This window comes from Nomascus leucogenys, chromosome 22a (genome assembly GCF_006542625.1).
Source record: "Nomascus leucogenys isolate Asia chromosome 22a, Asia_NLE_v1, whole genome shotgun sequence".
Classification (NCBI taxonomy): domain Eukaryota; kingdom Metazoa; phylum Chordata; class Mammalia; order Primates; family Hylobatidae; genus Nomascus; species Nomascus leucogenys.
In genome coordinates, this window is record NC_044402.1 from 51,578,466 (window position 1) to 51,856,679 (window position 278,214).

The following is a 278,214-nucleotide window of genomic DNA, read 5'->3' on the forward strand; positions in this document are numbered from 1 at the left end:
GGCAAGCATTTAAGTTGAGTTTATTAATTCTACAGAGGTTATCTCCCTAAAAGAGGGCTAGGAATGACAGGATTAGGGTTTGTGTTTGGTGATTTCAAAAGAAGCAGGAAATTGTTCTGGCTTAGATGCTGTCAGAAAACGGGGGCAATTCTATGACTCCTTAATCTTATCTAGAAGGAGGGAGAAATGAAATATGGCTAAAGCTGTAAGGTAAAAAAGCCAACACATTTTAGCTGACAGGGAACTGTTTCATGTTTTTGTGCTTAGACAAGATTTTGAAGTTTGTCTAATTTCATCACAAACACAGAATGACCTTGTTTGCCACTGATTTTCTGTGAGATAGTTTATGTTCAACAAGAGTACCGAGGCCTAACTATGGATAACAGGCCAGCTCCCAGCAACACCAGAGCCTGCCAGTTATTGTCAGGCCAGTTCCCAATTCTCAGGGACTGTTTTTCTTAAAAGTATACAAACATATAATTACAGGTTGAGATGAATCATATGAAGGAAATAAATGGGGTACTGAATAGAAACAGTAGTTGGGGAGCTACTCAAGACATGGTGGCCGGGCGTGGTGGGTCATGCCTATAATCCCAGCACTCTGGGAGGCAGAGGCGGGTGGATCGCCTGAGGTCAGGAGTTCGAGACCAGCCTGGCCAACATGGTGAAACCCTGTCTCTACTAAAATACAACAACTAGCCAGGCGTGGTGGCGGTCACCTATAAATAACCCCAGCTACTTCGGAGGCTGAGGCAGGAGAATGGCTTGAACCCAGGAAGCAGAGGTTGCTGTTAGCCAAGATTGCACCGTTGCACTCCACCCTGGGCAACAGAGCGACACTCCATCTCCAAAAAAAAAAAAAGACATGGTGGCTAGGATAGACCTCTCTGAAGAATCTGTAGATGAAGGGCCCAGAACTTAGCCTTGAGGAACTCTGACACTGAATGGCTAAGTGAAGAAGGACAAGGATAAGCCAGACAAGGAGACTAAGGAGGGATGACGGAGAGGCAGGGAGAGATCTCAGAGTATGGCATCACCTGGCTGCTTGCTCAGTGCCAGGTACCCTGCTAAGCTCTTTATACACATTGTCTTATTTAAGCTTCACATACTTTCTTTTTTTGGGGGGGGGAGGGGGGGTAGCTCAAGCGATTCTTCTGCCTCAGCCTCCCGAATAGCTGGAATTACAGGTGCCCACCATCACACCCGGCTAATTTTTTGTATTTTAGTAAAGATGGGGTTTCACCATGTTGGCCAGGCCAGTCTCGAACTCCTGACCTCAGGTGATCTACCTGCCTCAGCCTCCCAAAGTGCTGGGATTATAGGCATGAGCCACCGCACCTGGCCAAGCCTTGCATGCTTTCAGTGAACACTTTAGTGCCTACTGTAGGGCAAGCACTGTTTTAGAAGCTGGAAATACATCAATAAAAAGGACAAAATCCCTGCCCATATGGAGCTTACATTGCTTTGAGGGTGATAGACAATATACATAGGTAATATAATTTTAAGTAATCGTAAATGCTCCAAATGAAACTAAAGTGAAAAAAGAGGTTAGAGAGTGACAGGTGGAAGAGAACAGGTTGATACAAAGAGAGAGCTGCTTTGAGGAGGTAACATAGAGAAAATTAAATGAGGGAACAAACCATATGAACACACGGAGAAAGTGCATTCCAGGCACAGGGAATAGCAAACGCAAAGGCCTTGATGCAGGAATGACTTTGGGGTGTTTGAAGTAAAAATAGGAGGCCAGGCCAGGCGTGGTGGCTCATGCCTGCAATCCCAGCGCTTTGGGAGGCTGAGGCAGGACTATTGCTTGAGCTCAGAAGTTCAAGACCAGCCTGGGCAACATGGTGAGACCCTGTCTCTGCAAAAATGTTTAAAAAGTACCCAGTCCTGGTGGCGTGTGCCTGTAGTTCTAGCTAGTTGGAGGCTGAGGTGGGAGGATCCTTTGAGGTTGCAGTGAGGTATGATTATACCACTACACTCCAGCTTGAATGACAGACCAAGATCCTGGCTCAAAAAACAAAAAAAAGCCCAGTGTGGCTAGACTGTGGGAGGTGGGATCAAGATGTTTAACAGAGGGCATATTGTACAGAGCCCTATAAACTATGGTAAAGCATTTGGATTTTATTCTGGATTTTATAGTTTTTTAAATACTTTTATACTTTGAACAAATGGATTTTTTTTTTTTCTTTTTGAGACAGAGTCTCGCTCCATCGCCCAGGCTGGAGTGCACTGGCGTGATCTCAGCTCACTGCAACCTCCACCTCCCGGGTTCAAGTGATTCTCCTGCCTCAGCCTCCCAAGTAGCTGGGACTACAGGCACCCACCACCATGCCCGGCTAATTTTTGTATTTTTAGTAGACATGGGGTTTCACCATGTTGGCCAGCCTGGTCTCAAACTCCTGACCTTTTGATCTGCCCGCCTCAGCCTCCCAAAGTGCTGGGATTACAGTCGTGAGCCACCGTGATTGGCCTATGGATTTACATTTTAAAACTACCTCTGACTGTAGCTGTGAAGGATAGACTAGAAAATGAGAATGACAGCAGGCAGACCAGTTAGGAGGCCAGCGCAGTGCAGTGGTCCAGGGAGAAGAGGTGATAGCTTGGTCAGGGTAGAGGTGGAGAGAAGTGGTCAAATTTGGGTTATGTTTTAGTCTCAGTTAATGGCAATTAGATCTTTCTAGTTAACTCAGGCCAGAAATATTGGAGTCATCCTTAATTCTATTTGTCAAACATGACCTCCAATCCATTAACAAAACTTGTTGGCTCTTTTCCAAAATATATTCAGAAACCAGCCCTTTTCACACCTCCATTGCTGTCACCCTAGTCTGAGTCACCATCACCTTCTAATAGATCTCCCTGCTTCTGTCATTTCTGCCCATTCTCTGCTGCCCGCCCCCTTCCACCCCCCGCCCAGGTTGTTCTTAGCACAGCCTCCAGAGTCATCCTTTTTATTTAACAATTTAAAAGGTTTTATAGGCCGGGCGCGTGGCTCATGCCTCTAATCCCAGCATTTCAGGAGGCCAAGGCAGGCGGATCACGAGGTCAGGAGTCCGAGACCAGCCTGACCAACATGGCGAAACCCCGTCTCTACTAAAAATACAAAAATGAGCCAGGCATAGTGGTGCACACTTGTAATCCCAGCTACTCAGGATACTGAGGCAGGAGAATTGCTTGAGCCCAGGAGGCAGAGGTTGCAGGGAGCCGAGATCACGCCACTGCACTCCAGCCTGGGCAACAGAGCAAGACTCTGTCTCAAAAAAATAAAATAAAATAAAAATAAAAAATTTGTATTATATACGGAGACAAAGGGTCTGGCTATGTTGCCTAGGTTGGTCACAAACCCCTGGGTTCAGGCAATTCTCCTGCCTCAGCCTCCCAAAGTACTGGCATCACAGGTGTGAGCCACTGCACCTGGCCAGGCCATCCTTTAACTTATTTTATTTATTTATTTATTTATTTATTTATTTATTTATTTTTGAGACTGAGTCTCGCTCTGTCGCCAAACCTGGAGTGCAGTGGCGGGATCTCGGCTCACTGCAAGCTCCACCTCCTGGGTTCACCTCAGCCTCCCCAGTAGCTGGGACTACAGGCGTCCACCACCATGCCTGGCTAACTTTTTTGTATTTTTAGTAGAGACGGGGTTTCACCATGTTAGCCGGGATGGTCTCAATCTCCTGACCTCATGACCCACCCACCTAGGCCTCCCAAAGTGCTGGGATTACAGGCGTGAGCCACCGTGCCCGGCCCAGGTCATCCTTTTAAAATGTAGGTTGGATCACATCACTCTGCTCAGAACTCTGCAGTGACTTCCATTAAATCAACAGAAGAAGCCAAAATCCTTAAGATAATCCCAATCCAGACCCTGCTTTACTTCTCTTTTCACCTTTCCCACAACTCTGGCTCACTCATGCCACTCCAGCCCCTCTTGGCTCCTTCCTGTTTGTTCCCCATGTATGTCCGAACACTCCTGTCATAGGGCTTTACTCCAGCTGTTTCTTATGCTAGAAAGGCCCTTCTCCTGGGAATCCATGTGGCCGAAACTAATCTTCTTCAATGATTTGCTTGAATTTCACTTTACTGAGGCCTCATTTAAGACTAAAATCTGTCCTCTTGATACTTTTAAACTTGGTCTATATTTTCTTTTATCTATAGTATCATCTCCCCTGCTAGAAATGTAATCAGAGATCTTTAATTTTATTCAGTAGTATCCCAAGAGCGTGGAAGAGTGCCTGGCACATACTATACACTCAATAAATATAATTGTGGAACAGATGAATGAAAAAATGAGGCAGACTTAGCTGGCTGATGGATTGATTAGGGGAGGAGGAATGGAGAAAGAGGATGACCTTTCAGTTTTGGCCCAAATAACTGAATGACCTGTGGTGCAATTTCTTGATGGGGAAGCCTGGAAGAGACAGGCTTTAGGAGTAAGAACAAGAGCTCCATTTTGTACGTATGAGAGAGATTTATTAAAGATCTTGGCCGGGCACGGTGGCTCACGCCTGTAATCTCAACACTTTGGGAGGCTGAGGCAGGCGGATCATGAGGTCAGGAGATCGAGACCACAGTGAAACCCCGTCTCTACTGAAAATACAAAAAATTAGCCGGGCGCGGTGGTGGGCGCCTGTAGTCCCAGCTACTCAGGAGGCTGAGGCAGGAGAAGGGCGTGAACCCGGGAGGCGGAGCTTGCAGTGAGCTGAGATCGCGCTGCTGCACTCCAGCCTGGGCGACTGAGCGAGACTCCGTCTCAAAAAAAAAAATTTTAAAAAAAAGGATCTCAGAGAAGATGTCCCATAAGCAGTTGAATTCGTGAGCCTGGAGCTCGGGGAAGAAGTTGGGGGCCAGCAAGAGAAGTTTGGGAATCTTCATTGGTTATAGATGGTATTTAAAGTCAGGAGGTAATAGGTGATAAGTCTATATTAAGGAGAATGTCAAAGATTTAGCCCTGAGGCACTTCAACATTTAGACTTCAGGAGAAGCCCATTAGATGCAAAGGAAACCTATAGAGAGTAGTGTCCCTGAAGAAAACAAAGGAAGGAGGGAGGGAGTGACCAAGTCTATCAAACATTGATGGGAGAGTGAGTAGGATGGCCCCAGATCTGTTGACTTTGGCAAGTGTGAATTCAGACACTGGTGGCAACAAAAGCATGATTGTAGTGGTTTGAGAGCTGACAGAACTACAGGAGCACCTTGCTCAAGCTCCCATATTAAGTGGTAGAGTTAGAAGTGAACCAAAGTCTTGATTGTGGTGATAGTTTACTGGGTTTATGCATGTCAAAACTTATTTAAGTGATACTCTGCAGTTTATTTTGGGTGCCATTTTATTTTGTGTACAGTTTATTATATGTCAATTATATCTCAGTAAAGCTGTTACCAAAAAAAATAAATGAACCGAAGCTCCACTGCACCATGACTTCTGCATGTTGGGCTCCAGTTCCCTGTTTACAATTGTACACTTCGGGATTTTGTGACACATTTCAACACTGGACCGATCACTGGACCGATTAGACCTCTCCCTTAGTCATTGGTCTGCGCTGTCTTTTCTGCCCATGACCCAGTCTCGCGCCCCATGACCCTCTCCTAAAACACGCGCAGTCTCCTCTCTCGTCCCCTTCCTCTCTTGTCTCTTCCTTGCCTACCAGCCTCACCTGATGGGCTCGTGTTCTCTCCGTCCCCGATCCATTCGGGCTCCGGCAGCTGCTGCTTGGGCGCCTTCGGCATCGCGGTGGCAGAGCTAGAAACGAGAGTTACAGATAGAAACCAGAATATGCTTTTTTAAAAAACAAAAAACAACAACAAAAAAACAGTATGCCTCAACTCCTTCATACTAGTAGGAAATTATCATGTTCATTCCTTGAGTCTCGCGGCGTCGGGAGGTCACGGCGTCAGGCTTCCCAGACCGTAGTAAACGCCATGTGGACGCGACTGGACCAAGCGGACGCCGGCCCCGCCCCGTCATTGCAGGCCACGCCTCCTCTGAATCAGGGCCACGTCCCCGAGATGACGGCGAAGCTCGCACGTGCGCAGCCCGGGGGCGGGGTTGGCCGCGCCGGGTTCCCCGCCGCCGGAAGCGGAAATAGCACCGGGCGCCGCCACAGTAGCTGTAACTGCCACCGCGATGCCGAAGGCGCCCAAGCAGCAGCCGCCGGAGCCCCAGTGGATCGGGGACGGAGAGAGCACGAGCCCATCAGGTGAGGCTGGTAGGCAAGGAAGAAACAGGAGCAGAAGGGGAAGAGAGAGGAGACTGCGCGTGTTTTAGGAGAGGGTCATGGGGCACGAGACTGACCGGGCCCGTGCGGGGGTTACTGCGCATGCGTGCCGTGGGCCCGGGAGGAGTTTGCCGGACAGTGGTGGGTTTGGAATCGGGGTTAAAGGAAAGAGATCCAGATGTCGCACGTGACCTAAGCGAGACTGGGCAAGATAAAAGAAAGAGCATATGGCACCAAGGGACAGATGGAGAGAAATGGGAAAACCTTGCTTAAAAAATGTGGACATCCGCCCCACCACACACTGTATTCCACCAGGAATATATGAGCCCTGCCTCGACCTCCCCGTTCCCTCTCTGCGCGCGCATACACACACCTTGGGAGCCTGTGATCCCACTTGTTTCTCAAGAGAGGGTGACTGCTTCATGGTTTCTTTCTTAAGACACACCTCTCACTCAACTGGAGCAAGAGCGTAGATTTTTGATATTGGAATGAGGGTTAAGGTTTACTTAAAAAGCAGCGAAAGTTTGCTAAGCGCCTGTTTTTAATTAAGCACTCTATATACTGTGCTTTGAGAGGGGAAGGAAAAAAACATGAAGATATCCTTCCAGGGTTGAAGTCAGTTTTAAGGGGGAGATAAATTGACACAACTAACTACAGTAGGTACACAGTAACTAATTTTAAAAGCACTTATTAGATGCCTACTGTATACTAGGTACTGTGTGGAGGAAGTGGGAATGTAGAGACAAAAGATAAAACTTTTCCTCAAGGGACAACCCAGTATAGTGAAGGGTCAGAGCATTAACCAGACAGACTGTGGTTGTCAGAGTATGATGAACGTGCTTAAGAATGCTATGGGACTGTAGAAGAGAGGAGGAGCATCTACTCAGACAGGTAAGGGAGTGTCAGCAAACCTCCCAAGAATATGTAATAGCTGAGTACTTTTTTTTTTTTTTGAGGCACAGTCTAGCTCCATCACCGAGGCTGGAGTGCAGTGGCATGAACATGGCTCACTGCAGCCTCCACCTCCTGGGTTTAAGGGATCTTCCCATCTCAGTCTCCCAAGTAGTTGAGACTACTGGCATGCACCACCACACCTTATTTTTAAATTTTTTGGAGACATAGGATCTGGCTATGTTGCCCAGGCTGGTCTCAAACTCCTGGGCTCAAGTGATTCTCCTGCCTTAGCCTCCAAAATTGCTGGGATTACAGGCGTGAGCCACTACACCTGCTCCCCTGAGCTTATTCTTGAAAGATCATCGTGAATTAGCAAAGGGAAGCGCATTCTAAGCCAAGGAAGTTTGTGGAAAGGTAGAGATGTAGGCAAGCCTGACTGGTCCCACTAGAGCCTGGTGACTAGTGTGATGAAGTCAGAAGGATGCTCAGGAGACAGATAATGAAAGGCTTTAGATGCCATTTCGAGGAGTTTAATCCTAAAGACATTAAGAAGGAAGGCCCACTGAAGTGCATAAGGAATGATTATGACCAGTTCACCCTGTAGCACTGGGCAATGGAGAATGGCCTTGAATTGGTCAAGATGGAGGCAGGGAGACCATTTAGGGGGCTCTGGCCATGATCTAGGTGAGAAGTGGTAAGGGGATAAGCCAAGGCCTGAAGAATAAAGAGTTACTAAGGAGGCGGCATTGATCGGAACTGAGAACTGATGAAATGAGGGGAGAATTAAGGATGACACTTAAGTAACCCAGTGACTAGCAGACTATTAACTGAAAGCAGTAATGGGCAGGAGAGTAAGTGGAAAGAGATAAGGTCAACATTTGAATGCTGAGTTAGGCGTTTCTGAGGAATTCCAAAAAGGAAATGGCAAGAAGAGAGTTTGTTTAGTCACTGTGGAGAGACAACTAGACTAGGAGTAAAGACACAGGCAAGTATAGTTGAAGTGCTGGATGTGGAAGAGTCCCCTAGAGAGTGTTTGCAGATTGAACCAAAAAGAAGGTGAAAGGTGGGAACGCTAAAGAACTTCAGCAATTGCAGGAAGCAGGTAGGGAAGGAGGCTGAAGAGATGAGACTGAGAAAGGCAAACAGCCAGAGAAACTGGAGGCAAACCAGGAGTGAGCAAGATCCCAGAAATTAAATAATGATAGAAGAGAATAAAAAAGGTGTGGAGGTAGGCAGCATGGAGTGCTGCAAAGAAGTCAGGCAAAATAAGGACCAAAAAATACTTAGTGGTTTGAGGAACTAAGGGATCAGTGGCAACTTTGGCAGAAGTAGTGTTCATTTGGAGATGATACCAGATTGCAGTATGTTTGAAAGGTATGGGAGAAGAGAAAGTGAAGCTTGTGTGAATTTCAATTTTGAGATCCAATGAGGACAAGAATACAAAACAGTAATGGGGGAGAGGGGTATAAGGGTAAAGAAGGCTTTCTTTTTTGCTTTGAAGGAGCAGCTTAAGCGATATACAAAAGGAGAGAAGACACAGTGTATCTCTAGCCACACTTAATCTTTTTTTTTTTTTTTTTTTTTTTTTTTTTGAGACAGAGTCTCGCTCTGTCGCCCAGGCTGGAGTGCAGTGGCACCATCTAGGCTCACTGCAAGCTCGGCTTCCCGGGTTCATGCCATTCTCCTGCCTCAGCCTCCTGAGTAGCTGGGACTACAGGTGGCCACCACCATGCCCGGCTAATTTTGTGTATTTTTAGTAGAGACGGGGTTTCACCATGTTAGCCAGGATAGTCTCATCTCCTGACCTTGTGATCCTCCCGCCTCGGCCTCCCAAAGTGTTGGGATTACAGGTGTGAGCCACCTCACCCTACCTAGCCACACTTAATCTTTTTCAGTTCCTTGGGGATTATACTTTCTCACAATGAACCTGTTCAGAGGCTTTTCCTGTCCCTATGATCAGGTGGATAAGAGTGATTAAAGTACAAAAGATTTTTTTGGTTTTGGTGGGTTTTTTTGTTTGTTTGTTTGTTTGTTTGTGACGGAGCCTTACTCCAGGCTGGAGTGCAGTGGTGCGATCTCAGCTCACTGCAGCCTCAATCACAGGCTGAAGCCATCCTCCCATGTAGCTGGGACTACAGGCACACACTGCCATGCCTGGCTTATTTTTTGTTTGTTTTTGTTTTTTGTTTTCTGTAGAGATGAGGTCTTGCTATGTTGCCCAGGCTAATCTTGAACCTCTGGCCTCAACCAGTCCTCCCACCTTGGTCCCCAAAATGTTGGGATTACAGGCGTGAGCCACTGCGCTTGGCCACAAAAGAGATTTAAAGCAAGGAGAGATGGTATGGCTGTGTTAGTCCTTGGGGAGAAATTAGTGTCTGGGATGAGTCAGTCGTCTGTGTTGATAAGGTGAGCTGATCATGTTTTTCCTTCTTAGGTACTTCAGTAGATCCTTCCTCCTAATGCCTTTAGGATTAAACTCCTTGGAATAGCATATAAAGCCTTTTATTATTAATCCTGCACAACTTTTCAACTCTCACACTAGTCACCCAATACTGGGCTCAGATTTTTTTCTTTAATTTTTTTGTTTGTTTGTTTTTTGTGGTTTGTTTTTTTGGGGAGGAGAAGGGCCCCAAATTTTGAAATGTGTTCTGGATGGAGGATGCAGATTAAGCAAAGACAGACATGAGCATGCCTGGGACTTCATAAAGGATCAGAAAGAAGCCAGTATCGAGACCATAGGTGTAGGTAGGGAAACAGAAAAGATAGGGTAGGGCCGTTTTAGTCTGTGAAGCCTTTAATTATTGGGATTGTCTCTTGTTACCTCTAGTTTTTTGGAAAAGTAGATGCACCATAAAACTTTCCTGAATAAATGATTACTTTGGAATACATGGAATTCTAGTCTGAGAATATTTTAATGTAATAGATGGTGGATACTATCCATTGACTTTTTTTTTTTTTTTTTTTTTTGAGACAGAGTCTTGCTCTGTCACCCAGGCTGGAGTGCAGTGGCGCGATCTTGGCTCACTGCAACCTCTACCTCCCAGGTTCAAGCGATTCTCCTGCCTCAGTCTCCCAAGTAGCTGGGACTACATGCGTGCTCTACCACACCCAGCGAATTTTTGTATTTTTAGTAGAGATGGGGTTTCCCCATGTTGTCCAAGCTGGTCTCAATCTCCTGACCTCGTGATTCACCCACCTTGGTCTCCCAATGTGCTGAGATTACAGGTGTGAGCCACCGCACCCGTCCAATTTTTTTTTTTTTTGTAATGTTAAATACTGAAATGCTTACGGGTAGAATTAGATAGCAGTGGATGGAAGGGATATTTTGGAAGAGAAGATAATAAATAGGCCTAAGCCTGAAGGGAAATCATGAGGCTGCTGGCTGCCTCCAGTAGGGGAGGAAGTTGGATATGGTCCTCTACCTTCAGGGAAACAAGGATGGACAGAGGGGGAGAGCTAGAATCTGTTGAATCTGTTTTGGCTTTACTGGGAACACAGGCTAAACAGTCTCTCAGGTTACTCTCTAGAATGAAAGCACACAGACAGGTAAATATGACACAATGTGATGTGTGCTATAATATTCAAGCAGAACAAGTAAGGCATAGACCCAGGTGTTCATTTGCTTACCAGATAACTCTATTTACATGACCTATAGGTTTTACAAACAACGTGTCCCCCTGGCCAGGCACAGTGACTCAGGCCTGTAATTCCAACAGTTTGGGAGGCTGAGGCAGGAGGATTGCTTGAGGCCAGAGGTTCAGGATTAGCCTGGGCAACATAGTGAGACCTCCTCTCTAAAAATTATTATTATTTTTTAATTAGCCAGGCATGGTGGCGCTTGCCTGTAGTCCTAGCTACTCAGGAGGCTAAAGCGTGAAGATCACCTGAGCCTAGGAATTTAAGGTTACAGTGAGTTATGATCATGCCACTGCATTCCAGCCTGGGTGACAGAGCAAGACCCTGTCTCTTAAAAAAAAAAAAAAAAAAAAAGGAGGGTGTGTGTGTGTTGTATACGTGTGTATATACACATATCTCCCAAATTGAATTTATAATATCTTCTTCCTTCCTATAAGACCTTCTCTTCCACTGCCTCCTTAATTAATAAATGGTACCACTTAGCCCGGCTAATTTTGCCAGCTAAAAACATAGGAGTCATCTCTGAGTGCTTTTTTTTTTTTTTTTTTTTTTTTTTTTTTTTTTTTTTTTCCTGAGACAGAGTCTTGCTCTGTCACCCAGGCTGCAGTGCAATAGTGCAATCTCAGCTCACTGCAACCTCCGCCTCCTGGGTTCAAGCAATTCTCCTGTCTCAGCCTCCTGAGTAGCTGGGATTACAGGTGCCCGCCTGTAATTTTTTTGTATTTTTAGTAGAGTCTGGGTTTCACCATGTTCACCAGACTAGTCTTGAACTCCTGACCTCAAGTGATCCGCCTGCCTCGGCCTCACAAAGTGCTGGGATTACAGGCATGAGCCCCATCTCTAGCCCCATCCTATGAATTCTTCTTTCTGTCCCTTTGTCACCACCACCCAGACTACTCTGACAGCCTCCCCAACAGATTTCCCACTATGCTTATTCCCTCCCATTTGCTGTACTCTGAAGCCAGAGTGAAACTTTGAAGTGTGAAAGTGATCATACCAATAAAGTCCCCACTCCTTAACCTTACTACAAGGCCCTCACTCCAGCCTTACCTTGCACCATTCTCCCCTCAGTCTGTAAGCTTAGCCATACCAAACCTTTCCCTGTCTTTGAGTGTGTGTGCTTTCTCACAGCTGGGCCTGTGCACAGCACTGGAATTACACGATGTGTCTGACTAACTTCTCATACTCTTCATTACTTCAGTTATTAGCTTAAATGCCATCTTTTTAGAGAGGCCGCCACCAGAGATGAAGCCAGCCTCTCCCCCACCACCAAGTAGGCTTTTCCTTTTCTTTTGGAACCTTCAGTACACCTGGAATTACCTATTTAAAAATCTCTCTTCCTGTAGCCTGCAAGCTCCAGAGGAGACCACAGTTGTCTTGTTCATTGCTATAATCCCCCATGCTAGCACAATATCTGACACATGGTAGCTGTTTAGTAAATAAATACTTACTGGATGAGTGAATAGAGATGGGGATGATTATTTCTGCAGGAGTTGTGAGACAGTACAAATATTTAGGAAGTGATAGTTAAGCTAGAAAAATAATAAAATAGGATAGAGGCTACAGAGATCTTTGCAGGGGAGATCAGGCTGCTTTGGAATTTGTAGATAAGCATTCACGATGTCCGCTTAACTTTCTAGACAAAGTGGTGAAGAAAGGGAAGAAGGACAAGAAGATCAAAAAAACGGTGAGAAAATGATGGTTGAGGATAAGAAATGACTCTGGATGTTTCCAAGCTAAATAAATAGCCATGTGAAGGAGGTGGGAGGTCCAAGGGAGGAGAAAAGATCTTGTCAAGAGAGGAGATAGGCTGGGCATGGTGGCTTAACGCCTGTAATCCCAGCACTTAGGGAGGCAGAGGTGGGAGGATAGCTTAAGCCCAGGAGTTTGAGACCTGCACACTCCATTCTCCACAAAAACAAAAAAGAGAGAGAGAGAGACAGGAGGTAAGGTGAGGGTGGAGTGGAGGGCCAGTGGGCCCATGTGTGGCAGAGCACAGCTTGATTGGATTGCTCTTGGAAACATGTTTACCTGTATCTTAACTCCCTTTATAGTTCTTTGAAGAGCTGGCAGTAGAAGATAAACAGGCTGGGGAAGAAGAGAAAGTGCTCAAGGAGAAGGAGCAGCAGCAGCAGCAGCAGCAGCAACAGCAACAGCAGGTACAAGTGCCACAGGGCCCGCCAATCCTGGGAGGCGTCTGGGCTCCACCAACCCCTTTCCAGCCCATGTTGCTCCATTCAGCTGATTGGGGAACCCTCTGTGAGGCAGAAATACGGCAGGGGCCTGGGCTTCATTTTCTCACTGTTCTTTTGCTCTCAGCAGCAAAAAAAGAAGCGAGATACCCGAAAAGGCAGGCGGAAGAAGGATGTGGATGATGATGGAGAAGAGAAAGAGCTCATGGAGCGTCTTAAGAAGCTCTCAGTGCCAGCCAGTGATGAGGAGGATGAAGGTAAATGACCTGAGGGGGAATGGGTACCTGGAATCCATGAGTCCTGGAGAGTGATACCTCATACCTTGATCTTCAAGTTGGATTCAATTGGGGGGCCAGACATCGTAATTCTTTCCTATCTCATGTTCTCCCCTTGTCATTTCAGTACCTGCCCCAAAACCCCGCGGAGGGAAGAAAACCAAGGTAAGCCATCTGTGTGGTAAACAGAGACTCCAAGGATGCAACCTTGACCATCCTACTGACTTCTGTGGCCCTTTCATTCTCTAGGGTGGTAATGTTTTTGCAGCCCTGATTCAGGATCAGAGTGAGGAAGAGGAGGAGGAAGAAAAACATCCTCCTAAGCCTGCCAAGCCAGAGAAGAATCGGATCAATAAGGTGACAGTGGTGGCTCGATCAGTCACTCTCACTCCATTTAGCACCTTCTGGCCATGGTGGAGTAATTTCCTGCCTTTAAACTAGCTCTTCTCGGTCTGTCTTACTTATACTGTTAAAATCATCTTTTTAGAATACATGCCCAGGCGGGCACAGTGGGTCACGCCTGTAATCCCAGCACTTTGGGAGGCTGAGGTGGGCGAATCACGAGGTCAAGAGATCGAGACCAGCCTGACCAACATGGCGAAACCTCATCTCTACTAAAAATATAAAAATTAGCCAGGCGTGGTGGCGTGCGCCTGTAATCCCAGCTACTTGGAAGGCTGAGGCAGGAGAATCACTTGAACTTGGGAGGTGGAATTTGCAGTGAGCTGAGATTGAGGCACTGCACTCCAGCCTGGACAGCAGAGCAAGACTCCGTCTCAAAAAAAAAAAAAAATGCTCTTTTTACCACTCAGAAATCTACAGTGATTCTGTTGCTTTAAGTACAGAACCTGAAACAAAGCCCCAGGTCCTTGCTCTTCTACTTGTGACTCTTCTGCATGTGCATCTTAGTACATGTCCATTTGAGCTCTGGAGAAAGCCTCCAGTGCTAGTGCCACCCACTCTGGTGGCGCATGTGCCTGACTTATAATCCTTAGCCTTGCTGATGTTCCCTAGTTATCTCTTTGCTATCTAGTCTGAAGCTGGAGGGTAGGGTTTTTCTGGGTCTCATTTTTCGTCAGCAGCACTCAATACAGATGGTCTCCAACTTCTGCTTTGGCGTACGATTTTTCTACTTTATGATGGTGTGAAAGTCATACTCATTTAGGGTACTCCTCAACTCATGATGGGGTTATGTCCAGATAAACGCATCATAAGTTGGAACTTTTTTTTTTTTTTTTTTTGAGACGGAGTCTCACTCTGTTGCCAGGCTGGAGTGCAGTGGCGTAATCCTGGCTCACTGCAACCTCCGCCTCCCGGGTTCAAGCAGTTCTCCTGCCTCAGCTTCCTGAGTAGCTGAGATTACAGGCACGCACCACCATGCCCAGCTAATTTTTGTATTTTTAGTAGAGACAGGATTTCACCATGTTGACCAGGATGGTCTCGATCTCTTGACCTTGTGATCCACCTGCCTTGGCCTCCCAAAGTGCTGGGATTACAGGTGTGAGCCACCACACCCGGCCAAGAACTATCTATCATTTTTATTTAAGTTTCTGGTGGGTTTATCGGGATGCAACCTGATTGGAAATGGAGGAGCATGTGTATGGTTAACACAGTGGACTCTCTAGAAATGCTTATTACACAGCAAAGTAGCACAATAATTTGTATGTATGTGTGTAATGTGTATGTGTGTCTCCTCCAGGCCGTATCTGAGGAACAGCAGCCTGCACTCAAGGGCAAAAAGGGAAAGGAAGAGAAGTCAAAAGGGAAGGCTAAGGTGAGAGAGTAACTAGCAGGAGGAGGTATTGGGGCCCAGTAATTAAAGCATTTCATCAGACCTGTCTTTTCCCTATTAGCCTCAAAATAAATTCGCTGCTCTAGACAATGAAGAGGAGGATAAAGAAGAAGAAATAATAAAGGAAAAGGAGCCTCCCAAACAAGGGAAGAAGAAGGCAGAGCAGGTGTGTATTTGGTGTTGGGGGAAGGTGGAATGAGGGACTAGGGCTTCCAGGGTCCTTATGGGAGAGTCAGGATCTGAGGATATAGTTATTATCCCAACAAACCTTTTTTCTTTTCTTTTTTTTGGGGGGAGTGGTGGGGGTGGTGTTTTCGTTTTTGTTTTTGTTTACACAGGATCTTACTCTGTCACTCAGGCTGGAGTGCAGTGGTGTGAACACGGCTCACTGAAGCCTCAACCTCCTGGGCTCAACAGATTCTCCTGTCTCAGCCTCCTGAATAGCTGGGACTACAAGTGTGCACCACTACCCCTGGCTAATTTTTTTATTTTTAGTATAGAGACGAGGTCTCACTATGTTGCTTAGGCTGGTCTTGAACTTCTGGGCTCAAGCAGTCCTCCTGCCTCAGCCTCCCAAAATGCTGGGATTACAGGTGTAAGCCACCATGCCCAGCCAGCAAACTTTTTCTATAAAGGGCCATATAGTAAATGTTTTTGGCTTTGCAGGCCACATACAATCTCTATCACATATTCCTTTTTTTTTTTCTAACAACTCTTTGAAAATACAAAAATTATTTTTATAAAGTTCAGGAGCTATATAAAAACAAGTGTCAGGTCAGCCTTGGCCCATGGGCTGCAGTTTGCAACACCTAATCCAGTGAGGAAAGGGCCTGGAATTTATCTCAGATGATCTGGGTCCTGGCTGTGCCTTCACTGGCTCTGTGACCTTGAATACATCTTCCCATCCCCTTGGGTCTCACTTGTCTCCTTTGTGTGATAGAAGGAGGAGTCTGGAGATCTCTAGGGTCCCTGTGCGTCTGGCACTTCCTAATTCTGTGATTCTGCTTGATTCCTTTGACTGCACTAGAGCTTCCTGATCTTTTTTTTTTTTTTTTTTTTTTTTTTGAGATGGGGTCTCACTCCGTTGCCCAGGCGCAATCTCAGATCACTGCAACCTCTGCCTCCCGGGTTCAAGCAGTTCTTCTGCCTCAGCCTCCCGAGTAGCTGGGACTACAGGCATGTGCCACCATGACCGGCTGATTTTTTGTGTTTTTAGTAGAGACAGGATTTTACCATGTTAGCCAGGATGGTCTTGATCTCCTGACCTTATGATCTGTCCATCTTGGCCTCCCAAAGTGCTGGGATTACAGACATGAGCCACCATGCCCGGACAGCTACCTGATCTTTTCTTTGCATGTTAACAAGGAAACCACAGAAACTCATTTTATACAAATGAAACTCTTGAAATCCATTTACTCCACCTTCAGTTACATTGTATTGGGAGTTACATTTATAGGGACATACGTGTTGTCACATTTCATAAATACACATTCATACCATTTGTCTTGTACCATTCCTGGTAGCAGAAATTGATAAAGGACCTCAGGGAGACCAGGGGCTGGGTATGAGAATGAGAGAGGATCCCAAGATATTTTAGGACTCTGAGTAGTGAATGAAAGAGCTGGCTGTGAAACTGGGGCAGGGACATGGGGCAGATGATATGAAATCTGAGTTCTAGAAGGAGTCCCTAATTTTTTTTTTTTTTTTTTTGAGACGGAGTCTTGCTCTGTCACCCAGGCTGGAGTGCAGTGGCGCGGTCTCGGCTCACTGCAAGCTCCTCCTCCCGGGTTCACACCATTCTCCTGCCTCAGCCTCCCGAGTAGCTGGGACTACAGGTTCCTGCCGCCACGTCCGGCTAATTTTTTGTATTTTTAGTAGAGATGGGGTTTCACCATGTTAGCCAGGCTGGTCTTGATCTCCTGACCTCGGGATCTGCCTGCCTTGGCTTCCCAAAGTGCTGGGATTACAGGCGTGAGCCACCGCGCCCAGCCAGGAGTCCCTAGTTTTGACCATCCCCGGGTTCTCACAGGGTTCAGAGGAAGAAGGAGAAGGGGCAGAAGAGGAGGAGGAAGGAGGAGAGTCTAAGGCAGATGATCCCTATGCTCACCTTAGCAAAAAGGAGAAGAAAAAGCTGAAAAAACAGGTAAGACCTTGGTTCTTAGCGGTATTTTTAAATACTTAAACTAGGAGACATGCGATTGGGGACACGAAGGAAAGCTTTGGGGGCTACTCCAAGTAAAACAATCGGAGTAAGAAAATAATTGTGTTCTGTGAGCCTTATCTCAGTGTCTGATGACATGGGCTGTTTCACTTGGGGGTTTTTTGTTTGTTTTTTGAGACAGGGTCTCACACTGTTGCTCAGGCTGGAGTGCAATGACGTGATCTCTGTTCACTGCAGCCTCAACCTACCAGGCTCAAGTGATCCTCCCACCTCAGCCTCCCGAATAGCTGAGACTGTGGGTGGCACCACCATGCCTGGCTAATTTTTGTATTTTTTGTAGAGACAGTATTTTAGCATGTTGGCCAGGCTGGTCTCAAACTCCTGAGCTCAAGAGATCCACTTGCCTCAGCCTCCCAGAGTGCTGAGATTACAGGCGTGAGCCAGCATGCCCAGCCAGCATGGGCTGTTTCATGGTGATGGGAAACTGGTAGACTGTGGCTTCAAATGTAGTTTTTCCTACCTTCTCAGATGGAGTATGAGCGCCAAGTGGCTTCATTAAAAGCAGCCAATGCAGCTGAAAATGACTTCTCCGTGTCCCAGGCAGAGATGTCCTCCCGCCAAGCCATGTTAGAAAATGCATCTGACATCAAGGTAAGGTCTCAAGGGGCCCCTTCCAGTCCACTTACCTAGGGAAGAGCCAGTTCTCTCATCTTCCCTGAGTGGCTGTGGTGTGTGAATGGGTTAGTTCAGTGGGAAGAAAGATTGGAGGCATTTTCCACACCTTAGGTTCTGCCAACTTGAGCAAGAAGATAGAAAAACCAGTAGAAGTGGGGTCCACCCTCAGCAGAAAATAGTGTGGGACAGACTAGACTAGCTGAGGATGCATGGGGCTCCCATTACAGGCAGTGAACAGGGCGGGGACTGGCTGTGGGGAGAGGAAGGGGATTATGCTGGAGGTAGCGGTTTGTCAGAGGCTTCCCTGCAGGGAGAAAGTGGCCGCTCCTATCTCAAAGGGAGAATTTTCATGTGATCATCCCTTCCCTCTGCCACCTCTTTCCTGATGGCTGCAGCTGGAGAAGTTCAGCATCTCCGCTCATGGCAAGGAGCTGTTCGTCAACGCAGACCTGTACATTGTAGCCGGCCGCCGCTACGGGCTGGTGGGGCCCAATGGGTGAGAAGAGGAGGGAGCTGGAGGCAAAAAAGGGCCTGGAGGGAAAAGAAGAGATTTCTCAGTGGTGACCAGGTCCTAATAGCTTTTATTCCCCAGCAAGGGCAAGACCACGCTCCTCAAGCACATTGCCAACCGAGCCCTGAGCATCCCTCCCAACATTGATGTGTTGCTGTGTGAGCAGGGTGAGGCCAGTGGGGAGAAAAGGGGCTTGGTGGGGTGGGCAGTTGGGTAGAAAAGCCAGCCAAGAATAGAAGAAACTGTGGCTATGGAGTTGGAAGGGATGTGGAGGGAGACTGGAGACCGGGAAAGGGATGCTAAGGAAAGGAGGGGAGGGTCAATGAGGAACTTGAGAGTGTTTTATTTGGAACAAGTACAAAGAGCTGGGCAGGGTCAGGCAAAACAGAAATGTAATTGAAGGGAAAGAAGGATGAGACTTTTGGCTCTTGAGGCTGCCTAACTGTTCTCCCTCTGCCTCCCAGAGGTGGTAGCAGATGAGACACCAGCAGTCCAGGCTGTTCTTCGAGCTGACACCAAGCGATTGAAGCTGCTGGAAGAGGAGCGGCGGCTTCAGGGACAGCTGGAACAAGGGGATGACACAGCTGCTGAGAGGCTAGAGAAGGTAGAGGAGATGGCGCAGGGGACACAGGCTAAGACTCGGGGGTTCCTGGGACCCTCAGACATGTGTCCTCTTCTCCCTCCTCCCAGGTGTATGAAGAATTGCGGGCCACTGGGGCGGCAGCTGCAGAAGCCAAAGCACGGCGGATCCTGGCTGGCCTGGGCTTTGACCCTGAAATGCAGAATCGACCCACACAGAAGTTCTCAGGGGGCTGGCGCATGCGTGTCTCCCTGGCTAGGTGGGCCATTCACCTCACTGCCCTCCCTTCCAGCCTCAGACTACCAGGGCCCTTTCCCTCTTTCCTTTCTCATTCTTCCAAGGCCAATAGGGAAGCTCTAGGCTTACCTCTCCCTCTTACTATCTGTGTTGTGAGAACTCAGGGTTTTTCTCTATTTCTCTCCCTACTTGGTGGTGAGTTCTCATCAACATACCCTGCAGCTGGGCACAATGGGTCATGCCTGTAATCCCAGCACTTTGGAAGGCAGAGACAGGAGGATTATCTTGAACCCAGGAGTTTGAGACCAGCCTGGGCAATATAGCGAGACTCTATCTTCACAAAAGGGGGAAAAAAACATATCCTAGTGTGGGCAACATAGGGAGACCCTGTCTCTACAAAAAATTTAAAGATTAGCTGGATATGGTGGCGCACGCTGTGGTCACAGCTACTCTGGAGGCTGAAGTAGAAGTATCACTTGGACCTGGGAGATTTAGGCTACAGTGAGCCCTGATTGTGCCACTGCATGACAGCCTGGGCAACAGGGCGGGACCCTGTCTCAAAAAAAATTAAACTGTATCCTGCCCAAGAACTTCTCTGAGGAGAGCTTGGGAAGGAGTGTTCATGGTCTCAGGCTCTATCTCCCTGAGTTTTCTCTGGGGTTGTCTGAGCAAGGATCTTTCTCTCCCTGACCCTGCCCTCTGCTACCCACCCTCTAGGGCACTGTTCATGGAGCCCACACTGCTGATGCTGGATGAGCCCACCAACCACCTGGACCTCAACGCTGTCATCTGGCTCAATAAGTGCGTTACGGCCTTTGCATCATTGGTTCCCATTCTGCACTTTCTTCCCCTTCCCTCCCTGCCCTGTTTTCCTTTAGCCCTTCTCTACTGTGCCTGTGACAGCTCTATTCAGACCCCCCTTTCCCTCCCAGCCCCCGTTGTCTGCCTGCTTCCCCTGACTTCTCTCTCACTTGACCACTGTGACACTTAAACCCTGTTCTCTGAAACCCAGCTACCTCCAGGGCTGGCGGAAGACCTTGCTGATCGTCTCCCATGACCAGGGCTTCTTGGATGATGTCTGCACTGATATCATCCACCTCGATGCCCAGCGGCTCCACTACTATAGGGGCAATTACAGTAAGTAGGATTGTGTGTGGATGCAGGGAAGAGATAGAACCTCGAAAAGAGGCCTGAGTGGGAGGGCCTATTTAGATAAACTGAATCCTGTCAGAATTCCAGACAGTGATGCCTACCCCGTCACCACCAGTCCCTGGTTGTCCCTTTGCTGGGGAGAGGAGCAACCATTGATGCCCAGTCCCCTCTTCTGCCCCAGTGACCTTCAAAAAGATGTACCAGCAGAAGCAGAAAGAACTGCTGAAACAGTATGAGAAGCAAGAGAAAAAGCTGAAGGAGCTGAAGGCAGGCGGGAAGTCCACCAAGCAGGCGGTGAGCACCTGAGGGACTTCTGGGCTGGGGGCCACTCTTCTCTCCTTACAGTGGAGGAAGAAGGAGACTCTGGAACGCTGGCCTACATTTCAAGGACTGCTGTGCAGGGCTCAGATTTCTCTTTTTTCCTCTTTCTCTCCAGGAAAAACAAACGAAGGAAGCCCTGACTCGGAAGCAGCAGAAATGCCGACGGAAAAACCAAGATGAGGAATCCCAGGAGGCCCCTGAGCTCCTGAAGCGCCCTAAGGAGTACACTGTGCGCTTCACTTTTCCAGACCCCCCACCACTCAGCCCTCCCGTGCTGGGTCTGCATGGTGAGTGCTGTGGACCTCTGCTCCTCCACAGGAAGCACCAGAAGCATGTATGTGCACCCCAAATTCTCCACCAAGGCTGAAATTGCTCCTGTTTTCCAAGGCCAGCACATGAGAAGGACTTTGCAGGGACTGAAAAGAATATAAATTGCTTCTTTTCCTGGCTTTCAGGTGTGACATTCGGCTACGAGGGACAGAAACCACTCTTTAAGAACTTGGATTTTGGCATCGACATGGATTCAAGGAGTGAGTTGGCGGGGTTGGCTCAGGGATGTGTAGCAGGAGCCACAGGGAGAGTATCTGGGGACCTCTTTGACCACCTGTCTTCCATCTTGCAGTTTGCATTGTGGGCCCTAATGGTGTAGGGAAGAGTACACTACTCCTGCTGCTGACTGGCAAGCTGACACCGGTGAGTCCTGGAGCCAAGAAGAGAGAGCATGAGAAATGTGAAGACACAGCTGCTTTTGCCAGAAGCTGGAATCAGGGAGCCTCTCGAGAATGTAGAGTTAAATACAGAACTCATCATAGATGATTCATTTCCCTAAGAGGGGCAGTAGAGGAGGAAAGAGCTTAGATCATGGAGGAGAGCTAAGAGAATTAAGATAGAACTGGGGGGCACACCCACGTGTTTTGGTTATACAAGAAATATATGTCTTTTATAGAACGATTAAAAATTGCATAAACGGGCCGGGCACAGTGGCTCACTCCTGTAATCCCCACAGGGATCACCTGAGGTCAAGAGTTCCAGACCAGCCTAGCCAACATAGTGAACCCCGCCTCTACTAAAAATACAAAACTTAGCCGTGTGTGGTGGCACGCACCTACATCCCAGCTACTCAGGAAGCTGAGGCAGAATTGCTGGAACCTGGGAGGTGGGAGTTGCAGTGAGCTGAGATTGCACCACTGCACTCCAGCCTGGGCAACAGAGCGAGACTCCATCTCAAAAAAAAAAAAAAAAAATTGGCCTGGCGTGGTGGCTCACGCCTATAATCCCAACTCTTTGGGGGAAGCTGAGGTGGGCAGATCACTTGAGCTTAGGAGTTAAAAACCAGCCTGAGCCCGGTGCAGTGGCTCACACCTGTAATCCCAACACTTTGGGAAGCCGAGGCGGGCAGATCACCTGAGGTCGGGAGTTCGAGATCAACATAGAGAAACCCCATCTCTACTAAAAATACAAAATTAGCCAGGCGTGGTTGCGCATGCCTGTAATCCCAGCTATTTGGGAGGCTGAGGCAGGAGAATCACTTGAACCCAGGAGGCAGAGGTTGCAGTGAGCCGAGATTGCGCTATTGCACTCCAGCCTGGGCAACGAGCAAAGCTCTGTCAAAAAAAAAAAAAAAAAAAGACCAGCCTGAGCAACATGGTGAAATCCCATCTCTACTAAAAATACAAAAATTAGCTGGGTATGGTGGTGCACGACTGTAGTCCCAGCTACTCAGGAGGCTGAGGTAGGAGAATTGCTGGAGTCCAGGGGGCAGAGGTTCCAGTTAGCCGAGGTCGTGCCACTGCACTCCAGCCTAAGTGACAGAGTGAGACTCTGCCTCAAAAAAAAAAAAAAAAAAAAAAATGCGTAAGTCAAGAGAAAAATCTGGAGATAACCAGTTTTTTTTTGTTGTTATTGTTTTGTTTTGAGACAGAGTCTCACTGTCACCCAGGCTGGAGTGCAGCGGTGCAATCTTGGCCCACTGCAACCTCCACCTCCCAGGTTCAAGATATTCTCCTGCCTCAGCCTCCTGAATAGCTGGGATTATAGGTACGCGCCACCATGCCCAGCTAATTTTTGCATTTTTAGTAGAGACGGGCTTTCACCATGTTGGTCAGGCTGGTCTCGAACTCCTGACCTTGTGATCCACCCGCCTCAGCCTCCCAAAGTGCTGGGATTACAGGCGTGAGCCACCACGCCCAGCTGAGATAACCAGTATTAATGTTTTAGTGGATATCTTTCTCCGTTTTTCTTTGCAAATGTGCATATAATTTTTAACAAAATTAGGCTGTCATATGAGTTGTTTTGTAGCTAGATTTTTCCAAATATATCAAGCATTTTTCTATGCAATTACTTATTTCGTATGAGTCTACCTTTTTTTTTTTTTTGAGACAGTCTCACTCTGTCACCCAGGCTGGAGTGCAGTGGCACAATCTCGGCTCACTGCAACCTCCGTCTCCCGGGTTCACGCGATTCTCGTGCCTCAGCCTCCCGAGTAGCTGCGACAACAGGTGCGTGCTACCACCGCCAGCTAATTTTTTGTATTTTTAGTAGAGACAGGGTTTCACCGTGTTAGCCAGGATGGTCTCGATCTCCTGACCTCATGATCTGCCTGCCTCAGCCTCCCAAAGTGCTGGGATTACAGGCATGAGCCACTGCACCCAGCCAAGTCTACCATTTTACTTGAACTTTTCTAATATATTGCCATCTAGTGTGTTAGAAAGTTTGTAGCCATTTCGGCTCCCTCCAGCAGTGTTGAGAGGCCATTTTCTCATATCCAGAGATTAGATCTTTAGAAAGGTGTTATTAGATCCTCCCCAAAACACTAAACTTGCCACATGAGGCCCTTACGATGTACCATTCGTGAGTCTCGCTGTATGGAGAGCAGGTGTTCTTTGGCTGTGGTTAGTGCCTCCTGCTTGTCCCTGTTCTCCCTCTATTTTGCTTAACTCCCCTTTTGCCCCTTAACTCTTCTACTTTGCTCACCATGCCTTTGTCATATTAGGGGAACATCCCTGTTCCTTTTCTTTTTTGAGACAAAGTCTTGCCCTGTCCCCGAGGGTGGAGTGCAGTGGTGCGATCTCAGCAACTTCCACCTCCTGGGTTAAAACCATTCTTGTGCCTCAGCCTCCTGAGTAGCTGGGATTACAGGCATGTCCCACTATGCCCAGCTAATTATTGTATTTTTAGTAGAGACAAGGTTTCACAATGTTGGCCAGCCTGGTCTCGAACTCCTGACCTCAAGTGCTTCCTGACCTGCCCTCCTTGGCCTCCCAAAGTGCTGGGATTACAGGCGTGAGCCACCGTGCCCAGCCCCTATTCCTTTTCTTATGCATACTTGTCCCTGGCCCATTTCTGGTGTTTGTCTCTCCTTCAGAAAAGTTGGTGTATGGACGAGGTCAGGAGATCGAGACCATCCTGGCTAACATGGTGAAACCCCGTCTCTACTAAAAATACAAAAAATTAGCCGGGTGTGGTGGCAGGCGCCTGTAGTCCCAGCTATTGGGGAGGCTGAGGCAGGAGAATGGCGTGAACTCGGGAGTTGGAGCTTGCAGTGAGCCGAGATGGTGCCACTGCACTCCAGCCTGGGGGACAGAGCGAGAGTCCGTCTCAAAAAAAAAAAAGTTGATGTATGGAGCTGCAGCACCTTTTTCCCTTGCCCTCCTCTTAACTACTTTCTCTTCCCTTGCAGACCCACGGGGAAATGAGAAAGAACCACCGGCTGGTAAGTTGGCATTGGGATTTAGGGAATGATAATCTGATGGAGGAAGTGTGACTTTAACCGACCACCTCCCTCTCTTCTCGGGCAGAAAATTGGCTTCTTCAACCAGCAGTATGCAGAGCAGCTGCGCATGGAGGAGACGCCCACTGAGTACCTGCAGCGGGGCTTCAACCTGCCCTACCAGGATGCCCGCAAGTGCCTGGGCCGCTTCGGCCTGGAGAGTCACGCCCACACCATCCAGATCTGCAAACTCTCTGGTACCACTGCAGGGGCCAGGGAGGGTGCCCTTCACCTTATCATTCATGTCTACAAACTGTACCTAGAGGAACCGAGAATGAGGGAGCCTCAGCTCACAAACTAGCACATCTTGAGGGTTTGCCTTCAGAATGTGAGGTGCTAGAAGGTGTGACAGCCCTCCCCTTCCTTTGCTACAGGTGGTCAGAAGGCGCGAGTTGTGTTTGCTGAGCTGGCCTGTCGGGAACCCGATGTCCTCATCTTGGTGAGTGAGCTGGGCTTGTGGGAAGAGGGATAAGGGTAACAGTAATGGAAGATGGGAGTTGCAGTGTTCAGTCATGGAATTCCTCCTCTGTAGGATGAGCCAACCAATAACCTGGACATAGAATCTATTGATGCTCTGGGGGAGGCCATCAATGAATACAAGGGTGGTAAGTCAGCTGAGAGTGTGCCCTCCTCCCTGCTCCATGGGGACCAAGCTGTAGTGTCCTTCACTACAGAAGGGCCTAGGACTCCCTTATTTCATGTTCTGATTCCCCTCTTCCTCATTTCTTCCTGCCGTCTGTTCTTGCTATCTTTCTTCAAAGCTGTGATCGTTGTCAGCCATGATGCCCGACTCATCACAGAAACCAATTGCCAGCTGTGGGTGGTGGAGGAGCAGAGTGTTAGCCAAATCGATGGTGACTTTGAAGACTACAAGCGGGAGGTGTTGGAGGCCCTGGGTGAAGTCATGGTCAGCCGGCCCCGAGAGTGAGCTTTCCTTCCCAGAAATCTCCTGAGAGACATACTTGCGTGGCCTAGAAGTCCCCTGTGGTCTCCCCTTCTCCTCTGAAGACTGCCTCTGGCCTGCAGCTGACCTGGCAACCACTCAGGCACATGAAGGTGGAGTGTGACCTTGATGTGACCAGGATCCATTTCTCTGAAAGACTTGTTTGTTTTGCTTTTCTTCATATAACTGAGCTGGCCTTATCCTTGGCACCCCCTAAACAAACAAGAGGTGACCACCTTATTGTGAGGTTCCATCCAGCCAAGTTTATGTGGCCTATTGTCTCAAGACTCTCATCACTCAGAAGCCTGCCTCTGGTTTACGCTATAGCTTCACCCCAGCTGCCCCCTGGTCTTTGGGTGGTGCTGTTCTTTTCTGGTGGATTTAATGCTGACTCACTGGTACAAACAGCTGTTGAAGCTCAGAGCTGGAGGTGAGCTTCTGAGGCCTTTGCCATTATCCAGCCCAAGATTTGGTGCCTGCAGCCTCTTGTCTGGTTGAGGACTTGGGGCAGGAAAGGAATGCTGCTGAACTTGAATTTCCCTTTACAAGGGGAAGAAATAAAGGAAAGGAGTTGCTGCCGACCTGTCACTGTTTGGAGATTGATGGGAGTTGGAACTGTTCTCAGTCTTGATTTGCTTTATTCAGTTTTCTAGCAGCTTTTAATAGTCCCCTCTTCCCCACTAAATGGATCTTGTTTGCAGTCTTGCTGACAGCGTTTGCTGTTTAAGGATCATAGGATTCCTTTCCCTCAACCCTTCACGCAAGGAAAAAGCAAAGTGATTCATACCTTCCGTCTTGGAACATGGGTCTCTTTCCTTTTTTTTTTTTTTTTTCGACAGAATCTTGCCCTTTCACTCAGGCTAGAGTGCAGTGGCATGATCTTGGCTCACTGCAGCCTCCACTTCCCGAGTTCAAGCAGTTTTCCTACCTCAGCCTCCCGAGTAGCTGGGATTACAGGCACATACCACCAGGCCCAGCTAATTTTTGTGTTTTTAATAGAGACAGGGTTTTACCATGTTGGTCAGGCTGGTCTCGAACTCTTGACCTCAAGTAATTCACCTACCTTGACCTCCCAAAGTGCTGGGATTATAGGGGTAAGCCACTGTGCCCAATTTTTTTTTTCTTTTTTCTGAGACAGGGTCTTGCTGTGTTGCCCAGGCTAGAGTGCACTGTACCGTCAACCTCCTGTGCTCAAGCAATCCTTCCATCTCAGCCTCCTGAGTAGCTGGGACTACGGGCATGTGCCACCACACTCAACTAATTTATTTATTTTTTAATTTTTAATAGAGACAGTGTCTTGCTATGTTGCTTAAGGCTGGTCCTGAACTCCTGACCTCAGGCAGTCCTACCTCGACCTCCCAAAGTGCTGGGATTATAGACGTGAGCCACGACGCCTAGCCAGAATTTGGGTCTCATTGTCCAAGTTAATCTCATGAATGAGGAGGTGCTCTGCCCTGTGGCCAGGGACCAGGGTATTGATCCTCTCAAAAATTATTAAATCATCTAGCCAAAATGTACAGTACTGTGGGGTATATAAGACGGGAAGAGACAAGATCTGCCTTCATTAATAGTCTGGTTAGAGAAGACTTAAAAGTAAGCATGAATAGATAATTTGATCAATTGTCTGATATGTAGTACTCTAGATTCTAAGTTGCTACATACTCAAAAAAGGGACAGGTTATCCAGGGCTTGATTATTTGACAGGGTCACTTGAGGGTAGATCTTGAAAAATAATGATTTGAATAATCAGGGACCAGGGAAGCCGTTTTTCAGAAGTAGGAAAAGAGCAGATCTAAGGCTTATGGGGAAGAACAAGCTACCTGGGAGTTAATGGATGATAGCTGCTGTGGCCATTTTTCTTAAGAGTTAGACTGAGGAGATGAGTTTGGAAAGTAAAATGCAAATGGTGGGTAGTGGTATTAGGTGGTGATGTGCAAGGCGTGCTGTAGAAACCTGCAGGGTGAAGCCCATAACTTTTGTTACGGGAATGGGGTAACTGAATCCTAAACTAGCTAGGGGATATAGGGATGGAAAGAAAAGGGCAGATGGAAAGAGCAGATGTGGTGGTTGGGGAGAAGGGAGTGATAGGAGATGTATCCAGTTGCAGAGGGAATATGGAGAGCTGTGTGGCTAAGATTTAATGTTTGGACATTTAATTTGGGGAAATTGTTTTCCAGCCAAGTGAATATATAATACTGGACCTCAAGTACAAGCTTCATACAGGAAGTGAAGTTTTGGTGTGGAGATAGCTGCATAGTCAGGGAACACTCTAAATTAGAAATAAGGAGGCCGGGCATGGTGGCTCATGCCTGTAATCCCAGCACTTTGGGAGGCAGGCAGATCATGAGGTCAGGAGTTCGAGAACACCCTGACCAACATGTTGAAACCCCATCTCCACTAAAAATACAAAAAAATTAGCCGAGCGTGGTGGTGCACGCCTGTAGTCCCAGCTACTCAGGAGGCTGAGGCAGGAGAATCGCTTGAACTCGGGAGGCAGTGGTTGCAGTGAGCCGAGGTTGCGCCACCGCACTCCAGCCTGGGCAACAGAGCGAGACTCTGTCTCAAACAAAACAAAACAAAAGACATCAAGAAACATGCCTCTTATGGAATTTGAGGGGGAAAAGTCAGGGTCTTGGCAGTGACCTTGGACAAGCCATTAGCCTCTTGATACCTCTTTTCTCATCTGTAAAATGAAGGTGGTAGTACCTACTTCACAGGGTTATTAGGGGATTCAATGTGTAATAATACGTAAAGTGCCTTAAATTCTGTTGCTTTTGTGATATGTATTTCATATTATAATTTTTTTTTTTTTTTTTTTTTTGAGCTGGAGTCTTACTCTGTTGCCAGGCTGGAGTGCTGTGGCGTGATCTTGGCTCACTGCAACCTCTGCCTCCTGGGTTCAAGTGATTCTCCTGTCTCACCCTCCCAAGTAGCTGAGATTACAGGCATGTGCCACCACGCCCGGCTAAGTTTGTACTTTTAGTAGAGATCGGGTTTTGCCATGTTGGCCAGTCTGGTCTCAAACTCTTGACCTCAGGTCATCTGCCCACTTTGGCCTCCCAAAGTGCTGGGATTACAGGCATGAGCCACCACACCTGGCCTATACTTTTGCATTTTTAAGTTTTTAGTTTGCTAGTCTAGTTGAGATGATACATAAAATATATAGGAATGTTATTTATAAAGTGAATACCAGCTTGCATTTCAAGTATTTGGTCACTAATTTCACTACTTCAAACATAAGTGAGAAAAGTACTTTAAGTACTCCAAAATGACTTTCCCCCACAGGCATAAATTTCATCTCTCTCTCTCTCTCTTCTTTTTTTTTTGTAAAGATGAGGTCTTGCTATATTGCCCAGGCTGGTCCCAAACTCCTGGCCTCAAGCAGTCCTCTCTCGTAGGCTCCCCAAAGTGCTGGGATTACAGGAATGAGCCACGGCACCTGGCCACAAAATTTATCTCCTCCAGTGTATATGTTTTAACTTCTGTGATCCCTGTAGCCAATCATACATGCTGTTAATGGAATTAATAATTCACCTAAATGTGGGCAAAAGTATGCCCTCCAAAAAGCAGCATAGAAATGGAACATGAAAGGGAAACATTTCCATGGTAGCACATGGCAATTTCATTAACCAAATTAAATTGTTTTATTTATAAACAACTTATTACCTACAAGTGATGCACATATGTGGTACACATAGTAAACATCGTGGAAATGTGTGTGTTGTTTTGAGATGTGGTCTCCCTCTGTTTCCCAGGCTGGAGTGCAGTAGCACAATCATGGCTCACTGCAGCCTCAACCCTCTGGGCTCAAGTGATCCTCCTACCTCAGCTTCTCAAGTGGCTGGGACTACAAGTGTTTACCAACATGCCCAGCCAATTTTTTAATTTTTTTGTAGCAAAGAGTTCTTGCTTTGTTGCCCAGGCTGGTCTCAGACTCCTGGGTTCAAGTTATCCTCCCACCTCAGCCTCATTAAAGCCAAAGCCTGAAGGTAGGAAAGGAGAGCCTTCAGGGAAGGCAAAGACCCTGAGGCTGAAAAGAGCTGGACATAGTCAAGGAATGGTTGGAACTGAGAACTTGAGCACGCGCCAATACACACGGGGCCTTATATGCCTTGACAGCAGGTTGGGATGTGATCAGGAGAGGCTGAGCAATGGAAGGCCGTTGGTTCTGTTTAGCCAGGAGTGCAAACTGATCCAGTTTTCATTTTTACAAAATTGCTCCTGGCTGCTAGGTGGCAAATAGTGGGTGTGGGGAGACAAGGAAAAGAGATGCCAGGAGAACAGCTCAATATTACTTTGGAAAGAAGATTCTCTTCATCTAAGAATGGAAGGGAGATAATGTAGACTCAGATATTTCCATGTGAAGAGAAGGGAAAATGTTGCTCGCAGTGGATGGGACTCACTTTTTCCCAAGCTTTGGTGCCAGAGAATCAAGAAGAGTAGGCCGGGCACAGTGCCTCATGCCTGTAATCCCAGCACTTTGGGAGGCCGAGGCAGGCTGATATCTGCGGTCAGGAGTTCGAGACCAGCCTGACCAACTTGGCAAAACACCGTCTCTACTAAAAATGCAAAAATTAGCCAGGCGTAGTGGCACACATCTGTAATCCCAGCTACTCAGGAAGCTGAGGCAGGAGAATCACTTGAACCTGGGAGGTGGAGGTTGCAGTGAGCGGAGATCGTGCCATTGGACTCCAGCCTGGGCCACGAGAGCGAAACTTCATCTCAAAAAAAAAAAAAGTTTGCTGAGCAGCAGTAAGTGTAGAATCAATGCTAATATTAATTTGTACTGGGCTAAGATAGTAGGATTTTGTGATGTTTCAACATTAGGTCTACTGCCCAGGAGTAGGAATGAAAGAAATAGGATAATGATTCTGAATTGAAGATAGACCCATTGCACCTGGGGAAGGATTGACAGGAAGAGAACGTTGAACATCACGAGGGTATTTTAGAGGGAAAAAATGGAAGCAGAAAGGAAAAACAGACTGAAACGTTAGAGAGAAAAGTGCCTGCAGGGCTTGGTGAAGAAACATCATTGTAGTGAAATGAATTAAATGTTCAACCTCTCTCCCCCTGCAAAAAACAAGGAAAATCTTCTCTTTATATAATCTAAAGTTTTTACGTAAGTAAAAAGGAACAGGTAGGCCGGGTGCCGTGACTCACACCTGTAATCCCAGCACTTTGGGAGGCCAAGGCGGGTGGATCACCTGAGGTCAGGAGTTCGAGACCAGCCTGGACAACATGGTGAAACCCTGTCTCTACTAAAAATACAAAAATTAGCCAGGCGTGGTGGCAGGTGCCTACAATCCCAGCTACTCAGGAGGCTGAGGCAGGAGACTCCTTGAAGCCAGGGGGCAGTGAGCCAAGATCGTGCCATTTCACTCCAGCCTGGGCAAAAGAGTGAAACTCTTGTCTAAAAAAAAAAAAAAAGAACAAGTTCCTTTGATTTTTTTTCTTTTTTTTTTTTTTTTTTTTTTTTTTTTTTTTTTTTGAGATGAAGTTTTGCTGTCACCCAGGCTGGAGTGCAATGGCACGATCTCAGCTCACTGCAACCTCCACCTCCTGGGTTCAAGCGATTCTTCTGCCTCAGCCTCCAGAGTAGCTGGGATTACAGGCATCAGTCACCACGCCCGGCTAATTTTTTGTATTTTTAGTAGGGACAGGGTTTCACCATGTTGGTCAGGTTGGTCTCGAACTCCTGACCTCAGGTGATCCACCTGCCTCGGCCTCCCAAAGTGCTGGGATTACAGGCGTGAGCCACCATGCCCGGCCGAATTTTCATAAATGATTTGAAAGAAAATGAGCTCATTCTTTTTTTTTTTTTTTTTTTTTGAGACGGAGTCTTGCTCTGTCACCATTCTGGAATGCAGTAGCGTGATCTCGGCTCACTTTAACCTCTGCCTCCTGGATTCAAGCGATTCCCCTGCCTCAGCCTCCCGAGTAGCTGGGACTACAGGTGCGTGCCACCACGCCCGGCTAATTTTTGTTTTGTTTTGTTTTTTTCTTTTTTTTTTTGAGACGGAGTCTCGCTCTGTTGCCCAGGCTGGAGTGCAGTGGCGCGATCTCTGCTCACTGCAAGCTCCACCTCCCGGGTTCATGCCATTCTCCTGCCTCAGTCTCCTGAGTAGCTGGAATTACAGGCACCCGCCACCATGCCCGGCTAAGTTTTTGTATTTTTAGTAGAGAAGGGGTTTCACCTTGTTAGCCAGGATGGTCTCCACCTCCTGACCTCGTGATCTGCCCGCCTTGGCCTCCCAAAGTGCTGGGATCACAGGCGTGAGCCACAGTGCCTGGCAATTTTTGTATTTTTAATAGAGACGGGGTTTCACTATGTTGGCTAGGATGGTCTCCATCTCCTGACCTTGGGATTTGCCTGCCTCGGCCTCCCAAAGTGCTGGGATTACAGGTGTGAGCCACCACGCTTGGCCGAGCTCATTCCTAAAATACAGTAAAAACTTTAAGCTCTCTTTAAAGGTTCTTGTGGCTTGTTGCAGGAGATAGAAGAAAGGTGAGAAGCAGGCAGGAAATGGAACCAGAAAGAAAGAGACACAAAGTTGTGACCACTAGGTTGTGACATGTTTGGGTTTTTTCACTTGAGCTGTATACTTCTTTGGTATTTCACGCCCTAGCCTGGTCCTTAGATTGTCTTCTCAGGTCTTCTCCCAGTGCACACAGCAACAACAGAGTGACCCGAACACCCCCACCCACACACACACCAAGCCTGGGCAAGGGGAAGGTGAAACTACCCACTTTGGGCCTAAATGCAGTGAGGCCTTTGAGATACTAATAAAACATTGTTGCCCCCTCATGTGGCCAATGCTGGAAATACAGCTGAGACACGTGTTCCAGGGCAGTGTAGCAGCGTCAGCAACTGGGAATTTGTTAGAAATGCCTATCTCGTTGCGCCACTGCACTCCAGCCTGGGCGACAGAGCGAGACTCCGCCCCAAAAAAAAAAAAAAGAAATGCCTATCTCGGGATCCATCCTGACCTACTAAATCAGAATTTTGCTGGACACTACCCCCAATTTGGGTTTTTTTTTTTTTAATTTTGAGATGGAGATGGAGTCTCGCGCTGTCACCCAAGCTGAAGTGCAGTGGTGTGATCTCGGCTCACTGCAACCTCCGCTTCCCCGGGTTCAAGTGATTCCCCTGCTTCAGTCTCCCAAGTAGCTGGGATTACGGGTGCGAGGCACCATTCCTGACTAATTTTTGTATTTTTAGTAGAGATGGGATTTCACCATGTTGGCCAGGCTGGTCACAAACTCCTCACCTCAGTTGATCCACCCGCCTTGGCCTCTCAAAGTGCTGGGATTACAGGCATAAGCCACTGCATCCAACCCAAATTTGTTTTGTTTTCTTTTTTTTTTTTTTTTTTTTTGAGACCAAGTTTCGCTCTTGTTACCCAGATTGGAGTGCAATGGTGCGATCTCGGCTCACCACGACCTCCACCTCCCGGGTTCAAGCAATTCTCCTGCCTCGGCCTCCCGAGTAGCTGGGATTACAGGCATGCGCCACCACACCCGGGTAATTTTTGTATTTTTAGTAGAGACGGGGTTTCTCCATGTTGGTCAGGCTGGTCTCGAACTCCTGCCCTCCGGATCCACCCGCCTCGGCCTCCCAAAGTGCTGGGATTACAGGTGTGAGCCACTGCACCTGGCCCCAAATTTTTTTTTTTTTTTTTTTTTTTTGAGACGGAGTCTCGCTCTTTCACCCAGGCTGGAGTGCAATGGCGCGATCTCGGCTCACTGCAGGCTCCGCCCCCCGGGGTTCACGCCATTCTCCTGCCTCCGCCTCCCGCGTAGCTGGGACTACAGGCGCCCACCACCTCGCCCGGCTAATTTTGTGTACCAAATTTGTTTTCTAATAAGCTCTTCAGATGATCCTGATGAATGCTAACAGACTTGAAAACCGCCGTTCTCAACCCACGTTAAACATGTTAATATCTTCAACTGCCCCATATCTGCCACACACACCCCCCCCCAAGAGTGATATATCCTTTTTTTTTTTTTTAGATGGAATTTCCCTCTTGTTGCCCAGGCTGGAGTGCAGTGGCGCAGTCTGCAACCTCTGCCTCCTGGGTTCAAGCGATTCTCCTGCCTTCCGAGTAGCTGGGATAACAGGTGCCAGTCACCACACCCAGCTAATTTTTGTATTTTTAGTAGAGATGGGGTTTCTTCATGTTGGCCAGGCTGGTCTCAAACTTCTGACCTCAGGTGATCCAACCGCCTCGGCCTCCCAAGGTGCTGGGATTACAGGCGTGAGCCACTGTGCCCAGCTTTAATTTCTGGTTTAAGAAGAGTGGAGGTCGGGCGGGGAAATGGAGTTTCCCTATGTTGCTTAGGGTAGTTTTGAACTCCTGGATTCAAGTGATCCTCCCATGTTGGCCTCCCAAAGTGCTGGGATTACTAGCATGAGCCACCATGCCTGGCCAGAGCCACTTTGGGAAGAGCAGTTTATACTTACCCTTTGTTTTTTTGTGACGGAATTTTGCTCTGTCACTCAGGCTGGAGTGCAGTGGCATGATCTCGGCTCACTGCAACCTGCACCTCCTGGGTTCAAGGGATTCTCCCGCCTCAGCCTCCCGAGTAGCTGGGTTACAGGCACCCAGCTAATGTTTGTATTTTTAGTAGAGACGGGGTTTTATCATGTTGGCCAGGCCGGTCTCAAACTCCTGACCTCAGGTGATCCACCCACCTCGCCTTCCCAAAGTGATGGGATTACAGGCATGAGCCACTATCCCCGGCCCCTTTTTTTTTTTTTTTTTTTTTGAGACAGGGTCTTGCTCTGTTGCTCAGGCTGGATTGCAGTGGTACAATCATAGCTGTGAGTTTGAACTCCCAGGCTCAAGTGATCCTCTCGCCTCAGCCTCCCAGGTAGCTGGAACTAAAGGCATGTGCCACCATGCCTAATTTTTTTTGTATTTTTTGTACAGACCTGGTCTCCCTGTTACTCAGGCTGGTCTCAAACTCCTGGGCTCAAGTAGTCGTCCCACCTTGGCCTCCCAAAAGTGCTGGGACTACAGACATGAGCCACTGATACCCAACACTAACCTGGCTAAGGTCACCTAGGCTGTAGAGAGGTAGACCTGGGACAATGGCCTTTATCTGACTCTAGCATCCTCAGGATTTCCTCCCTTATCTGTAGAAAGTGGTTAAGATGACCAAGAACACATCCTAGAGGGCACGATAGCCAGGATAGGATGATTCTAGGAACACACACGAGGCATGTTAAGGAAGACTCAGAAAGATGAAAACCAGGAAAGAGCCCTGTGGCCGAGATCTACTCTGTATCCTAGAGTTTTATGTACTTTTTGAAGTATTTTTTCACCAGTACTTAATAGCAACTATTAGATCAAGCATTAGCTCCAGAGGAGTAAAAATCAGATTCCACAGATTTGTACTATGTATCTAACACAGGTGGTAATGGCTTTTTAAAAAAAAACACAGTCCAGGCCGTGCGCAGTGGCTCACGCCTGTAATCCCAGCACTTTGGGAGGCCGTGGCGGGCGGATCACGAGGTCAGGAGTTTGAGACCAGCCTGGCCAACATGTGAAACGAAGTCTCTACTAAAAATACAAAAAAATTAGCCAGGCATGGTGGCAGGTGCCTGTAATCCCAGCTACTCAGAAGACTGAGGCAGGAGAATCCCTTGAACCCAGGAGGCAGAGATTGCAGTGAGCCGAGACCACACCACTGCACTCCAGCCCAGGCAACGGAGCGAGACTCCGTCTCAAAAAAGTCCAAACACACCAGGGGTTAAATAAGCTGCTTCTCTTTCCACTGTTTATTATTAATGTACAAAATATACAAAACCAAAAAAAAAAATACTCATCCTCAAATCCATTTTGGCTCTAACCCAAGACCCTGCACAAAACCCAACCAATCCACTGTTTTCATAGAAAACAACTGATGCCAAGGTGAAGGAGAGAACCGGGAAAGGGCAAAATCATCTTGTTGAATCCACCCAGGAAGGCACCTGGTGGGGATTCAGAGGTGGTTGACAGGGTGAAGTAGCTGGAAGCCTCCTTCACGCTGGCAAGGTTCCAGGTGGGAGCAGGGAGTGAGCTGACTCCCAAAGGCAGTGCATGTAGTGTGACTTTCAGGCCCAGCATGCCGGGCCCAAGTTGATAAGAAGCTGGTCTCATTGAAGTATTTTATCAAGTCTCCAGACTGGCTGTAGTTGGCAAAGGCAGACCAGCACCACTGGTCTCACCTCTGCCAGCTAAAACTTTCACCGGATGCATATGAGTTCGCCATCATCGAACCTAGCAGACCCAGGATGCAGACTGGGTGTTCACAGAACGTTCAAGGTCCCACTTGAGAAAGGACTAAGAATAGAGAGCCCACGCTGGGGGAGGAGTGGGGATGATGTGTGTTCCAGAACTCAAATCCAGCTGATTGAGCCCTCTCAGTGCAGTGGGATATACAATACCCCTTCACCATCTCCCCACCCCATGAGGAATAATGAACTTAGCTGGGATGATTTCTTAAGTGCAGCTGATCCTGTGTCAAGAGTTCTGTGCGCATGTGGGGACCCACAATAGAAGGGTAGGGGTGTTCTCCAGGATAACCAGCTTTAGGTTCTCAAGCATTAAGGGTAATACTGGAAAGGGGTTTGGGGTACAGGGCGAATCTTCTCAAAAAGTGAAGCCAACTGGGTCTCCTCTTCAGCAGTCCAGGAACGTTTCCAGTCTCTCTCCTCCCCAGACTGGAGGAAAATATGTACATCAATGCGCACCAGCGATCAGAAAAGCCCCAGGAACCCAAGCAAGTGGGAACTGAGGGGGCCGGCTCCTCATCAGCTGGGGACAAGGGAAAATGGGCCTCACAGAAGCCATAACAGGGTGGAAGGAGCGAGGCTGCAGTCCACAGGGGTTGTGTGAACGGGGCAGGAAAATGGTCCCTAGGGCAGGGGGGGCCCATTGACACCCGGGTGGTAGAAGGCACAGTTGTTCTCATAGCGGCAATTGCCCTTCATCATGAAATGTCGGCAGACAGGGCGGTTTGACATGTCTGTGGGAATGATGGCAAAACAGTTAAGACAGGAAACAGCTGAGGGCAATGCCACCCTCACCACCCCTTGTCCATGGCATCCTGAGAACTCTTTCAGAGACAGTCTTAGGGATTTGGGGGAAGGGCATAGAGTAGGAACTGCTATGCATACTAGGATATGAAAGAGACAGGTACCTCACGTTCTGCCTAGCTACCAACAGTAGTGACTCTCACCCACTCCCCAAAAGCTTGTATGGGACACCAAAAGGCATATGGGGGACAGGGAGCATCCTCACCTCCTCCATGGCTGTGGCCTCCATCGTGCCCTCGGTGACCCCCTCCCCCGTGGCCAGGACCATCATGGCCACGGTGCTCATGAGGAGGTGGCCCTCGATGGTCATGGCCTCGGTGACCAGGGACATCATGAGGCCGGTGGCCATGGGGCCCCCCGTGTCCAGGGCCTTCATGGGGACGATGTCCACCACTTCCACCCATGCTTCCACCAGGGCCTTCGTGGGGGCGATGTCCACCACCAGCACCCATTCCTCCACCAGGGCCTTCATGGGGACGATGGCCACTGCCACCACTGATGCCACCGCCAGGGCCTTCGTGGGGACGATGTCCTCCACCCCCACCCATGCCACCGCCAGGGCCTTCGTGAGGACGATGTCCACTGCTGTTGCCCATGCCCCCACCAGGGCCTTCATGGGGACGATGCCCACCACCTCCAACCATGCCCCCACCAGGGCCCCCTCGTCCATTTGGGGGTCCTCCTCCAGAGCGACCTCCTCGGGCGCCTCGGAACGGAGGAGGAGGAGGAGGAGGTTCGTTTCCTCCTCGGCCACCTCGGCCTCTATGGTATGGTCCAGGACCTGGTCCTGGACCCCCCCGCATTGGGCCACCCCGCATAGGGTCGCCCGGGCCATCCCAGAAGGGATCACCCCCCCGGGGAGGTGGTGGAGGACCCAGAAGACGTGGACCCACTGGCCCACCAGGGCCTCCATGGGGACCTATAAGGGGAGAAAAAAAGACAGTATCAGCTACCAGGAACTGCCATCTCCCAACCTAAACCACCACCTCCCACCTTCCAGTCAATCCTATACTATTAACAGACTGAAATTAAGCAGATAAGCCCATTCCAACCTTTTACTCACTACCTACCTGGCATAGGTCCCCCAGGTCCAGGGGGAAAGTGCTGCATGCCCTTGGGGCCCCCAGGACCCCCTGGTGGGAAACCATTGGCTATTGGGCCAGGGCCTAGAAGTCCATGTGGCACTGTTAATGAAAACAAGAGTAACACAGCATGAGCACTCTAGAAGACTGGCATGACCTCCCATTTAGGTGCACCCAACTGACCCTCTCAAACCAACCTGGCAGAGCAATGCTCCCTTTGTCCAGTCTTCCCCTCCCATTTCTTGCCTAGTGGCCACAGCCCTGTACTCTTCTGCCTCTGTGAAACCCTGCATCCCCCAACTACACTGCAGGCTTCCTCCCCCAGTCCCCTGGGGCTGGCCCTGAAGATTACCCAGCATCTGCTTGATCTTGTCCGAATAGTCTGGTTGTTTCAGTAGTTCCTCTGAAGGATGACTGTTTGGGCTACCCTGTGAGGATGTAAGAAGGCAAAGTCAACAGACAGAAAGGGTAACAACCATGGCGAAAGGGAGAGCCAAAGATTAGGGGTAACTGGGTAGATGTGGAGAACTGGGGTAAGGCGAATGGGAGACAGTGAGGAGAGAGTGCTTAAGGAGGCTCCACAGAAGGTGGAAAAGGGGAAGGAGGGCACATACCATGATGGAGGTGAGGATCTCCTGGACATTAATGCCTCCTCCTCCAGGGCCTTGGGGGCCCTTTCCAGCACCCATGCTTCCCATAAGATTGGCCAGAACTGGAGGCAACTTGGAGCCTCCTGCCCCGTCAGGTGAGCCACCTGACCCCCCAGGTTCCAGGGTCTCAACATATGGAGTCTCATCCATGGAACACTCCTGAAAGAAGAACAAAAAAAATCAGGACTGACAGAACAGAGACATTCTCACATGAAAGATGCACTGAATTCAATGACCACCACAACTTCCGTCATCACATAACATTGACTTACCTCATCTAGGGGGATGAGTTTAGGGGGTATGGGCTCGTAGGGCTCAGGATCAGGCTCATGAGGACTATCAGGAACAGCACAGGTGAGAGAAAAAATGAATGATAGTCAAGTTATTAATTCAGGCCCTGAAAGTAATTTCTAACCTCCACCCCTTAATTACCCCAGCTCATGTTCCCCTCAGGAGGGTCCAAGCACTCCACATCCCAGGGCACGAACCCCACTCTGCTCACCTCTCCTTGTTCAGGAAGAGCTCCTGAAGGATTCCCTTCTCCCGCTCAGCCTGGATATATCGCTCCTGACTATTGCTTCCAGGGGTGACAAGAGGTGAGGGCAGAACCAGGGGCCGGGGGCACACCCAGGGCACCTTCTCCTCCATGTTATCATGGCTCAGACGCCGCGCTGTCTCAAACGCATGTCGGTCTGACAGTATCTCTCGCTTAGCTGCCTCGCCAAAGTCCTTGATCTTATTCACATTTACTATCGGCAGGGGAAGAAAAGCAAGAGGGCAGTAAGCACAACCAAGTCCTTTTAAAATCCCTTAAACACACCTATTACATAGGAAATGACCTCTTACCTCGTTCAGTTTCATCCAATTCAAAATAGAAATATTCTCTCAGTTTGCCTTCCTCAGGCCATGTCACACTTTTCCTCTTCCTGCCTTTCCGGGTCAGTTGGTTAGGATCTCCAGGACTCTCCACTGGCTTGGCATCCAGAGCTCCTGGCTCCAAAGAGGCTGGAAGCAGAAGAGGTTTCACACCCAGATCCCTCCTTTCAGAGAACCCCCGAAACTGAACCAGTTTCTAGATTACCTGTATCCATGAGCTCCGGGACTTCAACAGGGGGAACCGGGGTGCCTGGACGGTCTGTGTCCATTGCCTCAGAAGGTGGTGCTGGTTCTGGGGAAGAAGGTTTGGCTGTGCTTGGTTCTGTGTTCGTTTTCCCTTCAAAGGGGCTTGGCTATTGTGAAAGAAAAGGAAGTTAATGAACTGACTGGAAAGCCAAGGGCAAGGCAATTAGTCCAGGGTCCCAGGCACAGTCTCCCAACAGCTCCTATATAAAGGAAGACTCTGTCCACATTGGTCTCACCTGCACCAGTCTATATCCAAAGGCAAACGCCTCTTGTTGTCCACCCCGACAACTCCTAGCTGCTGTGCCCTTTCTTCTACTTTACCTTTTATACTCTGTCACTGAAACCTACTTCTGGGAGCCCATACCTTGGCAGCTGTAGGTGACAGTACTTTTTTCTTCTTCTTAATTTTGATGCCTGGAACAGGGGCTGAATTGAGAGCATCCAGAAAGCCCAGGCCCTCCATAGCTACAAAAAGAAAGAGCATCAAATGGCATCATCAGACCTCCTTCATAATCCTACACCTGCAAACACAGTCCAGACATAAAATGAAACAGTGAAGACCCTGCCTCAACTTAGGACACAGTAAGCTCAAGAGGACCAGGAAGCACATGCAGGAGGATCCATACAGGATATTCTTGTTATTCTAGGTTTCTTGCAGCAGGCAAGCCATAGCTTTGGATGTGAATTATAGCTCAGGTAACTGACGAAGTGAGCCCCTGTGAACACGACAGATCACCTTACCAGGGGCCCCTGACCAGTCACAGAATGGCACACCTCCCTATCTTATCTCTAAAATTACTCCTAAGTGACCCCTGAAATGGGAGTTCCAGAGGTACAAAAAGTAAGGGATACCAAGAAATCAAAAGAAAATGGAGGGAAATAATAAAAGAAAAGGGAAAAAAACTTCTGTTCCCAGGGACATTCGTTCCCGTAAGTTTGCTCCTGGCCGAGCATGGTGGCTCACACCTGTAATCTCAGCACTTTGGGAGGCCGAGGCAGGTGGATCATGAGGTCAAGAGATCAAGACCATCCTGGCTAACATGGTGAAACCCCGTCTCTACTAAAAATACAAAAAAATAGCTGGATGTGGTGGCAGGTGGCTGTAGTCCCAGCTACTCGGGAGGCTGAGGCTGGAGAATGGCATGAACCCGGGAGGCGAAGCTTGCAGTGAGCCAAGATTGTGCCACTGCACTCCAGCCTGGGCGACAAAGCGAGACTCTGTCTCAAAAAAAAAAAAAAAAAAAAAGAGTTTGCTCCTATTTCAAAGTACATCTCCCCACTTTAGACTCACGTTGTGGTGGGATGATCTTCACTTTGATCTCTTTGGTGGCATTAGGTGTTGTGTTAAGTGGCTTGTATTTCTTCTCTGCAGGGGGAGTAGCATCTCCTGGAGCAGCTATGTTGCTGTCAGAAGAGGAACTGTCATTAACATCTCTGACTCACCCCCTCTTGCTCCCTTGTGTCCACAAATCCACCCCATTCAGAACCTGAGAATATGGTCCATACCTCTGACGTTTGAGGGGGATGGGTTTAAGGTTGTACTTGTCAGAAACCACCACTGTGCTGGCGTTCTTCTTCACAGGCACCAAGGATGGTGTCTCCAGCTCTAGTCCTGGGGAAAGAAGCGTGGTGTGGGCAGCTGAACTCAAACCCCCAGACCCCTGAATTTTCCTCCCGTTCTCACCCACAAATGTTCTTCTAGCCCTATAACCAAAGCTTCCTCCACTAGTCTTCCCTCTTCCTTACGATTAACATATCACACATCAAATGATTCCCCCATAAGGCTCTGGGTGTGCACATGCCCACGAACCCTCCAGAGGCCAAGCCGCCAGTCTTACCAGTGGAACGGAACTTGGCATGACTGGGTGCTGTGGTGCGAAGAGACTTGGGCTTCTCCCTCTTCTTCTCTGGGGCCTCCTCAGCCCGGGTCTCAGCCTTCACCTCTGTCAAAGGTCGCTCAGGAAGGGTAGTTCGACTTTTTCCCTCATCTTTACGTTTCTTCTTATCTTTCTCTGTTGTGAAAAAAAGCAGAAAAGGATTTTATTTAGATAAACACTGTCAGAGGTAAAGCAGACTGGGAGCACCTAAAGGCCACATCCCAGCAGGAAAGAAATAAATACGAAGGATAAAGGACTAAGGAGCTTACCAGCGGGCTGGGTACTGCTCTGAGAGCGGATGACAGCCATCCAATCGCTGACAAGGACTGAGGCCAATTTCCGGAGCTCTGCAGGTGAGAGAAAGGGGAAATGCCTAAATAATGTAAAATATCATTCTTCCAGGAACAGAAAATGGGAGGTTTGAGAAAATACTGTGAAAATCTATGTAATGGAGAAAGTAACCCAAAGTTTTAAGAAGAACATGAGATATGCTTAAAAACCAAACTCTTAAAAAATGGAACAATGAATTAGAGTTGTGTTCTACTCAGATAACTTTCAACTCTGATGTCATCACACCACTCTGGAGTAAAAAGACCTAATATTTATTTCAGAATATGTGGTTAAAATCTACATTAGTAAAAGACTACACACTGGGTGCAGTGTACACTGCTTGGGTGATGAGTGTACCAAAATCTCAGAAATCACCATTAAAGAACTTATACATGTAACCAAAATCCACCAGTTCCTCAAAAGCTGACATTTTTTTAAAAAGCTACATTAGTTGCTTTATGCATAACACACCTAATTTTTACAACAATCTGAAGACTTTCTATTTTCCCTTATAGATGTGAAAACAAGAATAAAATTTGTTTCTAAATATATGAAAAAATACTTCGTAACTCTTTCCTTTTGTACTTGGCAAATAACATCTCTGATCTATGGCACCTCTCTTCTGGCCAACATTTCCACTTACAAACTCATTTCATAATTTATCATTTAGTAATAAGATTTTCACAGATGAGACACGCTAGGATGATACTATTTCCCACAGTGAATTTTAAGTGTATGTGTTTTATAACAAGCAATTTTAGGAATCAGCTTCCAGTTGATTGGCGCCTTATATTCAGCAACAGAGAAATGAACAACTTTGGAATTGAGAACAGGAAAGAGGGTACAGGTTAGAGGAACTTTCTCTTTAAAAGGAGGAAAAAAAGCAAGGTGAGGTAGAAACAGAAAAGTGAAGGGACAATCCAAGGATGGGAAAAGATATTAAGATAATTAAGTGGAAGGAATAGAGAAAAGCCCATGAGAGAGCAGGAGTGGCACCCTACCTTCATCCTCACTTGATTTGCTCAGCTGCTTCACCAGTTTAGCTGTGTTGTTCTATGAGAGATGGGAGCAGTAGAAAAGGTAAATGCCAGGAGGCAAATAATTCCACTTAGAGCTAAAAACGACAAAAGTTACAATCCCCGCCGCCTTTTTTTTTTTTTTTTTTTTTTTTGAGATGGAGTCTCACTCTGTTGCCCAGGCTACAGTGCACTGGCGCAATCTTGGCTCACTGCAGCCTCGACCTCCCAGGCTGAAATGATTCTCCAACCTGAGCCTCCTAAATAACTGAGACTACAGGCATGCACCACCACATCTCGGTAAATTTTTTGTAGAGACTGGGTTTTACCATTTTCGCCCAGGCTGGTCTTGAACTACTGGGCTCAAGCAATCCACCCACCACAGCATCCCAAAGTGTTGGGATTACAGGTGTGAGCCACCACACCTGGCTGACACATTCTTTTTTTTTTTTTGAGACAAAGTCTCGCTCTGTCGCCCAGGCTGTAGTGCAGCAGTGCGATCTTGGCTCACTGCAACCTCCATCTCCTGGGTTCAAGTGATTCTCCAGCCTCAGCCTCCTGATTAACTGGGACTACAGGCACATGCCACCATGCCTGGCTACTTTTTTGTATTTTTAGTGGAGACGGGGTTTCACTGTGTTAGCCAGGATGGTCTTGGTCTCCTGACCTCGTGATCTGCCCGCCTCAGCCTCCCAAAGTGCTGGGATTACAGGCGTGAGCCACCGCGCCCAGCTGCCACACACCTATTAAAGAAGATAAATTCAAACCAAGTCTTCTTATTCTAAATTTCTTTTTTTTTCTGCCATTCTACCTCACAGGCCCAAGATTACAGCCACATCAGTCAGTGTGAGTTTTTCATCCGGTAGACTAAACCAAAAAAGGAAGAATCAGGGTTTAAAGACTAAAGGTACCTGCTTGAGATGGTCTACAGTGAGTGGTAGGTGCTGCAGGGTCAGTAGAATTTGCTGGAGGAGGGGAATGTTGTTGGTTGTCTTTGAATACGTCAGCCAATTGTTAAGAAGTTTGTAGCCGCCAACGTCAATAAACCTGCAGGCAGGTAGGAGAGTCTATCAGTAACGTCCTTTCTAGGTTTTGAAAGTACCACATCTACAATCCCAGCCTCCCATCAATGACCCAGGAACCCCATGCCTCACCGCCCCATCTTTTAGCCACACCTTCCCATTCTAACCATCCGCATCCACACTTACTTGATCAGTATTTCTGGTGAACGGGTCTGCAGGAGAATGTTCAAGTAAGTGCATCGACTCACCATCTTTCGTGCTTCCTTCATCAAACTGCAGGAGATGAGTTAGGGTTAGAAATGAAGCAGCCAGTATCTCTTCTCTTAGCAAAAGCACCTCTCTGTGAACTGCCTAGAGATTCCTGATGACTTGGGACTTTGCTCCAGAGAAGGGGAGTCACATATACCTCTAGGAGGATGGGATGGATCCAGTGCGACATGGAAACTTATGGGAGAACAGAGACACCGAAGTCTCTGACCTGGGGAGGAGAACATCACTGCCTCCGTAACACACAGGATGAATTCCATTCTGCCTCCAGGTGATAAGGCTAGCCCTCAACAACTGTCCCTAATAGTCTGTTCAAGACTGGCTTAGTTATTTACTCTCCTCTGAAAAACCTGAGAATCCTTGAAGGAAAATAATATTATGGGTAGGTGGAACATGAACCAAAACAATCTAGAATTCTGTTACCAGGCTACCCTGCTCTCATTCCAATGCATGACTCCCTTGGGACTGTGGACGTCCAAATCTCCAGCTTCCATTATGGTCAGAAACAAGTGATCATCTTTTCCTATCCCTTATCCTAAAATTGTTAGATTTTAATCCTATTGCACTGACTGTCTTTCCCTTTCCTTTCTAGGATCATTCAGTCTGCCTCAACTGCAGCCATATTTTAACACACAATATTCTGTACTCACAGTGAATCCAAAGAAGGGTAAAGACTTACCTGAAGATTTTGGAAATCCCATCCACACTTTTGACTTCCCCATCTCGGTTAAGGAAGCTGTCCAGTCCCTTGAGAAGTTCTTTGGGGTCTATGGGACCCGAACCCATGATGGTGGTTTCTATGGTAAGAGGACAAAACAAACAAACCCACAGAATAAATGGGTGGCAAGGACTACCCGAGTAGGCCCTCTAATAAACCACATCTCTATATTTGACAAAGTATAATGACTAATTATTCAACTACGCTATTTTTTAGATATGAAAAATCGACACAGACCACTTGCCACTACCAAGAAAATAGCCCTGGCAAGTTAAGCATGGGGAGCATATGTGACTGAACAGGAAAGCAATTCGATTGGAGTAGGGCAGCACACTGTCCCTCCCTCCCAGCAGCATCCTTCCTAGGATGGCTGAACTTCACTAGATCGTACTAGAGCTAAGATTCAGTGCCCATAACGAGATGTTCAACTCTCCACGGCATTTATACCTATTGTTAAGTCCTGTCTTCCCTAGTTGCTGATGAATTTGGCTTGAAAAACAGCCTATAGCTTGACAGAAATTGGGCCAATCTTGGGTATTTGAGCTAAATAAGAGTTGATTCCTTTTTATCTTAGCCCATTAAGAGTCATATCACTACACATGGCAAGATATGTATCAGCTGAAGTGGTAGATGATGGAGAACAAAACAAAACTTGAAAATAGAATCCCTTCCTAAGGAGATCTGGGGGTAGGTGCCAGAAATTGAGATAAATGGATGCAAGGAAATCAAGCAGGTCCTCCTAGACCTTGAATAGACTGTCACTCATTAACCAAACACTACACAAGTTTTTTACTGTCTCCAAGTTAAAAGAAGCTAGTGGTTTGTGCTTTCAAAAGCAAAGATGCGAATCTGGTCCTCTCCTCAAAAATCATGCTGTGCAAGATCCCCTAGGAAAGCCTAAAACTGAAAACCATGGAACCTAAAGAATGGAACAGATAAAGCCAAATGCTAGAAAAATTCCCTTTTAAGCAGCTGTTTTAGACCAGGTTGGAAAAGGAATTAGTTAAAAAGCTAAGCTCCTTTTATGGAAGGGACAGGCCAGAACTGAAGTTCCAGAAAGGTAATTTAGGATCAATATGGTTCTGATTGGGATTTTTATCTACACTGGCTCTAAATACTTGCTTCTAAGAACCAAAAAAGAGGCCGGGTGCAGTGGCTGATGCCTGTAATCCCAGCACTTTGGGAGGCCAAGGTGGGCAGATTCCTTGAGCACAGGAGTTTGAAACCAGCCTCGGCAACATGGCGAAACCTCATCTCTACAAAACATAAGCTGAGTGTGATGGTGTGCACCTGTAGTCCCAGCTACCTGTGAGGCTGAGGTGGGAAAACGGGAGGACTGCTTGAGCCCACGGATACTGAAGCTACAATGAGCTGTGATTGTGCCGCTGTACTCCAGCCTGAGAGACAGAGTAAGACCCTGCCTCAAAAACAAACAAACAAACAAAAAACCACCAAAAAAGAAAGCCCCTTCAGCAATATCTGCCTTTGGGCAATAAGGCCAAAACTGGGTAACAAGGAAGAGGCAAGAACAAAACCTTCCTCATCCTACATCTAGCACAGAGGTAACAGACACAATCCCAGCAGAAGGGCAGAAAAATCAGTATTTTACAAAGGTGAGTATTTTTTTTGCCGGAAAAAACACAGGTTTCATGTAAGATAATGCAAATTAGTTCTATTTGTTCTTAAACAACAGAAAAAACATAAGCATAACAATCTCAGCCTTTTAGTCCTCCCAACAAAAACGTCAGTAAATTTCCAAATGGTAGGTCCTAACAACCTAGGCGAGCAGCAGCAGAAGCAGGGAGGAGGCAGCCAGGAAGGGTAGAAATGTAATCTTGGCTCTGGAGATCATAACCTGTGGGCTGAACAGAGGGAGACATGAGGCAAGAAATGTTAAGAAGTCGCTGCTGCCCTGGAACCTCCACAAGTACAAGTGGAACCTGAGGTCAGAGAAAAAACATTCAAGGAGAATACTGGAAAAGATTAGACATCCGTGGACCAAATCCACTCAAGTGTGGTGATTCTTACACACACAGAGACAGACACAGAAATAAAGTATCTGACTACTTCCCATGTAGTCAGATACTATAAAGTGATCTATAGAAACTATAGATATGATAAAAGGACACATAAAACATATCACATCTGTTGGAGACTGGAAAAGCAATGTATGGGTTCCAATAACAACATATCATAAGCAATCAAGAGACTAAGAAATTTTTAAAACTCTCTCTCTCTATATATATATATACACACACATACCCACCATTAGATTCCCAAAGCAAAACATATGCAATTTGACAAAAGGCCTTGAATTAAACATCATTTCAAACCAGTTCCCCTTGACTGATTCAAACCCAGAGCTGAATATATATAACCCTGGAGAATTCCCTTTTGCATATCCAACTACAAGCTAAGCCAATAAATAGACCTACTACCCCTATTTCCTTCAGACACTAAATAAACTGTCATCTGAGCTAAAGTGTTCCTTAAGAGGATGGGAGACGAGAGAAGAGCCAGTCTTAGAAAAATGGACCAATGAGTACAAAGCTAAATTCTGTCCAGTGCCCTCTTCTGGGAATGGGATCCAGGGACTTTATTCGCGTATGTATAAACAAGAATAAAAGACATTAATAGTCAAAGGGAAGCTAAGAGACAGAACAAAACTAGTGTTAAATATTCATTTTCCACTACTTATATTTTGGAAATATAAGTGAAATTTTGTCTCATGAGCACCAATCTTGATAAAATGTAAGTGGGTTTTCTCATGATGGCCTTCCTTCAGGCAGATCAGTTCTTTTGTAAAATTAAGGACCCCAAGTGTCTTATAACCTAGTTTCCTTACTTTGAAGTCAGTATATTTTGGAAAAAAACCAAACAAGTTCCAAGGCACTCGAGTGGAAAGGAATGTAAAGTCCAACATTCCGGGCACAGGGCAACAGCAGAGAAGGCAAACTGAGTTGATGAAGGAAGGCAGGGGCCGTGACTAAGTGTTGTAACATTACCTACTCAAGATCTGGAATCTAGAATGAAAGCTTAAGAAAGCTTTCTGGAACCACAAATAATCCATGGCATGATTACGTCTTCTTTTAATGAGCTGCTATTTCCTTGACTGCAGAACATACAGAAGGTGGGGAGTGAGGTAGCAACCCCCCGTCCTACCTCCACCTCATCCTAAGCTATGCGTTCCTTATGGAGAATGTTTCAGGCAGAGCTATACTCTACTGGCACAAGGCACGGGGGAATTTTCTACCATTTTTACCCCAGATAAACGTCTGTGACACCAACTCCTGCCTTCAAAATGAATTTTACTTGAGGGTTATTCAATTAAATAGGGTGAAAAAATATCCAGCATAGCTAAAGTTATTCCACACCCATCACCAATGAAACAGGACTGAATTGGTTCAGGATAAAAATTCTGTGCAAGTCAGAGCTCTTTAAAAAATAACTGTCTTCTAACAAAAGGAGAAAAAAGTCCCAAATTTACCTTAATTTAGAGGCACGTCTGGAAATGAAAATGATTTGTACCTACTCATGTTCCCCCCCTTCCTTTCTTCAGTGTTTTAGGCATTTCCTAGTTTGACTCAATAGTGGACTGAATTATGTCTCTCATGTGATTCATCACAAGGTCATAGCTTTCTTCCAAGTAGTAAGCCCCTACCCCTCAAAGTCATTTTGCAAATCTGATACATGAGCTCCTCAAAAGCTTATCTGCCTTTCAATAAAGATGCAAAATGATACACCACCCCGACTCATAGAAAAAGACCCCAGACTAGAACTCTGGCCACAAACTACAAGGATCAGGTTTTCCAAGATTCTCTGAATGGATGTGGTTCCCCTAGTAGACCTGCCTTCCCGTCTCCCATGTTAAGGAAGATCTTCTTTATTAATCCCCTGGCTCACTAGAGATCAGGAACCCCAGTGGGTAGAATGTTCAGCTCCCAAGGAAGATATGCTGCAGAGGCACATGGCAAACTGCTTAAAAGAAAAAAACAAAACAAAAAAAACTTGTAGTCAATAGACATGTGGAAGAGTCCCTCCCATCCAATCCAGAAGCTTAAGTAATAATTTGAGAATCTGTACCCAGTAGGAAATTAGCCCTAAGTCTCACCCAAGTCTCCACAGGGCAGTTATACTTTCCAATTCTGCCTAGAACCTCCATGCTTCAGTGCAGGACTTTTAAAAATTAAAATTATATGGAGAGTCTGATAAAGATTTGACTTTGAAAAAGTTGGGGGAAGAAAGGAACCAGACACCCAATACCACCCTCAGATAGGGCATGGCTTCTGAACATGCACCAACTGCCACAGCACTGCATGAGTTGAAAAATGAAGAGGACATCATTTTTTCATTAATGCTTTTAAGGAATTTCTTTTAGAAGGGAAGGAAAAAGAAATTCAAAAAAGGTGGCTCTTTGGTGGAAAAAAAAAAATGAAAGTTGTGAAATGTAATACCAGAAAGGTTTTGCTTACCAGAAACCGTAGCTTGATTCCCCCTGCCTTGAGTTTACAACTGCCGCCTCCTTTCCTAAAGATTCACTTCTTATCCTAGTACCAATGTACAGGAACTAATCAAGTGCAGAACGTGATACAGCACTGAATACAGAGTTTACCCCCAAACTGAGAGGTGGAAATCAGGGCGATTTAGAAGAAAGTCCTAAAAGTACCCACCTTCCCCCGATTCTCATTACACAAAGCGACCAAATGCAGGAGGCCCGAAGACTAGTTCCTGAGCAGAAATGGCACACTTCAGTGTCATTAGGCCCATTTATCTCCAAGTTACTCTAACAAGCCCTTGTGTCTTTCCCATCTCCCTCTACACACATATATACATACACACACGCTCACACACATCCTCAAAGCTTCCCAGTCTTAGGTTTGCCTGTTTTTTCACCCCTGGCAGCTGAAGTGGGGAAAAATTACAAGCAGTTGTGATGAGTGAAGGAAAGTGAAAATAAAAACTGGTTCTATAAAAACTGGAACTACCCAAGGAGATGGACAGCCTTGATACTTAATTCCTATAAGCTCCTATCCCTTTAAGATATTTTATATAATGAAAATAAGGAAAATGTCTTCTCCCTAGCAGCAACGAGAATAGGGAGTGCAAAGGCATCTGCTCAGGGGTGGAGCTTCGAGAGGGTGGAGAAAGGAGGAAGCAAGCTGATTACATCACCTTTCAAGGCTGCTCCTCCCCCTTGACCAAGTTTCTAGGGCGGCCCTAAGCTCAGGATGGCAAAAGGGGGAGAAAAACAACAAAGACGGACGGACGCCATTTTGTAATGGAGAAAGAGGACTTAAACTTTAAAAAGCCACCCGGCTCTGCCGGTAGCTTCAGCTACATTATAAAACACCTTTTTAGTAAAAAAAAAAAAAATCAAAAGCCAGTTCCTCATCGTGGATAATCTTTGACTTATTTGGATCAGTAAGAGCGTAGTGAAAATTAAAGCAATTAAAATATTAAAAAGAACAATTTTCTGCAGGGAAGAACTGAATTTGCAACGGAGGTTCAACCGGCTACCATCGACCACCCCCATCCTCCCTATAGAGGGAAAGGGGGAGGAAGGACTTGGACCCCTCTCAACAAATAGGGTTGAGGTGGGAGGACAGGAAAAAAAAATGGGTCAAGACACAACCTGCAACGCCGCTTGGAAGACAAAAGGACAAGGAAAGTCGCCATATTGAAGCAGGGAAGAAAAAAATTCCTTTTAACGACACAAATCTTTTAGAAAGCTAGCATTCAATTGCACTAAATGGCCTTTAAAATTATACTCCTAAATTCCACATTTCCCAACCTTTCCACCCTCTATTTAACTGTACCTCCCCCACCAAAAAATATCAAGTTAAAATGTTAATCACCCTTTTGCTTTTAAATACCTATGCAATCTTCAACAATTATACGACATTCTTCACCTCCCCATTATCTTGTATGTACTGGCACTAAGATTATATTTTGTCCTAAGTGTCTTGCAATCTTTATTCCTAGATTGCCACCTATTTTAACCACACAAATATACCCCAAGCAAATTACATTAAAATTGAGAGGATTTAACAGTCATTTAAAAAGTTATAGCGAGCTATTATTTCTCTCTGCCCATCTCCTTACCCTGCAATCTTTATGTACAGATTGCTTATTAATCTGGCAAATTGAAAGGCACCCTGCTTGTCTCACACACAAAGAAGTGGTACTTCTGGGCCACAAGATCCACCATCTCTTGTATGTGAGCTCATTAACCCTTTTGAAGACTGCTGCTAACCAGAGGAAGATAACCATTCCTCCTTATATAAACACGTATGGCTTTGGCAGTCTGGAAATTGGCTGGATTACCAAGGGTTAACCATCAAAATCCTCACTTGCCGGCCCTCCCTCCACCCTCTCTTTGCCTGCAGCAGGGCAGGGAAGAGATAGGTGGTAGGGGAGAGAGAACAAGACTTAGACCCACAGGCCCTTTTTAATGGAGATTAAGTGACCCGATTGGTCCTTCTCCAGTTCTCTATTTGTTCTATGGTCTCATTTCTTCCTCTCATTATTTTTGGTTTCACAACGGGAAACGTTGATTTCTTGTTGCAAGGCTGGTTTTTGAAAATTCGACACTTACTATCCAATTTTTTTGCGACGTCAGCACCTCGGGCTCAGGGGGGAGGGGGTAAAATTTTGGAGGAAAAAAAATAAAACAACCAACCAGGACCCAAAACTCAATTATTTAGGGGGCCTCATTGGATCAAAAAGTCCTTTAAAAAATAAAGGCCAACTCAGTATTCATTTCCCCCCCCACCCAACTCCATTTAGGGAGGGGGGTCGCAGAAAAAAGTTCTGAGTGGATTCAAAAAAGTAAACGCTGGATGAGTGAATTTGGGTGGTTTGGGAAGGGAGGGTGGTTGATTATTTTTCAAGTTATGTAGTGACGGTCCTTCGGCCACAGATTTCAAGTCCCAAGCAGCGTGGGCTGGTGGGGTGGGCAAGATAGGTGGGAAGGGGCAGAAGACACAAGTGGTTGGGCTGGTGGCTGCTGTTTTCCCTTTCCCCCCTCTCAGGATCCTTTCAAGGGCTTAGATGTTGCTGCGGCTTGTTTCTGTTTTCCTCGTGGCCGGCCTGTCTTTCTCCGAGAAAATTCAAACCTGGGATAAAAGGAACACAAGGGAGAAAGATGTAATCAGTACGGGTTGCTTCAAAACACCCAGAAATGCCATCTTTTGTTGTCCCCAAACCTCTGCATCCCATCCTGATCGCAGCCGATTGAAGCCGTGGCTCTCAAATGAACCCATCCCTACCCCGCTTCCCAGATCCAACGCTCTCCGCAAAATTTTATCCACTAAACGACAAAGTAGGCAAACTTACCTCTAAACGAACCCCAGAATGGCGGCCGCCCGCTCGGGTGGAGTCTTTTATACCCGGACGCCGCCCAACGCGCCCAAACGTGCTGGTGAAACGCCCTTGTCGCGAGACATTATACGCGAGGCGTGAACTCATTGGTCAACCCAAATGACAATTCGCCAACTGATTGGCTACTCTCATTTCACCTTTGCTCCGCCCCTTCCCCGGCACTCTCTTCCGCCTCCTTCCTGCCTCCCTGTCGCGTGCGCGTGACCAGAGAGCCTAGCACCACCCTTTCCTCTGCTTCCGCCACTTCCGCCCTGGAGAACATTTCTCACCCAGGGTTGGTAGAAACGTACGGGCGCATGCGCACTGAGAGGATCCCGATAAAAATCGCCTTCAAAATTGCTTAAAAGGCAAATTTTAACAATGTGATCTAAGAGTCGTAGTGACTGGCCAAGGAAAAATGCAATTTTGAGGTCTAATTCGATTGTGACGCAGTTGAAATTAGCTTCTCCCCCATGCTTCCCCTTTCACGCTTCCGTCCTGACGCAAACGTGCGGCCGCCTTCCGCACTGCGGACTTGTCCTTGGCCCTGCCCTAGTCAGTTTCCTGAAGCATGCGCAGTTGTCTTTCCGTCCATTCCTGCGCTGGGCGTACGTCAAGATGGCGGCGTCCGTGTTAAACACCCTGCTGAGACGGCTTCCTATGCTTTCTCTCTTCCGAGGTACTCACAGAGTTCAGGTAACTCTTCGAAGGACATTTTGCACAACCTCAAGTTGGTTATACCTTCTCTAGGTTGTTGCTCCACTGTCAGGAATCCACGAGTGGAGACCTTCCCACGTGTTTATGTCTTAGCTGTCTAGGCAGTACTTCCTGCAACCCCCTCCCATACCCCGCGCGTTTTCTAATCCCGAGCCGAGGACTAAGCGCCAGGGTTAGGTGTCATCCTTTTTCCAAAATGCCATCTCAGTAAAATAACTAAGTGATGGAATTGACCCCCGTCCACCCTCGGTCATGCATAATTAGCTTTTTAAAACTTATTTAAATAATTAAGGGGCCATGCTAATCTCTGTATCGTTGCAATTTTAGCATAACATATGTGCTCCCCAAGCGAGCGCCACAACCAGCTCTTAACTATGCAGGTGGTGTCTAAATCTGTGTTGCTCTGGAATGTCCTTGGGGAAATTAGGGATCCTAATTTCTACCAACCTTGCTATTTCCCAGTAAGGTCAGGATATGTTCTTACGACCTGAGGACAGCTTCTCATCTCTCTTTATTAAATCAGTTTCTTACCGGAGTTATGAGAGCTTAACTCCGTCCTTTGAATTGAGGTTTCCCTCCAGTCTTGTGTACTCACCTCTCTGGAGGTTCTTGGTGGGGCACGGTGAGATAGGAAGGCTTGCCCAGCTGCCACTCCCTAAAATGGGACTGAAGAGTGGCGACAGATGTCAACACAGAGTTAATGACAGCCTTGGTAGCTTTAAAACTAGCGTTAGGACTCAAGTTTGTTCTGCCCTGTAGAATGTTGACCTTCAGCTTTTATGAAAATGGGCAACTCAGTGACTTCATTGGATTGATTTGGAGACTCACCTGTCTTTTGCATCCCCTCCCCACCACACATCTTAGTTCCAAGAACCTAGATATCCTTCCTCTTACTTTATTCTTCTACCAGAGTCAATTCATTTCCAAAAAACAACAATACCTTTTATGTACTAGATTTTTTTTTTCTTTTTTCTTTACACAGAGTCTCACTCTGTTGCCAGGCTGGAGTGTAGTGGTGCGATCTTGGCTCACTGCAACTTCCGCCTCCCGGGTTCAAGCGATTCTCCTGCCTCAGCCTCCCAAGTAGCTGGGACTACAGGCGCATGCCACCACGCCCAACTAATTTTTGTATTTTTAGTAGAGATGAGGTTTCACCATGTTGGTCAGGATGGTCTCGATCTCTTGACTTCATGATCCGCCCACCTCGGCCTCCCAAAGTGCTGGAATTACAGACATGAGCCACTGTGCCCGGCCTTGTACTAGACTTTTTAATTGTCTTCTGAAATAAGATTGTTTTTCAGCCATAGATCCCCTAACTTAGCTTTTCTTTCAGGATCCAGTTGTAGAAAAGGAGAGTGGTTGTTGATTTATGTCAGTTTAAACCCAACAAAAATATTTAACGTACATATGTATTCCTGTTATATTCCATTAATGCAGTATGTATGCATTCCCCCTCTTTCCAAAGTGTGATAAGCAAAACAATTGAGTCCTTTCCTTGAACTCATTCTTTTATTTTTTTTTCTTCTCCTTTATAGGTTCCCCTCCAGACTCTTTGCACCAAAGCTCCCTCTGAGGAAGATTCTTTGTCCCCAGTTCCCATTTCTCCTTATAAGGATGAGCCCTGGAAATATCTGGAATCAGAAGGTACCTCTAAATGGGGAAAGGGAGGGTCAGATAGGATTTGAGATAAGTGGACAGAGCCATCCACTACACTCCCACCCAGGAATAACTTGTATGATCTTTCATTTCAGAATACCAGGAGCGATATGGTTCTCGCCCCGTCTGGGCTGACTACCGCCGCAACCACAAGGGTGGTGTACCCCCACAGCGGACCCGGAAAACATGTATTGTGAGTTTCTGAGAGTGGGATGTGGAGTAGGGGTAGAGGCCACAAGTAACAGTAACAGCAGCACTTTTTCTGACAGGTTTGAACATCCTTAACTGCCGGTTTTTTCTCTCTGCAGCGTCGGAATAAAGTTGCTGGGAATCCCTGTCCCATCTGCCGAGATCACAAGTTGCATGTTGACTTTAGGGTAAGGAGAGTCTTTTCTTCTTATGGTAAAAAAAATAAAGATTAGGGGCTGGGCGCGGTGGCTCACGCCTGTAATCCCAGCACTTTGGGAGGCCGAGGCAGGTGGATCACGAGGTCAGGAGATCAAGACCATCCTGGCTAACACGGTGAAACCCGGTCTCTATTAAAAATACAAAAAATTAGCCGGGCGTGATGGCGGGCGCCTGTAGTCCCAGCTACTCAGGAGGCTGAGGCAGGAGAATGGCGTGACCCCGGGAGGCAGAGCTTGCAGTGAGCTGAGATCGCACCACTGCACTCCAGCCTGGGTGACAGAGCGAGACTCCATCTCAAAAAAAAACAAAAAAAAAAATTAAAAAGAGAAATAAAGATTAGGAGCCCCTTTGCAGTGCCAAAGAGATTACTGTAGGTGCCCCACACTTCGTATATCCTGGAGGCCCTACAGTTTGTTTTATGGTAAGTGTTTCTAGCATTATAAAAACATCTCTCTTTCCAGCCTTTTACCTTCTACTGTGGGTTGTACTGAAAGTTTTATCCTATGCCTATGAAATTTACAGTCTAAATTGGCAGGTAAGAGAAATGGCTATTTGTTTTTTTTGAGACAGAGTCTTACTCTGCTGCCAAGGCTGGAGTGCAGTGGCGTGATCTCAGCTCACTGCAACCTCCGCCTTCTGGGTTCAAGCGATTCTCCCACTTCAGCCTCCCAAGTAGCTGTAACTACAGGCTTGTGCCACCATGCCCAGCTACTTTTTGTATTAGTAGAGACAGGGTTTCACCATATTGGCCAGGCTGGTCTCAAACTCCTGACCTTGTGACCCGCCAGCCTCGGCCTCCCAGAATGCTGGGATTACAGGTGTGAGCCACCACGCCCAACTAGCGAAATGGCTATTTCTAGTGGGAGAGCAATATCCAAAGATTCGTTTGTATTCATTACAGTTATTACCAAATATATTGGCCCACTTTCTTCCTGAGGTTTTCTTTATTTCCTTGTCAATGTTCAGTGGCATGCTGGGACCTGGGGCCGGAGGGCAGGTATATGAAGCAAGATAGAGTCTAGTATTTTTCAAAAAGCCTTCAATATGTGAGAAGGACAAGATTTGCTCTTTAAAGAATTTGAAAACATATTAGCTGGGCGCAGTGGCCCATGCCTGTAATCCTAGCACTTTGGGAGGCCCAGGCAGGTGCTTCACCTGAGGTCAGGAGTTTGAGACCAGCCTGGCCAACGTGGCAAAACCCTGTCTCTACTAAGAATACAAAAATTAGCCAGGCCTGGTGGCAGGCGCCTATAATCCCAGCTACTTGGGAGGCTGAGGCAGGAGAATTGCTTGAACCCAGGAGCGGAGGTTGCAGTGAGCTGAGATTGCACCACTGCACTCCAGCCTGGGCGAAAGAGTGAAACTCCTCAAAAAAACAAGACAAAACAAAAAAAAGAAGAATGTGAGGACATTATATTAACAAAATAGGTAATAGGAAAGTGTTCTTCTGAGCTTGCAGCAAAAGTATTAGAGCAGAAGCTATATGGCTGATCATCAGGGAAGTAGTAGAGCATTTGGATAACAGTCAGAAAATGGGAGTATTTGACTGCAATAAGAACCCTTCTGACACAAGTTATTTAGGAGTCCCATAGATAATTTCTCAGTTTCAACTGCGTATGATTGGTTATAAAAAGAGATTATGGCCAGGTGCGGTGGCTCATGCTTGTAATCCGAGCACTTTGGGAGGCCAAGGTGGATGGATCACTTGAGGTCAGGAGTTCGAAACCAGCCTGGCCAACATGGTGAAACCCCACCTCTATTAAAAATACAAAAAAAAATTAGCCGGGCGTGATGGCAGTCACCTGTAGTCCCAGCTTCTTGGGAGGCTGAGGCAGGAGAATCACTGGAACCTAGGAGATGTAGGTTACAATGAACCAAGATTGCGCCACTGCACTCCAACCTGAGCAACAGAGCAAGACTCCATCTCACAAACAAAACAGAGATTATAATTAATTACATAACCGAGAGAGAGAAATCTTACAAATTTAGTAGCATGGGTGATTCTGCTTGCATTCTACTCTACAGTGTACCCACTTTTTCCTCAAGAGTCCCATTTCCTACAGTTAATTTGCTGAGTGAGAGTTGTTCTATATAAACTGTAAAATTATTCTTAGTATATAAATTATATTCAGCGTGCTATTAAATACGTTATATATACACATTACAATATCATTTTTTGGATGATTTCTGGGATTTCCAATGACCAGCCCCAGTTTTTCACCTGAAGGCTAACATTAGAACTTAACCTCTGCAGGCCGGGCGCGGTGGCTCATGCCTGTAATCCCAGCACTTTCGGAGGCCAAGGTGGGTGTGTCACCAGTTTAGGAGTTCAAGGCCAGCTTGGCCAAGATGGTGAAGCCCCGTCTCTACTAAAAATACAAAATAATTAGCCAGGTGTGGTGGCGGGTGCCTGTAACCTCAGCTGCTCGGGAGGCTAAGGCAGAGAATTGCTTGAACCCGGGAGGCGGAGATTGTAGTGAGCTGAGATCGTGCCACTGCACTCCAGCCTGGGCAACACAGGGAGACTCTGTCTCAAAAAAAAAAAAACTTAACCTCTGCATAAGAGATTTCTATGGGAGCACAGTGACAGAATATGGGATGTGCAAGGATGGATTCAGTGAATTGATGAAGCCAAACTGGGACGTGAAGGAGGATAGCATCTGGAGAACTGTAGAGGGGTGAAGGTGGTCCATGTGGGTGTGTAAGGATTGTGTACTTTCAGTGTCCAAAGATCTTGCTGCTCTCCCTGACTCTTTCCTCACGTTTCTCTACCACTTTCCCCCACAGAACGTGAAGCTCTTGGAACAATTTGTCTGCGCCCACACGGGTATCATCTTCCATGCTCCATACACAGGTTAGCCCATCATCCCTGCACCACCAGAGAGCTTTTCCTTGTGACATGCCTTGTTTATGTGGTTGGTCAATAGGTATTTGTTCAGTGGCTCCTATTTATAGCCTAAAAGGTCTGGCTGAACCTTTTGGAAATCTTGGCTTACTGGGGGCTAAAGCAATTAAATGTGGACAAAAGAAAAAGACAAGTACAGCCAGGTGTGGTGGTTCATGCCTGTAATCCCAGCACTTTGGGAGGCCGAGGCAGCCGGATCACCTGAGGTTGGGAGTTTGAGACCAGCCTGACCAACATGGAGAAACCCTGCCTCTACTAAAAATAACAAAATTAGCTGGGCGTGGTGGTGCATGCCTGTAATCCCAGCTACTCGGGGGGCTGAGGCAGGAGATTCGCTTGAATCCAGGAGGCAGAGGTTGCGGTGAGCTGACATTGCGCCATTGCACTCCAGCCTGGGCATCGAGTGAAACTCCATCTCAAAAAGAAAAAGAAAAAAACAAGTACTTCTGTAAACAAACGATCTAAATGTAGTTTTTAATTGATAAATGGTGATTAATTCCTTTCTATAGGGTATTTTCACTTTTACAAAAGACTTCTCACAAATTGTCACATAAGTTATATCATTGTCAATTGAATTAGATTTTCCAAACTTGGAATCATAAATTGAACAATTCAGAATTATATCTATTCCCTAACTACAGTCACAGGGCAAATCTGGCCCACTGCCATGTCCATTTGATTTCATATTACCTACAATTGCTTCCATGCTACAATGGCAGAGTTGAGTAGCTAAGACAGAGACCACAGGACCTGCAGAGTTTAAAATATTTACTATATGACTCTAGACAGAAAAATTTTGCTAATCCCTGCTCTGCTCTGAAGCAAGACAAATTTGCAGAGAATATTTTTTTTTTTTTTTTTTTTTTTGAGACGAAGTTTCACTCTTGTTGCCCAGGCTGGAGTGCAATGGCGCAATCTTGCCTCACCGCAACCTCTGCCTCCCAAGTTCAAGTGATTCTTCTGCCTCAGCCCCCTGAGTAACTGGGATTACAGGCACATGCCACCATGCCTGGCGAATAGAGATGGGGTTTCTCCATGTTGGTCAGGCTGGTCTCGAACTCCCGACCTCAGGTGATCCGGCCGCCTTGGCCTCCCAAAGTGCTGGGATTACAGGTGTGAGCCACCGTGCCTGGCAGAGACTAATCTTTGTTGGTTTTTTTTTTTGGGGGGGGGCACGAAATCTCATTTACTTTGTCACCCAAGGCTGGAGTGCAGTGGTGTGATCTTGGCTCACTGCAGCCTCCACTTCCTGAGTTCAAGCAATTCTCCTGCCTCAGCCTCCCTAGTAGCTGGGATTACAGGCACGTGCCACTGTGCCTGGCTAATTTTTTTTGTATTTTTAGTAGAGACAGGGTTTCACTATTTTGGCCAGTCTGATCTTGAACTCCTGGCCTCAAGTGATCCTCCCGCCTAAGCCTCCCAAAATGCTGGGATTATAGGCATGAGCCACTGTGCCCAGCCTTGCAGAGAATAATCTGAATTCACCATTATTGGGGGTGGCAGTACAATCAGTGTTCAGTTTGTCAAGAGTTTCTTATAGTCAAGCTGTAAAGGCTGAAGGGACTATTATTGTTACTCTCTCAGATTGTCTTCCCCAACTCTGAAATCTCTGCTCCCTCAATTGAATCTTTCTCTCTGGATTGTTCAACTCAACCCTCTAATTAACCACACTTGCCCATTAAATTGTGTTCTGCTCCCTGTCTTGGAGGCTTTACCATTAAATGGCTTCTCTATAGTGGCTAGACCCTCCTAAATCTTTATCCCAGCTCTCCAAGAGATGGGGGAGATTCTTTCCATTGGGCAGATGGGGAAACTGAGGTCCATGGAGGGGTCAGGGGAAAGGGGTCATTAGGTAAAGCCAATCCTTCCCAGTCTACTCCTCTGTCACCATATGGAAGCAGTTGTGTTCTATTATTTACTGTGCCTTAAAGAACAAGTTATTTTTCTCCCCACAGGAGTCTGTGTGAAGCAGCACAAGAGGTTGACCCAGGCCATCCAGAAAGCCAGGGATCATGGTGAGCATGAGACGGGGCACACAGCAGTTTTGTTTAGGTATAAGGAAGATGAGTTAGGGCTAGAGAATGGATATAAATGCTCACACCTGTTCAAGATGGTAGCAACCAGCATGTTCTTCTGACATTCCATTGTCCCCTGTCCTTACTCCTGAGTGTCTTACTTTATCATTGCCCTGTCTCCTTGTTCTTTGTCTTTCCATCCTTTTCCCTCCTATTTTACAACTGCTGGTCTCAATGCCATAGCAAGATCATAGGAAGATCTTTATATAAATGTCTGGCCCTGGACTACATGGCACTGCTGCATAAGTTAGTAAAAGGTATACCCCTCTGCTAGGGCAGATGCAGCTTCATAGTCCTTGTTCAGGGCTGCACAGCTTTGTAAGCAAGAGCCCCAGCAGTATGTCAGCCCACACTTGCCCTCTGGGCCAGTCACCTGTTTGCAGTATACAACATGCATAAATGTACCTAGTGGCTCTGACTGGTCCCTCCCTTTATAATCCTTTTTCTTACTTCATCTAAACCACCCTCCTCATTCCCTCTTAAATTTCTCTTCTTTTTTAATCCCTTAGGTCTCCTCATTTACCACATCCCCCAGGTTGAACCACGGGACCTTGACTTCAGTACCTCTCATGGGGCTGTGAGTGCTACTCCGCCAGCCCCCACCCTGATCTCAGGCGACCCCTGGTACCCATGGTACAACTGGAAACAGCCACCGGAGAGAGAACTGTCTCGCCTTCGCCGGCTTTACCAGGGTCATCTCCGAGAAGAGAGTGGCCCCCCACCTGAGTCAATGCCCAAGATGCCCCCTGCAACACCAGCGGAAGCCTCCTCCACTGGGCAGACAGACCCCCAGAGTGCTCTGTAGGAGCCGTAGACGAGGAAGAGAGGCCAGGTGTGGTGGCTCACTCCTGTAACCCCAGCACTTTGGGAAGCCAAGGTGGGCAGATCACTTGATCCCAGGAGTTCGAGACCAGCCTGGGCACCGTGGTGAAACCTCATCTTTACCAAAAAATACAAAAATTAGCTGGGTTTGGTGTTGCACACCTGTAGTCTCAGCTATTGGGGAGGCTAAGGTGGGAGGATCACTGGATCCCAGGAGGCGGAGGTTGCAGTTGCACCACTGCACTCCAGCCTCGGTGACAGAGCTAGACCCTGTCTCAAAAAAAAAAAGACTGGGAAGAGAGCCAGAGGGACTAGGAGATAATGTGTATGTAGGTTTATATGATGGGATATCACCCTGAAGAGTTGTGTCTTTTGTGGCCAATGACAAATACAGGAAATAAATGAATGTTGCTGATAGGGATAAATCTTGAGGCTGAGAGAGGGCAGTACAGATGTGTATGGGGAAACCCCGACCCCTATATATTGTAAATAGATGGGCTGGGCTAAACATTGTTACTGTTTCATACTTCTACCAACTCAGCTTTTACACAATAAAGCTCTACTCTCCTGTCTCTGGTTTGCTTTGGGCTGTTACCGATGAATGCCATTAGCGGGGGGTGGGCTGAGTGATGTTCTTTTCATCTAAGCAATTGGGTGGTGCCGTGGGGCCATGAGTGGTCAGGCTTAAACCAGCCTTGCCAGTGACGCCTGGGACTAGAAGCCGGGGATAGGCAGCTGTGCCACTCTGTCAAGATGCCTTTGTGGGTCCCCACTCCACATTCACAGCATGGCCCACTGTTGTTCACTGAGGGGCTAAAAGGTTGGACAGTGAGACACTGGGCCAAGGAAGACTACGTTGACATGACACTCACTGCCGTGGGATGCAGGGATGGGAAGGAGTGGCACTGCTAGGGGCACAGCTGGTTTGGCAAGAAAAACGGGGGCCCTGTAAGTTGCCAGGACGCTAGGGGCAGGGTCTACAGGCGGGACTCCTGGAAATAAAGACTTCGAGAGGCGGTGCGGCAAGGGGAGGGGCGGAAGTGACGTCGTGTGGGGCGGGTCCGACCGCGCACAATGGGCCATGGAGTTCCCGTTCGATGTGGACGCGCTGTTCCCGGAGCGGATCACGGTGCTGGACCAGCACCTGAGGCCCCCAGCCCGCCGACCCGGAACCACAACGCCGGCCCGGTGACAGCTCAAACCCATCCCCTGGCCCTTTTCTCTCGGTTCCTCTCCAAACCTGGTCCAGGCACCACGCCCCCTTCTCACTGACTAGTGATCGCCCCTTTTGATGTCCTGGCCTGCCTTTTTGGTGACCTCTGACCCTAGGCCTAGTGGGATTGATCAGAGCTTGGATCTGTGACCTTTCACCCCGGGCCCAAAATGTCCCAACAAAAGGATGTGGTTGACCCGGCCTTTCTGCTTCCTCACAATAACCTTAAGGGAGGAGGGAGTGTATCACCTTGAAAGGTGTGACAGAAGTTTGGGTTTCAGAAGGGTGGGGTGGGAAATCAGATTGGAAGACTCCCAGGCAAAGGCAGGGAGCCTTCAGTGTTAAACCTGGGTTGGAGTTGTGGCCCAGGTTCCCAGGACTGACTGCCCAGGACCCGCTAATTCAGTGAGTATCTGACTCTTTATTTCTTCTTTCTCTAGTGTTGATCTACAGCAGCAAATTATGACCATTATAGATGAACTGGGCAAGGCTTCTGCCAAGGTACTGGAGAGTTTTTGGATGGAGTAAAGGGAGGACCTCTGTGGGGATGGTATATAAGGGAGGCCTGGGTCCTTTGGAGAGACTTGCAGAAAGTCTGACTTAATCTTCCCTGCAGGCCCAGAATCTTTCCGCTCCCATCACTAGTGCATCAAGGATGCAGAGTAACCGCCATGTTGTTTATATTCTCAAAGACAGTTCAGCCCGACCGTGAGTGCCACATGCTCTTCCATCCCATACTTAATTCCTTACTCCCTCAGCCCTTCCCCCATCTTTGAGTATCTCTTGCAGATAGATACCACTAGCCTGTTCATTATTTTCCCTGTCCTACAGGGCCGGAAAAGGAGCCATTATTGGTTTCATCAAAGTTGGATACAAGAAGCTCTTTGTACTGGTGAGTGTTATTGGAAGCTAGGAGTTCGTATACCTTGGTTCCTGAGAACAAAAGTGCTGGAGGTTAGGGGGCAGCAGAGATGCCAGGGGTCCTAAAACATTTTTATTGTTTCTCTCTTAGGATGATCGTGAGGCTCATAATGAGGTAGAACCACTTTGCATCCTGGACTTTTACATCCATGAGTCTGTGCAACGCCATGGCCATGGGCGAGAACTCTTCCAGTATATGTTGCAGGTATCACTTACCTCTTCACTGGTTCATCCAAACTAGGGACTCCTTTGCCCTGAGCCCTTCCAGAAGCCCTGCCTCCCACCCCCCATGTTCCCACGTCCTCCTGTTCCCTTCCCAGGCTTCTGGCTTCCTGTTGGCATGCTTTCCCCATACTTCCTCCTACCCTGAGTCTCCTGTTCCCTGCAGAAGGAGCGAGTGGAACCACACCAACTGGCGATTGACCGACCCTCACAGAAGCTGCTGAAATTCCTGAATAAGCACTACAATCTGGAGACCACAGTCCCACAGGTTAGAGGTTTCAGAGAATAGATCCCCACTGAGCATTCCCATTGAATTTATTTGTTATTTATGGCAAAGAAGTAGTGACTTATTTCCTATCACATAGGTTTCATTTTCTACAACCAGGCTCTTTCTTTGTCTTGTGGTACCATCTCATCCTGTAGTGACTTCTTTCTCATCTATTTTGATTATTTTTTTTTTTGAGATGGAGTCTCGCTATGTCGCCCAGGCTGGAGTACAGTGGCGCAATCTCAGTCACTGCAACCTCTGCTTCCTGGTTTCAAGCGATTCTCCTGCCTCAGCCTCCCGAGTAGCTGGGACTACAGGCACCCACCAGCACACCCAGCTAATTTTTATATTTTTAGTAGAGACGGAGTTTCACCATATTGGCCAGGCTGGTCTCAAACTCCTGACCTGGTGATCTGCCCACCTTGGCCTCCCAAAATGCTGGGATTACAAGTGTGAGCCACCGTGTCTGGCTTTTTTTTTTTTTTTTTTTAAGCAGAGTCTCCTGCTGTTGCCCAAGCTGGAGTGCTATGGCAGGATCTTGGCTCACTGCAGCCCAACCTTCTAGGCTCAAGCAATACTCCTCCCTCAGGCTCCTGAGCAGCAGAGACTACAGGCATGCACCACCATGCCTGGCTAATTTTTTATTTTTTGTAGAGATGAGGTCTCACTATGTTGCACTGGGTGGTCTTGAACTCCTGGCTCAAGAGATCCACCTGCCTCAGCCTCCCAAAGTGCTGGGATTACAGGCGTGAGCCACTGTACCCAGACTTATTTTGATTCTTTACCACAAGTTGTTTCCTACACCTAATTTTTCTTTTTCTCTTTTTTTCTTTTTGTGAGATGTAGCCTTGCTCCATCGCCCAGGCTGGATTGCAGTGGCATGATCACAGCTCACTGCAACCTCCGCCTCCGGGGTTCAAGTGATTCTTGTGCCTCAGCCTCCCGAGTAGTAGGGATTACAGGCATGCGCCACCATGCCCAGCTAAATTTTGTATTTTTAGTAGAGATGGGGTTTCACCATGTTGGTCAGACTGGTCTTGAACTCATGGCCTCAAGTGATGTGCCCATCTCGGCCTCCCAAAGTGCTGGGATTACAAGCGTGAGCCACTGCACCCGACCCTTATGCCTAATTTTTTTTTTTTTTTTTTTTTTTGAGACGGAGTCACTCTGTCACCTAGGCTGGAGTGTAGTGGCACGATCTCAGCTCACTGCAAGCTCTGCCTCCCAGGTTCACGCCATTCTCCTGCCTCAGCCTCCCAAGTAGCTGGGACTACAGGCGCCCACCACCACACCCAGCTAATTTTTTGTATTTTTAGTAGAGATGGGGTTTCACCGTGTTAGCCAGGATGGTCTAGATCACCTGACTTTGTGATCTGCCCACCTCGGCCTCTCAAAGTGCTGGGATTACAGGCGTGAGCCACCGCACCCGACCCCTTACGCCTAATTTTCAACCCAAACATAGCGAGCTCATTTTCACCTCCTTGTTTTCACATAGTTCATTACTCATCTGGTCAGTTAGTATTTATTAAGGGTCCAGAATAATATGCATTCCCTGTCCTCATGGAGCTTTGGCCTAACATAGGGAAGGAGGTCTTGTTTATAACTAAGTGCAGCAAAATGTTACTAATGCTATCCATTCATCCAATAAACATTGAGTGCCTGGCAGTGTTCTGGGCACTAGGAATGGTTTACTCAATGAAACAGGCAACAGCCTGGGCAACATAGCAAAACTCTGTCTCTACAAAAAATACAAAAAAAAAATTCAGGCCGGGCGCAGTGGCTCACACTTGTAATCCCAGCACTTTGGGAGGCCGAGACGGGCGGATCACGAGGTCAGGAGATCGAGACCACGGTAAAACCCCGTCTCTACTAAAAAATATAAAAAATTAGCCAGGCATGGTGGCGGGCGCCTGTAGTCCCAGCTACTCGGAGAGGCTGAGGCAGGAGAATGGCGTGAACCCGGGAGGCGGAGCTTGCAGTGAGCCGAGATTGCGCCACTGCACTCCAGCCTGGGCGACAGAGCGAGACTCCATCTCAAAAAAAAAAAGAGATAAAAACCAAGGCTGGGCGTTGTGACTTACACCTGCAATCCTAGTACTTAGGGAGGCCGAGGTGGGTGGATTACTTGAGCCCAGGAGTGCGAGACTAGCCTAGGCAACATGGTGAAACCCCATCTCTACAAAAAACACAAAAATTAGCCAGGTGTGGTGGCACGCACCTGTGGTCCCAGCTACTTGGGGGTCTGAGGCAGGAAGATTGCTTAAGCCCTGGAGGTCGAAGCTGCAGTGAGCCAAGATGGTACCATTGCACTCCAGCCTGGGTAACAAAGTGAGACTCTGTCTCAAAAACAAACAAACAAAAAAAAAAAAGAATAAGAGCCAAGAAATATCTGGAGAGAGAGCATCCCAGACAGAAGGTACCACCAGTGTATGGCCATGAGGTGGGAGTGTGCCTGAAAGAGCAAATTGGCTGTGTCCAGAGCAGCATGAGTCAGTGGAGGAGTATGGTAGGAGATGAGATCAGAGAGGTAATGGGGAAGGAAGGGCCTTATAGGCTATTGCAAAGACTGGCTTTTATTTTAAGTAAAAAATAAGATCAGGCCAGGGGTGGTGACTCACACCTGTAATCCCAGCACTTTGGGAGGCCGAGGTAGGTGGATCACCTGAGGTCTCTACTAAAAATACCAAAATTAGCTGAGTGTGGTGGCAGGTGCCTGTAATCCCAGCTATTTGAGAGTCTTTTGCAGGAGAATCACTAGAACCGGGAGGCGGAGGTTGCAGTGAGCCGCTGAAATTGTACCACTGCACTCCTGCCTGGGCGACAGAGCAAGACTCCTTCTAAAAAAAAAACAAAAAAAAACAAAAAAAAAGCGCCAGGCATGGTGTCTCATTCCTGTAATCCTAGCATTTTGGGAGGCCAAGGCAGGCGGATCACAAGGTCAGGAGTTCGAGACCAGCCTGGCCATATGGTGAAACCCCGTCTCTACTAAAAATACAAAAATGAGCCGCGTGTGGTGGCGGGCACCTGTAGCCCCAGCTACTTGGGAGGCTGAGATAGAAGAATCGCTTGAACCCAGGAGGCAGAGGTTGCAGTGAGCTGAGATCGCACCACTGCACTCCAGCCTGGATAACAGAGCGAGACTCCATCAAAGAAAAAAAAAAAGATCACTTTGGCTGTGATCTTGATTTTTTTCTTTTTTAACAAGATCACTTTGGCTGTTAAGAACAGGCAATAGCCGGGCACGGTGGCTCACACCTGTAATCCTAGCACTTTGGAAGGCCGAGGCAGGTGGATTGCCTGAGGTCAGGACTTTAAGACCAGTCTGGGCAACATGGTGAAACCCAGTCTCTACTAAAAATAGAAAAAAAAATTAGTTGGGTGTTAGTGGTGGGCGCCTGTAATCCCAGCTACTCGGGAGACTGAGGCAGGGGAATTGCTTGAACCAGGGAGGTGGAGGTTGCAGTGAGCTGAGATTGTGCCACTGCACTGCACTCCGGCCTGGCGACAGAGTAAAACTCCATATCAAAAAAAAAAAAAAGAAAGAAAAGGTAATAAGGGAGCAAGAGTAGAAGCAAGTAGACTAATTAGGCAGCAGCAATCCTGGTGAAAAATGGTGGCTCAAACCAAGGTGGTAGCAGTAGTGATGGTAAAGAGTGGTCAAATTTTAAATATGTTGAAGGTAAAGCAAGTAAGATTTCCTGACAGATTATATGTGGAGAAAGAGGACTTTAGGACAACCCCAAAGCCTGAGCAGCTGGAAGAATGAAGTTGCTTTAACTGAGATGGTAGGTAGACCAGCTTTGGGGGAAATATTAGGAGTACATTTTTAATATGTTAATTGGAGATGTCTGTGATATGTCCAGGTTTGAGTAGACAGTTGGATACTTCCCTGGAGATCAGGGAGGAGGTTTGGGGAGGAGAGTTTTCAGCATACCTCTGGTATTTAAAGCAAAGAGACAGGATGCAATCACCATAGAAAGATTATAGATAGAGAAGCTGCCCCTTTGGGCCCTCTTTAAGAAGTGAAGACCCCGAACTGGCTGCTCTGAAAAGCCATCTTTGCATTGTTCCTGGTTTGGTGTCCTGCTCACTGCATCCACCTCCGCCATGCACCTCTTCTGCTGCCTCAGAGTCTGGCAGCTTAATTGATATAGTCCCCAAACTCTCGCTTTCTTCTTAATCCCTTGCATCGGATCACCGCTGTGCCCCACCATGTCAGAGGCAGTTGTGGACACAAGCTCCGAGATCACCACCAAGGACTTCAAGGAGAAGTTGTGGAGGAGGCAGAAAGTGGAAGAGATGCCCATGCTAACGGGAACGCTAATGAGGAAAATGGGGAGCAGGAGGCTGACAATGAGGTAGATGAAGAAGAGGAACAGGGTGGGGAGAAAGAGGAGAAGGAAGAGGAAGGTGATGGTGAGGAGAAGAATGGAGATGAAAACGAAGCAGCTGAGGCGGTGTGGACAAATGGGCAGCTGATGATGATGAAGATGGCGATGCTGATACCAAGCAGCAGAAGGCCGGTGAGGATGATTAGACAGCAAAAAAAGAAAAGTTAAACTTTAAATTAAGGCCACCGTGACCTATTCACCCTCCACTTCCCATCTCAGAATCTAAACGTGGTAGCCCTTGAGAGGCCTGCTTGCCCTCTGCAGGCAGTGCCACTGCAGATGACAGGCACTCGCCACCACCCAACCCAAACCAGAGAATTTGGAACAGAGGAGGAAAAAAGAACTAAAACTTCCAAGGTCTTGCTTTTTTAAAAGTACTTTAAAAAAGAAGTTTGTTTGTATTTTTTATTTACATTTTATATTTTTGTACATATTGTTAGGGTCATTTTTTTTTTCTTTGAGATGGAGTCTAGCTCTGTCGCCAGGCTGGAGTGCAGTGGTGCGATCTTGGCTCACCGCAAGCTCCACCTCCCGGGTTCAAGCGATTCTCCTGCCTCAGCCTCCTGAGTAGCTGGGATTATAGGTGCCCGCCACCACACCCAGCTAATTTTTGTATTTTTAGCAGAGACAGGGTTTCACCAGGTTGGCCAGGATGGTCTCGATCTCCTGACCTTGTGATCCACCCACCTAGGCCTCCCAAAGTGCTGGAATTACAGGCGTGAGCCACCACGCCTGGCCAGGTCATTTTTAATGATCTCAGATGACCAAGCCTTTGGAGAGTTCTCTGTCTTACTTCTGACTTTACTTGTGGTGTGACCATGTTCATTATAATCTCAAAGGAGGAAAAAAAAAAAAAAACCTTGTTAAAAAAAAAAAAAAGGCCAGGTGCAGTGGCTCATGCCTGTAATCCCAGCACTTTGGGAGGCCAAGGTGGGTGCTTCGTTTTCATCTCCATTCTTTTCCTCACCATCACCTTCCTCTTCCTTCTCCTCTTTCTCCCCACCCTGTTCCTCTTCTTCATCTACCTCATTGTCAGCCTCCTGCTCCCCATTTTCCTCATTAGCGTTCCCGTTAGCATGGGCATCTCTTCCACTTTCTGCCTCCTCCACAACTTCTCCTTGAAGTCCTTGGTGGTGATCTCGGAGCTTGTGTCCACAACTGCCTCTGACATGGTGGGGCACAGCGGTGATCCGATGCAAGGGATTAAGAAGAAAGCGAGAGTTTGGGGACTATATCAATTGATTATATCAAACTCAGGAGATCGAGACCATCCTGGCTAACATGGTGAAACCCCGTGTCTACTAAAAATACAAAAAATTAGCCGGGCATGGTGGCGGGCGCCTGTAGTCTCAGCTACTCGGGAGGCTGAGGCAGGAGAATGGCATAAACCCGGGAGGTGGAGCTTGCAGTGAGCCGAGATCGTGCCACTGCACTCTAGCCTGGTCGACAAAGTGAGACTCCATCTCACAACAAACAAACAAACAAAAAAGAACAAAAAAAAGTCTTGTTCTGAGCATTCCAGTAACTTTTTTAGTGTACATAGTTAGCTGTACCATAAGTATTTGGTTTGTGTGAGATGGTTAAAAAGGCCAAAGATAAAATGTTTCATTTATTTGCCTTTTTTATGTATGAAATGGGTGCTTATTTATTTACTTAGGCCTATTTGATGTATGTGTGAAACAGTATTGTCCAACAATAAACCCAAATTTTATTTTGCTGAGTTGTTCTAACAGCAACAAAAAGAAGTGAAGGAAGAGAAGAAGACCAGCAAATGCAACCACAGAGCGACTAGTGAAGTAGATGAAAACTGAGGCCGGGTGTGGTGGTCACACCTGTAATCCCAGCACTTTGGGAGGCCGAGTCGGGTCGATCACCTGAGGTCAGGAGTTCAAGACCAACATGGTGAAACCCCATCTCTGCTAAAAATACAAAATTAGCCAGGCGAGGTGGCTCATGCCTGTAATCCCAGCTACTTGGGAGGCTGAGGCAGGAGAATCACTTGAACCTGGGAGGTGGAGGTTGCAGTAAGCCGAGATCATGCCATTGCACTCCAGCCTGGGCAACAAAGCGAAACTCCATCTCAAAAAAAAAAAAGAAAAGAAAACTGAAAAGTAAGGTGACCTGAAAGGCCACTGAAGAAAGTGTTTCCAGGAGGAAGGAATGGTTTACTGGGTCAAATGCTGCTGATCAAGGAGCAAAGAGGTCTGAGAAGTTACCGTTGGATTTATCTACCTTAGGCCATTGGTGATCTTAGTGAGCAGTTTTGGTGAGCGGTGTGTGGAAGCCGGGATGCAGTGGGTCTTGTAGGCTGAGAAGCTAGGAACACAGCAAGAATAAGCTACTCTTTTAAATCCTGCTTTATGGGGAATAGAAATAGAGCAAGAGCTGGAGGGTGAAGTGGATCAAAAGAGTTGATCCAGGCCGGGCGCGGTGGCTCACGCTTGTAATCCCAGCACTCTGGGAGGCCGAGGGGGGCGGATCACGAGGTCAGGAGATCAAGACCACGGTGAAACCCCGTCTCTACTAAAAATACAAAAAAAAAAAAATTAGCCGGGCGTGGTGGCGGGCGCCTGTAGTCCCAGCTACTCAGGAGGCTGAGGCAGGAGAATGGCGTGAACCCGGGAGGTGGAGCTTGCAGTGAGCCGAGATCGCGCCACTGCACTCCAGCCTGGGCGACACAGCGAGACTCCGTCTCAAAAAAAAAAAAAAAAAAAAAGAGTTGATCCTTTTCAGATGGCAGAACAAATAGCATTAGAATGATTCAGTAAAGAGAAAATATTACTATGTCAGAGAAAGTGGGGAGAACTGTTGAAGTGATGTCACTGAGTGGGTGGCGGGGGGGTTGAGATTTGGTTGACAAGTTAGCCTTGGATAGGAACATGGACAGTTAATCCATTGTAACATGATTTGATAGACGTGATTACAGAGGAGGCATAAGGACATGGATTTGAGTGCTATCTTGGGCTGGGGGTTAGGTAAAGAAAGGCGACATGTCTAATCTTAAAAGGCAAGTGTTTGTCAGGTGGACAAAAGGCTAAAGTGCATTTCATGTAGAGGAACCAGCATGAGCAAAGGCAGAAAGGTATTAAACCACCTTTCAGGCCAGGCGTGGTGGCTCATGCCTATAATCCCAGCACTTTGGGAGGCCAAGGCAGGCAGATCACAAGGTCAGGAGATTGAGACCATCCTGGCTAACATGGTGAAACCCCGTCTCTACTAAAAATACAAAAAAAATTAGCTGGGCATTGTGGCAGGCGCCTGTAGTCCCAGCTACTCAGGAGGCTGAGGTGGGAGAATAGCGTGAACCCAGGAAGCGGAGCTTGCAGTGAGCCGAGATCGTGCCACTGCACTGCAGCCTGGGCGACAGATCGAGACGCTGTCTCAAAAAAATAAATAAATAAATAAAAATAAACCACCTTTCAGGGCACTACAAGCAGTGTGGTGTGGTTGGAGTGCTGGGCATGTGCTTGTTGGGGGAGGATGAGGATGGGCTGGTAGACATTACAGCAAGGTCAAGGCAAGGAATAGGCAGGGTCTTCCTACAGTATATTTTTCCATTAAGAGGCAACAGAGAGCAGTGGAAGGAGCACAGTTTTTTTTTTTTTTTTTTTTTTTTTTTTTGAGATGGAGTCTCAGTCTGTTGCCCAGGCTGGAGTGCAGTGGCGCAATCTCAGCTCACTGGAACCTCTGCTTCCTGGGTTCAAGCAATTCTCTTGCCTCAGCCTCCTGAGTAGCTGGGATTACAGGTGCCCACCACCACACCTGGCTATTTTTTGTGTTGATGAGGTTTCACCATGTTGGCCAGACGTCTCGAACTTCTGACCTCAAGTGGTCCACCCACCTTGGTCTCCCAAAGTGCCACAATTACAGCAGTGAGCCACCATACCCGGCCCTGGAGCACAGTATTTGATATGAAACACAGTACCCAGTTAACATGTAAGGCCAGAGCAGTGTAGAGTGTAAATAATAACTCACATTTCATGGGCTCTATGTGGTATCTATATGCATCATCTCAGTGGATTCTTGCACATCTTTTTGAGGTAGGTACTATTATTAAACCTATTTTGGGTTTATACAAATTAGTGACTTAACCAAATTCACACAGCCAGTAAATAGTAGAGTCCACATTTGAACCCATAGTCATTTGCACCCAGTGAACTTTTTTTTTTTTTCTTTTTGAGGCAAGGTCTTGCTCTGTTGCCTAGGCTGGAGTGCAGTGGCACCATCACGGCTCACTGCAGTCTTTACTTCCTAGGCTCAAGAAATCTTCCCTACCAGCCTGGCCAATATGGCGAAACCCCATCTTTATTAAAAATATAAAAATAAGCTGGGCATGGTGGCATGTGCCTGTGATCCCAGCTACTCAGGAGGCTGAGACAGGAGAAGAGCTTGAACCTGGGAGGTAGAGGTTGCAGGGAGCCGAGATCACACCATTGCACTCCAGCATGGGCGACAGAGTGAGATTCTGTGTTAAAAAAAAAAAAAAAAAAAGGCCGGACGCATTGGCTCACGCCTATAACCCCAGCACTTTGGAAGGCCAAGGCGGGCGGATCACGAGGTCAAGAGATCAAGACCATCCTGGCCAACATGGTGAAACCCTGTCTCTACTGAAAATACAAAAATTAGCTGGGCGTGGTGGCGCATGCCTGTAGTCCCAGCTACTCAGGAGGCTGAGGCAGGAGAATCGCTTGAACCCGGGAGGTGGAGGTTACGGTGAGCTGAGATCTTGCTACCGCAGTCCAGCCTGGCAACAGAGTGAGACTCTGTCAAAAAAAAAAAGAGATCTTCCCACCTCAACCTCCCAAGTAGCTGGGACTACACGTGTGAGCCACCATGCCTGGCTAATTTTTTTTTTTTTTTGAGACGGAGTCTCACTCTGTCACCCAGGCTGGAGTGCAGTAGTGCGATCTCAGCTCACTGCAAGCTCCGCCTCCCGGGTTCATGCCATTCTCCTGCCTCAGCCTCCCGAGTAGCTGGGACTACAGGCACCCGCCACTGCGGCTGGCTAATTTTTTGTATTTTTAGTAGAGACGGGGTTTCACCATGTTAGCCAGGACAGTCAATCTCCTGACCTCGTGATCTGCCCACCTCAGCCTCCCAAAGTGCTGGGATTACAGGCTTGAGCCACTGTGCCCGGCCCATGCCTGGCTAATTTTTAAAAATATTTTTGTAGAGATGAGGGCTTGCTATATTGCCCAGGTTGGTCTTGAACTCCTGGGCTCAGGCTATCCACATGAGCCACCATGCCCAGCCCCCATTAAACTTTTTTTTTTTTTTTTGAGATGGAGTCTCACTCTGCCACCCAGGCTGAAGTGCAGTGGTGCAATCTCAGCTCACTACAGCCTCTCCCTCCTGGGGTCAATTGATTCTCCTGCCTCAGCCTCCTGAGTAGCTAGGACTACAGGCGCACACCACCACGCCCAGCTAATTTTTGTATTTTTAGTAGAGACAGGGTCTCGAACTCCTGACCTCAAGTGATCCACCCACCTTGGCCTCCCAACGTGTTGGGATTACAGGCATGATCCACCACGCCCGGTCCCAAGTACCCTCTTTTTTTTTTTTTTTTTTTTGAAACAGAGTCTTGCTCTGTCACCCAGGCTGGAGTGCAGTGTTGCGATCTCGGCTCACTGCAAGCTTCACCTCCTGAGTAAACTCTTAATGACTACACTATTTTCCTGGCTGAAACACTGCAGCTGGAATCAGAAGTCTGCAAGTTGAGGCCCAGCCCTGCCACTTGTAGCTACTTGGCGTTGGCCAAGTGAAGCCATGTCTCCAAGGCTGTATTTCCCCCCATCTTCTTTCAAATAGTGACTTCCAGGATTGTTGTGAAGGCCAAATTAAATCTGAAAATATAATGAAGTAACTCTAAAATTAATAGTTACTAGTTATCAAAGTAGCATCCTGGCCTCCAGCATGTCTTCCCCTGACTTTCCCCACCCCTTGGAACCCTGCTGAATTTTTTATTTTATTTATTTTATTTTTTTATTTTTTGAGACGGAGTCTCGTTCTCTTGCCCAGGCTGGAGAGCAGTGGCACGATCTCGGCTCACTGCAACCTCCGCCTCCTGGGTTCAAACGATTCTCCTGCCTCAGCCTCCAAAGTAGCTAGGATTACAGGCGCACACTGCCACGCCTGGCTAATTTTTTGTATTTATAATAGAGACAGGGTTTCGCCATCTTGGCCAGACTGGTCTTGAACTCCTGACCTCAAGTGATGCCTGCCTCAGTCTCCCAAAGTGCTGGGATTACAGGTGTGAGCCACTGAACCTGGCCTTTAGCACCTTTTTATGTGCTTATTGGCCATTTGTGTATGTTCTTTAGAGAAAAGTTTATTCAAGTCCTTTGTCCGTTCTGAAATTGTGTTCTTTTTTGTTCTGAGAGTTTTTCATATATTCCAGATAGAAGACACTTATCAGATGTATGACTTGCAAACATTTTCTCCCATTCTGTAGATTGTCTTTTCACCTGTTTTTTTTTTTTTTTTTTTTTTTTTTTTTTTTTTTTTTTTTTTTTTTTTTTTTTTTTTTTTTTTTTTTTTTTTTTTTTTTTTTTTTTTTTTTTTTTTGTTTTTTTCTGTTTTTTTTTTTTTTTTTTTTGAGACGGAGTCTTGCTCTGTCGCCCAGGCTGGAGTGCAGTGGCACGATCTCAGCTCACTGCAAGCTCTGCCTCCCGGGTTCACGCCATTCTCCTGCCTCAGTCTCCCGAGTAGCTGGGACTACAGGCGCCCGCCACCACGCCCGTCTAATTTTTTTGTATTTTTAGTAGAGATGGGGTTTCACCATGTTAGCCAGGATGGTCTCAATCTCCTGACCTCATGATCCGCCCGCCTTGGCCTCCCAAAGTGCTGGGATTACAGGCGTGAGCCACCGTGCCCGGCCTGTCTTTTCACTTTCTTAGTGAAAAATGAAGCATAAGATTTTTATTTTATTTATTTATTTATTTATTTATTATTTTTTGAGACGGAGTCTCACTTTGTCACCCAGGCTGGAGTAGAGTGGCGTAATCTCAGCTCACCACAACCTCCACCTCCTGGCTTCAAGTGATTCTTCTGCCTCAGCCTCCTGAGTAGTTCAGACTACAGGTGTGCACCACCACGCCCGGCTAATTTTTGTATTTGTAGTAGAGACAGGGTTTCGCCACGTTGGCCAGGCTGGTCTCAAACTCCTGAAAGACTTTTATTTTGATGGAGTACAATTTATCTTTTTCTTTTGTTTCTTGTGCATTGGTGTCATATTTAAGAAACTTGCCAACTGGGCACAGTGGCTCACGCCTGTAATCCCAGCAGTTTAGGAGGCCGAGGTGGGCGGATCATGAGGTCAAGAGATCAAGACCATCCTGGCCAACGTGCTAAAACCGCGTCTCTACTAAAAATACAAAAAATTAGCTGGGCGTGGTGGCGCACGCCTGTAGTCCCAGCTACTCGGGAGGCTGAGGCAGGAGAATTGCTTGAACCCAGGAGGCGGAGGTTGCAGTGAGCTGAGATTGTGCCACTGCACTCCAGCCTGGTGACAGAGCAAGACTCCATCTAAAACAAAAAAAAAAAAAAAAAGAAACTTGCCTAACCCAAGGTCAAGAAGACTTCCCCCTGTTTCATTCTAATAATTCATAATTTTAGCTTTTATTTTATTTATTTATTTATTTATTTGAGACGGAGTCTCGCTCTGTGGCCCAGGCTGGAGTGCAGTGGCATGATCTCAGGCTTACTGCAACTTCCGCCTCCCAGGCTCAAGCGATTCTCATGCCTGAGCCTCCTGAGTAGCTGGAACTATCGGCATGCGCCACCACGCCCGGCTAATTTTTGTATTTTTAGTAGAGATGGGGTTTTACCATGTCGGCCAGACTGGTCTCAGACTTCTGACCTCGTGATCCACCCGCCTTAGCCTCCCAAAGTGCTGGGATTACAGACATGAGCCACCGCACCTGGCCAGTTTTAGCTTTTACATTTAGGTCTTTGATCTCTTGAGTTAATTTTTGCCTATGGTATGAGGTGTAGAGATCCAAATTAATACTCTTGCATGTGGATATTCAGTTGTCCAAACACCATTTGTTGAAGAGGCTGTTCTTTTCCCATGAATTGTCTTGGCACCCTTGTCAAAAGTTAATTGACCAGAGATATATGGGTTTATTTCTGGATTCTCAATCCATTCCTTTGATCAATATGTTGATCCTTAGGCCACTACCACAGTTTTGATTACCGTAATTTTGTAGTGAGTTTTGAAATCAGGAAGTGTAAATTCTCCAGCTTTGGTTTTTGTTTCTTTTTTGAGATGGGGTCTCACTCTGTCACCCAGGGTGGAGTGCAGTGCAGTGGAGCAATCTCGGTTCACTGCAACCTCCACCAATCCTCCTACCCCAGCCCCCCACGCAGCTGGGACCACAGGCATGCGCTACCACTTCCGGCTATTTTTTGTATTTTTGGTAGAGACAGGGCTTTACCATGTTTCCCAGGCTGGTCGCAAACTCCTGAGCTCAAGCAATCTGCCTGCCTTGGCCTCCCAAAGTGCTGGGATTACGGGTGTGAGCCACCATGCCTGGCCTGTTCTTTTTCAAGATTGTTTTTGGCTATTTGAGGTCCTTTGCAATTTCTTGTGAACTTTAGGATCAGCATTTTGGGGTCTGAGTTTTTTATTGAGTCTGTTATCAAAGACAAGAAGGTTGGCTTTTGGTTCTCCTCCTATGATTTCCCTAACACAGGGTTCTGTACCTAAGTATGTGCTGAGTGGCCAGCAGACAGCTATACAGTCATGTGCTTATCGTGACATTTCAGTCAGTGGCAGACCGCATATGTAACAACGGCCCCATAAGATTATAATACCATATTTTAACTGTACCTTTTATTTTATTTTATTTTTTTTGTTTGAGACAGAGTCTCGCTCTGCCACCCGGGCTATAGTGGCACGATCTCGGCTCACTGCAACCTCCGCCTCCCGGGTTCAAGTGATTCTCCTGCCTCAGTCTCCCGAGTAGCTGGGACTACAGGCATGCGCCACTATGCCCAGCTAATTTTTGTATTTTTAGTAGAGATGGGGTTTCACCATGTTGGTTGGCCAGGATGGTCTCGATTTCTTGACCTCGTGATCTGCCCGCCTCAGCCTCCCAAAGTGCTGGGATTACAGGCGTGAGCCACTGCACCTGGCCTTTACTGTACCTTTTCTGTGTTTAGGTATGTTTAGACCCATCAGCTAAACCATTATGTTAGAATTGCCTACAGCTGGCTGAGCACGGTGGCTCACGTCTATAATCCCAGGACTTTGGGAGGCTGAGGCAGAAGGATCGGATGAGCCCAGGAGTTTGAGACTGGCCTGGGCAACATAGTGAGACCTCCATCTCTACAAAAAGTTAAAAAAAAAATAGTAGCCAGATGTGGTGGCATGTACCTGTGGTCCTAGCTACTTGGGAGGCTGAGGTGGGAGGATCATTTAAGCCCAGGTTGATGCTGCAGTGAGCTGTGATGGCGCCACTGCACTCCAGCCTAGGCAACAGAGCAAGACCCTGCCTCAAAACAAACAAACAAAAAAAATTGCCTACAGCATTCAGTACAGTAACATGCTGTACAGGTTTGTAGCCTAGGAGCAATAGGCTATATAATATAGTCTGGGTGTGTTGTAGGCTATAATGTCTAGGTTTGTGCAAGTACACTCTGTGATGTTCACTCAATGAAATCACCCAATGACGTATTTCTCAGAATGTATCCCCATGGTTAAGTGATGTATGATTGTATTTTGTTTGTTTCATCTTCTAGGTGAACAACTTTGTGATCTTTGAAGGCTTCTTTGCCCATCAACATCGTAAGTTTTCGCACCTTTTGTTGGTCACATAGTCGGGGTGAGGGAAAGGAAAGAGCTGGACTCTTGGTCCTGCCGGCCCCTCACTGAGGGGCCCCGCCGCTTCCTTCCTCACAGGGCCCCCTGCTCCCTCTCTGAGGGCAACTCGACACTCTCGTGCTGCTGCAGTCGATCCCACGCCCGCTGGTAAAGCCTGTATTGAAGGGGTGGAACTGTAGTGCAGTGATGGCTACTTACTCTAGATGCCACGGGGTACAGTGCCATCTGTGGGCAATTTGGGAAAATTCTAAAGCAACCCAAGTCTCCAGCAGTCATGCCTGTTTGCCTTTGCCCTCATGGGAGCTCAGTGCATTTTATATTTGGCAAGACTTTTAACTAAGCAAGCTCACTGGGAGCCTATTTGACAACTGATATCAATGGACCCTCTTGCTAGTTCAGGTCCGTCAACATAGGCCAGAGTCAGGCTCCTTTGTAAACCCCAGGCTTCTGTCAGCCAGTGAGGGACAGGCTGGTGCAAACAGCCCTTCCATTTGCAGTCACAGAATAGTGACACAAATGGCCCAAAATTTAAATGTAGTTTTAGAAGATAACACTCAGAATTTATGACATTTCCAACCAGATAATGAAATTGATATGGAGAAACCAAACCTCAGAGGCACTAAAATGCTGTCCAGATTCCCCACCCCATACACACACACACTTACTGACAGTCTGAGTCCCACTCCTTCCTCTTCCTCACCACCTCCACAGCTGTACAGTGCTCGCTTGCACAGAAGAGCCCCCTTCCTGAGCTGGCTCTGTGGCCAGGAAAGGATGTAACCAGCATCCAAAGAGCAGTCTGTAACCAGCTATGAGCATCACAGTGTCAGGCACTGAGAGGCACCTCAACTCGCTTTGGTTTCCAAGGCTTCTCTCATTTAGCTCGTTCAGAACCACAGGCTGTGAGAGGGAGTGAGGGCCAACAAGGATGGTGAGGACTCAGGCCTGCAGGGGAGGGTGCTGTGGATAAAGCTTAAGTGAATTTGCTGAGAAGTCTTTCATTTGCCACACATACATGATAGAGAATCTCTTGAGAGGGAAAGCCGGGAGCAAGTAGAGAAGTGAGGAGGGGGAGGCTGAACTTTGGACATTACGTCAGCCTCCTGTTTACTCTGATAGCTCCTTTTCAGATGCCCATATTTATTTTCTCCTCATCCTTTTTTTTTTTTTTTTTTTTTAACCTAATAAAACTTCAGTCTCTTCCCATTTTCGTATAGGAAGGAGAGATTCTGCCCTCCTTCCAAACCTCCCCTGAACTCTCCAGAGCAATTCCTGATTAACCAAGGGCTTTGTCCATCTCATCCAGAGGAACCCAGGGTCCTCGTTGGCCCGGCTGGGACCATTCCACTGCCCCAGAATCCCAGGGGGCCGTGACAGCACCCACTGACAGTAAGAGCTTGCTCCCCTTGGCTGCCCTTCTCCTGCATCTCCCAGGCCCCCAGAGTCTCCCCTTAGATCTTTCTCCCTAGCTCTGTGTTTGGCCTACTCCTTCTGGCTCTCCTCAAGTGTTCCACATTCCCCTCAAATTCCCTTTTGGTGTGCTGGCATTGCCACGGTGCTGCTCCTGCAAGTTCTCAGGAGGAACTGTGGTGTCAGGGAACAGAGGTTTGGGGTTGGGAGATAGTGGCTGGGAGGAGGGGTGCAAAGTATGTCTCCTAATGCTTACCCTGCCTATGTCCCCTCCACTACCAGCTCCAGCAAGGAAGCTGCCACCCAAGAGAGCAGAGGGAGACATCAAGCCATACTCCTCCAGTGACCGAGAATGTAAGAGGGGCAAGGGTTGGGTGTCTGGGCCTGGGGGACCTTAACACAAGGGAAGAGAATGCTCAGGGAACCCAGGGGAAGGATTTGTTCTCTCTAAAGACTCAGATTTCTTGGGCCGGGCATGGTGGCTCATGCCTGTAATCCCAGCACTTTGAGAGGCCAAGGCGGGCAGATCGCCTCAGTCCAGGAGTTCAAGACCAGCCTGGCCAACATGGTGAAACCCCGTCTCTACTAAAAATACAAAAATTAGCTGGGCATGGTGGCGCTCCTGTAATCCCAGCTACTTAGGAGGCTGAGGCAGGAGAATGGCTTGAACCCGGGAGGCAGAAGTTGCAGTGAGCCAAGATCGTGCCACTGCACTCCAGCTTGGGTGACAGAGTGAGACTCCGTCTCAAAAAAGAAAAAAAAAAAGACGCAGATTTCTCTTTTTTTCTACCCAAACCTTTGCTGTCATGACTCTCTCTCTTCCCTTTTTTCTTCTTTTTCTGTCTTGCTCTTCATTCTCCCTGCCCCCAGTTCTGAAGGTAGCTGTGGAGCCTCCTTGGCCCCTAAACAGGGCCCCTCGCCGCGCCACACCTCCAGCCCACCCACCCCCCCGCTCCAGCAGCCTGGGAAACTCACCAGAACGAGGTCCCCTCCGCCCCTTTGTGCCAGAGCAGGAGCTGCTGCGTTCCTTGCGCCTCTGCCCCCCACACCCTACCGCCCGCCTTCTGCTGGCTGCTGACCCTGGGGGCAGCCCAGCCCAACGTCGTCGCACCAGGTAATAGGAGTTGAAGGGCTGAGGAGCCTCACAGCTATCAAAGAGGATGTTAGAAATGGCAAAGGGCAATTTGAATCCATCAGAGAGATGGATCAATAAGATGGGTGGATTGGGGGGGTCCTGAAACCTTTCACGAAAAATATTTGTGCAAGTGATCTGGGAAAAAAATACAGTGAAGGAGCAGAATAGGACCTTATATGGAGCCTAGGGACCCTGGCTTTAATGTGAGAGTTGTGTGGAATGGTAGGAAGAACACCAAGAGCCATCAAGTTGGGGGAGCGGAGCCTTCTAAGATTGGGGAAGTCTTCGCTTAATACTTGCTGGGGAAGGGGCAGTGTCTGACACAGAGTGGGGAGCCACTGGCTTGTGTGCCAAGAGTGCATCGAAGCAGGCAGGGAGTGGGCATTTCCTTTATTTCTCTCCCTAGCTTTCTCTTCACCTCTGACTTCTCTGTTTTTCTCTCCCCCACCCCCCACCATTTCCCCTCTCCCTTCCTCCCATCCATAACATCCTTCCACAGCTCCCTTCCCCGCTCTGAGGAGAGTCGATACTGACAGCTACCCTCTCCCTTCCCTGGGAGACCTGGGGTGGGCAGAGACCCCCTCCCTGAGAACCTCAGACCAACTCTTCCATTGCATCCTGTAGGACCCAGTGGAACCTGACAGAGCCCATAGGATTCCCTCTTCTACTTTCTTAGACAGCAGGGATGTCAGGGTCTCAAATTGCCTAACAGTTTGTAGCTTTTCTTACCACAAAAGCACCCCTTCTCTCCTAACTTGGGCTCTGAGGATACTTTCCCCACAGACAGCCTGATCTGTTGCCAGACTTCTTGGTTAGATGGCTCATACATTTATCTAGAGAAGCACACACTCTTGCTTGCTGTCAAACTTTAGAACACCATGGAAGGTCTAAGGGCGTCCTGTGCCAGGGAAACTTTTTAAGGAATTTTATCTATGGGATAAACCCCATATTCCCTCTAGTGTCTACTGGTGGCTCTAATACTGCTTTGTGCTGCCTGCCACACTTGCCCTTTGAGCCTGCGAATGGCCACCAGTGAGCAAGCTCTGCTTCAGAGCAGTCTAGTTAGGTAGAACAGGGACTTACCAGCTTCCCAAAGGGATCTACTCAACATTGCCAAACTCTTCATTTCCACATTTTGTGTAGGTGTCAGAGAACCCCAAATTGGTGTTGCTTTGGGGTCTCTAAAGGAGACTGGCTGACACCACCATTTCCCCCAGATCCAGATTTCTCTGAGGGAGGTTGTTTCTTGAGAGTAGATCCAGAGTCTCAAGGATCTGTTAGATCCTGGAATCCCCTCTTGCATCCATCCCTCCCTGGTAGCTAGATGCCGATATATTCCTGTCTTGTGAGATTGTCGAGATGAGATGGGGGACCACTCTTCCTCTGTCCTTCCTCTCTCCTTTCCTCCATAGCAAGGACAACCTTCCCTGCTCCATGCCCACAGTATAGCTAGATCCCTTCCCCTCCCTACCCTCTGAATGTGTGCTAGATCAGGTGCCCCACTGTGTTTCCTGAAATCCTTGGGAGCCGGATCTCCCCCTCTCCCCTACTCACTCTTCCCTTTTTTTCTCCCTCTCAGTGTTGTCTGAATAAAGTGTGAATTGTGTTTTCTAAATTGAGATTTTCAATGAAAAAAAGAATCACACACAAAAAAAGTTGTCAGCCTCATTTGTGCGTCATCCCTTTTTTTCCTGGGATCTCAGGACCTCTGTCCCTCTGATTTCTCACTTCTGAGATCTGCACATCTTTTACCCAGGAGCCTCAGAGCTCCCGGGTCTGGTGGTCTGCCTATCCCCATCTTCACTGTTAGTCCTCCTGCAGATTCTGTGTCTCCTTTCATGTAGGTGCTGGATCCGTGTGTGTGGGCTTCTGTATCTACTCCCTCATTCCCTCCAGGAACCTCCAGCTCTCCCCAGTGACTTCTACCCTTTACTCTGGGCCTGCCTTTGCCAAGATGTCAAAGCTTACCAACATCTCTGGATCCACTAATCACCTCCTGCCTCCTGTATTCCTCTTCCCACTCTGATTACCTGACGTCTGCTCCACTAAACCGCTGGATCTCTCTCAAGACAAACCCTTACCTCCATTCAGAGTGCAACACAGTCTGTCACCCTATTTACAGAGGCCCCCTTCCTTTTCCTCCTAAATTCAAAATTCAGCCTTGTCAATTCCTATTTCCCTCTGGTCTAAGGAATCTTGTTTTTTTGAGATGGAGTCTTGCTGTGTCGCCAGGCTGGAGTGCAGTGGCACCATCTCGGCTCACTGCAACCTCCGCCTCCTGGGTTCAAGCGATTCTCCTGCCTTAGCCTCCCGAGTAGCTGGGATTACCGAAGTGCACCACCAGCTAGTTTTTGTATTTTTAGTACAGACGGGGTTTCACCATGCTGGCCAGGATGGTCTCGATCTCCTGATCGCGTGATCCGCCCGCCTTGGCCTCCCAAAGTGCTGAGGTTACAAGCATGAGCCACCGCGCCCAGCCTGGTCTAAGGAATCTTATACTTAAGGTAACCCTGTTTTCCAAACCAAACACCAGAGTACCTGATCCAACACATTTTTGATCACATGTGAGTCTGTTCTTAGGATTTGGATCATACCTAGCCATAGATTTAACACATTACCTCAACTAGAAAGAATAGAGCAATAAATCAGAAGCACTCCAGAAAATCTTGGGTATAAAATGAACTTCCCCCACCCTTTTCTAGGGCACAGCTTTGATTAAAGCCCGTTAGGCTTTGTTCCCCCTTCTCTTTGTTCCTGTGCTATTCGTTTTACTCCTCTCCTCTGATTTCTCCATACTCACCCATCTTTCATCCAGTAGCCTCCTCCCCATCATCTCCCATTTCTTCTACAGGGGGACTCCCCCAGGTCTGGTAGCCCAAAGCTGCTGCTACAGCCGCCATGGGGGGGTGAATTCCTCATCCCCCAATACAGGTAAGTATTCACTCCTCCCTACCCTCAAATCAAGTAGGCCACATTCACTATCTACTCCTGCCTTCCCATTCACATGCCTGATATTTCCACAGGCAACCAAGACTCCAAGCAGGGAGAACAGGAAACAAAGAATAGGTGAGGTCTAAACCCCTCCCCTAACAGCCTCCCACCACCACCTGACTCCCTTCCTAACACCGCTCTCAGCCACTTCCTACTCTTAAATCTTATTGTATGAACTGGACACCAGCTCCTCCCACAATTCCTTCTACCTTACATCCTGCAAGCCCCTTTCCCCCACAAGTTCAACTCTGGTACTTCCCTTTGGAATACCGGTTCTCTGAGAGGTTTTAAATTTGGACATAGCACTAATGGTTCCAGCCTCATACCCATCATTTGTCCTACATTAAAACCTGGCCCGAGACCTTGAAGAGTCTGTAATCTTAATTTCCTCTTTAGTATTCCTATTACCCACTCTCCATCTCCCCACCTACCAGGTCTGCCAGTGAGGAGCAGGCCTTGTCACAGGATGGGTCTGGGGAGAAGCCCATGCACACAGCTCCTCCACAGGCCCCGGCCCCGGCCCCACCAGCCCAGTCCTGGACAGTGGGTGGGGACATACTCAACGCCAGGTTCATTCGAAACCTGCAGGAACGTCGCAGCACCAGGCCTTGGTGACCGCAGCCCCGTCTCACATCTTCAAAGTATTACTTCTCCCTCACTACAGGAAAGAGCCAAAGCCCAACCCTCATAATAGATGGATACATTCATTCATTCATTCATTCGTTCAGCAGGCTTATCAGATTCAAGTCATTTGTATCTTTTAACCAGACCAATAAAAGTATTTATTTTTATCACAAGAGCTGTTGAAAAATTTGACTCATTATTTCAGCCGCCTCACCCCTCACTGTCGTTGCACCCGGTTCAGCCTTCAGCCCTGTTTTTGCTCAGCTTTTTGCTCAAAGGCCTCAGCTGTGAATACTGCGCTGGGGGGGTTGGGGGGTGGGGAGTGCTGCTAACTTGCGCAAGCGCACTCAGGCAGCCTCCGAGCCCGCGGGCGCAGGCGCGCTTACCGCCGACAGAGCGCTTCAGCCGCTTCTCTCGAGCCTGCAGTGCGCAAGCGCGGGACATCTCCGTTTCCCTCCCTCAGCCCCTTTCCCCCCTACCCCCCCCCCCCGCCCCGGCCTCCTTTCCCCTTCACGAAGCCGGCTCCGGGGCACGCTCACCCCTGTGAGGAGGCCGGAGGTCGGACTCAGAAGGCTCCTTCTCCACTCCCGGAAGATCATGTACCAGCCCAGCCGGGGTGTGGCCCGGCTTCTCGGCCCTTGCCTGCGCGCCTACCAGGCTCGACCCCAGGTGAGAGCGGAGGAGAAGCGGGAGGGAGGAGAGGGGGCGGGGAGAGACCCTCCTCAAAGCCGGTGCGTGGGGCGGAGCGCGCGCCGGGTTCCGCGCAGGCGCAGAGACACCCGCCGCCCCTTCCCACCTGTGCCCTGCAGCGCGTGGACAGGCTAGGTAGGGGTCGCGGGAGCGGGAGGGCGGCGCTGCCGGGCCTGTCGCGCAAGGACGTCGGTCCTCCCAGGTTTGAGGGCGGTCAGGCGGGGTCAAGGCCAGGCAGCGGGGCGCGTCTGCGTTGCGCCCGACTCTCCGCCGTTACCTGTGCCTAGAGGTGATTTGAAGGGCAGGGGCGGAGAGATTCGCAGGCCTGCCGCGGCGCCGTCCCGGAGTTCCCCGGCCCAGACTAGACCCGCGGGGCGCCCTCAGCAGCCCGCGCGTCTTGCACTCGGAGAGCAGTCCTGGCAGGAAGGCCGGCCAGTGTGCACCCGCTTCGGGCCCCTGCGCCGGGGCTGGCAAGATGGCCACGCCCCCAGCAGAGACGGCGCCTCTAGGACACCATCGGGGACCGAGGTACCCGAGCGGTCCGCCCGCCTTCCCTGCAGTGAGACGATCCCCTGGGGGGTTCCTTGGGAGCGGAGAGACTCGAGTGAGGCCTGACTTTGGGTGACCTCCCCTTGCAGTTTCAACGTCGGTAAACCCAGGAGAATGAAGGCCAGCCTTTAACTGTCTCCTGAGGTTATGTCTGTCATTAGAGGGGCCCGAAATGGTAATAGCTTCCATTTATGTACTGCTTTCTAGGTCGCTACGTTTTGTTTACATTCATTATTTCATATAGGCCTCATAACCCAGTGAGGCTTTATTGTTCTCATTTATAGGACATTTGTAGGAAGCGGAGGCATAGGGAATGAGAATGCCTAAAGTTACATGATAGAATTAGAATTCAGATTCCTAGCTTCAGCTGAATATTCTTTTTTCTCTGTACATTTGCCTCGCACACTTAATCATGGAGATGTACAGGCCACAGCATTTAATCCACAGTACAATAAAACCTGTTATTCGTTCACTCATCAAGTGTGTATTACATGATTCTTGGGATGAGAGAGGTGAAACTGCCCCCAGTGTTGGAATCTTTTTTTTTTTTGAAATGGAATCTTGCTCCGTCACCCAGGCTGAAGTGCGTTGGCACCATCTCTGCTCACTGCAACCTCCGTCTCCTGGGTTCAAGCAATTCTGCCTCAGCCTCCCGAGTAGCTGGGACTACAGGCTCCCGCCACTACACCCGGCTAATTTTTTTGTATTTTTAGTAGAGACGGGGTGTCACCATATTGGGTGACACTAGACCTCCTAGACCTCGTGATCCGCCCGCCTCGGCCTCCCAAAGTGCTGGGATTACAGGCATGAGCCACCGCGCCCGGCCCGGTGTTGGAATCTTAAAGAAATGTGGCCGGGCGTGGTGGCTCACGCCTGTAATCCCAGCACTTTGGGAGGCCAAGGTGGGCGGATTACCTGAGGTCAGGAGTTCAAGAACAGCCTGGCCAACATGGTGAAACCCCATCTCTAACTAAAAATACAAAAACTAGCCGGGCGTGGTGAAGGGTGCCTGTAATCCCAGCTACTCGGGAGGCTGAGGCAGGAGAATGGCTTGAACCCAGGAGGCGGCGGTTGCAGTAACCTGAGTTCGCGCCAATGCACTCCAGCCTGGGCAACAGTGAGACTTCGTCTCAAAAAAAGAAAAAAAAGTAAAGATGTCTGCTAATTTTTGGGAGGTGCCGGTATTTGTGTCACATAAAACGGTTTCCTCGGCTGGGCGCTGTGGGTCACGCCTTGTAATCCCAGCACTTTAGGAGGCCGAGGCGGGTGGATCACGAGGTCAAGAGATGAAAACCGGCCGGGCGCGGTGGCTCACGCTTGTAATCCCAGCACTTTGGGAGGCCGAGGCGGGCGGATCATGAGGTCAGGAGATCGAGACCACGGTGAAACCCCGTCTCTACTAAAAATACAAAAAAATTAGCCGGGCGTGGTGGTGGGCGCCTGTAGTCCCAGCTACACGGAGAGGCTGAGGCAGGAGAATGGCGTGAACCCGGGAGGCGGAGCTTGCAGTGAGCCGAGACTGCGCCACTGCACTCCAGCCTGGGCGACAGAGCGAGACTCCGTCTCAAAAAAAAAAAAAAAAAGAGATGAAAACCATCCTGGCTAACATGGTGAAACCCCGTCTCTACTAAAAATACAAAAACTAGCTGGGCGTGGTGGCACGCGCCTGTAGTCCCAGCTACTCGGGAGGCTGAGGCAGGAGAATCACTTGAACCCGGGAGGCGGAGGTTGCAGTGAGCTGAGATCGCGCTACTGCACTCCAGCCTGGCAACAGAGCGAGACTCCATCTCAAAATAATAAAATAAAATGATTTCCTCCTGTTTTCAGTAGAGATGGAGATGAATCCATCCCTTTTTTCCTATAGTAATTCCATCCATTCTGTGAGGAGGAATAGGTATTGGAAGCCTGTTGAGCACCCAGGGGATGAAGCGGTGTTAGGCAAGTGGATTCTTATCTTTTTCCCTTTTGTTCTGTCTCCTTAGGACCAGCTTTATCCAGGGACTCTACCATTCCCACCTCTTTGGCCCCCCTCCACGACAACCACTTCCCCATCTTCTCTACTCTGGTCTCCCCTGCCCCCGCGCCTTCCCACCCAGCGTCTTCCCCAGGTTCCCCCACTACCTCTCCCTCAGATCCAGGCCCTCAGCTCAGCATGGGTGGTTCTCCCTCCAGGAAAGCGGGAGGAGGGACCAGGACCTGAGTTGCATAGCGGCTGCCTGGATGGGCTTAGAAGCCTTTTTGAGGGACCTCCCTGCCCCTATCCTGGGGCTTGGATACCTTTCCAAGTCCCTGGAACTGCCCACCCTTCCCCTGCCACCCCGTCAGGAGATCCTAGTATGGAGGAACATCTGTCTGTCATGTATGAGAGACTGAGACAAGAGGTAAGTCAGTGCAAAAGTGGCCTTCATCTACAGTGCGAAGGGATGTGGGTAATCCTTGGAAGTAGGGAGTTAGTCAACTGGATTCTTTTTTGGAACCATGGGCAGGCATAGAAACGTATTATAAACATTTTCCTGAGAAAATGATGTTCCGGAGGCACGGTGGCTCAAAGTGCTGTAATCCCAGCACTTTGGGAGGCTGAGGCAGGTGGATCACCTGAAGTCAGGAGTTCAAGACCAGCCTGGCCAACATGGTGAAACCCCATCTCTACTAAAAATACAAAAGGCAGGCGTGGTGGCAGAGGCCTATAATCCCAGCTACTCAGGAGGCTGAGGCAGGAGAATCGCTTGAACCCAGGAGGTGCAGTGAACGGAGATAGCTCCATTGCACTCCAGCCTGGGCAACAGAGCGAGACTCTGTCTCAAAAAAAAAAAAAAAAAAGCAAAAAAGAAAATGATGTTCCTCACTTTGGGTTAAGGGAGATTAATCATGGGATGAGATCTTTCACGCCAAGACGGGAGTAAGGAGGCCTTAAAAATAGAAAACTGGTCCTGGCACGTGGCTCATGCTCCTAGCACTTTGGGAGGCTGAAGCAGGCAGATCACAAGGTCAGGAGTTCAAGACCAGCCTGGCCAACACAGTGAAACCCCATCTCTAACTAAAAATACAAAAATTAGCTGGGCATGGTGGTGGGTGCCTGTAATCCCAGTTACTCGGGAGGCTGAGGCAGGAGAATCGCTTGAACCTGGGAGGCAGAGGTTGCAGTGAGCCGAGATTACACCTCTGCACTCCAGCCTGGGTGACAGAGCTAGACACTGTCTCAAAAAAAAAAAAAAAAAGAAAACTGAAAAATAGAATTATCTTTTCTTTCCCACTGGGTTGATGCCATCTTCTTCCACCTAGCTTCCCAAGCTCTTCCTTCAGTCCCACGACTACAGTCTGTATTCCTTGGATGTGGAATTCATCAATGAGATCCTCAACATACGTACCAAGTGAGAATTGGGGCACAGGTAGGGCCTTGGGGAGGAAAAGCATCCAAAGCTATATACATGACCCTTTTCACTTCCCAGAGAAGTTCCTAGACTGCTTCTCACATCTGTTCCCCATTCCTTAGAAGTCAGTTTGGTTTTCTAATTCTGCCATCATGAGATTTCTTTCCCATCCCTTCTTCACAGGGGCCGGACATGGTACATTCTTTCACTGACCCTCTGCCGTTTCCTGGCCTGGAATTATTTTGCACACCTTCGTTTGGAGGTTCTACAGCTGACCCGCCACCCTGAGAATTGGACCCTGCAAGCCCGGTGGCGGCTTGTAGGGCTGCCCATCCACTTGCTCTTTTTGCGGTTCTACAAGCGTGACAAAGATGAGCATTACCGGTAAGAGAGAAATGAGAAAGGACCCAAACTATAATCAGTTCCCTCTTTTTTTTTTTTTTTTTTTTGAGACGGAATCTCACCCTGTCACCCAGGATGGAGTGCAGTGGCGTGATCTCAGCTCACTGCAGCCTCTGCCTCCCGGGGTCCAGCGATTCACCAGCCTCAGCCTCCTGGGTAGCTGGAATTACATGCACAGCACCACACCTGGCTAATTTTTGTATTTTTAGTAGAGACGGGGTTTCACCATGTTGGCCAGGCTGGTCTCGAACTCCTGACCTTAGGTGATCCACCTGCCTCAGCCTCCCAAAGTGCTGAGATTACAGATGATCTAGTCTCCCAGACAACCCTTGACCTATCCTGACTTGACTGTTTAAGGACAGGGATCCTGTTTAGTTTATGTTAATGTTAAAAAAAAAAAAGAGAGAGAGACTGAGTATATTAGAAAAACCTCTGAGCTTCAGTTTCTTCCTATACAGTGCCTAGCACATGGTAGGTACTCAAATAATTACTGAACAGGCTGGGTGTGGTGGCTCACGCCTGTAATGCCAGCACTTTGGGAGGCCGAGGTGGGCGGATCACTTGTGGTAAGGAGTTGGAGACCTGCCTGGCCAACATGGTAAAACCCAAAAAAAAACAAAAATTAGCCAGGTGTGGTGGTGCGCACCTGTAGTTCCAGCTACTTGGGAGGCTGAGATGGGAGAATCACTTGAACTCGGGAGGCGGAGGTTGCAGTGAGCCGTGATCACATTACTGCACTCCAGCCTGGGTGACAGAGTGAAACCCTGTCTCACAAAAAAAAAAAAAAAAAAAAAGTACTGAACAAATGAAAAGTCCTGTCTTATATGTTGAGCCTTACAACCTGGTAAATTTCTGCCTGGGAGTAAATCCCAATAAATTGTTAGGCTCAGCCACAAACATTGGATATAAGTTTTTAAACCAGCAGTTCCCAAACTGCTGCACAGTAGAAATACCCAAGGATCGTTAAAAAATATTGGCGCCAAACACTCTGATTTAATTGAGACAGGGCACAACCTAAGCACTGAGATGTTTGTAAGTTGCCCAGGTGATCTAATATGTAGCAGAATCTAGGGACTACTCGTTTAAACAAGTGCTTGAATTCAGCTTTGGGACCAGTCACCTTTTCCCTCAGTAAGCCTCCCTCTATTCCCCAGGACCTATGATGCCTACTCCACTTTCTACCTGAATTCCAGTGGCCTCATTTGTCGCCATCATCTAGATAAAGTGAGTCCTAGGTAGGGCTGGGTGGGGTAAAGGGTAGAACATCTATGTGCCTCTCCCGACTGGCATTAACCTTTCTCCCTGCAGCTGATGCCTTCACACTCACCTCCAACGCCTGTGAAGAAGCTGCTAGTGGGAGCCCTGGTGGCCCTGGGGCTGTCAGAGCCAGAACCTGACTTAAACCTGTGTTCCAAGCCCTGATCCTTGACCTTGGAGTGGGGGCAGCACTGAAGACTGCTACGCCCAAGAGAAGGAGGTGGAGGCAGCCAAGAATCTCAGGAGCCAGCTTCCTCTCGTTTCTCTCCCTCCTTCCTTTCCATCTCATGCTGTGTAAAGCTGCTGTGTAATTTAACTTGTAAATAATAAAGTTTAACTGATTATATGAGATAGAATTTCATATATCACTTTCTCTGGATCCCAAATGTTCCCACAAGCTTTATTCCAAAAATAATTTTATTTAATAGGTATTAAATAATGTATAGAAGGAAAAGGAGCTGGTGTCAGGTTCTGTTTATGTCCTTCTCTTACCCTAGCTCTTCTCGTGTTTTGCCTATTTTTTTGGGCATTTTCTTAGCATGGGGATCTTCTAGCTCCTTGGCCTTATAATAATGGGGAGCCACCTCCAGAAGCCAACTGCTTTCAATCTCCAGTACCTAGGAGAGAGAAAAGATCAATGGAGTTCCCTTCTTTCCAACATAGATCTTTTGTTGTTGTTATTTTTGTTTCTTAAATTGAAACAGGGTCTTGCTCTATTGCCCAGGCTGGACTGCAGTAGCGTATCATGGCTCAAAGCAGTCCTTCTGCCTCAGCCTCCCAAGTAGCTGAGACTACAGGCACACATCACAGTGCACCATTAATTTTTTGTATAGATGGAGTCTCACTATGTTGCCTGGGCTGATCTTGGCCTCCCAAAGTGCTAGGATCCTGCCTTGGCCTCCCAAAGTGCTGGGATGGTTTATAAAAATGAGCCACTATGCCCAGCCCCAACCTAGATCCTTATGTGTCTGGTCAAAAGTTATCTTTCCTCTTTGACTGCAGGGCTAGGGGTAAAGGTGCCTGGCTCTATTATCACATACCCAAAGGGCAGATATACCTCTGTATGTTATTCAAGATATCAAATAAGCTATTCCTAAGAAAAGCCTAGAACAACATGCCAGGCACGGTGGCTCACGCCTGTAATCCCAACACTTTGGGAGGCCGAGGCGGGCGGATCATGAGGTCAGGAGTTCGAGATCAGCCTGGCCAACATGGTGAAACCCCGTCTCTACTAAAAATACAAAAATTAGCTGGGCATGGTGGTGGGCACCTGTAATCCCAGCTACACTGGAGGCTGAGGCAGGGGAATCGCTTGAAACCGGAAGGTGGAGGTTGCATGAGCCAAGATCGTGCCACTGCACTCCAGCCTGGGCTACAAGAGCACGAAACTCTCAAAAAAAAAAGAAAACCTAGAACATAAAGACTAAGTACACTCTGTGAGACCAGAGACTCTCTGCTTTGTTCATTATAGCCCCAGCACCTATACAGTAGCCATTCAAATATTTATTGAATAAATGTCTAGTTCTCAGATCTTGGAAGATGCTGACACACCTGTTAGAAAGGATGTCTTTGGGCTGGGCATGGTGGCTCACACCTGTAATCCCTGCACTTTAGGAGGCCGAGGCAGGCATTTGAGACCAGCCTGGCCAACATGGTGAAACCTCTGCTAAAAATACCAAAAATTAGCCAGGCGTGGAGGCTTGCGCCTGTAATATCAGCTACTTGGGAGGCTGAGGCACGAGAATCTCTTGAACCCCAGAGGCAGAGCTTGCAGTGAGGCTAGATTGCACCACTGCACTCCAGCCTGGACAACAGAGCGAGACTCCATCTTAAAACAAAAACAAAAACAAAGGATGTCTTTCTATTTTGCTCTACCTTCCTCTTTCTGTACCAGTCCCAGCAACTTGAACCTGGGTTCTTAGCTTGCCAGGACACCATCTCTCTACAGAGTCTCCGCCTGCGTGGGCACAGGATGTTCTCACCTGTCTCATGAACTCTTTGGTGGTCAAGACAAGTTCGTGGTAGAGCAGCCAGCGTGGCTGTTGCTCGAAGAGGGAGGAGTTGGGATGAATGAAGACCGTCTGCTGCTGTTTCACTGTGCGGTAGCCACTCCGAGTCAACCGTGCCGTGTGGTAAAAGTAACCAGCAGTGATGGCCTAAGGAGCAGGCAGGAAAGAAAATCAATGGAAAAGGCAGACATCTGGGGACCCTAAGAGCTCACTACCTTTTTAGTTCAGGCTTCAGGAAAACTAGAGAGGTAAGGAATGCATGAATAACTTCCCAGGAATGAACCTCCAGTGGTCTGGGGAAGACACGGCCCTGGGAGGACACATCATACACAAGGGGAAGAGGGCATGCTCTCACGCTGGAGGAAATGCTGCATGCCCCCAAAGAAGCTTGCTCCTGGGGAGGTACTGGGGGTGGAAAGCAGGAGGCTGAAGAAATGCTGACCTTGCGTACACGGATATAGTCCCCCTGGCAGGAACTGAGACCAACTTCCACACGTTCCAAGAGCCCTTCCAGCTGTTCCCGCACATCCCGGGCTCGGCGCATTGATCTGAACTGTACAAAGTTCTCATAGCACCACTGGGAAGAGTAACCACTCTCAGCCCACTGGGAAGAGGGTTAAAAAGAAAGGAGAGATAGTTAACTATACAGCAGGACTAAAGTCCCCCAGTGTCTCTCATTCCCACTCACCCAAGCCCAGTGACCTGTGTGTAAACGTTTAGCAGAACCAGGTGGTCACCACCAGGGAGAAAGAAGTTGACACGGGCATTGTCAGCATGGACGACCTTGTCCTTTGGTCGGTAGAAGATGGAGTTGTTGACAGAGAGCATGGCAGCCACTGTCAGGATCTCCTCTGAACAGCTGTACCTGAGACAGGAAGGGGAAAGCATGAGTTCAAAGCAAGACACATAGGAACAGATATGGTGGAGTGGGGAGTGATCACTGTGTGATGGATGTTTCCTCATGTGGGGAAGGCTGGTTGGCATAATGGCTACAAAGCAGCCAGCAGATAGATTCTGGCAGCAGCTTGGGGGTCAAGGAGGTAGGGGCCATAGATGAAACACAGTCACAAAGGAGGGACATCCATGGAGGCAGGAGCAGGAAACACTGGGGACTTCTGAGGCTTCCGCAGAAAGTGTGCATTCACTATGTGCATTTGGAAAAGATCTCTGACAGCAGAGGAATGGCATTTAAAGGTCATCCCTCCACAGCTACATCTAAATGTTCTAGTTTGAAACCTTAGGAACAAGTAAGTTCCTCAAGGGGCCGGGCACAGTGGAATCAAGGATAGGATCAAGTGTCTTACCCTTGTGGGCCTCAAAAGGGGGCAATCAGAGTTATCTAATACTTTATTATGTGTTAAGGGATAACATGATGAACAGAAAAAGACAGACAAAGGGGACCCCAGAGACAGAGGAGGCCTGGCCAGTTTGTGTGCTGGGGGACTGGGTGGAGGGGAGGGCTTACTTCTCAGAGGCTAAGATCATTTTGGACAGCATGGGGTCCACCGGCAGCTCTGCCATCTTTCGACCAGACTAAGGACAGAGGAGAGAGAGTTGAGCCCAGTCCTCCCTCAGGTTTCCCACTACTACTACAGGGGTCCCTGGAGCCATCCTGACCCCTATCATCCTACCCCCACACATGCTGCCCCCCAACTCACCGTGGTGAGCTCCCCAAGGTGGTTGAGGGCTCCCAGAGCATACAGCTGCTCCAAAGCCAGCAGCAGTGTCTCATATGGTGGAGGGTCCAGGAAATCAAAGTGCATTAGGTCATGGATCCCTAGAGAGAGGTGTGACGGATGGAACAGAGGTCCCTTCAAAGGACGGTGACTCCAGCCCCTCCCTCCTCTCTCAGGTAGCCCAATCACCTAAGCTCTTGAGCAGCAACACGACATTGCCCAAGCTGGTCCTCTGGATCTCAGGCACTGTGGTTTCCTCAAGCTCGTGCTGATAGGCCCAGGCGGTATACAGGCGGAAGCACTTCCCTGCAGCCACCCGACCTGCCCTGCCAGCTCGCTGATTGGCTGAGGCCTGGAAAGAAAGGAGAGCAGGCTGGCTGATAATTTGGTCAGGGAAAAGAGAAAAGGCAGTATTTATGCAAGAAATCTGGAAGGATGCAAACTGCTCACCCCGGTTCCCTAGGAAGCCCCCACCCTGCTTCTGAGTTGGACCTTCTCTGTGGGCCAACTCCACCTCCCCCACTCCCATGCATCCCCAGGCTGACCTTGCTGCAGGGTGTGACAGTGAGTGATTCCATGCCTGTGCGGGGGTTATAGCTCTTCTGCTTACAGAACCCTGGATCCAGCACATAAATGATGCCCTCAATGGTGAGTGATGTCTCAGCAATGTTCGTTGCCACAACCACCTGAGTGAGAGGATATGGGGTCACCCAGTGACCCCACCTACCTAGTTACCCAGAAAAAGCAATCTTGGAAAGTTAGGAGTAGTGAAGCAGTTGCAGTAAGGGGCAGGAGCTGAGGGAATTAGTATCCAAGGTCAGGAGCAGGGGACAAGGCCAGAAGACAGGGGAGAGGGAAGTGGGGGCTGGGAGTCAGCAGGGCCATAGGAGGAAGGGAAATGGAGAAGAGGATTTAGGGTTTTTTTTTTTTTCAGAGATGGGAAATGGGGGTGTTCAAGTTCCTGCCCCATCTTCCCCACCGCCGCTTTCATCTTCACACAACACTTCCTGTAAGAGCCTCCTAACATGTATCTCTGCTTCTGCTCCTAGCCTCTGTCACATGGCATCCAGGATGGTCCTTTTAAAATACAAACCTGTCACATCACTCCCCATCCTTCAGCAGCCTCTTATCCTACTCTAGAATTCAATCCAAGCCCCTTAAAAGCCTGCATCACCTACCCCGGCTGCCTTTCTGACCTCATCTGCTAGCACTCCACCACCTCCCTCACTCCTCCCACACACTGCTTTGCTCTGCCCAGGTAAGTGCACTCCTCACTGGATCATTTGCATCAGCTATTCCCTCTGTCTGGCATACTCTTCTCCAAGATATCAGCCTGGCTCCCTCCCTCACCTGGTTTGGGTCTCTGTTCCACTTTCCCCCTCCCTACACCCCAAGGAAAATACCTTCATGCCAGTCCTCACTCCCACCCCTCAGAGTCAAGTTCCATCCTACTATGCTGCCTTGTATCTCTTCATAGCACTGGCCACAAATTGACAATATGTATTTATGCATCCACTGTTTCCCCAATAGACCACAAGTGCAAGTTTGTTAGGCTAGGGACTTTGTTTTGTTCATCACTGTATCATCAACCCCTGTGTACCTGACACACAGAAGGAACTCATTAAATATTTGTTGAATGAAAGTTGTATCTCTGCTCAAAATCCTTTGACTGCTACTCAGCTGTCTAAAGTCCAAACTTCGCCAGGCAGTGGCTTATGCCTGTAACCCAGCACTTTGGGAGGCCAAGGCGGGCGGATCACTTGAGTCCAGGGGTTCAAGACCAGCCTGGCCAACATGGCAAAACCCCATCTCTACCAAAAACTAGCTGGGTGTTGGCCGGGCATGGTGGCTCACACCTATAATCCCAGCACTTTGGGAGGCCAAGGTGGGCAGATCACCTGAGGTCAGGAGTTTGAGACCAATCTAGCCAAAATAGCGAAACCTCATCTCTACTAAAAACACAAAAAATTAGCTGGGCGTGGTGGAGGGCGCCTGTAATCCCAGCTACTAGGGGGGCTGAGACAGGAGAATCGCTTGAACCTGGGAGGCAGAGGTTGCAGTGAGCAGAGTTGGTGCCACTGCACTCCAGCCTGGGCAACAGAGTGAGACTCCATCTCAAAAAAAAAAAAAAAAAATTAGCTTGGGGTGGTGGTACACACCTATAATCCCAGCTACTTGGGAAGCTGAGGCACAAGAATCACTTGAGCCTGGGAGGTGGAGCCTGCAGTGAGTCGAAATCTTGCCACTGCACTCCAGCCTGGGCGACAGAGCGAGACTGTCTTGAAAAAGAAAAATAAATAAATAAAGTCCAAACTCTCCTGTCATCAAAGGCCCTCCCTAATCTTAGCCCCAAATTGTTTTTAGCCTTGTCTCCTACTCCTTCACCACATGAACCTCCCACTAAGCCTACTAGCTCACACTCTGACCTCAAACACACCTTGGGCCTTCCTCTGATAACTTCTCAGCCATCTTTCTTTCTTGAGACGGAGTCTCACACTGTCACCCAGGCTGGAGGGCAGTGGCACAATCTCAGCTCACTGCAACCTCCTCCTCCCGAGTTCAAGCGATTCTCATGACTCAGCCTCCTGAACAGGTGGGATTATAGGCGCACGCCACCATGCCCGGCTGATTTTTGTATTTTCAGTGGAGGCAGGGTTTCACCACGTTAGCCAGCCTCGTTTCAAACTACTGACCTCAAGTGATCCGCCCACCTCGGCCTCCGAAAGTCTCGGGATTACAGGCGTGAGCCACCACACCTGACCTCAGCCATTTCTCTTAAAGGTCCATATCAAATCCCACCTCTTGGCGCATCAAGGACTTCCCTTCTCCAATGAATCTACTGTGCTTACTTTCCAGATCACATATTTGGCTCTCTCTTGGTTCACACCATATTTCTCCTCTCTTCAGTCCCAGGAACAAGGGCCTGGCTGCTCCTCAGCTGTGTGCAGCAGTGCCCAGGACTCACCTTGCATGGGGCAGGCACACAGCTTCTTCACTACTAGTTGTGGGAAGCATAGGGGTGAAGAGTGTGGGTTTCTCCAACTGACCTTTCGTGCCCCAGGTGGTGTGGGCTGGAAGATTCGGGCCTGCATGTCAGAGGGCAGGTTGGCATAAATGGGCAGCACCAGGAGCTCCCGGATTTTGGAGCCCAGGCGGCGGCAGCGATCCTGGAGCATCTCACAGGCAGCCTCAATCTCCTCCTGGATAGCGGGTGAGGAGAGCAGCAGGGGTCCCAGAGTCACAGAAGGCCAACATGCCGGCCCTGCCTTCCCCTGGGATACATCATCCCCTCTCCCCGCCATGTCAGGCACCTGTCCCGTCAGGAACACCAGTATATCCCCAGGGGGCTGGGTCACATGGATCTGCAACACAGATACTACACAAGCTTCCAAGTAGTCAGCCTCTGGAGCCTGGAGAGCAGAAAGAGATGGGGTCACAGGAGGGCCACCTGCTTAGGCAAACCTTTCCTCTCCTCCCAGTTCAACATACGCTTTATCCTAGTTCCCCTTTCAAACTTCCATTCTATCTTTCCCTCCATGGGATAACCTTCTCCAAAGGCCTCAGCTTTTCTGCCACAGACTTAAGCCCATCCTCCCTGAGGGGGCACCTTGGTGTAGAAGATGTCCACAGGAAACCTGCGTCCAGGGATTCGAAACACAGGGGCGTCATCAAAGAAGGTGGAGAAACGGGCAGTGTCCATTGTGGCTGAAGCCACCAGGACTTTGAGCTCAGGTCGGAAGCGAGCAACATCCTTGATCAATCCAAAGAGAATGTCTGTGTGTAGGGTCCTTTCGTGTGCCTCATCCACCATCACCACGCTGGGGAGGGAATAGGAGAGCAATGAGGGAGGGGCACTGGGCAATGCAGTATCAGACACCAGGGTTCCCTGGATGAGAGGGGAGTAATGGACACAAAGAGCTCAAGAATGACTGTTGACAGAGGGGGCTCTAAGGAGAAGTCAGCCATCCCAGTTATGTAAGACCAACAGAAAGTCAGAGAAGGCCAGGGCCCCATGATCTGCAACCTATCCCAGCCTCAGCAGACAATAGGAGCCAAGATGTAGAGGCTGCACACTAAGGCCAGGACAAGTTAGCCATACCCTCTAGTTCAGTCAAGAGTCTGCTTAGATTCAGCAGCTGCTCTTACTAGACAAAGTTGAAGGATATGTTTTAGGCTGGGCGTGGTAGCTCACGCCTGTAATCCCAGCACCTTGGGAGGCCGAGGCAGGCGGATCACAAGGTCAGGAGTTCAAGACCAGTCTGGACAATATGGTGAAACCCTGTCTCTTCTAAAAATACAAAAAAAATTAGCCAGATGTGGTGGTAGGCGCCTGTAGTCCCAGCTACTTGGGAGGCTGAGGCAGGAGAACTGCTTGAACCTGGGAGGCAGAGGTTGCAGTGAGCCAAGATCGCGCCACTGCACTCCAGCCTGGGTGACAGAGCGAGACTCCATCTAAAAGAAAGAAAAGAAAGAAAGAAAGAAAGAAAGAAAGAGAGAGAGAGAGAGAGAGAAAGAAAGAAAGAAAGAAAGAAAGAAAGAAAGAAAGAAAGAAAGAAAGAAAGAAAGAAAGAGTGGAAGGATTTATTTTTTTGAGACAGTCTTGCTCTGTCGCCCAGGCTGGAGTGCAGTGGCATGATCTCAGGTCACTGCAAGCTCTGCCTCCTGGGTTCATGCCATTCTCCTGCCTCAGCCTCCCAAGTAGCTGGGACTACAGGCGCCTGCCACCGTGCCCGGCTAATTTTTTGTATTTTTAGTAGAGACGGGGTTTCACCATGTTAGTCAGGATGGTGTCAATCTCCTGATCTCATGATCCTCCTGCCTCGGCCTCCCAAAGTGCTGGGATTAAAGGCGTGAGCCACCATGCCCAGCCAGGATATGGTTTTTTTTTTTGAGACGGAGTCTCGCTCTGTCGCCCAGGCTGGAGTGCAGTGGCACGACCTCGGCTCACCGCAAGCTCCACCTCCTGGGTTCACACCATTCTCCTGCCTCAGCCTCCTGAGTAGCTGGAACTACAGGTGTCCGCCACCATGCCTGGCTAATTTTTTACATTTTTTAGTAGAGACGGGGTTTCGCTGTGTTAGCCAGGATGGTCTCGATCTCCTTACCTCGTGATCCACCCGCCTCGGCCTCCTAAAGTGCTGGGATTATAGGCGTGAGCCACTGCACCCAGCCGATACATTTTAAAGGAAAAAAAAAAGTGGAAGGCAGGGTCCCTTTCAATAAGGGTGGGCCACCAAGGCTGGCTGGGAGTAATAGACCTGAGCTGCTGTGATTCAGATAGCCCAGAAGCTCCTGGTGTCCTGTGGGACAACTGCTGCTGGCATCCTTCTTGGCTGTTTCTTCTTTTGGAGACAGGAGCAAGTTAAGCCTTTCTACCCCAACTCTCACAGGACTCTGCATCCTCCTTGGTTTCCTCCTAACTCAGTTACATGCATGACACCTTCTTTCTCTTTGCTTTAATCTTTGGCTTTTCTGGGTGGCAGCCAAGTCCCAGGAACTCATCCCCATCTTCCCCTACCCACCTCCCTGACCTCAACTCTGTGCCTAACCCTAACTGTGATGGTGAAGTCCCCAGCCATTCCACAAAGCAGGCTGGATCGATGGGAAAAAACACCTGCATCAGACACTCTTGCACTGGCTGGCTTTCCATGGGATCTCAGAGATTTTTTGCAAGGGATATGAAGGATAAAATCCTATCTGTCCAACTGCTCCACTGTGATCTTCCAGGAGCAGAAATTCACAGCCTCTGAAGAGTCAAAAAGGCACATACTGTTCAGCTGGCCCGACCCCACGCCCATTACATTCATGAATCCCTTTTCCCCCTCAACACATGTTCAACCAACCCCTGCTTGGCCATTTCCAGCACTAAGAGCTCATTATTCACAGACTAAGCTACCCAAGACTTGTGTGGAGGGTCAAGACCCAGGGTCCAACCACTCTGACAGGCCCTGCAATCTCCACACCACTCTGAGGGTTACTCAGCCATCGGTATTGAGTTGGAATCTGTCTCCCTGTAAACTCTCCATGGCTCCTAGCTATGTCCTGTAGTGTCACATAAAACAAATTTGATCCTTCTTTCCATGTAACAGCCTTCACATATTTAGAGGGAACCAGGATGCTTCCCCTGTTTCTCCCTCTGAGCTGAGCATTCCAAGTATTTTCAAATGGTCTTCACACGGCATATCAAGTCTCCGCAGCAATGCTCTGCTATCCTGGTTGTTTTCTAAACCCTGGAGATGAATGGGGAAAGAAGAAGAGGCTTTCTCTACAATCTCTTCTGTCCTCCAGCCCCATCTCCGTGGTACCTGGAGGTCAGTTCAAGGAGCATTTGAACCATAAAGATTCAAGAACTGGTGGATTAATCAGAAGACAATGGCTGAATTGGCTGGGTGGGAAGAAAGGAGACAAAGGCCAGAGATTAGAGATACCTGTAACTCGCGAGGTCAGGCTCAGAGAGGAACTCCCGGAGAAGCATCCCATCTGTCATGTAGCGGAGGACAGTTCGCTCTGATGTGCAGTCCTCAAAGCGGATGCTGTAGCCAACCTGGTCAAGGGAACCATTAGTAACCAAGTGTGGGCTGGTGTGCCCTGAAAGGAACTTGGGGAAAGGTGAAGTGGGGCAGCACCAAGACTTCTGCTGTAGGGACCTGAGGGCAGTGTAGACTGAGTCACAGACCCCAGTCTCTACCCCCCAGTTCCCTAGAAATCTCACCTCATTCCCAAGCTTCACACCCATCTCCCGGGCCACTCGGGCGGCCACACTCATGGCGGCCACTCTCCGGGGTTGGGTGCAGGCAATCTTCATTCCCTTGTTTGTATAACCCTGAATGACAAGGAAGAAAGAAGAGGTTTGCCCTTTGCTAAATATGCCCCCTGGGACAAGGTACAATTCAGAGAAAGAAGTTGTAAAAGCCAGGCAGGAGAAAAGGAAGAAAAGACAGATGCTGAAAACCAGAAAAGAAGGGCAAATAGACAGGATGACAGACCTAGGGCCCTCAAAGGGGGTCCTCACCCAGCTCCGGGTAATTAAGTTCATGACTCTGCTAGACTTGAGCTGGAAAAGAACAGATTAGCTGAGGCAGAGCCACCTAGGGTAAAAAAAAAAAAAAAAAGGCAGGAAAACTGGGCACAGTGGCTCATGCCTATAATCCTAGTACTTTGGGAGGCTGAGGTGGGAGGATCGCTTGAGCTCAGGAGTTCGAGACCAGCCTGGGCAACATAGTGTGACAAAAAAATTAAAAATTAAACATTTTGGCCAGGTACAGCGGCTCACACCTGCAACCCCAGCACTTTGGGAGGCCGAGGCAGATGGATCTCCTGAGGTTGGGAGTTCAAGACCAGCCTGGCCAAAATGGTGAAACCTCATCTCTACTAAAAATACAAAAAATTAGCCAGGCATGGTGGTGCATGCCTGTAATTCCAGCTACTTGGGAGGCTGAGGCAGGACAGTCGCTTGAACCTGGAAGGCAGAGGTTGCAGTAAGCCAAGATCATGCCACCGCACTCCAGCCTGGGCAAAGAGCAAGACTTTGTCTCAAAAAAAAAAAAAAAAAAAAAATTTCAGGCCAGGTGCAATGGCTAACACCTGTAATTCCAGCACTTTGGGAGGCCAAGGTGGGCAGATCACGAGGTCAAGAGATTGAGACCATCCTGGCCAACATGGTGAAAATCCATCTCTACTAAAAATACAAAAATTAGCTGGGTGTGGTGGTACGCACCTGTAGTCCCAGCTACTCAGGAGGCTGAGGCAGGAGAATCACTTGAACCCAGGAGGCAGAGGTTGCAGTGAGTCAAGATCGCGCCACTGCACTCCAGCCTGGTGACAGACCGAGACTCCACCTCAAAAAAACAAAAAATTTTTAGTATGGGCATGCTGGTGTGCACTTCCCAGACACTCAGGAGGCTGAGGTGGGAGGATCTCTTGAGCCCAGGAGTTCCAGGTTGCAGTGAGTCATGATGGTGGCACATCACTCCAGCTTGGGCATCAGAGCAAGAGCCTGTCTCCAAAATAAGGCAGGGGGCGGGCACAGTGGCTCACGCTGTAATCCCAGCACTTTGGGAGGCTGAGGCAGCTGGATCACTTGAGGTCAGGAGTTCGAGACCAGCCTGGCCAAAATGGTGAAACCCCATCTCTACTAAAAAATTAGCCAGGTGTGGTGGCGCATGCCTGTAATTCCAGCTACTCTGAAGGCTGAGGCAGGAGAATTGCTTGAACCCAGGAGTCAGAGGTTGCAGTGAGCCGAGATCGCGCCACTGCACTCCAGCCTGGGTGACAGAGCGAGACTCCGTCTCCAAAAGAAAAAAAACAACAACAAAAAAACTAACTAATCAAAAGGCAGGAAAACAGTCCTTTAACTCCTTGTTTTTTGGCCACATTGGAGTATAGGGAGGTCCACATTTACACACACGTCCCACTCCACCTCTCCATCTACCCGTCCTTCCAACCTGAATAAAATGAATGCAGGAAGTGAGAACAGAAATGTGAAAAGGGTATGGTCTTTATTCTCCAGAATTTCACAATTTAGTGGAAAAGATGGGTAAGTGACTACTAAAAATATAATGTAAAAGGAGCTCTGACAGGAATGAGGACATTGATGCCAGGTGCCCTGGCAAGCTGAAGGGTGAGATGACTGTACCTCCTCAAAGAGGTACTGCGGGATCTGAGTGGTCTTCCCTGAGCCTGTCTCGCCTTCAATGATGAGGACTTGGTGATTTGCAATAGCAGCCAGGAGCTCCTCTCGAAATGGGAACACCGGGAGGCTGCGGCGGACAGCCTGGATGGACTCTTTCTGCTGGGCCTGAGTTGAAGTGGGTGGAGCTGACGGCTCCTAAGGAAAGAGAAGGAGGTGTGAGCTAAATAGCTCGCTTCGGGTCCTCCTCAGAATGTCTCCCAGCTCCGCTCTTACCTCAACACCCTGGAGCTGAGTGGCCCGGACAAACTCAATGGTCTCCTCCTCCTCCAGCACCAGTTGATACTTGGGCTCCTGAGAGGCAGCATCTCGGGCCCCAAATTTCAGGAATGCTGCCCCAAGCCGTGCCTCCTCCCAGCGCCGCTGCTCCTCCCCAGGGGCTCCTGATTCCTCCTCCACTAGATCCACAGCTCGGGCTGGCTACAGAGAGAGGGGATATGTGAAGACTCGAAAACAGAGGATGTCCTCTCTGCCCACGCCCCTCTTCCCATTACTACCCCCGCCCACTTCCCACTGGGAAAGGCAAGGGAAGAAAGGGGCTGACCCAGGTGTTGCCCAATCCCCTGAAGCATTCCCCACAATTTGTCTTGGGGACCAAGGCTGAAGCAGATGCCGCTTCGCCTTACCTGTCCTCGGGTTTCCTTGGGCATGTGGTAGCGATTGGTGGCCTCCAGCTTCTCCTGCTCCCCAGCTGCCCGGTACTCCCGGGCGAGATCCCGCACTCGCCGCTTATATTTGAGCTCCTGCCGCTCATGCCGGCTCAGCTCCACGTCCCCAAAAAGGAACTCCTCATCAGCCAGCTCCGCCTCTAGGTCCTCAAGCTTCTCTCGCTCCCGCTTAGCCAGGTACTCTCGGCGAGATTTCTTCCGCAGCTCAGGGACCTGAGTTGGGAAAGGACAGTCGAATCCTCATCTTGCTGGAGCAGCAACCCCTTTCTCTACCAATCCCTACAAGGGAAAAATTCCCTGACAGGCAGGCATGAGAACCTAAGGATGCACCCTCTACCTTCCCTCTGCAATGCACAACCAAAACAATGACACACTCAAATCTGGGCCTCTTTGGATGCTACATGCTGACCCCACACCCTATCTTCCTGCAGCAGAATCCAGCTGCAAAGTCCTCTTAGGCAGCATTATCATCTTTGTTAATATAGATACATTAGGGAGATGTCTGCATAGCTTATATTTTACTCTTGCCATTTTATTCAAATTAGTGGAAAGGGAGAAAATAAAAGGCTAATCCAGTATTTAGAAGCACAGAACTCAAACCGAAAACAATTCAGACAAAGATAGAAACCAGTGGGGGGGCCAACAGGAGGCAATCTTCAGCCCCAGTTAGATGTCCCTTGGTCTTAAACTGAATGAATATAGTTTGAGGAAGGGAAAAAAACTGATTATAAAAAGTTAGGACTACAGCATCAGAGTATTTCTGTAAGGCAAATGTAATCAGGGATGTTTGGCTCTCTGGTACTAACCTCTCTTCACTATGCTATGTGTCACTTAGTTTCTACATATTTACCTTTGATACAAACTTTTCAGGACACATTATGGATGACAGCAGAAAACTGGCAATATGTATAAGGCCCTTTCCTGCCAAGAGTCCTCCCACTATGACATCATCCTCTCTGTGATCACAACCTCCTCTACGGCAAGGTCAAAGCCCCTCTGGTGGCCAGGCGGGCGCGGTGGCTCACACCTGTAATCCAAGCACTTTGAAAGGCTGAGGCGGGTGGATCACCTGAGGTCAGGAGTTCGAGACCAGCCTGGCCAACATGGTGAACTCCCTCTCTACTAAAAATACAAAAATTAGTGGGGCATGGTGGTGGGCACCTGTAATCCCAGCTACTCAGGAGGCTGAGTCAGGAGAATCGTTTGAACCTGGGAGATGGAGTTGCAGTGCGCTTAGATCAGGCCATTGCGCTCCAGCCTGAGCAACAAGAACAAAACTGCATCTTAAAAAAAAAGCCCCTCTGCTGCTCTACCCTTAAGGGGCCTGGTTCTATTTAGTTGCTTGGCTTTTCTTGTTTGTTCTGTAAAGATTTAAAATGCAGTTTATGATCATGACCTAATCTGAGTACCACAGTCAAATATTCCTTCCATGGAAGAGGCAGACAGATTTTTTTTTAATATGGGCAAAAAATCAGAGCAATTTGAGCATTAAAAAGAATAATGACGGCCGGGTGCGGTGGCTCAAGCCTGTAATCCCAACACTTTGGGAGGCCGAGGCGGGCAGATCACAAGGTCAGGAAATCGAGACCATCCTGGCTAACACAGTGAAACCCCGTCTCTACTAAAAATACAAAAAATTAGCCCGGCGTGGTAGTGGGCACTTGTAGTCCCAGCTACCTGGGAGACTGTAGCAGGAGAATGGCATGAACCCAGGAGGCGGAGCTTGCAGTGAGCCGAGATCGCGCCACTCCACTCCAGCCTGGGCGACAGAGCGAGACTCCACCTCAAAAAAATAAAAAAATAAAAAATAATAATGAAGTGAGATTATAAAATACTGAAAAATAAAAATTCATGAGTCCAATGTGACACACACAAACAAAAAACAAGGGAAAAAAAATCTGTCACCAGTGAAATGACTGTTACACCAAACTCCTTACTCTAAAAATTGGCATTTAAAAGGAAACAAACGTTTATCCTGCTTTTTAAGAAGGAACTGTAGCTTGTTCCTAGTTGTTGAGGAAAAGCTCTTCTTTATAGACAAATTCTCGCCAATACATGTAACAGGAATGACAGAATCAAAAAATCACCATTTTGCAGTCCCCAATAAAATAACATGTTCAGGAAAGGATTAGCAGTGGCTGCTAAAAGCATTCAATGAAAGGCTGCTGGTAGAAAGGATATTAATACTAATAGATACACAACTGGATACTATGTCCCCGTGATATGATATAATATGAAGTGCACATCACTGCCCAAGAAGTGTTCCTGCCACAACTGTTTAATCTGAGTGTCGACAAGCTTTAGACCCAATTCCTGCTTTAAAGAAAGCACAGGGCAGAGAAGTACTTAACACCACAAGATAAGGATCAGACAAATCCAGAATGTAGGACACTGCAAGGTGAGACAGAGAGAGAAACAAACTAAAATCTAATAACCAAATGCAATGCATGAACCTTGACTGCATTCTTGTTGGAAAAAGCAGTCATTAAAGTTATTTTGGGGTAATGAGGAAATCTTTCATTGTAGAGAGATCTTAGTCGATACATAAGAATTGCTGTTCAACTTCCTGACTGTGACAAGAGCATTCTGATTTTAGAGGACAATGTCTTTATCCTTAGCAGGTACAAACTGATGTATTTAGAGATAAAATGCCATGATGTCTAAGACTCTTTTAAATGGTCTGAAAAGAAAAAACATACCACATTTACAGAGACAATGCAAATACTACCCATAGTATTAACCATTTTTCAATCTGAAGAGTGTCTATGAGCATTCTTTGTTCTATTCCTTCAACTTCCCTATGTGCTTAAACATTTTTGTAATCGAAAAAGAAAAATTACGGCTGGGCGCAGTGGCTCACGCCTGTAATCTTAACACTTTGAGAGGCCGAGGTGGGTGGATCGCCTAAGGTCAGGAGTTTGAGATCAGACTGGCCAACATGGCGAAACCCCGTCTCTACTAAACATACAAAAATAAGCCAGGCATGCTTGTGCATGTCTGTAGTCCCAGCTACTTGGGAGGTCGAGGCAGGAGAATCACTTGAACCCGGGAGATGGAGGTTGCAGTGAGCCGAGATCATGCCACTGCACTCCAGCCTGGGCGACAGAACGAGACTCCATCTCAAAAAAAAAAAAAAAAAAGAAAGAAAAATTAAATTCAGGCCAAAACAGTAACACCACCACCACTACAACTGCACTGAAATGTCTCAGAAGCCTAACCACAGTCAATTTCAGGAAGAGATATGAGATAAATTGGTCAGGAGAGACCTGGGAACCAGTAGGCCGTTCTTAGAACTCCAAAAGTTGGCCGGGCACACGGTGACTCACACCTATAATCCCAGCACTTTGGGAGGCCGAGGCAGGTAGATCACCTGAGGTCAGGAGTTCAAGACCAGCCTGACCAACATGGAGAAACACCATCTCTACTAAAAATACAAAATTAGCCAGGCGAGGTGGCTCATGCCTGTAATCCCAGCTACTCTGGAGACTGAGGCAGGAGAATCGCTTGAACCCGGGAGGTGGAGGTTGCAGTGAGCCAAGATCACACCACTGCACTCCAGCCCGGGCAACAAGTGCAAAACTCTGTTTCAAAAAAAATAGACAAATAAATTTTAAAAAGTAAAAAGGGCCAGGCATGGTGGCTCATGCCTGTAATCCCAACACTTTGGGAGGCCAAGGCGGGCAGATCACAAGGTCAAGAGATCAAGACCATCCTGGCCAACATGATGAAACCTCCTACTAAAAATACAAAAAATTAGCCGAGTGTGATAGCGCAGGCCTGTAGTCCCAGCTACTCAGGAGGCTGAGGCAGGAGAATAGCTTGATTCCTCCACCAGGGAGGCACAGGTTGTAGTGAGCTGAGATCGCATCACCACACTCCAGCCTGGCAACAGTGTGACACTCCATCTCAAAAATAAATAAATAAATAAAAACAAAAAATAAAATAAAACAAATAAAAAGAAGGCTGGGCGCGGTGGCTCATGCCTGTAATTCCAGCTCTTTGGGAGGAATTCCAAAGGAATTCCAGCTCTTTGGGAGGCCAAGGCAGGTGGATCACAAGGTCAGGGGTTCGAGACCACCCTGGCCAACATGGTGAAACCACGTCTCTACTAAAGGTACAAAAAATTAGCCAGGCGTGGTGGTGTGCGCCTGTAATCCCAGCTACTCAGGAGGCGGAGGTTGCAGCGAGCCGAGATTGCATCATTGCACTGCAGCCTGGGTGACAGGGCAAGACTCCGTTTCCAAAAAAAAAAAAAAAAGGAACTCCAAGAGTCCCAAAATTCTATTGGGGAATCTAAGTGTGACTTTACTTGACAAGACCAGGCCTTTGGAAAACAGCTTAACCTACCTAGTTTCACACCATAAAAAGTCCAGTTTATGAATTACAAGGGCTCTGTCCCTGTCCAGTGAGAAAACACAGGGAGATCACAAAGCCACATAAGGGGTGCAGGAATTAGGTGGTGGGAAGGTATTTGGAAATGGTGTCCCTAAGCTGAATGGTCAGCACATCCCTGTACAGTGGGACTGCTGCCCTGCCCTTGCCCTCCAGCAACCTTCCTGACAACATTCCAGCTGCCTCATATCTCATTAGGACTGAGGAATAGGGAAAGCTCACAATTTCATTCACTAATAGAGTATATTTGATCCTAAAGTTAAGAGTCAAGGAGGACTTATGGGTAGCCTCCCTCCCCCTACAACTTAAGAGGGTTCCTTCCCTCAACAACATAAGTCTAGCCTCAGCTGGCTCCTAACAACCAAGCCCCTCTTCCAGAAACCTGACCGCCCCATCAGCATCCACACTGTGCTTCGTCTGTATCCTCTTTCCCTATACACTCTATCAGAAAGTCTTTCCTTTTGTCTTCTGATCTTGGCTCCCTAGGCCCTGGGACTCACCATGGCCTTCCGGTCTTCCTCGGCCATCTTGAGGCGCTTCTGAGCCTCTTCATAAGCCTGGAAAAAAAAAAACAAGAATGGAGGGGTGTGAGGCCAAAGAGCCCCCACACTGACAGCTGCTCCCCTCTAGAATCACAAGGATCATTCAGATGTACCCTAACACAAAAAATGTCCCCTCTCAGTGAGGAATCTCTCTGATTGCAGGTACAGCAGAGAGTTGCTTTAGCCACAGCATGCACAGGGCTTCTCTCACCACAGAGGTGAACATCTCACTAGAGATAGCCCCTTGTCTTCCCAGAGATCACTATCTCTGCAATCACAGCCAACCTCAGATTTCACCCTGGGATCTTGGTGATTTACAGAACATGCTGCTCCTATTCACCTTCTTGTCTGACCGTTCCAGGACATTTCGAGTCCGATCCTTGTCCCGCTGTCGAACCCGCTCAGCAAAGGCATCACGCTCCTCCAGGTCCTGAAGGCGCTCACGCTCTGTCCGTTCCCACTCATCTTCTGACTCTGGCTTCTCTGTCTGCTGTTTACTCCCCCTGCAGCCCAACCAGGGGATTAAATAAGGGCAGGGAGAACACTTCAGCCTGCCCCATCCTCTCTCGCCCTGCTTCTGACTTACCCTGTTTTCTTCTTCCCTTTCTCAGAAGCCTCTTCCTCCTCTTCTTCCTCTTCTTCCTCACGCTTCTTCCTGAGGTGTTTCCGCTTTTTACGTTTCTTCTGGAGGCTGCTTCCAACCCTACTCACAGTCTCCTCACTGCTCTCTTCACTGTCTTCCAGTAACTTATAAGATCGGTTCTTCTCCAGCAGGGCTCGGGCCTCTCGCTCTGCTGCCCGAGCTGGCTTTTCTACCACTGCCTTTCGTGGTACCTGTCAGTAGAGGGGAAGATAAGGAGGTCTGAGCAACTCCTGATCTCTGCCCTCCCACTCAGCTCTGTTCCTAATTTAAGCAATTACTTAGTCTTTCCTGCCTCCCCACCACCACCGCCAGGCAATGGCGTGATCTCGGCCTACTTGAACCTCCACCTCCCAGGTTCAAGCAATTTTCCTGCCTCAGCCTCCCAAGTAGCTGAGATTACAGGCACATGCCACCACGCCCTACTAATTTTTGTATTTTTAGTAGAGATAAGGTTTCACCATGTTGACCAGGCTGGTTTCGAACTCTTGACCTCATGATCCACTCGCCTCAGCCTCCCAAAGTGCTAGGATTACAGGCATGAGCCACCGCACCCAGGCACAATTACTTAGTTTTAAACCAGCTAACCAGCCTTCATTCTCTTTCTTCCTCATGGCTTCACCCCACGTTCATCATCCTGAACGGAGCCCACAGCTTTTATTTATTTATTTTTTTTTTTACAGACAGGGTTTCACACTGTCCCTCTTGGGCTCAAGTGAGCCTCCCACCTCAGGCTCCTAAGTAGCTAGAAACACAGGTGCACACTACCACGCCCAACTAATTTTTAAATTTTTTGTAGGGAGAAGGTTTCGCCATGTTGCCCAGGCTGGTCTCAAGTAATCCTCCTGCCTCAGCCTCCCGGGATGCTGCGATTACAGGTGTGAGCCACTGCACCCGGCCCCCTCTGTTAATTAAACGACTGAAAGGAAGTTCAGAAGCTGAGGGATGCCGGGCATGGTGGCTCACGCCTGTAATCTCAGCACTCTGGGGGTGCTGAGAGAGGATTGCTTGAGCTGAGGAGTTAGAGACCAGCCTGCGCAACACACCAAGGCCTCGTCTCTAAAAATAAAAATAAAAATAAAAGATATTAGCCGGGGGTGGTGGCACGCGCCCGTAGTCCCAGCTACTGGGGAAGATGAGGTGGGAGGGTCGCTTCAGCCAGGGAGGTCGACGCTGTAGTGAGCCGTGATCTTACGACCGCACTCCAGCCTGGGCGACGGGGCGAGCGAGACTGTGTCTCTCAAAAAAAAAAAAAAAACAGAAAAAAAAAGAAATGCAGAAACTAAGATCCCTACTGAATCGCAATCTGCGTTTTAACAAGGGCCCTGGATGCATGTTAAGAGTTCGAGAAACAACGTTCTATTGCGCTTAACCCGACACACCTAAGCCCTCCTCAATCTTCTCCACTGAGCTGGGCGTCCAGCAGCTAGCACAGTACCTACGCGACAACGGACAAAGAATAAGTGCTTCTGAACTAAGCTTTCTTAACTCCTCGATGGACCGTTAGGCCAGGCTCACCGGGACAAATCACAGGGCCCCTCCCCACCCCTGCCGACACCTTGTTCCAGAGTCTCAAGGCGAAGTCCCGGGCCGGCCCACTGAGATCCAAGGTATCAGTGTCTCGTAGGCGCTGCACGAACTCCTCGGCCGAGGTGCAGCGCTGTGCGGTACCGATCAGGAACTGGGCGACGTGCCGCTCGCTCAGCCCCAACACCGAGTGCAGCTCGTCCTGAACCCAGCGCTCCAGCCCCGCCGGCGTCGCCATGGCCCTGAAGCGTCGCGCAGCCGCGCTCACTGCTGGGCCGGTCGGAGGCCTGGAGACCTCGGCTGGAGCCTTAGCTTCGCAAGGCAGCTACCTCGGGACCTCTACATCTTCCGACATCCCAAAGCCGTCTTCCCGTACCGCGGAGTCCGGAAGGGGCTGCACTTTTTTGGCCTCTAAGCACTACGGTGGCCGAGCGAGTTCAAACCTCGCGGAACCATACCTGAAAGCTCGGGGTAATTCTTTTTTCTTCATTTCTCCTCTATCCAGTTTCTCTGACGCCCCCTGATGGTCAGTCTGTGAGTGCTTCGCTCACGCATTCATTCAACAAGTGAAATTAATTTAATGGATGCCTAATGTGTGCTCATTGCTTTCCGTCCCTGGGATATAGCAGAGGACAAATCAAAAGTTCCTTACCAAATTTACATTTTGCGGTGGGGGAGGGACAAGATACATAATAAAGTATGGAAATTTTATAGAGCCAAAAACTATACGAAGTAAGGGAGGACCGAAATTCTATTTCAGATCGGAAGATCGGGTCCATGCTCATAAAACATATTAGCATTGTTGGCCGGGAGCGGTGGCTCATGCCTGTAATCCCAGCACTTTGGGAGGCCAAGGCGGGCTGATTACCTGAGGTCAGGAGTTCGAGACCAGCCTGGCCAAGATGGCGAAACCCTGTCTCTACTAAAAATATAAAAATTAGCCGGGCGTGGTGGTGTGCGCCTGTAGTCCCAGCTACTCGGGAGGCTGAGGCAGGAGAATCGTTTGAACGTGGGAAGCAGAGTTTGCAGTGAGCTAAGATCCCACCACTGCACTCCAGCCTGAGCGACAGAGGAAGACTCTGTCTCAAACAAACAAAAAAGTGACCTTTGCTAGGACTGGTTTGCCTGCAGCAGGAGTGAAGACAGGCCAGGTATAAGGGAAGACCTCTAGGCAGGAAGAAACTGGGGAACTGGGGAAAGTTGTTAAAGACAAAATCTCCAAACTAAGGAACAGGCAAACTGTGTTCTGCATTTTTGCTAACAGCCTGAGAAAATCACTGGTGGCTGCCTATTTAAAAGTAAGCAAGGCCAGGTGCAGTGGCTCTTGCTGTAATCCCAGCACTTTGGGAGGCTGAGGCAGGAGGATATCTTGAGACCAAGGGTTTGAGACCAGCCTGCGCAACATGGTGAGACCCCGCCATCTCTACAAAAAATTAGCCAGGTGTGGAGGTGTGCACCTGTAGTCCCAGCTACTCTGGAGACTGAGACAGGAGAATTTTTTTTTTTTTTTTTTTTTGGAGACAGAGTCTCGCTCTGTTGCCCAGACTGGAGTGCAATGGCACGATCTCGGCTCACTGCAACTTCCGCCTCCCAGGTTCAAGTGATTCTCCTGCCTCAGCCTCCTGAGTAGCTGGAATTACAGGTGTGACAGGCACACGCCATCACGCCCAGCTAATTTTTGTATTTTTAATAGAGACGGGGTTTTACCATGTTGGTCAGGCTGGTCTCAAACCCCTGACCTCATGATCTGCCCGTCTCAGCCTCCCAAAGTGCTAAGATTACAGGCGTGAGCCACTGTGCTGAGCCTGAGACAGAAGAATCTCTTGAGCCCAGGAGCCAGAGGTTGCAGTGAGCCGAGATCAGGCACTCCAATCTAGGCGACAGACCAAGACTATGCCTCAAAAAAAAGAAAAAAAAAAAGCTGAATTTGTCACTTGATGCTCTGCTGTCTGATTTGTTTGACCCTGCATCATACTTTTATGATTAATTGCAGTTACCAGGCACCAGGGTTAGGAAATGAAACATTGTTCTTATTAATAGCCACAAGTGCATCTACATCACTGACTTTTTTTTTTTTTTTTTTGGAGACAGAGTCCCAGAGTCTTGCTCTGCCACCCAGGCTGGAGTGCAGTGGCGTGATCTTGGTTCACTGCAACCTCCACCTCCTGGGTTCAAGCAATTCTCCTGCCTCAGCCTCCCGAGTAGCCGGGACTACAGGTGCGTGCCACCACGTCCAGCTAATTTTTTGTATTTTAGTAGAGATGGGGTTTCATCGTGTTGCCCCAGCTGGTCTCAAACTCCTCAACTGAGGCAATCCACCCGCCTTGGCCTCCCAAAGTGTTAGGATTACAGGCGTGAGCCACCACACCTGGCCTGACCTCTTGAATGCATTGTTTTCTGTTTCTGAGATGGACTGTGAGCACCCCTGGCATCTCAGAGCTTCCTAACTCTGTTTTCCTGGATCACAACTGGAAACTTTTTAAGACCTTTACCTAACAGTTTATTAATATAATCATTCTGTTTCCTTCCCTACCCAGACCTTCTCCGAACTGGCTGAGTCTTTTGACACCTGGCTTGTTCTCTTGCTAGTAAATTGAAAACCTTTGGCATATGCTTAAGTTCAATTTGTCTGATATATTTTGTTTTATAGTAAAGGCGTGGGGCCTCCTCTGACCAGTCTGAGAGGAGCAACTTGTAGTGGTAGAAGGACTATAACTATTCAACCATATCTTTGTTAGCCTGGAGAGCTAACAAAAAACAAAAATACCTGATGAGTAAAATATTGATGTTCCACATTTGTATAAGATATTCTTTGAAATGGGAAAATCCCGAATATCAACTATGTGGGCACCAAAGCCATGCATTATCAAGATGGTTTTTAAACTTTTTTTTTTTTTTTTTTGAGATGGAGTCTCTCTCTGCCGCCCAGGCTGGAGTGCAATGGCGCGATCTCGGCTCACTGCAAGCTCCGCCTCCCGAGTTCATGCCATTCTCCTGCCTCAGCCTCCCGAGTAGCTGGGACTACAGGTGCCCGCCACCACGCCCGGCTAATTTTTTGTATTTTTAGTAGAGACGGGGTTTCACCGTGTTAGCCAGGATGGTCTCGATCTCCTGACCTTATGATCCGCCTGCCTTGGCCTCCCAAAGTGCTGGGATCACAGGCGTGAGCCACCATGCAATAGGCCTTTAAAGATATAAAATCCATTGTCTATCAGAGGAGAAACTTTTCCAGGAAACTGACTCTTGTACATACTTACTTCATTTTGCAGCAATTTCAGATTTACTATTCATAGCCCCAGCTCTTGAGGTAAATATCCCTGGATTAGCCACATGGGTTGTGTCATACACTACCTAGCTGCCTGCATGGCAGCAGGCTTCTGAATACTAGAACCCTTCAACTCAAAGTGTCCTCTGTAATATTTTAACCCTTTTCTTCTATTCATTCATTTGTTGTCATTCATTCTGGAAATAATTCCGTGTCTACTAGTTGACAGGTACGGGATACTGCAGTGAATCCAGCTGATGTAGTCAGCCCTCATGGCACTTCCAGTCTAGTGGACACTTCAACTGCCCTTTCTCATGTCACCTGCTTGTCCTGCGTGAAACCCACGCGCAGCTTCCCAGACCCCTTTTGACATGTCAGTGCCGAGTTCCTGGTTCATCCCCCATCATTTTCCTCTCCCCCAGCCACCAGAGCCTCCCCTCACATACCCTTTTTTTTTCTAAAGAAGGAGAAGCAGACGAGTTGAAGAGAACTCCATTTTATTATGGAAAGTTAAAAAACAAACAAAACAAAACAGGCAATTGATAAAGGCGGCACAATAGGGGAGGAGAGGTGAGGTGTCTCCTTAGCCACCCGACACCATCTCAATTCAGTTCAATTGTGAACCACTACGAGAAACAGAATTAAATAACTATCAAGGGGTACAGAGTTAAGATTTCCAGCCTTCCCTCTTGGGGAAAACTAAGGCAAAGTAATACTGAGAAAAAGTGGAGGAAGCCACACCTTCAGGTCACTCCAATGAGGAAACTGGAGGGGACAGAGGAGAGAATTCCACGCAGACACCGTAAGTAAGCGTGGCTTGTAAACCTGGGACTTTGGCAGGTGGGGCCGGGAGCTGGTGGAATTTGTAAACCAGGCTGTGGTCAAGGGAGAAGGCAGGAGCTGTAAACAAAGGGGCAGTGACCTAGGAAATGAAGGAGAAGTGCCTATAAATGGAGTGTGGTCTGGGCCTCCCAGAGAGACAAGTGCTTAAATCCCGAGAGTCCCCACGGGATGGTGGGGAAGAAGGCTGTGGGGAGAGTGTACCCTGCCACGGGGGGCAGGTGCTCCATCTCCACCCTCCAGGGAGTTCTGTGCCCCTTCTCAGGACTTGGCGCTCACTCTTGGATCACCTAGGATGCACCAGCACGTTTAACCCCACCCACACCAGAGACTTTGGATTAGGGTAGAAATTGGGCAATTGGCTCTGCCCCCAGAAACAGGGTGGGGAAAGCAAGTTACAAGATGTTGGTTGCCCTTCCCTGCCAGGCTCATTATCAGGGTCCATCTGCCCTGAATCTTCCGGGCTCCAGGATCTTCAGTTATAAGAAGGAGGGAGGTATATGCCTAAGTTGGAAGATGGTCACCGCCGGCAGGACTCATCTGTGGGAGAGGGGCCAATAATGATAGAGAATGAGTGAGAGCCTCTGCCTTCTGCCCTCCCTTCCCCCACACACAAATTGAAGGGCAGTTGGCATGCAGGAAGTCCTATAATATCTTCCATATCTAAAGCACGTTACCACCAATAACCACATCCATCACTCATTTAACTCGGACTCTGTGCCAGGCATCCTTATAACTGTTTAATCTCACCATAACTCCAGCAGAGATTAAGTAATTTGATATCCAGCTGTGGCTCTTGGTGCTTCACAAAAATTACTTAATCTTGGCCTGGAGCATCTGTAATCCGAGCAATTTGGGAGGCTGAGGCGGGAGGATCACTTGAGGTCCAGAGTTCAAGACCAGCCTGACCAACATAGGGAAACCCTGTCTCTACTAAAAATATAAAAACTCGCCAGTTGTGATGGTACACATCTGTAATCCCAGTTACTCAAGAGGCTGAGGCACAAGAATCGCTTGAACTTGGGAGGCAGAGGTTGCAGTGAGCCAAGGTTGTGCCACTGTACTCTAGTCTGGGCGACAGAGGGAGACGCTGTCTCAAAATAAATAAATAAATAAAATAAATTACTTAATCTTTTCTACAACTCTAGGAGGCAGTTTTTGGTTTCTGTTTTTTTGAGACAGAATTTCACTCTGTCGCCCAGGCTAGAGAGTGTGGCAGCATCATCTCGGCTCACTGCAACCTCTGCTTCCCGGGTTCAAGTGATTCTCCTGCCTCAGACTCCCGAGTAGCAGGGATTACAGGTGTCCACCTCCATGCCTAACTAATTTTTGTATTTTTAGTAGAGATGGGTTTTCACTATGTTGGCCAGGCTACTCTTGAACTTCTGACCTTGAGTGATCCACCTGCCTTGGCCTCCCAAAGTGCTGGGATTACAGGCGTGAGCCACCGTGCCTGGCCTGTTTGTTTTTTTTGAGACAGGGTCTTCCTCTGTTGCCCAGGCTGGAGTGCAGTGGGTGGTGCAATATCGGCTCACTGCAGCCTCTAACTCCTGAGGTCAAACGATCCTCCCACCTCAGCCTCCAAAGTACCTGGAACCACAGCTGCGCACTGCCACACCTGGCTAATTTTTTTTTTTTTTTTTTTTTTGAGACGGAGTCTCGCTCTGTTGCCCAGGCTGAAGTGCAGTGGCGCGATCTCGGCTCACTGCAAGCTCCGCCTCCCGGGTTCACGCCATTCTCCTGCCTCAGCCTCCCAAGTAGCTGGGACTATAGGCGCCTGCCACCACGCCCGGCTAATTTTTTTTGTATTTTTAGTAAAGATGGGGTTTCACCATGTTAGCCAGGATGGTCTTGATCTCCTGACTTCGTGATCCGCCCGCCTCAGCCTCCCAAAGTGCTGGTATTACAGGCATGAGCCACCGTGCCCGGCCCACACCTGGATAATTTTTGTATTTTTTTGTAGAGACAGGATTTTGCCATGTTGCCCAGGGTGGTCTTGAACTCCTGGGCTCAAGCGATCCACCCGTCTTGGCTTCCCAAAGTGCTGGGATTACAGGCATGAGCCACAGGAGGTAGTTATTATTAACTTCATTTCATAAATAGTAAACTAAAGCCAGAGATCAGATGGTTTCCCTGAGATCACACAATTAAGAGACAAGCTGGAATTCCAACTCAGGCCTGTCGACCCACCCTGTGGTTTTGACCAGATTACCAGCACTCAGGAAGAGTTCTCGTTTTGAAACCTGAAGACTCAATGTGTACTTCACTGCCCGGGACGTCAGTTTGCCCATCTGTTAAAGGAGCAGGTTGGACCAGAGGACCCGCCAAGCCCCTTCCAAGCGCCTACATGCGATCCTCCCTCCTCTTCTCTCCTGGACCACAGCTCCCGCTCTGACAGCAGGGGGCGCCCTCGGGCCGGCGAAGCCTCCGCTTACCCACAATCAGGGCCTTGGTGCGCAGCCCGCCCTGGAGCTCTGGCTGCAGCAACAGCAGCTCTTCCTCATCCTCTTCGTCGTCGGGTTGGGCTGCTGGGGGGTTGGGGGCACTGGGGACCTCAGGCTCCGGGCCAAGCTCCTCCAGTACCGAACTCTCGGAAGGGTATTGGTACGTGGTCTCCAGGGCTGTCTCGCTGAAGGAGATCTTAAGCTGAAGGAGGGAGAAAAAGGGGGCAGGAGGCAAGGTCAGCAGGGGAGAAGCCCGCGGGGGTTGAGGGGGAGAAAGCGGGGGCGGGGGAAGGCGGAGTCTGCAAGGGAGCAGGTGGGACTAGCGGAACGTGGGCGTGGGGGCTGGACTTAGGTGCCGCACTCACTCTCCCCGTCCACTCTGGGATCCAGTTTTCCTTTCCATACTGGCTCTCCAATCCTAGGGTTTCCCTATTCGATCATATCATTTCTTTTTTTTTTTTTTTTTTTTTTTTTTTTTTTGACGGAGTTTCGCTCTGTAGCCCAGGCTGGAGTGCAGTGGCGCGATCTCGGCTCACTGCAAGCTCCGCCTCCTGGGTTCCCGCCATTCTCCTGCCTCAGCCTCCCGAGTAGCTGGGACTACAGGCGCCCGCCACCAAGCCCGGCTAACTTTTTGTATTTTTAGTAGAGACAGGGTTTCACCGTGGTCTCGATCTCCTGACCTCGTGATCCGCCCGCCTCGGCCTCCCAAAGTGCTGGGATTACAGGCGTGAGCCACCGCGCCCAGCCTCGATCATATCATTTCAAAACATCAGACTTTGCCCTGTACGTTGGCAGGGGCTTGGGAGGCAGAAGTGAATAACATAAGACCAAGGTCCCTGCTCTTTCGAGTGTGGGAGGCAGAGGGGTAAAAAGAAATTAAAATACATGGCGATAAGTCTTGTGAACCGAGTCTTTGGGCACCTTGGGGGCAATCGAGTAAACTTCCCAGAGGAGCCCAGCAGACTGGCCAGTGGGGAAAGAACTGGCTGGGGAGTGAGTCTCAGACAAAAGCAAGATTTTCATACCCACAGCTCCTTGCTGTCCTATGCGAAACCCAGGACCCTGGGCACCTGTTCCCTCCTACTCTCCTCATTCCTCTTCTATCCATAGCAAAGGGGGTCTAGGGCCTGGGAAGAGATGGGAGATGAACAGAAAGGCCGAGAGGAACCAAGAGACTCCAGCAACACACAGGGGAAAGACGAGCCGCTGATACCCTGAAAGGCTGGGGGAGATGACAAGGGCAGAAAGTCCACACAAACCTGGGGTGGGGGTCCACAGTGTGCCCAAAGGGACAGGCACAGAGACAAAATACCAGACAGGGCCCAGAAAACCCTTGGTAATCACACTGTCCCAAGAGCAGGCGAGTCCCAGCTGTTCTCACTGCCTTTCTACCCTTCCCCTTTGCCCTATTAAGAAGCTCAGGGGGAAGGGGCAGGGTGGGATTAAGTCTAGGAGCCAAAGGGATTAGGGAGACAGCAGGAGGATTCCATGTGAACTACTTGGAAAGGTCCAAACGATCTACTCAGGCCTTCCCTGGCATCTGTTTGGGAAGACTTGGGGTCAGCCATACATCTCTGAGTCCCCTAATGGACTGAGGTATGAAAAGAGAGAAGCCAGAGGGTAGCTGGGCAGGTGGTTGCTAAGAGCTGCATCAATATGACACCAGTCAGGCATGGTGGCTCACACCTGTAATCCCAGCACTTTGGGAGGTTGAGGCGGCAGGATTTCTTGAGCCCAGGAGTTCAAGACCAGCCTGGGCAATAGAGTGACACTGTCTCTAAAAAAGAAAAAAAAATCAGATATGACACCTGGGTCCCCATGGGAAGGTGGAACTCAGGAACTGTATATGTTACTCCTTGTTGGCTCCGAACCCTGCAGTGTCTCCCCATCTCACTTGGAGCAAAAAGTCTACTCGAGGCTAGGCACGGTGGTTCATGCCTATAATCCCAGCACTTTGGGAGGCTGAGACGGGCGGATCACAAGGTCAAGAGATTGAGACCATCCTGGCCAACATGGTGAAACCCGTCTCTACTAAAAATACAAAAAAAATTAGCTGGGCATGGTGGCATGCGCCTGTAGTCCCAGCTACTCGAGAGGACGAGGCAGGAGAATCGCTTGAACCCGGGAGATGGAGGTTGCAGTGAGCCGAGGCCGTGCCACTGCTCTACAGCTTGGGCAACAGAGCGAGACTCCGTCTCAAAAAAAAAAAAAGTCTACTCGATTGCCCCCAAGGTGCCCAGAGCCTGACCAAAACCTACAGAGTGCTCCCAGTATGCCACCCTCCCCTTGCCTCTCTGGCCTCTTCCTCCACTCCAGCCACACTGGCCTTGGTTCCCTCCACGCACTCCCACCTCAGGACTAGAACAGTACTAGCTATTCCTTCTGCCTGGAACACTCCCCCGAAATATCCCCATGGCTCTGACCCTCCTGATCACCCTATTTTGAAGTCTCCATATTCACTCCCCCTACCTTCTGGCCCTCTAAGTTCCACTGTTCTATTTTTTTTCATAATCACTTACCATCTTCTAACTTACTAGATAATTTACTAATATATTACACTCATGTCTGCTGTTGAAAGGAGCTTGGGGCCAGGTAAGGTGGCTCACTCCTATAATCCCAGCACTTTGGGAGGCCAAGACAGGTGGATCACTTGAGGTCAGGAGTTCAAGACCAGCCTGGCCAACATGGTGAAACCCCGTCTCTACTAAAAATACTAAAATTAGGGCGGGCGCGGTGGCTCACGCTTGTAATCCCAGCACTTTGGGAGGCCGAGGCGGGCTGATCACGAGGTCAGGAGATCGAGACCACAGTGAAACCCCGTCTCTACTAAAAAAAAATACAAAAAAATTACCCGGGCGTGGTGGCGGGCGCCTGTAGTCCCAGCTACTCAGAGAGGCTGAGGCAGGAGAATGGCGGGAACCCGGGAGGCGGAGCTTGCAGTGAGCCGAGATTGCGCCACTGCACTCCAGCCTGGGCGACAGAGCGAGACTCTGTCTCAAAAAAAAAAAAATACTAAAATTAGCCGGGCATGGTGGCATGCACCTGTAATTCTAGCTACGCAGGAGGCTGAAGCTGGAGAATCACTTGAACCCGGGAGGTGGAGGTTTCAGTGAGCCGAAATCTCACCATTGAACTCCAGGCTGGGAGACAGCGAGGCTGTCTCAGAAAAGAAAAAAAAGAAAAGAAAAAAGAAAGGAGCTTGGAAGTTGCTACAGTGCAAGAGGTTAGGGTTTGTTCAGACCTCAGATGAGGTGCCATCAGAGGACCAATGCTGGGGAAACGATCTGCGGGTGGTCCAGCCTGTACACATTTGACCCCCAGTTCATGTCTGTGGAACTGCTGGTAGAATCTAGTGACAGCAGCCAGACTGCTTATATCCCAGGTTCTCAGAAGGGACCACTTAGGTTTCTGTAACTGACAGATTTACCCACATTTCTGGGAACCCATTTTTGTTTTCTTCTCATATCCTCTTTTGGAATAATAACCTCTGTATTTTATTTTCTACTCTGAAAAAGGACTTATTTTATTTGCTTTCGGTCTATGTTTATATCTCCCCCCTACCCTGCCTCTCTCCTCACCCCCCACCAACTTCTGACTGGGCTTCTCAGGAATGCACAGCCTGCATGGAAGTGGGGGGTAGAGAGGGGGTGACTCACTCGCTCCTCTCCCATCAGCTATATAAGGTCACAATGGGGCCGGTCTCTCAGCCCAACCAAGAGGCTTCTGGGTAGGGCACCAGCCACAGCCATCCCCTGGGCTCCAGTGGCAGGGCTGGGATTTCTCTCCTGATGGCAGGGATAAGTTTGATGGAATTAGCCTGCAAACAAGTTATTTAGGGAAGGTGAAGCGGGGGTTGGTGACAGGGTCCTCCTATCTCCTATTTCTGAGCCAGTGTGTTGCAGCAGAGCTGGGACAAGGCACCCAGTCCCTGAAGAACAGGGTGCTGAGAGGGAGTAGAGGGTGGAGGGTGAGGCGTCTGGGTCAGAGGAACTCTGTGCTGCCTCTTCCCCACCCCCACCCAAGCAGCGGCTGCTTCCTTATTCTCTCACCACATCCTGAGCACAGATCTGGCAGGCCCAGCGCCCAGGGTTCCCCACTCAGCCCCACCAGCCTTCCGGCCCCCACCCCAGGCTTCCTGTTTGGGCGATCTGCTTCCGGCTCCCCTGCCCTCTGGCCTAGGTATGGTCACCAGCACAGGTCCTGCCCTGCACTTGCTTCCTGGCTCCCCTGGGATGCTCCCTGGGCTTTGGGCCCCAAAGCTTCATGCTTCCCCTGCTCATTCTTCCTCAGAGGCACAAGCCTCTCTCAGTAGGAAGTGACTTTTCTGAACACCTCACCCGGGTAGCATTTCCGGACTTCTGTTTTTTTCATCTGCCCAGCCCTGAGGGGAACTGACTGGTAGCAGTCAGAGGGCTGAGGGTAGGTTCCCAAGCACCATGGCTTAGGGGTGGGAGCTTACGCTTCATGTGAAGATGAATTGGGGGATCAAATGAACCCCCCTCCATCCCAGGCTTAACCCGTATCTTTAGTCCCTGTGGTTCCCCACTGACACTGAGGACACAAAAAAATCAAATCTGAGGATGTGAACACATGGGATGAGAATGAAACGGCTTCCCAGGCTCTGGGGAGATGTGTGTGACTGGAGGGACTTCCTAAGTCTGAGATGTCTGAGTGTGGGACCTCTCTCTCCCTAGACATTTTCAAGCTGGAAACAGATGGGTGTGCACAGGGAAGAAGTGAGGCCAGGGCCAGGGGGAGTCATCCTGGCTGCCCCCACTTTCCTGCAGGTCTTTGTTGCAAGTCTAACTTCTGACCCTCTACTGGCCTCAGCCCCGACCCCTGTCCAGAACTCCCACTGTGCTCCCTGGCCAGTGCCTGTTCTCAAAACTGTCTCCAAACTCACTTCTCTCTTTTGCTACCCTAAGGGGAGGGAAAGTCCAGGATGGCAGGAAGAGAGGGGAAAACCGATCCCTGAGCCAGTTCTTGGGAGGGAGGGGAAACCCAGGGAGAAAGGACGGGGGAGTGAGGGGCGGGGGTATTTCGGAAGAGGAGAAGGCTTTTCTTGTCCCAAGAGAGAAGGGAGCACTGTCTGAAGCAGTGGCCCAGCTGGGGGTGTGCAACCCCGAGGTCACCCACTTCAAATGGCCTCTCTGTGTCTCTCCCATGGGGCAGACTCAGGGTTCAAAAGCCTTCTCTCTGCTCTTTGGCCGGCCGGGTTCCATCTCCCCTCTCCCCTCCATCCTAGGATGTCCCTATTCAGCTCTGCCCTCCTTCCCAGGGGGCAGTTGGACCTTTCTCCATTCACTTCTCCCTGCAGTTTCTCCCTAGAATACAAACCTACCCCCTCCACCACCCCAGGCTCCCTATCCCTTCTCCCCAGAAAAACTGCAAATGCTTTCACCCTGGTGACCCTGTCCTCACTGATTCAAGCTCGCCACTTTCGGCTCTCCCACTGGATGGGCTGGGGCGGGTCACACTCAGGAAACGAAGGAAAGAAAAGAGGGTTGGAAACTCAGAGCCCAAGGGAAGGGAGAATGAGCAGCCCGGCACACCCTGAAAGAGACACACCCGGAGACGGCCTTTGCTGGGGCAGGATCTTTTGGGCTCAAAATGGAAAAGGAGGGCTCTGAGAAGGAAGGGTGTATGTGCAGAGCGAGGAAGGATGGTGGCAGGAATTAACAAGAAAGAATAGAGGAAGACAAGAAAACAGGGGTGTAAAAAAGAAAGAAAGACTGGAGTCCAGAGAAAATTGACAAGTGGACTTCTGAGAAGTCTGGCTTGGCTGCTTCCCTACCTGTTTGTGGTGTCTTTCGGGGGACCCCTTGGCAAGGCAGCTGCGGCTGAGACGGAGGTAGCCCCCCAGAACCAAGATCTCCTCAGCAGTTGGGTACCGCTTCTTCCCAGCCCCTGGGACTGCAACATCAGCTGTGGCTGGAGAGGTTGGGGTGGCTGGGGTCGCAGGGGGCACAGACCGCCGGGGGTTGACGGTGAAGGTGTGTCCACTGCGGCGGGGGGCCCCCACCCCTGGCCCTGCCTTCACCCCATAGAACAGGCGGCTCATGAGGGGATCCCCAGGAGGTTGGGGGGCAGTTGGGGCTGGGGGTGGGGGAGACAGAGGGGCTGGTGGTGGGGGCTGGAGTTCCACTGCTTCCTCTTCCTGCTGTCTCAGGCCTCCAGTCCCAGCGTCCTCTGGTGGGAGGGGGGAGGGCACAGAGCAGCAGTTCTGCAGGGCTCTCAGAGGCCTGCCCTGAGCCCCTGCCTCCTCCTTCTCAGCCTCCCCTTCACCAGCCTCCACACCGGGAGATTCCAGACGCGTCTCTGCTGACTCTGGAGGTTCTGATTTCTGAGTTTGAGCCTCTGTGTCCCTGGGTGTCCATTCTCGAGCCTTCCCAGAGTTCAGGGTCCATTTCCACCCTTCTGTTGGCTTCATGCCCCTCTCACCATCTTCCACAGGCCTCTGCTCTGCTGCCTCCACTCCTGTGGAATTGTTGCCTTGGGCCTCCCTTGTCAGGGTCTCGGACAGCTCTGCAGTCTCTTTTGGAGTCACCCCTGGAACTGGCCACTCTTCTTTTCTCCCACATTCTTCCGAGTAGCCTTGTCTTTCTTCTCCTGACCTTAGCCTCCACTCTGTTGCCTCCAGTTGTACCAAACTCTGTTCCTGAGACTCTCTGGAGTCAGGTCTCCATTTATGGGCCTCTGTCAGGCCCAATTTCTGGTAGGCAGATTCCCCTGGGCTCAGTCTACTTTCCACCTCTTTTCTCCCGGGGCTTTGCTCTGGAGACTCTGCTAGTCTCAGACTCCGCTCTGGAGTTTCTCCAGGACTCAGCCTCCATTTCCATGCCTCTGACAGTCGGGAGCTCCTGTCTCCCATCTCTCCTGGGCTTTGCCTCCAGTCCCGAGCCTCCAGAGGCCTCAGGCTCGACTCTTGGGCTCCCCCTATCCCCAGCCTCCTCTCTCTGGTCTCCCTCGGACTTAGTCTCTCTTCTCTTGACTCTCTTCCCTTGGGGCTCTGATCCCGCATCTCCCCAGGGCTGGGTCTCCGCTCCCGGGCCTCCAGAGGCCCAGGCTTTCTCTCTGCTAGCAGCTCTTCACTCCGTTGTTGTTGCTGCTGCTGCTGCTGCCGCTCCTGCCGGATGAATCGGTTCTGGTGCACTGGCCCGATGGCCTCCAGAAGGACCGCAGACTCATCTGGGTCTGGAGGTCCCGCCTCTGCAGTCCCTGGCACAGGGCTAGGCTCCCCAGGGGACAGCCCAAGCTTGGCCCGGCGGCGCTCCAGGAGCCCTCGCTTCCAGGCTGGCATCTGGGACAGGCGCTCCCGTTCTGCTTTCTCCCGGCCTCGAACGGACGCCTCCTCCTGCCGGCGCCGGGCTAGCAGCTGTAGCTTCCAGTCAGGGATGGTGGCCATGGTCGCCTTGAGGTGAGGGTAGGGAGCACTGGGGACAGAGAACAGGAAGGAGAGGCTCCAGAGAGTGAGACAGCCCAGGGGGTGAGACTGAGGGTGGGAGGAGAGGAAGTGGAGGGGGAGAGGTGGGACACAAACCAGGGCAGAGGATGAGGACAGAGGGAAAGACGGAAGGCAGAGAACTGGGGAAATGGAAAAAGTGAAGAGAAGTTGTGAGCCCAAGTTGGGGGTGGTGGGGGTGATATGAGAGGAAGAGTCCCGATTGGAGGCAATGAGGGCAGGAGCCAGATGTGGCAGTACAGGGTTAATGCGTATTAAAGACAGTCTCTAGGATGTGAGAAAGAGAGAGAAGGGCGAAAAGGAAAGTTGGCGTGAGGGAGAAGAGAGAAATGTGGCTGGGGTGAGGGGAACCTGGGTGCAGGCCAGGCTGCCTCAGCGATACCCCAGGAAGGCTAGTATGGGAAGGAAGGACCAGGAATCTGAAAGGACCAGGAGGCAACGGGACCTGTGGGAGTGTTGGGGAGGCAAGGAGGGTCGGAGAGCGAACAGGTCTAGAGGAGAAGGGAAACCAGGGAAGAGGGGAAAGGAGCGCGGCGGCAGCAGCCCGGCGCCTTTCAGCGCGGGCCCCAAAGGTCCCGGCTCCGCTTCCAGCACCGCTCGGGCCACGCCTCTCCCCAGCCCCCACCCCTCTGCCCCGCACTCCGCCCCCGAGGCGGGTCGGGGGAAATACCCACCCCCGGGACTTTCGGAACCAGGGCGTCAGGGCTGCCAGCGCGTTCCCAGAACCCTGGCGTCCACCCCCACCCTGTCCTGTCACCACCGCCTCCCTCCCCCACCGACTGCGCCACGCGACCCCAGAGTGCCAAGGGACGGCCCCATGTCTCTTCTCCCCGGCGCCTGCAAGTCCTGCGCCAGGTCCCCGCTCTCATGAAGCCGTGACAGAGCCGGCCGTCTCCGCCCCGCTCTGGCCGCACAGACTGACAATCTCGGCACAAAGAGGAGACAGCCAAGGTCCGGGCCAGGGACGGGAGCAAGGACAGGGGCGAGGAGACACCCACTCCCCAAGTCTGAGCCCCTCAGTCAACTCACACGCCGCGGGACCCCCGGGGGAAGGGGTGCGGAGGAGCCGGGCGTCCGGAGAGAGGAAGAGGAGGAGAGAGGGACCGAGGGAGATCCGGAGACTGGAGGGAGGGGAGGAGGGAGAGAGAGGAGGAGGGAAAGAGGCAGCAAAGGAGGAGGGACGGAGACAGAGACCAGGGGGCCGGGCGGGGGCGGCGACCGCTTTGTCTAAGGACAATGAGGAGAGGGAAGGGGGCGCAGGGCGGAGCCGAGGAGAGGGCGGGGCCTAGCTCCCTCCCACCCCGCGTGGGACTCGCTCCGGGACTGCCCTCTTCTCGCCCCAACCACTGGTCCTCCGCTCTGTCCCCAGGGGCCCTCACCAGCTTCCCGCCCGGACACCCCAGGTGTCCAGATCCCTTCCCCCAGTTCGCCGACCCAGGGCGGTGGCCCGTGACTCAGGCCCCTCGTGGGACTTTGGGAGGAAGCGGCAGCTGCTCGGAGCCGGGCCCGCCCTTCCCATCTCCTGCCGCTCCTCCCTACGCTTTTGCCTTCTCATCTGGGTCTGGAGGTCCAGCCTCTGAAGTCCTTTGTTTTGCCGGGTCGAGGGCAGCCGCCAGGCTGTGGGGAGCCTTGTGGATGGGCGGCAGGAGAGGCGCTCAGAAGCCAGAGGTTTTGGAAGCTCCCTCCCCTACCAGAGCTGTTGCCCTGACTCTTTCTAGCTTCAATCTGTCTCCCTTGGGTCTCCAGGTCGGCTGCCGGGAAAAAGAGGATTTGAAGGAATGGGAATGGGGACCCGGCCGCTCTGGCAAAGTGGGGGCGGGTCTGCGGGGGTGGCCGAACCCCAGCGGTTGCCGGAGGGCGTGGTGGCTGCCCAGACTCCAGTTCGGTGCTCCCAGGCTCCCTTTGGCTTTCTTTCCCAAACTCAGCCCTGCAGCTTGGGAGACACTGACAGACTGCATGCCATATGTAGAAAAAGGCTGACTTTTATTTTCCTGCAGAGCATCTTCCTCGGGAGAGCAGGGAGCCCCAAGTCATCGAGTTAAGAGCAGGAGAATCCCCTTGACTAGGTTGGGGTCTGAGCCCAGAGGCAGGGCCTAAGGAGGTGCAGAGACTAGGGCCGGGAGTGGTGAGGCAAGGTGTGGGGCCTGGAGGGACAGCTATGACCGTTGAACTTGCAGACCCTGGTCCAGCTTCTTGGAGTAGAAGCCAGCGGTGGAGAAGGGGACCCCTGAGGCGCAGAGGCAAGTAACAGTGCCAGGGGAGTGGTCAGGGCAGATCCTTTCCTTCTCAGGAGGCTGTTGAGGGGGAGAGTGTCATGCCCTAAACAGTGAGGGGACAGATGACTTCCATACCCCGCTCTTCCTTGCTGGTGAGAAGTGGACCTTGGAGTTCAGTGGCTGAAACTCAGAATTTAGGGTATGGAGCTGGACCCAGAGAATAAAGTCTCAAGTAGTAGAAGGGGCAGCTCCTTCAGTCCATGGATTTGGGCCTCTGGCATGAAGCAGCCAGGGCCTGGATGTTAAGGATTTAGAATCCAGGGAGAGAGGAAGAACAGGGCTTGTAACCAGAGTGAGCTCCTCACTCTGCCTCCCCATCCTGGGGCCGAGAGAGCAGGTGGAGTTTTCTTTGTAGCTGGGCCCGGAGGTAGTGGAGGTCTTGCTGATCAAGCCCATGAGCCAGGCCCAGGTAGAGGGTAAGGAGGAGAGCAAGGAGGAGACGGTCCGTGCCCAGGGTAGGCACCACCCACAGCACTGTCAACAGCTCCACACACACTGGGTGGCGCAGGTGGGAGAAGAGTCTGAGAGCCCGGGGAGACTTCAGGGCCAGAGGCTCGCCCAGCCCCAGCACATGGTAGTATACCTAAGAGAGGGAGAAGAGCATAGAAATGGAGTCAAGCCCTTTTCTCAGTTCGGGCACTTCTTTCCTCCTCTTCCAGGCACCACCCTTCTAGAACTCAGGCCCAGGAACCTCCCTTCTAGAACTCAGGCCCAGGAACCCCCCTTCTGAGACTTGGACACCTGATCCTGACTTCTGATCCATGTACCTTCCCCAGGCCCAGGAGGCCCATGCTTGCTGCCCTTCTCAGGGCAAGTCAAAGGAACGGGCCATGAGGGAGAAGCAAGGAGACAGTAGAAGAGCATGGGAGGAGGGAAACCCTTGAAAGGGAACGAGGAGTTCTAAAACGGGTCAGAGGTCGTAGGTAGGGATCTCGGAGCCTCACCTGTTTGAGGCCCATGAGCTCGGCATAGTCAAAGACGAGAAGGATGCTAAAGATGAGGAGCCAGGAGATGACATGGAGCACAAAGCAGAGGAGGGGCACCCAGGTGGCCCATGGCTCAGCCCGAGCCTCCCACAACACAGGGCCTCTGGGTATGGGCTCCCAGTACCGCATCACCAGCTGTGGAAGGATAAGGGGCTGGGTATCCCAGTGGCCTACTCTGCCCGACCTTGGGAGACCCAGACCCAGATCTGCCCCCACCACAGGCTAGCCTGCAACTCTCCCCCACCTCCCTCCTAAGCATCACCACCAAATATTCACCATGTGGAGGGTGCATGCTGGGTGAGGTCCCAAAGATGTAAGGATGGCCTGTCTCTACCCTGAGAACTTATAGAACAGATGGGGTGACCTGATAGCTACACAAAGTAGTAGCCTGTGCCAACCACCCAATGAAAAGACAGACAAGGCCTTCTCTTCAGACCTAGGGAAGTGGTTTTGAAGAAAGGGTAGGACTGAAGAGAAGGAAGGGATCTCAAGCAGGACATAAACAAAGTTGCAGAGGTGAGAATGCACATCTTGTGCTCGGGGAAGGACAAGTACACCCTTCTTGATAAAAAGTAGGATATGTGCTGTGGAGGAATGGAAGCTGAGATTAGTTCCTCAGTTCTCCTGAACCCATATTTTGCCCCTCCAATCCAGGGCACCCCTCCCACACTTGGTCTCCCTTGGGGACTCAACTGCCAGGATTTCATACCTGCAAGGCCAGGGCCTCATACCTGCAAGGCCAGGGCAGTGCAGGCCACATACAGTGACCTCTGAAGGACCCCAAAGTACCGGGAAGTCCATGCCTTCACTCTTTCAGCTGCCATGAGGCTGTGCTGCCCAACAAATAGAAGCAGGAGCCCCAGATCCCATGCCAGGGGGGCAAGGATGCTGCGGTCCTGCAGGGCAGCCAGCCATCCCTGGCGGGCATCTACAGGAAGTTGAGAGAAAAAGAGACAAAAGATCGAAACAGTGGCAGAATGTTTCCCCCACCCTCATCTCCTCTTGGAGCCCCAGGCCATGTCCCTTACTGCTTTCAAGAGCCTTAATGCTTCCTCTCTAGGCTGTGCCCATCTCACTTTTCCATTCCTAGTTTTTGCCCTCTTCCCTAGGCCTCCTGCAAACCTGGGGAAGAGGATTTATAGAACAACGCATGTTAGGCAGTTGCAAAAAGCATGGCTGGAGAGGCCACCGCTGGATTGCCCCTCTTCGGTTCTCCAAATGCTCCTTCTTTTTAACACTCTCCTCTCAACAGTCCTCTCTACAAAACACTTTACTTAGAATACTCCGGTTACCGCCCTTTTCGACTCCCTCAGTCCTCACTCTCCCGCCTCTCCAAAACTCTAATCCTTGAGTTCCTAATTTAGAACTCAGGTCTCCCTCCCCTGTAGCTTCTCGGCCGCTTTCAAGGTTCGAGTTCCCTCTCTTGGACTTCCCCGGTCATTTGCTTCCAAGCCCCGCCCTCGGTCCCTCTCCTACGGCTCCACCTTCCTACTCCCAGTTCATCCTCGATCCCTCCCGCTCACCCGGACCACCAGACTCCGGGATCCCTCCAAGAAGTGGCCGAAGGGAGGTAAAGCGCACGAATTCCACTCCGGTGCCAAAGGCCAGGATGAAAGAGGCGAGGGCAGCAGGGACCAGGAGCATTGCAGGGGCCATGGCGAGAAATGGAGGGGCGGGGAAAGGGGCGGGGTCGGGATTCCCGCTGCCACAGACCCCGCCCGCGGCCCCGCCCCCGGCCGAAATCCAGCCCAGGAGGGCGGGGCTCTTGCATGCCACCGCCCGGCTTCCGGCCCTCCGGGCGCAGCCCTCCCCATCCAGCTGTGGATCCGTCCCGGGATGCGTGTCCCAGCCTGCGGTCTCTCCGTCACAGAAGGGAATGTTAGAATCCCGAGAGAGAGCTGTTAAGGGTAGCGGCTCTGCAGCCGCTCACGTGGGTTGAATCTCAGCTAGTCTAGTTTTCCCATCTAAAATGAAAAGTTACTATTTTACCACAAAATAAATTAATGTATGGAATACATTGTACAGAATACAATGTACAGAACAAATTTTGTAACTTACTATAAAGTTGAGTTGTTGACTGGTCAGTTGCTAAGAAGGGCAAATAACTTCTCTGTAAATACTGAAAGGTTTGTTGTAATAGTGCCAGAGATTGTTGATTAGTAACCATGAGAGTAAAAATGTTAAAATATTTGTGATAGTAACCTTTGTCAGAATTAAAGATCATGCAGCTAAGGACCTTGTCACAGTAGACGTGCACATAGTAGGGACCTTAGGTATCATTAGACTAATTCCATCAACTTATAGATAGAAGAAACAGGTCCAGAGAGATAATTGCCTGAGTTAGGAAGCTGCTAATCCTGTAGGCTAAGGGACCAGAAAATTGCTGAGCAGCCTCTCGCAGGCTTTACATTCCTTCTCCGTCTCCTGGGCTCAGTACTCCCACCCTCCTCTGAATCAATGCTGTTGTATGCTGTACCAGACATCTTATGTTTTCCCTTGAATTCAGTCTCCACCCTGCTTTCTGCTTCAGTAAGTTGTCCCAAATGGACGGCATCAATGAAAGTCACAGTTTTTATTGAGAAAGTCCTCTCGCCGGGCGCGGTGGCTCACGCCTGTAATCCCAGCACTTTGGGAGGCTGAGGTGGGTGGATCACTTTAGACCAGGAGTTCGAGACCAGAATGGCCAACGTGGTGAAACTCCATTTCTACTAAAAAATTTTAAAAATTAGCTGGGCGTGGTGGTGTGCGCCTGTAATCCCAGCTACTTGGGAGGCTGAGGCAGGAGAATCCACTGGGTGTTGGAGCAAGACTCTGTCTCAAAAAAAAAAAAAAAAAAATACAAGGAACTATAAGAAAAGATCCCTAATCCCTAGCTGTTTAACCTGAGGCATTTCAATAGTACCACTCATGAAGAGGGAGTGTAGCTGAGTGCTACACGGTGCTCTACAGACAGCAGGTGTGGTAAGAAATCAGGGTCTCTGGCTGGGCACAGTGGCTCACAGCTGTAATCCCAGCACTTGGGAGGCTGAGGCAGTTGGATCATCTGAGGTCAGGAGTTTGAGACCAGCCTGGCCAACATGGTGAAACCTCATCCCTACTTAAAAGACAAAAATTAGCCAGGCGTGGTGGCAGGGGCCTGTAATCCCAGCTTCTCGGGAGGCTGAGGCAGGAGAATCGCTTGAATCCGGGAGGTGGAGGTTGCAATAAGCTGAGATCTCGCCACTGGACTCCAGCCTGGGTGACAGAGTGAGACTCTGTCTCAAAAAAAAAAAGGAGCTGGGTGCGGTGGCTCATGCCTGTTATCCCAGCACTATGGGAGGCCTAGGCAGGTGGATCACGAGGTCAGGGGTTCGAGACCAGCCTGACCAACATGGTGAAACCCCGTCTCTACTAAGAATACAAAAATTAGCCGGGTGTGGTGGCACACGCCTGTAGTCCCAACTACTTGGGAGGCTCAGGCAGGAGAATTGCTTGGACCTGGGAGGCGGAGGTTGCAGTAAGCCAAGATGGCGCCACTGCACTCCAGCCTGGGCAACAGAACAAGACTCCATCTCAACAACAACAACAACAAACAAACAAACAAACAAAAGGAGCCGGGCACGGTGGCTCACGCCTGTAATCCCAGCACTTCGCGAGGCCAAGGTGGGTGGATCACCTGAGGTCGGGAGTTTGAGACCAGCCTGACCAACATGGAGAAACCCTGTCTCTACTAAAAATACAAAATTAGCCAGGTGTGGTGGTGCATGCCTGTAATCGCAGCTACTCAGGAGGCTGAGGCAGGAGAATCACTTGAACCCGAGAGGTAGAGGCTGCGGTGAGCCGAGATCATGCCATTGAACCCAGCCTTGGCAACAAGAGTGAAACTCTGTCTCAAAAAAAAAGGAAAGAAAGAAATCATGGCCTCCGGGACATGGATAATTTTAGAGTAGGAAAGCTTGGAGTTGTGCAAGGGGACTAATATTTATCTGGGTCATACTGTCTGCCACCCCCACAATGGCTGTGCTTAATGTATATTATGATATTAGATATGTTTAATAGCCAGCAAAATGCTTGGCAAATCTCATGCTATTTCTACTACACCAAAGTTTTCCAAACTTAAATATTACTTACATGCAGAAAAGTGTACTTAAGTAATCAACTATTTTTTTAAAATTGAAATTCATGCAACATAAAATTAATCTTTTTTTTTTGAGTTGCAGTCCAGGCTGGAGTGCAGTGGTATGATCACGGCTCACTGCAACCTCGAACTTCTGGGCAAATGGTCCTCTTGCCTCAGCCTCCTGAGTAGTTGGGACTACAGGCATGCGCCACCACATTCAGCTAACTTTTTATTTTTTGTAGTGATGGGGTCTCACTATGATGCCCAGGTTGGTTTCAAACTCCTTGGCTCAAGTGATCCTGCTGCCTTAGCCTCCCAGGGTGCCACCATGCTCTGCCTAACCACTTTATTTAATTAATTATTTATTTATTCATTTATTTTTGAGACAGAGTTTCGCTCTTATTGCCCAGGCTGGAGTGCAATGGCGCGATCTTGGCTCATTGCAACTTCCGCCTCTTGGGTTCATGTGATTCTCCTGCCTCAGCCTCCTGAGTAGTTGGGATTACAGGCGCCTACCACCACACCTGGCTAATTTTTGCATTTTTAATAGAGATAGGGTTTCACCATGTTGGCCAGGCTAGTCTCAAACTCCTGACCTCAGGTGATCCACCCACCTCGGCCTCCCACAGTGCTGGGATTACAGGTGTGAGCCACCGCATCCGGCCTAGCCTAACCACTTTAAATAGAATAATATAATGGTATTTAGTACATTAGTAATAGGTAAAACCACCACCTCTATCTAGTTTCAAAACATGTTTTTTTTTTTTTTTTTTTTTTTTGAGATGGAGCTTTGCTCTTATCGCCCAGGCTGGAGTGCAATGGCTGATCTCCGCTCACTGCAACCTCTGCCACCCAGGTTCAAGTAATTCTCCTGCTCAGCCTCCCAAGTGGCTGGGATTACAGACATGTGCCACCATGCCCGGCTAATTTTGTATTTTTAGTAGTGATGGGGTTTCACCATGTTGGTCCAGCTAGTCTCGAACTCCTGACCTCAAGTGATCCACCTGCCCCAGCCTCCCAAAGTTCTAGGATTACAGGCATGAGCCACCATGCTGGGCCTTCAAAACATTTTCATCACCCCAAAATAAAACTCCATACCCATGAAGTTACTCCCCATTTTCTCATCCCCCTACCCCACAGCCGCTGGCAACCACAAATCTGCTCTTGTTCTCTATGGGTTTACCTATTCTCGATATTCCTTACATGTGTAATCATATAATATGTGTTCTGTTTCTGGCTTTCCTTCACTTAGCAAAATATTTTGATGTTCATCTTCAAAATATTGTAGAATATATCAGTATTTCATCCTTTTTATGGTTGAATAATATTTGATTATATGGGTATATCACAATTGTTTATCCACTCATTTGCTGATGAACATTTGTGTTGTTTCCACCTTTTTGGCTACTGTAAAAAGTGCTGATATGAACACTCACGTACAAGAATTTGTTTGAACAACTGTTTTCTTTTCCTTTTTTTTTTTTTTGGAGACAGGGTCTTGCTCTGTTACCCAGGCTGGAATGTAGTTGCACAATCATGGCTCATTGCAGCCTCGACCTCCTCCCACCTCAGCATTCCAAGTAGCTAGGATTACAGGCATGAGCCACCACACCCGGCTAAATTTTTTTTTTTTTTTTTTGAGACAGAGTCTTTCTCTGTCACCCAGGCTGGAGTGCAGTGGCGTGATCTCAGCTCACTGCAACCTCTGCTTCCCAGGTTCAAGTGATTCTCCAGCCTCAGCCTCCCCACTAGCTGGGATTACAGCTGCATGCCACCATGCCCAGCTAATTTTATTATTATTATTATTATTATTTTTTGAGACAGAGTCTCCCTCTATAGCCAGGCTGGAGTGCAGTGGCACAATCTCGGCTCACTGCAAACTCTGACTCTCTGGTTCAAGTGATTCTTCTGCCTAAGCCTCACGAGTAGCTGGGACTACAGGCACACGCCACCATGCCCAGATAATTTTTGTATTTTTAGTAGAGAGGGGGTTTCACCATGTTGGACAGGATGGTCTCGATCTCCTGACCTCGTGATCCACCCGCCTCAGCCTCCCAAAGTGCTGGGATTACAGGCGTGAGCCACCAGGCCCAGTTAATTTTTTTTTTTTTTTTTTTTTTTAGACGGAGTTTTGCTCTTGTTGCAATGGCATGATCTTGGCTCACCACAATCTCTGCCTCCCAGGTTCAAGCGATTCTCCTGCCTCAGCCTCCTGAGAAGCTGGGATTACCAGCATGCACCACTACGCCCAGCTAATTTTGTATTTTTTAGTAGAGATGGGGTTTCTCCATGTTGGTCAGGCTGGTATCAAACTCCTGACCTCAGGTGATCCAACCGCCTTTGGCCTCCCAAAATGCTGGGATTACAGGCATGAGCCACCACACCCGGCTAATTTTTGTTTTTTTTAGTAGAGATGGGTTTTCGCCATGTTGGCCAGGCTCGTCTTGAACTCCTGACCTCAGGTGATCTACCCACCTTGCCTCCCAAAGTGCTAGGATTACAGGCATGAGCCACCGCACTTAGCCCATTTTTGTATTTTTTGTAGTGACAGGGTTTTGCCATGTTGCCCAGACTGGTTGCCCATGAACTCCTGGGCTCATGCAATCCTCCCACTTTGGCTTCCCAGACTGCTGGGATTATAGGCATAAGCCACCCCACCGAGCCTGGACACCTGATTTAAATTCTTTTGGGTGTACACCTAGGAGCAGAATTGCTGGATTGTTTGGTAATGCCATGTTTTGTTTTTCTTTTTTTTTTTTTTGAGACAGAGTCTCGCTCTGTTGCCCAGGCTGGAGTGCAGTGGCGCAATCTCGGCTCACTGCAACCTCTGCCTCCTGGGTTCATGCCATTCTCCTGCCTCAGCCTCCCGAGTAGCTGGGACTACAGGCGCCCGCCTCTGCGCCCAGCTAATTTTTTGTATTTTTAGTAGAAACGGGGTTTCACCATGTTAGCCAAGATGGTCTCGATCTCCTGACCTCGTGATCCACTCACCTCGGCCTCCCAAAGTGCTGGGATTACAGGCGTGAGCCACCGCGCCCGGCTAGTAATTCCATGTTTAACTTTTTTTTTCCTCCAATTTGAGAGCAGGTACTGCTTAAGTGCTTAGATTAGAAAAACAAGCACGGTAGACACCTTAGCTCATTCTTCTAATAAGTCTGTTGATGTGGTGCTCCCTGTTGCCAGCATGTCCACTTTCTACAAAATGGGTGGTCTTTCTCTTTATTCTACCTTATGGAGAGGATAATTTGAAGGGCCACAGGAAGTTATTTGCTTCTTTGAAGCATTTTCCAACAGTATAGATCTCAAGAATCAGATCCTCCATGCAGGTGATGCCATATTTACCAAGAGATAAAGCAATCAAAGTGTCATCTGTCAAAGCAATTTGCTTCTTATTGATTTTTGCCATAACCATGCTGGTAGATTAGTTCATTTACTGACTTCAGCTTTGGGTACCCCCATGCCATATATGGTTCTACAATCCTCAGCATGTTCATTGAAGCCTTGTTGAGCTTCACAAAGGTTCCATTGAAGATTTAACAAAGGCGAAGAGGCTGCAACACCTTTCGGACCTTTGGGTTCACACCACTGATACCTCTGATCCCGATGACAAATGGCAATTTGGGTTTTGCAGGTACATAGAAGTTGCCAGCTTTACTGGCCATCCTAGCCATTTGAATTTCAGTTCTGTACCCTGCCTATATTCCTTGTGATAGTGCTTCACTTTTTCATAGATAAGCTTCCTCCTTGCCTTTTGAATCATCTTTTGGGCAAATTTCTTTCTCGGGCCTTTGATCTTCAGCTCTGGGAAATGCCTTCGCTTTTTAAGGGTTTCTGGCATAGCAGGAACCTCCTTCTTTCTCTCTCTCTTTTTTTTGAGACGGGGTCTCGCTCTGTCTCCCATGCTGGAGTGTAATGGTGCAATCTCGACTCAATGCAACCTCCCCCTCCTGCATTCAAGCAATTCTCCTGCCTCCGTCTCCTGAGTAGCTGGGATCACAGGCACCCGCCACCATGCCCGGCTAATTTTATTTTGTATTTTTAGTAGAGACAGGGTTTCGTCATTTTGGCCAGCCTGGTCTCGAATTCCTGACCTCAGGCGATCTGCCCACCTCGGCCTCCCAGTGTTGGGATTACAGGTGTGAGCCACTGCACCCTGGCCCTCTCCTTCTTCTTATCTACGACACCCTACATGAGGGTTCCAGTCAGAAAAGAAGCTACTTTTTTTTTTTTTTTTTTGAGAGGGAGTCTTGCTCTGTTGCCAGGCTGGAGTACAGTGGAGCAGTCTTGGCTCACTGCAACCTCCGTCTCCCGGGTTCAAGCGATTCTCCTGCCTCAACCTCCTGAGTAGCTGGGACTACAGGCGCCTGCCACCATGCCTAGCTAATTTTTTGTATTTTTAGTAGAGACGGGGTTTCTCCATGTTAGCCAGGATGGTCTCGATCTCCTGATCTTGTGATCCGCCCACCTCGGCCTCCCAAAGTGCTAGGGATTACAGGAGTGAGCCACCACGCCTGGCCTTTTTTTTTTTTTTTTTTTTTTTTTTTGAGACGGAGTCTCGCTCTGTCGCCCAGGCTGGAGTGCAGTGGCGCAATCTCGGCTCACTGCAAGCTCCGCCTCCCGGGTTCACGCCATTCTCCTGCCTCAGCCTCTCCGAGTAGCTGGGACTACAGGCGCCCGCCACCACATCCGGCTAATTTTTTTGTATTTTTAGTAGAGACGGGGTTTCACCGTGGTCTCGATCTCCTGACCTCGTGATCCACCCACCTCGGCCTCCCAAAGCGCTGGGATTACAAGCGTGAGCCACCGCACCCGGCCTCCTTTTTTTTTTTTTTTTTTTTTTTTTTTTTTCCTATTTTTTTTTTTTATTAATTTTTTTTTTGCACACAAAAACAATAAACATTTTCTAAAAATACATACAAACAAAAAGATGCATATCAAACATATTAGGAAGGTTACACATGGGAAGTCGGGGAATAGAAATGGGGGGTGGGAGTTAAAATAAGGTAGAGAGGGACTTTATGTGGATCAGTGATAATAACTCAATCCTCTATTTGACAAAGAAGAGGGAGAAGGAAGAGGAAGAAAAAGAAAGTGGGATAAAGGATCAGAAAGGGAGGAAAATAAAAAAATTAGAGTATGACTCCAGGGTAGACCTGTTTTGTTGTCACTGAGTTGGTTGGTTGGTTTGTCTGTTGTATTTTTCATGTTTCGACAAGTTGGCCAGACTGGTCTCGAACTCCTAGCCCGAAGTGATCAACCCGCCTCGCCCCCCAGAGTGCCGGGACCACAGGCGTGAGCCACCACGTCCAGCCCCACATTGCTTCTGGCCTCCATTGTAGACCTCCCAGACGGAGCGGCCGGGCAGAGGCGCTCCTCACTTCTTCCCAGACACGGGGCGGCCGGGCAGAGGCGCTCCTCACTTCCCAGACGGGGCGGCCAGGCAGAGACGCCCCTCACTTCTTCCCAGACGATAGGTGGCCGGGCAGAGGCGCCCCTCACTTCCCAGACAATGGGTGGCCGGGCAGAGGCGCCCCTCACTTCCCAGACGATGGGTGGCCGGGCAGAGGTGCTCCTCACTTCCCAGACGGGGCGGCCGGGCAGAGGCGCTCCTCACTTCCCAGACAGGGCAGCCGGGCAGAGGCGCTCCTCACTTCTTCCCGGACGGGGCGGCCGGGCAGAGGCGCTCCTCGCTTCTTCCCGGACGGGGCGGCCGGGCAGAGGCGCTCCTCGCTTCTTCCCGGACGGGGCGGCCGGGCAGAGGCGCTCCTCACTTCCCAGACGGGGCGGCCGGGCAGAGGCGCTCCTCACTTCTTCCCGGACGGGGCGGCCAGGCAGAGGCGCTCCTCACTTCTTCCCGGACGGGGCGGCCGGGCAGAGGCGGTCCTCACTTCCCAGACGGGCCGGCCGGGCAGAGGCACTCCTCACTTCTTCCCGGACGGGGCGGCCGGGCAGAGGCGCTCCTCACTTCTTCCCGGACGGGGAGGCCGGGCAGAGGCGCTCCTCACTTCTTCCCGGACGGGGCGGCCGGGCGGAGGCGCTCCTCACCTCCCAGACGATAGGTGGCCGGGCAGAGGCGCTCCTCATTTCACAGATGGGGCGGCCGGGCAGAGGCGCTCCTCACTTCCCAGACGGGGTGGCTGGGCAGAGGCGCTCCTCACTTCCCAGACGGTGGGTGGCCGGGCAGAGGCGCTCCTCACTTCCCAGACGGTGGGTGGCCGGGCAGAGGCGCTCCTCACTTCCCTGACGGGGCGGCCGGGCAGAGGCGCTCCTCACTTCCCAGACGGTGGGTGGCCGGGCAGAGGCGCTCCTCACTTCCCAGACGGTGGGTGGCCGGGCAGAGGCGCTCCTCACTTCCCAGACGGTGGGTGGCCGGGCAGAGGCGCTCCTCACTTCCCTGACGGGGCGGCCGGGCAGAGGCGCTCCTCACTTCCCAGACGGTGGGTGGCCGGGCAGAGGCGCTCCTCTCCTCACTTCCCAGACGGTGGGTGGGCCGGGGGGGCAGAGGCGCTCCTCACTTCCCAGACGGTGGGTGGCCGGGCAGAGGCGCTCCTCACTTCCCAGACGGGGGGGCCGGGCAGAGGCGCTCCTCACTTCCCAGACGGTGGGTGGCCGGGCAGAGGCGCTCCTCACTTCCCAGATGGTGGGTGGCCGGGCAGAGGCGCTCCTCACTTCCCAGACGGGGTGGCCGGGCAGAGGCGCTCCTCACTTCCCAGACGGTGGGTGGCCGGGCAGAGGCGCTCCTCACTTCCCAGACGGTGGGTGGCCGGGCAGAGGCGCTCCTCACTTCCCAGACGGTGGGTGGCCGGGCAGAGGCGCTCCTCACTTCCCAGACGGGACGGCCGGGCAGAGGCGCTCCTCACTTCCCAGATGGGGCGGCCGGGCAGAGGCGCTCCTCACTTCCCAGATGATGGGTGGCCGGGCAGAGGCGGTCCTCACTTCCCAGACGATGGGTGGCCGGGCAGAGGCGCTCCTCACTTCCCAGACGGGGCGGCCGGGCAGAGGCGCTCCTCACTTCCCAGACGGTGGGTGGCCGGGCAGAGGCGCTCCTCACTTCCCAGACGGTGGGTGGCCGGGCAGAGGCGCTCCTCACTTCTTCCCGGACGGGGCGGCCGGGCGGAGGCGCTCCTCACTTCCCAGATGGGGCGGCCGGGCAGAGGCGCTCCTCACTTCCCAGACGGGGCGGCCGGGCAGAGGCGCTCCTCACTTCCCAGATGCGGTGGCCGGGCAGAGGCGCTCCTCATCTCCCAGATGATGGGTGGCCGGGCAGAGGTTCTCCTCACCTCCCAGACGGGGCAGCCGGGCAGAGGCGCTCCTCACTTCTTCCCGGACGGGGCGGCCGGGCAGAGGCGCTCCTCACTTCTTCCCGGACGGGGCGGCCGGGCGGAGGCGCTCCTCACTTCTTCCCGGACGGGGCGGCCGGGCGGAGGGGCTCCTCACTTCTTCCCGGATGGGGCGGCCGGGCAGAGGCGCTCCTCACTTCCCAGACGGGGCGGCCGGGCGGAGGCGCTCCTCACTTCCCAGACGGTGGGTGGCCGGGCGGAGGCGCTCCTCACTTCCCAGACGGGGTGGCCGGGCGGAGGCTCTCCTCACTTCCCAGACGGTGGGTGGCCGGGCAGAGGCGCTCCTCACTTCCCAGACGGTGGGTGGCCGGGCAGAGGCGCTCCTCACTTCCCAGACGGTGGGTGGCCGGGCAGAGGCGCTCCTCACTTCCCAGACGGTGGGTGGCCGGGCAGAGGCGCTCCTCACTTCCCAGACGGGACGGCCGGGCAGAGGCGCTCCTCACTTCCCAGATGGGGCGGCCGGGCAGAGGCGCTCCTCACTTCCCAGATGATGGGTGGCCGGGCAGAGGCGCTCCTCACTTCCCAGACGGGGTGGCCGGGCAGAGGCGCTCCTCACTTCCCAGACGGTGGGTGGCCGGGCAGAGGCGGTCCTCACTTCCCAGACGATGGGTGGCCGGGCAGAGGCGCTCCTCACTTCCCAGACGGGGCGGCCGGGCAGAGGCGCTCCTCACTTCCCAGACGGTGGGTGGCCGGGCAGAGGCGCTCCTCACTTCCCAGACGGTGGGTGGCCGGGCAGAGGCGCTCCTCACTTCCCGGACAGGACGGCCGGGCAGAGGCGCTCCTCACTTCCCAGACGGGGCGGCCGGGCAGAGGCGCTCCTCACTTCCCAGACGGGGCGGCCGGGCAGAGGCGCTCCTCACTTCTTCCCGGACGGGGCGGCCGGGCGGAGGCGCTCCTCACTTCTTCCCGGACGGGGCGGCCGGGCGGAGGCGCTCCTCACTTCTTCCCGGACGGGGCGGCCGGGCGGAGGCGCTCCTCACTTCTTCCCGGACGGGGCGGCCGGGCGGAGGTGCTCCTCACTTCCCAGACGGGGCGGCCGGGCAGAGGTGCTGCTCACTTCCCAGACGGGGCGGCCGGGCAGAGGTACCCCTCACCTCTTCCCAGACGGGGCGGCCGGGCAGAGGTGCTCCTCACTTCTTCCCGGACGGGGCGGCCGGGCAGAGGCGCTCCTCACTTCTTCCCGTTCGGGGCGGCCGGGCAGAGGCGCTCCCCACGTCCCAGACAGGGTGGTGGCCGGGTAGGGGCTCGGGAGGCTGAGGCGGGCAGAGCAGTCGGCGTCAGGAGCTGGCGAGCAGCGTGGCCAACATGGCGACCGCGCGCCTGCAGCCGAACGAGAAAAAGCAGGCGGCGGTGGCGTGCGGCGGCAGTCCCAGGGAGTCCGTGGCGCGGGCAGCAGCGAGCTGAGTAGATTGCAGCCTGGGCCACGGAGGGAAAGAAGAAAGAAGAAAGGAAAGAAAGAAAGAAAGAAAGAAAGAAAGAGAGAGAGAGAGAGAGAGAGAGAGAGAAGGAAGGAAGGAAGGAAGGAAGGAAGGAAGGAAGGAAGGAAAGAAAGAAAGAAAGAAAGAAAGAAGAAAGAAAGAAGGAAGGAAGGAAGGAAGGAAGGAAGGAAGGAAGGAAGGAAAGAGAAAGAAGGAAGGAAGGAAGGAAGGAAAAGCCTTTTTTTTTTTTTAGATGGAGTCTTGCTCTGTTGCCCAGGCTGGAGTGCAGTGGCACAATCTCAGCTCACTGCAACCTCCACTTCCCGGGTTCCAGCAATTCTTCTGCCTCAGCCTCCCAAGTAGCTGGGACTACCGGCATGCGTCACCACGTGTGGCTAATTTTTTGTGTTTTTAGTAGAGACGGGGTTTCACCATGTTGGCCAGGCTGGTCTCAAACTTCTGACCTCAGGTGATCCACCTGTCTTGACTTCCCAAAGTGCTGGGATTACAGGCATGAGCCGCCGTGACTGGCCTTTTATTTTTTTGAGACAAGGTCTCACTCTGTTGCCCAGGCTGAAGTGCAGTGGCTGCTGTTACTGCAGCCTTGACCTCCTGGGCTCAAACGATTTTCCTCTTAGCCTCCCAAGTAGCTGGGACCATAGGTGTGTGCAACCATGCCCGGTGAATTTTTGTATTTTTGGTAGAGACGAGGTTTTGTCATGTTGCCCGGCTGGCCGTGAACTCCTGAGCTCAAGTGATCTGCCCGTCTTGGCCTCCAAAGTGCTGGGATTACATGTGTGAGCCACTGTGCCCATCCATATGTTTAACTTTTTGAGGAACCATCAAACTGTTTACCGCAGAGGCTGAACCATCTAACATTCCTACCAGCAATGTATAAGGATTCTAATTTCTCCACATCCTTGTAATCAACTAACTTTTAAAATTTAAATTTGGCGGCCGGGCGCGGTGGCTCAAGCTTGTAATCCCAGCACTTTGGGAGGCCGAGGCGGGCGGATCACGAGGTCAGGAGATCAAGACCACGGTGAAACCCCGTCTCTACTAAAAAATACAAAAAATTAGACGGGTGTGGTGGCGGGCGCCTGTAGTCCCAGCTACTCGGAGAGGCTGAGGCAGGAGAATGGCGTGAACTCGGGAGGCGGAGCTTGCAGTGAGCCGAGATTGCGCCACTGCACTCCAGCCTGGGCGACAGAGCGAGACTCTGTCTCAAAAAAAAAAAAAAAAAAAAGGCCAGTCAGGGTGGCTCATGCCTGTAATCCCAGCACTTTGGGAAGTCAAGACAGGTGGATCACCTGAGGTCAGGAGTTTGAGACCAGCCTGGCCAACATGGTGAAACTCTGTCTCTACTAAAAATACAAAAATTAGCCGGGCGTGGTGGCATGTGCCTGCAATCCCAGTTACTTGGGAGGCTGAGGTGGGTGGATCACTTGAGGTCAGAAGTTAGAGATCAGCCTGGGCAACATGACAAAACCTCATCTCTACCAAAAATACAAAAATTTAGTAGAGCCCCGTCTCTACTAAACAATAAAAAAAAAATTAGCCAGGCATGGTGGTGTGTGCCTGCAGTCGTAGCTACTCAGGAGGCTGAGGTGGGAGTATTGCTTGAACAGGGAGGTGGAGGTTGCAGTGAGCGAGATGGTGCCACTGCACTCCAGCCTAGGTGACAGAGATGAGACCTGTCTCAAGGAAAAAAAAAAACCTTAAGAAATGTTATATAAATTGTCCTAAATAGAAGATAATGATGAATTAAATACAAGTCTATGACTTTTTTTTTAAGTCTGTGGCTTGAGACCTAGACATTTTAAAAAACTACACTATACCATAAGGCACAGAGTGAATATTTATTTATCACAGAAGTTAAGCCGAAGCTCTAATTTTATAAATCCTGGAAAAGCTGGCCAGAAAAGTACAGAGACTTGCCCAAAGTCAAAGCTAAAGATGCTTCCAGAGGCCAGGAGAAGAAAATGTTTTAGTAGCACTCCATAACTGGACCCTCAGATCTACTCACTCCAAGCATCCCTTCAAGTTCCTGACCCCAAAATAAGAATCTCAGTAAGAAAACAATAGAGATGGTTTCCAAATAGGAGGTAGGACACGAGTGGCATCGAGCAATAACTGCAACAGTCTGGCTAAAGATAGCTGCCACTTATGACATCTGAGCATGAAACTAGCTAATTTTAAAATGGCCATTTAATACATGCATGTAAGAAATCTTGTATCCCCTAAATCTATACAAATAAAAAACTATAAATACAAATAAAATAAAATGGCCATTAAAAAAACAAACAAAAAACAACCTGTGGCTTCCAAATCCCTTATCTTTTCATTTATTCATAAAGATTTCTGGTCCCACCCATGTTCCAGGACAAGTTGTATCAATATACCCCAATCCTTTCTAACGACCTAAGTTCTTTCTTCCACATATCTTCTAATTCGTGGTCTGGGAGGGAAAAGGGTAGTGGAGTTCTCAGGTGGATGACATCTCCAAAGGGTAAAGGACAAAGGCCTCTGGCTTGGCTTCCTGCTTCAGCACTCCAGTCAGCAGGAACTCAGGTGAGAGGAGCGGCAGCCCAACCCGCAGTGGAACAGAACAACGAGGGAAGTCCTGAGGGCATGTGATCACAACTCTCTGAGGCTGGGGAAGACAGAGCAAAGACAAAATCAGGTGAAAAAGAATCCTAGAAATGGGTTCAGGACCCACTAACCAGTCTTAGCATCACTAAAATAATACCTCCTAATATGAAGCCAAGTGAAGCACACTGCATACTGTCTATGAAATACTCTTGCTAGGCTGGGCGTGGTGGCTCATGCCTGTAATTACCCAGCAACTTTGGGAGGCTGAGGCGGGTGGATCACAAGGTCAGGAGATCGAGACCTCAGTGAAACCCTGTCTCTACTAAAAATACAACAACAACAAAAAATTAGCCGGGCGTGGTGGCAGATGCCGTGGTCCCAGCTACTCGGGAGGCTGGGGCAGGAGAATGGTGTGAAAACCCAGGAGGTGGAGCTTGCAGTGAGCCAAGATCACACCACTGCACTCCAGCCTGGGCGATAGAGCAAGAGTCCATCTCAAAAGAAAAAAAAAAAAAAAGAAATACTCTTGCTAGAGGCCAGGCACAGTGGCTCACGCCTATAATCCCAGCACTTTGGGAGGCCGAGGTGGGTGGATCACGAGATCAAGAGATCGAGACCATCCTGGCCAATGTGGTGAAACCCCATCTCTACTAAAAATACAAAAATTAGCTGGGCGTGGTGGTGTGCGCCTATAGTCCCAGCTACTTGGGAGGTTGAGGCAGGAGAATCGCTTGAACCCGGGAGATGGAGGTTGCAGTGAGCCAAGACTGCTCCACTGTACTCCAGCCTGGCGACAGAGCGAGACTCTGTCAAAAAAAAAAAAAAAAAAAAAAAAAAAAAAAAAAAAAAAAATACTCTTGCTAGAAAGACGAACCTGAATTTATTTAAACTTTTACAATTATCTGCAGTTTCCAGGAAATATGGAATACAGAGGAACAAGATAAATGATACAACAAGGAGGCAAACCCAAAATTCCAGACTGAGGAACATTCTAAAGGACAAATGACCCAGTTTCTGCAGGAAACCGATGGCATAAAAAAAGCTGGGTGGGTTAAAGGATGCTCTACAGTAAAGAGAATTAAGAGGATAATAGGTGTGGCAGTATGTGGACCTTATTTGAATCCTGATTTGAACAACTGTATAGAGAGATTTTTCAGACAACGGGAGAAATTTTATTAATGGAGTGTGAGCAAATGACCAATAAACTACTGTTAATTTTGTTTAGGATCAATGATGGCATTGTGATTATGAAATAAAATGTACATATTTATTCTTAGAGGTATATATTTAAGTATGTAGGAAGAAATAACATAATATTGGCAGTTTGCTTTAAAATATTTCAGCAAAGAAAGAGAAAGGAAAAAAAGAAAGAATAAAGAAAAATAAAAAGAAATAAAATACTTCAGCAAAGAAAATCAAAGGAAAAAGCTGGGCACGGTGGCTTATACCTGTAATCCCAGTACTTTGAGAGGCCGAGGTGGGTGGATCACGAGGTCAGGAGATCAAGACCATCCTGGCTAACACAGTGAAACCCTGTCTCTACTAAAAATACAAAAAAATTAGCCGGGCGTGGTGGCGGGCGCCTGTAGTCCCAGCTACTAGGGAGGCTGAGGCAGGAGAATGCCGTGAACCCAGGAGGCGGAGATTGTAGTGAGCCGAGATTGTGCCACTGTACTCCAGCCTGGGCGACAGAGTGAGACTCTGTCTCAAAAAAAAAAAAATCAAAGGAAAAAAAGGATAGATGGATGGAGCAAATGTAGCATAATCTAAATTAAGCTGCTGAATCTCAGTAATTGTTATATGGGGGTATCAGCAGATCTGTCCCCTCATTCCTATCCCTTTCTATACCATAGGTCTTTTCCCCCACCCTCACACTACTCTATATTCCTTTCTGTACCTCCATTTTTTCCCTCTAACCTTTGCCATTCCAGCCACCTCTTTAACTGCCACTGCCACCTCACCCAGACCCAGAACATCCTAAGCATACCTTATAGGACCGAGGCATGCTGGGTAGGTATGTGCCTCCACAGCAGCTAATGATCTCTTCCATCTGAGGTGGTGGTGGCTGGACTCCAGGGGTCACATAGATCTCATAGCCCTAAGAGAAAGAAATGATGGAGATGGTATTGTAGGTTGGGAAGCACTGGAGGGAGGGCTGAAGCACAGGTCAAAAGATAGCCTCTCACCTCTAGCAGCCTTCGTTCCCGAGCCCGGCTCAGTGCGTCTTGAAGGCTAAAGCCAAAGTTCTTCTCTTGCTCAGGGTCGGTCACCACATATTCATCCGGGGGTAAGAAAACACCAGCCTTGCGGGACTAAGGATGGCAGCAGTCAGCATCAAAGCTCAGCCCAGTCCCTCACTCAGCTCTGCTGCCTAGCATTTAGAGAGAGCTCACAAAATGTCTTTTTTTTTTTTTTTTGAGACGGAGTCTCGCTCTGTCGCCCAGGCTGGAGTGCAGCGGTGCAATCTCGGCTCACTGCAAGCTCCGCCTCCTGGGTTCACGCCATTCTCCTGCCTCAGCCTCTCCAAGCAGCTGGGACTACAGGCGCCCGCCACCACGCCCAGCTAATTTTTTGTATTTTTTAGTAGAGGCGGGGTTTCACCGTGGCCTCGATCTCCTGACCTCATGATCCGCCCGCCTCGGCCTCCCAAAATGCTGGGATTACAAGCGTGAGCCACCACGCCCGGCCACACAAAATGTCTTTTAAATCAATTCAGGCTTCTGGCTCACTAATGCCCGTCTTCCTGTAACGCCTCTTCCCTTCCACCACCTTCTAGGGCACTATGTGAGCAGTCTTGCCACTATATTGGTCTGTCATCAACCCTTGGCCTCTCACCTGATGCAGCCAGTCCAGGGAGAGAATGGGGATTCCCCGCCCCAGGGCACACAGGAACTTGACTGTCCGGCGGATGCGATCAGTGACCAGGTGGGAAGCTTCTGCCGCTGAACAAGCCAGACTTCCCCCCAGTGCCAGCACAGCCCGCTCTCCCCGAGCATCCACCACTCCTGTGAAGAGCACCTGTGGAAGAGTTGACCTGAGGTGGTCATGGCAACCCATGCCATCAGCACCCATCTTTACAATCCTCTAGGTCTCCTTGCATCCTCCCCTCATCTCTGTCTCACACAAAGTCCCATGCCTTTGTCTCTTACTTTGGGGGCTGTTGATTCTTGGTTAAGTTTGGTCCGTCGGAGGCTGCGGCTTGGTATTCTGTTGGGCTCCTCCTCTGCCTGGTCTCTCTTTCTCTTGCCTGGTTTTGAAGTCACGACATCCTGAGATAGAGAAAAATCTTGGAGTTTCAGAGCCCTGAAGTCATTTTTCCCAGCTTTGTGTTCCCAACCCTCTCCTCACCTCTTCCTTCCCTGGCTTCTCTGCAGTATCTTCTTCCTCTTCCTTGATAATCACTGTCTTCTGGGAGACTTCCCCTCTTTGGGGCGGTTTCTGATGTGGTGGTGAATCCGTGGTAGCTAAAGACCTCTTGCGGCTTTGAGAGGCCTTAGGCTGGAGCTCCGGGGTGAACCTAGATCTACCTGTTGGTTCCACCTTTTGGATCTGGGAGGCATGAGTTGGTGTCTCAAGAAGCTGGGGAGAGGCAGGCTCAGGAATGGCTGTAACGGATTCAGCTGCTCTCACTGCTTCCCATCTTTGGTTCCTTGAGGCCCGGGATTTAGGTTCCAAGGGTGCAGAGCAAGGCTTATGGTCAATGGGAGCTGCGAGGGAGCCAGGATTCCCCGTGGCTCTCTGCCTCTTGATGCAACTTAGTTGAGGAATAGGCTCAGGGGAAATAGGCTGGTCTGTGGTGACAGGAGATTGGAATTCAGGGGTGGTAGGAACTGGCATAGCTCTTACTGTGGAAGACCTCAGTGTTTTGCTCTGACCACCCTGAGCTATGGCCTCAGGGATGACAGGCTGGTCTGTGGGAGTAAAAGGCTCAAGATCAGAGGCTGCTGGTTCAACTGGTTTGGGAGTCTTGACAGAGGACCTATTTGTCCTTCTCCTAGTGGCCCTAGATGTGAGCTTGGGGGTGACAGGCTGGTCTGTGGAGGTGGTAGGATGGGGCTCAGGGGCTGTGGGGACAACTGGTTCAGAGGTCTTGACAGAGGACCTATTTGTCCTGCCCCTAGTGGCCCGAGATGTGGGCTCAGGGGTGACAAGCTGGTTTCTGGAGGTAGAAGGCTGAAGCTTAGGGGCTATAGGGACAATTGATTCAGGGGTCTTGACAGAGGACCTATTTGTCCTGCCCCTAGTGGCCTGAGATGTGGGCTCAGAGGTGACAGGTCGGTCTGTGGAGGTGGAAGGCTGGAGCTCAGGGGCTGTGGGCACAACTGTTTCAGGGGTCTTGACAGAGGACTGATTTTTTCTTCCCCTAGTGGTCCGAGATGTGGGCTCAGAGGTGACAGGCTGGTCTGTGGAGGCAGAAGCCTGGAGCTCAGGGGCTGTGGGGACAATTGTTTCAGGAGTCTTGACAGAGGATCTATCTGTTCTTCCCCTAGTAGCCTGAGATGTGGGCTCAGGGATAACAGGCTGGTCTGTGGAGGTGGAAGGCTGGAGCTCAGGGGCTGTGGGGACAACTGTTTTAGGGGTCTTGACAGAGGACCTATTTGTCCTGCCCCTGGTGGCCTGAGATGTGGGCTCAGGAGTGACAGGTTGGTCTGTGGAAGGCTGGAGCTTAGGGGCTGTGGGGACAACTGTTTCACGGGTCTTGACAGAGGATCTGTTTTTTCTTCCCCTAGTAGCCTGAGATGTGGGCTCAGGAGTGACAGGTTGGTCTGTGGAGGTGGAAGGCTGGAGCTTAGGGGCTGTGGGGACAACTGTTTCAGGGGTCTTGACAGAGGACCTATTTTTTCTTCCCGTAGTAGCCTGAGATGTGGGCTCAGGGGTGACAGGCTGCTCTGTGGAGGTGGAAGGCGGGAGCTCAGGGGCTATAGGGACAGTTGATTCAGGGATTTTCACAGAGGACATATTTGTCCTGCTCCTAGTGGTCCGAGATGTGGGCTTAGGGGTGACAGGTTGGTCTGTGGAGGTGGAAGGCTGGAGCTCAGGGGCTGTGGGGACAGCTGTTTCAGGGGTCTTGACAGAGGACATATTTGTCCTGCTCCTAGTGGACCGAGATGTGGGCTTGGAGGTGACAGGTTGGTCTGTGGAGGTAGAAGGCTGGAGCTTAGGGGCTGTGGGGACAACTGTTTCAAGGGTCTTGACAGAGGATCTATTTTTTCTTCCCCTAGTAGCCTGAGATGTGGGCTCAGAGGTGACAGACTGGTCTGTGGAGGTGGAAGGCTGGAGCTCAGGGGCTGTGGGGACAACTGGTTCAGGGGTCTTGACAGAGGACCTATTTGTCCTGCTCCTAGTGGCCTGAGATGTGGGCTTGGGAGTGACTGGCTGGGCTGTGGAGGTGGAAGGGTGGGGCTCAGGGGCAGCAGAGGTAGCTGGAAAGGGTGTCATCCTGGAGGACTTCCGAGTTATGATTTTAGGCTTTGGGTGGAAAGGCTCCAGCTCTGAGGACAAGCGAGTCTCTGGAGCTTCCTGACTCCCATATTGCCTGGTCTTACGAACGGTTGGCTCGATAGAAGGTAAAAGGGGAGAAAGAAGGGGCTGAGGTGCAAGATGTTTCTGGCTCTGAGAGTTAAGGGGCTTTTGGGGTGGGGCTGGAGCTTCAGGCACTGTAGGAGGCAGACAAGCATCTGGAGATTCCTGATCGCCCTAGGGAGAAACAGAAGCAAGTGAGGGGGAGGAGGCGGAGAAAAGAGATAGAACTTGGATACTGTTCTTGATACTCGTTTATAGTTAGATAGGCTTACTAGATTCCCACTGGGCGTGGTGGCTCATGGCTATAATCCCAGCACTTTGGGAGGCCGAGGCGGGCGGATCACGAGGTCAGGAGTTAAAGACCAGCCTGGCCAATATAGTGAAACCCCGTCTCTACAAAAAACACACACAAAAAAAGGCCGGGCACAGTGGCTCACGCCTGTAATCCCAGCACTTTGGGAGGCCGAGGCGGGTGGATCACAAGGTCAGGAGATCGAGACCATCCTGGCTAACACAGTGAAACCCCGTCTCTACTAAAAAATACAAAAAGTTAGCCGGGCGTGGTGGTGGGCGCCTGTAGTCCCAGCTACTTGGGAGGCTGAGGCAGGAGAATGGCGTGAACTCGGGAGGTGGAGCTTGTAGTGAGCCGAGATGGCGCCACTGCACTCCAGCCTGGGGGACAGAGCAAGACTCCGTTTCAAAAAAAAAGAAAAAAAAAAAAAAGCCAGGTGTGTTGGCGGGCGCCTGTAGTCACAGCTACCTGGGAGGCTGAGGGAGAAGAATCGCTTGAACTCGGGAGGCAGAGGTTGCAGTGAGCCAAGATCACGCCACTGCACTCCAGCCTGGGTGACAGAGTAAGACTCTGTCTCAAAAAAAAAAAAAACCACACAAAAATTAGCCGGGTGACACGCGCCTGTAGTCCCAGCTACTTGGGAGGCTGCGGCAGGAGAATTGTTTGAACCCGAGAGACGGAGGTTACAGTGAGCCGAGATCACGCCACTGCACACTCCAGCCTAGGTGACAGAGACAGACTCTGTCTCAAAAAAGAACAAAAACAAAAACAGAAAATATGCTCAATGGATTTTCCTTTCTGTCTATGATCTCTCCTCCATTAGACTGGGATCTACCTGGGAAGCTACCTTTTTCCCACGGACCTGTCTCCATAATGCTACTATAGTGTTCTCCACACATGGATGATGGTAATGAAAACGATGGCTGGGCAAAGAAAGAAGAAACACGAAGGGTGTTTCTTTTGAGTCAGGTAGGAGATACAACTTGGGAAACATATGGAAAACAGTGGGTGCCGAGGATAAAGGAATAGAAGCCAATCAAGGAGTGACAAAAATGGAAGAAACTGAATAATGAGAAAGGAATAGATTAAAGTGAGGCTAGGCGAAAGAGCATTGGAGAGGATATAGAGATGACTTGTGGAATAGGAGGTAGAAAAAGTAGCTCTTACCCTGGAAGCCTTCTCAGCAGCTCTGATCCTGGAAGCCTTCCCAGCAGGTGGCATCTTGCAATTCAGGAGGCCTAGACAGAAAGTAAGCACAAAGGTGGCTGAGTTCCAAGCGGCTGGTTGCCCAGGGGTTGATTATCACGAGGCCTGTGTATCACCTTGGGTTCCCCTCTGCCTTCACTTACCTTTCTGATGCCTCCTGGGGCTCACTGGGGATCCCCTTCCACCTGACTGGTTCCCAGAAGGTACGGGGGCTGAGATAGGTCCCAGAAGGTCCCCCGCCCCCACCCCAGGCTCTGGTGTTGGGCTGGAGGCCTGCCCTTTCTGGTCCTGGCTCCCTCCCTCTGTCTCCCCTCTCTGTGTGTCTCTCTCCAGGATCACTTTGGGCACCTTCTCTTCTAACTCAGCTGGCTCGCACTCTCTGTCTGCTACTGGTCTCTCTACTTCTCTCTCAAATGCTTTGCTTGGAAGGGTCTGCTTCTGTACTTGTTTCTCTTGTATTTCCTCAGATGTCTCAATTTCTACCTTCAAACTCTCCCTATCTCTTTCAGGACTTGCACTTTCCCCATTTTTGTCAGATTCTTGTCTCTGGGTGTCTCTAGCTAACAACTGTTTTTGTTCTCTGTCCTGTATCCCCTTGGTTAATTCTTCCTCTCCTGTCACATCTGTCTGTCTTTCTGGTAGCAGTTTCTCAGTTTCTCTCTCCAATGGCCCTCTCTCAGGGCCCACCCTCTCTGCTGTTTCTTTTGGTATACCCATGACTTTATCCACAGTCTGCCTCCCTCTGCCTTGAATCCCCATTGGCTCTGTGTGAACTGGGCTCTCTGGATGTTGGTCTCCTGGTATTGCCCTAGGTGGAGACAGGCAAGGTCCGTAGGCCTCAAGGTGGGTGTCAAAAGGCTGGGTCTCAGAGTCCTCAGACTCTCTCAGACAGAATGGCTGTGTAGCCAGGACCTCCCATGGTTCATCTAGGGTACCTGGAAGGGGAGGAAGGAAGAGAGAGGGAGAGGGGGAGAGAGAGAGAGAAGGGGGAGAGGAGGAGGGAAAGGGAAGTACAGGTTGACATAATAAATATGATGAGAAACGATTTAGATAAACTGATGAATAATAAATCTCAACAGGTTATTAAAGGAAAGCTGGGAATAAGGGTGGTAGTTATAACATTTAATGTTTGTCTCAAAAAGGTCATAGCCTTGGGCAGGCCTGGTGGCTCAGACATGTAATCCCAGCACTTTGGGAGGCCGAGACATGAGGATTGCTTGAAGCCAGGAGTTTGAGACTAGCCTGGACAACATGGCAAAACCCCATCTCTACAAAAAATACAAAAAAATTAGTCGGGTGTGGGGGCGGGGACCTGTAGTCCTGTAGTCTCAGCTACCTGGGAGGCTGAGGTAGGAGAACTACTTGAACCCCAAAGGTCAAGACTGTAGTGAGCTGTGATCATACCACTGCACTTCAGCCTGAGTGACAGAGACTCTGCCTCAAAAAAAAAAAAAAAAAAAAAAAAAGAGAAAAACAAAAACATCATAGCCTAATGTGAGTTCCCTGAATAGTCTCTCATCATACCACTGCACTCCAGCCTGAGTGACAGAGACCCTGTCTCAAAAAAAGAAAGAAAGAAAGAAAAACATCATAGCCTAATAAGAGAGTTCCCTGAATAGTCTCTCTCTCTCTTTTTGAGACAGAGTTTCACTCTGTCACGCAGGCTGGAGTGCAATGGCATGATGTTGGCTCACTGCAACTTCCAACTGCTGGGCTCAGGAGATCCTCCCACCTCAGCCTCCCGAGTAGCTGAGACTACGGGATGTGCCAAAGTGCCCGGCTAATTTTTTGTATTTGTTGTAGAGATGGGGTTTGGTCTTGAACTCTTGGACTCAAGTGATCCGCCTACCTTGGCCTGCCAAAGTGCTGGGATTACAGGTGTGAGCTACCATGCTTGGCTGGAATTTCCTTCTTTTTAAAGGCTGAATAGTATTCCACTGTGTATATACACCACATTTTCCTTTTTTTCATTGACACATAATAATTGTACATATTTATGGGGTACCTGTGCTATTTTGACTCATGCATACAATGTACAATGATAAAACCAAGATAATTGGGATATCCACTATCTCAAACATTTATCATTTCTTTGTATTGGAAACATACCAAATCTCTTCTAGCTATTTTGAAACACACAATAAATTATTAACTATAGTAACTCTACTGTGGAACTGAACACTAGAACTTATTCATTCAATCTGACTGGATTTTTGTATCCATTAACCAACCTCTTTATGCATTCTGTCCCTCTACCCTTCCCAGCCTTTGGTAACCACCATTCTACTCTCTACTTCCATGAGATCCATGTTTTTAGCTCCCACATGAGTGAGCATGCAATATTTGCCTTTCTGTGCCGACTTATTTCACTTAACATAATGTCCTCAGGGTTCATCCATGTTGCTGCGGATGACAGGATTTCATTCTCTTTTGTGGCTGAATACTGTTCCATTGTGTATATATACACATTTTCTTTTTTTTTTAGATTGAGTCTTGCTCTGTCGCCCAGTTTGGAGTGCAGTGGCATGATCTCAGCTCACTGCAACCTCTGTGTCTTAGGCTCCAGCAATCCTCCCATCTCAGCCTCCCGAGTAGCTAAGACTACAGATGCATGCCACCATGCCCAGCTAATTTTTGCATTTTGAGCCACTGCACCCAGCCTATATACACATTTTCTTTTTCTTTTTATTAGAGATGAAGTCTCACTCTGTCGCCCACGTTGGAGTGCAGTGGTGTGATCTTGGCTCACTGCAATCTCTGTCTCCGGGGTTCAAATGAGTCTCCTGCTTCAGTCTCCCGAGTAGCTGGGACTACAGGCACCTGCCACCATGCCCAGCTAATTTTTGTATTTTTAGTAGAGACAGGGTTTCACCATGTTGGCCAGGCTGGTCTCAAACTCCTGACCTCATGTGATCCGCCCACTTCAGCTTCCCAAAGTGCTGAGATTACAGGCATGAGGCACTGTGCCCGGCCTACATTTTCTTTTCTTTCTTTTGTTTTTCGAGACAGAGTTTTACTCTTGTTGCCCAGGCTGGAGTGCGATGGCACGATCTCAGCTCACTGCAACCTCCGCCTTCCGGGTTCAAGGGATTCTCCTGACTCAGCCTCCTGAGTAGCTGGGATTACAGGCATGCACTACCACACCCGGCTAATTTTGTATTTTTAGTAGAGACGGGGTTTCTCCATGTTGGTTAGGCTGGTCTCAAACTCCCGATCTCAGGTGATCTGCCTGCCTTGGCCTCCCAAAGTGTTGGGATTAGAGGCGTGAGCCACTGTGCCCGACCCCAGCCTACCTTTTCTTTATCCATTCATCTGTTGATGGACATTTAGTTTGATTTCATATCTTGCCTATTGTGAATAGTGCTGCAATAGTGTGTGTGTTTTTTTTTAAGAGACATTGGGGGTGGGGGTTGAGGGAACAGCTATTGCCCAGGCTGGGCTCAACTGATCCTCCCATCGTGGCCTCCCATGTAACTGGGACTACAGGTGCTCACTACTATGCTGGGCTAATTTTTTCAGTTCTGTGGAGACCAGGTCTCTCTCTGTTGCCCAGGCCAGTCCCTAAATATTTTCAATCTGCAGCTGGTTGAATTCACGGAAGCAAACTCGCATACACAGAGGGCTGATTGTAATCAGAGTATGGAAGAAACATGTAGGAAGGCAAATCAAGAACGCAGGCCGGGCGCAGTGGCTTACGCCTGCAATCCCAGCATTTTGGGAGGCCGAGGCAGGCGGATCACTTGAGGTTGGGAGTTCGAGACCAGCCTGGCCAACATGGTGAAACCGTCTCTACTAAAAATACAAAAAATTAGCCAGGCATGGTCATGGGCGGCTGTAATTCCAGCTACCTGGGAAGCTGAAGGAACAGAAACCGCCTGGGAGGCGGAGGTCACAGTGAGCCGAGACTGCGCCACTGCACTCCAGCCTGAGTGACAGAGGAAAAAAAAAAGAATGCAAAATTGGGGACACAGAGGAGGGAAGAGTTTCTTGTACCTGTTGTCTGGAAGCTGCAATGGGAAGGGCCAAGCTCTTGGGGTGGAGTCAACATGAAGGCCTGGGTAGGTTCATCCTCCATGCTCTGGACTGCTGTACAGGAAAAGATGGCCTAAGTTCATCTCCTCCATACTACTGCAGGGTCCCATTCCTGGTCTCCTACCCTACTCACACTAGCCTTTACCCTTAAAGGACCACCAGTCTAATCTCCCAGCTCCCACTGGTACAGGATTCAAATAACACAGAAGTCCTCACCTTCCAGGCCCTGATTCTCCAGAAAGCATTGGGTAGCTTGTAGGTCCAGATCTTCAGAATCTGGTAGGGGAGGAATATAAGATAGATAGTTTAAAATAAAAATCATACCTGACACTAAACTCCTTAAATAATCTCTACCTTTCTCTCCCTAACCCCAACTGTTAGAACCCTGGTTGATTTCAGAGGTCAAGGAAGGAAGGCCAGCACTTACCACCATAGTTGTCTTCAGAGTCCTTGGTCCCACCTACATGTTGTTCTCTCTCCCTTCCTGTGGGGACCTGGGCTCCCTCTCTCTGTGGCTGGGTGGATTCCCCTGGAGTGTCTGTGTCCACCACCACATCTGTGAGGTTCTGTCTTGAGATAGGGAGGTCCCGCTCCACTTGTGCCACAGGTGGCCCACCCTGGGCCCCCACCTCATGAGCTCTCTCCTGCTTAAGAACAGCTGCAGCCCACTGTGCCCCAGCATCCCCTTCTGCTGGAAGCTGGCTCTTTCTTACATCTGCAACTGCTGAGGCTGCTAAGGAGGTGCCCTCCTCCGCATCTGTTTCACAGTCCCCATGCGGAGGCCAGGCTTCCTCTAGAGATACCACAAGCAGCTTTGCTGGTCCTCCGACTGCTTTCACATCTGTTTGATTTGTCCCCTCCACAGACACCTGATGTTTCTTTATATGTACAATGGCTGACCCTGGCGGGACTTCCTCCTCCACTTGTGTGTTGATGTCCACTGTGGTGGAGGCTTGGCTTCTCTCCAGGTAGATCCCAGGTGAGCTCTTATCTGCTTCCACACTGTCATCACGGTCCCCAAAAGGAGGTTGGTCCTTTTCTGAATGTGCTCTAACAAGGGCTCTAATCTTTGTGTGACCCTTGAGGACAGCTTCTTTATTTTCCACTGGGAGCTCTTCCTCCTCCACATCTGTGTCACTGTCTCTCTCAGTGGTGGTTTGGCTTTGCTGCAGAAGGACCACACGTTGGGCCATGTCCTCTTCTGCATCTCTGTTCCATATAGCAGGCTGGCTCTCTTTCAGACGTGCCAAAGTCAGTGCTGCTGAGACTTCTTCCTCGTCATCTGTATCACTGTTGATAACCATGGAAGCTTGGCTTTTCTCCAGAGGGACAGCCTGTGGGGCCTTGTCTTCCTCCACATCTGTATCACTACCAGCCTGGCTCTCCTGCAGATGGGCCAGGCCTGGTGCTTCAGGACCCCTTGTACCAACAACATGGAAGATCTTCCTTTTCTTCATAGGAACGACAACTGGGGTTGCTGGGATCCCCTCTTCTTCCGCATCAGTGTCGCTGTCGATGAAGCCAAAAGGCTGAGCCCTTTCCAAATGGACCTCAGCTGGCCTTCCAGGAGGCCTGCTGTCATCATCCACATCCGTGTCACTGTCCTCTTCAGGAGGTTGGCTCCTCTCCAGAATCACCCTAGCTGGAACCACTCCATTCCCTGCACCCCTCTTGACTTTTGTGTCATCGTCCCCCTCCTTCACTAAAGGCTGATCCTTTTCAAGCTGGATTTCAGTTACAACTTCAGCTTCAGACTGCTCTGCCTCTATAATGGCACCTCTTCTGGCAGCTGAGGAGGCCTCCTCTGTGGCTGGTTGCTGACCTTCTTCCGCATGTGTGTCACTGTTCAAATTGAAGGCAAAAGGCGGTCCAAGGCTGCCCAGGACAGGGGAATGACCCTCTTCATCACTGTGAAGGGAAGAAAAGAGAGTCTATAGAATTTATTTCCCTGGAAGGGATACCCCAACTCAACTGTGAGCTCCTTGAGGGGAGACACGAGGTAGCATATTTCTTCTTCTGTTTCCAATTTGTTTTCCACTTGGCACATCAGATGTGCTCCATAAAAATTCAGCTGAGTGAATGAATATGTATGGTTCCCCAGCCCCAACTCTCACGATAATCATCTCTTTTAGAGATTGATCCTCCAGCCCCTGGTTCTTCCCCATTTTGAAGACTCAGATGTCTGACTCTTTGGCACTCACCTCTCTGGAATTATCACAGAGGAAGATGTGGTCCTTGATTTTTTTACCACACGCCTTTCAGAAAGAAAATCTGTCAAGAACAGAAAGGAATAAGTTGACAATTGTACACTCATTATTCCTGTCTCCTCATTTTCCCTGCCAATATACAAACTTACCTACTTCCTCCTCCGAGTCCTCAGCCAACAGAAGCCTCTGGGGTTGAGTTCCTCCCTGTACCCTGGGTGTCTCTTCTACTGTCAGAGGGCCCCGGGAGACAAAGGGCAGAGAGACATCCAGGCGATGGTATTGGCAGAGCAAGTCAGCAAAGAGAATCAATTCCTGGTCCCTCAGACGGTGACTCACCCCAGGGCTCAAAACCTTAGGAGGTCTCAGGATTTGAGTACCATTAAGGCTCCCACAGTCTCGGAGGATAGGTGCCTTGTCCCAGGCTAAGATTTCAATCTCTGCATGTTGTTTGGAGATAGATGGAAAGGGCAGGGCCACAGAGCAGTCAGGCATTCGGCCTACCACATTCTTCCCGAGGTGTAGTGGGAAATCTAAGAATTAGAGAGGTAGGTAAGCTCCAAGGTCAGAGTCCTGGCCTGTCATCAGGAAAAAGTGCCTATTAGGTACTCTACTACTCACTCAAGGTCTCCATATGCATTAGAAAAATAAAAGGCCCTAGGACATCTAGGCACTGAAAGAGTATATGCGATACCCCATCCATCCACAATGGATGTTTTTTTACTGTTATAAAATACACATAACACAAAATGTATCACCTTAATAATTTTAAGTGTACAGTTCAGTGGCATTAAGTGCATTCACACTGTTGTGCAGTCATCACTACCATCCATCTCCAGAGCACACAATTGGATTTTATTTGATTTTTTTTTTTTTTTTGAGACAGGGTCTCATTCTGTCACCCAGGCTAGAATGCAGTGGCATGATCATAGATCAGTGCAATCTTGAACTCCTGGGTTCAAGCGATCATCCTGGCTCAACCTCCCAAGTAGGTGGGACTACAAATGTGAAATGAACCACCACACCTGGCTAATTTTTAAATTTTTTGTAGAGACAGGGTCTTGCTATGCTACCTAGGCTGGTCTCTAACTCCTAGTCTCAAGTGATCCTTCTGCCTTGGCCTCTCAAAGCACTGGAATTACAGGTGTGAGTCACTGCACCCAGCTTCATTTCAATCTCTTAATCTTCTTTTATCAAAGTAAAATCACTTCCAGTGAGTCCAGGGTAGTAGTCTGCAACAATCAACTCAATTGGCCCCATCTCTTCCATTCATGAAAAAAAAAAATTCACATCTCCTTGAAACATACATAAGCTTCTTGCAACCCTCCAAATACCTTCCCACAAAAATAAAAGACCTATATCAATACTTAAACATCCAATACCCTCTGACCTTTTTCTGGTCCGTGGGCACCACTAAAGATATGTAGCCGCCCTACTGGCTCCACGTTACACCTCAAGGATTCACTGGATTGCTCTGTCTCCTCCTCTTCTTCAACATCCCAGTCAATAGCCTGGGTGTCCTCCATGATCTGGGAAGGATACACATTATCAATTATCCTCATCATTGGTTCACACAAACAGCATCAGAGTTATCAGACTGAAAACTAGGGGGTAAACTGGATCATTATGAACGTTGATGCTTCTCTTTCCACCAATCTTTCTGTTGTCAACCTTCTGAAGCACTTAAAATTTTTTTTTTTTTTTTTTTTGTGATGGAGTCTCATTCTGCTCCCAAGGCTGGAGTGCAGTGGTAAGATCTTGGGCGCACGGCAACCTCTGCCTCCTGGGTTTCAAGCAATTCTCTCACCTCAGCCTCCCGAGTAGCTGAGATTACAGGCACCTGCCACCATGCCTGGCTAATTTTTATATTTTTAGAAGAGATGGGGTTTTGCCATATTGGCCAGGGTGGACTCGAACTCTTGACCTCAGGTGATCCGCCCACCTTGGCCTCCCAAAGTGCTGGGATTACAGGTGAGAGCCACTGCGCCCGGTTGTTTTTCTTTCTTTTTTAGCCCATGCTTTTTATACTTTACCAGACCACCTCAGTATGATCAGGTCCAACTGCAAAAAATGATAACAAAAGATGACATATATAGAAGCTTCCTATGCGTCAAGCACTGTTCTAATTACTTTATATTGACTCTGACTCATTTAATCTTCACAAGAACCTTGTAAAGTAGGCATTATTATCTTCCATTTCTTCAGATAAAGAAACTGCAACATAGCTGGGTTAAGATTTTCAGATCTCCTTGAAACATATATAAGCATATATAAGGTTAAGACTTGCCCCAAATCACCCAGATAATGTCTCTCCTCTAAAATCTTCTGATGGTTTTTCGTGTCCACAGAATAAAATCTGAACTCCTTAGCGAGACCCTCCATGATCTGAACTTCACATCTTGTAACGCCTGCCCCTCACCCGCAAAAGCCTATGGTTCAGCCAGACATTTTCCCCAGTCTTCAAACACACTGTTCTTGTCCCCCCACATCTTCATGCCTTAGACCAATTCCTTGGCTTTTTCCCACCTAGCTTTCTGGTCCAACTTCTACCTATCCTTTAAGATTCAAAGCTCAAATGTCACTTTCTTTCTTTTCTTTTCTTTTCTTTTTTTAAGATGGAATCTCGCTCTGTCGTCCAGGCTGGAGTGCAGTGTGCTATCTTGGCTCACTGCAACCTCTGCCTCCCGGCTTCAAGCGATTCTCCTGCCTCAGCCTCCCGAGCAGCTGGGATTACAGGCGCCCGGCATCACGCCTGGCTAATTTTTGTATTTTTAGTAGAGACGGGGTTTCACCACGGTCTCGAGCTCCTGACCTCAGGTGAACCGCCCACCTTGGCCTCCCAAAGTGTTGGGATTACAGCAGTGAGCCACTGCACCCGGCCTCAAATGTCACTTTCTCAGCAAACCCTTTCCTGGCGTCTTCCCTGCTTTCTGGTGTTCCTGTTGTATCCCGCCTGTTCCACAGTGGTCAATGGACTTGTGCTTACTCTAAGATCTCTCGCTATATTGTAACCATTACTTTCCATTTCTGCCTTCACACCCACCTCCAGGACTCGATTAGGGGAACTGTGTCTTTCCCCTAGGGTCCATCATATTCATTCAATGGTTATGGTATACCTAGTGCTGTTTGAAGTATTCGGCATACATCTGTGAACCAAACATGAAATCAACCCTGCCCTCGGGAAGGCTCATCACCGAGCCTACTGATGAAGGAACAAATGAGATGGAAAGAAAATAGCATAAATGGAATTCACCTGAAAATATGCCACTCTAGAGGGAAACTATTGACAGGTAGGGAAAGTAGGATGCCCCATGAATAAAGTGTCAACTCCGTCTTTATGACAGGCCAACTCAGCGGGTGCCCACCACGCTTGGCTCCAATTCAAAGAGCCACCATCTTTGGTCCCCACCTCAGTGGGTTCCCTTGTGGCCCAACGTCTCCCTGTGTCTTCATACCTAAACTCGGAGCGGGGCGCCAGGTAAGGATGAGTTATTACAGTCCGAGAAGCGAACTTCCAAGTCACCTCCGCCCAGTCGCACCCAAGGCACGCCCCTCCCGCCTTCTGGGGGAACCAAGATGGCTCCCTGGGAGCCGTGGGCCAGGCCCCTAGAACTCACCTACTTTAAGTCTCCGCGCGCGCCACCAGTAACGGTCGCGACCCGGGTGGAGCGACTGCGTGTGCCGAAAAAGAGTCGATTTGCTGATTGGCTCCTGCCGCTGTCTTTCAAAGCCGCAGCCAGTCGAGCGGAGGCACACCCAAAGCCCCGCCCTCCTTACAGCTCAAATGGGTGGTGTCTCCCAGGCTGCTGAGATCAGGTAATGAGACGGTAATTGAAGGCAGCCGTGCGCCAACAGAATAATGCACGTCGATTGGGCAGCTCCAAGGGACAACCCACTACCGCTTGCCCGCCCACCACCCACTTCCCGCTCAGAGTTCCAAACCGCGACCAGAGAGTCTGGCGCCAGCTGCCGGCAACGGATAGAGGGGCTGTGTCATAGACGTCCGACGTGTCTGGTACGGCCAGAGCGCCTTTCCTCGGTCCTCCCAGACATGGTGTCCGCTGACTCATGAGAAATGAGTGGGTTGCGGGTTGCAGTCGTGGCTGGAGGCTGCAGTTTAGAGAACAGCCCGTAGGCGTGGCATTTCACTCCTTGTTGCATTGGAATTTAATTTCCTTTTGATTTGGTTTGTAGTAGAAGTCATATCTTTCTTCCTGGGAATACATCTCTGACGGACATTTTGAGGTCATTTTCTTAAATCCAAGATCCTAAAGGTCTGTAGTCGAACAGAGAAAACTGGTTTGCTCTGTGTCTTAAAGGCTGTCCCCACCTTTCGAGGGGCGAGGGAAGGATGATAAAATCATTTATTTTTATTTTTTAATTAACTAATTTATTTATTTTTTGAGATGGAGTTTCTCTCTTGTTGCCCAGGCTGGAGTGCAATGGCGCGATCTCGACTTACCGCAACCTCTGCCTCCCGGGTTCAAGCGATTCTTCTGCCTCAGCCTCCCAAGTAGCTGGGATTACAGGCATGCGCTACCACTCCCGGCTAATTTTGTATTTTTAGTAGAGACGGGGTTTCTCCATGTTGGTCAGGCTGGTCTCAAACTCTGGACCTCAGGTGATCCTCCCGCCTGGGCCTCCCAATGTGCTGGGATTACAGGCGTGAGCCACTGCGCCCGGCCTATTTTATTATCTCACAATAAGACATGAAGAAAATGGTAACTATAACACTTGCACAATTGATAAAGTCCTTTCGGTTGGTTATCTCAATTCTGTGCACAACAGTCAAATAAGCAGATTTTACAAACGAGGAGCTGAAGCCCTGCAAAGTTAAAGGACTTTCCTAGGATCCTACAGCTAATATAGAGACAAATTGAAACAAGTTATCTGATTGTGTATTTTGAGTTATTTCTACTCCCATAAAATGACTGTTTTCATTTCCCTAAAACACAGCATTATATTTTAAGTCCGTAGAGAGGGCTTACACAAGTTGATGTTCCCTCATTTAGAAGGCAACTTAGAAATACATTCATCTGCCCAGCGCGGTGGCTCAGGCCTGTAATCCCAGCACTTTGGGAGGCAAAGGCGGGCGAATCACGAGGTGAGGAGATCGAGACCATCCTGGCTAACAGTGAAACCTTGTCTCTACTAAAAATACAAAAAAAAAAAAAAAAAAAAAAAGAAAAAAAAAGAAATACTTTGATCTGTGTGTGATCGAATGTGAATTAACAATGACGTTGACTTGATACTACATTTCTAAGTGGTTACCACATTTTATTGATTGTATGCTTCTCACCAAACTGCAACATCCTGGAGGACAGGGAGCTAATTCTTAATCATTTTGTAACCATAGTTCCTAATTTGGTGGATACATAGCAACTATCAAATAAGTGAATAAATCTCTGGGAAGAAGCAGATGGACTCTGTCTTGAGCCCACCCAATTTTTCCCCTATCAATTACCCCTCTCTCGTTTTTCAATACTGGGTCTCTTCCAGAGTTGCAGTGGCGGCCACCTGGTCAGTGAAATCAGCGAATTGAAAAACCACTGACTTTATTAACATGTCTAAAGAGGCAGGCTGAAAAAACTGAAAATCTATCAGGCATCTCATTCCATAGTTCCCTGTTTGACAAGAAGACCAAGGTATCTTCAAAGTCTGCCCTAAGGCCCAGATCTCCCACCCACGTAGGAGACTTCTAGTTTCACAAATCCCCGATGTCGGTTTCTCTAAACTATTTTATTCTTCGAACATACTCTGCAGACAACATCGCTATCCTGAAAAGCCCTTGCTGCAATTTTGTTTCTCTTTCAAAACAACGACTCTAAGATTCCCAAGGAAATAGCAAGAGGGCGATTCCCTTCTTTAAGTATTTGAGGGAGCAGAAGCTTACTGAAGTTCATGCCTTGGGTCACCAAAGGCCAGGGGTAGCAGAGCACGGTGCCAGACTTCTCCCCATTTTTCGCTGAGCTAAGCAATCCTTTCTTCCCCAGAGGTACTGCAGCTGGGAGCTTTCAGGGCGTGTCTACCCCACCACCCAACTTCTGGAACCCCAGACTTCTCAATTCCGGTACCCCCGAGAACTGCTCACTTTTTGTACAAAAACCTCAGGCATAGAGGAAAGGAATCTTGCGCATGGTCGTTTTTCATTTACAAAACAAAAACCCCACGAAAACCAAACCGGTACCCACCCATTCGTCACTTCATTTTGCAGCGTGGACAACAATAGGGGACTACAACTCCCAAAGAGGACTGCGCTCGTCCACTGGCTCAGAGGCCAATGGACGCCTGGTACATGACCGGCATCGACTAATCAGGGCCAGGCTCGATGAGGCTTTGTCTCCCGACCGCGCGCGGGGCCGATTCTCCCGCCTCCTAGCCCGGGCGCACGCGCGCCCCGCCCAGCCTGCCTTCCCTCCGCGCCCTCCCCTCTCCTTTCTCCCTCTCAGAACCTTGCTGCTGCCGCGTTTGCACCTCGCTGCTCCAGCCTCTGGGGCGCATTCCAACCTTTCAGCCTGCGACCTGCAGAGAAAAACAATTAACTTATTTTCTTGCCCCGTACATACCTTGAGGCGAGCAAAAAAATTAAATTTTAACCATGAGGGAAATCGTGCACATCCAGGCTGGTCAGTGTGGCAACCAGATCGGTGCCAAGGTAAGAATTTTACACCTCTTTTATTTATTTTTAGAAGGAAAAATCCAGGTAAGTTATGAAAAAATGGTTGCGGGGCATTTGCACCCTCTATCTTTAATCAAGCTTTGCCCCTCCCAAGTTTATTACACTTATATATATAACAATTGTAGCTAGCATTTGCTTTTGGAAAGCTGGGAATCATTTTTCTGGCAGGCACATTTTGGAGAAACTAGTAAAAGGGCTCTTCGGGTTTCGGGGGCGGGAAGACGGAGGACGTATAAGATGTTACTTAAAAGGGCTTCTAACGGTCCGAGAACCGGGCAGGGAGAGAGATGCGGAAACGGTCGCAGACAAAGCGGGGCGAGGTTTTGCCCATGTGCATCCCGCCCAACCCCCCTGCGGGGTTCTTAGGGCCAAACCGGAGCGGGAAGGGGTGAGGCCGTCGGGCGGCTGCAGAGAGCTCCAGCGCAAGGGTGGGGGGGCGATCCGCTAGGGTGGGCTGCGCTAGGCGCTACCTTTCACAAAAGACCAGGGACCCCAACGCGCCCGCGACCCCACAGGGCCGGTCCTGTAGTTGTTCCTGGGTGGAAGGAGAATAAGAACGGGATTAATTTTACTTGCTTTCATGGCCCCTAAGAGAGACTTTTTTTAGGGCGTGAACAGATATGTCGAGAAAATGGGGGTGTGTGGTTTTCTTTAATGAGTCCCTCAGGACTTAATGGGAGAGAAAGAATCCTTTAAATCAAGGGAGAGAAATCTAGCGAAGGAATAAAATTCCGAGGCCGAGGGGGATTTTTTTTTTTTTTTTTTTGCGCGCGGTTACAGTGTAGCGGGGGAGGGGCGGGAGGAAGTGCGGCTGCTACGTTGTAGCAGAAGGGCGGGGCCCTGCGGGGCGGGGCCGGGGCGCAGTGGGCGCGTGGGGACAATGCGGCGTTGCCCGCCGGCAGGGGCGCGCTACCTTGGGCCCCGCCCCTCGCGCGCAGAATTCTTGCCCCTGGCCCCGCCCACGCGCGAAGTCTTTTGTCGGCGGCTCGACCTGCGCGTGCGCCGTAGTCACGTGGAGGGTGGGGGGCGGTGGTCGACTGCGGCGGCAACTCTTTCCTCAGACTCCCAGCCTTTTGTGCGCCGCGCGGTGGGGCGGTGCCCAGCTTGGGGGAAGGAGAGCGGCGCTTATCCAAGTGTGGTCGACCTCCATCCCCCCACCGAGCACTTGGGACCCGCTGCACATATCCAGAGCAGGGAAAACTGTGGCTTTCTCGGGGGAACGAGTGTCCAGGGGAAGGGTGTGGCAGGCACACGGGATGCCATGCCCTAGAACAACGGCCTGAGCGCATGTGGAATTAAAATGGGAGATATGGGGCCGAGGCGGGCGAATTAGGATCGCTCCCGCTCAGGGGTTCGAGACCATCCTGGGCAACAAAGCGAGACCCCCCTCCCCCATGCCACGTCTCTACAAAAAAAAAAAAAAAATTAGCTGGGCGTGGTGGCGCGCGTCTGTGGTCCCAGCTACTCCAGAGGCTGAGATGGGAGGATCGGTTGAGCTTGGGAGTTCCAGGCTGTAGTCATCCGTGATTGCGCCACTGCACTGCAGGCTGGGCAACAGGAAGACCCTGTCTTAAAAATTAGAAGAAGCTGGGCGCAGTGGCTCACGCCTGTAATCCCAGCACTTTGGGAGGCCAAGGTGTGCGGATCACGAGGTCAAGAGATCTAGACCATCCTGGCCAACATGGTGAAACCGGTCTCTACTAAAAATACAAAAAGTAGCTGGGCGTGTTGGTGCGCGCCTGTAGTTCCAGCTACTCCGGCGGCTGAGGCAGGAGAATCGCTTGAACCCGGGAAGCAGAGGTTGCAGTGAGCCGAGATAGCGCCACTGCACTCCAGCCTGGTGACAGAGCGAGACTCCGTCTCAAAAAAGATTAAGAAAAAGATGAAATAAAATGGTAGTTGGGGACATAGTTGGCTGGGACTTGACCTGGTGTGGTCTCGTTGCTCCCGCTCGGCAGTTCTGGGAGGTGATCAGTGATGAACATGGCATCGACCCCACCGGCACCTACCACGGGGACAGCGACCTGCAGCTGGACCGCATCTCTGTGTACTACAATGAAGCCACAGGTAAGGGCAGGAGCCCGGGCAGCTCACATTCCCTTCCCTGTCTCCCACTTCTCTGGGGTCTCTTTCCATTTCTGGGCACACCTTATCCCCTTTGGGTGAATCTTGTCGTTTCCTTTCGTGAACCACCATCGGGGCCAAAGACGTCTGCTGCCACCTGGTGGCAGGACCTGGAATGACAAGTCTCGGGTCCCTGCTGTCTCCCATTTCCAGTGTATCTGTAAACCTTCCCTTCTGCCAGATCTCACAGCTCTTAACTTCATTCTCTGTAGGTGGCAAATATGTTCCTCGTGCCATCCTGGTGGATCTAGAACCTGGGACCATGGACTCTGTTCGCTCAGGTCCTTTTGGCCAGATCTTTAGACCAGACAACTTTGTATTTGGTGAGTTATACAGATGATATTAGCAGATGATATACCATCGTGTTCAACTTCTTTGGGTGCAAGGACAGAGCAAAAGTTGAGGAGATGATTGTTGTATTGGAGTGCTAATACGGAACTGTGTTCTGAAATCTAATGGAGGGTAGAGGTAGTGCCTACTATTGCTGGTAAATTATGGGGCAGTAGGGGGAGAATATATCACAGTGAAGGAGAAAGAAGATACATCCAAGGGAATTATTTCAAAAGTTGAAAGATGGAAACATCATGTATCTTTCGTATGCTGTTAATTGAGCTTTTCTCCTGACTGCATTCCAGGTCAGTCTGGGGCAGGTAACAACTGGGCCAAAGGCCACTACACAGAGGGCGCCGAGCTGGTTGATTCTGTCCTGGATGTGGTACGGAAGGAGGCAGAGAGCTGTGACTGCCTGCAGGGCTTCCAGCTGACCCACTCACTGGGCGGGGGCACAGGCTCTGGAATGGGCACTCTCCTTATCAGCAAGATCCGAGAAGAATACCCTGATCGCATCATGAATACCTTCAGTGTGGTGCCTTCACCCAAAGTGTCTGACACCGTGGTCGAGCCCTACAATGCCACCCTCTCCGTCCATCAGTTGGTAGAGAACACTGATGAGACCTATTGCATTGACAACGAGGCCCTCTATGATATCTGCTTCCGCACTCTGAAGCTGACCACACCAACCTACGGGGATCTGAACCACCTCGTCTCAGCCACCATGAGCGGTGTCACCACCTGCCTCCGCTTCCCTGGCCAGCTCAACGCTGACCTCCGCAAGTTGGCAGTCAACATGGTCCCCTTCCCACGTCTCCATTTCTTTATGCCTGGCTTTGCCCCTCTCACCAGCCGTGGAAGCCAGCAGTATCGAGCTCTCACAGTGCCGGAACTCACCCAGCAGGTCTTCGACGCCAAGAACATGATGGCTGCCTGTGACCCCCGCCACGGCCGATACCTCACCGTGGCTGCTGTCTTCCGTGGTCGGATGTCCATGAAGGAGGTCGATGAGCAGATGCTTAACGTGCAGAACAAGAACAGCAGCTACTTTGTGGAATGGATCCCCAACAATGTCAAGACAGCCGTCTGTGACATCCCACCTCGTGGCCTCAAGATGGCAGTCACCTTCATTGGCAATAGCACAGCCATCCAGGAGCTCTTCAAGCGCATCTCGGAGCAGTTCACTGCCATGTTCCGCCGAAAGGCCTTCCTCCACTGGTACACAGGCGAGGGCATGGACGAGATGGAGTTCACCGAAGCTGAGAGCAACATGAACGACCTCGTCTCTGAGTATCAGCAGTACCAGGATGCCACCGCAGAAGAGGAGGAGGATTTCGGTGAGGAGGCCGAAGAGGAGGCCTAAGGCAGAGCTCCCATCACCTTAGGCTTCTCAGTTCCCTTAGCCATCTTACTCAACTGCCCCTTTCCCTCAGAATTTGTGTTTGCTGCCTCTATCTTGTTTTTTGTTTTTTCTTCTGGGGGGGGTCTAGAACAGTGCCTGGCACATAGTAGGCGCTCAATAAATACTTGTTTGTTGAATGTCTCCTCTCTCTTTCCACTCTGGGAAACCTAGGTTTCTGCCATTCTGGGTGACCCTGTATTTCCTTCTGGTGCGCATTCCTTCCATTCGTCCAGTTAATATTTCCCTCTTAAAAATCTCCAAGAAGCTGGGTCTCCTCCAGATCCCATTTAGAACCAACCAGGTGCTGAAAACACACGTAGATAACGGCCACCATCCTAAGCCCAAAGTAGAAAGTGGTAGAAGGTAGTGGGTAGAAGTCACTATATAAGGAAAGGGATGGGATTTTCCATTCTAAAAGTTTTGGAGAGGGAAATCCAGGCTATTAAAGTCACTAATTTCTAAGTATGTCCATTTCCCATCTCAACTTCAAGAGAGGTGTCAGCAGTATTGTCTCCACTTTCAATCTCCCTCGAAGCTCTACTCTTTGAGGGGTCTGTCCCACTCTGTCAAGTGGAATCCTTCCCTTTCCAACTCTACCTCCCTCACTTGAACTCCTTTCCCCTGATCAGAGAAAGGGATCAAGGTGGAGGAGGGGGGAAGAGACCAGCCTTGGTCCCTAAGCCTCCAGAAACCTCCTCTTAATCCCCACCTTTTCTTACTCCCAAAAAAGAATGAACACCCCTGACTCTGGAATGGTGTATACTGCCACATCAGTGTTTGAGTCAATCCCCAGAGGAGAGGGGAACCCTCCTCCATCTTTTTTGCAACATCTTACTTCTTCCTTTTGCTGTTGCTTCCCCCCCTCACACACTTGGTTTTGTTCTATCCTACATTTGAGATTTCTATTTTGTGTTGAACTTGCTGCTTTTTTTCATATTGAAAAGATGACATCGCCCCAAGAGCCAAAAATAAATGGGAATTGAAAAAAGCTGCGAGATGTGTGCTTATTTAGGGAAACACTGCTGATGGAGGCATGGGGCCTGAGTTCAGTTGCACTGCTCTCCTTGAATTGACACTTCTTAATATTGAGTTCCTGTCCTATCTGTGGGTTCTGTATCCATGGATTCAACCAACTGGATATTGGGAAAATAGTACTGGACATGTAGAGACTTCTCATTATTCCCTAAACAATAATAGTATAAGTTATTAGATTAGGTATAAGTAATGTAGAGATGATGTAAAGTACACAGGTTTTATGCAAGTACTACATTTTATACGAGGGACTTGGGCGTCTGCCGATTTGGTATCTCAGGGAGGTACTGGTAAGGACACTGCTTTATAGACCCTCACATCATTGTTTCTGGTACCCAAACTGCTCCGAGCACCAGTCAGTCTTTACTGGAGTTTCTGACGGCTCACTACAGCCTTGATGTCCTGGGCTCAAGCAGTCCATCTCATTCTCCCAAGGAGCTGGTACTGAGGCATGAGCCAGGTGAGCCAGTGCACCAGGCCCACCAATGAGTTTTTTTTTTTGAGACGGAGTCTCGCTCTTGCCCAGGCTGGAGTGCAGTGGCGCAATCTCGGCTCACTGCAAGCTCCGCCTCCTGGGTTGACGCCATTCTCCTGCCTCAGACTCTCCAAGTAGCTGGGACTACAGGCGCCCGCCACCACGCCCGGCTAATTTTTTGTATTTTTAGTAGAGACGGGGTTTCACCATAGTCTCAATCTCCTGACCTCATGATCCACCCGCCTCGGCCTCCCAAAGTGCTGGGATTACAAGCGTGAGCCACCGCGCCCGGCTACCACCAATGAGTCTTAACTGGGGAAAGCGTAAGCTTAAATACAGGATCCAGGGATGGAAAATAGAAGCTGAGAATGACAAGTCACGCGTAACTGGTTTCCAGACCAGCATCCACATCCTCTGGGAACTTACAGAAATAAATGCAAGTTTTTTGTCTCACCCAGATGTACTGAACCAGAAGTGGTTGAACTGGCCTTGGCCACCCAGCCCAGGATTCCTTTGGGTTATGTGTACCCATGGCCATTTCCTGTGATCCTGTGGGCTTAGTCAACCTATGACACCAAGATAACTAGTGAAGCCCTGGTATGATGGCTCCCACCTGTAATCCCAGCACTCTAGGGGGCCGAGGCAGGAGGATGGCTTGAACCCAGGAGTTCCACACCAGCCTGGGCAGCAGTGAACCATCTTAACAAAAAAAAAAGCTGGGCATGGTGGCTTATGCCTGTAGTCCCAGCTGCTGGGGTAGGGGGTGGAGGTTGTTGGCGGGGTAGGGGGGTGGGGATTGGGTGGGAGGATTGCCTGAGCCTGGGAGGTTGAGGCTGCAATGAGCCCTGACCATACCCCTGCACCCCAGCCTAGGTGACCGAGCAAGACCTTGTCTTTTTTTTTTTCTTTTTTCTTGAGATGGAGTCTTTTTATGTCACCCAGGTTGGAGCGCATTGGCGCGATCTTGGCTCACTACAACCTCTGCCTCCCGGGTTCAAGGAATTCTGCCTCAGCTTCCCAAGTAGCTGGGATTACAGGCACCCACCATCACGCCGGGCTAATTTTTGTATTTTTAGTAGAGATGGGGTTTCACCACGTTGGCCAGGGCTGGTCTCAAACTCCTGACCTCAAGTGATCCACCCGTCTCAGCCTCCCAAAAAGTTCTGGGACTACAAGCATGAGCCACCGTGCCCGGCCCAAGACCTTGTCTTAAAAAAAAAGGATAACTAGGCGGGAACGCTACCTTCTGGTCCCATTCTAAAACAATCTGTACCATCTACTACCTCATGCTTTTAAGTTCACAATGCAAGTCTCAAAGCTACCCTGAAAACAATAATTCCTTTTGCCATATTTTCCGGAATTCTAGGAACTAATCCTATTCCCAACATTCCTTCTATTTTAGCATGCTCTTCTGACTATAATACACTGTTGGGGGGAAAAATTAACTCTAAAACTCTTGACAGCATATAAGTAACTTGCTTTTCTCCCATTCTAGAAAGCCTATTGTATGCAAGAAAGCCTATTGTATGCAAGGGAATGAGCTACATTCTAGCATTCATTTTCTTTCTAATAGAGCCAGGATCTTGCTTTGTTACCCAGGCTGGAGTGCAGTGGTGTGATCATGGCTCACTACAGCTCAAGGCTGAGCTCAAGTGATCCTCCCACCTTAGCCTCCCAAGTAGCTAGGACTACAGGCAAGAGTCACCACACCTGAGTCTAGCATTCATTTTTTTTTTGAAACAGTCTCACTCTGTCACCTAGGCTAGAGTGCAGAGGTGTGATCTTGGCTCACTGCAACCTCTGCTTCCCAGGTTCAAGTGATTCTCCTGCCTCAGCCTCCCAAGTAGCTGGGACTACAGGCATGTGCCACCCTGCCTGGCTAATTTTTGTATTTTTGGTAGAGACAAGGTTTCGTCATGTTGGCCAGGCTGGTCTCGAACTCCTGACCTGAGATGATCTGCCTGCCTTGGCCTCCCAAAGTGCTGGGATTACAGGCATGAGCCACTGCGCCGGGCCAAGCATTAATTTCCAGTTGCTTCTGTTTTATTAATTGTTGATAAGTATAGTACTTACTTACAGCAATTTATTTGGGTAGCAAAGTTGAAAACCTCCAGCCCATCCCTCAGTCTTGGTCAGGAAAGTATTCTAGACAACAGGCTCAAACAGTCTGATTTAATTAGGAAGTTAACTAAGTTGAGGTGGGGTAGAGTGGGATCATCAGAAGGCTGACATGGGACCGCTGGAGTTGGCAATCACAGCAGTGTGAGGTTGGCAAGGGGAGCAACCCCCTTCAAGACAAGGCACAAACTATTTGGCAAGGAGAGATGAGGAGTGGGACCTCACTGTCAATGGACATGCTCAGGGAGGCCAGTGGGTTACATGCAACAGGAGGCTCATTCAGGCAACTTCAGCTATGAGGCTGGGCATCTGTGAGGGCTGAAGGCTCAGGCTGTTCTCAAAGGCTTGTGATTCACCTGGCAAAAAGACAACAGTAGATGACACTTGGGAACATTCGGGAGGCTGAGGCCCCTGCTCTCCCGGGCCCCCATTTAGACAAATGGGCTATAGGGAGAACACACACGGCCAGGGTTCTTCTTTCTGGGGCCCTACCTCATCCTGTTTCCCCAAAGACATCAGGATTCACATACAATAAATCACTGAAGAGAGGAGAGGGGGCAGAGCCTTGTTTGCACACTCTCCTTAGCTCTGAATATTCTACTGCAGGCCTCCAGGAGGCTCCGAGGAACCCAGCTTGAAAGTCATTGGTATGATCCAGTGCTTTTATTTACATATGCTTTTTTTTTGAGACGGAATTTCACTCTGTCACCCAGGCTAGAGTGCAATGGCGTGATCTTGGCTTACTGCAACCTCCGTCTCCTGAGTTCCAGCGATTCTCCTGCCTCAGCCTCCCGAGTAGCTGGGATTACAGGTATGCGCCACCATATCCGGCTAATTTTTGTATTTTTGGTAGAGATGGGGTTTCACCATGTTGGCCAGGCTGATCTCAAACTTCTGACCTCAGCTGATCGTCCACCTTGGCCTCCCAAAGTTCTGGGATTATAAGCGTGAGCCACAGCACCCAGCCCAAATACGCATTTCTTTCTCTTTTTTTTTTTTTATTTTGAGACAGAGTCTTGCTCTGTTGCCCAGGCTGGAGTGCAGTGGCGCTATCTCGGCTCACTGCAAGCTCTGCCTCCCGGGTTCACACCATTCTCCTGCCTCAGCCTCCCCAGCAGCTGGGACTACAGGCACACACCGCCCACGCCCGGCTGTTTTGTATTTTTAGTAGAGATGGGGTTTCACTGTGTTAGCCAGGATGGTCTCGATCTCCTGACCTTGTGATCCACCCGCCTCAGCCTCCCAAAGTGCTGGGATTACAGGCGTGAGCCACCGCGCCCGGCCTTTTTTTTTTTTTTTTTTGAGATAGAGTCTTATTCTGTCACCCAGGCTGGAGTGCAGTGGTGCTATCTCAGCTCACTGCAACCTCCGCCTCCTGGGTTCCAGCAATTCTCCTGCCTCAGCCTCCCGAGTAGCTGAGATTACAGGCAGGCACCACCAAGCCTGGCTAATTCTTTTTTGTATTTTTAGTAAAGATGGTGTTTCACCATGTTGGCCAGGCTGGTCTCCAACTCCTAACCTCAGGTGATCTGCCTGCCTCGGCCTCCCAAAGTGCTGGGATTACAGGCGTAAGCCACTGCATCTGGCCCCATTTCTTTAACGTACACATAATGCTTACTATATACCAGGCACTATTCTAAACACTGCAAATATTTGCTCGAGCCCCTCAACAATTCAGCAGGGTAGCTTCTAATTATTAACCCAATTTTAAGATGAGGAAAACAGGTATAGAGAGGTTGATTACTTGTCCAAGATTACAGCTAGCAGACATTGTAGCTAGGATTCACAACAAAACAGTGGTTCCAGAGTCTGTTTGCTGACCTCTACCATGATCTACAGGTGAATTAACTAGGGCATCAAGAAAAGCAGTGATATGCCCTGGAATTAATTAACTGTCAGTAGGCTGCAACTAGTTCCCTATACTAGTGGGGTGACCACAAGCACAGGTTGCAGAGACAGTCGACCTGATTTCACTCCAGCTGCACCAGCAGAATAAGTAGGAACATGCTGGAAGTTGAGTTTCTGGACTTTGTAAAATCCTATATACCCTAAGGGTAGTTTGATTTAAAACAACTCATTTATGTAGAAGCTTGGCACTGTGTCTGGCACACAGAAAGTGATTAATAAACATCAATGACTCCCAGACCTGGATGCTGGTTAAATGCTAGGCATGCTGCGTCATACAACACAGGAACCTAGCAATTCTGCTCCTCAGCTCCAACCTGAGACCTCACCTGGGAGATGCTCACGCCTGTGAGTCTTTCCACACTCTCTGGCAGGCGAGTTAGAATGTCCAGTACTTCCCCAGTCACTTTGGCTGCCCCCATGGTCCCACTGCCGCTGGACACCAGTGTGATCTTATTGGCCGAAGTCAAGGGACCACTGATCTCCTCTGCCACCTAGCAGGAGAGAGACACCCACTCAGTGCCCATGATCTGACCACACTCCTCATAAAACAACTTACCCTGGGTTTTAAGGTCCTCGTTCCATTGGTCATCCTTCCTCACTTTGGTCACTAATAATTCCCACCCCTAATTTAGGGTCCCCCTAGCCTGGTTCTCCCTAAGCCCCTCACTTCACCCCACCCCTTAGTCCCTGGTTCTATTTCTTCCTTTCTTGGTGCCCACACGACCTCCAGACCTGGGGCAGCTTCTCTAGCAGCATGTCCAGCTGAGCAGCCTCTTGGTACAGCTGGAAGGCTTCTGCCTTCTTGGCCATCTGCTCAGCCTCGGCTCGGGCTCGGGCCCCTATGGCAAAGGCCTCAGCTTCCCCACGCATCTGAGGGTTAAGGATGCTTGTGAGATTGACGGAAATCGTTAAGAACAAGAAATCCCCGCTCAAGCAGCAACCCCCACCCTCTCCACAAGCCAGCAGGAGCTGCCTCTTAACTCACCCGCACAGACTCGGCTTCTGCCTCCGCCTGCATAATTAGTTGGGACCTGTGGACAGAGGGAAGTGGAGGGTGGAGCCCAGCGACCCTTACTCCCAGGAGAAAGGCCCAGTGCTGCAGAGGCAGAGGCTCCTGAAACCTGAAATCCATAGGAGTCCAGGTGGTGAAGGCTTCAGCTCTCCATCTTGGGGTGCCTAGGTGGCAAGTGAGCTAGGAAGGGTCAGGGAGGGGACATTTACTTCTCTGCCTCGGCTAGGCGCTCCAGCTTGTAGCGCTCGGCTTCCGCTGGCTTCCGCACCCGGGCCTCCAGCTCCTTCTCCCGCCGGGCGATCTCCTGCTCCTGCACTGCCACCTGCTGGGCCCGCTCCACCACCTGCACCTGCACCCGCTGCTCCTCAATCTGCTGTTTAGTCTTGGCCACCTGGGTAGGAGGGGCGCTCTGAGTCAGAGGTGAAGAGCAAGTGCCCGGGAACCAGAGCTCCAGAGTGGGATACAAAAATAGGAGCCGGTGGCCGGGCGCGGTGGCTCACGCCTGTAATCCTAGCGCTTTGGGAGGCCAAGGAAGGTGGATTGCCTGAGTTCAGGAGCTCGAGACCAGCCTGGCCAACATGGTGAAACCCTGTCTCTACTAAAAATACAAAAAATTAGCCAGATGTGGTGGAGAACGCCTGTAGCCCCAGCCACCTGGGAGGCTGAGGTAGGAGAACTGCTTAAACCTGGGAGGCGAAGGTTGCAGTGAGCTGGGATCACGCCACTGCATTCCACCCTGGGCAACAGAGTAAGAATCCATCTCCAAAAAAAAAAAAAAAAGGAGCAGGTACATGAAGGTGGGTTCCCTCCTGTCTGCTTGGCCAGTCCAGTGGAGTCCAGTGTTCCTCTGATGAGCCCCCGTTTAATCTATTTTCCCCACCTGTGCCCCCTTCTGAAGTATAAATACCTTGAGGGCACTGAACATATGGTGGCCTTCTGCTATCTCCAGTCTTGCTCAAATCCCCCCACTGTTGCTGTGATTACCTTAGTGCTAGCCTAGGCTACTGCAATAGCTGACTTATTTTTTGTGGGGGTAGGGAGAGGTGATCTTTTTTGTCTTTTGCATATGGTGCAGATTTAACAGAAAAAAAAGTGAACCACGAGGCTTCTTCCTCATTCTCCAAACCACCTGGGTCCCTTTCCCAGAGAAACCACCAAGACCAGCTTCTTGTGTATCCTTCCAGGGATACTCTGAACATCTACAAGAATGTGTGTATTCATAGAATTCCTCTTATTTAGGCAGATTTCTTTTCATTTTTTTTTTTTTTTGAGGCAGTTTCCCTCTATTGCCCAGGCTGGAGTGCAGTGGCACGATCAGCTCAGTGCAACCTCCACCTCCCAGGTTCAAGCTAATCTCTTGCCTCAGCCTCTCAAGTAGCTGGGACTACAGGCATGTGCTACCACGTCTGGCTAATTTTTGTATTTTTTTTAGTAGAGACGAGGTTTCACCATGTTGGCCAGGCTGGTCCCAAACTCCTGATCTCAAGTGATCCATCTGCCTCAGTTTCCCAAAGTGCTGGCATTACAGGCATGAGCCACCACACCCAGCCTAGATTTCATCTTCTTATTCCTTGCAGTGTGAGGGAATCAGACGGCTCTTATCAAGATGCTAGTGAGGAGAGGTGCCAGGCAAGGAACACATTTTTTTTTCCTTTTGAGACATCATCTTACCCTGTCACCCAGGCAGGAGTTCAATGGCGTAATCATGGCTCACTGCAGCCTTGACCTTCCTGGGCTCAGATGATCCTCCCGCCTCACCCCCTAGAGTAGCTGGGACTACAGGCGTGAACCAGCACACCCGGCTATTTTTTGTACTTTTTGTAGAGACGGGGTTTTGCTATGTTGCCCAGGCTGGTCTCAAACTCCTGGGCTCATGTGATCCACCTGCCTCGGCTTCCCAAAGTGTTGGGGTTACAGGCATGTGCCATCACATCCAGCCAGAACACACTCCTTCGTTGTCCCATTGCTCAGGCTCAGCCATGCACCATCATCATCGTAGGTCTCATCAATACATGTGATGCTTCCCCTGCCTTCTACCTTCCCCTGGGCCCATCTGTTCACTCCAGAGAGAAGCATGGCTCTGGAGACGGCACTCTGTACTGTCTTTCACCCTAAATTTTCAAACCCATTCCAAACTGGCCTTGTTGCCCTCTACACCAGTGTGCAGGATCACCTCTCTCCTGTGTCCCTTAGGCAACCATTTGTTTGTTTCTTTTTCCTTCCTGTCTATGCCTACCTTTTGGTGAAACTCAACCTCCAGAAGCTTCCTCAGAAAGAATATAAAGACAATATTTCTTCTGAGGTCTTGCTTTCTCTGAGATTTTTATTCTACTTTTTTTGAGATGGAATTTCGCTCTGTCACCCAGGCTGGAGTGCAGTGACGCAATCTTGGCTCACTGCAATCTCCATCTCCCGGGTTCAAGCAATTCTCCTGCCTCAGCCTCCCATGTAGCTGGGATTATAGGTGCCTGCCACCATGCTCAGCTAATTTTTGTATTTTTAATAGAGATGGGGGTTCCACCACATTGGCCAGGCTGGTCTCGAACTCCTTATCTCAGGTGGTCCACCTGCTTTGGCTTCCTAAAGTGCTGGGATTACAGGTGTGAGCCACTGCACCCGGCCTCTACCCTTCTATTTTAATACCAGTTAGGCTGAAAGCAGGCTGCTATGTTGGGATTAACTTTCCATCAGAATTCTGAAGGCATTCCTCCATGGTTTTCTAGCTTTTTAAGAAATCTGGGCTTGGGCCAGTCACGGTGGCTCGTGCCTGTCATCCCAGCACTTTGGGAGGCTGAGGTGGGTAGATCACCTGAGGTCAGGAGTTCATGACCAGCCTGGTCAACGTGGTGAAACCCTGTCTCTACTAAAAATACAAAAATTAGCCGGCCATGGTGGCACACACCTGTAGTCCCAGCTACTTGTGTAGCTGAGGTAGGAGAATCGCTTGAACCCAAGAGGCAGAGGTTGCAGTAGCTGAGATCGTGCCATTGCACTCCAGCCTGGGTGAGAAGAGCGAAAATCCATCTCAAAAAAAAAAAAAAGAAATCTGGGCTTGGTACAGTGGCTCACGCCTGTAATCCCAGCACTTTGGGAGGCTAAGGTGGGAGGATAACTTGAACCCAGGAGTTCAAGACCAGCCTGTGCAATATGGCAAGATCCCACCTCTAGAAAAAAATTTAAAGATTAGCTGGGTGTGGTGGTGTGCCCCTGTGGTCCCAACTACTGGGGAGGCCGAGGTGGGAGAATCACTTGAGCCTGGGAGGTTGAGGCTACAGTGAGCCTTGTTTATGCCACTGTATTAGACAACAGAGCAAGACCCTGTCTCTGAAAAAAAAAGGAATCTGAAGTCATTTTGAAGCCTGCCTCTGTGAGATCTCTCTCTCTCTAGAAGCTTTCATATTTTTTGTCCTCAGCATTCTTAAGTTTCACAGTGATATGTTTCAATGTAGATATTTTTCACTCATTGCATTGGGCACTTAGTAGACCATTTCAATCTAAAACCTCATTTTTACATAATTTTTCTCAGAATGTTTCTGCTCCCAATAAGTCATGCCACATTTGCATGTGCTTGACTCGTTTTTTTTTTTTTTTTTTTTTTTGAGACAGAGTCTCGCTCTGTCACCCAGGCTGGAGTGCAGTGGCATGATCTCATCTCACTGCAACCTCTGCCTCCCAGGTTCAAGTGATTCTCCTGCCTCAGGCTCCCGAGTAGCTGGGATTGCAGGTGCGTACCACCACGCCTGGCTAATTTTTTGTATTTTTATAGAGTTGGGGTTTCACCGTATTAACCAGGATGGTCTTGATCTCCTGACCTCGTGAGCCACCCACCTTGGACTCCCAAAGTGCTGGGATTACAGGCATGGGCCACCGCCCCCGGCCCTGCTTGACTCTTGACTCTTATTGGTCCCTTTCCCTTATTTCCCTGCTTCTTTCTGTGGGGTTTTATTTTTCCCCTTTGTCAGCCCTTGCCAGGTTACCAAGCATACCCTGTCCCTGGCTTTCTTGGTTGCTCCCAAATCTGTGATGGCTTGCTCTGTTGCCCAGGCTGGAGTGAAATGGCATGATCTCAGCTCACTGCAACCTCTGCTTCCCGGATTCAAGTGATTCTCCTGCCTCAGTCTCCTGAGTAGCTGGGATTACAGTCACCATTTCAGCTAATTTTTGTGTTTTTAGTAGAGATGGGGTTTCACCATGTTGGCTAGGCTGGTTTCGAACTCCTTTGTCATCTGCTCAGAGGGAAGAAGGTCTCAAGACTGAAAGGAAGCTCTGAGTATGTGGGTGAGGCTTGCTGACTTTGAGCTTCACTCTATGGTGATCTGGATAGGCCATGTACGGAGAAACATCTGATTCAGGATTTTAAGTTTTTTCTTTTTGGATTGAGCATGTTCCCCAGAGCAGTCTTCTGATCTCTTTTTTTGAAGACGGAAGTTCTGGGAGCTAAGTGGGGTTGAGGGGGTTGGGGTTGGGGTTAGCTCTCAGTATTTAGCATTCGTGAAAGTTATAGTCATTTCATGCCCCTGTTACTGGTAAACTATCTGGGTCCTCACCTGTGCTGGGCCAGCCCCCATCACATCCTGTAGTCTACCCTCTTCAGATAATAAACTTCCAATGGCAGATGTGGTAACTCACACCTGTAATCCCAGCACATTGTGAGGCTGAAGTGGGTGGATCACTTGAGGCCAGGAGTTTGAGACCAGCCTGGCTGACATGGTGAAACCCCTCTCTACTAAAAAAAAAAAGTACAAAAATTACCTGGGTGTGGTGGTGGGCACTTGTAATCCCAGCTGAGGATTACTTGGGAGGCTGAGGCACAAGAATCACTTGAACCCAGGAGGCAGAGGCTGCAGTGAGCTGAGACTGTGCCACTGCACTCCAGCCTGGACAACAGAGTGAGAGACCCTGTCTCAAAAAATAAATAAATAAATAAGATAATAAACCTCCAGATGTCTGTTGGAGCAAGGCAGGAACCATTACCCAGAGGCAGTGAGGGGCTCTGAGAAGGTGCTTTTCACCTGTTCCTCTTATTTAACCAGTCTACCACAGCTAGAGAAGCACTGGGTGCTGCCAGCTCCTGAGCCTCAGATCATTTCATTGTTTTCCCTTTTGCAGGTTTCAAGCTCAGCTGTCTCATACCTGCTTAGTCAATTACCACTGACTTCCAGTTTCCAAAATGATGCTCTGGTTTCTGTTCCTATTTTCTCCATCTTTTTTTTTTTAAAGCCTAGTCAGCTGGGCATGGTGGTTCACGCCTGTAATCCTAGCATTTTGGGAGGCTGAGGTGGGAAGGATCCTTTGAGCCCAGGAGTTTGAGACCAGCCTGGGCAACATGGCAAAATTCCGTCTCTACAAAACATACAAAAATTAGCCAGGCGTGGTGGCATATGCTTGTAGACCCAGCTACTCAGGAAGCTGAGGTGGGAGTATTGCTTGAGCCCAGGCAGTTGAAGGTGTAGTGAGCTGAGATTGTACCGCTGCACTCTAGCCTGGGGGACCGAGTAAGACCCAGTCTCAAAGAGGAGGAGAGGAGAGAAGAAAGAAGAGAAGAGAAGGAAAGAAAGGAAGAAAGAAAGAAAGATTAGTCAAGTGCAATAGTGAGAAATAGGTAAAGAGTAGAACAAGGAGTTCAATCTGTAACTGACTGAACAATCAGTTGAGATAACTCACTACCTTTGGACAAGTCTCTATCTTTATCTTAAAAAATCATTTTGGCTTTAGTGAGGTTTTAGGAGAGTGTAAAATTAGCTACACTTGTTTAATCCATCGTCTCTGAAAAAGAGCCCAACTCATCTTTTGCTTTTTTTTTTTTTGAGACAGAGTCTCACTCTGTCATCCAGGCTGGAGTGCAGTGGCGCGATCTCGGCTCACTGCAAGCTCCACCTCCCAGGTTTATGCCATTCTTCTGCCTCAGCCTCCCGAGTAGCTGGGACTACAGGTGCCCGCCACCACGCCCAGCTAATTTTTTAATTTTTAGTAGAGACGGGGTTTCACCATGTTAGCCAGGATGGCCTCGATCTCCTGACCTCGTGATCTGCCCGCCTTGGCCTCCCAAAGTGTTGGGATTACAGGTGTGAACCACCGCGCCCGGCCTTGCTTCCTCTCTTTGCCCGTTCTCCACAAGGCAACCAGACTGATCCCTATACAAATATAAATAAGACCATGGCACCTTTCTGCTTGAAGTTCTCCAATAGCTTTCCATTGTGCTTTCAGTTCTCTTCTGTGTCTCCATCGTGACCACACAAACCCTTTGTGATCTGGCCTGGCCGGCCTTTCCTCCTCACTCACAGCATGCCAGCACCCCCAGATCAGAAACCTCCTTTCTGACTCCACCTCACGGCCTTTGCACTTACTGGTCCCCTGCCTAGCCACAAGCCACATATGACTGACTGACTATCTTATCTATCTATCTATCTATCTATCTATCTATCTATCTATCTATCATCTATCTACCTATCATCTATCTATCTATCATCTATCTACCTATCATCTATCTATCTATCTATCTATCTATCTATCTATCTATCTAATCTATCTATCTTAGAAGGAGTCTCACTCTGTCGCCCAGGCTGGAGTGCAGTGGTGCAATCTCGGCTCACTGTGCCTTCTGGGTTCAAGCGATTCTCACACCTCTGCCTCCCAAGTAGCTGGAATTACAGGCCCACACCACCAAACCCGGCTAATATTTTTTGTATTTTTGGTAGACAGTGTTTCACTATGTTGGCCAGACTGGTCTCAAACTCCTGGCCTCAAACTCCTGGCCTCAAGTGATCTTCCTGTCTCAGCCTCTCGAAGTGGGGATTACAGGCATGAACCACCACGCCCGGCCACTTTTTAAGTATGACTACTTAAAAAGCACAGGCTAGAATATTCTTGGTCCAGAACTCTACATTGTTCCTTCTTATCTCCAAGTCTGATCTCAAACACCACTTCCTCATAGAAACTTCCTCTCACCACCTGCTAACCTAATATACTAACTCCCCTCCCACAGTTTTTCATATCACCCTGTTTATTTCCTTCACAGCACCTAAACAAGAATTATAGCCTGGGAAGGTCTTTTACTTGCTTACTAGCTGTTTCCTGTGTCATATGGTAAGCTGCATAAGGGCAGGAATCTTTTCTGCCTCACCTCCATATTTATAGCCTCACCTCCAAAATGATGTCTAGCACACAGAAGACACTTAACAGATATTTGTTGAATAAATCCTTCCTTTCTGAACACCTAGCACACTGCCTGGTGCATAACGAGAAACTGATAAAAGTTGAAAAGCGTCCAACCAGTCCAATCCCTTAATCTGCAGACAAGTAAGGTCATGTTTAGAAGGTTAAGAACCTTATCCATAGCTTCACTACAAGCTAGCAGTTTCCATTATGGTAATCCTTTTCAAACTCAAACTCCAATGTGTATACAAATCACCTAGGAATTCACCTTGAGATTTTGTTAAAATGCAGGTCCTGATTCAGTTGGTCAGGGCCAGGGCCTGCAATTTTGTATTTCTAACAAGCTTCCCAGTGATGCTGCAGCTGCTGCTAGGTAGAACAGTTTGAGCTGCAAAGCTGTATGCCATGCTCAACCTGTCAAGTCACCCAGGAATTTAACATAATAACAAAAGATGTTTTGTACCTTCATTATGCTTTCAGCCTGTACGAACTCTTGGCAAAAACAAAATACATAATATTGCTATCCTTTGGGTAAAGGTCTCAAAGTACAGTTGATTTTCATTGTTCTTGGTAGTTCTGTTCTATAAAGTAGCCATGAATGCTGAATTAGTTAATATCTAATTTGTTCCTAGAAGAAATACAGGGCTAGGTTCCCGTGAGCCTCTGGTCACATTTTCATCAACTGATCAACATAGAGCCTTGCTTTATATGTGTTTCTGTTTAAAGACACCTTATGTAAAATATATTGTTGATTCATTAACACTGAACTCACAGCTAACAGCACTATAACTTATGCATGAACAAAGCTTACCTAATACATGTATTTCTCCCATAAGGCACATCATAGTCTGCTTGCACTAAAGGACACTAGAGAGCACTCCAGCACTGATGCTTGGGGGCCATTTTAAAAGCGAATTCACCAAGACAAAGCACAAAAATGCAAAAAACATGGCAGTAAATATACTGTGAAAATAACACGGCTTACGGTATGAGAGCTGAAACAAGTCGGCAGAGCATCTCCTTGCTCAACCTCACCTGGGTACTGTGCATGTCAGCAAAATATCCTGAAAGTGCTGCAACTTTATTGGTAACCTCAAAAGGTTACCAATACATTTTAGTGAACAGGCAAATTCTCAGATACGAATAATGAAGAATGAAGATCAACTATACTTCCTGGCAATATCAAGGGCTGCCCATATCTCACTTTGCAGGATTCAATGTCCAAGTCCATGTTTTCCTTCTTCATACCCTTTTTTGATTAACCAGGGCTGCTGCTAGCCCACAGCATGCCTCTGTGCAAATTAGAAATTCCTCTGTGTAGATGCAGACCCATATCAGAATGCACTGCTTGATTAGAGGGGCATGGGCCGGATCTGAGCTCAGATCCACTTTCTCAGTCAGATACCTTTGCACAGGCACAGCCTGCTCCAAACATATGACCAGCATTATTGATCATATCCCTTCTTGGCTTTCTCTTTTTTTTCTTTTTTTGAGATGGAGTCTCACTCTGTCACCCAGGCTGGAGTGCAATGGCGTGGTCTCAGCTCACTGCAACCTGTCTCCTGGGTTCAAGCAATTCTCCAGCCTCAGCCTCCTGAGTAGCTGGGACTACAGGTGCATGCCACCACACCTGGCTAATTTTTGTGTTTTCAGTAGAAATGGGGTTTCACTATGTTGGCCAGGCTAGTCTTGAACTCTTGACCTTGTGATCCACCTGCCTTGGCCTCCCAAAGTGCTGGGATTACAGGCATGAGCTACCGCGCCTGGCCTTTTTTTTCTTTTCTTTTTTTTTTTGAGACAGGATCTCATTGTCACCCAGGCTGGAGTGCAGTGGTGTGATCTTGACTCACTGCAACCTGCACATCCTGGCTCAAGCGATCCTCCTGCCTCATACCCCAACATACCCCAAGTAGCTGTGACTACAGGCCCGAGCTGCCATGCCTGGCTAATGTTTGTATTTTTCGCATAGACAGGGTTTTACCATGTTGCCCAGGCTGGCCTTGAACTCCTGAGGTCAAGCAATCAGCCCGCCTCGGCCTCCCAAAGTGCTGGGATTACAGGCATGAGTCACCACACCCGGCTGGCCTTTTCTTTAAAGCTTTTCAGCTGTAACGTCTGAGTCTTTTAAATCTCTCCTCATATGGGGGAGTTGGTCCAGAGATGGAAAGCCAGAATAAGGTCAAAGTTAAAGTATGAGAAATAGTAGTGTCCTGAGATGGACAGCCTGAGAGGAATGGGGAAGGGGCAGAGAGTGGCCTGGCGGTGGCTCTGACCTGAAGCTGATAGGCCAGGTCAGCCTGTGCTCGGCGGGTGTTGACCTCGATGTCATAGGCGGCCTTCTTCAGCTCGTAATCTCTCTGTGCCTTGGCCATCTCGATCTCACTCAGGTACTGAGCAGACACCTTTTCTTGCTTGGCTTTAGCTTCCTGTCCAAGCAGAGATCAGGTAGGAAATGTTAGGGCAGGGGGAGAAAGAAAGGCCACAGTGAGAGCCTGCTTTCCACCAAGGTTCTCTGTCTGCCTCATGTATTTTCCCTGCTCACCCAGCACCCCTGCTTCTTTTCAGTTGTGCCACTTCTATCCCCTTTCCCACTAAGCAACCCCCATCTCTCTCACCCGGATCCCAGCATCTCTCTTGGCCTCTGCTTCTCCAATCCGTGCATCTTTTTGGACTTGAGCTGTTCGAGCCTTCCCCAAAGAGTGCAAATAGTCCTGCGGGGGAGATGTAGAAATTAGTACTTTGGAGGGCTTAAGAGATGGGAGCAAGGAAGCGGGGAAGGATCAATTGCCTAGTTTTACCTGGTCATCGTGAATGTCCTTCAGAGTGTAGCTAACCACACTGATGCCCATGTTGACCAGGTCTGAGGAGGCCACTTTGAAAACCTGTTCTGAGAATTTCTGCCTGTCCTTATAGATCTCCTGTGATAACAGGATGGTGGGGAGAGGGGATGTAAGTTTTGTTTTGTTTTGTTTGGCTCACTGCAACCTCTACCTCCTAGGTTCAAGTGATTCTCCTGCCTCAGCCTCCCAAGTAGCTGGGATTAGACACCCACCACCATGCCCAGCTAATTTTTGTATTTTTAGTACAGAAGAGGTTTCATCAGGTTGGCTAGGCTGGTCTCGAACTCCTGACCTCAAGTGATCCGCCCCCCTTGGCATCCCAAAGTGCTGGGATTACAGGCATGAACCACCCTGCCCGGCCGGGATGTAAGCTCTTGGATCCACTGTCTCTCACAAACTAGTGTGGTCCTTGGGCCCCCCTCATTTTGACATCCTTCTAGACGGTTCCCTGCCCCTAGGCCAACCTCCACAGTCATGTGGGCCATGATGGCCCTCTGGTGGCCCTCTAACGTCTCCAGGGCAATGTGGGCAATCTCAGCCTCCGTCTTCCCCAGGAACATCTGACAGGCGGCCGCCAACATCTCCTTGTTCTGCCCCTGGATTTTTACCTGTAGCCAGAGTAGGGGTAGGAAAGGTGTGGTGGGGGTCTCATGAAGTCAGAGAAGAAGCAGAGAGAGAAGGGAGAGCCCTCTAAGAAATGCTTCTTCCATTTCAGGGAAAGAAAGGAGGAGGAGGCAAGCACCTTGGGGGTGCCTGGAAAAGATGAGACTAGCAGAGGACCTTCTCTGCAGGCAAGGGTTGAGAAGGATGTGGCCAGAAGATGTCTTAATGTCTGGGAGAGAGGGTGATGGGGAAGTGGACTTTGGGGAAAAGGCTCTGAAAGCTTCACCTGGGCAATGCCAGTGACTGAGATGGGGACCCCATGGCGAGTGTAAACCTTTTCACTCTTGACATTGAGGGTCAGTGTGTTGAGAGAGATCCTAGGGGAAAAAGAAGGGGCAGACAGTAAGAAGAGGAGGAAAAAGAGAAAACGGAGGTCCCCCTTCCCTGGTTCCCTTCTTGCCTACCTCTGGATCTGTTGGATGCAGGGCAGGACAAAGACACGTCCTCCAGCCACCATGACTGGGGGGCTTCGGCAGAACCCTGCAAGGTGAGGGGCAGTGAGGAACTGTGGCAGAGCGTAAATGTGGAAGACTGAGGAACTGGCGGGGGCGAGGGGACAGCAACCCACAGGAGAGAATCTGGGAGCTGGAGGGGAAGCAGTCTGGGCCTTGGAATGGTGGGAATCAAACTGGGCAGTTCGTGGCCATCAAGGGGCAGAAGTCTGGCACTGGGAAGTTGGTAGGGAGAGGGAGAAGGGGCAGAGGCCAGACTCACAGGGGTTCTGGGGTCACTGGCTGGGAAGGGAACAGCAGTACTTACCGGAGACCACCATGGCCTCATTTGGGCCACAAGTGAAAAACATGGTTCAGGCTGGAACTGGAGGAGAGGGAGGGAAAGCCTTTGCGGATGGGGAAGGGGCGCTGTGGCGTCCACAGGGGCCCATCGTTTCCCTTTCCCGTCAGGCCCTCCCAGTCTGCATCCGCCACGGCCCGTCCCTTCTGCACCCATGGGTCCGCTACGGCTTTTCCCTGCAAAATCTTTAAGATCCCAGCTGCCTCTTCCCCGCCTGCGTACGGTCCCTCCCTTCCCCTCGCTGCTCCCTTTGATAAAGGTCCCCCGCACCCAGAGGCCTGCAGACCTTTCCCCTCTCTCCCTGCCTCTCGGCAGCCCCAGGCTCCATCTCCCCTCCCCGACTCACCTTCCGGGACGCGGGCGGCAGCCCGGCTGGGGTCTCGGGAAGGGCGTGGGCGCGCAGGGACCTGGGAGCCGAGCAGGGGCCGCTCGCGGACCAGCCTTCCTGGGAGCTGGCCCCGCTCCCGCGTTCCCCACCCGGCCGCACCCCGTTGCTGCGGCAGACGCGACCCCGCCCCCCTCAACGGAGTAAGCACCCCCACCTCGCTCCGCCTCGGCCCAGTGCGCTCGGCCCGCCCCTTTCCCGGCAGGCCCCGCTAGAGTCCGCAGCCCTCCCGCCCGCTGGCTCCTGGGCCCAGCCGGGCTGCCTGGTTAGCCCGGGGAGGGCCACATCCCTGCCGCCCCAGTCACCGCCCTTCTTGAGCCGGGAATCCCGCCCATGCCGCTCCACGCTCCGCCCCCGCGTGCTGGACTTGACCTCCGCCCGGCACCCTGGCGTAAGGGTGATTGCCACATCTCGGATTCGCCGCGGGGCAACTACCTGGGAAAACCGCAGACTGGGCAGTGAAAGACTGCATCCGGCAACCGGATGCTGGGTTCTGTGACTCCAGGAAAAGGGGCTTCTGGGCCCAGGGAGGTGCGCGGGCCGGGGACTCGGCGCTTGCAAATACACACTCAAGACTGCAGACAGTAAATCAATTTTATTTGTGTTCACAGAACATACTGGGCGATCCCGACAGTCGCCTCGTGACAGCCCACCAACCCCCAACCCTCTACCTCGCAGCCGCCCTAAAGGCGACTTCAAGAAGATGGAAGGATCTCACGGATCTCATTCCTGACGGTCCGCCGAAGTCTCACACAGTAGACAGACGGAGTTGAGATGCTGGAGGATGCAGTGTCACCTCCTAAACTTACGACCCACCACCAGACTTCATCCCAGCCGGGACGTCCTCCCCCACCCGAGTCCTCCCCATTTCTTCTCCTACTCTGCCGCAGTTCCAGGTGTCCTGCCTCCACCAGTCCCACAAAGCTCAATAAATACCAAGAGACCTGCATTTACAGCAGGGGGAACATCTCACACCCTTGCATAAGTTAAAATAAATATTACGTACACACCTCCATCACCTAGGAGGACGTACATAAATACATATAAATATTAATTAGGAGCAATAAGAAATAAATTAACGACGCTCTCCTTCCCACCGGGCCTAGCCCCAGCTTGGCTGTGCCTCGGTCTCTGTGCGCCTCGGTCCCGCCTCAAGCACCGGGTGGCGTCTCCGCTGTAGTGTTCTGAGTTCAAGTTGCCTCGGAAGTCCCAGTTTGGGATACGCTCTCGCGCACCAGGTACGCCTGGTGTTTCTTTGTGGTTTTTCGGATTCTTTTGGGGGAGTGCGGGGAGTCACAGTTAGAAGGCGGCCGGGTGTTGCTGGAGGAAAGTGCTGAGGTCCAGAGCGTAGTCCGAGGGCTCCGAAGTCAGATTAAAGGGCTCGAGGACGGGGGGCACAGGGGTGGGCGCCGGGGATGCGGCGCTGGGGGTGTCCTCCAGAGGCAGGGGCGCCGGCACACCCTCTTCAGCCATCAGGATCTGGCAGAAGACGACGGTGAGCAGCAGAAAGAGAAGCCTTTTGGCTGGGTTCGGTTCCTCGACTGGCAGCTGGCGCCGGACCTAAGGGGAGACAAAACAGGAGACAGGTCAGGTCGAGGCCTCTGGAGTCGGGTCGTTCCCCAGTGACTCCAGGGCAGCGCACCCCGCGAATGCCCACTTCGGCGATACTCACCACTCGAGGGTAGAGAACCCTGCGGCTGCGCTTTCGGTGCCCGCGAGAGGCGCTCGGGCGCCCGGCAGGGGCCGCTGCGGGCTCCGGGAGAGGGTCGAAGGTGAAGATCTCAGGACCGGAGCCCCGCCGGGGTCCCGGGTTGGCGGAGGGGGCCGGGGTCGGGGCCTGCAGGATGGTCATGGTCGGGTGGCAGCTACGAGAGTGACACATGGTGCGCCGAGCGGAGTGTAAGGCCAAGTGAGGGCCGGCTGCCGGCAGAAGCAATTTATCTGCTCCTGGAAATTGGGCGGGTCCTTCTAACTCCTCCTCCTGCAGCTGGGGAGCGGTTGGCAGCAGCCGGCTGGAAATTCCGACGATTAAACAAAGGGAGTGGGTGGAGACTTGGCACGCACAATCCTAGGCGCCCAACTGCACACTGTGTGTGTGAGTCGTGAGTGGGGGTGGGTGAGATCCTGGGCTGCAAGCACATGTCGGGGCATGTGGCATCTGGAGAGGGGCTCACGACAGCCTAGGAGATGGTTTAGCCACAGGATCCCTCACAGGCCTCAGCACTAGGGAGCCAAGAGGGCTTTTTTTTTTTTTTTTTTTTTTTTGGAGACGGAGGAGTCTCGTTCGGTCGCCAGGCTGGAATGCAGAGGCGTGATCTCGGCTCACTGCAACCCCTGACTCCCTGGTTCAAGCGATTTTCCTGCCTCAGCTTCCCGAGTAGCTGGGAATACAGGCATGCGCCACCACGCCCAGCTAATTTTTGTATTTTTGGTAGAGACGGGGTTTCACCATGTTGGCCAGGATGGTCTTGATTTCCTGACCTCGTGATCTGCCTCGCTCCCTCCGTCTTTCTTCTAGTAGTCTCAAGTTGCTATTGTTGCCATCTTTATGTCCACGAGTTCCCAATGTTTGGTTCCCACTTATAAGTGAGAATGTATGGTATTTGGTTTGCCCGCCTCGGCCTCCCAAAGTGCTGGGATTACAGGCGTGAGCCACCGCGCCCTGCCAAGAGGGCTTTTTATTGGAGATCAGGCCATCCTGCTACAATACTGACCCAGTTACATGCACGCATTCATGCACTTGTAGGTATCCTTAGCATATAAACTCCCCAAGAAGGAAATTGTTACAGAAATAGTCAAGATTAAGGGAGAAATGAACACACTAGCACACAGACACAAACCTGCCTGCCTGAGCACACATGAAGACACACACCGCGTAGCCATACAAAAGAACAAAATTATGTGCTTTGCAGCAACATGGATGCAGCTGGAGGCCATTATCCTAAGCGGATTAACTCAGGAATAGAAAACCAAATACCACACATTCTCACTTATAAGTGGGAACCAAACATTGGGAACTCATGGATATAAAGATGGCAACAATAGCAACTTGAGACTACTAGAAGAAGGACCGAGGGAGTAAGGCAAAAGTTGAAACACTAACTATTGGGTACTATGCTCAGTACCTGGGTGACAGGATCATTCGTACCCCAAACCTCAGCATCATGCAGTATACCTAGGTAACAAACCTGCACATATACCCCAGAATCTAAAATAAAAGTTGGGGGGGGAGGGAAGGATAGAAAGATTATAAAAGTAATACACAATGGTGGGGCATGGTGGCTCTTACCTGTAATCCTAGCATTTTGGGGGGCTGAGGTGGGAGGATCACTTGAGCTCAGGAGCCTGGGCAACATAGTGAGACCTTGTCACTATAAAATAACAACAACAACAATAATAATACACAATTAAATATTATTCAGCCATAAAAAGAATGAAATCCTGGAAAAAAAGGAAAACATACCACATACACATACCAACACACATGTACATGGTAAAGGTGCCAAGACTGCATAGGGACAGTTCAGCAAAACTACTCTCTTAGGAGTGTGCAAAAACATTCACATAAAGGCTGGTACAGAGGGCCACAAATACAAAGGCAATAGGTTAGCAGCCACTGAGATTTGCCCCTTACTGTAAGTCAAACAACCAAATTTATGGGACAAACATTCTAAATTGTGAGACATTATACAAATGTTACAGTAATGGTAATTACTCAACTTAAAGCAGATCCACATTTCCATAACTTCCTTACAGACAGCTGCTCATGGACACAGAATTTAACTTTTTTTTTTTTTTTTGAGACAGGGTCTGGCTTTGTCGCCCAGGTTGAAGTGCAGTGGCATGATCTCGGCTGACTGCAACCTCCGCCTCTTGGCTCAAGCCATCCTCCTACCTCGGCCTCCTGCGTAGCTGGGACCACAGGTGAGCACCACCATGCCTGGCTAATATATATATATACATAAATTTTTGTAGAGCCAGGGTTTTGCCATGTTGCCCAGGCTGGTCTTGAACTCCTGAGCTCAACCGATGTGCCTGCCTCGGCCTCCCAAAGTGCTGGGAGCCACCGCGCAGAATTTAACATCTTTTGAGCATTCACCGGTTTCAGGCGCCCTCTGTTGAGTGTACTACTGTTGAGAGTCCCGAGGCTAGTTTCAGTATAAGTGCTGTGCCATGCAGCTGCCTGAGGAAAGCCAGATAAAGCTAATAATCCAGCCATGAGGGCCTTACCCTCCGGCATGAGGAGGGAACCATGGCCAGGAGAGCTCTCTATCTCTCTGTCTCTCTGTTGCTCTCTGTCTCTTTTTTTGTTACATTGAGTTTCTGCCTGAAGGAAAGGCAAGCTTTCTTGAAGATCCTAAGAAAGGCCGGGCGTGGTGGCTCACACCTGTAATCCCAACACTTTGGGAGGCCGAGGCGGGTGGATCATTTGAGGTCAGGAGTTCGAGATCAGCCTGGTCAACATGGTGAAACCCTGTTTCTACTAAAAATACAAAAATTAGCCAAGCGTGGTGGCGCATGTCTGTAATCCCAGCTACTCGGGAGGCTGAGACAGGAGAATCGCTTGAACTCAGGAGGCAGAGGTTGCAGCAAGCCGAGATCGTGCCACTACACTCCAGCCTGGGTGACAGAGTGAGACCCTGTCTCAAAAAAACCAAAAACAAAACAAAACAAAAAAACAAAAACAAAAACACAAAAACCTAAGAAAACTGAAGGCTAAGTGTTAAGGGGGACCCAAAAGAGCTAGTGTTCACATCTGTCCAATCAATCAGGGGAGGCTTCATGGAAGAGTGGCACTGGAGGTGACCTTGAACAGTGGGTGGGATATGACAAATTCAGATGTGGAGGATGACTGTAAGAATGGAATTAGCAAAGACCTTGAGCTGGAAAAGTACAGGATGTGTTTGGGGAATCACAAGAAAAACAATCTCAGAGTAAGTTTCCTGTAACAGAGTACTGGGAAGTAATAATGGCTGGAAAGGAGTGGAATTGGGCAGAGTGGGGAGAGCAGAGCTGCCAGGTCAGGAGCCTGGGTTTCTTTTTTTTTTTTTTTGAGATGGAGTCTTTCTCTGTCCCCCAGGCTGGAGTGCAGTGGCGCCATCTCGGCTCACTGCAAGCTTCGCCTCCCAGGTTCACGCCATTCTCCTGCCTCAGCCTCGCGAGTAGCTGGGATTACAGGCGCCCGCCACCACGCCCGGTTAATTTTTTGTATTTTTAGTAGAGACGGGGTTTCACCGTGTTAGCCAGGATGGTCTCGATCTCTTGACCTCGTGATCCGCCCGCCTCGGCCTCCCAAAGTGCTGGGATTACAGGCTTGAGCCACCGTGCCCGGCCGAGGAGCCTGGGTTTCACTCTAGACTGTAGAGCTTGTGAGTTGCTGGATGAGATAAAGGGAGGAAAATTCAAGCAGGGAACTGATTGGGATGAGGAGTGATGCTCTGGACGGGGAGAGACTAAGGCAGGAGACAAGAGGCTGTTGGAGGGGCTCAGGTAGATGATAACAAGAGCCTGAGAAGGTGGCCCTAAGAGACATTCCTAGCATAAGATAATCAGAATTGGGCAATGAGCTGGATATCATTAGGGGAAGGGAGCATGGGAGAGGGAGGGTTGCCAACAGCAAGAGGATGAAAAGATCTGAGATGACTCCAGAGATTTGAAATAAATCTGGCTCAGATCTTTCTACCATTTTAAGCCTGGTGCACAAAGTGAATACATATATGATCTCTTCCATTGGAGGCTGTGCCGTACACGTCTTTGTGTCGTACACGTCTTTGTGTCCTCCAGAGAACCCAGCATGGTACCTTGTAGGCAGCAGTTGCTCAATAATCTTATTAAATGCCAGGTGAAATGTACAACTGTAGGTGTGCATGTAGTATTCCCACCTTGGCTGGGTCACACCAAGCTTCTGAGATGTGACTACACTCCTCCAAACCACTCATACAAATGTACAACGTCTTTAGAAAAGCTGGGACAATTCTTACACAGACACCAAACAGGAAACACTTTTCTCCCCTCCCACTTAGGAAACACTTAAAGGGATTTTTCAATCAAGAACATGTAGGAACACAAATAAGAGGACAGGCCACAACCGGCTAGAAATAGATACACTACTGCTCTGTGTACAACTCCTGGGCCTACAAGTCATTTTATTTTATACTCGCTAGTCTTATCTAAATACACAAGATCCCTTCCACATTACACACTTCTTCCTGGCTGGCATAAAACACACCTACTCTGTAAACAAAGGCGCATTACTTTCCCACGCCTGCCTTCACACCTGCCATCATTCTTACATTTACACCCAAGCACAGGGAGCCCACCCCCACCCCCAACATCCTTATTCCAAGGCAACTCGCACGCTACACAATGACCAACATAAACCCATGACTACTTACACATGTGGACAGACCCTCACACTCACATAAACATAAATTGGGAGTAGGGGGAGACAGTGATGGTGGAAGAAAACTAGTGGGTGGGAGAGAGAGAGAAGCACCAAAGGTTAGGAATGCATTGGTTGTTTATGATGGAAAATTTCTCTAGGGCATTAGGCAGAGGAGGGGAAATGAAGGGGATGCCAGGATCTTGTTTTGCCACTACCTCCCACATCTGGAATCTGGGCCTCCAGCTGGGTCTAGTTATCCTCACTGTCCTCCCGGCACAGAGAGACCTTTCTTTGTGGCAAGACCAGAATGGGACAAAGAGAAGACCTGAGAACCCGGACTGCTCACCATTCCCAACCAATCCCATCCCCATTCCTGCTACCCTCAGAGCCCTAGGGCTCTGCTCCTGCTCCTTCCTGCCACGCAGGAAGCTAGGGAAAGGTTGGGGGTGAATCATTAAGCCAATAAGGGGGTGGGGGAGTGCAGGCTAGGGAATGAGTTAAGGCCAGAAAGTGCCAGGGGCTGAGACAAGCAACTGGACTGGCTCCCACTGCCCTGATCCTGGAGAAACAGGCCCTTAGCCTCTTCCATTTCCAGCTCTCCTCCTTATTTCTTTCCCATCTTCCCCCAGATCACCATGTTCCTTCATTTCCCTCGTTTGACTTTTGCCTTGATCCATCACCACCGCTAGCCTCCTTCTCAGCCTCTTGTTTTTCTTCATGACACATATCACATTGGGGGATCATTTTACGTATTTGCTTTTTGCTGTTGTTTGTCCCACCTACTGCAGTATAATCTCCAGGAACGTACAGGGCCATATCTGACCTTTTTCTCATTAGATCTCTGTAGTATCTCCAGTACTTGGCTGTCACCTAGTAGGAGCTTAATAAATATTCTTAAATCTATCTCCTCCAAGGAGCTAAACCTCATCTCCAGAGAGGTCTGTTTATCTAGTCATGTTCCTTTAGAGGCCCCCATGTTTGCTCTTCAAAGAGGAGGTTGGGGGCACTCAGGTGTGGCTCAGGTGATCCGCCGCTGAATCAGGAACAATTGTGCAGTGACGACAGCGACAGCAAAGCCCTGGCCCGCGCCCTTTACAATCCCTGACATAGGAGTGAGTCAGGCCTGCTGCCCCACCTGGTACTGCTGCACTGCTGACCACAGGCCCAGAACGGGGGACGGCAAGAATGGGCACTGGCGGAGGCAGAATGGGCAGGGGAAAGGGAGGCAGAGATTTGGAAATGGGAACATCTGAGAAAGGAAAGCAGGGTGAAGGGACTGTGCCAGGGTCCTGGGGTTAGGGAATGACAAGTGAAAGCTTTTTAGCTGCACCTGGTATTCAGTAGATCCTCAATAACTACTTGTTGACTTGAGATGGGTTTAAGATAGAAAGGAAACATGGAATAGCAAAAAGAACATATTGTAATCTAGTGGTGTTAGAAGAAATTGGGTTTGAGTGCCAGCTCTGCTACTTATTAACTAGGCAATATTGGGCCAGTTACTTAATGTTGCTGAAAATCTGTTTCCTCAATTGATAAATGGGCAAATTGACCTCTAGGTAACTGCAAAGATTAAGAATATAAATGTACTCCTTCTGGGCACATAGTAGGTGCTTCTTGCATGGAGCAGGGGCATTATTATAATTATGAGAAGAGGGACTGCTTTGGAACAGGGATGGGCAGCAGTGAGCCAACCCAGGAATAGGGAACTGGAATGAGAAAATAACCTCTGACTGCTAACATCACTAGGAGATACAAGTTCTCTTTCTCTTTTTACTCTGCCCTCCCTCCGTCTCCATATCAGGCAGGTTTTGTGGCTCTTTATTTTCCAGAGAAGCAAAGACTTCTGCATTCCTAGTTGCTGTTCAACTAATGTGATTTTATTTTTTATGTATGTATTTATTTATTTTTTGAGACAAGGTCTCACTCTCTCACCCAGGCTGGAGTGCAGTGGCATAAACGTGGCTCACTGCAACCTCAACCTCCTGGGCTCAAGTGATCCTCCCACCTCAGCCTCTTGAGTAGCTGGGACTCCAGGCACGTGCCACCATGCCCAGCTAATTTTTATCTTGGTAGAGACAGGGTCTTGCCATGTTGCCCAGGCAGGTCTCAAAATCCTGGGCTCAAGCGATCCTCCTGCCTCAGCCTCCCAAAGTGTTGGGATTACAGGCGTGAGCCACAGACTCTGGCCTTTATTTATTTAAAAAATTTAGTTTGGCTGGGCGCAGTGGCTCACGCCCGTAATCCCAGCACTTTGGGAGGTTGAGGTGGGTGGATCACGAGGTCAGGAGTTCGAGACCAGCCTGGCCAACGTGACGAAACCCCATCTCTACCAAAAATACAAAAATTAGCTGGGCGTGGTGGCGTGTGCCTGTAATCCCAGCTACTCGAGAGGCTGAAGCAGGAGAATTGCCTGAACCAGGGAGGCAGAGGTTGCAGTGAGCTGAGATTGCACCACTGCACTCCAGCCTGGGCGACAAGAGTGAAACTCCGTCTCAAAAAAAAAAAAAAGTCTTACTCTGTCGTCCAGGCTGGAGTGCAGTGGCACAATCTCGGCTCACTGCAACCTCTGCCTCCCGGGTTCAGGCGATTCTCCTGCTTCAGCCTCCCGAGTAGTGCAGGCCACCATGCCCGGCTAATTTTTGTATTTTTGATAGAGACGAGGTTTCACCATGTTGGCCAGGCTGGTCTCGAAAACTCCTGACCTCACATGATCTGCCCCCCTTGGCCTCCCAAAGTGCTGGGATTACGGGCGTGAGCCACCGCACCCAGCAAAAAAAAAAAAAAAAATTTGTTTTTACTCACCACTATACTGACAAGGAACAGGGGATTTTAAACACCCCCTCCCACCTACATTTTAGCTGCAACAATTCTCCAGAGGCATGGGGGTAGAGTGGGGTGGTGAGTTCTAGGCAGCAAGTTAATAAATGATCCCTAAAGATGTTCATCTAGGCTCTAGGAGGCCCCAAATCAGGCCCTGGCTGTTCCCCTGACACAAAACCATGGCAAGAGTTCCGGGAGCACCAAGGCAAGGTCACAAAAGTGGCACAATGACCCTACCCTGGGATGCAGCTCAGCCTGACCCAACCCAACTCAACCCAGCTACCCTGGAGGCTGCTATGAGCTGAGCCGGGAGCTGGGAAAGGGCCCAGCATTCCTGTCCTCCTGCCAAAGCTGGCTTCTTTGGACCCCAGTGTTGTGGCTCCTCCTTTGGTCTTGGTTTCTTTCCCACCAGATTATAACTCCACCAGAGCAGGACTTTATCTATCTTGTGTACTGCTCTATTTTCAGTGCCTAGAACTGTGCCTGTCAATCAATACAGGCTGCTGAAAAGGCTAGAAATACAAGATCGTTGATGTCATTACTGTTGCGGTGTTGTTCCCGTGGGAAGCAGCCTGCATTTCTCTGTAGACAGCTCCAGTGTCAGCCATTGGAGAATTTGATTGAGATTTAAGTCAAAACATAATCATAGGGGAAAAATGCACAACAAATAAAATATTTCCCCTTTTGTCCAGCCTTTTCAGACACCCTGTGTTTACTGGATGAGTTGATCTACAAAGTGAAAGGCATAAATTAAAGGCTGTCTAATGTTTCTCCTCCTCTGAAACCCCATGATTCAGCAGCGTCTCCCATGTGTGCTCAAAAGTTGGACGTGCCTCCGGCCTACCCTCCAAAGCAGCTGCCATAGGCTCTTTTCTTCCAAGGTTGGGAGGGACAGTTCATTCCCCAAGAGGCCTCTCCAGGGGCGGAGGCGGGTGCTGGGGATGGCCTGTCTGCAGCTCCCTGGCCCTACCCAGTGGGGATCGCGTGTCAGTACTGGGGCTTGGTGGGCTGCCAAGGGGTGAGCCCTGAGGCGGTTTTCTGGGAAGGATAGATGCCATGTGTGACTCAGAACCAAGTTAGGGAAAAAACAAGCTCACTCAATCTCTAGCACCCTCTGCCTGGCCTGGCTTTGCCCATGACCTCATAAAAGAGGAAGCTGGGCCGGCCAGACAGTAGCTCTGCTTTCCCTCATGTTTTCTCTCCACGTCTCACGGATTCCCTAGAGTGTCTGGGCCTCAGGCCACTGTCATCCTAGCTCCTGGGCCCTGGCTCTTTTATGACACTTTCCCTTCCCAGACACTTGGTCATTTCTTTCCCCAGGTTGGGAATCCCACCTACCACAGAAGGGGAATTGCACCCAAGGGGAGGTTGCAAATCGCTGTGTTCCTTGGCCCTGCTGAGGCCTCCACTGTCAGCCATGACAATTTGGGTTTGCGCGTGTGACTGCTGTGTCTCTGATACAGACCAAGTGGTGCTGACCCTGGGAGCCTGAATTAATAGATTTCTTGAGAGCTGAGATTCCCTGGTTCAGGAAAGAAAAAGGGGGTACCAAATGACTGGGCAGCCGAGCCACCCTCAGGGCTGCAATATTCCAGTTGGGACCAACTTACCTAGTACTTTTGGCATTCAGAACAGTTCACTACCAAAAAGGCACATTTTATTTTAGTGAAAATGGGACAATCACGGGCCACAAAGAACCTTCCTAACTATTGTTCCTCCAGTTCACCTTCTATACCCCGCAGGGCTTTCTTGTTCAAAGACAGACTTGGCCATGTCCATGCCTGCTTTAGTAAGTTCAGTGGCTCCAAACTCTCTGAGCTCCCAACCCAAATCCAGGCACCTTGCAGGCTTTCTCTTTCAACACCCCCATTGCTTCTTGATGTTGTGGATCTCTAATTTTGTCCTTTTTCTCACAAATGCCAAACTCTTACCCACTGGACCCTATAACCGTTCTATTTCTTTTCCTTTTTCCTCACTATTCTCCTGGGAAAAAACCACTCCTGAACCTGCCATCCAGAATTAGTTCATCTACATTGTATACAAATCTCTCAAAGCATCACACACACGATATTATAGTCATTTGTCTATTTATCTTTTTGATTGCCAGGAGAGGCATGTGCCATTGAGATGCAGCCATCTTAATACTGGTAACCTCTTGACAAGGCCTAAAATTATTATTAAATTGTCATCATTAAAAAAAAAAAAAATCAGTGGCCAGGCACGGTGTCTCATTCCTGTAATCTCAGCACTTTGGGAGGCCAAGGCCGGCAAATCACCTGAGGTCAGGAGTTCGAGACCAGCCTGGCCAACATGGTGAAACCCCATCTCTACTGAAAATACAAAAGTTAGCTGGGCATGGTGGCAGGCGCCTGTAATCCCAGCTACTTGGGAGGCTAAGGCAGGAGAATCGCTTGAACCCGGGAGGCGGAGGTTGCAGTGAGCCGAGATCACACTATCCCACTCCAGCCTGGGGGACAAGAGCAAGACTTCTCAAAAAAAAAAAAAAAAAAATCAGTAAGAAATGTATAAACCAGATATTCTCAACCTATCCCTGTGGGTTGAACTCATCCTGTCTCTGACCCTGAGCCTTTCACATAAAATTTGGTAGTATTTGGTGATACTGCATTTTGTTTTAAAAAGTCAGGTAGATTGAAGTATAATTTAAATACAGTAAAATTCATCCTTCTTAGAAGTAGTTTTTGATGAGTTTTGATAAATGCATATAGTTTGTGTAAAGGCCTCCACCATTATGATATAGTTTTCCATCACCCCCAAAAGTTCCCCACATCCCTTTGTAGTCAGTCCTGTTCCCATCCCCTATAGCAACTGATCAGACTTCTAACCTTACAGTTTTGCCTGTTCTAGAATGTCATATAGATGAAACTACAGGCTGGGCACAGTGGCTCATGCCTGTAATCCCAGCACTTTGGGAGGCTGAGGCGGGAGGATCATCTGAGGTCAGGAGTTCAAGACCAGCCTGAACAACATGGTGAAACCCTGTCTCTACTAAAAATTAGCCAGGTGTGGTGGCGGGTGGCTGTAATCCCAGCTACTTGGGAGGTTGAGGCAGGAGAATCACTTGACCCCAGGAGGTGGAGGTTGCAGTGAGCTGAGATCATGCCATTGCACTTCAGCCTGGGCTATAAGAGCAAAACTCTGTCTCAAAAAAAAGAAGAAAGAAAAAGAAAGAAAGAATGAAAGAAAGAAAGAAAGAAAAGAAAGAAAGAGAGAAAGACACTACAGTAGACACTCCTGTGTCCAGATTCTTTTGCTCAGTATAATATTTTTGTGATTCATCCATGTCATGGCATGATTCAGTAGTTCTTTCCTTTTTACTTCTGGATAGCATTCCATTGTATAAATATACGACAGTTGGCTTATTAATTCACCATTGATGGACATTGTGGTTTTTTCTTATTTTTGGAAATGATGAATAAAGCTACTATGAACATTCATAGACAACTCTTTTTGAAGATATGTATTCTTATTTCTCTTGAGCAGATGTCTAGAAGTAGTATAACTAGGTGCATATTTAGCTTAGTAAGAAATTGCTGCTGCGCCCAGTGGCTCACACCTGTGATCCCAGCACTTGCACCACCACGCCCAGCTAATTTTTGTATTTTTAGTAGAGACAGGTTTCACCATGTTGATCAGGCTGGTCTCGAACTCCTGACCTCAAGTGATCAGTCCGCCTTGGCCTCCCAAAGTGCTGGGATTACAGGTGTGTGCCACCATGCCCAGCCTAAAGGCAGAAGGATTTCTTGAGCCCAGGAGTTTGAGATCGGCCTGGGCAGCATGGAGAGACCTCGTCTCTACAAAATTAAAAAATTAGCCAGGTGTTGTGGTGCGCGCCTGTGGTCCCAGCTACTCTGGGAGGCTCAGGTGGAAGGATCACTTGAATCCAGGGGTCAAGGCTGTGGTAAGTCACGTTCACACCACTGCACTCCAGCCTGGGAGACAGAGCGAGACCCCACTCTAAAAAAAGAAAAAATAAGGGCTGGGCTCGGTGGCTCACGCCTGTAATCCCAGCACTTTGAGAAGCTGAGGCAGGCAGATCATGAGGTCAGAAGATCGAGTCCAGCCTGGCTAACATGGTGAAACCCCGTTTCTACTAAAAATTCAAAAATTAGCTGAGCGTGGTGGTGCGTTCCTGTAATCCCAGCTGCTCAGGAGGCTGAGCCAGGAGAATCACTTGAACCAGGGAGTTGGAGATTGCACGGTGAGCCAAGATTGCACCACTGCACTCCAGCCTGGCGAGACTCCATCTCAAAAAAAAAAAAAAAAAAAAAGAAAGAAAGAAAAGAAAAGAAGTTGCTATGCTGTTTTCCAAAGTGGTTTACCGTTTCATACTGACAGAACTGTTTTAAGGAAGCTGCATCAAAATGTTCCTCTTGTAAATTCTTGCTTAAAATATGCCAAAACTGTTTTGTTTGTTAGAGAACAGGTTGCCACTCAGACTACCTCAAGGGACAGAGATGGGCTGGAATGCAGCCATCTCAGTGGCCAGTAACCTGCCCCTTGAAGAACAAGCATGTCTTCCGGAAGCCACAGTGGCTTCCAGTGCCCAGTGGCAGCCCCAGGAGCACACCCTGCCTCCCTGGCCCAGACCCCTTGTGGCTCAGCATCTCTGTCTGCAGTGACTGGCTCTGCCCAGGTCTTGTGGTGTAGTGTGAAGTGACACTAGCCCTCACACCTGAGCATGTATGATGCCTCAGAGGCACTGTGTTTTTTTTTTTTTTTTTTTTTTTTTGAGACGGAGTCTTGCTCTGTCTGTAGCCCAGGCTGGAGTGCAGTGGTGCGATCTCGGCTCACTGCAAGCTCCGCCTCCCAGGTTCATGCCATTCTCTCCCTCAGCCTTCCGAGTAGCTGGAACTACAGGCGCCCACCACCACGCCTGGCTAATTTTTCATATTTTTAGTAGAGATGGGGTTTCACCATGTTAGCCAGGATGGTCTCGATATCTCCTGATCTCATGATCCACCCGCCTCGGCCTCCCAAAGTGATAGGATTACAGGTGTGAGCCACCACGCCCGGCATAGGCACTGTTTTAAGAGCTATACTCAAATCAATTCATTAAGCCTTCATAACCCCAACTGTTATTTTATCCATACACCCATTTTACAGATGAGAAAAATGAGGTTCAATGAGGCAATTCACTTTCTTAAGATTGTGTAACCAAGAAGTAATGGGAGTTAGATGTGAACCTAGGTCTATCTCATTCCAAAGCCTAGTGGCATACCTATTTGTCAGAGCATAGATGCTAGAGCCCATCTACCTGGGTTCAACTCCATGTTTGTTTGTTTTTTGTTTTTGATTTTGAGATGGAGTCCCACTCTGTTGCCCAGGCTGGAGTGCAATGGCACGGTCTTGGCTCACTGCAACCTTTGCCTCTCAGGTTCAAGCAATTCTCCTGCCTCAGCCTCCCGATTAGCTGGGATTACAGGCATGTGCCACCATACCCAGCTAATTTTTGTATTTTTAGTAGAGATGGTGTTTCACTGTGTTGGCCAGGCTGGTCTTGAACTCCTGACCTCGTGATCTGCCTGCCTCGGCCTCCCAAAATGCTGGGATTACAGGCATGAGCCACCATGCCTGGCTTGTTTGTTTGTTTTTAGAGTCAAGATCTTCCACTGTCGCCCAGGCTGGAGTGCAGTGGTGCCATCATAGCTCACTATAGCCCCAAACTCCTGGGCTCAAACAATCCTGCCACTTCAGCCTCCTGAGTTTCTAGGACTATAGGCATGTGCCACCATGCCCAGCTAATTAAAAAATTTTTTTTTTTTTTTGTAGAGATAGGGTCTCACTTTGTTGCCCAGGCTGGTCTCAAACTCTTGGCTTCAAATGATCTTCCTGCCTCAGCCTCCCAAAATGGTGGGATTACAGGTGTAAAACACCATGCCCGGACAACTGTATGTTTTAATTCACTTAATTTTCATGGTACACCTCTGAGAGGAGGGCGTGACAACACCCATTATACAGGTGCAGTGACAGCACAGAACTCTGTGAAGCAGGGGAATGACAGAGTTGAGTTTGGCATCCAGGAAGTTTGTCTCCAGAGACAAAGCTATTGACCTCCACGCTTTCCTGCCTCTCAACAATCCTCATTATTAATGTTATTATTCAACCCACTGACCTAGCTCTTTTTGTCTTTGGGGTTTTACACTGCTCTGATGTTCATGTCCTTGCTTATGTCTTACACTGAGACTCTGAATGGGTTGTGTACACACTTCCCGGAATACAGTAACCTTTTTGGGTATTCTCACCTCCGGCTGTATCACTGGCCTCTTGCCAGCCCTTGAGAAGTGCCCCTAGCTCAAGCAAGGATCCTAATTTAGTAGATGAGGTCAGGGCCGGAAGATTATCTCCAGGGTGACCTATGCCCAAAGACTTGCTCCCAGATACTTTTCTCAAGAGGAGGTGGTGTAACTAGAAGACGCTTTAAGGTCTTGAGGCCATCCCCAAAGATCATTTGTTTCCTCAAACAGATTTTGGGCTTTTTCAGGTGAGAGACTAATCACTGAACCCACTGTCAGTATTCAGCACTGTGCCTGATTGATATATACTAGGTACTCAGTGGTTTTGGTTGAATGACGAATAAATAAATGAATGAATAAAGAAACCCAGAGTCTCTTAATTTAGGTCTACGCTATCTAATACAGTAGCATGTGGCTATTTATTTTATTTTATTTTTTGAGATGGAGTCTCACTCTGTCGCCCAGGCTGGAATGCAGTGGCACAGTCTTGGCTCACTGCAACCTCTGCCTCCTGGGTTCAAGCGGTTCTCCTGCCTCAGCCTCCTAGGTTGCTGGGATTACAGGCTTGTGCCACTATGCCCAGCTAATTTTTGTATTTTTATTATTAATTACTTAATTAATTAATTTATTTTAAGACAGAGTCTCACTCTGTTGCCCAGGCTGGAGTGCAGTGGCGCGATCTCAGCTCACTGCGGGCTCCGCCTCCCGGGTTCACACCATTCTCCTGCCTCAGCTTCCTGAGTAGCTGAGACTACAGGCTCCCGCCACCACGCCCAGCTAATTTTTTGTATTTTTAGTAGAGACGGGGTTTCTCCGTGTTAGCCAGGATGGTCTCGATCTCCTGACCTTGTGATCCACCCGCCTTGGCCTCCCAAAGTGCTGGGATTACAGGCGTGAGCCACCACGCCCAGCAGTTTTGTATTTTTAATAGAGACGGGGTTTCACCTTGTTGGCTGGGCTGGTCTCGAACTCCTGACATCAGGTCATCTGCCCACCTTGGCCTCCCAAAGTGCTAGGATTACAGGCATGAGCCACTGCGCCCGGCTGCACGTGGCTATTTGAATGTAAATTCTAATAAGTAAAAATTTAAAATTCAGTTTCTCAGTTTCATTAGCCACATTTCAAGAGCATGATAATCCCATGTGGCCAGTGATTACCATATTGGAAAACACGGAAATAGAACATTTCCATCATTACGGAAAGATTTGTTGGACAGCACTAGGCTGGATGACAGACAGGGTGGGGGAAGAGAAAATGCTGCATTGGGAAAAGGCTTGGTATAGGCTAATGGCTTCAATCTGCTTTTGACACTTTTAAAAGAGTCAAGATCAGTCATCTCTCATTAGATTGTATCGCACACTGCCCATTCAGAGATCCAGAAACCACTTCTTCAGAAATCTTGTATCGAGAAATGGAAGCCCATTTCTGATCACATACATGACCCATGCTTCTTCAGAAAGGAAGGCATGAAGTTGAAGAGGGAGCTAAGACTGCTGAGTTCTTCTGTCTTCGGCCACAGGAAACTAACTGATCCACAGCACTTTGTGCCTATGAGCTCATCTAGTCCTCCCAGGGCACAGGAAAGTGGTGAAAATAAGTGGCCATAGTTCACAGATTTTTCAGCTGGTAGAGGCTAGTTCCTACACTTAAAACATCAGTAGATTGTCAAATATGTTCCAACTAAGAGCAGTGGAAGGCAGAAAGATGTATAAAATATGGGCCTTAAGTTTATAACCAAGTTAAGGGAAATTAAGAGATCAGCACATAAATGTAAGTACACAAAACCGTAACTGTATCTGTAGCTATATATGTGCGTGCATCTACTTATTATCTATCTACCTATCTAATAACAATTAACATTTATTTGATATCTTAGAGCTTAACAAGTACTTTTCCTCATATGAAGACTCAGCAGATCCCCATGATGAATGTCAAACAAATGGAATGTTGGTACAGAGAGCAAGCATTCTAGGCATTCGCAGCAGGGTGAGATCACTGTAGGATGGAGTGATGGGGGAAAGCTTTTGTTGAGGCAGAACCAGCAGGAATGTGGGGCAGTCACACAAACACAGATACAACTCCTGGTTTCCCTACTAGACACTTCCCAGGCTCTCCATTGCTTGTAGTTTTTTTTTTTTTTTTAAGACATGGTCTCACTCTGTGGCCCAGGCTGGAGTGCAGTGCAATGGTGTGATCATGGCTCAGTGCAGTGGTGCGATCATGGCTCAGTGCAGTGGTGCAATCATGGCTCAGTGCAGTGGTGCGATCATGGCTCAGTGCAGTGGTGCGATCATGGCTCAGTGCAGTGGTGTGGTCATGGCTCAGTGCAGTGGTGTGATCATGGCTCAGTGTAGTCGTGTGATCATGGCTCAGTGTAGTGGTGCAATCATGGCTCAGTGCAGCCTCGACTGCCAGAGCTCAGGCAGTTCTCCCTCCTCAGCCTCCTGATTTGTTGGGACCATGGTGTGCCACCACGTCCGGCTAATTTTTTGACTATTTGTAGACACAGGGCCTCGCTATGTTGTTCAGGCCAGTCTCAAACTCCTGGACTCAAGTAATCCTCCTCGGCCTCCCAAAGTGCTGGGATTATAGGTGGGAGCCACTGCACTGGGCCCACTGCTTGTAGTTCATTTTACTTTCTAAAAGATAAAATGTTGATGAAGAGTTCTTAGTGATCCATGTTTTCTCTCCAGTCCTCCACCAAAATAACACATTTTAAAAAAACAAACTCCCAAATATTTTATAGTGATTCTAGAAATGTAGAATAATTTGGATACTCTAAATACAAAATGGTTTGAGTTACCTTTATTTAATAATCCTGTGATGAGCATACAATGACATATGTCAAATAACTTACAACTCAGGCTTATATAACATCAGCTCTGCCCCAAATTCCTGCCGTGTAGAACACATAAAAATCCAACCCTGCAGTCTGACCAGTCTTGCCTAGGTTCTCGTTACATAATCATAACCACTTCCCTGCCAGGAGCAATTTTAAAATGTTCTTCTAAAGCCCTGTGCACTTTGCATTGGCTTCCTTTAACTTTTCTTTTCTCTTTTTTTTTTTTTTTTATATGAGAGAGAGTTTCACTCTTGTTGCCTAGGCTGGAGTGCAATGGCTCGATTTCGGCTCGCCGCAACCTCCACCTCCCAGGTTCAAGCAATTCTCCTGAGTAGCTGGGATTACAGTGTGTGCCACCATGCCCGGCTAATTCTGTATTTTTATTAGAGACGGGGTTTCTCCATGTTGGTTAGGCTGGTCTTGAACTCCTGACCTTGGGTGATCTGCCCGCCTTGGCCTCCCAAAGTGCTGGGATTATAGGAGTGAGCCACCGCGCCTGGCCGGCTTCCTTTAACTTTTCTAAAGAGCTTCTAATTTTCTTCCTTGGCATTTGCATTTCTTTGGCTTCAAGCCACAAAAATGATTGTCCTTAACTTGAACAGAATAGATGAGTCTTGGGAGGATATTGAATAGCTCACAGAATCAAAAGAAGGCCAGAGAATCAGGCTCAGGAAACAAAGAACCAGGGTAGCTCCAGCGGATGAGGTAGCAGGAATCGACGGTGTTGCCCTGGCTACCTGCTGAAATGAGTAAGTGACAAAGGGTTTTTTCTATCCTTTCCACTTTTGTTCATCATTCAAAGCCCTAGCAGAGAGAATCTGATCAGCCTAGTCTAGGTAAAGGCTGGGGAAAAAGCACACCTTAACCATAGCTCATGAGGAATGCACACAGGTAATTCTCCAAGGAATCCAATGACTGTTCTCAGAGGAGAAGAGAATGCAGGATGGTCAAACCTCAGAAAATATCCAGCACATTCACATTTTCTCTTACCTCCATTTTCTCCTTTTTCTAATTATCCACAACAGGGGTGACTAACGTATCTTCCAAGGTTGTGAAAAAGATATAGAAAAATAAATCTACCTGTATTGGAATTTTTCCCAGAAAGGATTAATGGTTGGGAAAGTTTGGCCTTACTTACCCCTCAGTGTTAAATATAAGGATTAAAGAAAATATATGCAAAATGCCTATTACTTTACCTGGCATGTAGCAAGGTTCATTAAATGTCAGTCCCATTTCACCCCTTCCCATTCACCCACTGTTGTGCTGAAGCCAGCTCACACCAGTTCATGAGAAGAATCATTATACTTTCAGGAACTTTATGAGCCAACTGGCATAACATCGGTAGCTTGAAGTTGGCCTTTGTATAGACAGAAAGATGTGATTGCTTTCTGCACCCATCCTGAGTCATGACCAATACTCCCATAACAAAAGACAGGTGAACAAAACAAAAGCATAACAAATTTATTTTATTTTATTTATCTATTTTTTTGAAACGGAGTTTCACTCTTGCCCAGGCTGTAGTGAAGTGGCATGATCATGGCTCACTATAGCCTTAACCTCCTGGGCTCAAGCAATCCTCCTGCCTCAGCCGATAGAGTAGCTGGAACTACAGGTGCAGACCACCACACGCAGGTAATTTTTTGTAGAGATGGGGTTTCGCCATGTTACTCAGGCTGGCCTCGAACTCCTGGGCTCAAGCCATCTGCTTGTCTCATCTTCCCAAAGTGCTGGGATTACAGGTGTGAGCCCCTGTGCCCGGCCAACAAATTTATTTCATCACAGTTTACATGACATGGAAACCTTCAGAAATGAAGACCCCAGAAATGCTCAGAGAAAACAATTTTTTTGATTAGTTTTGATGAAGAATGGACAGCCAAGGCTGGGCGCAGTGGCTCACGCCTGTAATCCCAGCACTTTGGGAGGCGGAGGTGGGAGGATCACATGAGGCCAGGAGTTTGAGACCAGTCTGGCCAATATAATGAAACCCCGTCTGTACTAAAAATACAAAAATTAGCCAGGCATGGTGGTGTGTGCCTGTAATCCCAGCTACTCAGGAAGCTGAGGCAGGAGAATCACTTGAACCTGGGAGACAGAAGTTGCAGTGAGCCGAGATCGTGCCACTGCACTCCAGCCTAGGCGACAGAGTGAAACTCTGTCTCAGAGAAAAAAAAAAGAACAGACAGTCATGTAGAAATGTGACTGAACACAGGCTGGGCGTGGTGGCTTATGCCTGTAATCCTAGCACCTAGGGAGGCCAAGGCGGGCGGATCACCTGAGGTCGGGAGTTCAAGACCAGCCTGACCAACATGGAGAAACCCCGTCTCTACTAAAAATACAAAATTAGCTGGGCATGGCGGTGCATGCCTGTAATCCCAGCTACTCAGGAGGCTGAGGCAGGAGAATCGCTTGAACCGGGGAGGAGGAGGTTGCAGTGAGCCGAGATAGCGCCATTGCACTCCAGCCTGGGCAACAAGAGCGAAACTCCATCTCAAAAAAAAAAAAAAAAAAAAAAGAAGAAGAAGAAGAAAAAAAAAGAAATGTGATTGAACACAAAGTGAATGGTCGCATGGGAATAGGCTGAGGGAGAAAGCCAGCAGGGCCTGTCTGTTAGGATTCTGCTTGGTTCTCTGCGCAGCATTCCTTCCTTCTGGGTATAGGCAGTTACTCTCCGAAATAAGGGTTTTATGACCTACTATTAGAAAAGGTAGGTCAGTTTTTTTTTTTTTTTTTTTTTTTTTTTTTTTTAATGAGCTGTGCTTATACAGAAAGGCAAAGGAAGGCTAGAGTAATATTTCTAAGTTTTATGATTGGCTTTGGGGGAAAGACATTCTGGTTTCTTTGACCTGCCTTGGAGGAGAGAGGGGAACAGGAGAAGGTCAGAGGCAGACTTGACTTCTCAGGTCCTTCCCATGTTCTTCTCAACTTGGCAAAACACCAAACTCTGGGGTATCATTTTCTGAGCCCCAACACCTCGATGGAAGTATTTACACCACGGAAATCGGAAATGTTGCAAGTCAGAACTTTCACCTACCCCCAGCCCTCCACTGCCTCTGAGAGTTAAACATTTACAGGCCACTGCCGCATCTGCTCCTTTCTTTCCTTCACAAGTTGTGAGGAGAACCAAGTTAGCATTAGGTTGACCTGTGAGTGACAAAAACCGAATAGAACAATGGCTTCCTAGTTGGAAGTCCATTTCTCTCTGACAGAAACAAAGTCCAGAGCCAGGCAGGCAGCTAGGGGCTGGGACAGCTCCGCCTCATTGCCTCACTGTCTTTGATGCATGGATCTTTGTGATTTAGGATGACTGCTCAGGCTCCATGTTCAGGCCAAGGGGAAAGAGAAGGACAAAGAAATACACACCCCATCCTAGTAGGTCCACAGACAGAAGTAACCCGTAACATTTCTGCTCATTTCAAATAGGTTGGAAGGAAGTCTCTCCGCCACGTCTGGCTGCCAGGGAGGCTTAGAGCCCTGTTGCTTCCTGCAGGCAGCCATGTGCCCTGCTGGGGGCTGAGAAGGGGAGGGCAGGGGCTGGGGGGCAGCTGAGAAGCCGGGTGGGATTTGAGAACATGTAGGGGAGAGGGAGAACTGGTGTTGGTGTGCTGGGAATGAGCATACTTTGTGGAACTCTGGGGGAGCTGACTGGAATAGAAAATTAAAAATACTGACAAATGAGGTTAAATAAACAAGGTGGAAGCCAGAGCTCAGTAAGGGACCAGGAAAGCAGACAAAAGAATCTTTATCTCCTGCCACTAGACACCGGAGGCACTGAACTTTCCAGTAGGGGAGCTACATGATCAGAGGCATTTCAGAAATGTTAATCTCACACGAAGTGCTAGACATGTTGGAGGCAGGAGGAAAAACAGGAAGCAGCAGGGAGGTGGGAAAGGAGACTGATTTCATAAGCCAGGTGTGAGGTGATTACATGGGGGCAATGGGAGTGAGGAGGAAGAATGAGAGACATTTGCTAGAAAATGTATTCAAAGTGATGGGTGGCCTGAAAGGGAGTTTCAGGCTGGGATGATGAGAGACAGGACTCATAGCAACAGGGTAAACAAAGTAAACTTGGCTTGGTTGATGTTTTATTTATTATTATTATTTTTTTGAGATGGAGTTTCACTCTTGTTACCTAGGCTGGAGTGCAATGGTGCCATCTTGGCTCACTGCAACCTCTGCCTCCCAGATTCAAGTGATTCTCCTGCCTCAGCCTCCCAAGTAGCTGGGATTACAGGCATGTGCCACCACGGCCAGCTAATTTCTTTATCTTTAGTAGAAATGGGGTTTCACCATGTTGGCCAGGCTGGTCTTGAACTCCCGACCTCAAGTGATCCGCCCGCCTTGGCCTCCCAAAGTGCTGGGATTACAGGCATGAGCCACGGCGCCCGGCCTATTATTATTATTATTATTTTATTTTGAGACAGGGTCTTGCTCTGTCACTCAGGCTGAAGTGCAGTGGTGCAATCTCGGCTTCCTGCAACCTCTGCCTCCTGGGCTCAAGCGATCGATCCTCCCATCTCAGCCTCCCATGTAGCTGGGACTACAGGCGCATGCCACCAAGCTAGGCTAATTTTTTCTTTTGTAACTTTTGAAGAGGCAAGGTTTGCTGTGTCCAGCCTGTCTCCAGGCTGGTCTTGAACTCATGAGCTCAAAGTAATCTGCCCACCTTGGCCTCCCAAAGTGGTGGTATTGCAGGTGTGAGCCACTGCACTTGGCAGCAGGTGTTTTAGATTGGGCTACCTTGAAGCAGAACCTGGGGTGGGGACTTTTGTTCAAGAGATACATTGCGGGAGGCTTTCAGGAGAAAGACTGAAGAATACAGGATAGGGAAGGGAAAGAGGCTAAGCAAGGATGTGGGCTTCAGGCTGAGCTCATGGGGAAGCTCAGGGCAGCAAATTGCACCAGTCAATTGCACTTGGAGGCATGGGGGCTGGCGTTTTGTAGATCTGCTTTAAGGTCAGGCAGCCACTGGGAGTCTGTCCAGAGTGTGTGCAAGGGAGGAGGGCTTGGCTCCTGTTTGGCCCAGGGCAATTCTCCAGAAAAGGGGACAATTTTGTGTGGTTATCAGCTGATATTCCCAAAAGCTGGAAGGTGAGTGGACTCACTGGTGAAAAGGACCTGAGCCCAAACAGCGTCCATGACAGTGAATCCATTTTGGTTGTGTTGGATTTGAGGTGGCAAAGAAATAAGGAACTGGCATGTGACTGCAGGAAATTGGAGCTACAAGACAGGAGTTCAGGTGAAAAGATAGGACTAGGTATGTAGCTATTGGAGTGGGGGACTTTGGCGCACAGATGATAGGGTTTTTTGTTTGTTTGTGAGGGTTTTTTTTTTTTTTTTTGGTTTGTTTGGAGAGAGGGTCTTGCTCTGTAACCCTGGCTGGAGTATAGTGGCATGATCATAGCTCTCTGAAGCCTTGACCTCCCAGGCTCAAGAGATCCTCTCACCTCAGCTTCCTGAGTAGCTGATACTACAGGTGTATGTCACCACTCCCAGCTAATTTTTTAAACATTTTTTTAGAGACAGGGGGTCTCACTATGTTGCCCAGGCTGGTCTCAAATTCTTGGGCTCAAATGATCCTGCTGCCTCAGCCTCCCAAAGTTTTGGGATTACAGATGTGAGTGATGGCGCAGGCCTAGATGATAGTTTAAACAAGAGGGAATTTGTATATTTGTCACTTTGGGGGTTGCTGGTGGCCTTTGAAGGAAGAGTTTCACAGCAGGTCCGAGTACAAAACCATATGGTGAGGTGAGGTCTAGTAATGCTTTCCACAGTTAATGTCCTTCCATTATGACTAACTCTTAACATCTTTAGGGTACCTTCTCTTTCGACTTATGTGCTGCTCATTCTGGCTTGTCCTCTGTGTTCTGGTTATTTTTCGTTGTCCAACAAATTGTCTCAAAATTCTGTGGCATGAGACAGCCCTTTGTTATGTTCACGGATTCTGTGGGTCAGGAATTTGGACACACCGCGGTGGGGATGGCTTGTCCCTGCTCCATGTTATCTGGGGCTGCAGCTGGAAGACTTGAAAGCTGGGGGACTGAAATCATCTGCAGACACTTTGCATGTCTCGCATATCTGGCAGTGGATGCTGGCGGTTGGCTCAGGGACCTCAGGTTTTCCACCTGTGATCTAGTTAGAGTTTCTCTTGCGTGGTGGCTGGGTTGCTGTGAGGGAACCAGGCATGAACTGCTTTTTTTTTTTTCTTCTTTTTTTTTTTTTTGAGACGGAGTTTCACTCTTGTTGCACAGGCTGGAGTGCAGTGGTGGAATCATGGCTCACTGTAGCCTTGACTACCCAGGCTTAAGTGATCCTCCTGCCTCAGTCTCCCTGGTAGCTGGGGCTACTGCCAACATGCCTGGCTGATTTTTGTATTATTATTATTATTATTATTATTATTATTATTTTGTAGAGACAGGGTCTCACTATGTTGCCCAGGCTGGTCTCCAACTCCTGGGCTCAGCAATCTATCCATCTCAGCCTCCTAAAGTGTTGGGATTACAGGTGTGAGTCACTGTGCCCAGCTGCATTCTTTTTATAACCTCATCTTTTTTTCATCTGCATCACTTCTCTCCTACCCTATTGGTCAGAGTAGTCACTGCCCTACTCCCATTCAAAGAGAGGGAACATGGCCCCTACCTGGAGTGTCAGTCACGGGACAAGGAGAGCGAGTGGAAAGGGGCACCCAACTTTGGAAAATACCATCAGCCACACTCTATCGGAGCCTCCATTTGCTTTTTACGAGTGGCCTTCATTTATTCAGCTCTCATTGGGTCAACAACAACAGCAACTTGAGGAACTTCCTGAGGGCAGGGATCAGGCCTGTTACGTTTGTTTATCTTTATATCCTGAGCATTGGCCCAGGAATAAGTATCTGTGGAAGGACGGGATCCTTCTAAGCCTCTCATCTATTTTTACATACACTGCATCATTTAATTCTAAACTAGCTGTCATTACCATTTCACAATTGAAGAAATTGAGGCTTTGAGGCGCAAATGGTCTCTCTCAGATGACTCAGGTCTTCTGGGTTGATGTGACTTTTATTAAGAACTTGTTGTCTCCAACAGCAAATAACACTCCTAGGGGCTGGGGCTGTTTCTTCAAGACCCCTGTCTCTGCACCCTGGTAGCAGAACAGGCCTAGCTGTAGGGCTGTGGACAGCGTGCCCTCGGCTGCTTACTAACTGGTTGGCATTTGATATACACAATGATTTAAGATGAAAATTTAGTGTGATTTTGCATGTGTTCATGGGAGCAGGGTCAGGACCAGGGTCCTATTGTGGAATTCAGGTTTGGGGCTAGGTAGAAGACTGGGATGAAGTTGCTCCTCATCTCTGTGTCCTGGCTATGAGCAGGCGGCACCTGGGTCAGGAGTGTGAGGTGAGTGGGTGATGCTAAGGAGGGTTCAGGTGGAGCAGTCAGACCATGCTGAGTAACTCCCCTGGAGGGGAAGGGGGAAGTGGTGGAGGCAGTTCCTGTAGGCCCAGCTCAGAGTGGAGAAGGCAGCCAATTACTACCTCCTCCCCAAGTCACATACTAGCCCTGGGAATACTTCACAGGCTCCGGGGAAATCCTGGCCAAGTGGCAGAGTGGGTGGTGGGGTGCTTATCACTCATGATCAGGAGTGGGTGGGGGCGGATCTTAGAGCTTGCATCAGGCCTCAATTTTCCAACTCCTGCCTGCGATCCACCCCCACGCCCACTGCACACCACCAACCAACCTTTAACTTTATCTCTTTAGTTGATTTCTCAGAGATTGCAGATCAGGAAGGGCCTTTGGAAACCACAGCTTCCACTTCCGCTGTGGGGGCAGAAAGCACGGGACAATCTAACCCCTTCGTGCTTGGAAAGTAACAAGGAGGACTCTGCCCTTACCAGGTTCCCAAGGTCCTGTACCAGCCCCACAGGGACTGCTGAGGGGAGCTTTTTCTCTCTGGTTCCTCATCCTTTCCTCTGCTCAGGTGTAGGCTGTCCCTGCCTAGTTGGTCTGACAGTAGCTCCCTGCGACTTCTCATATCACCTCCGACTCCCGAGCCTCACCTCCATGGGCCCTGATGCACTGGCTTCGGCTGTGTCTTTTGTGAGTCATCCTTGCTGCTTTGTTCCAGCCCCACTGATGGGCCTCCCACCCTCCCCCATGAGGACTTAGTCACCTCATGGGGGAGGTGTCATCAATCCCTCTGGAATGCAACCCCTCCTCCAGACACCCATGCTCCCCACATCCTTTATTATTTTGTTAAAACTAGCAATGCCCCCCCAACCCCCATGATTAAAATAGTACATGTTTGTTGTGGGAAGTCTGTAATATGCAAAATATACACAAAAGAGAATAAAAAGCACCTATAATTCCATAACCCAAATTAGCTAACATTACATTCTGGTGGATTTCCTTCTGGCATTCTCCTCGCCAGAACTCCTTCCAGCTTCAGGCTTTCATGTGTGCTTATTGATTCTTCTATCTTAAGTTGTGCTCTCTGTCTCTCCCCTCCTTCAATCTGCGAGCAAATCTACTCATCCTTATTATGGTAAAGGTCATTCTTTCAGAGAAACCTTCCCTCTACCCCCAAGCTAGTCTCTTTATTACACACTCACAATACCCAGTACTTTTCCTTGTGGCACTCACCACAACTAGAAATAAATCATCATTTTTGTCCTCTTGTGTTTAATGTCTGCCTAGCTACCTGACGTAAGGTCTGTGACTGGTTTTCTTGTTTACTCTGATGGCCCTAGTACCCATCACAGTGCCCTGTACTCAGAAAACATACATCATACCTAGATGCCTTCCCGGAATAACCATGTGCCTGTCTTCCCAGCACTTACAATAATCAATTTAACAAATATAATTAATCAATTACTATGTGCCTGGCTTGGTTTCAGGTACGGGATACCAAGCCAAATGACCCAGTTCTTACCCTCAAGGAGGTCTCAGTCTTTTGAGGGAGACAGATCAGTAACGGAAGCTTTCTAATGTACAGCTAAGTATACGGTGATCAATAGTGTTAGGTAAAGTGTGGAGGAGAGGTCCGTGAACAGTCCTGGGGAGATGACACCATTGTTTTATCTTGTTAATGCATTTACTTCACAGAATCACAGGATAATGGAATTGGACGGCACCATGAGATCAGCAGGCTCATCTCTTCCTGTACAGATGAGGAAACTAAAGCGGTGAAGGGTAGTGAAGCGACTTAGCCAAAGCCATTGGGTGACAGATCTGGGAATAGAACTTGGATCTTTAGATTCCCAGCCCAGGGCTCTTTCCACTGTACCTAGGGGCCTTTGGACTCCCCCTCCCCTCTCCTCCCATTCTGTTAATCCCCAAGTCCTTTGATTTTCCCCATGAAGGTGTCTCCAATCTCTCCACTTTTCCTCACCTCCACATCACCAGGCTATAAGCCTCCAACATCATCTCCAGCCTGAGCACCTACCCTCACCTCCTACCTCATCTCTCTGCTTCTAGTCTTGCCCTGCTCAGATCCCTTCTCCACTCTGCAGCCAGAATGAGCCTCACAGATGTATGCATGAACATGTCTGTCCCTGACTTAGAACTCCAGTGGCTTCCCACCAGCCTTTTAGAAATACCCTCAAAATTCTTATATGGCGTATTAGTCAGCTCAGGCTGCCATAACAAAATACCCTAGACGGGCTGCCTTAAGCAACAGAAGTTTATTTCTCACAGTTCTGGAGGCTGAGAAGTCCAAGATGAAAGTGCTGGCAAGGTTGGCTTCATTCAGACTTTCAGAGTCCTCTTTTCTTTCTTTCTTTTTCTTTTTCTTTTCTTTTTTTTTTTTTTTGAGACAGGGAGAGTCTTGCTCTGTCACCCAGGCTAGAGTGCAATGGCATTTTGCACCTCAGCTCACTGCAACCTCTGCCTCCCTGGTTCAAGCAATTCTCCTGCCTCAGCTTCCTGAGTAGCTGGGATTACAGACGCCCACCACCATGCCTGGCTAATTTTTGATTTTTAGTAGAGATGGGGTTTCACCATGCTGGCCAGGCTGGTCTCAAACTCCTGACCTCAGGTGATCCACCCTCCTCAGCCTCCCAAAGTGCTGAGATTACAGGTGTGAGCCACCGCACCTGGCCCAGAGTCCTCTTTGCTTGACTTGTAGGTGGCCGCCATTTTGCTCTGTACTCACAATGGCCTCTTTGTGCATGTGGGGAGAGAGAGATCTCTTGTGCATCCTGTTCCTTTTATAAGAACACCAATCCCATCAGATTAGGGCCTCACCCTTGGGATCTCATTTAACCTGAATCACCTAAAAACCCTATCTCCAAATATAGTCACATTGGGGGTTAGGGGTTCAACATATGAATTTGAAGGGACACAATTCATTCCATAGTGTAGGGTTCACTGGGCCTTTTTTGGTTGAGCCCATGTTACCAGCCTCTTCTAAACCCAACTCACCTCGCTGCCTGTACGCTTTTATATCTTGGAATTTTTTTGGTTCCTCCGACTTGTCTGGATCTCTTGTAGCTAAGGTTCCCCCTCCCCCTGGTCTGATGTTTTTATATTGTCATCATTTTCAAGTCTCAGTTGGAACATTAGCTTCTAGGAGAGGCCTTCCCTGATCCGCATCCTGTGTTAGGTCCTCTGGCTATACCTGCCTATGGTACCCTGAACTCTACCTCGTGTAAGAGTCACCACCTCAGTCCTGTGTGTTTCATGTCTGTCCTTCTGAGCTCCACAAGGCAGGAAGATCTCTGTCTGGTTGGTTGCAGCATCCCCAGGGCTAGCACAGTGCCTGGTGGCTACTAAGCAGTCAGTCAAGATTAGCTTTTATTTGTAGATGCTCAATACATATCCATTGACCTGAGCTGTCCTCAGAGAGTATATGTATTTTGCTGTCTAATTTGGGTTGAAATCTCTCCGAAGGGTCCTATCTGTTCCTTACCTGATGTCTCCTATCCCGTGCCCATCCTGGGCTCCTTCATTCAGGAAACATTCCCATAAATGATTACTAATTGATCTCCCTACAACTTTCCCAACATGTGTCACATTTGAAGGAATAATCAGATTTAAAAGAATATGTTACATAGCAGGACAGTTTATTATGAATGTCATATAACAACAATCTATTGAGAATTAAACAGAAACGAAAGTGTTCCTCTCCTCTCTCACCTCTGGGCAACCAGGACTTCATTTCTTTGAAGTTGTGGATTTCCTGACCCCGGAGGTGTTTGGCTTTTTGTGTATGTTTTAGAAGGAACAGAAAGAATCAGGCTGGGTGGGGCTGTAAAGGAAACCCACCCTAAGCAGGCCTTGTTTTGGAAGAGCTGGAAAGACACCTGTGGTGCTGGATGGTCTGAGAGTACAGGGTGTGAGGGCAGGAGCCTACTTCTTGGTTGACTCTTAGACCTCCATGGACTCAGGGAAAAGAGAGGGGGTGCAGGCTGGGCACGATGGCTCACCCCTGTAATCCCAGCACTTTGGGAGGCCGAGGTGGGCAGATCACTTGAGGTCAGGAGTTTGAGACCAGCCTGGCCAACATGGTGAAACCCCATCTCTACTAAAAATACAAAAATTAGCTGGGCATGGTGGTGAGTGCCTGTAATCTCAGCTACTCGGGAGGCTGAGGCAAGAGAATCGCTTGAACCTGGGAGGTGGAGGTTGCAGTGAGCTGAAGTCATTCCACTGCACTCCAGCCTGGGCAACAAGAGCAAGACTCTGTCTCAAAAAAAAAAAAAAAAAAAAAGTCAGAATGGTGGTTAGCTTGGAATGAGGTGGGCAGGAAAGAGGGTGCTACATATTGACTGGAAGGGAAACAAGGGAGACTTCTGGGTTGAAGCTATCTTGTCTAGATGGTGGTTAAATGGGTAAATATAAATGTAAAAGCTCATTGTATTTGTTTCCTGCTGATAGCCAATCAGTTAATTAATTAATTAATTTAATTTTTAAAAACTAATTGGGGCCAGGTACAGTGGCTCATGCCTGTAATCCCAGCACTTTAGGAGACTGAGGCGGGAGGATCGCTTGAGCTCAGATGTTCAAGACCAGTCTGGGCAACATGGTGAAACCCTGTCTCTGCAAAAAATACAAAAATTACCTGGGCATAGTGGTGCATGCCTGTAATCCTAGCTACTCAGGCTGAGGCAGAAGGATCACTTGAGCCCAGGAGGTTGAGGCTGCGGTGAACCGTTATCATGCCACTGCACTCCAGCCTGGGCAACACAATGAAACCTTGCTTAAAAAAAGAAAAGAAAACAAAAAAGAAAAAAACATCAAACTGCATACATTTTTAAAATGAAAAAAGGAAACAAATTACTGACACGTGCAATGACTTGGATGAATCTCAAAGGCATTACGCTGAGTGAAAAAAGTTCTCAAAAGTTACAGACTGTATGATTCCATTTACGTGACACTTTTGAAAAGATAAAACGATAGCAACAGAGACTAGATCAAAATAGCAAAATAGCAGGGAGTTTGTCGGGGGCAGGAAAGAGGATGGGACTACAAAGGGGTAGCCCGAGGGAGTGTTTTAGGCAGTGGAGCTATTCTGTTTCAGTGGTGGTGATTACATGATCGATTGTGGTGATTACATGAATCTTTACACGTTAAACTCATAGGACTGTCCATTGAAAAAATCAATTTTACTTTATGTTAATTTTTAAAATAAAATTATTTTTAATTAAGAAGAAACCTTCCAGCCCCTCAATAGCACAGAGGAGTTCCTGAAAGGAGGCGCTAAGGAACTGGCTACCCTGGAAAAGGCATACCACCTTCCCCATCTTGCCCCGTACCAGGCCTGGGGATCTTCCTGGGCCCTCTGTGGTTCTCACTCCCCTTCCTTGTCCTCCTGCTGGGCCAGAGTGACCCACACATCCCCTCCTTTAGCATCTAAGTCTCGGGGTCTAGGAAGCCAGTGTGCTTTGCTCACTCCTACATCCCCGGTTCCTGAGACACAGGTACGAGGTGGTTGCTCATTGACAGAGTGAAGGAATGTTCTAGTACCAGACCTGATCCATCTTGGCACACTCCACAGGCTATTCTATGTTTAGCCTCCTCTCCAGCTGCCCAGAGGACGCGCCATAGCTGGGAGATATCACTGTCAAGGTGTGGGTCACAAGCTCATCCCTCCTATGAGGCAGGGTTACCAGCTGTCCTATTGTTTGAAGAATTTAGCAATCTGAGTTTATTATTGCTGTCATTCTAATTTTAAAATACATTTTTATTATACAAAAAAATCTGTTCAATTAAAAAAAAAAAAAAAAAGGAGAGCCAGTCCCATTTCCCAGACTCATAACTGCTACTAGATCCTTCTCTATCTAGAAACATTTATGTGAAGGTAGGCATGTATGTCCACATATATGCAACAGGTGTGATTGCCCCACAGCTCCTGGGCTACAAGTAATGTCTTGTTTCTTTGTGGACTCACTTAAATAGACTCTGGGTCCAGCCCTGCCCACCATTGACTGGAACTCCAGTGTCAGACAGTTTTCAGGCTCCCTTCCTCAGGTCATACAAGATGCCCAGACTGATGCAGTACTGATGAAACGGAAGAGTCTGTTCCTCTGGCCACGTGGTCAGCACTTGCCAGCTGCTTGCCCAGGCCGGTGGGGACCATTATAAGTCAGGCTGCTGGTAGGGTGTGGTGGCTCATGCCTGTAATCCCAGCACTTTGGGAGGCCAAGGCAGGTGGATCATCTGAGGACAGGAACTCCTGACCTAAGGTGATCTGATTTCCTTGGCCTCCCAAAGTGTTGTGATTATAGGTGTGAGCCACTGCGCCTGGCCTATTCTTACTTCTGTTACCATAAATTGGTTTTGTCTGGAAGGTTTCTAACAATTGTGGTGCAAGTTTTATAACCCACCTGGTTTTGTCTTGGGAATTAGAAGTCTCTCAATGTTTTGGAGAGAGATTCTGATGCCCCTCACCAGAAATCATGCTCTGGGGCCAGTGAGCAAAGATGGGCTTCTTATCCTTTTTCTTCCTGGGTTCCAGCAAACCAAGCCTCACAGCAGCGTCCAAAAAGTTGATAGAAAAGGCCTAACTTTTTTTATTTGAGGCAGAGTCTCGCTCTGTGGCCCAGGCTGGAGTGCAGTGGCGCCATCTCGGCTCACTGCAAGCTCCGCCTCCCGGGTTCCCGCCATTCTCCTGCCTCAGCCTCCCGAGTAGCTGGGACTACAGGAGCCTGCCACCGTGCTCGGCTAATTTTTTTTGTATTTTTTAGTAGAGACAGGGTTTCACCGTGTTAGCCAGGATGGTCTCAATCTCCTGACCTCGTAATCCTCCCGCCTCAGCCTCCCAAAGTTCTGGGATTAAAGGCGTGAGCCATCATGCTCGGCCATTTTTTTTTTTTTTTTTTTTTTTTTTTGAGATAGAGTCCTGCTCTGTCGCCGAGGCTGGAGTGCAGTGGCACTATCTCAGCTCACTGCAACCTCTGCCTTCCGGGTTCAAGTGATTCTCCTGCCTCAGTCTCCCAAGTAGCTGGGATTACAGGCATGCACCACCTCGCCCAGCTAATTTTTTGTAGTTTTAGTAGAGATAGGGTTTAGTCATGTTGGCCAGGCTGGTCTTGAACTCCTAGCCTCAAGTGATCCGCCCACCTCAGCCTCCTAAAGTGCTGGGATTACAGGCATGAGCCACCATGCCTGGCCAGGCCTAGCATCTTAAAAACCCAGTGGAGGGGAAGGTCACAGTCCTAGGAATCAAAAGGCATGGGTTCAGTTCCTCTCTCTGATATTTGCTGCATGTTCTTGAACAAACTATGTAAACTTCTTGAGCCTCAGCTATTTCATCAGTAAAGTGGGAACAGTAATATCCATTGTGATTATCAGACCTATTTGCAAATACTTGAGGTCCTCTTTCCTTCCAGGGATGTAAGAAAATTGAACTTTGCCACTCCATTTAACTCCTACCCACTAATCCAGGCATGGCTACGTGACTTACTTAGGCCAATTAAAATGGTGCCTTCCAGGTGGAAGTTTTAAAAGCTAGTGTATGCTTTTCCACATTTTTTTCTCCTTCAACTATAGTAATTGGTGATATTCCACATAGTGGCTGCTCTGTCAACCTGGGTCCTGGAGGTAGGACAATGACAGCTCAGAGCACAGCCTCGGCCAACCCACCGTCGATATGTGGCAGGAGAGTCAATGAAGCTTTGCTGCATAAAAGCCATTGGGATTTGGGGGTTGTTTGTTACTGAAGCATAACGTAGCCTGCTTGGTTGATATACCATATTACACATTTATTACCAAGATTATGTGAAGTAAAATGTTTGGAACTTCTTGGTACATAATAAAGCTGATTTTCTTCCTTTCAGACTCTCCTTTTTTCTTTCTAAGAGTCATGAACCCAGGGATACTCTTTTTTTTTTTGAGACAGAATCTTGCTCTGTTACCCAGGCTGGCGTGCAGTGGTGTGATCATAGCTCACTGCAGGCTTCCCCTCCTGATCTTAAGTAATCCTCCTGCCTCAGCCTTCCGAGTAGCTGGGATTGCAGACATACCCTGCCATACCCAGCTAATATTTTTATTTTTTGCAGAGACAGTGTCCCACTATGTTGCTCAGGCTGGTCTTGAACTACTGGGCTCAAGTGATGCCCCTGCCTTGGCCTGCCAGAGTGCTGGATTACAGGCGTGAGCCACCGCACCTGGCCCCCAGGAATGTTCTTGCCAGCTTCTAACCCTGGCTAAAGGGCAATAGAACAGAGAGCCACTCAACCACAAAAGAAAAAGGAAGAAGAAAGGATATAAAGCAACAAAGGTACAGAAATGTAATACAGAGGAAAGGAAAAGAAACAAAGTGATAAAGAAGGCGTGACAAAGCATAAAAACAGGGAAGATAGAGGTACAGAGGGGCCAGGCAGGGTGGCTCATGCCTATAATCCCAGCACTGTGGGAGGCCCAGTCAGATGGATCACCTGAGGTCAGGAGTGCAAGACCAGCCTGGCCAACATGCTGAAACCCCGTCTTTACTAAAAATACAAAAATTAGTTGGGCTTGGTGGTGCAGGCCTGTAATCCTAGCTACTTGGTTGGCTGAGGCATGAGGATCGCTTAGAACTGGCAAGTGGAGGTTGCAGTGAGCTGAGATTGCACCACTGCACTCCAGCCTGGGCCACAGAGTGAGATTCTGTCTCAAAAAAAATAAATAAAAAAAATAAAAATAAAACAAAACAAAACAAAACAAAACAAAAAAAACAGATATAGGGGATGTCTGAGGCATAGAAAGAGGTGATTCTCAGAAAAACAAAAGAAAACAAAAGGAAAAACCACTGAGGCAAAGGGAAACTGTATTTCTTGGAATTGTTGGCCCCAACTCCAGGCAAACAACATTTTCCCTTAAGACAAATGAACAAACAAACTTTGGCAAATAGAGCTTCTGGGTGTGCATTTATCAGTCTTTCCACTCAGTTTACTGAGCGCCTACTCTGTGCCTGACATTGTGCTTGGGCTGGGTTTACAGAGGCAAGCAAGACCTAGTGCTGGCCTCTGCCTTCAAGGAGCCCCTAGACTGGTGTGAAACAGACACATGAACAGTTGGGATTCAATCTGGCTTGTGCAATGATGGAAGTGCCAGGAGGAATTAAGGGAGGAGAAGGGGAAGCAGGCCCTGCAAAGGCGCTTTCTGGAAAATTTGAGCCTGAGTGTCTTGAAGGATAACTAGGAGTTGGCAATGGCAAGGTTTGTGAGGAGAAAGAGGGACCACGTTGGGCAGAGGGGCAATAGGAGCCAGGTAGCTGCAGGTAGTTTGGGGTTGCTGGAGCCTTGATGAGAGGCTGTGGGCAGCAGGAGATGAGGCTGCAGAGGGATTCAGGGGCCTATCACAGAGACTCAAATGTTAAGATGTTGGTCTTTAAGTGGATGGGCTCGGGGATATTTGGGCTGTTATGTGGGGAAGTGACATGGTCAGATTTTTAGCTAAATTGCTCTGCCTGCCTTGTGGACAGTGGGTTGGGGCAGCATTTCTTTGCATGAGGTCTCTGGGGTTTAGGCTGAATACCCACCCAGCCCAGGGCCTGCAAGTGGACAGGATGGCCTCTGGAAGAATCATCCTAGCCACTGCTTCATCAGCGTCTCAGGGAAGTGATGGCTATCTGCGCTGGTGGCGTTGGGGTAAAAGAATTTACCGGCCAGGCGTGGTGGCTTACGCCCACAATCCCAGCACTTTGGGAGGCCGAGGCGGGCGGATCACCTAAGGTCAGGAGTTTGAGACCAGCCTGGCCAACATGGTAAAACTCTGTCTCTACTAAAAATACAAAAGTTAGCTGGGCGCGGTGGCGGGTGCCTGTAATCTAATCTCAGCTACTCGGGAGGCTGAGGCAGGAGAATTGCTTGAACCTGGGAGGCGGAGCTTGCAGTGAGCCGAGATTGCGCCACGGCACTCCAGCCTGGGTGACAGAGTGAGACTCCATCTCAAAAAAGAAAAAAAAAAATTACCAAGGCAGTTGTAGGTAGAGAAAGGCAGATTTATTACAGTAATTAGGAAAATGCCAGGGTAGCAGGGAGGTAACTTGCATTTTTTTGTCAGCTGGGATGTCTGGAAAGTTGGTGTTTGATAAGCAGGAAGTTTGTGAGTTCTGTTATCTGAGTAGGAGCTGGGGCTTGTAAAGCAGCCAACAGTTGAGGCTGCCTTTTGTCTCCGTGTTTGTTTTTTTCTTAGTCTTGTCCTCCTTATTTTGTTCTTGGTTATAAAGACTGAGGAGGCTAATTTGATACTTTTCTGCATAGGGGTCATGCTGTGTTATACAAGAAAATTAGATGTTTCTTTTTGAGAGTTTGGGGGTAGAATTTGTCACAATTCTTTACAGCCTAGAGGTGAGTTTGCAGGAACGGACGGGGTTTGTTCCATGGTGGGACTGGAAAACACGCCGCTCAGGGGCAGTGTCAATCAGGGACATGAACTGCACTTTTCTTGGGGGGCATCTCACTGAGATGAACAGAGGGTTCCACTTACATCCACAGAGGGACTTGGGGGCACTTTCCGAAGGGGGCATCCCACCAGTTAGAAAAGACCTCCTGGCCGCTCAGGGGCCTCATGCTGGATGGCCAGTCCAGGCACTCACTTATGGTGGGTGATCAGCCCAGGTACGAGGAAAAAGAAGGGTAAAGAAAGATCTCTACCTGGTGTTGGCCCAGGAGATGGGGTGGGTAAGAGAAGACTCACCGTTCTGAGGCTGTCTGACATCACCTGATTTAGCAAGGCCCAGAACAGGATGGCTGGCTGACTCCATAGGTGAATTTAGAGTGAGAAAGAGAGGGTTTGAGTTACCTAAAACATGTGTGAGTTTGCCTTGAACAAGCTTCTGCTGTCAATTGCGTCACATATAGGGATGAGGGACTTGCAATCAGAGAAGATGAGAAACAGCTTTTCTCCCTTCTGGGCAGGGCAGCTAGCCCTGTTCACTCTGGGCCTTGAGGCAACACTGGAGAGTGGCCCTGGCCAGTTACCTTCGATTGCCAGAGAGATACTAGAAGCTGGTCTCTGAAAGACTGAAAAAAGAAAAAAACCTCAGGTCACTCACCCAAACCGGACAATGGTGATCAGATGCTTCCACATAGACAGACACCTTTCAGTCTCACTGGAGTGTAGCTCTGGCCAGAGACCTGCAATTGTCTTTGTGCTTAGATGCTGTCCTTCGAGGGTCCCGAGTTGGGAAAGGGAAAGGAGAGAGAGTCCCTGTATGGAGAGGGAGAGTTCCCTGTATGGGCCACCAAAATGTTTCAGGGGAGCAACAGCTATCTGGGCTGGCGGCTCAGGGGTAAGAGAATTTACCAAGACATTTGTAGGTAGAGAAAGGCAAATTTATTAGAGAAAGTAGAAAAACAGGAGAGCAATGGGCAGGAGAGCAACGGGCAGGCCAGCAGAAGAGGAGCTGACTGCAAGGAAACAAAGGCTTGTTGGGGATTTCGTAGGATGGCTCTTAGGCTGTAGAGTGTTATGTGCAGTACTGATTATGCCAGGGTAGCAGGGAGGTAACTTGCATTTTTTTTTTGTCAGCCAGGGTGTTTGATAAATTGAGGTGTTTGATGGTAAGCAAAAGTTTGTGAGTTATGTACATTATCTGAGCAGGAGGGCCATATGTCTTGGGCCATTTGCCTCATTTCTTTGCTTTCTCCTGGTCCCACCAGCCTGATTCTTTTTTTTAATTATTACTCAACAGTGAGTGCTGTCACATGCTGAGCATTGTGCTATGTGCTCTATGTGGAGTAACTCACTTACTGTCCCCCTATCCCCCAAGACCATCCTGTGACATGAGCATTCTTTTTTTTTTGAGACGGAGTCTTGCTCTGTCACCAGGCTGGAGTGCAGAGGCGCGATCTTGGCTCACTGCAACCTCCGCCTTCCAGGTTCAAGCAATTCTTCTGCCTCAGCCTCTTGAATAGCTGGGACTACAGGCATGTGCCACCATGCCCAATTAATTTTTGTGTTTTTAGTAGAGACGGGTTTTCACCACGTTGGCCAGGATGGTCTCGATCTCTTGACCTGGTGATCTGCCTGCCTCAGCCTCCCAAAGTCCTGGGATTACAGGCGTGAGCCACCACACCCGGCTGGACATGGGCATTCTTATCCTCATTTTGACTGAGTAACTGGGCACAGAGAGGCTGTTATGCATCCCAATTGCAGAGCTAGGCAGTGGCAAGCCCACTTTCACATAGTGCCAGCTGCCTGGCTCTGGGATCAGCCTGTAATCACTCTCCATTCTGCCCCCCGGGATCTGCTTCTCCCAGGAAGCCTCTCACAGAGGCAGAATTTTGCATTGGCATCCTGCTTCAAGCTTATGAAATCTTTTATACAGATGACCTCATTCCAGCCTTGCAGTAATAGCTTCTGTGAGGTATTATTATTCATAGCTTTAAAAAAGCCAGTTGAAGGAAATCCAGTGATTTGTCAAAGGTCAGAAGTTAGGTGGCCGCTCTCCTACTCAGACTTACATTTTCTGACTTGGAGTCCAGTGCTCCGCTCTCACGTTATCTGTCAGCTGACACTGCAGCCAGCCTCATACTCAACACATCACATGATTCAAAGGCCAGGCCACTTTCCACTACTACTGAGCTGCCTCCTCTCTAGGAAAATACTTTTCTGGATTGAGGGAGACAGTCATAGAGAAGTGTGTTGTTGGCATCGATTTCCTATAGTTGGGCAACGGCTTCCGCCATCTGGACCAGGTGACGTCAGTTATCTGGATTTCTGCCAGCATTCCCCGGCCCAGGAAACAGACTTCCGGCTGTCTGGGCTCTGAGCCATCTCCGGCCTCATGGGTGAGTGGGTCTTGCAATTTGCAAACTGAGGAACTGAAAAGTCAGCTCTCAGGGAAGATTTCACTGTATAAAGTCAGGTAAAAATGGGGAAGAGGCATTCAGGGGACACTGGGTCAGAGAGACAGGGAGCCCTTCTATCTGAGTCTGGGGCCTTTCTCAGATGAGAGGGGAAGATCTAGTGATCAGACAGGGAGATTGAAGATCTTTGTGACTAAGACTCAAGTCAATTGGGGGTGGATGAGGAGTAAGTAAGGTAAGCAAAGCTAAAGAAATCTGGGGGAAGATACACATAAAGATACAAACACAGAAGGTCAAATACTGGCCAAGGATAGAATGTTGATCCCAAAACTCATGCACTTTTCGGTGGACACTGAGACTTGAACAAATCAATAACTTGAGAATGTAAGCAGCCCTCCCGCCATGTCTATACTTTGCTGAGTTATATAACAGTTGGGGGGAAACCTAAACAATAGGTAAATGTGTTAAGGTAGAAAGTTAAATTGTCCCTCCACCACTCCCTGTCTCATTCCCAACCCTGCTCTCCAGGCCAGGCTCATAAAAGTTATTACTCATTTTAGCCATTCCTTCAGCCAATATTCATCTTATTCATTCTTACAATCACCCTGTGAGGTAAGAGCTATTATTATGCCTTTATTTTGAAAATTGTAGTAAAATAGACATAGAATTTAGCATTTTAACTGTTTGTAAACATACAGTTCAGTGGCATTAGGCACATCCACATTATTGTGCAACCATCACCATCAGCCACATTCAGAACTTTTTCATCTTCTCCCACTGAAACTCCACCCAGCAAACAATACCTTCCCATTCCCCGCTTTCCTTAGCCCTGGCAACCACCATTCTACTTTCTGTAGAATGTAACCACTTTAGATGACTTTTATTTTATTTTTTGTTTATTTATTTTTTTGAGACTGAGTCTTTCTCTGTCGCCAAGCTGGAGTGCTGTGGCACGATCCCGGCTCACTGCAACCTCCGCCTCCCGGGTTCTAGCGATTCTTCTGCCTCAGCCTCCCGAGTAGCTGGGATTACGGGAACATGCCATCACGCCCAGCTAATTTTTGTATTTTTAGTAGAGACGGGGTTTCACCATGTTGGCCAGGATGTAGGTACCTTTTATAAGTGGAATAATAGGCTGGGCACGATGGGTCACGCGTGTAATCCCAGCACTTTGGGAGACCAAGTCCGATGGATCACTTGAGGTCAGGAGTTCGAGACCAGCCTGTCCAACATGGCAAAACCCCGTCTCTACTAAAAATACAAAAATTAGCTGGGCATGGTGCCGTGTGCCTGTAATCCCAGCTACTTGGGAGGCTGAGGCACAAGAATTGCTTGAACTCGGGAGGCAGAGGTTGCAGTGAGCCAAGCTCATGCCACTGCACTCCAGCAAGACTCTGTCTTAAAAAAAGTGGAATCGGCCGGGCACGGTGGCTCACGAGTGTAATCCCAGCACTTTGGGAGGCTGAAGTGGGCGGATCACCTGAGGTCAGGAATTCAAGACCAGCCTGGCCAACATTGCGAAACCCCATCTCTGCTTAAAATACAAAAATTAGCTGGGCATGGTGGTGGGTGCCTGTAATCCCAGCTACTTGAGAAGCTGAGGCAGAAGAATCGCTTGAACCCAGGAGGCGAGGTTGCGGTGGGCTGACATCACTCCAGCCTGGGTGACAGAGCAAAACTCTGTCTAAAAAAAAAAAAAGGTGGAATCATAAAATATTTTTCCTCTTGTGATTGGCTTTTTTTTTTTTTTTTTTCTGGAGACAGACTTTTGTTCTTGTTGCCCAGGCTGGAGTGCAATGGCGCAATCTTGGCTCACCGCAACCTTCGCCTCCCAGGTTCAAGCGATTCTCCTGCCTCAGCCTCCCGAGTAGCTGGGATTATAGGAATGCATCAACACACCCGGCTAATTTTTTGTATTTTTGGTGGAGCCGGGGTTTCTCCATGTTGGTCAGGCTGGTCTCAAACTCCTGACCTCAGGTGATCCACCCGCCTCGGCCTCCCAAAGTGCTAGGATTACAGGCATGAGGCACTGCACCCGACCGTGATTGACTTTGGCTTTTCACGTGATTTCACTTAGCATGATGTCTTCATGGTTTATCCACACTGTTACGCATATCAGAATTTTCTTTTTAAAAAAATATTCCATTATATGTATATATGTATATACAACTTTTTTTTTTTTTTTTTTTTTTGGGTGGAGACAGAGTCTCCCTCTGTTGCGCAGGCTGGAATGCAGTGGTGCGATCTCAGCCCACTGCAACCTCAGTCTCCCTGGCTCAAGCCAACCTCTCACCACCTTAGCCCCCTGAGTAGCTGGGACTACAGGTATGCACCACCATGCCTGGCTAATTTTTGTATTTTTGGTAGAGATGAGGTCTTACCAAGTTGCCCAGGCTGGTCTCAAACTCCTAGGTTCAAGCAATCCTCCCACCTCAGCCTCCCAAAGTGCTGGGATTACAGGTGTGCGCTACCACGCCTGGCCACATTTTGCTCATTCATTCATCTATTGATGGACACTTGGATGGCTTCCACCTTTTGGCTATTGTGAATGATGCTGCTGTGAATGTGGGTATACAAATATCTGCTCAAGTTATGCCGTTATTTTTAATAACATTTATATTGAGATACAATTCACATACTATATAATTCACCTTTTAAGAGGTGGAGGTTGCAGTGCGGTGAGCCGAGATCATGCCACTGCATTCCTTCCTGGGGGGTACAGAGTGAGATGCCATCTCAAAAAAAAAAAAAAATTCCACCCTTAAAAAATGTACAATGAAATTTTTTTTTCTTTTTTTTTGAGACAGAGTCTCACTCTATTGCCCAGGTTGGAGTGCAGTGGCTCGATCTTGGCTCACTGCTACCTCTGCCGCCCTGGTTCAAGCGATACTCCTGCTCGGACCCGAGTAGCTAGGATTATAGGCTCCTGCCACTGTGCCCGGCTAATTTTTGTATTTTTAGTAGAGATGGGGTTTCACCATCTTGGCCAGGCTGGTCTTGAACTCCTCACCTCGTGATCCACCCACCTCGGCCTCCCAAAGTGCTGAGATTACAGTCGTGAGCCGCCGCGCCTGGCAGAAGTAGTTTTTAGTATATTCACAGAGTTGTGCAACCATCACCACAATTTTAGAACATTTTCATCACACTCGAAGACGTCCCATGCTCATTAGCAGTCATTTCCGGTTTTACCCCCAATCTCTCCCCTTCCCAGCCTTAAGCAACCACTAATCTACTTTTTGTCTCTATAGATTTGCCTACGCTGGACATTTCATATGAACAATCATACAATATGTGGCATTTTATGTCTGGCTTCTTTCACTTAGCATAGTGTTTTCAGTGTTGTAGCATGAATCAGTACTTTCTTTTTATTGTTGAATACTATTTCGTTGTGTGGATATACCATATTTTATTTATACATTCATCAGTTGATGGACATTTATACTGTTTCCAAATTTTAGCTATTATGAATAATGCTAGTGTGAACATTCATGTATAAGATTTTGTATGGATATCCATTTTCTCTTTGGTATACACTTAGGAGTGGAATTTCGAGGTCATTAACTTTATGTTCCACTTTAGAGAACTGCTTTCCAATGTTGCTGAGCCATCTGACATGCTCACCAGCAGTGTATGAAGGTTCCAGTTTCTCCAGTCTGTCTTTTTGATTCTAGCCATCTTAGTGGGTGTGAAGTGGTATTTCATGGTGGTTTAGATTTGCATTTTCTTGGTGGTTAATTATGTTGAATATCTTTTTTTATTTTTTTTATTTTTTTGAGACAGAGTCTCGCTCTGTTGCCCAGGCTGGAATGCAATGAAATGATCTCAGCTCACTGCAACTTCTGCCTCCTGGGTTCAAGTGATTCTCCTGCCTCAGCTTCCTGAGTAGCTGGGACTACAGGTGTGCACCACCACTCCTGGCTAATTTTTTACATTTTTAGTAGAGACACAGTTTCAGCATGTTGGCCAGGCTGGTCTCAAACTCCTGACCTCAAGTGATCCGCCCACCTCGGCCTCCCAAAGTGCTGAGTCACCGCGCCTGGCCTGAACATCTTCTCATGTGCTTATTGGTCATTTGTATACCTTTGTAGAAATGTTTATTCAGATCCTTTGCATATTTTTAAATTGGGTTGTCTTTTTATTATTGAGTTGTAAGAGTTTATTATAAATTCTAAATATAAGTCTCTTAACTGATACATAATTTACAAATATTTTATCCCATTCTATGGGTCTTTTTTACTTTCCTTCTTTCTTTCTTTCTTTTTTTTTTCTTTAATAGCGGCAGAGTCTCTCTTTGTTGCCAAGGCTGATCTCGAACTCCTGGGCTCAAGCAATCCTCCTGGCTTGGCCTCCCAAAGTGCTAGGGCTACAGGCATGGGCCACCATGCCCAGCCTATTTTCTTAATGTCCTTTGAAGCACAAAAGTTTTAAATTTTGAAGTCCAATTTATCTATTTTTTTTTCCTGCTTGTGCACTGTGTCATAGCTAAGAAACCACTGCCTAGTCTATGGTCACAAAGATTTACATCTGTGTTTTCTTCTAAGAATTTAATAGTTTTATCTCTTACATGTAGGTCTTTGATCTATTTTGAATAAATTTTTGTCTATGGTATGAGGTAAGGGTCCAACTTCATTCTTTTGCATGTGCATATCCAGTGGTCCCAGCATTAGTATGCCTTGTTACGGAGGAATAAATTTTCAGCTTCATAAGAAAAGGACCATGGGCCTGGCAAGGTTGCTTATGCCTGTAATCCCAGCACTTTGGGAGGCCAAGGTGGAAGGATCACTTGAGCCCTGGAGTTCGAGACCAGCCTGGGCATTAGAGTGAGACCCCGTCTCTACTTAAAAAAGAAAAGGAAAGAAAAGAAAAAGGACTGTGCCCGGTTTTGCTCACCATCATCTTCCTAGGATTCTCTTAGCCCCATGCAAGACACATGCTAGATGCTCAATAAATATAGCCTGAGTGAGTGAACATATGAGTGACTGAGACTCAGCGTGGTTAAATAACTTGCATAGGTCAGTCAGTTGGAAAGTGGCCAGATATGGCTCAAACCCAGATCTTCTCATCTAATTCTCTCTCTTTTTTTTTTGAGATGGAGTCTTGTCGTCAGGCTGGAGTGCAGTGGCATGATCTCAGCTCACTGCAACCTCCACCTCCCTGGTTGAAGCGATTCTCCTGCCTCAGCCTCCTGAGTAGCTGGGACTACAGGCACACACCACCACGCCCAGCTAACTTGTGTTTTTAGTAGACAGGGTTTCACCATGTTGGCCAGGATGGTCTCGATCTCTTGACCTCATGATACGCCTGCCTCTGCCTCCCAAAGTGTTGGGATTACAGGCGTGAGCCACTGCGCCCGGCCTTCTCATCTAATTTTAATTAAGAGTTTTTGTATAATACTTCAAAGTTTCTGAAAATTTCCTGAGTTACCAAAAGCTCTTTGTCACAAGAAACCATATTTCTCAGGCCGCGGGGTGGTGGCTCATGCCTGTAATCCTAACACTTTGGGAGGCTGAGGTGGGTGGAATACCTGAGGGCAGGAGTTCAAGACCAGCCTGGCCACATGGTGAGACCCTGTCTCTACTAAAAATACAAAAATTAGCCGGGCGTGGTAGCGAGCACCTGTAATCCCAGCTACTCGGGAGGCTGAGGCAGGGAATCGCTTGAACCCGGGGGCAGAGGTTGCAGTGAGCCGAGATCACGCCACTTCACTCCAGCCTGGGCAAAAGAGTGAGACTCCATCTCAAAAAAAATAATAAAATAAAATAAAAAATAAAATAAAAATAAAAATAAAAAATAAAAAGAAACCATATTTCTCCAAAGTTTCATTTGCTGTCTCTGCTGTATGATCCCAATCATTTCATTGTTTGTGAGCAGCAAAACCGTAAATCTAGGGAGCCTCGTGTCCCTTCTGTTTCTGACTCCTCCCCCACTCCGGCCACAGAGTCAAAGATTCCACTTCCTTCTAGGGTGGTTTTATAGTTGGAAAGTTCTTCTAAATCTCTGACCACAACCTCCTGCTGCAAAATTGTACCATAAATCCCCATGAGTGTTTGGTGTAACCATTGATTATAGGACCTTGTCTGATGTGGGAGGCATTTGGGGCATGTGGAAAGCTTTATGTGCTCTGCCCTGTACAAAGGGCAGCCTTGGGGCAGCCGATGCCCTTGCTCTGGCCCTGACATGCTTTTTGAAGTGTGGTTTCTGATTCTGGGTGCAGCTTGCCATATCAGAGGAGAATGAAGCCATGTGGCATGAACCCCAGAAAATTTTGATGAACTCATCTCTTGGAATGAGGACAAAGGAGAGTCTTGAAGCAGAAAAGAGCTGTGCTCCTTGAAGGGGTCCCAAGTTAAAGCTCACACTGGGGTGGATTGGGTAGACTTACCTGTCCCCTCTTTGACAGTGTTGCATTTGAGCTTCTCCTGTTGGGTCCTTTGGAAAAGAATTCTTTGAACTATAAGAAAATTAGGACAGGGTTGGGGCAAAATAAAATATATATTGAGAGCTTGCTCCATGTATTTATTAGGTATTTAATCTAGGTATCTAATTTTATCTTCAAAGTAATCCTGTGGGTTGGTTTTATCAATCCTATTTTGCAGAGTTGGATGCTGAAACTTGCAGTCACACAAGGACTTGAACCTAGAGCTTTTCTAAAGTCCGTACTCTTTCCAGTACCCTGAGCCAGGGGAGCCAGCGGGCAGAAATGATGTGTGAGGTACCCTCTCTCCCTTCACTTCCATGTGATCTGTTACTCATTTTGTCAAGACATCCTGGGTCCCAGGGAAGCTCCAGTGATTCCCCGGAACCAGTGGTGTGCTGGAGCCAGCTCAGACCTGCTAGTGAGAATGTTAAATATTCAGGAAATTTGCAAGCTGGTTGTTAAACTGTCAGTGGTTGGAAATTGGTCATGGGAGGAAGTATCTACACCACGGAAACTGATAACTGCTACAAATCAGGGATCCCCATCTCCCCCACAAGCTGGTTTGCTAACACATCACTGTCTTTCTTTCTTTTTTTTTTTTTTGAGACAGAGTCTTGCTCTGTTGCTCAGGCTGGAATGCTGTGGCATGATCTTGGCTCACTGCAACCTCTGCCTCCCAGGTTTAAGCAATTCTCCTGCCTGAGTAGCTGGGATTACAGGCACATGCCACCATGCCTGGCAATTTTCATAGTTTTAGTAGAGACAGGGTTTCGCAATGTTGGCCAGGCTAGTCTTGAACTCCTGGCCTCAAGTGATCCACCAGACTCGGCCTCCCAAAGTGCTGGGATTACAGGTGTGAGCCACCGTGCCTGGCCCAGAGCACTAACCTTGGGGCCCAGAGTGAGAGCTGAAGAGAACAGGGCCTGCCCCCAGCAGTCACAGAGTTTCAGCTGCAGACTGAGGGAAGACAGATATTATCTATTGGAAAGTGTGGGCACAAAGGAGACAGAAAAGAGGCTGGAGAATGTTGATTATTCACACATGAACAAAGTAAGTACCAATGTTATTAATCCCAGGAATTTTGCTGGGAGGAGTTCTGGCTTGTTATTAGGGTCCTTTTCTTTCAGATCAAGAAAAGGGAGATCTAATTCATGAAGAAACTAGAAAAGTGCCCTGGATTGGTGGGAGTGTGGTGGGGGTGGTGCTGCACAACACAGAAGAGGGGAACTTTGACTTTGAGCCTGAGGTCTTTGGGATGAAAAGCAGTTTGTGGACCAGATTCCTGACCCTGGGGTTTCAGTAGGAATCCCTTTGCCTGCCAGGTGGTGACCTTCCTCTGGCAAGGTCCCCAGACTTCTAAGGCAGAAGCAATCCTCCCACCTCAGTCTCCCGAGTAGCTGGGACTACAGGTGCTCACCAACACACCTGGCTAATTTTTGTGGTTTTTTTGTAGAGGTAGGGTTATGCCATCTGGCCCAGGCTGGGGTCTGTGAAGAGTGGAACAACTCTAAGCCCCAGGGAAAAAATCTGCAGAGCTGAGTCTCATGCCACTTTGGGGCACTCCATCTGAGGCCTGGAATCAGAGGCCTTCCACAGCTTGTGTAGATGCTGCCAAAAGGTTGAGCTCCGTGGCCCACGCCTGTAATCCCAGCACTGTGGGAGGCTGAGGCAGGCAGATGACTTGAGCCTAGGAGTTTGAGACCAGCCTGGGCCACAACCCCCATCTCCACAAAAAATACAAAAATTAGCCAGGTGTGTTGGTAAGCACCTGTAGTCCCAGCTACTTGGGAGGCTGAGGCGGGAGGATTGCCCCAGGGGTTTGAGGCTGCAGTGAGCCATGATCATGCCACTGTACTCCAGCTTGGGCAACAGAGTGAGACCCCATCTCAAAAACAACCAAAAAGATGCTGCAAAGAAACAGCAGCCTCCTGCAACAAAATAAGTGGTACATCTTTTGTGATGGGAGCATCTCCCTGGGGAGCAGAAGCTGGTTGTTGCAGCCCTACCCTGTCCCCAGAGGTTTTTCTGTCCCTTTATGTCTATGAACAAGTACAGCTGAGGCCATCAGCACTGCAGACACCTGGAACAGTGTTGTTAAAACAGGACTTCCCTAAAGGCCAAGAGCTAAGGAAAGAGAAAGTGAAGGACTGAGCAGCAGGTAACCAGAATCGGAGTCATCGAAGGCAACTGCAGGAGTTGCCCTTTCCTGGCTCCCTCCCATGGCGACTCCCTGAGTCTGAGTAGAGAAGGTTAAAGATGCATGGAGGTTCCCACCCCTCCTGTGAAAGGCTCCCTTCTGAGTTCCAGGTCCCTATCTGATGACCCACCTCACCTATGCCTGCCTAATACCTGAATGGCCATCTCTTTCAGAGATCACTCTTATTCCCAGGTGTGTGACCTCCTCCTACAGAGTACAGTGGGAAAGACACTTAACCAGGTAACCCCAACACAGTGGGGGATGGAGCGGGGATGTGGTCATTTGTTCCAGGTATTGTTGACTCTCTTGAAGTTCAATCCAGGGCTAGAGATTGTGATTAAAGAGATACCCAGATTGGGTGTGCATGCAAAGGGCAAGAGCTATGAGACCAATGTGACATTTAGGATTAATTAGTCCCTTCCACAGGTACAGCTCTTGGGCTGAGCCTGGCAGAGCTCTTTAGCAAGGCAGACACTGGAATGTGTGTGCAATGGAGGGAGGCTTAAACTCAGAGGCTGCTGGTTCCTATTAAGCAGAGGTTAGAACTTAGTGGCACAGAAACTGATATCGGCTAAATATGGGTTAGTCACCAACCCTGCACCATCTTCCCTAACCTTTGAGAAAGTCTGTTCCTACTGCTTGTTCACATCCATTCATTCAACAAACATTTATGAATTTTCTCTTAGGTGCCAGGTGCTACATGAGATATTGGCTATAGCAGCGAACAGGACAGCCTGTCTCATCCTCATGGAGGTCACAGGACAATGAGAAGAAAGACTTCCTTATTTTTATTTTTTTGAGACGGAGTTTTGCTCTTGTTGCCCAGGCTGGAGTGCAGTGGTGTGATCTCGACTCACTGCAACCTCTGCCTCCCAAGTTCAAGCAATTATCCTGCCTCAGGCCTCTTGAGTAGCTGGGATTACAGGTGCCTGCCATCACTCCTGGCTAATTTTTTGTATTTTTAGTAGAGATGGGGGTTTCATCATGTTGGCCAGGCTGGTCTCGAACTCCTGACCTCAGGTGATCCACCCACCTCGGCCTCCCAGAGTGGAGGGACTACAGGCATGAGCCTTCGAACCCGGCCCAAGAAGAAAGACATTGAGCAAGTAATTACAGGGTGTTGGGTGTTATGAAAGAAAAGCATGGTGGTGTATAATGAGATCATCTAATTTAGTCTGGGGTGACAAGGAATGCCTACTAAAGAAGGTATTGTTTAAGACCTACCTGGGGATTAGTGATAGTGACAATAAAAGCTCCAGAAAGGCAGGGGCCATGGCTGACATGTTTACCATGCCAGTGTCTGGCATGGAAGAGGCACCAATTCCTTTGGTTGAAAGGATGAAGTAATCTAGCTGAATAAAGGGTGTGTGCGTGCACGCAGGTGTGTTTGTAGTTAACCTTCCTTTAGCTCAGCTTAGGAAACAGCTTTTGTAAAACTGCGTAACTAGTAGTAGGTGAGAGAGGAATGTGAATGAGATTAACACCATTAAAGACAACTTACTAAGAGAACGAGTCAGACATGGATTCCTTCCTACTTGGATTTGAACCCTGAGTCCACCACTTACTAGCTGTGAGAAAGTGAATGAGTTGCCTCCCTTTCCTGTGCCTCTGTTTCTTGTAAATTCTATTTCCAAGCATCATGAGGATAAAAGACAATGTATATACATTGTTTGGTATATTACAGTCAATACTTGGTAACTACTATTGTTATTTTTTTTAAATTATTATTATTATTTTTTGAGACGGAGTCTCGCTCTGTAGCCCAGGCTGGAGTGCAGTGGCGCTATCTTGGCTCACTGCAAGCTCCGCCTCTTGGGTTCACGCCATTCTCCTGCCTCAGCCTCCCAAGCAGCTGGGACTACAGGCGCCCACCACCACGCCCTGCTGATTTTTTGTATTTTTAGTAGAGACGGGGTTTCACTATGTTAGCCAGGATGGTCTCGATCTCCTGACCTTGTGATCTGCCCACCTCGGCCTCCCAAAGTGCTGGGATTACAGGCGTGAGCAACCGTGCCTGGCCCCACTATTGTTATTTATGTACACCAAACTTATATCCAAAGGGACTTTGATAGTTACAAGAAAAGATATGTAAGTCTGGACATCATTAAACAAGAGTAAAATAATAAATCAAGTAGGAATGGAGGGGAGGATATGCATGCAGCACTAGATAATATCTATATAGAGAGAGGATGAGGTCTTGGAAGATGAGTCTGAAGACTTTCCTGTTGGAGAGGGGCTCTATGCTTGGCGTGCTGACTGCTTTTACCAACCCCACCCCCACATCTCATCTTAACCACAAGACAGTCTTGTTCTGGGGAATTCAGAGCCTTTATATTTTATTTATTTATTTATTTTTTGAGATGGAGTCTTTTTGTGTCACCCCCGCTGAAGTGCAATGGCGTGATCTCAGCTCACTACAACCTTTGCCTCCTGGGTTCAAGCGATTCTCCTGCCTCAGCCTCCTGAGTAGCTGGGATTACAGGCACGTGCCACCACACCCAGCTAATTTTTGTATTTTTAGTAGAGATGGGGTTTCACCATGTTGGCCAGGCTGGTCTCGAACTCCTGACCTCGTGAGCTACCCACCTCAGCCTCCCAAAGTGCTGGGATTACAGGCGTGAGCCACTGTGCCCGGCCCCAGAGTCTTTATTTATTATTTAGAGAGGATCTCACTTTGTCACCCAGGCTGTAGTGTAGTGGTGCGATCTTGGCTCACTGCAGCCTTTACCTCCCAGGCTCAAGCAATCTTCCCACTTCAGCCTCCTGAGTAATTGGGGCCACAGGCTCACACCACCATGCCTGGCTAATTTTTTAAAAAATTTTTTATAGAGACAAGGTCTTGCCATGTTGCCCAGGCTGGTCTTGAACTCCTGGGCTCAAGTGATCCTCCTGCCTCAGCCTCCCAAAGTGCTGGGACTACAGACATCAGCCACCGTGCCCAGCCCAGAATCTTTCAACCCCCAAAATCCATTGGTGTGGGGTTAGATGAGGGATCTTGAAAGGAGAGGGAGGCTGCTGTGCAGTGATCCCACCGGCCTGCTTGCAGGAAGGAGAGCCGACCCTTTCTTGACCTCTACCAAAGACACCAGAGAGCTTTGTAAATCTTCCAATTAGTTGATACATAAATACTTCCCCAGGTCTTCTAGGCCTGATTCAATAATATTTACTTCGAGATGCTGCTGCTTCCTGTTTGTACTCTCTTACCACAAGTTATCTGACGTTCCTACTTTCACTTAAGTTTTGTGTCTTACTCTGTGAGAAATGTTTGAGCTAGCTGGACACATTTCCTGAAATCATTTCTCTAGTCTTTTAAGAAATGTCTGCATTTATGCTGGATTCATAGAGCTGAACTATCATTGAGATAAAAATTCCAGTCTTTACCCCAATTTACAATTCCTAAAAACTGTCACTTTCTTGGATCTCTTCACTTCACATTTTCATTACTTCTTTTTTTTTTTTGAGACTGAGTTTTGCTCTTGTTGCACATGCTGGAGTGTAATGGTGCGATCTCGGCTCACTGCAACCTCCGCCTCCCAGGTTCAAGTGATTCTCCTGCCTCAGCCTTCTGAGTAGCTGGGATTACAGGCGCCCGCCACCATGCCCGGCTAATTTTTGTGTTTTTAGTAGAGACAGGGTTTCACCATATTTGGCAGGCTGGTCTCAAACTCCTGACCTCGGCCTCCCAAAGTACTGGGATTACAGGTGTGAGCCACCACGCCTGGCCAGACATTTTCATTGCTTCTATTACCTGTGTAAGCAAGTGGTTTTATTGGGAGGCGATTTTCACAAAGAAACAAGGTTTTTTAAAAAAGGTGTTTCCCGCACTTTGGGAGGCCGAGGCAGGCGGATCACGAGGTCAGGAGATCGAGACCATCTTGGCTAACACGGTGAAACCCCGCCTCTACTAAAAATACAAAAAATTAGCCGGGCGTGGTGGTGGGCGCCTATAGTCCCAGCTACTCAGGAGGCTGAGGCAGGAGAATGGCGTGAACCCAGGAGGCGGAGCTTGCAGTGAGCCGAGATCATGCCACTGCACTCCAGCCTGGGCTACAGAGCAAGACTCCGTCTCAAAAAAAAAAAAAAAAAGGTGTTTCCCATAGGTTTCTGCCTATGAGACCACCTGCTGAGAAACACAGAGCCGCTTGGGGAAGCTGGGTTGTCAGCCTTCATCCATACTCACTCAACCATGCCCAGCCAGGCAGTGCCACTTGTGTCTGAGTCTCAGCAAAACTACATGTCCCTACATGTCAGGGGTCTTCACAGACAAGTAAAGCAACCAGAAACACTGAATTTTCAGATGCACATGTTTATCGTACTGAATATCCATAGCCAGGAGGCAGAGACGACTAACAAAGCCATGTGCCCCATTATTGCTTCATTGATTCACTGAAATAATGCTGGGTATGGTTGTGGCTACAGAGTTAAGCCCCATTGTTAATTATATGGTTTGGTGAGGGAAAGAGTTTTTTTTGTTTTTTTTTGTTTTTGGCTAGACTAGTGTAAACACAGTTCAAATGTTGCTCCTTCACTGGGGACAGAAAAATCCACATGTGGCTCACGCCTATAATCCTAGCACTTTGGAAGGCCAAGGCAGGCAGATTGCTTGAGTCCAGGAGTTTGAGACCGGCCTGGGCAAGATGACAAAACCCTGTCTCTACTAAAAATTAAAAAAAAAAAATTAATTTAATTTAAAAAACTGAGGTGAGAGGATCACCTGAGCTTGGGGATGTCAAGGCTGCCATGAGCCATGTTCGTGCCACTACACTCCACCATGGATGACAGAGTAAGACCCCATCTTAAAAAAAAAATCCACGTAATATAGTTCACATCTTTGCTTCCCATGTAAATGCCTCTTTTTTGTGTGTCACTATCAGTATGTAATTATTGAAACTTCAAGGTATGACTCTTGTTAGGAGATGATAGAGAAAAAACAGTTGCTCTATAATCACCCATTATATTGTGACTTCTTGCAAATAAATACACCCCACTTTCAGCCTCACTCATTTATTATAAAATTGCAAGAGGTGGAACAAGCCTTTGTTTAGAGATGCAATTCACGTGTTGCTTGCTGGAGTTTCTGAAAACAAACAAACAAACAAACAAACAAACCCAAGATAGTAGATGGCCAGATGAGCCACTGGGAATGGAGCAATGGCTGGTCATGGCTCCTGACAAACACAAAGCTCTGACTGGAGAAGCTTGGAATCTTCTGGATGTCTTTTGCAAAGATGACAAATTCTTTTAGATAGGCTGCAGCTTGAAGGTAAGATGGAAGAAGTTTTGTTCCTTGTATTATGGAGGTCTTTGACCCCCACCTCCTCCCACCCCATGAACTCAGACCTTCCACATTAGACCTGGGCTGTCCCTCAGCATCTTTGCTGCACATTGCATGAAACTTTTCAGTTATTACATATAACTTCTAGGTGTTTGAAATAGGAAATGCGTAAGAGACGTGTTCCCGAGATGTCGGAGTGAGGTTTCCTTTCAGAGAAGGAAGTGAGGGTTGTTACCTACAGATTGTTGAGGGTAATAATGGGATGAGGCATACAAAGGACCTAGCCTAGCAGCAGGCGTGTAGTAAGAGATCAATAAGTATTACATTTGTTTAATTAGTGTCTGCCTACCAGGTTCAGCCCTTGGCTTCATATGTCCAATGACACTTCCTAACTTGCCCATTCTTGCCCTTCCTTGGGTCCTGCTGTTTATTCTGTTCTCTGAAATAAGGAGTTCTTCCCTGTATTGTAGCCGATAAGGTTAGAGCTCAAAGCAGTTAGGGACCTCAAGAGGTATCCTAGTCTGGTTCCCGGTCTAGATAAAATATTATCCCTTATTGCAGAAGTAGCAGCTGAATCTAGGAAAGGTTGAGTGATTTGAGAGACTATAGTAGGCATAGGTGGGGATATTGGCCAATTTTTAGTTCTTCTGACTTAGGAGCATCTAGGTCGTGGACACAGAGTGTCCCTTTTTTCAAAGTCCCACAGTGCATCACTTACAGTTATTCTAGCTGCTGGTGGTATTTGGAGGAGTATCCTAAACACTTCTGTTTCCAAATCACAGGCCCAGTTGGGATCAGGAACATCAACTCACATCACATGAGCAGAACTTGTTCATTTGGGGACATCCCCAATAATGCCAAAATCTATGCTCCAGATGAGTAACAGTATGAATTGGAACCACTTCCAGGGAACCTCTTGTCTGCACCTCATTCTGTTTTTATTTATTTATTTATTTATTTATTATTTTTGAGATAGAGTCTCACTCTGTTGCCCAGGCTGGTGTGCGATGGTGCTATCTCAGCTCACTGCAACTTCCGCCTTCCTAGTTCAAGTGATTTTCCTGCCTCAGCCTCCCAAGTAGCCAGGATTACAGGCACGTGCCACCACGCTCAGCTAGTTTTTGTATTTTTAGTAGAGATGGAGTTTTACCATGTTGACCAGGCTGGTCTTGAACTCCTGACCTCAAGTGATCTACCCACCTTGGCCTCCCAAAGTGCTGGGATTATAGGCATGAAATACCACGCCCCACCTGCACATCATTCTGGGTGGCTGAATCCTTCACTCTCCTGGTTCTCTCCTCTGTGCTGGTAGGAGGGGAGGCTGGGAGAGAATGGGAGAGGTGGTCATGATCAGTAAAGAGACAATTAGGGGGAGATGGTCCAACCCTGTGGTTCTGGACTCTGAAGTGGTCTTTACTGAAAACAGCAGATTCCAAGGCTCAGAACAGTGGCAAAATAGCTTGGATTTTAGGGGTCTCTGATTTTTTTCAGATTCTCCCAGGCTGGAGTGCAGTGGTGTGATCTCAGCTCACTGCAACCTCTGCCTCCTGGGCTCAAGTGATCCTCCCACCTCAGCCTCCTGAGTAGCTGGGACTACAGGTGCATGCCACCACACCTAGCTAATTTTTGTAGTTTTGGTAGAGATCTTCCTGTCTTGCCCAAGCTGGTCTTGACCTCCTGGGCTCAAGCAATCTGCCTGCCTCAGCCTCCCAAAATGCTGGGATTGCAGGTGTGAGCCACCATACCCTGCCTCATATTTTTTTTTGTAATAAGTTTTTACTTTAAATCAAGATTGAAGGCCAGGCACAGTGGCTCACACCTATAATCCCAGAAGTGTGATTTCAGAATGCAAAATTTGGGATTATAATTTGTAATCCCAAAAGTGGGATTTGGTCATGGGTCACCACACCTGGCTGATTTTTTTTTTTTTTTTTTTTTTTAATAGAGACGGGTTTTACCACATTGCCCAGGCTGGTTTCGAACTCCTTGGTTCAAGCAATCTACCTGCCTTGGTCTGACAAAATGCTGAGATTACAGATGTACCTTGCCTGACCTGATTATTGTTTTTTATATCTCTTTTAATGTACAGGTTAGCTCTCTCATTTTTTCCCCCTGTTGCAATAGGTTCGTTGGAGAAAATGGATTTTTTTTGTATTGTACAGCTTTCCAGTCTGGGTTTTGCTGATTCTATCCTGGAGGTGCTATGTAAGACACTCCTCTGATCACTGACTTCTTGTGAATTGCTAATTTCATCTAGAGGTCTGATCAGATTGAAGTTCAGTGTTTGTTTTCGCAGGGCCCCTTCTCAGGGAATGTTGTGAACATTCACCCAGAGGTACATGCTGTCTGCTTGTGTCCGTCTCTTTTGGTGATGTTCTAAGTCATTCGTGATCATTGACTAATCCATTATTTCATTAGGAGCTGCAAAACGGTAATACTGGAATTCTATTATTTTTTTCTTCATTTATGTATTTGTTCTTTTTTCTCCCCCACACCCCACTCTCCTGCCCAGCAGCTCCTTTCTTCAGTTATTAGGTGGACTGCTTGTGTAAGAGAAATTGCTTCATCAACCATGGGGTTCAGTTATGGTTTCTATAGGAAAGGCAGAATAAAGGATTTCTCTTTATTACCAGTTTTCAAATTGTTGAGTTGGCTACGTGGAGTCCTCCACAAGTGACCAGTTATTAAAGATACCATTATGAAATCATGGATTGAAACATATTTGATGTACTTCAGTTCACTATAGTCCATTATAGTTATTAGTCTTATGAATGTTCAAATTGTCCCATCTTTGGCAAGTGGGAGTCTTTTCACCTCTTTCTGACACAGTCCAAAGAGACTTTGACAGCTTTTTGAGTTTCTGATTTGACCAGATATCCAAGCACATCTTGTACATTTCTCTTCCCAGTCTGAGAGCCAAGCTTTTCTTCAAGAAGATCTGATTTCAGTTGAAGGGAAATGACAGAGTGCCAGGGATGCTTGTTGCTGCTGGATGGGTCCTTGTTTCTAGGGCCTTTTAGTGGGAAGGAAATATAAACATATTTTAAAAATAAACTCATTGTTTATACTAATACTTTCTTTGTTTTTGTTAATTTTTTTCTACCAGCTCTAGGATCTAGGAAAATGTTTATACTAATACTTTCCATTCAAATAGAGGCTCTAAGTGTTTTTATATAACTTCATATATCTTGCATCTGTTTTTTTCTCCCAACCAAATATTCTAGTTTCCAAATCCACCAACGTTTGCTTTATCCTTCAATACTTACACACAGTCTTAAAATAACAACATCAATATTATCACCATTAATATGATAATGCTTTTCCATGAAAGGGCCATACATGCAATGTGGCCCCCAAAGGTCAAAGGAGCTGAGAAACCAAAGAACAAGGTAGACAAGTCCAGTTTGTTGCTAAAGCGTGTTTCACTGGGGAACTTACAGACGGAAGTCCGCTCTTGGGCAGCTGCAAGACAGGTAGATCTCACACTGTTACCTCAGACCCAAGGCTTATATACCATAGAGAAAAAGTATATGTGCTTAGTGCAAGACAAAGGCAACTGTCCAGAACAGGCTAGAATGCTATGTGTGTCACAGCCTATAATTTGTGTGATAACATCAAGGTTGATATATTCTTACACTAGGGACAGTAAATAAAGTAGGAATGAGGAGGCATTCCTGGGACTGGGGCTAATCAGATGACAACCTGGTGGATTAGCAGCCAAGATGGAGCCAGTTTTGTCTCCACAATAAAACTATTCTTTCAGTTCCTTTTTTTTTGTACTTAGGGTATATCTCACTAGGAATATGCAATCAAATTGCAGTGGTCTAAAGTTGTTTGAGACAGTTTTTCTCTCTGTAATTGTATCAGTAACTCACTGTGCGGATAGTCTTTTATTTTTGCTTTTGATTTTTAGAAATTTAAATATATACATGTATATATTCTTAGATATGGAGTAGCATCCAGATTTCTCCACTTCTCTTTTTTTTAAAGGAACATTGAGATACAATTGACATACAGTTTGACCTTTCTTTACTTAACAATAGGTGCTATCAATCAGTCCATGGCAGTATGTAGAGATATTCTTTATTCTTTTTTTAATGCTCCATAGTACTTCATATTTAATTCAATCAGCCCCTTGTTGTTAGACATTTGGGTTATTTCTAGTATTTATTTATTTATTTTTAAAATTTGAAATAGAGTTGGAGTTTCATCATGTTGCCCAGGCTGGCCTTGAACTCCTGGGCTTAAGCAATCAGCCCGCCTTGGCCTCTCAAAGTGCTAGGATTACAGCGTGAGCCACCATGCTCGGCCTATTTCTAGTCTTTTGTTATGACAAACAGAGCTGCAATAAATAGCCTACACAAATACTTTTTTCATATTTTTGCCAGTGATGTTTTGGAATAGTTTCCTAGAAGTGGTATTGCTGGAAATGCATATGTAACTTTGCTAGATATAGCCAGTCAAATTCCCTTCCATAGAGGTTGCCTCATTTTGCATTCCTAGTCACAATGTACTAGAATGCCTGTTTCCCTATAGCTTTGCCAACTACATGTATTGACAAATTTTTGGATTTTTTGCCGATCTGATAGGTATAATATGCTACCTTAGGATAGTTGTTTTGTTTCGTTTGTTTTGTTTTTTGTTTTTGGAACAGGGTCTTGCTCTTTTGCCCAGGCTGGAGTGCACCTTGAACTCCTGAGCTCAAGTGATCTTTCTGCCTCAGCCCTCCAAGTAGCTGGAACTACAGACGTGTGCCACCATGCCTGGCTAATTTTTTATGTTTACTTTTTTGGAGAGACAGGGTCTTACCATGTTGCCCAGGCTGGTCTTAAACTTTTGGCCTCAAGCTATCCTCCTGCCTTGGCCTCCCCTTAATATGATTTTGACTTGTATTCTTCTTCTTTTTTTTTTTTTTTTTTTTTTGAGGCAGAGTCTCGCTCTGTCGCCCAGGCTGGAGTGCAGTGGCACAATCTTGGCTCACTGCAAGCTCAGCCTCCTGGGTACATGCCATTCTCCTGCCTCAGCTTTCTGAGTAGCTGGGACTACAGGTGCCTGCCACCACGCCCAGCTAATTTTTTTGTATTTTTTTTTTTAATAGAGACGGGTTTTCACTGTGTTAGCCAGGATGGTCTCGATCTCCTGACCTCATGATCCACCCGCCTCGGCCTTCCAAAGTGCTGGGATTACAGGCGTGAGCCACCGCACCCAGCCGACTTGTATTCTTCTTATTAGAATCAAGGATAAACATCTTTTCACGTTATAGGGCCCTTTACATTTCCTTTTCTGTGAAGTGTTTGTTCATGTCCCTTATCCAGTTTTTAAATTGAGTTGGTTCTTTTCTTCTACTTTTATTATTATTTTTTAACACTTGCTATGTACTAGGGGGTCCCTCTACTTTTAGAAGCTCTTTATGTATTAGGAATCTTAACCATTTGTCTGTGACATGTTTGCCATTTGTCTTTTTACTTTGCTTACGGCAATATTTTTTCCTTGCAAAAGGTTTTGCTTTTAAATTTGTATGTAGTTAAATGTATCTTTTTTTTTTTTTTTTTTTTTTTTTTTTTAGACAGAGTCGCCCAGGCTGGAGTGCAGTGGCACGATCTTGGCTCACTGCAACCTGCCTCCTGGGTTCAAGCGATTCTCCTGCCTCCGCCTCCTGAGTAGCTGGGACTACAAGTGCGTACCACCACACCTGACTAACTTTTGCATTCTTAGTAGAGACAGGGTTTCACCATATTGGCCAGGCTGGTCTTGAACTCCTAACCTTATGATACACCCACCCTGTCAGCCTCCCACCATGCTGGGATTACAGGCACGAGCCACCGTGCCCAGCCAAAATTTATCACTTTCTCTTCCGTTGCAGGTGAAGATTTAGCCATAGCATACAAGTCTTTTCTGCGCCAGAGCTGTAGAAGAATTTATTCCCCCTTAGCATTGTGTGGTTTTTGTTTTTTCAAGTCTCATATGGAATTTATCTTTTTGTATGTATGCTATTGTGTCAAAAATTGGTGGATTCTTGGTCTCAGTGACTTCAAGAATGAAGCCACAGACCCTGGCATTGAGTGTTACAGTTTTAAAGGCAGCATGTCCAAAGTTTGCTCCTTCTGATGTTCGGATGTGCTCAGAGTTTTTTCCTTCTGGTGGGTTCGTGGTCTTGCTGGCTCAGGAGTGAAGCTGCAGACCTTCACAGTGAGTGTTACAGCTCTTAAGGGGGCGCATCTGGAGTTGTTCATTACTCCTGGTGGGTTCATGGTCTCACTGGCTTCAGGAGTGAAGCTGCAGACTTTCATGGTGAGTGTTACAGCTTATAAAAGCAGTATGGATCCAAAGAGTGAGCAGTAGCAGGCCTTATTGCAAACAGCATGGAAAGGGACCTGAACAGGTTGCAGCGGCTGGCTCGGGCAGCCTGCTTTTATTCTCTTATCTGGCCCCACCCACATCCTGCTGATTGGTAGAGCCGAGTGGTCTGTTTTGACAGGGTGCTGATTGGTGCGTTTACCATCCCTGAGCTAGACATAAAAGTTCTCCACGTCCCTGTCAGATCAGTTAGATACGGAGTATCCACACAAAGGTTCTCCAAGGCCCCACCAGAGCAGCTAGATACAGAGTGTCGATTGGTGCATCCACAAACCTCGAGCTAGACACAGGGTGCTGATTGGTGCGTTTACCATCCTTGAGCTAGACATAAAGGTTCTCTACCTCTCCACCAGACTCGGGAGCGCAGCTGGCTTCACCCAGTGGATCCCGCACCAGGGCTGCAGGTGGAGCTGCCTGCCAGTGGCGCCGTGCGCCCGCACTCCTCAGCCTTTGGGTGGTCGATGGGACTGGGCGCCGCGGAGCAGGGGGTGGCGCTCGTCGGGGAGGCTCGGGCTGCACCGGAGCCCATGGAGGCGGGGGAAGGCTCAGGCATGGCAGGCTGCAGGTCCCGAGCCCTGCCTGGTGGGAAGGCAGCTAAGGCCCGGTGAGAAATCGAGCGCAGCGCCGGTGGGCTGGCACTGCTGGGGGACCCAGTACACCCTCCGCAGCCGCTGGCCTGGGTGCTAAGCCCCTCATTGCCCGGGGCCGGCAGGGCCGGCCGGCTGCTCCGAGTGTGGGGTCCGCCAAGCTCCTGCCCACCCGGAACTCCAGCTGGCCCGCAAGCGCCTGCGCGCAGCCCCGGTTCCCGCTCGCTCCTCTCCCTCCACACCTCCCTGCAAGCTGAGGGAGCCGGCTCCCGCCTTGGCCAGCCCAGAAAGGGGCTCCCACAGTGCTGCGGTGGGCTGAAGGGCTCCTCAAGTGCCCCCAAAGTGGGAGCCCAGGCAGAGGAGGTGCTGAGAGCGAGCGAGAGCTGTGAGGACTGCCAGCATGCTGTCACCTCTCACTATGATAAATGGACCAACTTTTATCTTTTTTCATATAGAGTCTCAAATTTGATATTACTAGCTCCTCTCTCCCACCCCCTCCCTTCAGCTTGATTTTTCCTGGACATTTTATTATTTTCCTGGCCAAAGCTGGACATGGATCAAAATAAACATCTGTTCAACTCCCTGTGTTTGGTTCCGTTTTGCTGCCTGTTTTTCTTTCCTGGATTCTTTGTGATTTCAGCACAGTGTTTTTCCAGCCATTCAAGGAGTTTTGACCTTTAGGGCTTGAGGAAGAGTGCATTAAAGGCCTGTCCAGAGAATGATTCAAGCTGGAGTGGATCCTGCAGACGTCCAGGAGGGCCCAGCTCTACTTGGGCCAGGGGGTTGGAGAGCTGCTTCTCAGGAGCGGGATGGCCGCTCACGCGTGTGGAGCACTCAGAAGCCCAGCTTTTTGTGTTTTTGTTTTTGTTTTTTCCTTGAGACGGAATCTTACTGCGTCGCCTGGGCTGGAGTACAGTGGTGTGATCTCAGCTCACTGCAACCTCTGTCTCTTGGGTTCAAGTGATTCTCCTGCCTCAGCCTCCCGAGTAGCTGGGATTACAGGCGCCCGCCACCACGCCCAGCTAATTTTTGTATTTTTAGTAGAGACGGGGTTTCGCCATGTTGGCCAGGCTGGTCTCGAACTCCTGACCTCCGGTGATCTGTCCAGCAGCCTCCCAACATGTTGGGATTACAGGCGTGAGCCACAGCGCCTGTCCTGGAGCCCGGTTTTTGTTGATAACCCATGTTTCCTGTTTCCACCCCTCCCCTGCTCTTGATTTCCATTAGGAATTTCTACCTTTCTAACTGGAAAAGACTGGGGTCAGGGGGTGGAGAAGTGGGCAGAGGAAGGGAGGAGTGGAATACAGAGATTGAAGCCTGTCTTACTCTGCTCATGTAACTCCTAGCACAGATCCATATCATTAATGCCAACTACCATTTAGTGGTTATTTTCTACCACCAGGCATCAGATACTGTGCTAAGTACTTTATACAGAATAAATAATCTTGATCTGTTAGTTGGCTAGGGTGGTTACTTCCAGAAGGAAAAAGAGGCCCAGAGATAAGGTCACACAATTGGTAAGTAGTGGGATTTGGGTCTGTGTGACATCAGATTCCAGGCTCAAAACATCTAAGTCTCTGGCCTCCACAAAAAAGGCTCCTAACAGTCTATTTCTGTTTGTTTTTCCATCTAAAGACTAACTTTACTCCACTTCACTGCCCAGATCTGCTGAGCTCAGATGTGAGCAGTGTGCTTGGCTCTGACTGCAGGCATCGTGCTAGGCTGTAGGGACCCGCGGCTGGAGAGGGGCTCCGTCTTGCCCTCCGTCTGTTCTGTTGCCAGCACGGTGCTTGGCACACATGGGCTCTCATCACGTATCTGTTGGATAATTAGATGAAAAAGGAGGAGGAAGAGCAACATGTGCTGGAGATAAAGGGGCAGGAGTGGAGGAGGCGCAGGGGAAGAGAACAGATTTGGGAGAAACCAGTGGGACAAGAGGATGCTGGGCAGGTGGGTAGAAGGTTGCCATGTGTTCAGAAGCACAGAAAAAGGGGGACTTCCAGGTCAAAAGTCATTTCAGGATGGGTGTGATGGCTCATGCCTGTAATCCCAGCACTTTGGGAGGCTGCCGGACGGATCACCTGAGGCCAGGAGTTCCAGACCTGCCTGGCCAATATGGTAAAACCCCGTCTCTACTGAAAATACAAAAATTAGCCAGTGTGGTGGCAGGCATCTGTGATCCCAGCTACTCAGGAGGCTGAGGCAGAAGAATCGCTTGAACCTAGCAGGTGGAGGTTGCAGTGAGCCAACATCGCGCCACTGCACTCCAGCCTAGGTGGCAGAGTAAGACTCTGTCTCAAAAAAAAAATACACACACACACACACACACATATACACATATATATATACACATATGTATACACACATATTATACACACACACACATATATATAAAGTGATTTCAGTTTTTTCACAACTTGATCGCTGAGCAAGTGACCTAGACTGTGGTCATTTTCTGTTAACTCTTATCTGATCCAACTAGAAAGCAAACAAAACAAAAACCTGACTGCCTTCTACAAACAAGCCAATGTGAAGGTATTCAGCTCACTCAGGTTGCAAAAGACAGAGAAACACCCAAGTTACCTCAGGGGATGGACATTGCCTAAGGATACACAGGTGAGTAAGGAAAATAGGAAATGGCTTCTGTAGGTCTCAAGAACTAGAGCACCATTCAGGAGGCGATAGCCATGCACAGTGTGGCCTGGCAGAGAGGAGGAAACTGCTCTCCATCATCAAGAATACAGCACTAGGCCAGGTGTGGTGACTCATGCCTGTAATTCCAGCACTTTGGGAGGCTGAGGAGGGTGGATCACCTGAGGTCAGGAGTTTGGGACTAGCCTGGCCAAAATGGCGAAACCTCGTCTCTACTAAAAATACAAAAAAAAATTATCCGGGCGTAGTGGCACACGCCTGTAGACCCAGATACTGAGGAGGCTGAGGCAGGAGAATCGCTTGAACCCAGGAGGCGGAGTTTGCAGTGAGCTGAGGTTGTGCCACTGCACTTCAGCCTGGGCGACAAGAGCAAAACTCTGTCTCAAAAATAAAGATAAAAATAAAAGCCGGGCGCTGTGGCTCACACCTGTAATCCTAGCACTTTGGGAGGCCAGGGTGGACAGACCACGAGGTCAAGAGACAGAGACTATCCTGTCCAACATGGTGAAACCCTATCTCTACTAAAAATACAAAAATTAGCTGGGCGTGGTAGCGTGTGCCTGTAGTCCCAGCTACTCAGGAGGCTGAGGCAGGAGAATTGCTTGAACCCGGGAGGCGGAGGTTGCAGTGAATCAAGATCGTGCCACTGCACTCCAGCCTGGCAACAGAGCGAGACTCCATCTCAAAATAATAATAATAATAACAAATTAAAAAAGAAAATACAGAAATTTGGCTGGGTGTGGTGGCTTATGCCTGTAATCCCTGCACTTTGGGAGGCCAAGGTGGGCGGATCACTTGAGGTCAGGAGTTCGAGACCAGCCTGGTCAACATGGTGAAACCCTGTCTGTATTAAAAATACAAAAAAAATTAGTCAGGCCTGGTGGCAGGTGCCTGTAATCCCAGCTACTCAGGAGGCTGAGGCAGGTGAATTGCTTGAACCTGGAAGGTGGAGGTTGCAGTGAGCCGAGATCGCGCCACTGCACTCCAGCCTGGGCAACAGAGCAAGATTCTATCTCAAAATAAATAAATAAATAAATAAATAAATAAATAAATAAAAGAATATAGCTCTTCTAGTTCCCAGCCCCTCTGGGGTTCTTGTGTGAAATAAAACATTTTAATATGTCCTTTGATTACATGAAATTCAGGCAGAGTCTGATCAAAGAGATGCCCCATTGCTGAGCACAATGAAGAGAAAGGATGTCTTCCTTGAGCAGAGAGGTGGTGAGAACTTTCCAGAATAGGGCACCTGGCATGGAGATTATTTTAGGAACGTCATCTCTGGTATGGAATTCTACTTGTCCCCTGTAGAATTCTGGGCTAGCCTACCCACGGTTCAAGCATCCACTGAAGCTGTGTTGACCCCTAGTCCAGTGTCAGCTGGTAAAGGAAGGGAAGGGCTGAAGGAGCTGGACCCCCACAGGGAGGTGTTGAAAGAAAGGAGAAGCAAGAGGTGATATTGACCAGGGAAATGGCACCACTTCCTGAGCCAGGGCCCTGAACTTCCTGCAGTTGTAGAAAAGTGTGGGCCTGAGTTATTTAACTATCAAAGAAAAAGTGATGCTCTGTGTATGGGAAAAACAACACTCAATGTGCTTTTTCCTACTCTGTCACTCACAACAATCATCAACACAGAAGGCTTCTGTGACCAAATGTGAGGAGTTTTGTCTCTACACATCAAGCAAGCAATTATGTCTGCAGCAGACACCAGTTGGGTGTCTTCCAATCCAATTCTGACACTGTCTACCTAGAGATAGCATCAGATCCCACAGGTTGAGGGCTCAGTCCCCAAGACTGCCCCCTGACCCACATTGGTCACAGGTTTGGCCTTGGGAACTTCTGACCCACCAGCTTGAAGTTGGGATTCCCACAACCCCCTCTTTGGGTTCAGTTAAATAAACACTTGCGTTTACTGGTTTATTTATTACAAAGGCTAGAGATGAAGAGATGCACAGGGAGAAAGGGCACAGAGCTTCCGTGCCCTCCCTGGGTGCAACACCCTCCAGGAACCTCCACGTGTTCAGCTCTCCAGAAGCTCTCTGAAGCCCATCCTCTTGGGCGTTTATGGAGACTTCCCTGGACAAGCATGACTGAAGCATGGACAACCATGTCAAAATGTGATTGGACAAAAAGGATATGATCTAATACTAATAGACAGAGTGGGGAAACCCAGCGAGTCCTGTCCAGATTCTTCTTGGCCTCTCTGTGCAGCCTTTCTTCCTCCAGGATATGGGGCACCCTTTCTGAAATGGGAGTCTTATGACCTATAGTCAGACAAGGTAGGTCAAAGACAGAAAGATGGGCAAAGATTCCTGCCTTGGAGAGATAAAGGAGCAGATGAAATGAGGGCAGGAGAAGGTCAGAGAGATTCTGTTTATTGAGGCCTGCTTCTGAGGCCTAAAGCACCCAACATTACAACAACAGACTGTAACAAGAGCGATGGGAATTATAAGCCAGGAACCATGGACTAAAACCTATATATAAATTATAATAGCACAGACTCCCGAAGGCTGGAAAACTTGTGGGCTTCCCTTTCACCATACAGAGCCACTGTTCTCTCCACAGTGCCTGCATATTCCTGTCTCTTTCTGTTGAATGACTTTTTCTTTTTTTTTTTTGACACAGTCTCGCTCTGTTGCCCAGTCTAGAGTGCAGTGGTGTGATCTTGGTTTACTGCAACCTCCACCTCTTGGGTTCAAGAGATTCTCCTGCCTCAACCTCCCAAGCAGCTGGGATTATAGGCTCCTGCCACCACGCCCGTCTAATTTTTTGTATTTTTGTAGAGACAGGGTTTCACCATGTTGGCCAGGCTGGTTTTGAACTGCTGACCTCAAGTGATCCACTCACCTTGGCCTCCCAAAGTGTTGGGATTACAGGCGTGAGCCACCGCGCCAAGCCTGTTGAATGACTTTAAATCTCCACCCTCTACCTATAGCAGCCCACTTCCTCCTATCTCTTCAAATCTCCTTTTTCTCACTTTCTTCTCCATCTTCCTTGCCTTTTTAGGAGCAGAAAGGGCATACCTTTTCTATGATACCTTTTCTCTCCATCATAAACGTCTCGGCCATGGTCCTCTAACAAAAGACAGGTTAATGAGAGAAAAACATTTATTGAATCCAAGTTTTATGTGTCATGGTAGCCTTTAGAATGAAGACCCACAGGGGCCGGACGTGGTGGCTCATGCCTGTAATCCCAGCAGTTTGGGAGGCCGAGGCGGGCAGATCACTTGAGGTCAGGAGTTCAAGACCAGCCTGTCCAACATGGTAAGATCCTGTCTCTACTAAAAAAAAAAAAAAAGTTAGCTGGGTGTGGTGGCATGCACCTGTAGTCCCAGCTACTCAGGAGGCTGAGGCAGGAGAATTGCTTGAACACAGGACACAGAGGTTGCAGTGAGCCGAGATCGTACCGCTGCACTCCAGCCTGGGCGACAGAGCAAGACTCTGTCTCAAAAAAAAAAAAAAACCAAAAAAAAAAAAAAAAAAAAGAAAGAGAAAAAGAAAAAGAGTGAACATCCACAGGGAAAATTCTCCATTTTTATGCTTAGAGTTGATGAAGAATGGATGGTCATGTGGAAATATGATGGGGCAGAAAGGGTATGATCTAATGGGGGAATCCCGCAAGGCCTGTCTGTCCAGATTCTTCTCGGCCTCTATGTTGTAGCATTTCTTCCAGCCAGGTATGGGACAGGGCCCCTCTGGAATGAGGGTCTTATGGCCCACCATTAGACAAGGGTAGGTCAGACTATTTATTTATGGTCATGTCTTAGACAGGAAGCAGTAGAAGAAATAATTCTAGTTTTTATGGCTGGCTTTGGGGAACAGGGGTTCTGGTTTCTATGACCTGTCTTAGGGAAGACTAATTCTGGCTTCTGTGGCTCACTTCAGGGGAGAATGAGGGGCGAGAGACAGGAGGGGCAGAAGGTCAGAGGGATCTTGGTTTCGAGGCTGCTTCTGAGGCTTCCCAATGTCCTTTAGTTCAAAGTACTCAGCATGCCAAAGTGCCACACGTTGGGGTATTGTTTTCTGAGCCCCAGTGTTTTCTTCCTCTCTTCTTCATTCTTTCTCAATCTCTTCTTCTTCTTTTTTTAATTGAGATAGAGTCTCACTCTATCACCCAGGCTGGAGTGCAGTGGCATAATCTCCGCTCACTGCAACCTCCGCCGCTGCCCGGGTTCAAGTGATTCTCGTGCCTCAGCCTCCCGAGTATCTGGGACTACAGGCACATGCCACCATGCCCAGCTAATTTTTTTCTATTTTTAGTAGAGACGGGGTTTTGCCATGTTGGCCAGGCTGGTCTCGAATTCCTGACCCCAGGTGATCCGCCTGCCTTGGCCTCTCAAAGTGCTGGGATTATAGGCGTGAGCCACTGCATCTGGCCCCCAATCTCTTCTCAATCGCATTCATCAATATTTTTCTTTCCACCTGTTTTTTTTCTTCTTTTTTCATCCCATCACCTTGAGTCTCTCCTTGTCCATCTCCCAGTCTTTGTTACTATCAGCAAGCTCCTTATTTTTCCCCTTCCTTTCTTTGCAACAGCTTCCTATCTCATTTGTTCAGCATAATAGAAGTGCAAACTGATGGCCTACTGACTGAGTATCTGCTCTGCAGAAACATATAATTTGCTAAGAGAATGTTTATCCAAAAATTGTCTTCAGGGACTGGGAGCAGTGGCTCATTCGTGTAACTCCAGCACTTTGGGAGGCCGAGCTGGGAGGATTGCTTGAGCCCAGGAGTTTGAGACCAGCCTGGGCAACATAGTAGGACCCCGTCTTTATAAAAAATACAAAAATTAGCCAGGCATGATGCTACATGCCTGTAGTCCTAGCTTCTGGGGAGGCTGAGTTGGGAGGACTGCTTGAGCCCAGGAGGTCAAGGCTGCAGAAAACTTTGATTGTGCTACTGCACTCCAGCCTGGGTGACAGAGCAAGACCCTGGCTCCAAAAAAAAAAAAAAAAAAAAAAAAAAAAGGAAAAAAAGAAAGAAAAAAGTCTTCAATCTTAACAATTAAGAATTGGAGATTTCACATAAAAATCCAGATTTTAGCCTGGGCAACATGGGCAACACAGCGAGATCCTGTCTTTACAAAAAATAATAAAAATCAGCTGGGTGTGGTGGTTCACACCTACGATTTAATTTGAGAGGCTGAGGAGGGAGGATTGTTTCAGCCCAGGAGTTCAAGGCTGCAGTGTTTTATGATCATGCCACTGCACTCCAGACTGGGGTGAGACCCGGTCTCTAAACAGAAATCCCAGTTTTACAGCTTAAAAAAAAAAATCAGGCTATCTGGCATCATGCGACCTACACCAATCGCTAGTAACAGTTGATGGAGCTGGGCGGTGGCTGCCCCTCTCTGTTCACCAGTGCCCACTCCATGCCTCCTGGCCTCCCTAACACTGAGGGAAAGTGTCAATTGGCATTTACTATTTAGCTTGAGTAGTTATTTTTTCCTCTAGCAGACAAATTTTAGTTTCTACCTATATCTTTACTGAAAAATGGGAAAACAAAGAGAGAACAAGAGCCAGGTCTTTCTTATCCCAAGCCTGCTACCTCATTTGCATTTTCTGCTTTGCCCCTGCAGGTGGCTGAGTTTTCAACCTTTGCTATAGACAAAGGCTCAGGTCTCCCTTCCCCATTTCTCACTGTGCCTCACTTCTCTTTTACTCTCTCCATATATCCTCGTTTCTCTTTTTGTTCATATAAGGTTAATATTTAGGCCGGGCATGGTGGCTCACGCCTGTAATCCCAGCACTTTGGGAGGCCAAGGCGGGTGGATCACTTGAGGTCAGGAGTTCGAGACCAGCCTGTCCAACATGGTGAAACACCATCTCTACTAAAAATACAAAAATATTAGCCAGGCATGGTGGCGCATGCCTGTAATCCTAGCTACCTGGGAGGCTGAGGCAGCAGAATCACTTGAACCTGGGAGACAGGGGTTGCAGTGAGCCGAGATGGCATCACTGCACTCCAGCCTGGGTGACACAGTGAGACTCCATCTCAAAAAAAAAAAAAAAGTTAATATTTAATGCATTGATGTAGGGCTAACTTCAGGACCACTTTTGAAACTTTTTTTCAGACTGTTTTGAAATCCTCAATGTTCAGAAAAAGTCTGTGAAAAATCATTTTATTTTCGCACTAGTGTGTGTGTGTGTGTGTGTGTGTGCACGCACATACGTGAGAGTAGTTACTCTATGAAGGATCTGTTACTTATCTTGCTATTTGTCTTGTTTGACTAACAGCCTGTTTATATGGGTAAGATCTGAGAATCGGTTACTAGGCCGTATGAAAGAGGAATCTTCTTTGGGCTCATTATCAGTACAGGCCTGGCATTCACCTAACCAGTAATAGAAACCTGAAAAACAATGGCATATAAAATTGAGAGTTTAATTTTTCTGGATTTAGAATAAATCTAGAGGTGAGAGCAGGGTCCTAATAGCATAGCAATATTGGCAAGAACCTAGTATAATTAACCATGCTTTCTAGTTTCTATATTCTGATACTTTCACATCTTGGGGTCTTGCTGACCCCGGAGTGACTGCCTCTCCCAGGTTGAGCTAATTCCTAGAAGCAAAGAACTCGCCTGTCATATGTAGATCAACCAATCTAGACCCCATCCTCCCAACCACCGCCTTCATCAGGCTCTGCCACTCCTAGCTGCAATTCCCCTAGTCACCCCAGGACCAGTACTAGAGAGCTAGGGACAGCCCCTACGCCCCAGAGGCTGCTGAAATTACTCAAACTAGCCGAGCCTGAACTTGCTTACCTGCCTGCACACTCCTGCCAGTGAAACCACAATAAAGGCTCTTGCCCACATTTTCCTTTCACTCCCACTGCCTCCTGACTGACTCAGGTGCTTCCCCATGGGCCATCCCCTGCATGCCATGCCATGCCTCATGCATGTTTCTAGGGAACTGTGAGTAAATGTCTTCCTCCATGAAAGTGATTCCTGTGTCTGCATGTCTTGCCACACCTGATTAAAACAAACCCTGGCTACCTTTACAATCCCCAGTTCCATCCAGCCTTCTGAGCCACCACCCTGACTTGATCGAGCATCAGGAATCTCATTTCTGGGCTGGGTGCAGTGGCTCACACCTATAACCCCTACACTTTGGGAAGCTGAGGTTGGCAGATCACTTGAGGTCAAGAGTTTGAGACTAGCCTGGCCAACATAGTGAAATCCTGTCTCTACTAAAAATAAAAATAAAAAAAATAGGCCGGGCATGGTGGCTCACGCTGGTAATCCCAGCACTTTGGGAGACCGAGGCTGGCGGATCACTTGAGGTCAGGAGTTTGAGACTAGCCTGGCCAACATAGTGAAATCCTATCTCTACTAGAAAAAAAAAAAAAAATAGCTGGGTGTAGTGGCATATTCCTGTAATTCCAGCTACTTGGGAGGCTGAGGCACGAGAATCACTTGAACCTGGAGGTGGAAGCTGCAGTGAGCCAAGAATGTGCCCCTGCACTCCCCTGGGTGACAGAGTGAGACTCTGTCTCAAAATAAACAAACAAACAAACAAACAAATAAAAATAAAAAGAATCTCATTTCTGGGTGGCGTGGTGGTTCACACCTATAATCCCAGCCCCTTGTGAGGTTGGGATAGGAAGATCACTTGAGGACAGGAGCTTGAGACCAGCCTGGGGAATGTAGCAAGACTCTGTCTCTACAAAAAAAAAAATTAAAAAAAAAATTAGCCAGATGTAGCGGCATATGCCTGTAGTCCCAGCTACTCAGGAGGCTGAGGCAGGAGGATCACTTGAGCCCAGGTGTTTGAGGTTACAGTGAGCTATGATCGCACCACTGCACTCCAGTGTGGGCAACAGAAGGAGATGGAGTGAGAGTGTCCCTAAAGATAATAAGAATCTCATTTCTTAATTTATTTTCCTTAACACCATATTCTGAAATACTATATATCTGTTTGCTTATAATTTGTTTCCTCTCACTAGACTGTAAGCTCCTTGAAGGCAGAGATTTTTATCTGTTTTCTTTATGGTAAGTTCCCAGAACTGAAAACAGTGCCTGGCATGTATTTGCTGAATAAATGATTAAGCGCTCTCCAGTTGATGGCTGGAGTTCAGACCATCATGGTTTTGTTTCATGCTGGAAGAAGTGGGAGAGTAAAAGGCAAAGGGGGCCCATGCCAGTTGAGTCAGTCCTAGAAAAGAATTTTTCTGAAAGTCCCCTTTACATGACTTAGGCTAACATCTCATTGGCCAGCCCTATGCAACACCACCACTCCTACCTGCATGGCAGTTTGAGGCAAAACAAAATTTAAAGCATAGAACTTTGCTAAACAAAATAAAATTGGGGTTCTGCTAGAAGAAGGAATGGGACAGTGAATACTGGGTCTCTGCAAGGGGGCTGTTGGCTGTACTCCAAATGCCCGCAGCATTATACACGAATCATACATGGAACTCTTTTTTTTTTTTTTTTTTGAGGTGGAGTCTTGCTCTGTCGCCCAGGTTGGAGTGCAGTGGTGTGATCTCAGCTCACTGCAAGCTCCACCTCCTGGATTCACACCATTCTCCTGCCTCAGCCTCCCGAGTAGCTGGGACTACAGGCGCCCACCACTCCCGACTAATTTTTGTATTTTTAGTAGAGACGGGGTTTCACCGTGTTAGCTAGGATGGTCTCGATCTCCTGACCTTGTGATCCGCCCGCCTCGGCCTCCCAAAGTGCTGGGACCACAGGCGTGAGCCACTGCGCCCAGCCCTACATGGAGCTCTTTACCCTGGCCTGTGCTTTCCTCTCTATGTACTTTTTTTTTTTTTTTTTTTTAAATTTTCTGAGAGGGAGTCTCGCTCTGTCGCCCAAGCTGGAGTGCAGTGGTGCGATCTTGGCTCACTGCAACCCCTGTCTCCTGGGTTCAAGCGATTCTCCTGCCTCAGCCTCCCATGTAGCTGGGATTGCAGGTGCCTGCCATCATGCCCAGCTAATTTTTGTATATTTAGTAGAGAACAGGGTTTCATCATGTTGGCCAGGCTGGTCTTGAACTCTCGACCTCAAGTGATCTGCTCGCCTTGGCCTCCCAAAGTGCTGGGATTACAGGCGTGAAGCCACCAGGCCCGGCCTCCTCTCTATTTACTCTTTTTTTTGAGACAGAGTCTCGCTCTGTCACCCAGGCTGGAGTGCAGTGGCGCAATCTCAGCTCACTGCAAGCTCTGCCTCCCGGGTTCACGCCATTCTCCTGCCTCAGCCTCTCCGAGTAGCTGGGACTACAGGCGCCCGTCACCACGCCCGGCTAATTTTTTGTATTTTTAGTAGAGACAGGGTTTCACCGTGGTCTCGATCTCCTGACCTCGTGATCCGCCCCCCTCGGCCTCCCAAAGTGCTGGGATTACAAGCGTGAGCCACCGCGCCCGGCCATCTCTATTTACTCTTGTGAGTAACATCAGCTTCTTTGAACTTCACCAAACTTTGATTCCTTAATTCCATACTAACTGTTTATTTGTTGAGTTTCCAAGATGCAATTGCATATAATTCCAGGAACTGTGAGTAGTAAGAACCCCCTTAACTTATCAGCTGTCCTATTTTTAGATATCATGATTCCTACTGAAACATTCAGTGGCTTAAGCTCTGCCCAGCAGGCTCTTGACCCTGTGTGCCTGTGGGGTGTGTATGTGTGGTGTGTGTGTGTATGTGGAGGTGTGTGTGTGTTGTGTGTGTATGTGCACACGGGCATGTGCACTCTCACATCACAGATAAGGGGAAGATGGAGACTCTCTGTGGCTCTTGCTTCTTTTTTCCGAGGCTGATGTTGGCCCTTTCTGAAAATGCTTTGATGTGTAGAAAGCAGCCCACAGATAGGCACTCCCTGTGATAAAGCAGTCACAGCCAGAACGGGGTCCCTCCCATTTCAGCCTCCTAAGTAGCTGAGACTACAGGTGTATCACCACGCTTAGCTAAGTTTAAAAAAAAAAAGTTTTGTAGAGATGGGGGTATTACTATGTTGCCCAGGCCGATCTCAAACTCCTGGCCTCAAGTGATCCTCCCACCTTGGCCTCTTAAAGTGCTGGGATTACAGATACGAGCCACCACACCTAGCTGAGAATTTCTTTATGGCCATCTTCTGGACAAAAAGTCAGGGAGAGTTTAGAGTAATAATTCCAGTTTTTATGGCTTTTGCTTCGGGGAAAAAGGGTTCTAGTTTCTAGGACCTGCCTTGGGGAAGAAGATTCTGGTTTCTATGACTCACTTCAGGGGAGAACGAGGGACGACAGAGACAGGAGGGCAGGAGCAGGTCAGAGGGACCTTGGATCTGAGGCTGCTTCTGAGGCCTTCCAATGTCCTTTAGTTAAGTACTCAGCGCCATACTTTGGGGTATTGTGTTCTGAACCCCAACAGAAACAACTCACTCTCTCAGCATCAGCCTTGTGCCTACACCCACAGGAACAGGAGCAGAAAGCACTGCAGGTGCAGGCTCCTCAGATGGAGTGACTCCAGCGTCACCTGCTCCTCACCTGTACCCAGTGGCCTTTCTTGGCAGCCTCCCCCAACTTCTTGTGTGGCTCCGTATCTTGATATCTTCTGTGGCAGACGTAGCCTGCTGCCTCCCCAAACTCCATCGTCCTCTTCTCCTTCAACCATGGAAACTTGATTTTGTCTGTGGCATCCATGTGCCTCTTTGAAGCACTCACCTCCCCAGACTCCCTTGAATCCAGGGGTGGCCACATGACTGTTTGGATAACGAGTCATCAGTAGAAGTCGGCTTGGTGGGGCTTTCAGGGAAACAACGACTTTCCTGCTTTTGTTTGTTTTTCTTCTTTGTAAAAATTTTCTCCTGTCACCCCTCCCCTTGTTTGTTTGTTTTTAAGATGGATTTGTTCAGAACACATCTTTTGCTCTTTCCTTCTCCTCTCTGCCTGGAATGTAGATGTGATGTCTGAAGGCAGAGCAGCCATCTTGCACATGTGACATAGAAAGGTACATGTGAAGACATCTAGCAGGAGATTGCATCGCTGGTGATTGGAGCAGCTGTATCAGCCCTGGACTGCCTGCTCCAGTCTTCTTGATAACTGGGAAAAGTAAACACCTATGAAGTTAGGCCATTGTATTGAGTTTTTGTTACTCAATAACCAAACACAATCTTTATTTATTTATTTATGTGTTGAGACGGAGTTTCACTCTTCTTGCCCAGGCTGGAGTGCGATGGCGCGACCTTGGTTCACTGCAACCTCTATCCCCCACCCAGCCCCCATCCAGGTTCAAGCGATTCTCCTGCCTCAGCCACCTGAGTAGCTGGGATTATAGGGGCCCACCACCATGCCCGGCTAATTGTTTATATTTTTAGTAGAGATGGGGGTTTCACCATGTTGGCTAGGCTGGTCTTGAACTCCTGCCCTCAGGTGATCCACCCCCCTCGGCCTCCCAAAGTGCTGTAATTACAGGGATGAGCCACCGCAACTGGGCTTTTTTTTTTTTTAGACAGAGTCTCACTCTGTTGCCAGGCTGGAATGCAGTGTGGCGTGATCTTAGCTCACTGCAACCTCTGCCTCTCAGGTTCAAGTGATTCTTCTGCCTCAGCTTCCCGAGTAGCTGGGATTACAGGCGTGTGCCACCACACCTGGCTAATTTTTGTATTTTTAGGAGAGATGGGGGTTTCACCATGTTGGCCAGGCTGATCTTGAACTCCTGACTTCAGGTGATCCACCCACCTTGGCCTCCCAAAATGCTGGGATTACAGACATAAGCCACTGTGCCTGGCCTCTGTGTAGTTTTGTTTGGAGCTGCAGTAAATAGTGTCTCATCTTTTCCTTCCTTACAGGCTATTTCTCCATATTGCTTCCCAGATACAAAATTCATAAATGTATACAAGCCATACCCATGTTACCCACTCCCTCAGGCCCTGCCAAGGCCTTGAGAAGCTAGACTCAGCCTGTGTCTCCATGTACGGGGATTGCACATAGCATCTTTGAGCTTCAGTTTCTCTTTCTGTAAAATGGGGAATTTTGACTACTTAGCATGCGTCATGTGTTAAAACCCTAACCTCGTTAGCAATTATAACCACTATCAGTATCCCATACTCTGGTTTTTTTAGGGCTTTCCCAAGGCAAATGGGAAGATTTGCTGCCAAGCTCACTTTGGGAGGTCACCCGGCCGAGAACATTCTCGTCCTCACAAATTTTCACTTCCTTCATTTAAGCACAAGGACTAGAGTGTTCTCATTTAATTACAACTGGGATAGGTGGGAGGGAGTTACCCATGTGGGCAACATTAGGGAAACTTTTTTTTTGAGACAGGGTCTTGCTCTGTTGCCCAGGCTGGAGTACAGTGGTGTGATCATGGCTCACTGCAGCCTCGACTTCCTGTGCTCAAGCAATCCTCCTGTCTTAGCCTCCTAAGTTCTGACAGCCCTTAGGGACTACAGGTGCACACCACCACACCCCATTCATTTTCGCATTTCTTGTAGAGACGGGTTTTTTTCCATATTTCTCAGGCTGGTCTTGAATTCCTGGGCTCAAGAAATCCTTAGGGAAACATTCTACCAAACCAGAAGTGACGGATCAACTCCCAGCAAGCCTTTAGTGGGCATTGTCCTTTTCAGGGAGCTGGATAGAAGAGGAGTCTCGGAGCCACAACACCCGTGCTGCCCATGATGGTAGAAAAGGGAAGTCTAAAAAGAGTTTGGGTCTGAACTGGGGCCTAGGAAAAGTTAATGGGGCAGTGACTTGGCCTTTTCTACCCATCTCCTTGTAATAATATTATTTTAACAATCTGGCTGGGTGCGTGGCTCACACCTATAATCCCAGCACTTTGGGAGGCCAAGGTGAGTGGATCACCTGAGGTCAGGAGTTCGAGACCAGACTGGCCAACATGGTGAAACCCCGTCTCTACTAAAAATACAAAAATCAGCTGGGCGAGGTGGTGGGTGCCTGTAATCCAAGCTACTCGGGAGGCTGAGGCAGGAGAATCGCTTGAACCTGGAAGGTGGAGGTTGCAGTGAGCTGAGATTGCGCCACTACCCTCCAGCCTGGGTGACAGAGGGAGACTCCGTCTCCAAAAAAAAAAACCTAACCAAAAAAAAAAAAAAAACAACCAAACAAAAAACCAATCTTTCCCCCATGACGTTGCCTGGCTCTAGCCTCCCAGAGTATTTCTGTCGTCTCGATATTTGGCCTTAGCTATAAGAAATTTCCTTACCATTACTCTCTGTTTATTATGCAATTCTCTGAAGATATTCTTCTAATGGCATTCTTTCCTCTCCATTCCTTGTGTGTCATCATTATTTCTTGCTTATTCCTGTCTTGTGCTTACTTCCTGAAATCTGATCTATCCTTTAGGCCCATCTCAGAAGCCTTTATGAAGCCAGGATGGAGACACTTCCCTTCTCTGGAACCCATGGCACTTAGCTGCTATGGCTTTTGTGCTCATCAGCAAACTGGAATGCGCTTCCATTAGACTTATCCTTTCACCATTCTTTAGATTCCTTAAGGCAGGAACTGTCCTGTACTTAGCCTTGTTCTTGTCATGTTGTATTTACTTGATAATTATTCCTTGAATTTAGCTGGAAATTCCAGTTTGGAAGGAGAGGACATATATACACGAAGCATGGTATATTTAAATAAACTGGAGATAATTTTCCTTGAGAAATACCTCCTATTTAAGCCTTTACCACACAGGTATAGGCCTGGAAATAAAAGGTGTGGCTAAAAGCTACCTGCTCAGAGAACTCTTTTTTGTTGTTGTTGTTTTGAGATGGAGTCTCGCTCTGTCGCTAGGCTGGAGTGCAGTGGCGCAATCTCGGCTCACTGCAACCTCCGTCCCCCGGGTTCAAGCGATTCTCCTGCCTCAGCCTCCCGAGTAGCTGGGACTACAGACATGCGCCACCACGCCCGGCTAAATTTTTGTGTTTTAATAGAGACGGGGTTTCACCCTGTTGGCCAGGCTGGTCTTGATCTCCTGACCTCATGATCCGCCTGCCTTGGCCTCCCAAAGTACTGGGATTACAGGCGTGAGCCACCGTGCCCAGCCCAGATAACTCTTTTCTTCAGATTTTCTTTACAGATTCTTCAAGCTGTAAAATAAACGAATACCATCTCTCATCACCTATAGCTAGGAAGTGCTGAGTAACTCTTTCCTGTGGACCCACTGAGTCAGAGGTTCACATCTGGTTGGGCAAGTAGTGGGTGTGATCAGTGACGAATATTCTTTTGGTTTCAGCACCAGCATCAGCTATTTGTATGTCAGTGATGCAAATCTCCATATGCAGAGTCCTTGATACTGTTCGGAGTGCTTCCACACCCATGCCCAAACTGGACCCAGCACGGGTTGCTGCCGAGAAAAGAAACTTGACAGAGCGGGTTCAAAGGGTCCCTGGTTTCTTGCACTGGAAGAATTAGGGTGGGAACACAGTGGGAAAAGAGAAGTGGAATGTCACAGTTCTGACAGCCCTTAGCATGGAGATAGCCAGCAGCCAATTAGATATGGGAATCGGAAGCCTAGCAGAGAGGATAGCTGGAGAGTACAGTTCAAAGTCATTGCCATATAAACAGAAATTAAAACCCTGATAGTGGGTGGGATCGCCTGGGAGAGTACAGAGGAAGAGGAGGATGGATTCACAATGGAGTCCCAGCGCTTGGGTAGTGCATGGAGGACAGGACCCCTGAACAGGCCGGGAAAGTGTGGGTAGAGAGGTCAAGGAGAGAGAGGAGAAGTTACTGTAGAAATCGATAACTTCAGCAAATGAGAGAGAGGTCAGCTGTAAAGTAAGAACCAAGAAGGGCCCACTGGATTTGGCGTGGAGCAAAGGGATGGGGTGAGTGGAGTAAAAGCGAAGATGGAAGGTGGATTTCAGTGGTGCCAGAGGGGAATGGAAGTAAGGAGAGCGTAGTGGACATGGAGATGTGCTGCTCAGATCTCCCCCAAGGAAGGACTTGTTGCCCAGCTATGGGAGAGCAGTCAGCAGACAGCCTCCAGCCATCAGCTCCTTCAGGGTCCCCTGGCTGCAAAGAGCTGCCTGGCCCCTCTTCCTGGTCACAGCCTTTCTCCTGGCAGCTCCATGTGGTGACTAAGCAGGGCTGGATATAAATGCCTGGCTCTTTCAGTTCAACTTGCTTTGCTTTGATAGACAATACTGCCCCAAGCTCTCTGCAGAGTTATGAGAGGTGTGGTTGGGCCTGCAGCTCAGTTTAACTTCTCTTTCTGCCCACTCCTGCTTCCTCGCCCTTATTCACAGGTGTTAATTCCTAATTAACATCTTGCATCCCAACTTTATCTCAGTATCTGTTTCCAGAGAACATGGTCTCCAACAGAATCATGGGAACAAGTCTTTTGAAGAGTTTGAGAGCAGGAGTCGGGGGATGGGAAGGAGGTGTTAAAAAATTAGTGGGGTGTGGTGACACGCTTATAGTCCTAGCTATTGGGAGGCTAAGGTGAAAGGATCACTTGAGCTTAGGGGTTCAAGGCTGCAGTGAGCTATGATTTTGCCACTGCATTCCAGCCTGGGTGACAGAGTGAGACCTTGTCTCAAAAAAAAAAAAAAAAAAATTCTATGTGCACTGTCAAGATGGATTTTGTGCACCGATTCTCGAATTCAATGGGCTTGCTATTTCTTCAAACTATGTCATTCATATACATGCTAAACGTGGCCTCTATATGATGTGCAAGATATGATAAAAGTATTGGAAAGGCCGGGCTCGGTGGCTCACACCTGTAGTCCCGGCACTTTGGGAGGCCAAGGGGGGGGATCACCTGAGGTCGGGAGTTCGAGACCAGCCTGACCAACATGGAGAAACCCTATCTCTACTAAAAATACAAAATTAGCCAGGCGTGGTGGCACATGCCTGTAATCCCAGCTGCTCGGGAGGCTGAGGCAGGAGAATCACTTGAACCTGGGAGGCGGAGGTTGCAGTGAGCCGAGAACATTCCATTGCACTCCAGCCTGGGCAACAAGAGCAAAACTCCATCTCAAAAAAAAAAAGTATCGGACAGAGCAGGATTGAAGTGAGAACCCTCTAGCAACTTAAGATACTATAATTTAATTAGTTCCAATTTATCCTAACTGTACCATTACCTATTCCATATTTATCCATTTATTTCAGAAGTATATACTTTGGAATGCCAGGAAATGCCTTAATCAAAGGCAGAACCCTGGTCTGTCACGCTCCCTGGCTCCATCTGTCTAGCAACCCGGATATGAGAGCACGGAGTGAGGACAGCCTGCCATGACCTGCCCTTGTGGAGCCCCCAGGGGCCCTTGGTGACTATACTCAGCTCTTCTCAGGGCTCACAAAACACTTTACAAAACATCTTTCTGTATCTCATTTGAGGGTTTTTGCCAACAGTCATTGCCAAGGCCACTTATCTGTAGTTTTCTTTTCTTTTTTATTTTTGAGACAGAGTCTCGATTTGTCACCCAGGCTGGAGTACAGTGGCCTGATCTTGGCTCACTGCAAGCCTTGACTTCCTGGGCTCAAGTGATCCTCGTGCCTCAGTCCCCCAAGTAGCTGGGACTACAGGTGTGCACCATCACACCTGGCTAATTTTTTTTTTTTCTTGAGATGGAGTTTTGCTCTTGTTGCCCAGGCTGCAGTGTAATGGCACGATCTCGGCTCACTGCAACCTCCACCTCCTGGGTTCAAGCAATTCTCCTGCCTCAGCCTCCCGAGTAGCTGGGATTACAGGCATGCGCCACCACGCCTGGCTAATTTTGTATTTTTAGTAGAGACGGGGTTTCTCCATGTTGGTCAGGCTGGTCTCGAACTGCTGACCTCAGGTGATCTGCCTGCCACGGCCTCCCAAAGTGTTGGGATTACAGGCGTGAGCCACCGTGCCCAGCTAATTTTTGTATTTTTTGTAGAGATGGGGTTTTGCACTTGTCTCGAACTCCTGAACTCAAGTGATCCACCTGCCTCAGCCTCCCAAAGTGCTAGGAATACAGGCGTGAGCCCCCACACCTGGCCTGATCTGTACTTTTCAACATTCATCTTTTTTCCATCTTTGGGAATCAGAGCCACACAATCTCCAACTTCCAATACCTTTCTGCCTCTTTGTGATTTCTCAGAGATCATTGATAGTGACTTGGAGATACTCTCAGCTAATTTTTATTTTGGTACTTGGGAATGTAATCCATTCAGACCAGGAGGTTTGAACACATTTGGAGCAGCTACTCTTGCTGTTATTATTATTTTTTTCAGGTGTTATGGTGATGCCCACTTAGCAATGGCCGTTCTGCTGTTTCCTAGTCAAATGCCATGTTGCTTACTGAGAAGCTGGGGGCACTGGCTTCTGCTCCTGCTCTCTCATCTGGAAACATTATTCTGTTCCTTTGGACATGGGCAAGGGTCCTGTGCCTAACTTGTCCTTCTTTTTCTTTTGATCTTAACCAGTTTCACTTATACCAAGACCAAACTTCCTTATCTTTCCATGTAGGGAAACAGGCACCATCGAGATCAATGCCCTGGTACTCCTTATGTAGACAGTGATAGATGTTCACAGAAAATGGGGAGAAAACTAAGGGGTGAAAGGGAATAACTCTAAAAAGGACACGTTCACACTTTCTGACAGCATAGTTGCATGTTTTCAATTTATTTTGGCCACCAGATGGCATAACTGGGCTCATTAAGATAAAAAAAGAGGATGGCTACTACTCTGAAAAAACAGAAAAACCTCTAGATAATTAATGGTGAAAATGCCCCTGAGAAAGCTCATTTCTAATTCTTGCTCCTAGCTGGCTTTTTATACACAGGCAGGAGAGACCCATCTTTGGAATTTTAAGGTTCAAAAAGGAATTTGTCTGTACCTGATGGCCAGAAAACCGCATCAAAATCGTCAACTGGCATTTAGAATTGTCTGTTCTAAGAGTTAGAAATGAGTGTGTCTCTACCTGCCTCTAGCACACACCTTCCTTTGAGGTAAACTTCTTACTGTTGAGCCGTTGAATCTCAGAGTGGATGAAGAGGTGATGAGGGATTGTCGCTAATATTAGCACTGTTGGGCTAAAATACGCATCATATTTTGTCAGGAGAAGTGCTGACCGTCCTGTGGAATCTGAGGATGAGTGGCATTGGCCCCTAAGGATTAGCTTGTCCCTTTCGGTTACTTTTGAATATGCTTTGGAACTTGTGGGGTTTGGGTTATGACAAGAAGAGAACTGAGAAAGTAAAAACATTCAGTGCTTGTTTTGTGCTTCTACATATTTTTGACTCTGGGAGATTTTAAAGGTCTATTTCTAATATTTGTTCTAGGTGGATAGATTTGTTTATTCAACAAGCATTCCAGGCACCGTATAGGGGCTGGGGAGAAAAAGTAAATAAGGCAGAGTTCCAACTTTCAAAAAGCTTCCTAATTTTGGTTTTTAGTCCCACAGGGGCAAGATGGGAATGCCATGAGAGGCTCTTTGATTGTGGCCCCAGGGAACACTCAGTGCCCAGATGTGTGAAGTGGGATGCAGCTCCTGGTGAAGGCAGAAGCCCTTTAAAAGTTTATTGACTGCAAAGAATAAACCAAAATAGGCCGGGCGTAGTGGTTCATGCCTGTAATCACAGCACTTTGAGAGGCCAAGGCAGGCAGTTCATGAGATCAGGAGTTCAAGACCAGCCTGGTCAACATGGTGAAACCCCGTCTCTACTAAAAATACAAAAATTAGCTGGGCCTGGTGGCGGGTGCCTGTAATCCCAGCTACTTGGGAGGCTGAGGCGGAGAATCGCTTGAACCCAGGAGGCAGAGGTTGCAGTGAGCCGAGATGGCACCACTGCACTCCAGCCCGAGCGACAGAGCAGTACTCCATCTCAAAAAAAAAAAAAAAAAAAAGAATAAGCCAAAATGACAAAGCTTCTTGATAACATCCCAGCCCATTTCTTCTTCTTCTTCTTTTGCTTCTCCTTCTTCTTCTCCTTCTCCTTCTCCTTCTCCTTCTTCTTCTTCTTCCTCTTCCTCTTCTTCTTCTTCTCCTCTTTCTCCTTCTTTTTTTTTGGAGATGGAGTCTTGCTCTGTTGCCCGGGCTGGAGTGCAGTGGTGTGAGCCACCCCGCCCAGCCATCCCAGCCCATTTCTTATACAAAGAAACATTGAATGTTTACTAAAGAAAGAAAGAGACAGTGGAATAATGGGAACCATGTTGCAAAAATGTAAATCGCTCACTGGTGACTGCCAGGATTTTGATGATCTAATAAAATGACTGGCATATGAGGTGGAGAAAACGTACCCTCCTGTGATCAGCCAGAGGTTCCAGCAGCAGTGGAAGATGCATACCAGAAGGCGGTGCAGAGGGTGGGTTAGAGAGGATCCAAACTGGTATCAGGGGTTGGGTGTGGTGGCTCACATCTGTTATCCCAGCACTTTGGGAGGCCAATATGCGAGAATTGCTTGAGCCAGGAGTTTGAGACCAGCCTAGGCAACATAGTGAGACCTCATCTCTACAAAAGTTTTAAACAATTAGCCGGATGTGATGGTGCATGCCTGTAGTCCCAACTACTCAGGAGGCTGAGGTGGGAGGATCACTCAAGCCCAGGAGATGGAAGCTGCAGTGACCCATAATCATGCCACTGCATACCAGCCTGGGCAACAGAGCAAGATCCTGTCTCAAAAAAGAAAAAGAAAACAAAAACTGGTGTCAGGAAAAATAGTTGGGAAGCTATGGAAATTGCTCCAGTGAGAGGTGATGAACATCTGAATTAGTGGTGGAGTCTCTCTGAGCCTATTCAGTTTCAGGGGATTGCTTGATTAAAAAAAAAAACAAAAAACACAAATTAGCCGGGCGTGGTGGTAGATGCCTGTAATCCCAGCTACTTGGGAGGCTGAGGCAGGAGAATCACTTGAACCCGGGAAGCAGAGGTTGCAGTGAGCCAAGATGGCGCCATTACACTCCAGGCTGGGTGACAGTGCGAGACTCCGTCTCAAAAAAAAAAAAAAAAAAAAGATAGTGGTTAATGGACTGAGTGGGGACAGATGGGAGATGGATTTCAGGGTAGGAAGGGTGGATATAAGGGTGAAGGAGAGGAAGAATGACTCTGGAGAGAACACCAGCTCCAGTGGTCTGACCCTAAGGCCTGTGTGCTTTCTCGCATATTGTGCTGCCTTGTCATAGAACGAGGATTCCACTTTAGTCCAACTCTTCCATTTTACAGTGAAAGGAGGAGATTAAAACCCAGAAAATGGAAACCCTCATTTATGTTAAAGCTGAGAGGTCAAGTCTCCCTTCCCTGATCCAACCCTCTTCCGCAGGTTCATGACACGGTGCACATTAGAACTACCTGCAGAGCCTTCCAAGCGGGACATGCCTGGCCCATCCCCAGATCCAGTGAGCCAGAATCCCTGGGCTGGGACCACTGGCTCATTCCAGACAGTGCACAAGCATCTCTTCCTGGTGCAACCTTCCATAGCACGTTCTGCTTGGACCACTTTCTCTTTCTCTGTTTTATAATTGCACATTACATACAACCACTGATAACTGAAAAGGCTCAGTGTTTGGATGAGGAACCATATGCAAACAAATACCACAGTTCTTCCTTATAGACCCACTTAACTGATTTGCAGACATCTCACTGAAACCGCAGGGGAGAGGTTTTAGAAGGCTACGCTCCAGTAAGGAAAGATTAATGGAAGTAATTGTTCAGTAAGCAGTTACAATCTAAGTTTTATAAAATTGATACTCTCTTTATGAGTGTATTTTAGTAAAAATAGGGAATAGCTTTTTTTTTTTTGAGACAGAGTCTCGCTTTGTCACCCAGGCCGGAGTGCAATGGTGCCATCTTTGCTCACTGCAACCTCTGCCTCCCAGGTTCAAGTGATTCTCCTGCCTCAGCCTCCCAAGTAGCTGGGATTACAGGTGCCCGCCACCATGCCTGGCTAATTTTTGTATTTTTAGTAGAGACGGGGTTTTGCCATGTTGGCCAGGCTGGTCTCGAACTCCTTACCTCAAGTGATCTGCCTGCCTTGGCCTCCCAGAGTGCTGGGATTAGAGGCGTGAGCCACCGTGCCAGGCTGGAAATAGTTTTAAAACATAAAAAACACAAAAGTTTTAAAAAACATGGGTTTTCTAAAGATTTTAGTATCCCCATCCCTAATTTTTCATAAAGTCCTGAGTTTCTTAATCACAATGTTTTCATCCAAGGAGGCATTTAGGAACAGGACCTCAGGGTTAGGGCAGGAATACTCTATTGTTATTTTAACAGTCTATCAACTAGAAAGGCAAAAAAAAATTAGATTTTTTTTCATTATTAATGAAGTTGAATTGTTCATTGACAATTGTTAATTAGTTATGGTGTTTCTGTTATAAATTGTCTGTGTCTGAATTTCTCATACAGTACAATATAAAATACAAATAGCTGTGCGGTATTTTCTAGGTGCTAGTTACTGTTCTAAGAGCTTTAAATGGAGTAATTCAGTTAATCCTGCCTCATGGTACAATAATTAGTCTCATATGATGGAGGAAATAGAAGCCTGGAGAGGTCAAGTAGCTTGCCCAAAGTCATACCCAGAAAGGCTGGATTCAGAACCTGTTGCCAACATTTTCCTTATTTATTTGCGTTCCATTTTTTTCTATTAAATATAAAAATTAGCCAGGCGCAGTGGCTCACACCTGTAATCCCAGCACTTTGGGAGGCCGAGGAGGGTGGATCACTTGAGGTCAGGAGTTCAAGACCAGCCTGGCCAACATAGTGAAACCCTGTCTCTACTAAAAATACAAAAAATCAGCTGGACATTGTGGCCTGTGCCTGTAGTTCCAGGTACTCAGGTACTCAAGAGGCTGAGACAGGAGAATCGCTTGAATCTGGGAGGTGGAGTTTGCAGTGAGCCAAGATCGTGCCATTGCGCTCCAGCCTGGGTGACAGAGCGAGACTTTGTCTCAAAAGAAAAAAAATTTAAAAACTTTTTGTGGTGAAATCTATGCATATATTCCTTTCTTTTGTTGGCCTATTGTTTCAGTTAATTTGTTTTTTTACTTTTTTCCCATATTTTACTTATTACTTTCATATTTCTCGTATGATATTTATCTTAAAATCTTATTTTATTTTTCTTTAAGAGATTGGGAATCTTGCTATGTTTCTCAGGCGGGTCTCGAATTTCTGGGCACAAGTGATCTTCCTGCCTCAGCCTCTCAAGTAGCTGGGATTACAACACCAACACACCTGGCTTCTTTCAGCTAATTTAGAACATCCTACCCTTTCAGAGATTAAAAAATATTTAGATTTGCTCAGGGTATGTTAGAAGTGAGGATTTTCATCTACTATATGTATTTTCCCAAATATTAATAATTATTTCTCCTGAACCATTTATTGCATAATATTTTTCTGTTCCATTGTTATATGACAGCACGTTTCTGCCTGGTTTTAATCTCATAGTGGCTTGATTTTTAAGTGAACATTATATGTTTACCTGCCTCCTTGAGGATACTGAAGACTCCAATGATTATATTCTTTTCACTTCACCTGGCATGCATCAAGTGTTGATGTTGCTGGCTGCCTTTCTCAGTATCAGTTTTTGTGTGTTTTGGAATTTCAGCTTCCACGTTCATTTCCAGGTTTTCTCTATCTCCCTTCTCTTATTCCTCACTCCTCCCTGCCTAGCGGCTGTGCAGTTGCCCTTCCCAGGGGCGGGTGTTCAGGACTAGGTCTTATATGGCAGTTGGGGCTCCTGCCCTGGGATAACCCCTGGGATGACTCACATCCAGCCCCATGGCTGTGGGTGGCTCAGTTAAGCCCAGGTGTGGTGCCGTTTGGTAACCACGGGCCTCCCTAGGCCACAGTCCCAGGCGAAGTTAGTAGCTAGCTATTTCAGTCTTCTTGAAGAGGGTGGAAGTGTGGGCAAGAGGGGAATCTGAGTCCCTAATATTTTCACAGTGACCATGACACTGGTCCCCCACCTCAGTGGGCAATTTAATTCTATCTCATCACTCAGTACTCAACAGGACTTGACTTCCCAGCTGCCTTTGACTGTACCCGGAGTCAGAACCCAACAGGCCACAGCTGTAGCCCTGTTCATCTTTTGCACTTATATTCAGTTTCTGGGAATATCTTTGGGGATATTCTCCCTTTGTGGAGCACTGCTTTTTAATTTTCTCTAATATTATATCTATCATTGCTCTGTATTGAAAGCCCCTGGGCTAGCCTGTTTCACTCGTGTCTATTTTTTAGAAGCATTTACTATAGCTTTATACTACATATTTGGGGATCACTAACAATTTTTTCCAGTCACATTCTAATCACTTTCTCAAGGCTGGATCAGGTGCGAAGCTCTGTAGCAGTAACCTGAAGTTGAGAATTGAGGAAGTAGTGCTGCCATGAGAGGAGCCCTGAGGTGGCACCCCTAGGATGGGGTGCTGGTGGGGGGTGGGTGGCAAGGGGGAAAGGGGGTTTCTGCTTAAGGGAGTTTCTGCTCCATGCCAGCCCTTCATCAGAGGTCTTCAGCCAGGGTGGAATCCAGCTCCAGGGAGCATATGAGAGCAAACAATGGAAGCTTGACATGATCCCTGGATGAACATCTGAAGTTTCATGTGTGATGGGATCTCCCCAGAAAACAACGGTGCACATCACAGCCAGGAGGCACCCAGAGCATTGTGTTGCTGTGTTTTTAGAACCCAGTGAGTAAACTGTCCAGTGTTCCACACCATTCTGACCTGGGTCAACAGGTGGAGGCAGGACACACTCTTGGCTGTAGCTCGATCCCCCTCTCCTGCTGCAGCAGGACATTTCTCGGCAGCACGGGCAAGGTGCTCTGGGCAGGGGACTGCATAGGAAGTGGTGCCTCCTTTGCAATATAAGCAGAACAAGGCTTCCTGCTGGAGCGCTTCTTGGCTAATTCAGGGGCATGAGAGGCAGCATCTACCCTCGCCCAGGGGCCCTGGCTCCCCTTTGCTATGGGGGGTGGCCCGTGATCAGGCCCAGTGGGACTGAGGAGCAAATGTGGACAGTCTTCTCCGGCACACATCGGCTGACCTGCATGCCCAGACTGTCTCCCGGGGCGCCTGTACGAGTTGGTCCTAGAATCCAGTTCTTCCTGGAACTGGGTGTCATTTCAGGACAGAGAATACCAGGAGTCATAAATTGGCCCTGAAGCAAATGAAAGTCTTCCAATCCTGCATGACATAGCAGATTGTTTTGCCTGGGCTTTGGCTTGGTCTGGGGCTCGCAGTTCCATGGGGGAACCTCTGGCAATCCCACCAGGGGGAGCCCTTTCCCCATCTTGGGGCTGTGGATCTCTGTGCTTTCCAGAATATTTGTGTGCATGTGAGTGCGCACGTCTGACTTAATTTTTATATACAGTATAGAATCATGACTCAACTTTCCCTGTTAATGTAGTCAACTTAAGCTACTGCCATGGTTCAGGTTCCATCATGCTTCAAATATAGTTTATGACTGTAGTTACATAGTGTGGCAGCAACACAGGGCAACTTGGGGCTAGGGAGAAATGAGCGTGTCTTTCCCTCCCCAAATGCAGTCATTTAGCATCTTCCTCTTCCAGAGTCTTGTATCCCGGCGATGGGTATCAAGATTCAGACTTAATGACACCCTACCCGGACCTTGGCAAGGAGATCTTTACAGTGGAAGTCTGGTCCAGCCTCTCTCTGGCCCCAGGCCTCTACTGTCCACCTTTTACAAACGCCACATGGTAAGGAGTCAACTGAGCTACCTTCCAAGGAGCTGGATTGGTCCCCTGGCTCTGCCTGACCCTCCTCAGCCCCTCTGCAACCCCCACCTGCTCCCTTCTCCGTCACCTCCTCTCCTGCTCACCTGTACCCTCTTTCCTTAGATGTGGCCACACTCTGCTCCCCCAGGCAGCATCTTCACTGAGTAGTCTTCGAACCATTAACCACCTGCAGCCCTATCCATGTTCTCTAGGGCACCTGCAAGAGAAGGAAGGGGAATTTTCTGATAGCCACAGCTGTGCATCCTACTGGAGGTGCCTTCCGCAGGGCAGCATAGTTAATCTAGACACCCAGCATTCTCAGTCCACCTCCACGGCCTTCTCTTCCCATTGCCTGGGTCTCGAAAGCCCCAGGACAATCTCATGAGGTGGACAGAGCAGTATTTGGGGAGGGAGGATAGAAAAGAGACTGGGATATCTTTAATTAATAGATACTATTAAAACCTCCTCCCCAGCAGTAGTAGGGATTGTTAGCGGCAGCAAATCCATAGGGGTCTGCAGCAACCTCAATTCTTGCCTCTTTGGTCACTTACTGGGATCTTATTGGGAAACTGCTGAGCACCGGTTTCAGGTGTTTCTATTGGGAGACTGCCTTTCTCTGGTGCCAGCTGTGGCCAATTATTTTAGAGAGCCCATCAACAACCGCATGACCCTCTCCTGATATTTGCCTGACATTCCTGTGGGTGTGTGTCTGGGGAGCTCTCTCCTGCCCTGCTCATCCCTGACCAGCTACTTATTCTAACAGGATGAGAAGACATACAAAATAGAGGCTACTTTAAAAAAATTCTCAGAGTGTAGTGTGTAAACTTTCACCTCCACTATAAAGACCTCCTCGCCAGGGGTAGGGAGCCTTTAGTCTGAACCTTGAGCTCCGTCGCTGGGATACAGGACTCTGAAGAGGAAGATGCTAATGATGGCATTGAGTTGACGCCACAGCATCTCACAATTCTTTTGTTTTCTAAGTCATCTGCGTTTAGTATCCACTGACCAAGCAGGCAGGAAATGTAATTGAAGTTTTATTAGGGACTCCCCTATCTCTTCTCCTATGGGGTCTGGTGACTATCCCAGGGGTCTGACCCAGCCTAGAACATTCAGAGTCTGGGCCTCTGACCTTCAGACACAGCTGATAGGAATGGGGGTCTTTCTTTGTGCTTAGCAAGGCCAAGGTTCTTAGCTAGTTTCCTTTGGAATCCCTGATCTCCCCCCATCCCCACTGTTGTGTGTGTGGGGTTCTATGTGGGAGCAGGGCTTCTCCTCACTACTCCAAGGACCCCTAAACCACATCCCTTCCGCAGCATCTGGGAATCTCCCCTCCCACTCCCTTGAGCAGCTTTTGCCTCCTTCACTCCAGTGTGCTCACCTCTCTCCAGCAGAGAACCCAGGTGCTGGGGGTGTCTCCTCTGGATGCCTTGCCAACTTCTTTTTTTTTTCTTTCCAACTTCTTCTCTCGGTGAGGCTACGCAAAATCCTCTGGGGCCAGGATGTGCAAACGCTTCCTGGAATGGGGTAGGAACAGTGACAAAACAGGAAGAACAAAAAACCACATGTTAATATCTCAAGAAAGTATCCAGCCACCCTAATGAAGGGGCTTCCAGGCTCTGAGGGAAGACCACCGAGCTGAGGGGGCCTTTGTACTCTATTCCAGGGAAGATAATGGATGCCCAGAAGAAGCGGGACATTTGGAGCCCCAGACAAACCAATGACACAGACTGAGACACGGCGGAGCTGGAAGCCTGTCTGTGTGTTTGTTAGAGTATGAGAAGCCCGCTGGGAACAAGTAAGGGCATCCCTGACCATCAGTGTCCATTGTCCAAGAGAGATGGCAGAAGTGGGTTGCTCCAAATCCTTTCCATTGTAAATGTGGAGGGCTAACATTTTGAAATATTCTCTGGCCAGGTGCAGTGGCTCACGCATGTAATCTTAGGTACTTGGGAGGCTGAGGCAGGAGGATCACTTGAGCGCAGGGGTTCCAGGCTGCAGTGAGCTGCGATTTTGCCACTGTACTCCAACCTGGGTGACAGAGCGAGACCTCATCTCTAGAAAAAAAAAAAAAAACAAACTTTTGATTTATTTCATCTGTATCTCTCCCTCCTCCCCTCCCACTCCCCAGCCCTTCTAGCAGTCGGGGTAGGAGGGTGGGCGGTCAGCAGAAAGCAGAGCCAAGCAGCATCTTCTGCCTCCTAAATTTCAAACATGAGACCTCATGGGAACCGAAAGGATTTATGACATAGGCCAGGTATTTAGGAGAAATGGAGACTAAGAGCAACCATCCCCTCACCTTCCAACAGAAAGGGGTTCCCTTGTGCTGGTGGGGCAGAGGGGCCATAAAAACGATGTGCACATTTGTGGGTATTAGAGAAAGGGGTCCCTGGGCTGAGTCCTGGGGAGGTGGCAGAAATGGCAGACAGGTTTGTGGGGTCAGACAGAAAGCTCTGTCTTGCTTCGTCTTTGAGCCAAAGGGGACCTGGAGCCCCTGAGTTGGGGGCACTGTGTGGTGCCCAGTCACACTCTCTGTGGTGTCCTCAGTGAGTGACACTCATTGAGGGACAGGAGGAGCAGAGCTGCTCCCAGCAGAGAAGCGCTGGAGCCCACACTGCCTAAAGTGGGAATGACCCAAATAGCCTTCAGCAGGAGAAAGGGGAGGAAAACTGTGGCATATGTATGCAGTGAATATTTCTCAGCACTGAAAATGAATGTTCCTGTAACTGCATGTGCTAACAGGCAAATCTGCAGACATAAAGTCGAGTGAAAGAAGCCAGCTGCAAAAGAGCACATTGTATGATTCCATTTATATAAAGCTCAAGTCCAGGCAAAATGGTAGTAGTCAGGAGAGAGGTTGTCCTTTGGGGAGGGTAGTAACTAGAAGGCACAGGAGGGGGCCCCTGGCATCCTGGGAATGCCCTTTCCTTAATCTAGGCACTGGTTGCATGCATATGCTGTTTGCAAAAGTTCTTTGAGCTGTACATTTAAAATTAATGCACTTCTCTGTGTGTATGTTTTACTTATATAAAAACATTTTTTAAAAAAGATGGAAGTAGCTGGACGCAGTGGCTCAGGCCTATAATCCCAGCACTTTAGGAGGCCAAGGCGGATGGATCACCTGAGGTTGGGAGTTCGAGACCAGCCTGACCAACGTGGTGAAACCCCATCTCTACTAAAAATACAAAAATTAGCCGGGTGTGGTGGCACATGCCTGTAATCCCAGCTTCCTGGAGGCTGGGAGGTGGAGGTGAGCTGAGATTGCACCACTGCATTCCAGCCTGGGCTACAAAATGAGACTCTGTCTTTAAAAAAAAAAAAAAAAAGGACTTTCTGCTCTTTCCTGCTTGACATCTTCCTTGACTCCATCTTCTTTTGATCACCTTTTTATGGCTTCCTGAATTGATCTCATGGATTTTTTATCTGCTGCAAAAATGGAAATGGATTAGATGATGTGATTTTTAGGGTATACAATTCGATGGTTAATTTTATGTGCCAATTTGAGTGTGTTGCACTACAGGGTGCCCAGATTAAATAACATTTCTTGGTGTGTCTCTGAGGGTGTTTCTGGGTGAGATTAGCATTGTAGACTCAGTAGATTGTCTTCGCCAGCGTGGTGGGCATCATCTAATCTGCTGAGGGCCTGAACGGAACGAAAAGAGGAAAGAGAAATTCACTACTGTTTCTTCCTGCCTGCGTGCTGGAACTGGAATATCAGTCTTCTTCTCTCCTTGGACTGAGATTTGTCTTATTAGCTCTCCTGGTTCCTCTGGTCCACAAGATTGTGGACATAGACTGGAATTATATCACTGGCTTTCCTGGGTCTCAGTTTGCAGATGGGAGACTGTGGGACTTTACAGCCTCCATAATAATGTGAGCCAATTCCTCATTCTTTCTATCTATCAATCTATCTATCGATTGATCTATCTAATCTATCTATCTACTTATCTATCTATCGTATCGTCTACTGATTTCTCTCTCTCTTTCTTTTTTTTTTTTTGAGATAAGATCTCACTCTGTTGCCTAGGCTGGAGTGCAGTGGCACAATCCTAGCTCATTGCAGCCTTGATTTCCCAGGCTCAAGCAATCCTCCAGCCTCATCCTCCTGAGTAGCTAGGACTACAGGTGCGCATCACCATGCCCAGCTAATTTTTAAACTTTTTTTTTACAGATGAGGTCTCACTATGTTGCCCAGGCTGGTCTCTAACTCCTGGGCTCAAGCGATCCTCTCACCTCGGCCTCCCAAAGTGCTAGGATTACAGGCATGAGCCACCGTGCCTGGCCCTGATTTCTCCTATTGGGTCTGTTTCCCTGGAGTACCCTAATACAGATGGGTTTGTGTTATTGAGAGCCCTATTTGCTGCCTCCTTCACAAGATGCTAGCTGAACTCTTGAGCATGGGCATCAGCATTGGTAAATCGCCCCAACTCTCCTGGCAATCAGCTGGAGGAAGGGGACTACTTCTGTTCATTGCAGATTTAAAAGTTGGCTACATATCCTTTGCTACTTCTCCCATTGGGAGGTGGGGACCCCTTAAATCTGGGTGGCTGTGTGGCTGCTTGAGCGACACAAATTGTTGGAAGTGATGCTAAACCAGCTTCCAGCACAGGATTCAATAGCACCTTCCACCTCCTGTCTCCTGGAGCATTCTCTGGGAGCCTGAATCACCACGTAAAAAGTTCACAATCAGGCTGGGCACGGTGGCTCACACCTGTAATCCCAGCACTTTGGGAGGCCGAGGCAGGCGGATCATGAGGTCAGGAGTTCAAGACCAGCCTGGCCAACATGGTAAAACGCTGTCTCTACTAAAAATACAAAAATTAGCTGGGCATGGTGGTGCGCACCTGTAATCCCAGCTACTCAGGAGGCTGAGGCAGGAGAATTGCTTGAACCCCAGAGGCGTAGGTTGCAGCGAGCTGAGATCACACCATTGCACTCCAGCTCTGGGTGACAGAGCAAGACTCCGTCTCAGGAAAAAAAAAAAAAAAGTTCAAATTCAGGCTGGGCACAGTGGTGCTCCTCTGTAATCCTAGCACTTTGGGAGGCTGAGGCAGGGGGATTACTTGAGGTCAGAAGTTCAGACCAGCCTGGTCAACATAATGAGAGTCCATATCTACAAAAAAGAAAAGATTGTCGGGAATGGTGGCTCATGCCTGTAGTCCCAGCTACTCAAGAGGCTGAGGCAGGAGGATTGCTTGAGACCTTTAAGGTTGTAGTGAGCTATGATCATGCCACCGCACACCAGCCTAGGCGACAGAGCGAGACCCTGTACCCTCCTTCCCCTAAAAAGGAGAAGTTCAAATTTCCTGCCACTGCCTGCTGGAGTGGCCGAGTATGGCACTCTGGCCAACCACTAGCAGAGCCCAGCTGTCCCCACAAAGGTGACAAAAATGTGAAGAAAGCTGTCTTGAACACTCCAGACCAGCCAGCTGCCAAAGATGCCATTGAGTGACTCCAGTTAACATCAAGCAGAGTAGAATTGCTGAACTGACAGACACAATTTTTTATGTAAGGAAGTGGCTGCTGTTGTAAGCCACTAGGTTTGGGCTGGTGGTTGCTCAGTGATAGGTAACTGAAACAGCTGTATGTGCACCTGGACCAGAGCCTTCATGCCCAGGGTGAGTAGCTTCTTGGTTCTGTAAGGCTCTATCTCCTTCAACTCACTTTGCCCGGTTGTGGCTACAGCATTACCCAGCCCTTCATTCCATTACAGTTCATCGAAGCTCCCATGCCAGGCTTGTGGCAGGGTAATTTACTGTGGAATTGTTTTGTTTTGTTCTTGTTGCTCTGTGTATACTCCCCTCACCAAGAGAGTTACTGGGCTTTTTGTTCCCAATTCTGAGGCTCTTTCTTGAGTATGGAGAAGGTGGGTGGTGATGGCATTTGGATTATGTGCAAACACCTAGGCTAAGAGAGGCAGAAGTGGACTGTGGGTGTGTCTTGAGCAGAGGTTGAGATTCTCTAGGGTCTGGAAATTTGGCGTTTTCTCCCCACGAGTGGAGAGACCCCCACTTCTGCCCAGAGCATTCCCAGGCTGAAGGATTGCTGGAGAATGCCCAGAGAAGCCATGATTTCTCCCAGCTAGGGGCACAGAGGCCAGGGTCCCCAGGGAGATTCTACTATGGGTGATGTGGACATTGTTGATGTGAGGGGAAGTGCTGGGCCTGACCCAGAGGACATCACTCCAGGACTTGACTGTAGCCTCTGAAAGTAGAAGGAGCTAGAGAAACAATAGTGGCTTCTATGGGCTAAATGTCTCTGTCCCCCCATAATTAATATGTTGAAAACCCAACCCCCAGTGTGATGATACTTGAAGGTGGGGCCTTTTGGAGGTACTTAGGTTTAGCTGAGGTCATGAGGGTGGAGCCCCCATGTGTGATTAGTGCCCTTATAAGACGAGTTAGAGACCAGAGCTCTCTCTCTTGGCCATCGGTAGTGAGAAGGCTGCAGTCTGAGAACCAGGAAGAGAGCCTCAGCAGACATCAAATCTGCTGGTACCTGGATCTGGGACTTCCTAGTCTCCAGAACTGTGAGAAATACATATTCATTCAGCTGGGTGTGGTGGCTCACACCTGTAATCCTAGTACAGGTTTGGGAGACCAAGGTGGGCAGATTACTTGAGCCCAGGAGTTTGAGACCAGCCTGGGCAACATGGTGAAAACCCCATCTCTACAAAAATACAAAAACTTAGGCTGGCATGGTGGCTCATGCCTGTAATCCCAGCACTTTGGGAGGCCAAGAAGGGCAGATCACCTGAGGTCAGGAGTTCAAAACCAGCCTGGCCAACATGGTGAAACCCCATCTCTACTAAAAATACAAAGAGTTAGCCGGGCATGGTGGCGGGCACCTGTAGTCCCAGCTATTCAGGAGGCTGAGGCAGGACAATTGCTTGAACCTCGGA

General features: G+C 48.7%; 12 protein-coding genes, 1 long non-coding RNA gene and 2 pseudogenes across 30 annotated transcripts; 7 read left to right on the forward strand and 8 right to left on the reverse strand.

Annotated features, from left to right (window-relative positions):
- The first annotated feature begins 6,060 nt into the window (after positions 1–6,060).
- Positions 6,061–26,050, forward strand: ABCF1 (ATP binding cassette subfamily F member 1). Of its 3 annotated transcripts, none has more exons than XM_030803234.1 (25): positions 6,061–6,194; positions 12,383–12,429; positions 12,797–12,901; positions 13,062–13,191; positions 13,337–13,374; positions 13,459–13,566; positions 14,909–14,983; positions 15,063–15,167; positions 17,031–17,144; positions 17,691–17,813; positions 18,233–18,333; positions 18,430–18,515; positions 18,813–18,952; positions 19,039–19,187; positions 19,883–19,966; positions 20,178–20,302; positions 20,499–20,611; positions 20,754–20,925; positions 21,094–21,168; positions 21,261–21,331; positions 24,318–24,350; positions 24,436–24,604; positions 24,782–24,846; positions 24,940–25,012; positions 25,169–26,050. In XM_030803234.1, exons 1-25 carry the CDS (start codon positions 6,122–6,124, stop codon positions 25,333–25,335), a joined length of 2,541 nt encoding a protein of 846 aa, XP_030659094.1. In that variant the 5' UTR covers positions 6,061–6,121; the 3' UTR covers positions 25,336–26,050. The 3 variants fall into 3 exon arrangements, with proteins under 3 accessions (XP_030659094.1, XP_030659095.1, XP_030659096.1); XM_030803235.1 differs by having other exon boundaries at positions 13,065–13,191; XM_030803236.1 differs by lacking the exon at positions 12,383–12,429 and having other exon boundaries at positions 6,076–6,194; positions 13,065–13,191.
- Positions 26,051–35,103: 9,053 nt separating this feature from the next.
- PPP1R10 (protein phosphatase 1 regulatory subunit 10) lies at positions 35,104–53,240 on the reverse strand. Of its 2 annotated transcripts, none has more exons than XM_012503132.2 (20): positions 53,186–53,240; positions 51,110–51,629; positions 44,476–44,593; positions 43,716–43,802; positions 43,419–43,554; positions 42,493–42,544; positions 41,431–41,508; positions 41,123–41,296; positions 40,791–40,896; positions 40,576–40,688; positions 39,649–39,749; positions 39,244–39,391; positions 39,009–39,167; positions 38,665–38,911; positions 38,435–38,498; positions 38,127–38,321; positions 37,865–37,940; positions 37,501–37,614; positions 36,636–37,349; positions 35,104–36,360 (listed from the first exon to the last, which is right to left on the reverse strand). In XM_012503132.2, the coding sequence occupies exons 3-20, from the start codon at positions 44,580–44,582 to the stop codon at positions 36,251–36,253; spliced, it is 2,781 nt and encodes a 926-aa protein (XP_012358586.2). In that variant the 5' UTR covers positions 44,583–44,593; positions 51,110–51,629; positions 53,186–53,240; the 3' UTR covers positions 35,104–36,250. The 2 variants fall into 2 exon arrangements, with proteins under 2 accessions (XP_012358586.2, XP_030659093.1); XM_030803233.1 differs by lacking the exon at positions 53,186–53,240 and adding an exon at positions 51,850–51,913.
- On the forward strand, positions 52,341–61,035 carry MRPS18B (mitochondrial ribosomal protein S18B). Its single transcript, XM_003272037.4, has 7 exons — positions 52,341–52,569; positions 54,126–54,234; positions 54,342–54,439; positions 54,555–54,623; positions 57,442–57,508; positions 59,515–59,574; positions 60,144–61,035. The coding sequence occupies exons 1-7, from the start codon at positions 52,492–52,494 to the stop codon at positions 60,437–60,439; spliced, it is 777 nt and encodes a 258-aa protein (XP_003272085.1). The 5' UTR covers positions 52,341–52,491; the 3' UTR covers positions 60,440–61,035.
- A 464-nt stretch (positions 61,036–61,499) lies between these two features.
- On the forward strand, positions 61,500–83,627 carry ATAT1 (alpha tubulin acetyltransferase 1). 5 transcript variants are annotated; one of them, XM_003272041.3, is made up of 13 exons: positions 61,575–61,926; positions 62,110–62,170; positions 62,286–62,377; positions 62,501–62,561; positions 62,682–62,795; positions 62,979–63,080; positions 77,213–77,258; positions 77,373–77,441; positions 78,987–79,058; positions 79,575–79,818; positions 82,691–82,770; positions 82,863–82,905; positions 83,265–83,627. In XM_003272041.3, exons 1-13 carry the CDS (start codon positions 61,856–61,858, stop codon positions 83,443–83,445), a joined length of 1,236 nt encoding a protein of 411 aa, XP_003272089.1. In that variant the 5' UTR covers positions 61,575–61,855; the 3' UTR covers positions 83,446–83,627. The 5 variants fall into 5 exon arrangements, with proteins under 5 accessions (XP_003272086.1, XP_003272087.1, XP_030659129.1 ...); XM_003272038.4 differs by lacking the exons at positions 82,691–82,770; positions 82,863–82,905; positions 83,265–83,627 and adding an exon at positions 80,339–81,484 and having other exon boundaries at positions 61,500–61,644; XM_003272039.4 differs by lacking the exons at positions 77,373–77,441; positions 82,691–82,770; positions 82,863–82,905; positions 83,265–83,627 and adding an exon at positions 80,339–81,494 and having other exon boundaries at positions 61,500–61,644.
- Positions 66,642–67,779, forward strand: LOC115832402 (annotated as a pseudogene).
- C22AH6orf136 (chromosome 22a C6orf136 homolog) lies at positions 82,715–90,076 on the forward strand. The gene is given in 8 exon segments (XM_030803242.1): positions 82,715–84,126; positions 84,129–84,278; positions 84,280–84,672; positions 86,676–87,074; positions 87,976–88,064; positions 88,248–88,448; positions 89,621–89,690; positions 89,775–90,076. Coding segments are annotated over 8 exon segments (1,491 nt in total). The 5' UTR covers positions 82,715–84,051; the 3' UTR covers positions 89,889–90,076.
- Positions 90,077–90,096: 20 nt separating this feature from the next.
- On the reverse strand, positions 90,097–110,330 carry DHX16 (DEAH-box helicase 16). 2 transcript variants are annotated; one of them, XM_030803224.1, is made up of 20 exons: positions 109,898–110,330; positions 108,286–108,533; positions 108,040–108,202; positions 107,658–107,714; positions 102,724–102,978; positions 102,314–102,517; positions 102,044–102,235; positions 100,121–100,231; positions 99,837–99,952; positions 97,016–97,226; positions 96,720–96,818; positions 96,456–96,608; positions 93,954–94,094; positions 93,598–93,760; positions 93,391–93,509; positions 93,198–93,265; positions 92,435–92,597; positions 92,175–92,336; positions 91,706–91,879; positions 90,097–90,340 (listed from the first exon to the last, which is right to left on the reverse strand). In XM_030803224.1, the coding sequence occupies exons 1-20, from the start codon at positions 110,102–110,104 to the stop codon at positions 90,212–90,214; spliced, it is 3,135 nt and encodes a 1,044-aa protein (XP_030659084.1). In that variant the 5' UTR covers positions 110,105–110,330; the 3' UTR covers positions 90,097–90,211. The 2 variants fall into 2 exon arrangements, with proteins under 2 accessions (XP_030659084.1, XP_030659085.1); XM_030803225.1 differs by lacking the exons at positions 99,837–99,952; positions 100,121–100,231; positions 102,044–102,235; ... (4 more) ...; positions 108,286–108,533; positions 109,898–110,330 and adding an exon at positions 98,958–99,628.
- Positions 110,331–113,611: 3,281 nt separating this feature from the next.
- On the reverse strand, positions 113,612–125,003 carry PPP1R18 (protein phosphatase 1 regulatory subunit 18). The gene is made up of 4 exons (XM_003272044.4): positions 124,907–125,003; positions 122,210–123,848; positions 116,407–116,617; positions 113,612–114,511 (listed from the first exon to the last, which is right to left on the reverse strand). Exons 2-4 carry the CDS (start codon positions 123,818–123,820, stop codon positions 114,492–114,494), a joined length of 1,842 nt encoding a protein of 613 aa, XP_003272092.1. The 5' UTR covers positions 123,821–123,848; positions 124,907–125,003; the 3' UTR covers positions 113,612–114,491.
- Positions 125,004–125,839: 836 nt separating this feature from the next.
- NRM (nurim) lies at positions 125,840–129,103 on the reverse strand. Of its 3 annotated transcripts, none has more exons than XR_004027894.1 (4): positions 128,663–128,817; positions 127,849–128,067; positions 127,098–127,274; positions 125,840–126,736 (listed from the first exon to the last, which is right to left on the reverse strand). XR_004027894.1 is itself a non-coding variant. In XM_030803273.1 (4 exons), the coding sequence occupies exons 1-4, from the start codon at positions 128,793–128,795 to the stop codon at positions 126,455–126,457; spliced, it is 789 nt and encodes a 262-aa protein (XP_030659133.1). In that variant the 5' UTR covers positions 128,796–129,103; the 3' UTR covers positions 125,840–126,454. The 3 variants fall into 3 exon arrangements, 2 of the variants coding, with proteins under 2 accessions (XP_030659133.1, XP_030659134.1); XM_030803273.1 differs by having other exon boundaries at positions 127,871–128,067; positions 128,663–129,103; XM_030803274.1 differs by lacking the exon at positions 127,098–127,274 and having other exon boundaries at positions 127,871–128,067; positions 128,663–128,806.
- A 5,268-nt stretch (positions 129,104–134,371) lies between these two features.
- On the reverse strand, positions 134,372–135,465 carry LOC100599846 (annotated as a pseudogene).
- Positions 135,466–141,836: 6,371 nt separating this feature from the next.
- Positions 141,837–159,811, reverse strand: MDC1 (mediator of DNA damage checkpoint 1). Of its 7 annotated transcripts, XM_030803202.1 has the most exons (15): positions 159,463–159,811; positions 157,236–157,374; positions 155,998–156,378; positions 155,843–155,912; positions 154,069–155,549; positions 153,858–153,917; positions 153,603–153,695; positions 149,753–150,544; positions 149,571–149,641; positions 145,937–148,285; positions 145,738–145,857; positions 145,424–145,606; positions 144,775–144,900; positions 144,576–144,686; positions 141,840–142,649 (listed from the first exon to the last, which is right to left on the reverse strand). In XM_030803202.1, exons 2-15 carry the CDS (start codon positions 157,369–157,371, stop codon positions 142,482–142,484), a joined length of 6,141 nt encoding a protein of 2,046 aa, XP_030659062.1. In that variant the 5' UTR covers positions 157,372–157,374; positions 159,463–159,811; the 3' UTR covers positions 141,840–142,481. The 7 variants fall into 7 exon arrangements, with proteins under 7 accessions (XP_030659064.1, XP_030659062.1, XP_030659065.1 ...); XM_030803205.1 differs by lacking the exon at positions 159,463–159,811 and having other exon boundaries at positions 150,323–150,544; positions 157,236–157,548; XM_030803201.1 differs by lacking the exon at positions 159,463–159,811 and having other exon boundaries at positions 157,236–157,548.
- A 2,325-nt stretch (positions 159,812–162,136) lies between these two features.
- TUBB (tubulin beta class I) lies at positions 162,137–167,368 on the forward strand. The gene is made up of 4 exons (XM_003272047.4): positions 162,137–162,500; positions 164,483–164,591; positions 164,861–164,971; positions 165,284–167,368. Exons 1-4 carry the CDS (start codon positions 162,444–162,446, stop codon positions 166,339–166,341), a joined length of 1,335 nt encoding a protein of 444 aa, XP_003272095.1. The 5' UTR covers positions 162,137–162,443; the 3' UTR covers positions 166,342–167,368.
- A 2,582-nt stretch (positions 167,369–169,950) lies between these two features.
- Positions 169,951–185,100, reverse strand: FLOT1 (flotillin 1). 2 transcript variants are annotated; one of them, XM_003272045.3, is made up of 13 exons: positions 184,722–185,100; positions 184,343–184,399; positions 183,988–184,063; positions 183,810–183,900; positions 183,385–183,528; positions 182,879–182,998; positions 182,696–182,791; positions 182,354–182,506; positions 173,135–173,316; positions 172,899–172,944; positions 172,646–172,783; positions 172,240–172,404; positions 169,951–170,361 (listed from the first exon to the last, which is right to left on the reverse strand). In XM_003272045.3, the coding sequence occupies exons 2-13, from the start codon at positions 184,383–184,385 to the stop codon at positions 170,332–170,334; spliced, it is 1,284 nt and encodes a 427-aa protein (XP_003272093.1). In that variant the 5' UTR covers positions 184,386–184,399; positions 184,722–185,100; the 3' UTR covers positions 169,951–170,331. The 2 variants fall into 2 exon arrangements, with proteins under 2 accessions (XP_003272093.1, XP_030659117.1); XM_030803257.1 differs by lacking the exon at positions 172,646–172,783 and having other exon boundaries at positions 169,954–170,361.
- Positions 185,101–185,123: 23 nt separating this feature from the next.
- LOC115832407 lies at positions 185,124–185,732 on the forward strand. Its single transcript, XR_004027903.1, has 2 exons — positions 185,124–185,291; positions 185,372–185,732. It is a non-coding gene; the product is annotated as an uncharacterized LOC115832407 (long non-coding RNA).
- IER3 (immediate early response 3) lies at positions 185,337–186,668 on the reverse strand. Its single transcript, XM_012503178.2, has 2 exons — positions 186,433–186,668; positions 185,337–186,320 (listed from the first exon to the last, which is right to left on the reverse strand). Exons 1-2 carry the CDS (start codon positions 186,640–186,642, stop codon positions 186,060–186,062), a joined length of 471 nt encoding a protein of 156 aa, XP_012358632.2. The 5' UTR covers positions 186,643–186,668; the 3' UTR covers positions 185,337–186,059.
- Positions 186,669–278,214: the final 91,546 nt, after the last annotated feature.

What these genes read in the sequence shown, in the direction of transcription:
- ABCF1 (XM_030803234.1), top strand. Translation starts at nt 6,122, where the DNA reads ATGCCGAAGGCGCCCAAGCAGCAGCCGCCGGAGCCCCAGTGGATCGGG. An exon ending in ACAAGAAGATCAAAAAAACG is followed by an intron (nt 12,430 to 12,796) that starts GTGAGAAAATGA and finishes CTCCCTTTATAG; the next exon opens with TTCTTTGAAGAGCTGGCAGT. An exon ending in GGAAGAAGAAGGCAGAGCAG is followed by an intron (nt 15,168 to 17,030) that starts GTGTGTATTTGG and finishes GGGTTCTCACAG; the next exon opens with GGTTCAGAGGAAGAAGGAGA.
- PPP1R10 (XM_012503132.2), bottom strand. Translation starts at nt 44,582, where the DNA reads ATGGGTTCGGGTCCCATAGACCCCAAAGAACTTCTCAAGGGACTGGAC. An exon ending in TGCCAAGTTCCGTTCCACTG is followed by an intron (nt 40,897 to 41,122) that starts GTAAGACTGGCG and finishes TTCTTTCCCCAG; the next exon opens with GACTAGAGCTGGAGACACCA. An exon ending in CCCGGAGCTCATGGATACAG is followed by an intron (nt 39,168 to 39,243) that starts GTAATCTAGAAA and finishes TTCTGCTTCCAG; the next exon opens with CCTCTTTGGAGCCAGGAGCT.
- MRPS18B (XM_003272037.4), top strand. Translation starts at nt 52,492, where the DNA reads ATGGCGGCGTCCGTGTTAAACACCCTGCTGAGACGGCTTCCTATGCTT. An exon ending in GAAATATCTGGAATCAGAAG is followed by an intron (nt 54,235 to 54,341) that starts GTACCTCTAAAT and finishes CTTTCATTTCAG; the next exon opens with AATACCAGGAGCGATATGGT. An exon ending in CTTCCATGCTCCATACACAG is followed by an intron (nt 57,509 to 59,514) that starts GTTAGCCCATCA and finishes TTCTCCCCACAG; the next exon opens with GAGTCTGTGTGAAGCAGCAC.
- ATAT1 (XM_003272041.3), top strand. Translation starts at nt 61,856, where the DNA reads ATGTGGTTGACCCGGCCTTTCTGCTTCCTCACAATAACCTTAAGGGAG. An exon ending in CTCCTCCAGTGACCGAGAAT is followed by an intron (nt 79,059 to 79,574) that starts GTAAGAGGGGCA and finishes CCCTGCCCCCAG; the next exon opens with TTCTGAAGGTAGCTGTGGAG. An exon ending in GAACAGGAAACAAAGAATAG is followed by an intron (nt 82,906 to 83,264) that starts GTGAGGTCTAAA and finishes CCCACCTACCAG; the next exon opens with GTCTGCCAGTGAGGAGCAGG.
- DHX16 (XM_030803224.1), bottom strand. Translation starts at nt 110,104, where the DNA reads ATGGCGACGCCGGCGGGGCTGGAGCGCTGGGTTCAGGACGAGCTGCAC. An exon ending in CCTTGAGACTCTGGAACAAG is followed by an intron (nt 108,534 to 109,897) that starts GTGTCGGCAGGG and finishes CTCTACTGACAG; the next exon opens with GTACCACGAAAGGCAGTGGT. An exon ending in ACCTTGGGGAGCTCACCACG is followed by an intron (nt 93,266 to 93,390) that starts GTGAGTTGGGGG and finishes CTCTGTCCTTAG; the next exon opens with TCTGGTCGAAAGATGGCAGA.
- PPP1R18 (XM_003272044.4), bottom strand. Translation starts at nt 123,820, where the DNA reads ATGGCCACCATCCCTGACTGGAAGCTACAGCTGCTAGCCCGGCGCCGG. An exon ending in CCGAAAGACACCACAAACAG is followed by an intron (nt 116,618 to 122,209) that starts GTAGGGAAGCAG and finishes TCCCTCCTTCAG; the next exon opens with CTTAAGATCTCCTTCAGCGA. An exon ending in CACCAAGGCCCTGATTGTGG is followed by an intron (nt 114,512 to 116,406) that starts GTAAGCGGAGGC and finishes CCTCTCCCACAG; the next exon opens with ATGAGTCCTGCCGGCGGTGA.
- NRM (XM_030803273.1), bottom strand. Translation starts at nt 128,795, where the DNA reads ATGGCCCCTGCAATGCTCCTGGTCCCTGCTGCCCTCGCCTCTTTCATC. An exon ending in CCCGGAGTCTGGTGGTCCGG is followed by an intron (nt 128,068 to 128,662) that starts GTGAGCGGGAGG and finishes AACTTCCTGTAG; the next exon opens with ATGCCCGCCAGGGATGGCTG. An exon ending in AGCTCATGGGCCTCAAACAG is followed by an intron (nt 126,737 to 127,097) that starts GTGAGGCTCCGA and finishes TCCCTCTCTTAG; the next exon opens with GTATACTACCATGTGCTGGG.
- MDC1 (XM_030803201.1), bottom strand. Translation starts at nt 157,410, where the DNA reads ATGATGAGGATAATTGATAATGTGTATCCTTCCCAGATCATGGAGGAC. An exon ending in GGACTCGGAGGAGGAAGTAG is followed by an intron (nt 155,913 to 155,997) that starts GTAAGTTTGTAT and finishes TGTTCTTGACAG; the next exon opens with ATTTTCTTTCTGAAAGGCGT. An exon ending in AGAAGCCAGGGAAGGAAGAG is followed by an intron (nt 145,858 to 145,936) that starts GTGAGGAGAGGG and finishes TCTCTATCTCAG; the next exon opens with GATGTCGTGACTTCAAAACC.
- TUBB (XM_003272047.4), top strand. Translation starts at nt 162,444, where the DNA reads ATGAGGGAAATCGTGCACATCCAGGCTGGTCAGTGTGGCAACCAGATC. An exon ending in GCAACCAGATCGGTGCCAAG is followed by an intron (nt 162,501 to 164,482) that starts GTAAGAATTTTA and finishes CCCGCTCGGCAG; the next exon opens with TTCTGGGAGGTGATCAGTGA. An exon ending in ACCAGACAACTTTGTATTTG is followed by an intron (nt 164,972 to 165,283) that starts GTGAGTTATACA and finishes ACTGCATTCCAG; the next exon opens with GTCAGTCTGGGGCAGGTAAC.
- FLOT1 (XM_003272045.3), bottom strand. Translation starts at nt 184,385, where the DNA reads ATGTTTTTCACTTGTGGCCCAAATGAGGCCATGGTGGTCTCCG. An exon ending in AGAGAGATGCTGGGATCCGG is followed by an intron (nt 182,507 to 182,695) that starts GTGAGAGAGATG and finishes CTGCTTGGACAG; the next exon opens with GAAGCTAAAGCCAAGCAAGA. An exon ending in CAGAAGCCGAGTCTGTGCGG is followed by an intron (nt 172,784 to 172,898) that starts GTGAGTTAAGAG and finishes CTTAACCCTCAG; the next exon opens with ATGCGTGGGGAAGCTGAGGC.
- IER3 (XM_012503178.2), bottom strand. Translation starts at nt 186,642, where the DNA reads ATGTGTCACTCTCGTAGCTGCCACCCGACCATGACCATCCTGCAGGCC. An exon ending in GGGTTCTCTACCCTCGAGTG is followed by an intron (nt 186,321 to 186,432) that starts GTGAGTATCGCC and finishes GTCTCCCCTTAG; the next exon opens with GTCCGGCGCCAGCTGCCAGT.